The sequence below is a fragment of the Capricornis sumatraensis genome, chromosome 3 (assembly GCF_032405125.1).
Source record: "Capricornis sumatraensis isolate serow.1 chromosome 3, serow.2, whole genome shotgun sequence".
NCBI lineage: Eukaryota > Metazoa > Chordata > Mammalia > Artiodactyla > Bovidae > Capricornis > Capricornis sumatraensis.
Window position 1 is genome coordinate 170,139,853 of NC_091071.1, and position 284,304 is coordinate 170,424,156.

The 284,304-nt window shown below is 47.3% G+C and overlaps 9 protein-coding genes, 1 non-coding gene and 1 pseudogene across 12 annotated transcripts; 5 read left to right on the top strand and 6 right to left on the bottom strand.

Annotated features, from left to right (window-relative positions):
* The first annotated feature begins 13,869 nt into the window (after positions 1 to 13,869).
* On the top strand, positions 13,870 to 84,305 carry WASF2 (WASP family member 2). The gene is made up of 9 exons (XM_068967250.1): positions 13,870 to 13,972; positions 63,931 to 64,103; positions 70,555 to 70,689; positions 71,216 to 71,369; positions 73,485 to 73,602; positions 74,630 to 74,754; positions 77,027 to 77,182; positions 78,943 to 79,460; positions 80,436 to 84,305. Exons 2-9 carry the CDS (start codon positions 63,974 to 63,976, stop codon positions 80,591 to 80,593), a joined length of 1,494 nt encoding a protein of 497 aa, XP_068823351.1. The 5' UTR covers positions 13,870 to 13,972; positions 63,931 to 63,973; the 3' UTR covers positions 80,594 to 84,305.
* On the bottom strand, positions 54,144 to 54,250 carry LOC138077359 (U6 spliceosomal RNA). Its single transcript, XR_011144796.1, has one exon. It is a non-coding gene; the product is annotated as a U6 spliceosomal RNA (small nuclear RNA).
* On the bottom strand, positions 59,704 to 59,810 carry LOC138077345 (U4 spliceosomal RNA; annotated as a pseudogene).
* An 8,056-nt stretch (positions 84,306 to 92,361) lies between the features above and the next one.
* GPR3 (G protein-coupled receptor 3) lies at positions 92,362 to 93,354 on the bottom strand. Its single transcript, XM_068969437.1, has one exon. The coding sequence runs from the start codon at positions 93,352 to 93,354 to the stop codon at positions 92,362 to 92,364; it is 993 nt and encodes a 330-aa protein (XP_068825538.1).
* A 10,885-nt stretch (positions 93,355 to 104,239) lies between these two features.
* Positions 104,240 to 107,264, top strand: CD164L2 (CD164 molecule like 2). Its single transcript, XM_068969589.1, has 5 exons — positions 104,240 to 104,327; positions 104,740 to 104,907; positions 105,008 to 105,079; positions 105,572 to 105,620; positions 107,120 to 107,264. Exons 1-5 carry the CDS (start codon positions 104,240 to 104,242, stop codon positions 107,262 to 107,264), a joined length of 522 nt encoding a protein of 173 aa, XP_068825690.1.
* Positions 107,265 to 111,242: 3,978 nt separating this feature from the next.
* On the top strand, positions 111,243 to 116,029 carry FCN3 (ficolin 3). The gene is given in 10 exon segments (XM_068968512.1): positions 111,243 to 111,346; positions 111,656 to 111,744; positions 112,071 to 112,121; positions 112,585 to 112,614; positions 112,839 to 112,934; positions 114,622 to 114,723; positions 114,835 to 114,868; positions 114,870 to 114,967; positions 115,799 to 115,865; positions 115,867 to 116,029. Coding segments are annotated over 10 exon segments (834 nt in total).
* A 1,906-nt stretch (positions 116,030 to 117,935) lies between these two features.
* On the top strand, positions 117,936 to 131,276 carry MAP3K6 (mitogen-activated protein kinase kinase kinase 6). The gene is made up of 28 exons (XM_068967234.1): positions 117,936 to 118,278; positions 120,994 to 121,133; positions 121,508 to 121,698; positions 121,814 to 121,982; positions 122,320 to 122,426; positions 122,828 to 122,998; positions 123,109 to 123,221; positions 123,631 to 123,790; positions 123,990 to 124,152; positions 124,229 to 124,336; positions 124,459 to 124,508; positions 124,592 to 124,687; positions 124,846 to 124,933; positions 125,015 to 125,148; positions 125,534 to 125,661; positions 125,903 to 126,039; positions 126,661 to 126,766; positions 127,293 to 127,450; positions 127,550 to 127,742; positions 127,846 to 127,984; positions 128,255 to 128,414; positions 128,550 to 128,747; positions 129,222 to 129,327; positions 129,602 to 129,773; positions 129,860 to 129,972; positions 130,066 to 130,139; positions 130,698 to 130,774; positions 130,998 to 131,276. The coding sequence occupies exons 1-28, from the start codon at positions 117,936 to 117,938 to the stop codon at positions 131,086 to 131,088; spliced, it is 3,885 nt and encodes a 1,294-aa protein (XP_068823335.1). The 3' UTR covers positions 131,089 to 131,276.
* A 283-nt stretch (positions 131,277 to 131,559) lies between these two features.
* SYTL1 (synaptotagmin like 1) lies at positions 131,560 to 140,425 on the bottom strand. The gene is made up of 15 exons (XM_068968832.1): positions 140,324 to 140,425; positions 137,999 to 138,227; positions 136,870 to 137,018; positions 136,598 to 136,670; positions 136,477 to 136,522; positions 135,943 to 135,991; positions 135,222 to 135,325; positions 134,945 to 135,058; positions 134,572 to 134,738; positions 134,208 to 134,304; positions 133,508 to 133,666; positions 133,126 to 133,204; positions 132,907 to 133,006; positions 131,923 to 132,128; positions 131,560 to 131,699 (listed from the first exon to the last, which is right to left on the bottom strand). The coding sequence occupies exons 2-15, from the start codon at positions 138,187 to 138,189 to the stop codon at positions 131,560 to 131,562; spliced, it is 1,674 nt and encodes a 557-aa protein (XP_068824933.1). The 5' UTR covers positions 138,190 to 138,227; positions 140,324 to 140,425.
* A 3,498-nt stretch (positions 140,426 to 143,923) lies between these two features.
* TMEM222 (transmembrane protein 222) lies at positions 143,924 to 154,821 on the bottom strand. 2 transcript variants are annotated; one of them, XM_068968079.1, is made up of 6 exons: positions 154,625 to 154,821; positions 149,219 to 149,303; positions 147,909 to 147,940; positions 146,300 to 146,396; positions 146,070 to 146,200; positions 143,924 to 144,952 (listed from the first exon to the last, which is right to left on the bottom strand). In XM_068968079.1, exons 1-6 carry the CDS (start codon positions 154,819 to 154,821, stop codon positions 144,865 to 144,867), a joined length of 630 nt encoding a protein of 209 aa, XP_068824180.1. In that variant the 3' UTR covers positions 143,924 to 144,864. The 2 variants fall into 2 exon arrangements, with proteins under 2 accessions (XP_068824180.1, XP_068824181.1); XM_068968080.1 differs by having other exon boundaries at positions 146,079 to 146,200; positions 154,625 to 154,768.
* An 8,424-nt stretch (positions 154,822 to 163,245) lies between these two features.
* LOC138077007 (U1 small nuclear ribonucleoprotein C-like) lies at positions 163,246 to 163,799 on the top strand. The gene has a single exon (XM_068969376.1). The coding sequence runs from the start codon at positions 163,320 to 163,322 to the stop codon at positions 163,797 to 163,799; it is 480 nt and encodes a 159-aa protein (XP_068825477.1). The 5' UTR covers positions 163,246 to 163,319.
* A 5,299-nt stretch (positions 163,800 to 169,098) lies between these two features.
* On the bottom strand, positions 169,099 to 230,496 carry WDTC1 (WD and tetratricopeptide repeats 1). Of its 2 annotated transcripts, none has more exons than XM_068967360.1 (16): positions 230,305 to 230,496; positions 216,985 to 217,132; positions 215,531 to 215,614; positions 186,347 to 186,393; positions 185,803 to 185,914; positions 182,931 to 183,118; positions 180,698 to 180,880; positions 179,890 to 179,984; positions 179,397 to 179,512; positions 177,989 to 178,064; positions 177,250 to 177,355; positions 176,411 to 176,584; positions 173,172 to 173,407; positions 171,619 to 171,796; positions 170,779 to 170,971; positions 169,099 to 169,570 (listed from the first exon to the last, which is right to left on the bottom strand). In XM_068967360.1, exons 2-16 carry the CDS (start codon positions 217,030 to 217,032, stop codon positions 169,373 to 169,375), a joined length of 2,034 nt encoding a protein of 677 aa, XP_068823461.1. In that variant the 5' UTR covers positions 217,033 to 217,132; positions 230,305 to 230,496; the 3' UTR covers positions 169,099 to 169,372. The 2 variants fall into 2 exon arrangements, with proteins under 2 accessions (XP_068823461.1, XP_068823460.1); XM_068967359.1 differs by having other exon boundaries at positions 177,250 to 177,358.
* Positions 230,497 to 284,304: the final 53,808 nt, after the last annotated feature.

Sequence of the window (284,304 nt, forward strand, 5' to 3'; positions counted from 1 at the left end):
GCTGGAAAGGCCAGAAGACATGGAGGCAGTGAGCAAAAGTGCAAGAGGAGGCGGAAGCCAGACTACCCAGGACTTTATGGCTTGGGTTTGGAGTTGGGACTTTATCCTGAGGGTGCTAGGCCCTGAGAGGAGGGTTCTGAATAGGGGGAGTGGCAGGAGAAGCAACTGAAGCAACAGTTGGGGGATAACTTGACCTTAACCTGGGTTTGCAAAGAATGCTACCTCCTTTGATGTGTCTGGGATTGCAAGGGGTTGCCTACACAAAAAGAGAATAAAAGGGAACACTCCCCTTCTTCCCTGCTCAGCAACTAGACAAGGCCAGGCTTAGATTCTGCTTCCTTGCAGATCAAGATGTAGTTTTACAACCTGAAAAGTCACTTCATGCAGGTGCCAGGATAAGGCGGGGCATGGCAGGCGGGGACTTGGGCTGTGAGGCTCTGTCCTGCCGGGCCCAGCCCTGGTCTTGGAGCAGCTGGAGTCTGCCAGCTCCCACTCACGCCCCAGCTCTGGCTATAGCCCCACCTCACCCCTGCTCAGCACCTGTGCCTCCTCCCATCTCGTCCTCCCTCAGAGGACTGCAGAGGCCCGGCGGGAGGAAAGAGCGCAGAGGTCAGGGGTTTCTTCTGCCCACTTCCACTCCCACCCACATACCAACATACCTGTGCCAGAGCTGGAGTGGGACTTGGGCAGCCAGGTCCCAGCATCACTCAGGCCTCCTGCCTGCAAGGCGCTCAAGAAAGGCACTGAGGGACTTCCCTGGTGGCGCAGTGTGTAAGAATCCACCTGCCAGTGCAGGGGACGCAAGTTCGAATCCTGGCCTGGGCAGATTCTATGAGCTGCAGAGCAACTAAACACATGCTCCATGCTCCTAGAGGTGCAACTACTGAAACCCCCACATGCCTAGAGCCTGTGCTCTGCAACAAGAGAGTAGTGGGTGCGAGGAGAACCCTGCGTACCCCAAAGAAGAGTAGCACCCACTCTCTGCAAATAGAGAAAGCCCACACGAAAGCAACGAAGACCCAGCACAACCAAAAAAAAAAAGAGAGAGAGAAAGGCGCTGAAAGTAGTGCCTCCATTCAATATTACCTACACTTTTTGAGCTGCACTCCAGGCAGGGGCTAGAGTTAAGAAGGTGTTATTCCTGCTCTCCCGGAACTCTTGGGGTAATGGGGGAAAGGGTGCAACAATATTACAAGTGCTTTACAGAGGTGCAAAGTGCAAGTGAGCCTGGAAAGTCAGGCTGATTTCACTTGGGGAACAGAGTGTGAATATCAAGCAAGATCTCCTCCAAGAGGTGACATTTGAGCTGGGTCATAAAGAATTGTAAGACTGACAGTAGGAAATGGTCTTTGTAGCAGAGGGTAAGAATTACCGGAACTACTGGGAGTGTTGGGTGCTGTGCTCAGCACCCTATGTATTCATTTAATCCTTATGATGAATCTATGAAGAAGTATTATAATTATGCCCATTTTCCCAGATGTGGTAACTGAGGCTTAGAGAAGGGAACTGATTTGTTTACAAACTTCCACATCTAGTAAATGGCAAAATTCAGACTTGAACCTAGGTCTTCCACGCTCTTAACTTCTCCTACATAGAGTGGTTTGGGCAAAGGACATGTGGAGAAGGGTAGGAGGTGAGACTGGGGGGTGGGGAGACTGCTGGGGGGAGGCAGAGGTTTGGGTGGTAGAAGCCTTGGTGAGAAGTGCAGCCTTTATCCAGAGAGCAGCGGAGAGCCATGCAAGGTTCATTAGTGAGGGAGGGAGTAAAGAGGGACAGGACACACAATTAGCTTTCTGGTTTTATTTATTACTACTTTAAAGTGACTTCCCTGGTGGCTCAGATGGTGAAGCGTCTGCCTACAATGCCAGAGACCCAGGTTAGATCCCTGGGTTGGGAAGATCCTCTGGAGAAAGAAATGGCAACTCACACCAGTACTCTTGCCTGGAAAATCCCGTGGATGGAGGAGCGTGGTAGGCTACAGTCCATGGGGTTGCAAAGAGTCCAAAACAACTGAGCAACTTCACTTTAACCACTTTTAAACTTTTTATTTATTTTTGGCTACACTGGGTCTTCATTGCGGTTCATGGGCTTCTCACTGAGGTGCCATCTCTTGTCGCGAAACACAGGCTCCAGGGTGTGACGGCTTCAGTAGCTGTGGCGCATGGGCTTGGTTACCACATGGCATGCGGGATCTTCCTGGACCAAGGATAGAACCTGTGTCACCTGTATTGGCAAGTAGATTCCTAACCACTGGACCGCTAGGGAAGTCCCCAGCTCAAAGGAGAAGAAATTAGAGACAGAGAACCCTGTGTAAGAGTTGCTACAAAAATCCAAGGAAAAGATGGGGGTTGAAGGATGGAGAAGATGGGGTGCACTGGGAGATGGCAAGCAGAACCTGGGGGCTAAATGGCTCTGGCAGATGAAGTGGAAGGAGGAATCACAGATGATGTCCCAGGTTTGGGGCCTGTTATGTTCCAGAAAGAAGCTTAATAACAGGTCTTTAACAATATATTGGGTACCGCCTCCCTTAATCAGGGCTTCGCTCCACACATGGCACCTGCAAAACTCACCCCTGGATGGTGCTCAGTTGTTGTTCAGTCGCTTAGTCTTGTCTGACTCTTTGCGACCCCATGGACTGTAGCACGCCAGGCTCCCCTGTCCTTAACCACCCTTGCTCAAGCTCGTCCATTGAGTCAGTGATACCAACCAACCATCTCGTTCTCTGTTGTCCCCTTCTCCTCCCGCCTTCAATCTTTCCCAGCATCAGGGTCTTTTCTAACGAGTCAGCTCTTCACATCAGGTGGCCAAAGTACTGGAGCTTCAGCTTGAGCATCAGTCCTTTCAATGAACACCCAGGACTGATTTTCCTTTAGGATTGACTGGTTTGATCTTCTTGCAGTCCAAGGGACTCTCAAGAGTCTTCTCCAACACCACTTAGTCTTCTCCAAATACCCAAATGCATTCATTGCTTGCTTTTGTCCTTGGTCACCTGATACATATGGAGCACTTACTGAATGCCAGATATTCTGGAGCTAGGATGGACAAGGAACAAACTGAACAAACAAATCAGTGGCTTACTGATTGTAGCCTGGGGTCTGCATCTGAATCCTTGTTCTGCTACTTCTTGGACTGAGTCCTGGCTCAGCTTCCAGCTTGCTTGTGACTTCAGGTACATGACTCTATCTTTCCTTTTCTCAGTTTCCTCATCTGTAAAATGGGAAAACTAACTGTACCTGGCACAGGGATTAAATGGGTTAATGCATGGAAAGTCGCTGGCACTGGGTAAGCATTTTGTGTCAGCTATTATTATTATTACAGAGTTCACCTTTTAGTGGGGAGACAGATCCAGTTACACAATTAATTATTTAATTACAACAGGGATAAATACCTTGAAGGAGCAGCACAGTCTGGAGGTGAGAGAGGGCTCCCCAAAGTGAGGCATGGTCCCCGCTGAGCACTGGGGCTGGCCGGTTTAAGGGTGAGGGAGAGGGGTCTCAGAGGTGGCCGACCCTCAGGCAGAAGGAGGTGCTGAGAGGTTTGTATTTCTGTTAACTCTCCCTCTTTGAAACCTCAAAATGGTGCTGAGAAGTAGGTCAGGCAGATACTCTGCCCCCATTTTCCAGAAAGGGCACTAAGACCTAGAGAGAAACAGGGACTTAGCTGGTCAGTGACAGAGCCTCCTGGTTGTTGCTCTGATCCAGGGGGCTGGAGGGGACAGGCTGAGAAGAGGCCTTTGTCCCTCTGTCTGCTGGGGCGGGAGCAGCAGGAACTGAGGCCGCAGCTGGCCACCGTTCCTTCCCCTGCCAGCAGAGCAAGTCCAGGCTCATGGCAGGGGCTGGGAACGTTCCTTTCGTCTTTTTTTTTTTTTAAGGCACTTTAATCAACATTAAGCTGTGACTTCAAACAGACACAGCTCCCAACTGTCCTCCCTAACCCTGGGTCTCTCCAACTCCCCAGGGTAAGCCCCCCCAGGCAGCCAAGTTTCCAGGAAAGGGAATGAGGCCTGGCTTCGGAATCCAAAGACTTTGTGGTGAGTCCTGGCTCGGCCTCCAACTTGCTGTGTGACCTCGGGCAGGTCACCAGCCCTCTCTGGGCTCCGAGTGTCCTCTGCAAAACAGGGAAGGGAGGGTTGAAGGACATCAGGTGGTGGGGGAGGGTGGTGGCGGTGGTGGTAGTGGTGGTGGGGGGAGCCCAGTAACCGGGTTCAGCCAGCTGCAGCCGCTTTGCTGCCCTTCAAGTTGGAGGCACTGGGGCCTCGGGGGTCCGGAAGCCGGGGACAGGCAGCCTTTCATCTCTGCTGGCCCAGGGTCGCTGCAGGTTGGCAGGCCCCACATCCCGAGATCGCGTTTCAGGCTGGAAGGGGCCTTCCTGTGACCTCAGCCGGCCAGCCCGGCCCCTGCCCCCTCCTCCCCATTCTCACCAGAGGGAAGCAGGCAGCAGCCCGCCCAAGGTCACTGGCCAGCAAGTGGCTGTCCTTCGGCCTGCCCTTCCCTCCCACCCGAGCCAGCCCCCACCGGCCTCCCACTGTAAAGCCTCAGGTCTCCTGGGCCATTAGGAATCTGCCAAGCGAGGCGTGGTCTTTTTCCTCTCTCTTGTTTCTTGGCTTGTTTTCCCGGTTCTCCAACAGCCGCCTCCTGCAAAAGCCTCCGGGTGCGTGTACAGGAACATTTTTCTTTAAAAAAAAAAAAGAGAGAGAGAGAGAAATGCAGCCACAATTTGGGTAAAAAAGCAACCAACTCCTTAATCCTTCCCTGTAACCTCTGGCTCCTCAGCAGGGTTGGCTCCAGCCGCTGGGAAGGAAGGCCCTGCTGGGGTGAGAGGCCTCGGCTTGTTTCCCGCCCACCCCCTCCTCTGCTCTCCTTCAGGGTTTCGTCTGACTTCTGGAGCCAGGAGGAGGGCTCAGCAGAGCTCAGGAAGCATGGGGGCTGATGGCGTTGGCCAGGGCCTCTGCCCTCTGCCCACTTGGCCACTTTCTAGGGAGGTTACACAGAGCAGGGGCTTTCACCCCAACCCGCTGCCTCTACTCCCGCTTTCATTCCTTTTTTCTCCCCTCCTAGACATTGTAGTCTCTCCACTACAAGTCCCCTGCAAGTTCCCTGAGCGCCATCTCCCATCTCACTGCTTCGTCATCCAGCACCAGGGCTTGGCTTTCTTTTTGTGAAAGCCATACACTTCCACACTCCAAGCCTCTATCCATTCAGACTCCTCCGTAGCGGGGCACTCAATGTCCCCGCCAGGTCTTGCTCTGTCTGCGGAACCCTTAATTAATTATCTGTTGCCGCCTCAGGACCTGGGTCAGTGCTTGAAACATCCTGGGTACTTGGTGTCTCTTGCATGAATGATTATTTCAAACCATCAAAAGGTCTCTAGCAATATTCAGGGTGATCCTGCAAAAGGAACATTTGATCACATCACATCCCAGTTAAAACCCTTCCGTGCCTCCCCAGCACCCTTAGAATCCAGTCCAATTCTCCATCCCCCACCTCTTTCCATTTGCCGGATCACATCAAAGGATTTCCTTTTTCTCCCAACACGCCATCTTTCTCTTGCCTCTGGGCCTTTGTACTTACAAGAAATTCCCCCCTGCCTGCCACACCCTTCCCCAGCTCTCACCTGGCTGACTCCCTCTGGCCAGTTACCTTGTCGGATTACCCAACTAGCAGAGGAACGTGTATTCAGGACACCAGCAAAGCAGGGACACCAAAAACAATTTTTAAAAATAACCTGATGTTTGATAATTTAAAAAACATTTAAATAGTATTCATGGCAAACATCTGAAGTTTATTGGAGTTCTTACTCTTACAGTTAGTTTCGTTTTTTATGTTGAATTTACATATGGGCTGGGTGGTGGTAGGTTGACATAATCTGGCTCTGATTTTTCCTTTTTTTATTTAAAAAAATATTTATTGGAAACTTGCATTACCATATGTAAAACAGATAGCCAAGGGGGAATTTGCTGTGTGGCTAAGAAATTCAAACAGGGGCTCTGTATCAACCTAGAGGGGGGATGGGGAGGGAGATGGGAGGGAAGTTCAAAAGGGAAGGGATATATATATATATATATATATATATATATATATACACCTATGGCTGATTCAGGTTGAGGTTTGACAGAAAACAACAAAATTCTGTAAAGCAATTATCCTTCAATAAAAAAATAAAAAAGTTATTCATTTGGTTGTGTTGGGTCTTAGTTGTGGCACACAGGATCTTCCATCTTCTTTGCGGCATGCGGAATTTTAGTTATGGCATGTGAATTCTTAGTTGTGGCTTCTGGGATCAAATTCCCTGACCAGGGATCAAACCCGAGCTCCCTGCATTGGGAGTGCCAAGTCTCAGCCACTGAACCACCGGGACAGTTCCTTGGCCCTGATCTTTAAATCTCAGCCTAGATATCAACCGGCTTCCCAGGCAGTGCTAGTGACGAAAAACCCACCTGCCACCGCAGGAGACATAAGAGACGCAGGTTTGATCCCTGGGTTGGGAAGATCCCCTGGAGGAGGGCATGGCAACCCACTCCAGTACTGCTTGGAGAATCCCATGGAAAGGTGAGCCCGATGGGCTACAGTCCACAGGGTCACAAAGAGTTGGACACCATTGAGGTGACTTAGCACAGGCATCAACTACTCCTCCAGGAGGCCTTCACTGACCCCTTGACAGGTTTAGGTCTCTCTTTTTTGGTAGTCCCAAAGCCTCTCTGGATTCTTCTTTAATACTGCTGTTTTTGCTTTACTTATTGCTTTCTATTCCCTGATTCCAAGTCTGTAAACTCCCTGGGGGCATTTCTTTCACCTCTTTATCTGCAGTGCCCAGAAGACCTAGCATAGAACTTACCCCAGCATGTTAGTTCAGTTCAGTTCAGTTCAGTCGCTCAGTCGTGTCCGACTCTTTGCGACCCCATGAATCGCAGGATGCCAGGCCTCCCTGTCCATCACCATCTCCCAGAGTTCACTCAGACTCATGTCCATCGAGTCCATGATGCCATCCAGCCATCTCATCCAGCATGGTAGTATCTAGCCTTTATAGATTTAGTCTCCTTTGCAGGGTTTGCACTGTACATCATATTCTATGTCTCTATATTATAACTTTGTTTGAGGAACTCCTATCTGCCTTTCAAGACCCTACTCAAATGATCCCTCTTTTGGTAAGCCTGCCCCAATCCTCCAGTTAAGTTCTATGCTTCTGTGGGCTCCCAGCTCCTGCTGCAATCGGTGTTCCTCTCTTTCTTTCAAATAATGTATGTGGTTTTTTTTTTTTTTAATTCTTGTACTTTTCCTTTTGCTGTTAGAGAGTTTTATTTTTTAAAAAATATTTATTTACATATTTATTTGGCTTCACCAGGTCTTAGTTGTGACACTTGGCCTCTTTCAGTTGCAGCATGTGGGATCTTTAGTTGTGGTCTGTGGGATCCAGTTCCCTGATCAGGGATAGAACTGGAGCTCAGAACTGGGAGCTCAGAGTCTTAGCCACTGGACTACCTGGGAAGTCCTATGTATGTGTAGCTTTTATGTATGTGTTTTTCTCCCTCACTAGATTGGGAGTCACTTGAGGGCAGAGACTGGGTGGATGGATCCCTGGATTGACAGTGCCCTGCACAGGTCTGGCAAGAGCCGTCAGCAGTAGAGGCTCACTATATGAATAGACTAGAAGACGCTACAAAGGAGAGAAAATTCAGGCAGGATTTTGAATGTGGGAGGGAAAAAAAAGAATAATATGCACTTACTGAGGGCATAGAGTCAGTACAGATAACAGCAAATAAAACAACCACCACTGAGAGCACCAGGGTGCAAAGGGTAAGAACAGAGCTAAGCTCTGCCTCTTGTGGGCTGTGTGGCCTTGTGCAGATTATAGAACCTCTCTGTGCCTCAGTGTCCTCATCTGTAAAATGAGGGATGGTAATGCGGGACCCCTTCCAGGGCCCAAAACTGGGCTCTTGTCTAACTCTCAGAAATGACTTGTCCAAGGAGACACATATGCTGACAAAGCAAGAGATTTTATTGGGAAAGGGCGCCCGGGCTGAGGGCAGTAGGGTAAGGGAAGACAGGGCAACTGCTCTGCCATGTGGCTCTCAGTCTTGGGTTTTATGGTGATGGGATTAGTTTCCGGGTTGTCTTTAGGCAATCATTCTGACTCAGAGTCCTTCCTGGTGGTGCATGCCTTGTCCAGCCAAATGGATGCCAGAGAGGATTCTGGGAGGTGGTCGGACATGTGGTGTTTCCCTTTGACCTTTCCTGAACTCTTCCGGTTTGTGGTGGCTTATTAGGTCCGTGTTCCTTACCAGGACCTCCTGTCATAAGACAGCTCATGCAAATGGTTACTATGGTGCCTGGCCAGGGTGGACGTTGCAGTCAGTAATCCCTCACAGTAATGGGATCCACCTCACCAGGAATCAAGTAGACTAATATTTGCCAGGTGCTGAGAGCTGTGCCAGGCACACGTGGGCACTGGGTATGTTGCCATCACTGTTACCAACTCCATTGCTGAGCGCTTTGGTTGTGCTGGGCACTTTCATCTGGCTTCCCTGTTTAGTCCTCACAGCGGCCTGAGAAGGGATTGTTGTCTCCTTTAAGCAAGAAATGAGGTGTAAGCAGGCCAAACAGCTTGTGGAGGCCACTCCCTGGGTAAGCGGCAGGAATGGGATTTGAACTCAAGGCTTTCTGGCCTGCCCGCCCACCCGTGTTCCTTGACTATGTGGCACCTGCCTGCAGGAGGAGGGGGGAGGGAGAGAAGATGGCACAGTGGGAAGGCAGGGGGAGGCTTCGCCGAGCTGGGGCCTCAGGAGCAGAGCGGCAGGCATTTTTCTAGAGCTTTCATTTCCGTCTGCCTCTTCTGAGCAGGTGAAAAACCCCACAGAGGGCCCTTCACTTGAGTCCTCCCCCTCCTCCCCCCCTCCCAGCGCTGTCTCATCCCCCATGCTGGGAGGGGGGGAGGTCAGGCTTGCCGTGGGGGTTGCAGGCAAGGGGGGTGAGGTGGTGGGGGAGCATCATTCCAGATCCTTCCCCTCCAGCACCGCCCCCCCTCCCCCCACCTTCCCCCATCAAAGTCGCTCCGGGGAGGAGAGAGCATTCCAGGTGGAAGGAATGGCAAATGCAAAGGCTGTGGATTCAGGATGTGGAGGCGGGGAAAGCCTGCAAGCTTGGCTGGAACCGAGGTTCGGGGGCCCCCTGGGATTGCTCAGTGGAGAGGAACTTGTTTGACGAGATGGAGGGAGAGGGAGAGAGAGAGATGCAGTGGACCCAGCCTGAGCTAAGGATGCCAGAGGCAGGGCAGTGGCTTGGAGACCATTCTGCCTCTGAGCACAGTCCTCTCCACCCTCTTGCCTTCAGGCAGGGGTTGTGTGAAGGGGTCAGGGTGATTCTCTGTGGTCCCTCTGCCCTGAATCCCTGTGCTCTGGCAGTTCTGTAACAGGCATGGGTTCATGGCGTTTGGTGCCTTCTTTCACCGTGCTTGTGCTCCCTCCAGCCCTACAAGGTCAGTACGATTCACTCCATTTTATAGATGAGAAGACTGAGGCTGACTGCTCCAAGGTCACACAGGAGTAAGAGGCAGATCTGGGACTCGAATCCAGGACTGTTTCCAGAGATGGCAATCTGCCTGGTATGCGCTATACTGGCTGTGACTGCTTTTCTGGAGTGCTCGCCATCCCCATAGCAACAAGGAGAGGAAGCCTTGTGCTGAAGAGTACTTTATAGTTCATGCAGGACTTGTTTTTTCTGCTCCTCACAACAGCCCTAGGAGGCAGAGCTATTATCATCCCTATTTTATAGACAAGGAAACTGAGGCTCAAAGACGGGGTGTGACTTGGCTAGGACAGAACCATTAAGTGGCACAGTTGGGACTCAAACCAGTTCTGGTGACTTGATGTGTCTTTCCTGCTTCCCCTTGTAGAGGGAGAAGTTATGTTCCCTGATCTTATCAGCCGTCGAGGACAGGGAACAGGCAAGGGTTATTTTCTAGAACTGGTGGGAAAGGAACAGCGTTTGGTCTTCAGAACCTGGGACTTAGCAGCAATGATTATTTCATCGTTCCAGGTGAGAACTCCTTGGGTACTAGAGAGAGGGCTTGCCTCTCAAAAGCACCAAGCCCTCTCAAGTTCCAAGGCTGGGTTTAAATTGCAGTCATATTGTTTCTTTTTTTAAATTAATTTATTTAATTGGAGGCTAATTACTTTACAATACTGTAGTGGTTTTTGCCATACACTGACATGAATCGGCCATGGGTGTACCTGTGCCCCCTTATCCTGAACCCCCCTCCCACCTCCCTCCCCCAAAACACCAATACAGTCATATTGTTTCTTGACTGTTTGGCCTTGGGTAAGTCACTTGACCTCTCTGTGCTTCCTTTATCTCATTTGGAAAATAACAACAGGACCTAAATTATAAGCCTGCTGTAAGAATGTATGAATAAAGCACTTACCCCATGGCTGGCACATCGCAAATGCTCAATGTTAGTGCTTATTATTAGTAACAGTTATGGTTTTTTTTTTGGCAGCACCATGTGGCTTGTGGACCTTAGGTCCCCAACCAGGGATCGAACCCATGCTCTTGGCAATAAAAGTGTGGAGTGCTAACCTTGACTGTCAGGTAAGTCTCAAGATTAGTTATTAGTATTAAGATGCACAGCACCTCCCCTTCTGAAAGTAACCTATCTCCATTGCCTGAAAGGAGAAACGAAGTCTCCTGTTGCCAGACAACCTTCAAACAAAGCACCAGAATCTTACCTAGTACAGACAGTAACTGCCAACATCAATAATAATAATTAAGGCGAACATTCAACAGCTGCAGCTATGTGCCAATCACTGTGCTAATTACTTCACATTTTTAATATTTACGGTGCATCAGGTCTTAGTTGCAGCATGCAGGATCTATCGTTGTGATGTGCAAGTGCCAGAGCACGGGGCTCTGTAGTTGTACCCCAGTTGCCCTGCAGCATGTGGCCTCTTGGTTCCCTGACCAGGGATTGAACCCATGTCCTCTGAAATGGCAGGTGAATTCTTAACCACTGGACCAGCAGGGAAGTCCCTGCATTTGAGATAAAGATGTGATAATCTTCACATCTCTGAGAATCAGGAGCAATTATCACCCCCATTTTACAGATAAGGAAACTGAGGTTCAGAGAGGTGAAGTCACCTGCCCAAGGTCACACTGGCAGGAAATGGTACAGATGTGACTTGAACCCAGGCTTGCCTGGCTCCAAAGTCTTTTATGACAATTAAAGTCGGATGACAACTTGCGTGGTGCCCAGGAGCTTGCATCAGCTCTCTCCCAATATCAGTATTAATCAGTTAACACTAATTGCTAATTAGCATTAGCATTATTCATCTACTGGATATGCTGCCTTAGGCTCACCTCCCTCCATGCTGTGAAGGCTAAACATTTGTGAAGTGCCTTCTATGTGCCAGAGTGTCTTATACACATTTCCACACTGAATCCTCACTCCCTCACCTTATTCTACCACTATCCCCACTGACTGGAAGAGGAGCTGAGGTACAGAGAGGTGTGGTGACTGCTTCAGGTCACATGGTTCAAGGAGAGATGGCAGAGCCAAGATTCAAGCCCAGGGAGGTTGATGTCAACACTCAGGCACTACCAGAAAAGAACAGAGACTCTTGGAGAATGGCCTCACTTTCACGCCAGTTCCTTACCCTGTAACACCTTATTTGTTTAGGCCCACAGCAAGTTCTCTCCCCAATGCTGCAATTCACCCCCATGGGCCTGGGCCTGGATGCTTTTAGCATGCTTTCTCTTGGCCTCCAATACTTCTTCCAACCATCTGCAGCTTAGTTAATCCCCATTCATCAACTCATCTCTTCAGGAAGCTTCCTGAGACCCCATCTCAGTTCCTGACATTCATTCTCATAAACACATTGTACTTTGCCTCCTTATTCCTTATCATAGCTTTTGATTTGTCTGATCATTTAACAACTTGCTTCCTCATCAAACTGTAAGCCCCATGAAGGTATGAGTCTGTTTTGCTTACCACTGTAGCTACACTGCTGGCAGGCTGCCTTACACATGGTTGGTGTGTAATAATTTTTTTACTGAATGGATGAATCCATGAATGAATAAATAGCTATCAGGCACTTTACACACATGACTCATTAATTCCACAATTAACTTACTGAATCCTCAGAACTGCTATGTTGTCCCCATTTTAGAGAAGACCTGGGTGAGGCTGAGAGTTAAGTTACAAAGTAGTGGAGCTTGGATTCAATCTTAGGTTAGTCTGCCCTAAAGTCACTGACCTCTGCATAGCACCTGCTGCCTCCCAGCGCCCAGTGGCCACAGTCAGGATTTAAATAGTCATCTGCCGTCAGACCACATGGCCCAATTTGAGCCTGGAGGTCACTGACTCAGCGGGCACTGGGGCCTTATGGGCACCACCCACTTGGTGGTTTCTGTCCTTCTGACGTCTTAGGCTGCTCCCTCCTCACACTCCCTTTTTGGCTCCCTTCTTTTCCAGAGAGGGAAAAGGACTAGGAATTATAGCCAAGGCAGTCCTTCCGAGAAAAACAATCCTGCGGTGAAAAGAGCCCTGTTCCGAGAGCAGAGAGACCTGGACATAAGTCCTGGAATGGAGACTGCCCCTCTTGGAGCTTCTGCGTCCTTACTCAGGATTCTACCTGGGTTTTTGACCCACCTGTCATCCCTTACCCACCTCCTGGTTCCTAGGCCCCCAGAAACAGTTCGGGTACATCCCTTGGCTTCTTTTTCCCAGGAACCTCGGAGCTGGGGAGTGGCTTATTTTTCCCAGGAACCTCGGAGCTAGGGAGTGGTCACCTAAGTCTATGGTTACCAGAGAGATGGGGGATTGGCCTGAGGGCACCCTCAAGAATCTCCCTGGAATGCTAACAAGTTGGAGGAGAGGTCTTTCTCAGGGGACACCAGACCTGGAAAGGAGAAATACAGAAATGGAAGCCAAAATATACAGGTTTGAGTCCCAGGGTCATTTCAAATTCCCTGGGCGACTCAGGGTTAAGTCATGGCGTTTTTAGTTTTCTCTTTTGCAAAATAAGGACAATATCTGCCTTTAAGATTTGCTCTAGAGAACTAACTGAGGTACAATGTGAATCCGGCCTGCAACCTTTTATGATCGGCAAGACGTGCATATACCCACTCAAGCATGAATCCTTAAACACTACAGGACAAGAGGCAGACGTGACGGCTCCTACTTTGCAGGACAGACTGAGACCCAGATAAGTTGAGAGAGTTGCCTGAGGTCGCAGAGTTCGGTGGCGGCTGAACCAGGATCCAACTCACCTGACCCTGGCCTTTCACACCCAGCACCCAATCCCAGGACCCCGGGCGTCACCCCAGAAGGACCCTTAGCGGCAGGCGGGAGCCTGTGACTCACTCTCCCCGCCCTACTTTCTGCCGGCCCGAGACCGGTCGGGAAGGAACAAAACTATCAGTAACTTTAGGGGTGTCCACAGAAACTTTATAGGTTTGACCCATTCATCCTGTCAAAGATCCTGGTTATTTGAACTCTAATAAGAAGAATTCACCTCCGGATACACTTTGTACGAGTTTTTAAGTGGGATTTTCCTACTTTGAATATAGGGGTTGGTTAGTTTCAAAGCCACCCCCACTTCACTTGGTTTGCCCCTTGCTGTTTACTCCGATTGCGGAAGTAGCTCGGGTGGAGCTCCCGGGACAGTACCCCTGAGTACGTCGTTTGCGTAGCTTTTAACTGACATTCCACTCAGGCCAATGGAAAGCCCGGAAGTCCCAGGCGGGTGGGGCAGAGAGCCAATCAGGGCGGTTGGCGGGGTGTGGCTGCGTCCCCGGGCGGGGAATCGCGTAATGGCGGACGCGGGCCGGGCGAGCGCGGCTGGGGGCGTATCGCGCTGAGCGGGGGAGGGGGGGGGTCCGGCTGTGTGGCAGCCCGAGAGGCGGCCGGAGAGACCAGACCCTGTGAGGAGAAGGGCGGCCGGCCAGCCCTTCTGACGCTAAGGGCGACCGCGCGAGACCAGGTGAGCAACAAGTCCCCGCGGGCGGGCCCAGCCTTGAGGCGCCGGGCCCGGTCGGGCCGCCCCTCCCGAGTCGCTCAGGGTTCCGGGGGAGTGGGTGCCGCGCCTCCAGCCGCAGACCGATCGAGAGCCGGTGAGCGGTCAGCACGGGGTGATGTCTTACAGTACACTCCCCTCCCCAGAGAGGAGATGTCCCGGCCACCCCCTCGGAGGCTTGGAAGGGCCCGCGAGGCAGCGAAAGTACCCCAACCTGATTTATCTGTGCTTCCAACTCGCTGTGTGACCTTGGGCAAGTCACTTCCCTTTCTGGGCCTCGTTTTATCCATTTGTAAAACGAAGGCTTTGCGGGCAGACGTGGTCAGAGATCTTGGGCAAGTTCTTCTCTCGGCGGAGCCTCAGTTTCCATCTCGGCCATGAAGGCATTAAAGCGCTCTTTGAGACTTCTGGCCAGAGTGGCCGAGAGGAATGTGTAGTGTACGTGAGTGTAGGTGTGTGTCCAGGATGGTCTGCAGAGTAATAAGGAAAGTTGGCTAAAGGGGCCCATCGAGGAAGACTCTGAATGGGGTGGGGTCTGGTTGTCTTGGTCTTCCAGGACCGCAGAATCTCTGAGATGGGGAAGTTTTGTACAGTTCTTCATAGAATCGGAGAAGAGGGAGGGATCCTTGGAGCCTCTTGGGGCTGTGATTGAAATTTAGGCCCCAAAGAACTTGGGTTTTTTTTTTGGTGGGTTAGAAGAAACATTTATGGTGCCCCTACTGTGTGTCAAACAGGTTCTTGTTTAATTTTTACAGCCACGCTTGAGAATTTACAGGTAAATAAGTTTCAGAGGACTTGAGTAACTTGCCCAAGGTCACACAGTAAGGTTCAGAGCTTACCAACATTAGGGTGTTTCCTTTGAGAATCACTGGTCAAGGGGCAATTGACTGTCTACTTAAAGGAAGTTTGTTTTGTCATAGATGGGGGAGGGGTTGGGTCCCAGACACTTGAATTGGACTTCTGACAAGGAGACAGGCTGGGTCTTAATCCCTGGATGGTTAATCATAAGTACATCCCCTTTGTTCATTCTGTGAGTTGGAAAGGACCGTTACCGAATTGTAAAAGTCACTCGGAAGTGTGTCAGAATCTCAGAGAACTCAGTTTGAATCCTGATTGCATGGCCAGTAGAAGTTCACTAACTGTTGGTGCATAGACTTGACTCTTGGTTTGGAATGGTGCCAGCCTAGTAACTTTTTCTCCTCCCTAAGAAGGCCAAGCTTTCTTGGGATGGAAGAAATTTCCCATTCGTTAGTGCAAATTTCTTTGGATTCTTGGGGTGAAAGTTTCAATAGCCCGCCTCTTGAAGTGAAATACTCCTTTGTTTTGCTTCCTGTTATTTGACTTCTAGATTAGTGAAGATTGTGGACCTAGAGTGGGTACTACAACTAAATTGCAACTCTTAATTTTTCCAAGTCTCAGAGCTTTTGGTTAATCAAAATGGTAGGACGGCAGTGTGCATTGTTCTCATATGTCAACAGTAGGGAAGAAAATTGGAAGAGGAAGTTGCTGAGAAGGAGGGCGTTTCTTAGCATTGGAGCCAATATGTATTTCTTTGTTTGAAATTCTAAAACCAGAAAAGCAGCAACTGAAGGAGGAAGCAAGGAAAGAACTGTGAAACTCTTTTTCCCATTGAAATGTTTTTAAGGACTTTTCTGTTGCTGTCCCGTGTCTAAGACTCTGCTTTCACAGAAAAAGTCACTTGAAATATGTTCTATGTTCAGAGATTATATTCTAGAATGAAAGAATTTTACATCTTAAACCTTCTGAGATAATTTTTAAAAAGTCAGAACTGAATATGTTATTTGTCAGTGAATGATTGTTTTTCTCAACATTATTACCAATTGTAGTCTTTGGGATTTTTTTTTTTTTTAAATCAGTGATTTAAATTAGTATATTTCAGCCTGAGAGGACTTGATCTAGATATTGGATGATGCAAATGTCCCCATCAGTTGGAAAGCAAAAAATGGTGTGTTTTTTGAGATTTGTTAAGTCTTTATAATGCTTTATTTTACAGGATTGTATAGTTGTGAATAGTTAAGACATTAAATTTATTATCTATTACATGTAAAGATAACATCAATTATATTTTTTGTAAAAGATTAGTCTTAATTATATATAGTTTATCTGCAGTACCGTGAGCGGGGGGAGGTTCTTGGGATTAGTTGTGCTTCTGGATTTAGAATTTTGAAAAAGAAATGTACATATATTGTAAGTTACGTAACATCCCTGAAATGTGTGGGGCAGCACCTTGTAATCAAACATACTTCTGTTTCTGCAGTAAAATGTCAGAATGTTCACACCAACTGGGATAAATAAATGTTATAAATAGCATCATGTCATTTCATTTATAGTCATTTCATGTCAGGATTTGCCACCAAATGAATAATGAAAACATGTTTTCTATAGCCTTTTGGATTTTGGAAATAAGGAATTGTGGAATTTTATGGATATAGTTTATATGATGAACAATTACAAGGACAAATATTGTCAACCAAGCAAATTTTAAAGTCATAGGTCCTGAAAACAGTATTACATAGAAGACACTTTTTTCTTTCATATTTCTTATTTTACTATACATTAATATGCATTTTTCCTCAAGTACAAAATTTTACCTTTTAATACTGTTATTGGTCTCTGTCTTAGATGTTTGAAAGACATCCCTGCCCTCTTTTTTTAAAAAAGTAATTTATAGGTCTTGTGCTCATCAATTTTTATATAGCAATTAAGAGAATTGTATCTTTTCCCATATAATTCAGAGAAAGACTAATCAGGTGAGGATCTGTAGAATCATGTTTGCAGAATTTAAAGTTTCAAGGTGGTCTTTAGTATGAGGTCATTGCTGCTGGATGAGATTTAGATAAAAATTTTTATGTTTTTAAGTTTTCAAGCTTCTTCAATTTGTACATCAAGGAGTTTACTAAAATATATTGGATTTAGATAGTTTTGATTTATATTTTTACTTTTTAAAAAATTTCAATTATTTACCATGTGAAAAACTGAAGTTTACCAGCCTTATGAATTTGGGTGATTTCTTTAAACGGCCAAGGACCTCTAGGAGCACATTTACAAAAATTCGGTCTACTCTTTACTATTCTTGAACACTTCAACTAGGAGTGAGGTGGACTGGTATTGTTAGAGGTTAAAGAATTATTTCTCCTATTTAAAAGAAGGCCTTCGACATCATGAATTTGAGAGATTCTGGGCTTCAGGACAAACTGTCACCTGATTTGAGGGCCTCAGTTCATTCTCCTAATTGGAGTGTCTCCATAGTTCCTGAGAGTGGCACTTTCACTGTCTGGGAGATAGAAAGGGTGTGGAACAGTGTATCAGTGGAACAGTGTATTAGTGTAGTTAGTGTTTAATTGGACTAGGGAATAGGAACAGTTCTTATCCAGACTACCTCAGTTTCTTCCCTTTGGTAAGGATTGATAATATTGCAAAAGGGTTACAAATTAGTAAACAAACATATTATTGCAGGTTACTCTGTTGTGACTGTGGTTAAGCTCTTCAAAACAAGCACTGTGTATTACACTTCTTGTATATTCTGTAAAGCCTAAAGGCCAAGGCATCACACTTTTGTTGCATCAGAATTTACCATCAAAAAGGAAATTATACCTGAGAATTCTGGTGTAAGTAAACAACCAGAGTTGAGAACCATTGAGGTAAGCACATGGAAGGTGTTCAGTAAATATATGTTGATTAATTTGCTATTGGACTTCCCTGGTGGCTCAGACAGTAAAGCGTCTGTCTACAGTGCGGGAGACCTGGGTTCGATCCCTGGGTCAGGAAGATCCCCTGGAGAAGGAAATGGCAGCCCACTCCAGTACTATTGCCTGGAAGATCCCATGGACGGAGGAGCCTAGTAGGCTATAGTCCATGGAGTCACAAAGAGTTGGACACGACTGAGCAACTCCATATTGGTTCTGGCATGAATTGGGTAGGGTGGAAGAGGATTTTTTCATAAAGTAAAATAGCTTTCCAAGATACCAGCACACATCCAACAGTTGGCAGATCTGGACACATAGTCAGTTCACTGCTAGTTACTCTGCCAGCATCGCCATCCTGATTTTGTGATCTAGGCAAGATTAGATACAGTCTTGTCGACAGGCAACTGGAAGTTCTACTGAATCCGTGGATAGTGGCCTTCCTGACTACTGTGCTAGGTTGGTGACAATTGCTCAGTGAAAGAATGGTTGGGATTTGAGTTGGGGAGGTGGGCTGCTGGGCACCGGCAGTGCCAGGGGAGAAGTGGAAAGTTGTAATTTGTGTCCCTAAAACATAACAGAATGTGCGGAACATAATTGGTATTCCACAGTTTTTGTTGAATGGCTTTTTGTCTGCAAAGAGGCATTGTAAGCTGTGAAGTAAGATGCTTCCTACTCATCCTTCAGAACTGAGCTAAGATGTCTTCTAAGATGTGAATCATTCCTAGGAAAAGTTGAGTGACTCCCTTGTATGCCGTTTCCTTCATTAAAGCATTTATCGGATATTGTCAAATCAGATAACAGACAAATTATAAAACTCTTTCCTTTACCTGACGATGAGCTTCTTATGGGCTGGGCTCTATTGTTCATTTCTGTATGACTGATTGTGAAACACACAATAAAGCCTTTTTTTTTTTTGCCATGCCACGTGTAATGTCGGATCTTGGTTCCCCCACCAGGGATCGAATTCACATCGCTTGTGTTGGAAGTGCAGAGTCTTAACCACTGGACCTCCAGGAAGTCTCAGTAAAGGCTTGATAGATGCTAGTAATGTTTAATTTAGGCCTCTGTCTTCTGTTTCATTCTTGTAGGCTTCTCTTTTTTCCAGTTTATGGTCTTTCCTTTTCAGTTCATTCCAACAAACATTTATTGAGAGGTAGGTCTTTATTGAGCGTTGGGGTCAGGTTTCTCATCCTTGGTGCTATTGACATTTTGGGTTGAATAATATGCTATATAGTGGTAGACTGTCGTGGGAATTGTAGTATCTTTAGCAGTATCCCTGGTCTTTACCCACTATCTATTAATGGTAATTGCACCTCTGCCGCTTCTCTGTGCCAACCAGAAATGTCTCCAGATAGTGTCAAATGTCCTTTGGGGAGAAAATTGCCCTCTGTTGAAAACTCTGTCAAGGGTAGGGGTAGTAGGGTCATAGAGCGGGGATAAATGTAGGTGTCCCCACATATGTGCTGTCCTTCCATTCCTCCTCTCTGGTTATATAGTCTCTTGTCTCTGACTTTTGGATAAGAAAGAAAAATGAGGGAAATCAGGAGGTGACAAACTTAAAATAGCACCATCATTTTTATTCTGCTCATTTTATTTTATTTGGTTTAAATATATTAGAGCAGTACAGACAGTTGAATTATTTATGCAGATTTTGTGAATTCAGTTTCTGCCACCGGTTAGGTAGAGTAAAGAACTACTAGAATATTACTACCTTGAATGAAAGATTCAGCTTTTCTCAGAAAAGCTGTTTTAATACTTAGAGAATAACCAGCATTGGTTTTATAGAGAACTTGCCAGGACTTGTCAGGATTCTTCTCAGCTAATTTTTGAGCTTCTTGGCTAAGATATATCTTTTAATGTTTCTACATAGATACTTTATAATTCTAAAAAACATGTTTAGCTAATGAGCATGTTTTTCTAAGCGCAGTATTTTTTTGTGATAGGTAGATTGGTCAAGGCAGTGATCCTCTTGGTTCCTTTGGACGTTCATAAAATGATGACAAGTTAGTCGTAACACTGGGGGACTTCACTCCTTTGGCCAACCCTCTACAAGATAACATAATCATTCATGTCTTAGTCACCATTAAAGTGAAGTTGAATGAGTGTTTTTTTTCCCCTGTTCCATTTAAAGTTATGAATAGTACTCTAGAGAATTCAAATGTATGGTTATGAATGGTATCTCAGAATAGTTACCATTTATGCAAATGAAGCACACTTCTTAACTTAGAAACCAAACAGAATTGAATTAGAAAAGAGAAGAATAGAAACAAGAATTGTTGAATGCTTACAGAAGAAATAACGTTCAGATATAGAAGTACAGCAGAAAAATTTGGTCGTCTTCATGATTTCTATACACTAATAAAGACAAACAGTTTGAGATTGATGGGAGAGGCTATTAGACTTTGCCTGTGATATTATTTTTCAAGCTGCTTTTCTTTTTGGGTAAATATGGGAAAGCCTGAGACATACTCTCAGTTATAAGATGAATTCTGAATTAAGTTTCTTATTTTTAGAATGTAGAAGCCCTTTTGGGAAGAAGCAGTGGTTTAACTCTGTTCCAGTTTGAGTAAATATGTGTATGTATGTGCACGGATAAATATTTATACACATTTATGATAAGACTTACGGGGACATTTAAACTTTGTAATTGACATAGTAAAGTAGTGAGCAACTCTTACTCTCACGTATTTAGAATTGAGACCTTTTCCTCCTGTGATTATGCCATTGTTCCGGCAAGTACTCAGTCTAGCAAGCTTTCTCTCAAGTCGTATCTTGAGTAATTGTTTTTAACTATGTAGAAGGAGGTCTTAGATCATGTCCATGATGTTCCTTTCCCTTCACAATTGAGAACTATAAGTAAATTTCCCTTTGTAGAATACTGATAGTTTTTAAAGAATAGTATTCCTGATAACAAAGCCATTTGTGGTATTAAGAGAAATATAAGATCCACTTTGCCCCTATTTTACCTTTAAAGTTCTTTGAACATTCATACTGTTACAGTTAGCAAAGCACAGTCTCTGACTTTGATACATGTTACAGTCAGTTCCCAGCATTGAGATAAATTATGTTAGCTCCATTTTATACCCATAAATGGGCTTCCCCATGGCTCAGCGGTAAATAATCCGCCTGCCAGTTCAGGAGACACAGGAGACGTGGGTTCGATCCCTGGGTCAGAAAGATTCCCCTGGAGGAGGAAATGGCAACCCGTTCCAGTATTCTTGACAGGAGAATCCCATGGACAAACGAGCCTGGTGGGCTACAGCCCCTGGGGTAATAGAGAGTCAGATGTGACTGAGCATACATACAGATAAGCAGCCTCAGAGAGGTTAAGTAACTTCCTTAAAGTCATTCAGCTAATAAATAACGAATTTGAGATGGAACCCTGTCTTTTGAGATTGAACCCTGTCTTTTTTTAAAAAAATGAGATTTCTTTAAAGGTAAAATTTACATATAGTGGAATACATAGAAATACAAGTGTGTAATTATTGATAGATGAGTTTTGACACATGTAAATACGTGTATGGCTAACACCCAGTCAAGAGATAGACTGTCTCCATAACCCTCCTCAGTTCCCTGCTGTCTTACAGGCAACCACTGTTGTGATTTCTATCCTTACATATTAATTTTCCTGTCCTTGGCTCATGCAGTATGTACTCTTGTGTCTGAATTCTTCTGTTCAACATAGTTTTTGATATCCATGTTGGTGTGTATATCAGTGTGAATCTGAGTCTTGTGGTCTGTGTATAGAGTTCTTTCCAACAAACTGTAACTCCTTATTTGCTAATTCTTATATCATATCCATTTTTTGGGCTTTGGTATTTGCATGTAATTTACTTCATTTTTCTAATATATTAGATTTATTTGTTTTTAAAGTCTCTTTGGAATTACAAAAGTAATACATGCCCATTGCAACAAATTACAGAATTTGAAGTGAGTAAAGAGTGAAAGTTTCCTCAGATTTATTTTTATTTCTTCATTTTTCCAGTTATGAAAATGATATGAGCTCTTTTTTGTTTTTAAAGCCAAATTTAAAAAAATATGAAACAGAGAATGAGTCACCCGTAATCCCATTGGGCTTCCCTGATAGCTCAGTTCGTAAAGAATCCACCTGCAATGCAGGAGATCCCGGTTTGATTCCTGGGTTGGGAAGACCTGCTGGAGAAGGGATAGGCTACCCACTCCAGTATTCTTGGGCTTCCCTGGGGCTCATCTAGTAAAGAATCTGCGTGCAATGTGAGAGACCTGGGTTCGATCCCTGGGTTGAGAAGATCCCATGGAGAAGGGAAAGGCTACCCGCTCCAGTATTCTGACCTGGAGAATTCCATGGACTGTATAGTCCACAGGGTCACCAGGAGTTGGACACGACTGAGTGACTTTCACTTTCACATAATCCCACTAGTTAGCATTTTGATATGTTTTCCTCTTTTTCTGCAGTGTGTTTACCATATCTGAGACCACAGTTTAGGGATTTTTAGGCTTCCCTTCTTATATTAGGTTTGCTACATCCTCATTAGTCGGTTATTATTTCAGTGTTTGTGCTTGTGGTCACCCTAAATCTGAGTAGGGCTGGACTCATCAAGCAGCCTTTTTGAATACTTATTGTATACTCCTTAATCACTCATCTCATTCTTGCATACCCAGCATCCAACATTTCTTGCAGAGTAGGAGGCAGTTAGTTGTGGTTATGAGTATAGATTCGGAGTCAGCCCATCTGGTTTCACATGTAGGCTCCTCCATGTGTTAGCTTTGTGTATTGCCTTGGGCATTGACTCTTAGGTTCAGTTTTCTCATCTGTAAGAGAGGGACCTGTCTAATTAAATTAAGACAATGAATGGCGTGTTTGGTTGGACATATCATCTAGTCCAGAATTCTGCTGCTAATGGTAAAGGGGTGAAAGTGTCAGCTTCAAAGTTTAGGCCTCTGTTGCCTAAAATTTGTAATTTTTCTTAGGAAGAAGGTTCTTATGGAAAAGATGCCTATGAATTTTTCTAGACTATCTTTGAATGATTTTTTTTCTTATATTCTGTACTCGTCATCTGAGTAATGAGTTTTATTACTTTATATACTGGATCGGGTAGTAAACTATTACTTTTTATTAGTCCTAATAAAAGTAGTAAATGTAGACTATATACCAGGTAGTATGCATATCTCCATCCTCATGGCAGCCCTTCAAATTAGATATTTAAAGATGAGAAAAGCGAGCTCAAAGTTAAGTTCATTCCCACTGTCACACAGCTAAGCCTACTGGGATTAAAGCTCAATTCCTTCCTGCCTTCATTTTTTTCCCTTCTTCCCTTTCCCCCTTCTCTTCCCTTTTTTGACATAAAACTTCTGTCTGTCTTATTCTAAAACTTGGGCTTAAATTTTTTAAAAAATATACTTTACTGTTTGTTTACACTTCTAACTGGATTGTAGTCTACCATTTCACACTCGCTTTGTTTCATACTAATGTGTCCTTTATATATCTATATTAAAAAGTATATATATACACCTACATAAGCTCCTCTGTCCTTTGGCCTTTTTGGATACCTTTTTAGACCTTCTCTATTTTACCTTTTTGTGTTATGGTGACCACAACTGCACATTTTATTCTAATACAGATACACTTTGCTTGGTACAAGGGCAGGATGATGTGTTCCCTGTTTCCAAGGCCTTCGTAATAATGACCAGCATTTGGTTGCCTTTTTGTAGCTGTATTCAGCATAAATCCAGGGATTCTGATATCCTTTTCCTGTATTGAAACAGGTAGCTTTAGAGCTCATCGTTTGATAATTATAGTTTGGACTGCCTTTCCATTACTGCATTACCTTATTTTTGTCTACATGGATGCTATTTTCCACCTTTCTTAACGCACAACTTTGTATCATCATACCTCTAGCTACTACTTTAGAGTCATGCAAGCTGAGAAGATTCACTAGACAGTTTTTTTCCTAGCTAATTTCTAAAAATGTTATTTCTGATAGGTTTCAGCATTAATCACTGGGGATCCCCTTGTTTATAGGTCTGTCTTGAGAAGGTAAATACTCTTTATTTCTGTTTCTAAATGAATTCGCCAGAGAAAAAAATAAGTCTTCTTAAATAGTATTTATTTACTGTTTTCACTAGCCTTTGGAGGAATTAAAAAAAAATTTGCATTCTATTCACATTATATCACGTATCCTCTCACTTCAGACATGCATATGTGTTACCTGAAGCTTTGCAAACAGTAGGTTCTCTGTAGGACCTTAATGTATTAAATGTTCAACAATAATACGCAGTATTGGGTTATTAGTTTAACATTCAACAAATAATTATTGAATATCTGTTATGTGCCAGGTATGAAGAACACAGCTCAGTGATTATAAGAGGCAAGGTCTCAAAAAAAAAAAGAGGCAAGGTCTCTGCTCTCATGCAGTTTAAGGAGGCTTGGGTAGGCAATAAGTAAACACATAAATCAAGATTAAATTAATCACATAGACAAATAAATCAAGATAGCCTGGAGAAATATCAGCAACTTCAGATATGCAGATGATATCACTCTAATGGCAGAGAGTGAAGAGGAACTAAAGAGCATCTTGTTGAGGGTGAAAGAGGAGAGTGAAAAAGCTGACTTGAAACTCAGCATTAAAAAAATTAGATGATGGCTCAGGTCCCATCACTTCATGGCAAATAGAGGGGGGGAAAAGTGGAAATAGTGACAGATTTTATTTTCTTGGGCTCCAAAATCGCTGAGGACCGTGATTGAAGCCATGAAATTAAAAGACGCTTACTCCTTAGAAGAAAAGTTATGACAAACATTGACAGCATGTTAAAAAACAGACACATCACTTTGCCAACAAAGATGGTATAGTCAAAGCTATGGTTTTTCCAGTGGTCATGTACAGATGTCAGAGTTGGACCATAAAGGAGACTGAGTGAGGAAGAATCGACGCTTTCGAACTGTGGTGCTGGAGAAGACTTTTGAGAGTCCCTTGGACAGCAGGGAGATCCAACCAGGCAATCCTAAAGGAGATCAACCCTGAACATTCATTGGAAGGACTGATGCTGAAGCTGAAACTCCAATACTTTGGCCACCTGATACAAAGAACTGACTTACTGGAAAAGACCCTGATGCTGGGAAAGATTGAAGGCAGGAGAAGTGGGTGACAGAGGATGAGATGGTTGGATGATATCATGGACTCAATGGACAGAAGTTTGAGCAAACTCTGGAAGATAGTGAAGGACAGGGAAGCCTGGTGTGCTACAGTCCTTGGGGTCGCAAAGAATTGGACACAACTTAGAGACTAAAGAACAAAAACAAACTCATAAGATATTGAAAGATTGTGATATGTTAGTAAGAGAATAAAATAAGGTGTTATAACAGAGGTAATGGAGAAACTCAGAGATGGTTGGGCTTCCCTGGTGGCTCAGTCAGTAAAGAATCTGCCTGCAGTGTGGGAGACCTGGGTTCCATCCCTGGGTTGGGAAGAAGCCCTGAGGAAAGCATGGCAGCCCCCTCCAGTATTCTTGTGTGAAGAGTCCCCATGGGCAGAGGAGCCCGGTAATCTACGGTCCATGGGGTCACAAAGAGTCAGACACGACTGAGTGACTAAGCACACCACAGAGATGGTCAGAAAGGCTTCTGTGAGACGGTGACAAACCAAAACTGAAGAATGAAAATGAATGAACCGAAGGAAGAGGTGAGGAAAAGACAGTTCCAAGGTAGAAGGAAAAGGAACTAAGTGCAAAGGTATTTCAAAGCTTTGTAGGCTTGATAAGTCTTAAGTAAAATGGGAAGTCTTGATGAGATTTTTTTTTTTTAAATTCAGATGCTTGAACAGTTTTTTTAAAAACTTTTTTTTTTTTTTTTCTTTTTGGCCCCACTGTGTGGCTTGCGAGATCTTAGTTCCCCAGCTAGGGATTGAACCTGCGCCTGGCAGTGAAAGTGTGGAGTCCTAACCACTGGTTGCCAGGGTATTCCCTTTAAAAAGTTGTTAATGCAAAATTTCAAGCATATGTAAAAGTAAAAAATGGTATAATGAACCCCTGTGTATCTATTTCCTAACTAGAGTTACTAATTCATGGCTGATTTTTTTCCTTCTAATACTCTCTCCTCCCCTAATGTTATTTTTTTCAACAGTTAATGTAACTTTTATTTATTTTTATTTTTTAAGCTTTATCAAGATATAATTGACAAAAATCTTATATTAAGGTATACAACATGAAAATCTAGTGTATGTATATACATTGTGAAATGATTAACCACAATCAAGTCAGTTAACACATACATCACCTCACATAGTAACTATTAATCATGTAACTTTTGTTTAAAATTATTATCTAGCTTATAGACAGCAGCAGTTTAAATACTTGAATTAACAGCCTTTTTTTTCATTTTTATAACAGCTTTTTTGAGATGTTATTGGCATAAACCACCTATTGAAATGTAAAATTTGGTAATTTTTGACATATGTATATACCATTAAAGACACTACCATAATTAAGATAATGAAAATACTCATCACCCGTAAATCTTTCCTCCTACCTCTTTGTAATCACTCCCTTCTGCTCTGATGCTCACCTTCACACTCCCAGCCACAGGCAACAACTGATACACTATCACTATAAATTATTTTGAATCTTCTAGCCAGCGTGCATGCTCAGTTGTGTCTGGCTCTTTGTATTCCTTTGGACTGTAGTCTGCCAGGCTCCTCTGTCCATGGGATTTTTCAGGCAAGAATAACTGGAGAGGTTTGCCATTTCCTCCTCCAGGGGATTTTCCCAACCCAGGGATCTAACGCGTGTCTCCTTGTCTCGTGAGTTGCAGGCAGATTCTTTACCTGCTGAGCCATCAGGAAATCTAGAATTTTATATAAATGGAATCATACACTACATGCTCATTGACAGAGGTCTGGTGTCTTTCATTTGGGATGATTATTTTGAGATTCATCCATGTTGTTGCAAGTTTCACTGGTTGTCAAGTAATAATCCATTACATGAATATAGTAATCTTTTTATCCATTTACCTGTTGATGGATATTTGGATGTTTCTAGTTTGGGGCTATTACAGATTGAGCTGCTATGAACATTTGTGTACAAGTCTTTTTGTGGACATTTCTTTTTGATTTTTAAAAGTGAGATGCAGGCTTCCCTGGTGGCTACGTGATAAAGAATCACCTGTGAATACAGGAGTCACGGGTTCGATCCCTGATCCAGGAAGATTCTGCATGCCTCGAAGCAGCTAAGCCTGTGCACCACAAGTGCTGAACCTGTGCTCTGGAGTCCATGGTCTGCCACAAGAGAGGCCACCTCAACATGAAGCCCGTGCACCGCCAGGAGAGAGTAGCCCCCACTCCCCGAAACCAGAGAAAAGCCGAGCAGTAATGGAGACCCAGCACAGCCATAAATAAATAAATAAATAAATAAAAAGTGAGGTACATACCAAACAGTTTACCCATTTAAAATGTGCAGTTCAGGGACCTCAGTGGTCTGGTGATTGAGAATCTGCCTTGTGATGCAAGGGACCAAGGTTCAATCCCTGGTCAGGGAACTGAGATCCCACATACCACTGGGCAACTAAACCTGAGCTCCCTGTAGCCAGTGACTCAACTAGAGAGATGTCTGCATGCTGCAAGGAAAATCCTGTGTGCTGCAACTAAGACCCCGAGCCAGCCAAAAATAAACAAATATTAAAAACAAAAACAAAATATGCTAATCAGTGTTTTTTAGTATATTTACAAGGTTATACAGTCATCACCACTGTTTAATTTCAAAATGCAGAATGTTTTTATCACACCAGAAAGAAACCCCATACCTATTAGAAGTCACTCCCCACTTTCCCCTCCCCACGGCCCTGAAAGTGAAAGTGAAGTCGCTTAGTCGTGTCCGACTCTTTGCGACCCCATGGACTGTATCCCACCAGGCTCCTCAGTCCATGGGATTTTCCAGGCAAGAGTACTGGAGTGGGTTGCCATTCCCTTCTCCAGGGGATCTTCCGAACCCAGGGATCGAACCCTGGTCTCCTGCATTGCAGACAGACTGAAGTTAGACTTAAATAAAATAAAGTGGTGCAGATCAGCCCCCAAAAGTAATGTTTTTGATACAAAGTCACTTTCATGACCTTGTTAGGCAATTTGCGATGACACTGCCCTTGTGTAGGAAAGGCAAGCATGGCACATGAAGCATTTCTATTGGGAAGTCAAGTGTTCCTAGGCAATCTACGTTAAACTCCCTTCCAGAGTTTACAACCAGAATTCATAGGAGTTTTGAATTAGTCAAGGTTAAAATAGATGAAGATACTTTTGCGGAAAATAAATTTAATGACGTTTTTACATGGTATTACATTAATCTGCTTCTTGTGTCTGTGGATTTGCCCTTTCTGGACATTTCATATAAATTCAGTCATATAACACATGCTGTTCTGTGGTTGGCTTCTCTCACCTAGCACAGTGCTTTCAAGTGTCCATCATGTGGCAGGCTTGTATCAGTAGTCCATTGTATGGATGTAACACTTTTATTTATTCATCAGTTGGTGGACATTTGGTTTGTTACCACTTTTTTGCTATCATGAATGACGGTGCTATAACATTTGTATAGAGATTTTTTGGAGTGGATGTATGTTTTCATTTCTCTTGAGTACACACCTCTGAATGGATTTGCTGGGTCATATGGTAACTCAGAAACTGCCAGTCTGTTTTCCAAAGTGGCAGCATTATTTTACATTTCCACCAGCACTGTATGATTCCAGTTTTTCCACACCCTCACCAATATTTCTCATCTTCTTTTTTTTTATAGCCATCCTCGTGAGTTTGAAGTGATACCTCATAGCTTTTGTTTTGTTTTTGAAGTACAGTTGATTTACAGTGCTGGGTCAGTGTTTAGTGTACAGCATAGTGATTCAGTTATACATGGATATGTTCTTTTCCTAATTCTTTTCCACTGTAGTTTGTTACAAGATACTGAGTATAGTTCCCTGTGCCATACAGTAGGACCTCTTGTTTATCTACTTTTTATGTAGTAGTTTGTATCAGCTAATCCCAAGTGCCTAGTTTACCCACCTCCCACATAGCTAATGTTTTGATTTCCATTTCCCTAATAACTAGTGTGATGTTGAGCACCCTTCATGTATTTGTTGGCTGTTTCTGTATCTTCTTTGGAGAATGTCTGTTTAAATGCCTTACCCATTCTTAAGTTGGGTCATTCATCCTTTTTATTATTGAATTGAATAGTTTTTTATATATTCTGGATATAAGCCCCTTACCAGATATAATGTGTAAATATTTTCATTTCTGTGTGTTGTCTTTTCACTTTCTTGCTGTGACCTTTGAAGCACAAAAGTTTCTTAATTTTGATGAGGTATGGTTTAGCTACTTTTCCTTTGCTTGTATGTTTTTTTGGGTGTCCTATCTAAGAAACCATTGCCTAGTCCAGGATTGTGAAGATTTACACCTATATTTTCTCCGTTGAGTTTTATACTCTTAGATCTTATAGTTAAGCCTTTGATCCCTTTTGAGTTAATTTTTTGTTATGGTGTTAGGTAGAGGTTCAACTTTATTCTTTTCAGATGAGTATCTAATTGTCCCAGCACCATTTATTGAAAAGATAATTTGTTCCCCATTGAATTTTTTTGCATCCTTGCTAAAAATAAATTGACCATAGAGGTTTTTGGGAGTTCTCAGTTCTGATCCACTGACCTGAATGTCTGTTCTTACGCCAGTGTCACAGTGTTGATTACTGAAGCTCTTTTATTATAAATTTTGAAATAAAAAAGTTTGAGTCCTTCAGCTTTGTTCTGTTTTTCAATATTGTTTTGACTTTCTGAGTCCCTTGCACTTCCATATAAATGTGGGCTCGGCTTTTCAATTTTTGCCAAAAAAAAAAAAAAGAAAAATTCAGCTGGGATTTTGATAGGAATTTAATTGAATCTGTAGACTAATTTAGGATGTATTGCTATTGGAACAATATTAAGTCTTTCACTCTGTTAATATAGGGTGTTTTTTCATTTATTTAGGCCTTTACAAATTTTCTCTATATTTTGAAGTTTTACACTGCTTTTATTAAATTTATTCCTAAGTATTCCTAAATTATTTTGATGCATTTGTAAATGAAATTATTTTCTTAGTTTAATTTTTGGATTGTTTATTACTGCTGCTGCTGCTGCTGCTGCTAAGTCGCTTCAGTCGTGTCCGATTCTGTGCGACCCCATAGATGGCAGCCCACCAGGCTCTGCCGTCCCTGGGATTCTCCAGGCAAGAACACTGGAGTGGGTTGCCATTTCCTTCTCCAATGCATGAAAGTGAAAAGTGAAAGTGAAGTCACTGAGTCGTGTCCAACTCTCAGCGACCCCATGGACTGCAGCCTAACGGGCTCCTCAGTCCGTCGGATTTTCCAGGCAAGAGTACTGGAGTGGGGTGCCATTGCCTTCTCCAGTTTATTGCTAGTGTATAGAAATAAAATTGATTTTTTAAAAAGAAATTTATTTTGCTGCGTTGTGGGTCTTACTTGCAGCACGTCATTTCTTCATTGAGTCGTGGGGAATCTTTTGTTGCAGTTCATGGACTCTAATTGTGGCTCACGGACTTAGTTGCTCTGAGGCATGGGGGATCTTAGTTCCCTGACAGGGATTCAATCCTCGTCCCTTGCATTGCAGGGTGGATTCTTTTAACCCCTGGACCACTAGGGGAGTCCCTAAAATTGATTTTTGTATATTGATCTTGTATCCTGCTGCCTTGGTTCTAACAGTGTTTTGATGGATTTCTTAGCATTTTCTATATTACATGATCATGTTATCTGCAAATAGAATTTACTTCTTCCTTTCCAGTCTCATGCCTTTTCTTTCTTTTTCTTACCCGATTGCCCTGGTTGGAACCTCCAGTACAGTATTGAACAGAAGTGAGAAGAATGGATATTGCACTCTGTTCCTAACTTTAGGGGGAAGTCTTTGGGTTTTTTTTTTTTTAATTAATTAATTAATTTGGCTGCACTGGACCTTAGTTGCGGCATATGGAATTTAGTTCCCTGACCAGGGACTGAACTCAGGTCCCCTGCATTGGGAGCATGGAGTCTTAGCCACTTCCCCACCAGGGAAGTCCCTTTGTCTGGTTTTGATACCACAGTAGTCCTGGCCTCATAGAATAGGTTCAGACTTGTTTGCCCTTATTATTTTTGAAGCAGACTTAATTTGTCAATATTTTGGCATATATAAAATGCAAGTATTTTCCCTACTGGAACATGATTATATTAGCATTGTCACACCCCAGTGTCTTTAAGTATCCATTTAGTTAGTGTTTTAAAGAGGGAGTGGGTATGTGATATGATTTGCATTTTTTATAGATTATTTTATAGATTAATGTAGGGACTTCCCTGGTGGTCCAGTGGCTAGACCACCCCAGCTCCCAGTGCAGGGGGCCAGGTTCAATCCCTGACCAGGGAACTAGATCCCACTTGCTGCTCCTGAGAGTTTGCATGCAGCGACTAAAGATTCTGTGTGTCACAGTGAAGACGAAGATCCTGCATGCCACAACGAAGACCCAGCGCAGCCAGGTAAATAAATAATTTTTTTTTAAAGAAAAGATTAATCCAATTGCTGCAAAAAAAATGAATTATTTGGGGGGCAGGGATTGATATAAGGTGAATAGCAGAAGTCCAAGTGGTAGAGACGTCAGCTAGGTTGGTGGAAGAAGAAATGAGAGAAGTAGATGTATGTAGTAAGTATTTTGGAGGTAGAGCTGATAGGCTTGATGATGTGTGGGTCAAAGAAGAAAACAAGGATAGAGCATGCCTTCCTTCTAGAAACTCTTCTCTAAGCTTTTTAACAGGGCATTGTTCTGATTCTCTTGCTTTCCTTGATCTCTCTTCTTTTTCTGTCTCCAGGTTGTCCTGTGTCCTTACCTTTCTCTTTATGCTTTTGTGTTAGGAGGTCATCTCTTCTCTCATGTCTTTGACTATCACCTCCTCTGTTTGGTAACTTCCAAATCTGTATTTCCACCTTTGAACCCCAGTCCCAGAATTCCTATTGAATTCTTCCAGTTGGTCATCTCTTCTGCACCTTCAGCTTTTCATGGATTGTTTGCTTTTGGCAGCCAGTGGTCATATTGGTACAACTTGTTTCCTTCTTGCTAGGGAGACATGGTAAGAGTTTTTAAGGATGGATTTTATACTTTTTATACAGGTTTTGACAATAGAACCTTTGCTTTTCTGACAATGTTGCTTAGCACACCTGGGCAGCATTTTCCTTCAGCACCTTGACTTCCTCATAAGTTAAAACAGGAAGGCTGAGCTGTTCTGCCCATCCCACCCCACAAACCCCCTTATTTACTTATTCACTCAGTCAGTCGTTTATTCAGTGCATTTCAGAGCTAGTATAGGTCTGCCAACATATCAAACATTGGCTCTACTGTTTCCCCAGTTGAGTGAGATGTAAGGCCTTAGTTGCTGGTTGACTTTCCTGACCTCCCTCTTTTCATGCCAAGATACCCTCAGGTCCCTCCCTGTCTCTTTTCCCTACTATACCAGTTCAGGTTCCTTGTCCCTTTGCCTTGACTGTCGCTTCGGCTTTCTGAATCGCGTCTGTCCCTACTCCCACCGCTCCCAGGTCCATTCTGTTCTTCTCTGCTCAAGTGAGATGTGTGTGTGCTCAGTCAGTCAGTCTTGTCCCACTCTTTGTGACCCCATGGACTGTAGCCTGCCAGGCTTCTCTGTCCTTGGAATTTTCCAGGCAGTAATACCAAGTGATATGCATAGCATCTTCCTAAATATTCTTTAATCTGTAACTCGTCTTGTGTGACTCCTATCTCTTAGCGACTAAAGTACAAACTCACCCTGATATTTAAGATTCTATCATCTGGCCATACTTGTCTTTCCAGCCATGTTCCCTACTGCTTTTGCAATAATGTACTCATCTTCATTCCTCAGAAATGTCTCATTATTTTCTGCTTATGTACCTCTGCTCACACTGTCCACCTTAGACATAATACTCCTTGTCTTTACATGTCCAAATCCTGCCTATTTTAACACCCAGTTATATGATACTCTTCTATCATGCCTTTTTGTGGTTTACTTAACCAGGTAAACCATAACTTCATCACTTTTACTTTATTTTATATTTATGTTCTTTTCTTGTCTCTCCTGTATTATGAAACCATTTAAACAGAAACTCTTATATCTGCATACATCTTCTACAGTGCTATGGCCTTTGCATTTAGTAATTACTTAATAAATATTTGTTGAGTGAAGTAATATTACAAGTAACATTCCTAGAAGCAAAAAACTAGATTGAATGACTTCTTGAGGTACCTGCCAACCCCATCATTTATTTTCATAGATATTTGTAGATTCAAGAGCTGGAAGTGTCCTTATAGTAAAATTTTTTCTCATAAAAAAAGTAAGTTTAGGAAATTTCAAATATTACAAATATAGAGAAGATGATATAAGGAACCTCTACATGTCCATCACTGGACTTCAACAATTATCAGTCTCATGGCCAGTCTTGTTTCATCTGTACCACTACTGTCTCATCCTCACAAGATTTTTTTGAAAGAAATTCCATGCACCATATCATTTAAATTGTAAATAATTTCATTATGTGGCTTTAAAAGGTAATTATTCTTGAAAAAAAATCACAGTACACAGTAACATCATTGGATATCCAGTTAATGTTCATATTTCCACAGTTGCTTTCTCTTTTCCCTCTCTCCCTTCACCAGTGTTCCCCCCTTCTCTCTAAACAGTTGGCTTATTAAAATCAGGTTCCAAAAAAATTTCCATACATTAATTTGGTTTATATGGCTGTTAAGTCTCTTTTAATCTTTGGGTTCTCTTGCCTCTTTTCCCTTATATTTTTTTTGTTGATGAAACCAAGTTTTCTCATTCTAGATTTTGCTAATTGAATTTCTGTGATTTATTTGTTTCTCTGCCGCTTGTATTCCTTGTAAACTGGTTGTTGGATCTAGAGCAGCATTATCTAATAGAAATATTCAAGTCTGAAGTGAGATTTAAATTTTCTAGTAGGTGCATTTAAGAGGTAAGAAGAAACAGGTGAAATTTGTTTTACTTAGTTGTAAGTTACTATCGTTTCACCATGTAATAAATATAAAAATTATTGAGATATTTTACATGCTAAACCTGTGTGGTTTAGAGTGTATTTTACACTCACAGCATGTAGCAATGCATGTGAGCCAGCCACATTTCAAGTGCTCAGTAGCTTCGTGTGTGTAGTGGCTGTTTACTGGTCAGCACAACTCTGATGGCTTGAACTAAATCAGCTCCCTGCTTTGACGATATAATGCTTTGTAAGTGTGGTTGTGTTCTTCTCTCAGAAGGCCTGTAATGTTCAGGTGTCTCTTTTTGTGTTGTAAGTAGTCATGGATGATGATTACCTAGATGTTTGCAAAATGGTGATATTCATCCCGGTTCTATCATTCTTTTATTTTCCCTATTATTCTTTCTTCATTTATGAGCTGGAATACTTCCAAAAAGAAAAACTTCCCTAATCAACTCTTTGGTTTCTCTGAAGTTTTTGATTTGTACAGGAAAGGCAGGATAAATACTCTATTCTTTACCTTTATTCCCTTATTTGCAAGTTTGAAAATAAGTTGGTTCCCTGATACACTCCAAAGGGAATGAATGAGTTGTTTAGGTTTTTAAAAAAAGTATTATCATGAGTTTTAACATAATTGATGTTTTAGTCTATTGTAGTTATTTTTACTGATGTTCACTTTGTTCCATCTTGAACTAGTGGGAGCCTCCTCAGGTTGGCTCCTGATTCCTTTTGACATAACTGAAGTAGTCTTTGATACTGTTCCTTGCTTTCTAGTTATAAGAGGTTCCAGACTCGTCTTGAACAATTCCTGCCCTTTAGTCAAAGAACTCTGGATGCTTTTAGTGAGATATGGTATTTAAAGACCACATTTATCGCTTAGGAAACTGAAGGCTCTAGAAGTAGAGTGATTTAACCAAGGTCACACAGATTCAGCAGCATAAGCTGACCTAGAACCTGAGGCTTCTGGCTCTTAACTCTATGCCATTGCCATTTTGTCTTGCTTTCTCTACCTAGCTTCTGTGGCAGGTGTTTTAACTGCATTTGAGCTTCTACTCTAGGCTATCAGGGGAAGATAGGTTTTGTGGGTCATCATTGGAGGTACAATCAAACCTCATTAATTTGGGCTAATTGGGGTAAATCCTAGTGAGAGTGTTGTGTTTTGTTTTTCTTTAGGTGCAGCTGTTACTTTGAGTCATAACTGAAACTAGGCTAATAGTGTTACCAGGTTATTTTGTTAGGTAGAGGTCCCTGTACCTGGTTTAATGAATAGCTGAGAATGATGTGCAATTTAACTTTAATTGTATGTAAATTAGACTCCTGAAATGCTTAAAAACAGCTCATTAAACATTTCTCCCTGCAATCTTATTTACACCATTTTCTTAGCCAGGCTTTTCTTTATTAGAGTGCAGAGGTTAACTTTAGCCCAGGTCTGAGTTTATCTCAAGTTTCAAATGGGTGTGGAGTCTATGTTAATAAAGTGTTGCCATCAAGTTCAGAGAATTTTAGAAAAAATATTTGAGAAAATACAGAGGAAGAGCATCTGAAAGTCAGACATCTGGCATTTTCAGCTGAGCAGAATGCAACTCCTTGCATTTGAAAGGAAGCTGAAAGTACTTTTGAAAGTCAAAGAGCTTTCCAAAAGCTTGTTCACCTACCTAAAAAGTCTGTCATCCTAGGGCCTCACTCTGAGGTAACTGTGTTTGTATTGAGGGCCAGAGGATCTAGGTGTGTGAAGGCTGTCAGTGTTGCCTGTTGGCTCTGTGGCCCAGAGTAAGTCAGTTGACCTCTCTGAGCCTTAATTTATTCATCTATAATGAGGTAATTAAAATTGGGAGTCGTAATACATGTTCTTTTTACCTCACAGACTTCTTGTGAAATTCAAATCAGCTAATTAATCAAATGACATAGTAGATATTTATTGAATTAATGAGAGATGACATGAAAGTGCCTTTTAAACTAAAAGCCTTGTTTGACTATAAGCATTATTAGAATAATATAGAGTGGGTACACTAATACATACAGATGATCAAAAGCTGACAGCAGAAGGAGGGGATTCAAGACGTCTGTCCAGAACTTTATTGCCGTTTCACTGTGGAGGCGTATAGCACTTCACACCTCAAGAACCTTTGACAGCATCATGGTTTTATAGCATAGTACTCTTGCTGATGTGAAGACCCTGAGTTACTAAGGAAAAGGTTGAATTATATTTTGTGTATTCTGTTTAAGAAATAATGGATATGCACAACATATTTTACAGAGGGTTTTCATTAAAATGACTTTAAGAAGTATAGTGTCTAGGGACTTCCTTGGCGGTCCAGTGGTTAAGATTCCATGCTCCCAATGAAGAGGGTGGGAGTTCGTTTCCTGGTTGGGCAACTAAGATCACACATGCTGAACAGCATGCCCCCCCCCCAAAAAAAAAAAACAAAACACAACAGAACTATAATGTCTAAAGAGTTATTTTCATTATCCAACAGTTATTGTACTTTGTATGGAGTCTCTGTGTTACCTCATGGACTGTGGCCCACTGCCCCGCTCCTCTGTCCCTGGGATTCTCCAGGCAAGAATACTGGAGTGGGTTGCCATACCCTTCTCCAGCGGATCTTCCCGACCCAGGGATCGAACCCTGGTCTCCTGCACTGCACTGCAGGCAGATGCTTTACCAGCTGACCACCAGGGAAGCCTTGCATGGAGTCTGTCCCTCCCTAAAAGCAGCTAATACCTATATTAAATGCCAGAAATGGTTCCAGATTCTGTGTGTTTACTCCTTTCTTTCTCCTAGTAATCCCATGAGGGAAAAATTAAGAAACCTGGCCACAATTCTGGATTAGAATCCTGGATTGAGGAAAAAAATTCCCATAAAGAGTATTATTGGGACACTTGGTAAAATTTAGATATGGACTTTATGTTTGTTGCACAGTAATACTGTATTGTTACTGTTAAATTTTCTAATGTGATAATTGGACTGTAGTACGTTCTTAGGAGTTGACTTTCTGAAGTATTTAGACGTAGCGGCACCATGTCTATCTACAACCTGTTATCAAAATAGTTTAAAAATTAGTAATGAAATTGTGTGTGTGGGGAAGATAAAAGTAAATATGGTAAAATGTTCATAATTGGTGAACCTCGGTGACGGGCATAAAGGAGTCCTTTGTACTGTTCTTACAATTTTTCTCCAAGTTTGAAATTATTTCAAAGTGAAAAAAACAGCAAAATTTCTTGAGGTCACATAGCTAGAGTGTATGTAGCAGGGTTAAGATTTGAACTCTGGCCATTTGCTTCTAGAGTCCATGTTCTTAGTTACTTTGCTGTTGCTGTTGTGGTCATGGTGCTAGATAAATGAGGGAAGTATGTACTGGATTCTACATAGTTGGGACTATGATTCGATCCTGAACATTGAGGCAGCTCTGCCTCCTGGTTCTTGAAGGACAGGGTGATCATATAATTGACTGTGTAAACCGATTCGCTTAAAACTTTTTTATGTGAAGTATAGTTGATTTACACGCTACATCTCACACGCTAGTAAAGTAATGCTCAAAATTCTCCAAGCCAGGCTTCAGCAATATGTGAACTGTGAACTTCCAGATGTTCAAGCTGGTTTTAGAAAAGGCAGAGGAACCAGAGATCAAATTGCCAACATCCGCTGGATCATGGAAAAAGCAAGAGAGTTCCAGAAAAACATCTATTTTTGCTTTATTGACTATGCCAAAGCCTTTGACTGTGTGGATCACAATAAACTGTGGAAAATTCTGAAAGAGATGGGAATACCAGACCACCTGACCTGCCTCTTGAGAAACCTGTATGCAGGTCAGGAAGCAACAGTTAGAACTGGACATGGAACAACAGACTGGTTCCAAATAGGAAAAGGAGTACGTCAAGGCTGTATATTGTCACCCTGGTTATTTGACTTATATGCAGAGTACATCATGAGAAACGCTGGGCTGGAAGAAGCACAAGCTGGAATCAAGATTGCCGGGAGAAATATCAATCACCTCAGATATGCAGATGACACCACCCTTATGGCAGAAAGTGAAGAGGAACTCAAAAGCCTCTTGATGAAAGTGAAAGAGGAGAATGAAAAAGTTGGCTTAAAGCTCAACATTCAGAAAATGAAGATCATGGCATCCGGTCCCATCACTTCATGGGAAATAGATGGGGAAACAGTGGAAACAGTGTCAGACTTTATTTTTGGGGGCTCCAAAATCACTGCAGATGGTGATTGCAGCCATGAAATTAAAAGATGCTTACTCCTTGGAAGGAAAGTTATGACCAACCTAGATAGCATATTCAAAAGCAGAGACATTACTTTGCCAACAAAGGTCGTTCTAGTCAAGGCTATGGTTTTTCCAGTGGTCATGTATGGATGTGAGAGTTGGACTGTGAAGAAAGCTGAGCGCCGAAGAATTGATACTTTTGAACTGTGGTGTTGGAGAAGACTCTTGAGGGTCCCTTGGACTGCAAAGAGGTCCAACCAGTCCATTCTAAAGGAGACCAGTCCTGGATGTTCTTTGGAAGGAATGATGCTAAAGCTGAAGCTCCAGTACTTTGGTCACCTCATGCGAAGAGTTGACTCATTGGAAAAGACTCTGATTCTGGGAGGGATTGGGGGCAGGAGGAGAAGGGGACGACCCGGATGAGATGGCTATATGACATCACTGACTCAATGGACATGAGTCTGAGTGAACTCCGGGAGTTGGTGATGGACAGGGAGGCCTGGCGTGCTGCGATTCATGGGGTCGCAAAGAGTCGGACACGACTGAGCGACTGAACTGAACTGAACTGAACTGACTAATAGTTGATTTACAATGTTATGTTAGTTTCAGGTGTACAACATGGTGATTTGCTATTTTTTAAACCAGTTCACTTTTAAGAGTAAGAGGGAACACTATTAATAATTTCTCTGGGACAATTGATAGAAATCAAGTTGATGGACACCCTAAAACAGGATACCTGTTGGCAGAGTTCTGTTTTAACAAATGTGACAAGACATGATAATTGCTTCACTTTAATTAAATTTTGTTTACCATGGATTCTTGTTTACAGAGTACCATACTTTTTTCTCCTGCCAACAAACCTCAGGCCTTCACCTGATGTGTCCTCATTTTCTCTCCTCTTGATTTGTTAATTCTTTGGTTCCTTCCACACCACTTGGAAAATAATCTTTGTCAAATTCCATTTTCACCAAGCCTGAAAAATACCAACAAAAATTTCTGTAACACTTGTCTAGTTTTAAAAACTACTGACATTTAAAACCATAAATCCTCAAACATCTTTTTTTTTTTTGGCCTTGTGCCGAGCAGCTTGTGAGATCTTTGTTCTCCAACCAGGATTGGAATCTGGGCCTTGGGCAGAGAGAGCGTGGGGTCCTAACCACTGGACAGCCAGGAAATTTCTCTAAACATCTCTGTTAATGTGATTTCTGTAAGGAGAAGAGCTGGTAAAATACATTGGTATTATGAGATAGGTAGAGAAGTATTACCGCTGTCAACTTCTCATAGATATTTGGGAAATCTTATTGTATAATACTGGAGGCTGTGATAATGCTTGTTAAAAAAGGATTATACCAGTTTAGAATCAGAGGTGTCTGTACTGTCTCACTGATTTGTTGCCCAGGTAGTGTCCTGGACTATGTCCAATTAAAAAGGTTGACCTTCACTAATAGAAGACTAGTATTATTCCATGAGTCTCTAAACAAACTTTCAAAATTATTCTAATATAATCTGCTCTGGATGTTTAAAGCTCAAACCATCTCTTTGCTTCTCCTTTCTCATACAAAATGCATTTAACCGAGTGCACATCCACTGGGGCAGGAGAGGGTGAGAGGGGACTCTGAAATTTAAATCAGATAGTTTTCCTTTCAGTTAGTTACTGTGTTCTAAGGTGTGAGGAAGAAGTGAATAAAACAAATGACTAACATGTTTTTTTTCAAACCACTAAACTGACTTTTCTTAAGTCATGAAGTGTGATTTTATAGTAACAATAGTCTTAATAATAACTTCATTTTTATTTTTTAAAGTAATGTGTATTTTTTCATTCAGAGCTGTATTTTATAGCTCAAATCAGTTCCTGCTGGGTTTTTTTTCGTTTAAATTCAATGAATTCCCATATTTAAATGGATTTTTTTTAAAAGATCTTTGAAACCAGTTTTTACTTGATTGTAAAAAAGGTTTTTATTTTAAAGACAACTACAAATATTACTCAGGTCAACCATATATTAATCAAAATCAACTCTTAAAATAAGAAAATACCTGTTGACTTGAACTATCAATTTTGTATTTTTCATTTGATATGGGAAATCAGGAAATACTTTTTAGAACACATTAGGTACCAAAGACTGGTAGACGTGATCCCTGTCCAAAAGAAGTCTGTGTTCTAGGAATGCAGAGACACATGAACACGTTGCAGTATTGTGAAATCTCAAATCTTTGTTTTGGATCCTTATCTCTGCCCTTATTCTGTCTAGTCTTCTAGATATTTTTTCCTTATAGTAATCATTTTTGCTAATCAAGTTAACGAATACTGTGTCATTTTATTTTAAAATTTAGATAAAATGGACAAACTTCAAAAGAAAGCTTATCAAGATGATTTAAGAAAAAATTGAAAACCTTTAACTATTTAATGAATTGAATTTATAATAAAAACAACTTCTCCTGCAGAAAATACCAGGCCCAAATAATTTCCAGATGAATTTAAAGATACAGCCTGAGGTTTTAGATTCAGTTATAAATCTCACTTTTCGATGCCTTTGTCCCCCATTAAAAAGGTGACTGTCCAGTTTACATGTCCACTTCCTGGCCTTCCTGACACGGAGCTCCATTCAGGAGTCTGAATTGTCACAGTTAATTCTTACTAGTTCCCAGTGCTTTTGTCCTACCTTGCCTTTTCTCTGATTTTTTTTTTTTCTCTTCATAATCAGCAAGAATAAGAAAGAACCTTTTCATTGTTTAGAGATTTTTTCTTCTTTTTAAGAACTATATTCCTTTTGGCCACACTGTGCAACTTTCAGGATTTTTGTTCCCTGACCAGGGATTGAATCTGGGCTCTAGACAGTGAGAGCGCACAGTCCTAACCACTGGACCACCAGGAAATTCCTTAGAGATTTTTTCTTAGCAGATTATGTTTATCTTTCTGTCTGCTTACCCAGTGTTCTATGAAGAATCGATAGTTGACAGAGTGCCACTCAGCCCCTGAGGATTTAAGAGATAGTGCTTTCCCTCAGAAAGCTCCTAGTCGATCCCTGTTACAACTGTAATATGGGATGGGTACTCTAACAGAAGAATTATAGAGTGCTATTGAAGCAGTGGAGAGCTTGATTAATTATTTCTGAGGAAGAGGGTGAGGATGGCTTCACGGAAGCAATTACATTTGAATTGGGCAGGGAAGGATGAATAAAATTTCAAGAAGTAGGGGGAGGAAAAAAAAATTTTTTTAAAGGTAGGTATTCCAGGAAGCAGGAAATATCTTGTATGAAATCACAGGCAGGAGAAGTGTAGAGCATTGTAAAGGTGTGACCAGAAAGGAAGCTGAAGAAGTGTGTTGATATCAGATAGTCAGAGGCCTTAAATATTGCAATATTTGCCCCTCTGATTTTTCTGTCTCAGTATAGTCCTTCTAAATTCTCTAACTCACCATCAGTTGTCAGATGAAAAATCTTAGATTTGCCTGTGTGTCAGGTGTCAGTATGGCTGAGATTTGGTCATACAGTTTTAGCTTAGTGCTAAGAAAGACCAATTTTCATCTTGTTAGTTATGGGGAGGCAGCATTCTGAAGGACTTCCAGCCATTCTAGGCTTTCAGAGAAGGTTTCTGAAAATAAAAAGTAGCTCCTTTCTACAAAAAGCATTGAGGATGCTCAGCCTTATGAGCAATCAGGAAAATGCATGTCAGAACTACAGTGATGTGCTGCTTTGTGTCTGTCAAATTGGCAAAAATTAAAGTCTGGCAAAAAATGTCGGCAAGGCTATGAAGCAACCAGAACCCAGCAAATAGTAGTGTAAATGGGTACAACTATTTTGCAAAACAATTTGGCATTATCTCATGATTGAAGATGTGCATACCTGTACCCAGCAGTTTCTCTCCTGGCTGTCTACCCTAAAGAACTCTTGCACGTGTGCAGTGGGAGATGTGTACCAAGATGTCCGTAGCAACACTGTTGGCATTAGCAAAATAGACAAAAAATCCAAACTGGGAAAAAATCCCAATATCCATCAACTCCAGATTGTATAAATAAATCTCAGTGTGGCTATACAGTAGAGCACCGTGTAACCATGGAAATGACATGAATGAATCTCAACAAACTGTAGAGTGAAAAGTTGCAGAAGAATATACATTATGATAAGATTCATGTGAAGAAACATGTGAAACTAAAAATGTTTAGAGATACAGATGTGGTTAAGTTATCACTATTTGGGATAGTGTTACCTCATGGTGAAAAGAGAAGAAGGTGGGTTTGGGGAGAGACATGCAGGGGATTTAAAACTAATGGTAATATTCTTCTTAAACTAGGTGGTAGGTACACTCTACAGTGATACTTGCTATCTCACTATACATACATTAAAGAATTTATACTATAAATTTTAAAGCATTAAGAAAAGGATGATACATGAGAGTCTAGTGTTCCCCCTAGAACACACAAATGCATTTTTCAGAATGTAAAAACTGAGAGAGATTAGGTAATTTAATTGTTCAAAAGAGAAAGCTTATCAGTGACAACTTGGTCTCAAACTCAATATAGAGCAATTTCTGTCATCTTACGTTGCAACTTTCCCATTATGTAGATTCTATCGATCAATTAGAAGTGCTTCCACTTGGATTACTGCCTCAGTCTTTCTCCCCTTCATGTAATACATTTTCTCTGCTGCCAGAGAGAGCTTTCTAAATGCAAATCCGATCATGTCACTCCCTGGCCTCAATCTTAAATAGTTCTCAGTAGCCATCAACATGCTCCCAAGTGCTATAGTACGGCACACAAGGCTCTCTGTACCTGGGCCTCTGTCTGTCTTATTAGCCTCATCACTCGTGACCTCCTGCACTTCAGCCACACCCAGCTGTCTGCTGTTCCTGGAACACTGTTTGCCTCTGCACACATTGCTTCCTTCCCCTGAAACTTCTCTTAACTAACCCTTTTCATCTTTTAAGACACTCTTTCTTATGACCCCTTCACCCCCAGTGTGAGCTGGATGCCTCCATAACCCTTGAATTTTAACATTTGTGGTCACATTCATCACTTTATATTATTGTCCCCCTTTTTAATTTGTCTCCTTCAGGAGCGATCAAGCTTCATGAGGACAGGGCAGTGTTGAATTATATCCCCACTGTGTGCACAGTGTCTGGTATGTAAGGTCTGTTGAATGAGTGAAGGAAGGCGGAACAAACAATTGATTAATTGGATATCCTTTATACTGATGTCCCACATGTAGTTTGAAGTTGTCATTTGTTTGCCAAATTCTGATCATCTCTATCAGTATTTGTGAAGGTAGGAAGGAAAAGAAAGACGGGGGGGCAGGCTGGTGGGTGAGTAGATGATGGGGAAGAAGTATCGAGGGAAGGGAAGCCAGAAGCTGATTTGGGAGGGAAAGGAAAGACTCAGAGGCTTATTAACGTTTTAGGCTAAGTCCCCGGGGATTTTAATAACAGCCTGGATTTCTTTCAAGCAGTGGACATGTGCTGATTTTCATGACTTAGACCTTCCCTAGCCTTTTTGGAAATTTATCTTCTTTGGCTGATGACTCTTAGCATTCATCTCTCTTTACTTTAAGAAGTAAGAACTTGGAGGTGAGTGAATAAAAAGGAGGTGGCAGATTGATCATATTGGTCAGGGTAGCCTTTTGTTTTTTAGTTAATCTTTGCCTTGGGTTTTAATTTTTAATGTCTCACGCTGTACCAGATTAGACCCTTGATATTTTCTAGGGCTTGTAAAGTGTATGGAGATTCTATCTTGTGATCTGGTGTGCTACCAGGACTCTTAATCTAAAATAGAGGTTAAACTTGGACCGTTCAGATTGGGTTCTCTTCCCTCAGGAAGCAGTGCTGTAAGACTGGAGGTCCAGAGACACTCCCCCTACCTCACCTTTTCGAGGGCTAAAGCATAGTAGCCACTTACTGAAGCTTTATTCATTTGACAAATTTTTATTGAACATTCTGTATCTCGCATGGTGGTAGCCATTAGAATTAGAGATGACTGAACACTAGCCTCAATTTAGTCTAGTGGGAGAGCAGGTAAGAAAATCAGTCATTTTAAAGCAGTGGGATAGGATGGGAATGCACAGAGTATTATGGAATTTTAAAGAGGGTGTGAGGGAGGGCCATCAAGCTCCTTTGGGGTCAAGGCAGGTCAAAAGATGTTTCACTTTAGCTCAGTGGGTGTTTTTTTTTTTTTTTTTTTAATATTTAATTTATTTATTTGGCTACCCCGGGTCTTAGTTGTGACATGCAGGATCTAGTTCTCTGATCAGGGATTGAACCCTGGCCCTCTGCAGGGATTGCAGGGTCTTAGCCACTGGACCACCAGGGAAATCCCTGAGCTCAGTTTTGGAAAACCCTGGAAGTTGGGGAGAAGACCCTAGAAGCAGGAGGAGAAGGGGCCGACAGAGGATGAGATGGTTGGATGGCATCACTGACTCAATGAACATGGGTTTGGGTGAACTTCGGGAGTTGGTGATGGACAGGGAGGCCTAGTGTGCTACAGTTCATGGGGTCACAAAGAGTTGGACATGACTGAGCGACTGAACTGAGAAGTTGGAGGTTGTGGTAGGTGGTTAGACTTAAACAAAAGTATGGAGGCAAGAGAGAACATGATGAGATGGGAAGCCATGAGAAGGTCTGTGGGACTTCAGGGAAGGGTATGTAAATATAAGATATGACAGAAGATGAGACTGGAGCCAAAGAAAGGGGCCATACTGTGAATGACCTTTTCTACCTTCCTAAATTAATCAGTAGACATGTTTTCATTCATGTTATGTTCAATGTTTAGTGTTTCTCTTGGTGTTGTCTCTTGAGCAGCTGAGTTTTACCTAATGTTTATTTCTTTGGTTCTTTTTATGATGCCCCTTGGAGGTATCATATCAATTTGGAGCCCCCTTTCCTTTTATGCTTTAGGTTCACTCCACATTGAGTACCATCTAGTCAAACCCCATTCTCAGGCATTGTGGAGAGGATGATGCATTGCTTTTAAGGCAGCTTGGAAGGAGGAGGATTTAAATGACCTTCAAAGACTAATGTCAGACCCCCATGTCAATGTCACTGCAATTCATGCATGCGTGGAGAGTGGGAAAGGGAACTTAATTACGGAGGAGGGGAATCGTAACCCTGCTTGAATGGGTAGTTGAAAGTCCTGGACCCGCCCCCTTAGCCTCAAAAAAAGGGCTTTCTTACATTTGCTGCTAAAGCGGTCATTGGGAGAGCCCACATAAATACTACCCTCCCTCGGGTGTGTGAGCCAGTCTTATTCTTTTGCTTCCACAGGTGCAGAATAGGTTCACCAAACAGTATTCTGATCTCCACTGAACAGAGTTTGGCATCTTATTGTCCTTTTCCAGAAAATCAATCCCTTTAAACATGGAACATGGCAATTTTAGATCAGCAGGCATTTAAAGACACCTTTTAACTTCCAAGGGCTGGCCTAATAAGATACATTTTGTGCAAAAATACCAGTGTTACTAAGATGAGACTTGAATCATTTAAATCTGGAAAGGGGCTCAGTTTTAGCTGCCAGTACACCTTTCACTTGTAAAATTCCTTCTTGTCTTTTAATGGCGCTGTCCTTCTGGAGTCCTGTGAGCATCATCAGATATCAGGCTCCATTCCTTCTGCTAACCTTTGGTGACTGCTCAGAATTCATTACAGTGTTTGAAATGAGGCACTCACAGTGACCCCTTGTCACTATGCTTTTGGACCATAAAATAGCCTTCCAAGTTAGCCAGGATGACAGCAGAAGCCAGCCTTATGTATTACGTGGTCAGGAACCGCTCCAGTATGGCTACAGTCTGAATGGCGAAAGGAGTTAGTCATAGTTAGGCTTATCTGTTTCATTATTTGTTTTGAGAAGTCATATCAGTGAGACACAGATGCACCTTTGGCTCATTAATACTGGAGTCTGAACAGTGAAATTTATTTCAGTGAAATCCTGGAAAGTTGCTGAAAACGCATGATGCTGCTTTGTCGTTTGTTTTGTATGTACGGCCGCACTGAGTGACTTGTGGGATCTTAGTTCCCTGACCAGGGATTGAACCTGTGCCCCCTGCAGTGCAATCGCAAATTCTTAACCAGTGGACTGCCAGAGAAGTTCCTCTTTGTACTTTAAATAGAACTTTTCTACTTTGGAGGGGAAGTGCTGTACAAACATGGCCTTAAGTTGTTACTGCTACAACATACATATTCATTCAGTTCTTGATATTTCTAAAGTTTGGGAAAGTTCCATGTTAATGTAAATACAATTTTAATTTTTCTAAACACACGCTCATATCTTAAAACAACACTCATTGATAGATTTTGGTGGGAGGTAGAAAAACAAAACTGTCTACCTAATTTCTCGTCCGTATAGGCCTTTACTCTCCGTTTTAATAGAAGTTCTTCTGTGCACAAACTGTGGCAGAGCCCATTTTCAAGGGAGTTCATAGATTAAGCTATGCAATTTACTTACTCTCGGTCACCAAGAAAGAGTAAAAATCAAAGAGCCAAATGGCTGCTAAGGGAAAATGTTGTAACAGCAAACTTGAGGGGCTAAACCAGAAGGGGCTAGCAAGAGAAGAATGCTCGAGGGTAGTCTCAGGGAACTGTAATTGATAGTAACAAAATAGAAATGAGGTAGTGGAAAATTTAGGCTACTATACCAGAGACATGCTCCTAGTTTTGGCTTGAAATTGTCTTGCTAAGTAAAGCTGTTGTGATTACTGGAATGCCATAGAATTCATCTCTTGGCTTTTTGTCCCACAAAAGCATTAGAATTTAAAACAGACCCTTTAACATGAATTACAGCAGACAAGAAATGCCAGTTCAGTTAGGGCAGGTGTTATTTAATTACCCTTCTTTATGGGGATGGGGCTGTTCCCACAAAAACTGTTTGTGGGTGAAAGCACAACAAAGATCCATAAGGTACAGCTCTATATGTATATATTTAAAATAGACATCAATCTCTCGAATTTTTCTGATATCAAAGGTTAATTTAAAGTATTAATGCTGAAAAGATTAATTTAAGATATTAAATCTACTAGGCAAGAATACATGTACATACTGTAATTACTTCCCTTTTACAATTAAAGTAATTGGATTATATTTAATGAGCTATTTACATTTAATAATTAAAAAAGACTTATCTTTTCAGCATTCCCCATATGCAGAAAGAGATGGGGGGGTGGGACTCACTTCTGATATATAATTATCTTTGCTTGGGCTAAAAAGGAAAAACAGTTGTGCTTTTTAGAAAAAGGCTCAGAAGAATATTATTTTAAAACATACATACAGTCATCACCCATTATCTGCAGTTTCAGTTTCCTCTGTTTCAGTTACCAAAATTATTAAATAATAACTAATTTCAGTAGTCCAAAATTATTAAATGAAAAATTCTAGAAATAAGCAATTCATAAATTTTAAATTGCTCACCTTTCTGAGCAGCATAATGAAATCTCACACCATCCTAACGCTGTCTTGCCCTGAACGTGAATCGTCTCTGTCCAGCGTATCCACGCTGTGTATGTTACCTGCCTGTTAGTCTCTTAGCCACCATCTCGGTTATTAGATCAGTTGGCAGGTGTTGCAGTGCTTGTGTTCACATAATCCTTCTTTTACCTATTAATGACCCTCAAATGCAAGAGTAGCCAAAGAGAGGCCAAAAAGTACTTCCTCTAAGTGAAAAGGTGAAAGTTCTCGACTTAACAAGGAAAGAAAAAAGTATTTTGTTTATATATAGGGTTTGGTACTTTCAGGCATCCTTGTGGGGCTTGGAATGTATGACTCTTGGAGAAAGGGGACTACTGTATACACTTAAGGAATTACCCATGGGAATGTGTTTTGGTTCATTGTAAAAGAAGATGATAGATTAGGCACTTTTAAAAAGTCCTTAATGACAAGATTTGATGAGTTCAACAGTGCCCAGAGAATGGAACTTAAAAGTGATTTTCAGGGACCCTGTAAATAAAAGTAACCCATCAGAAGTGACGGAACCCCAAATGCCTAGCTCTTTGGAAATAGGCGTTTGTTTGAAAAGCAGTAGCATCTGAACATGTATGTTATTTGAGGCTGGCACTTTAAATGAGCCAGTGTTTCTGTTATTTAAAGTGAAAGATGTGAAGCCCCTGAGCAGCTGGCTAAAACTGGGTGTAGAGAGGGAGAAAGCAGTGTGTTATTCTCATTAACACCATTGCCGTTCCAGGGTAAATATGTCAGGAAGGCTTTCTTATGTTAGCATATTATCTTTTTTTTTTTGAGGGGGAAGAAACTAGTCTGGGGTTTGATGGCCCTTGTGTATGAAAATGAGAACTTTGGGCACAGTCTTGGCTAGGGTGTTTGTGAAGTCAGCATAGTGTCATGGATGCAGATGGACCTGGGTTTAAAAGCTGTGTGACTGTGATAAAGTTACAGAACTGCTCTTAGTGTTTTAGTTTTCTTAGCTGTAAAATCAGAATGCTACCAGTTACCGTTCAGTAGTGTTTTGAAGATTAGATTTGTTAAAGAAAATGTGACTAAATACCTGACACATTTTGGGCAGACACTATAGGATGCAAAGAAGTTTTTAAAAATCCCACCCTTATTACAGCAGATTCCAACAGCTGCTGCTATTACTACTGTTTCTGTTTAGAGATATTTTGTTTTTCAGTTCCTGTATTCAAAGAATTGTACACTCCAAAAAGCTGTGCTACAATATAGGATGTAGTGACTACTGTGAAAGGTTCAGCATACTTTTTTGGCACCTTTGGAGAGGGAGAAATTACTTCAGACTAGAAGAGTTGAGGGAGGCTTCTTAGAAATGGTGACATTTGCCTTGGGCCTTTAAGATGAAAGAATTTTTTTTTTTTTTAAGAAATGGTACAATCCAGATAATAGTACCTTTGAGACTGCTTTCAAAATACATAAAGTGAAAATATTGAATTGACTCTTGACTGTGATTTGGAGGACTGATAGACTGATACCCTTTGTCTTAATCCTTAAAATTGGTATAACGTAAGCAAAGGCCATCCATTTCTTTCTTTCTTTTCTTGACATTGGATACATTTTTATTGAACCTTTTAGTTTACAACATGAGGTAAAAGGCAAATCAGTTCTCTTCAAGTGATATTTTACACAGCTGTAGTAAAATATTTTAAAATTCAAGGGTTTATAATGGATTGCATTTCTTAAAAGTTGAGGGATCAAGTAAACAAGTTCTAACTTGAATTTTCCAGTTGACTCTTCACTTAACAATAGTAACCAGCTCTAATTAGATACATAAGTTTCTTCACGGCCACGTCTTTATTATTTTAGTCAATATCCACTAATTCCACTTCAAAAATAAGTTTTGCATTTGGTGGAATTTTGAGGCCATCCATTTCTTTCTCAGCTCCTGTCTTCAGACTCCCAGAGAACCCGTTTCAGAAGTTAAGAGGCCTACCTACTGCTTGGTTTCCTCTGAGACCAAAGAAAAGAGAACCAATTAGGAGAACTCTTTGATTTGACCTGCGCTCTTTAGATTATTGTATTACCACTAGGAGGTAAGTCCAACAAACTCAGTTCTCCTTTGAATTAGCAACAATGAGAGCTATCAGTTGTTGAGTACCTACTAGGTGCTAGATACCCCTCCAGAAGGCTTACGTATGTTACCTCGTTTTATCCTGAAAACCATCCTATGGGATAGGTTTTATTTTCCCTATTTTACAGATGAGGCTTGGAGAGATTAACCAGCCCAAAGTCATATATAACTAGTGGCTCAGGGAATCCTTGTCTCTTGACTGAACTTGCCTCTGGATTCATCAAGCTGTATTGATTTTTAATGTGATAAATACCTATGTGAGTACCAACTTTAAAAAAAGAAAAAGGGAAAATTTTCTGCCATTATTAATTATGATTATTCAGAAAATTAAATGTTATTCAAATATGTTACAGGCATATAGTGGTGATATCCTACCTTTTTGCAGTGTTTTCTTATTTGATTTTGGGATACCTGTTCTTCCTTTTAAAAGTTTTCCATGGCATATACTTATTGAAGATAAACTGAAACTAATACCTCTTTATGATTGGGGACCTTGCAAAACCAGAGTGGAAATCAATCCTGACTTACATAGGAAGCTTGTGGCTTTGATTGCTGGGAGAAGGGAAATAAGGAGGTGAGCCCCGTGATTACCCTGATTTTCTGTCTAGATGTATATTCTAACCATGGAGCAAGGCGGGGTGAGGCGGTGGGGAATCCCAAGCAGAGCAGATTTGTCTTACTGAACTGAAGAGACAAATTGTGTTAATAGTTCAAGGGAGGCTGAGGCAACTGGAAACTGTGGGGTGCAGTTCTGGAAAAGAGGAAGAATACTGTTCTAGAAATCTTCTTAGGGTCTCCTTGAGGCTTGACTGATCACCCATATGCCTGGGATCAGATTACAGGAGGTTGGACAAGAGTGACCAGGAACTTATGAGCTAACTGATTCCCAGTGTAGGGAGGTGTACTAATTCCTATCAGCCAGCGTAGAGAGCCCGTGTTGGTCACTCTCCAGCAGAGATCCAGTAGAGAGCATCCAGTAGAGATCACCGAAGGGCCATGTCTGTACTGGGGCTAAAGAGCCAAGAGAGTAAAAGCTGCTCAAGATCCACCCTAGCAAAGCTTAAAAAGAAACCTCAGGTGTACCAAATTGAACCAGAAGTCACTTAACTGCCAACCAGAACAAAGCCTCACACTTTTGAAACCAAGACAACGATGTTAGGTACTCAACGTCATGAAATCACAGTGTCCAACATCCAGTCAAAAGTTACCAGGAAAATGTGGCCCATAATTAGGGGAAAAATCAGTTCATAGAAACACTCAAAAATGATAGAGGTGATAGAATTACCAGACAAAGATATTAAAACAGCTGTTATAATTATGTTCAAATATATAGAGGAAAGGGCTTCCCAGGTAGCACTTGTGGTAAACCCGCCCTGCCAGTGCGGAGACTTAAGAGACGCCGGTTTGATACATAGGTGGGGAAAATCCCCTGGAGAAGGAAATGGCAGCCCACTCTAGTATTCTTGCCTGGAGAATTCCATGGACAGAGGAGCCTGGCAGGCTACAGTCCATTGGGTTGCGAGGAGTTGGGCACGACTGAAGCGACTTAGCACATATAAAAGAACATACGCACATATTAATTAGGAGGTAAACATTTTAGCCTTGCAAATAAATAGTGGGATTTGGTTTCAGTCTCTCTTATTTTTTATTATCTTTCTTCTCATGGTGTTGATGATTTGGTAAAATTTGAATATTATCTTATAAGTCTAACCAAATCATATCATTTTGTTTCTTTTTTTATATCATTTTAGAATTGGAAAGAACTTTTAAAGATCATCTTGTTCACCCTCTCATATTATAGAAAAAGAAATACTATGTTTCATTAATTCTGAGATGTATATTTTCCCCATATTTTAAAATCTCTGGAATAATCATGCATCTTAAATTTCATGAAATACCATAAAAACCCATTAGAGTTGTGACTTTTCCGTAAATACTCATGGTAGAATTCAAGTCTTCTACTTATATTACCCTCACCTAGAAAACTTCCCTTCTTTATTCTTTAAATCCAAATCCTGCCCAGTTCCGGTCTTTATTCCAGGAATTCTGTTCAGTTGAAAGTGATCTTCTCATCCCTTCTTTTGTCATAATTGACAACATCATTCATTAGATAACTTCTGTTTACTGTGTTGTTACTTACCTGTGTTTTATCTGTCTCCTCAAATTATAAGCTCTTGGAGTCATGGGAAGAATTTTACATTTCTCTGTGTCATCTAGTGTCTACTTGATAAATATTCACTGATTGATAAGGGTACTATAATTAGTAGTTAGCAATTAATGCAACCCAAAACTTATTAAAAGAGTGTTTACTGGTGAAGAGAACCACATTTTTAGCTATATGCCAGAGCTGACCGCTAGATAGGTGCAGAATTAGTATTTCTGTCACCACTGCTGCTGCAGGGACTACTGTTACTGCTGCAGTCATTGCTACTGTTACTGTGATTATTCTGTACCAGGTACTATGTTAAGTATTTTATACATGCATCATTTCATTTTTCTGCACAACAACCTTAAAAACTAAGGATCATTTTACTAATTTTAACAGGTTAGGAAACAGACAGGGAGAGTACTGCTTGCCAAAGTCCCAGAACTGAAGTTCGGCAGTAGTGGGGTGAAGTCCACACCTCTTTCTCTAACGCCCATGCTCTTGCTGCTCTACATCACTGCTTATTAGCTCTTTTGAGGGCTTTGGTAACCTAGTAAACTGAGGATAGAAAGAAAAGAAATGGACACGTGCTTTTCCCGCTGTTCAGGGACTTTTCCTTATAAATCCCACGTTTTGAGTGGTGGATAGACCTTGTGAGAGGAAGATGTACAGCTGCCCTTTGCTGCTCTTAGTTGCTGGCAGCTTGGCCGTTGGTGACAGATGAGTGTGTGACACTTTTTCAGCAATGAATTCTTGTTACCGCTGGCAGAATAGAATAGTTGATAGGAAATCTCATGGCAGTGTGCTTCGTAATTCCACTCGCTGGTGTACAGATGCAGCTGAGATGGCAGGTCTCTCTCCCACTTACGCTGGTGTGTTACCAGTCACATCCAGGACTACTGCTCCGTCTACCCCATGACCACACAGTGTGTTCGTGTATCGCCTTGAGCTGTCAGCAGAACATTTTGCTGAATTTCCTTTTTTGTTGTTACTCTGTAACCTTTCCCCCCCTGGCCTTTCTCATTTGTGTGGAACTGGCTTCTTTTTCGGCCTTTTCATCCCAGAGAGGGAGTAGTTACTACCGAGGGATGCTTGAAATATGAAGAGAAGCATCATAGAGATGAAATGCATGGCTAGAGAGCCAGCAGGATGAAATGAGACCTACTCAGTGCCTAATGTACAGTTCCATCCTGATTATCTCCTTCCTCATTTTCAAACTTGCTTCAGTATCTCATCCACCAGTGGGTGCTCCAATGTCTTGTCTGTAGGGAGCTTAACCAAGTGCAGTAGACTACTATTTGCAGGAACCAGGAAAGAAGGGTTACAGCCTAGCCCCATTTTCTCCATCCCTGGGTGAGATAGTAAACTGGGAACTAGACATTCTCCCATAAAAATCAACTTTGTGTTCCTATATGGTAGCACATGTCCAGGTTAGGCTTCCTCCCGGGTATTCAAGCCCAGGTACTTGGAGAGGAATGCCTTTTGTATCTATCCTCATCTCAGTTTTTTGGCCACCACCAACCGGAGATCACTCATTTCTGTCGTTGCCTGTAAATAAAGAAAACTTTTTAAAAAAGAGAATACTTTATAAGGGCTTGTGTGAGTTATTGACACATTTCTAGTAATCTTGTGCAGTGATTTGTTGAGGTTTTGGGGTTTTTAAATCTATTTTTTTGTTGAAAGATAAATGCTTTACAGAATTTTGTTGTTTTCTGTCAAACCTCAACATGAGTCAGCCATGAAAGAAAGTGAAAGTGAAGTTGCTCAGGTGTGTCTGACTGTTTGTGACCCCACGGACTGTAGCCTACCAGGCTCCTCCGTCCATGGGATTTTCCAGGCAAGAATACTGGAGTCGGTTCCTTCTCCAGGGGATCTTCCCGACCCAGGGGTCAAACCCGGATCTCCTGCATTATAGGCAGATGCGTTACCATCTGAGCCACCAAGGAAGTCCATATCAGCCATAGGTATACGTATGTCCCCTTCCTTTTGAACCTCCCCCCGCATCTCCCTCCCCATTCCACCCTTCTAGGTTGATACATAGTCCCTGTTTGAGATCCCTGAGCCATACAGCAAATTCCCATTGACTATCTATTTTACATATGGTAATGTAAGTTTCCATGTTACTTTTTCCATACATCTCACCCTTTCCTCCCCTCTCCCCATGTCCATAAATCTATTCTCTGTTTCTTCATTGCTGCCCTATAAATAAGTTCTTCAGTACCATTCTTCTAGATTCCATATATATGTGTTAAAATATGATATTTATCTTTCTGTTTCTGACTCTTTCTGACTGAACCTAGAACCTATTATACAAAGTGAAGTCATCTACCTCATCAGAACTGACTCAGATACATTCCTTTTTATGGCTGAGTAACATTCCTTGGTGTGTATGTACCACAACTTCTTTATCCATTCATCTGTCGATGGACATCTAAGTTGCTTCCATGTTCTAACTATTGTAAGTAGTGCTGCAATGAACAGTGGGATGCATGTGTCTTTCATTTTTGGTTTCCTCAGGGTATATGCCTAGGAGTGGGATTGCTGGGTCATATGGTAGTTTTATTCCTAAAAAATATGGAGCGCTTCATGAATTTGCATGTCATCCTTGCACAGGGGCCATGCTAATCTTCTCTGTATCGTTCCAATTTTAGTATATGTGCTGCTGAAGCGAGCACGAGGTTTTGTTTTGTGAGGTTTCTTTGTCCCAGAGCAGTTGAGTTGTTTTTCATGTTAAACTCCTGTGTGAATTTAATGCTCATTTGATGACTATAGCTGAAAGAAATCTGGTACTTGAGTACCCACAAATGACAGGAATAAGGTTTCCTCACTTACTCATAGTGATGCCAATGGTAAAGAACCCATCTGCCAATGCAAGATACGAAAGAGATGTGGGTTCAGTCCCTGGGTTGGAAAGATCCCCTGGAGAAGGGCATGGCAATCCGCTCCAGTATTCTTGCCTGGAGAATTCCGTGGACAGAGGAGCCTGGTGGGCTCCAGTCCGTAGGGTCACAGAGTCAGACACGACTGAAGCAATGTAGCATGCATGCACTCAGAGTAAAAGTGAGCCCCCATTTATTTTTCCAGTTTTATTGAGATATAGTTGGCACACAGCACTGTATATGCTTAAGGTGTGCAGCGTAATGGTTTTACTCACATCCATCATTCCATATAGATAACAGAACTAAAGAAATAGAAAAAAATTTGTGTGTTTGTTGAAAACTCTTAGGATTTACACTCTTAACAATTTTTGTATATAACATACATCAGTGTTAATTATATTTATCATGTTGTGCATTATATCCCTGTCACTTATTTATCTTATAATGAAGTTTATACCTGCCACCTTCATCCAGTTCCCCTCCCCCTGCATCTGATAGCTATAAAATTGATCTCTTTTTCCATGAGTTTATTTTTGAAGTATAATTGACCTGCAACTCTGTGCTAGTTCCTATTATACAGTATATGATTTGGTGTTTTGAAACATTTCAAAATGATCACCAGGATAAGTCTAGTTAAGATATGTTACAATACAAATACATATCATAGTTACTGACTGTATTTCCCATACTGTACATTTCATACCCCTGACTTGTTTATTTTGCAACTGGAAGTTTATACATCTTAATCTCCTTCACCTATTTCTTTCTTTCCCCCTGTCCTCTGGCAACCACCTGCTTTGTTCTCTGTATCAATTCTGTTTACTTAAGGGATCTCAGTTCCCTAACCAGCAGTTGAATCCCAGTCTTCTTCCCAGGTGGCCCAGTGGTGAAGAATCCACCTGCCAGTGCAGGAGACTCTAAAGACTCGAGTTCGATTGCTGGGCTGGGAAGATCTCCTGGAGTAGGAAATGGCAACCCCCTCCTGTGTTCTTGCCTGGAAAATTCCATGGACAGAGGAGTCTGGTGGGCTACAGTCAGTGGGATTGCAAACAGACGTGACTGAGTGACTGAGCACACACGCACACACACACGCGGCTTCTCTGAAAGCACCAACTCCTAACCGCTAGGCCACCAGGGAACCCATTTCTGTTGTGTTTGTTCGTTTCGTTTTTAGATTCCATATATAAGTGAAATCATACAGTATTTGTCTTTCTCTGTCTGACATTGCATTTAGCATAATACCCTCTAGGTCCATCCGTGTTGTTGCAAATGGCAAGATTTCATTCTGCTTCGAGGGGGAGCACTTTTACTGTAGTTGATTTACAGTGTTGTTTTAGTTTCTGCTATGCAGCACAGTGAATCAGTTACACACATACAGATCCACTCTATTTTTTTATTTTAATTTTTTAAAATGTTTATTTTTTTGGCTGCATTGGGTCTTAGTTGAGGTACATGGTGTGTTTGATCTGTAGTTGTGACATGTGAGATCTTGTGGTTGTGATATGCAAACTCTTAGTTGCACCATGTGGGATCTAGTTCCCTGACCAGGGATTGATCGGGTGCCTACTGCATTGGGAGCCTGAGTCCTAGCTGCTGGACTACCAGGGAAGTCCCTGTCCACTCTTTTTCAGATTCTGTTCCCATATGGACTATTAAAAAGTATTGAGTAGAGTTCCCTGTGCTATACACTAGGTTCTTATTAGTTTCCTATATGATATACAGTAGTGTGTATAGATCAGTCCCAAAGGTTTTCATTCCTTTTTTGTGGATGAGTGATATTCCAGTGTGTACGTGTGTGTGTGTGTGTGTATACCATGTCGTCTTTATCTAGTCATCTCGTGATTGGCACTTGGGTCGCTTCCGTGTCTTGGCTGTTGTAAATAACGCTGCAGTGAACATGGAGGTGTAGGTATCTTTTCAAGCTAGTGTTTTTGTTTCTTTGGATAAATATCCAGGAGTGTAATTGCTGGATCAAAAGTAAGACCTTTTAGATGGATAGTTTGGAGTATTTCAGACCATTCCATTCTGATGAATTTAAGTTTTGCTAGAAATTGGAATTAAGACTGGGAGAGTAAAATGAACTTTGTGTCTGTTATTGAAGTTATCAGTGATAACCATGCAGACCCTGTGTAATTTAAATGGATTCATAACTAGGAACTTAGGCAAAGATGCAGATACAGAAAATATTTTATGTGAATAAATCTCTTTGGAGCTAGGAATATTTTGTAAACAAAATCTCAGTTTCATATAGCACCTCTCAAGCATTTTTTTTAGTGCAGCTCACAGCTGAACTGGAAAGATGAATTGAAAGTTTTTCTCCAATTGCTAGTCATCATTAGACTAAGAACTAGAACCTGACTCACAGTTTTAAGTGGTTTCCAGTGCACAATTTAAGTGTATTTTCTTTTGGACAACCAGATGGATCTTACTTTAAAAAAGAGCTTAATTTTGGCCATTTGAAAAGCAGTTTTTTATTTCTCCTTTGCAAATAAGTTCATCTTTACCATTTTTCCAGATTCTGCATATATGTGTTAATATATGATATTTGATTTTCTCTTTCTGACTTACTTCACTCTATATGTCAGTCTCTAGGTCCATCCACATCTCTGCAAATGGCACAATTTCGTTCCTTTTTATGGCTGAGTAATAATAATCCATTGTATATATTTACAACATCTTCTTTCCCCATTCCTCTGTTGATGGACATTTAGGTGGCTTCCACGTCCTAGCTATTGTAAATAGTGCTGCAGTGGACATTGGGGGTGCTTGTATCTTCTTGAATTACGGTTTTCTCCAGGTATTGTACAGATGTAGAGAACAAACATATGGCTTCCAAGGGGAAGTGGGATTGGGGATGGATTGGGATAGGCATATATACACTACTATGTATAAAATAGATAAACTAATGAGAACCAACTATTAGCACAGGGAATTCTACTCAGTGCTCTGTGGTGACCTAAGGAAATCCAGGGAAGAGGGGATATATGTATACGTGTAACTGATTTACCTTGCGGTACCGCAGAAGCTAACACAACATTGTAAAGCAGCTATACAGTAATAATCAAAACAAAACAAACCCCAAAACAAAAACCAACCAAAAAAGGCAGTTTTCTGTGGAATAGTTGATACTAGAAGAAACCAGTTTTGCAGGTTGAAGTTATTAGCTCCCGATTTTAGCTTTAAGAACAAAGCTATGATTAAAGCCTGAAGAGTAATAGAAGAAAAAAGGTGGTATTGCCCCTAAAAGATAATAGAAAGTTATGAAATTGCCAGGTGTGAGTGGTCCTTGATAGATGTACAGTATGTTCAAGGAGTAAGATACTGTAGTTTAGAAATCTGTTCCCCTGGACTCCTTTCCCAAAACCAAATTACGACAAGAAGGAACTTTACATTTATTGAAGGTAGGTCCATAGCTGGTGTCATTCATTTGTGAAATTGGTCATTTCTCCTGGTTTTAGATCACAGGTAAGCTCTTATTCTTGGTTCTCCCAGTCAGATACTTTCTTTGTACACTCTTGGAGTTCCATTTATCTTGCCAGCTTTTTTGAACATTACTCTGGTGACCTAAACTGATTTGTCAGTAATTTCTTGTGTTTGGAGAGAGTCTGGTTATATTTGTAGCTTCAGCCCCACCCTGTATTTCAACAGGAAGTGGTAGGTGCCTAAGTCTATAAAGAGACAATTCTCCTTGGGATTGTTGCATGATAGTGAGGAACTGCTATATGCAGCAGTAAATTTATACTTCTTTAAATATTTTGATGGACCAACTTAGATTACAGTAAACCTGAGTGTTGTGTTTTATTTTGAAATCAAGTGATTGTTTGACTTTTCAGTTGAGATTCTTGAACCACTGTGGAATGCATATTCTTTATCATAAAGAAATTTATCTCCTGAAAGAGGAAACTAGTCTACAAAGCAAGGCACTTCTCATATGCCCCTATCCAAAATGTTGTTAACTATAGAACAGTGGGAAATGCTGAAGTGAAAAGCAGAAGTACTAATTGCCACACATACAATATCCCCACATGTTCTCATCCCATGCTACTGCTGATCAGCATTTTGAGGGTATGTTTCAAAGAGGAACTGCCTTGAGAAGCATTTCTGTTGTTATAGTTATTGCTGTAGCTCAGATATACTTGCTTTGGGATGTGACCATAGAAATCTGCAGGTGTTATCAGTGACCATGGCTCTAAATGAAGCATCATTCATTTATTTATAATAAACAGCTAGTAATACATGTCATTGCCAGAATGAGCAGTCATCTGTTTTTTGTCCTGCTGTTAATAGGAATTCAAAGTGTAGAGTACAGATGAGTGCATCTTCCCCGTCACATGCACTCTTCCTTTATTACCTTATTCCAGCTTCCAGATTCGTCCCCCTCACCTACTTCACCCCACTCCTGCTCCAGGCTTGGCGGGAGCAGAGTTGGGAGTTCAGAGTGTAGGGTACATGTCAGAGTCTCCTTTTGCCTTAAGACTGGCCAAATGTGATACATAAATATCCCATGATAACTTCAAATATACAGACTTGTAGAGTCTTACTGTTGTGAAGGGACCTCAGAGAACACCTCATCCAGTTTCCAATTCAAAGCAGGAATCCCATCATGGTACTGGCAGTCCAGACTGGTCAGTGTACTCCAAGCCATGGGTTAGAGGGGATGGTTGAAGTCTTCGATTTATTCTGACTCATTCTCAAGTCCCTTAAGCTGAAAATAGCTGGGGGGTGAAGATGGGGGTTGCTGCTGAGTCTGACTGGAAGTCTGTAACTGGTCTAAAAAAAAAAAAAAAGCTCCCCCCCTTTTTCTTTTCATCTTTGGGTAGCCAACATCCAGATTGGCTTGGGAGGCTCCCCGAGTGTAATTAACTTAACCCCAGGGCACTATCTGGAATGTCCTTTTTACCATTCTGGATCTATAGAAGAGTTTGATTCATGGACATGATCCATCCATCTTTACAGTACCCAGACCTCCCCTGGCCTTATGTTCAAAATGCAAGTGACTGTTGGCCAAGCAGAGGTTATGGCAGCTTTCAGTTCAGTTCAGTCGCTCAGTTGTGTCTGACTCTTTGTGACCCCGTGGTATGCAGCACGCCAGGCCTCCCTGTCCATCACCAACTCCTGGAGTTTACTCAGACTCAGGTCTGTTGAGTCAGTGATGCCATCCAACCATCTCACCCTCTGTTGTTCCCTTCTCCTCCAGCCCTCAATCTTTCCCAGTGTCAGGGTCTTTTCAAATAAGTCAGTTCTTCACATCAGGTCGCCAAAGTCCAGCAAATCCAAGAATTTTAGAGTTTTCAATTAGCAATAATCGTGCCTCGGATAAACCTCATTGGCTACGATACTGCCACTGCGTAAAGCTCCAAGAATTTTAGAAATTCTTAAAGATCTTGGCTTAGTCCTTTTATTTTGCAAATGAAGAAACTGAAGCCCAGAGTCAGAATTATATCATCTTTGATTTAGAGGGCATTGTATCAGTCATCCAGTCTGACCTCTCCATATCATCTTCTTACAGTCTAGGAATCTCTCCCCCAGCATGCCTAATAGCTGGTATCCAGGGGATGATACTGGGGAACTTATCACCTCTGAAGAGAACCCATTCTAATATAGGACAACTCTAATTAAAAGGAACTAACTTAATTGAAATCTACGTCCCTATAACTTTTATCTTCTCAATGGTTCTAATTTAATTCCTCTCCTATGTAACATCCCTGAAGGTAAGACCTTCTCAAACCCCCAAATTAGCAAATATCACTATAGCGTATAATTTTTCTAATCAAAGTAAAGTATAACTGAAAAAGAACTTCTACTGATTCTATAAAGACAGGACATTCCACTTTTCATGTGTCCAAAACTACTTTTTCTAGCTAAGAATGACTACTTTCTTGGTTTTCTTCACTGTCCCTTCATTACTGGCACTAGCATTTAGTTCTTTTCATAGTACTTTTATTTTAAAAAAATTTTTATAAATGGCAAGATCTCAGTTTCCTGATCAGGGATTGCAACAAGGCCACAGCAGTGACAGCACCAAATCCTAACCACTAGGCATCCAGGGAACTCCCTCATAATATGTTTAATAAAGAAACATACATTTTATCACTTTGTACAGAACAGATAGGGCTGAAGGATTGGACTCACCCTCACAGCCTGTCTGTGGTTTCCCAGTTCTTATTTGCTAGCTGTGGTGGGCCTCTCCATTCTATCGTCTCCTTCTCATCCTGGGAAGAGTTTCCCAACTGGTCTTCTTACCTCCAGTCTTCTGTCCAAATACAGCTTCCTACTTCTTTTAGAATGGTTTGTCTAAAAATGCAGATTTGACCATGTCACTTCGTTAATTTAGTAGTTCCTCAACACCCAGCGCTCCACTGATTTTCCACTAAATGACGACTGATGATCGAGGAGTTTTTCTCCACTGGATTCCCATGAGAACGTTAAGCCCTAATGCCATTAGGTATCCATTGTATATAATGCATTAGCTTCTCTCCAGTGCATCTGGAATGGTGCTAGTTGTTTACACTCTTGATGAGAATGGAGAAAACAGTCACTCTAGTCCTTTTCTCTATTCTGTGGTTCAGATGAGGAACCCATTGTAAAAGAGTAGAGGAGAGAGAATGTATGTTCTTCAAGAGGCCCAACAGCATGGCTGGGAGCCGCCTCCAGAAACAGAACTCACAAATTTCATTGATGTCTAGGGTTTCATCTTTAAATTTATGTGAACACTGCGTTCTACTACATAATATGTCCATTGTTAAAAGTGTTTCAAAATATTTGTCAATGAATAAAATTGACTTTACAGGAGGATTTGCCTCAGGTCTATTGAACTAAAAATAACTACCTTTTTTTCTTAGCCCTGTAGTGGACATTTTATATATGTTACATTATTTAATGTCTCTAGGAAAATTGCGCAAGATCACACAGCTAGTAAGGTGTCAAGACTCAGGGCACTAACCCAAGTATGTCTCAACTCCACAACTTAAAGCTGAGTTGAGTCAAGAGCCTTTGCTTCATTTCCAAGTTTATCTTCACTGGAATGTAGGATTTCTTTCTTGGTCAAGTTAGTATTTTGGTTCAGATTGTGCATAATTCCATACTTCTTTTGAAGAAAAGTGAATAGTAATGTGGGTGATTCCATTTAATAAGGACTCTTGTCTTTCTTTGGTGATTCTGAAACATGTAAAATGACTTTTTTTAGTAGCAGATTCACTTTTCTAATTCTTTTGTCTTGATGGATATTGAATACTGTAATTTTTTGATTACTCTAGCTTGATGTGGAAGCTGGTTTTTTTTCAGCAAGACGTAGCTAGCTATCTTGGTATTGAAAACTTGCCCCCCCCACACACACACACCTCCAGATGACACAGGGTTGACTCCATTTGTGTCTTCTTACCCAAGGAACTTGGGAAAACATAAATGCTAAAGTATCAAGGTTCATCCCCAGCTTCATCCCCATCTGACATTTACCTAGCTATTTGGAATCCAGTTTCCATTAGGTGTCCAAAGAGAATGTCTGGAATGCCCTGTCAGTAGCCATTTGACACAGAATTTCAAGGGGATCTGGCTCCTGTAGCTCCTCTAAGATGCTGGAACAAGTTCTGAAATGATTGCTAAAGGAGGGGGCCATAGTGGCTGTTTCCAGTCATCTCTGGCTGCACCCTGAATTTCTGGCTCTTCTGGTGAGCTTGGATTTGGGGAATCTGGGGGTATTCAGAGGGTGCACAGCCCTGTGAGCTTCTTTTATTTGTGACCCCTTGTCTCCCTTTCTGCTCTAAACCCTTTCTCAGTTTGAGTTAGTTACTGAAGCTGCATGTTAGTACCCAGTACCCTTTACATTATGTAAAAGAGGAGAATCATTAGACTGGAAGGGAAAGTCCAGAGTTTGGATTAGAAAATCTGTTGAATCAAAGGGGAACTTAGCTGAGGAACAGAATGAAAATTATTTCCTTAGACAGTAGACAAATATTCAGGAAACACCTCTGCACCCCAAAGATAGGCACAGCTGCCATACAGTGACTATTAAAGGGAGGTTCAAAGTTAGGAGCAAACAGCTGATTCTCTTGGTTCTTGGGCTGTTGCTGTTGGTGACAGGAAATCTTGTTCCCCAGGCTGCTGGCTTCCTGTTTTATTTTTACTCTTAGCAGATCAGAATGTCCATAACAAGGAGCAGTCTGTTCCAAAGGGTTCTACTCCCTCTTTGAGCTGAAGGGCTTTTTTTCTTTTGGTCAGACAATATGTTGGTTCACTTTTAAGTTCTATGATGTATAGCTTGGTTTAAGCATTTCGTGTTCACAATCAACTTTCTTGGTGATGAGCTGGTGTTTTAAGATTCAGTGTAAGTAAACCTCTGTGGATTTGTGTGTGTGTTTTAAGAGGTGTTTGCAATATTGGGGACTTGAGTATATTACCTTTATGCTTTACCATTTAACTTGCCATTTTCCCTAGCACAAAAACCTTTAGGCTGCTTCAGATTTCTTTAGTTTCACAAGTTAGGTGAACAGTTCCAGCCCGGTGTGCCTTGGCTATAGTCATATAGTCATTTTGTTGGATAAAAAACCTCCTCCTGTCCTCGTAAAGTTAGGAATTTGGTAATCTAACTCTGAAACAATAGCTCAGCGTGAACCTAAAGTGCTGGGGGATTTCCTAGGGAAAGGGGCTTAGCCGACAGGATAAGAACCAGTAACTGGAAGGTTTCCGGATCTGCTCCAGACACTTCCTGCTGTCTCAAGAGCCTTTTGGCCCAGGTGTGTTGAACCGGATGGGAGAGAGAAAGGGAGCTGTGAGTAGAAGAGAAAGGACTGCTGGGGAGTCTTGGAGCACAGTGTGCTTGGCATCAGGTTTAATATATTGAACATGTAAAATTTTCCTTGGTATTCTTTCATTCTGTCCATTTACAGAGTGCACTTTAGTAGTCTTAATAGATACTGGCAGTATTTAGTTGTACATTAAGAGTCCTCCATCAGGGAAGAACTGGAGAAGTTACGTCCTGATGTAGATCAGTGGAATCACTTGGCAACGTAATTTCGTTGTGGAGACTGTCAGATGATAGAAGCTCTTTTTTGATTCTCATAATTGATCATCTGGAATCTGATCTGTTCTGCTTGTGGACACCCCCAGGTTAGGATCGGTACCATCCAGGACCTGCTGAATGGGCTGTTTTCTGACCATGCGTCCCTGCCTCTAGAGACTTCTGTTAGCTGGAGCATACTTGTTATTTTAGGGTTTTTAGGTTTTTATGCTGCCTGTGTACCCTCAGCCAGCAGTCACCAGTTCAGAATTTCTAAACTCATCCAGCAGAGCTCTGATAGCAAACCTGTGAAAGAGGGGTGTGATGGGGAGGGCTTAAAGCAGGGGAAAAAGAGAGAGAGAGGGAAAGATTTTTTAAAGCTGTTTAGATCAGAGCAAGACAAAAGGAAAAACGACTCACACAGCCTTGGTGTGCCTGGAATTTGTGGTTGAGTAATACTTTCCTGTTATTTCTTTTTTAGGTTGTTTTTCATCATTCAGAACATTGCCTGAAGCAGGTCCACCATGCCGTTAGTAACGAGGAACATCGAGCCAAGGCACCTGTGCCGTCAGACGTTGCCTAGCGTTAGAAGCGAGCTGGAATGCATGACCAACATCACCCTGGCAAATGTCATCCGACAGCTGGGCAGCCTGAGTGAGTGCCGCAGAGAGCCTGTGCTTTGCCCTCAGGGGTCGTTGGTGCTCTTTATTTCCTCCCCTTCTCCTCCGCGTTCCTCGTTCTCCCCCATCTGCCTTCCCTAGGTAGTGCGAAAATTTATCCCACCCTCACCCCTCCCCAGAGAGAGGCTTCTGTTTATACAGATTCTTCCCCTCAACCCTTTCTTTCTTCATCTACCACCACCCTCTAGGTTCCCTCCACCTCCCCCTCCACCTGCTTCAAAAGAAATCTGTGGGAAGGGTGGCAGGAAGGGCTGCAGCAGAAACTGCAGATGGAATGACAGAGCAGAATTCTCTGTGTAAAGTGGGAGGTTCACAGAGCAGTATCTTGGGTTGGGGAATGTGCCTGTAATTGCACAAGCTATTCGATGTAGCCTGACTTTGTTGAAGCCTCAAATGTACCAATAGTCTTTATCTACCCAAACCCCCCCCCCACCACCACCACCTTTCATCACAAAGAGGAGTAAAGCAAACACACATTCAGAGAGATTCTGGCTGACTTGTCTACCCTGGTACACATTTAATTGTGCTGCAAGCCCCCAGGTCTAAGTTCAGGGTACAAATTACTTCTGTAGTCTCTGGGGTATTGGGAGTTTTGCAAGCTGTGTGAACACAGTGACACAGATTGTAGCTGGAGCCATTCTTCTCTAGGAGGAAGATGGGGGTTAACCTAGTCTATTTTGAAGCTGAGGGAAAGCCAGCTCAACTGTAATTTTTTTTTTTTAATTGCTAAGAATGAATGAGACCGCCTTCAGTGGGGGTACATGCTTGGGTTTGGATTTCATTCTGAATTGAGCGGATTTTGTTTGCTTGGAGCCAAGATATGGGAAAGGCAGATGCTTGGATAGGCTCTGCATTTGTCTAGTGCCGTTCTAGTTCCCATAAGAACCTCTGTCAAAATGCCATTTTAGTGATCTTCCTTAGCAAAAGCATCTTAGTGTGAATTATTTCAGACATTTAACCCTCCTGTCGCATCACTGCCTTTCGTGCAAGCAGTGGAATATCAAGAAAGCCTGCATCCCCCCTCTCCCCTGCCACCCCAGATAGTAATAGCCCCTGCCTTGGGAATAGGGGCCTGAGGAGATAGAGGCCTGTGACCAGATGATGTATGGGGTCTGAGATTCCTAAGCCGTCACCCAGCTCAGAGGCCGTCTCAGTTGATCCAGGGCTTAGGGAAACCTGGATGGGGCGTCAGGAAAGAAATGAAACCCTGCCAGTGTCTGTCTTACACAAAGGACCGTTGACAGCAGTGCCACAGCAGTACGACTGACAGGGAAGCACGTGAAGACTGCAGAGAGCCTCACTGCTCCTTAAAAGCATCCTTTCTGCTTCTGTCACCCTGAGAAGGCCAAATGGGTGAAAGTCAGTCACATGCGGGTTCCTTCTCTGTAGGACAAAGGACATCTAGCTAATGATGCGTCGTCTTCTCTCTCAGCAGGAGTTACGGTCTCTCTCAGGTGTTTTTCCAGCGCAGTGTTGCTGGATGCCATTGCTCACTCTCCCACTTGTGATCAGGCACTTCCATCTTGAGGAAGTTCATCTGAGGGCCAGGGTTGGCCTGTGCTTATGGAAACAAGATTTTCTCACGTCGTAGAGCTGGCTGACCCTTTATTCATCCAGTAAACATGTATTGAACATATTTTATGTGCCAGGTGCTGAGAGGATACAGCAATAATAAGAAGTGGTCTCTGCCTTCTGGGAGCTCATAATCTACCAGAGGAGAAAGAAAGAAATAAGGGGAGAATGATAGAGGGTGAGAAGAGATCTCATATTTGTTGATTGCCTACTTTATGCCAGGTTTTAATAGGATCTTGACATATAGCTGCTGCTAAGTCACTTCAGTCGTGTCTGACTCTGTGCGACCCCATAGATGGCAGCCCACCAGGCTCCCCCATCCCTGGGATTCTCCAGGCAAGAACACTGGAGTGGGTTGCCATTTCCTTCTCCAATGCATGAAAGTGAAAAGTGAAAGTGAAGTCGCTCAGTCGTATCCGATTTGTAGCAACCCCATGGACTGCAGCCTACCAGGCTCCTCCGTCCATGGAATTTTCCAGGCAAGAGTACTGGAGTGGGGTGCCATTGCCTTCTCCACTTGACATATAGACTATCTGATACAATCTTCTTAATAATCCTTTGAGGTTAGAAGTTGGCATTCCCGTTTTTCAGGTGAAGAAATGAAGGCTCAGAAAAGTAAGGTAACTTGCCTGCAGACACAGTAGCCACTGAGAGGCAAAGTCAGACTTCCTAAGAATTTCTAAGCTTGCCCCCTGGCTCCCTGGCTCCCTGGCTCTCCCATGACTGCCCTGCATTAGACCTTTGCTGTGCCGTACTAAGTCTCTTCAGTCATGTCCGACTCTTTGTGACCCTGTGGACTGTAGCCTGCCAGGCTCCTCTGTCCCAAGGATTCGCCAGGCAGGAATACTGGAGTGGGTTACTGTGCCCTTCTCCAAGGGATCTTCCCGACCCAGGGATCGAAACCACGTCTCCTGCAGCTCCTGAACCGCTGAGCCACCAGGGCAGCCCAACTGAACACTCACCAAACGATTCTTAGACCACCTCTGGCTTCCCTTTCTCTGATCAACCTCTTTAAATCTATAAACCTAAAAATTGTGTAAAATCTTTTAAATCTTAAACTTATATGTTCTTGCCAGAGTGGTCTGTCCAAAAACTAAAATCTGACTTTTTACTTTCATAATTCTGATTTGTTTGAATTTTTAAAAGTTAAGTCTGTGTTAACTTTTGCAATTTAAAAATGTTTTTAAAATAAGAGCATAATTGTTAGCTATGTATTTTATCTCCCGTCTTCCTCACTATGAAATTATTTAATTTTAAATTCCTTCACTTGGCATTTCAAGACTTTAAGACCTACCTTTCTTTTCAGCCTCATTTTCTGTAGTCCATCTTTTTCTCCCATTTTACAATCTTTTAAAGAGATTCTTTTAAAATTAAAAAGGGGAAAAAGAAGGGAGGGAGGAAGAAGGAAGAAAAGATGAATTGCCAACTACTCATAGCTTCTGAGACAGACCATAGACTCTTCACACTTTCGCACAGCGCCTTTGTTCCCACTGCTAGAGAGCCCTTGCCATTTTTGTAGAGGATCTTCAAGACCCAGCTTAGGGATCTCCTCCAGGTTGGACTGAGTACTCCTCTGAGATCCTATTACTTGCCTGTATTATATTACCTGCCACATCATATTAAAAATTGTCTGTATCTCCTATACTAAACTAAAAGTTTTTTGAAGGCAGAAATCATGTGTTGTTTCCTTGAACCCCAGTGTCTGTCTTGCATAGTACCCGGCACCCAGTAGGAGCTCAGTAAATATTTGTTAAATGATTTGTGCTTCTATTCTTTCTACCCTTCCATGCTGTTGGTGCACAGAGAATACAGGGAAAGAAGGAATATTTCCTATGGGGAGTGGGAACATAGCAAGAATAGGGAGAGTCAAGAAAAGCTTCATAAAAGAGGTTACATATGAACCGAACCTTGAAAGATGACTAGGATTACATCCAGCAGAGAAGGGTGCAGAAATGGGCTCCTGCGTACTTCAGGCTCATGACCTTGACCTCATGTATTATATACTCTAGCCGGAAGTGCTTGGTCTAGTAGGGAAAGTCTGATTATGGAATGCATGAAGCACAAAACTGAAAATTTCACAGCCATGGATTGCTCCCTGATAGCATATCCAGAGTTCTTATTTTCCCTCAGGGCAGTGAGATTGGCGTTTCACGTATTAGGTTGCCATGTCTTAGAAAATGTGCAGCCAACCAGCACTTCTGAATCAGTGTTCTGACCACCTAGGAGATTGGAACCTCCTCTTGGGTCATTAAGAAGATTTGTTTTCGTTTGAAAAATTATACTGCTAAGGTATCTTTTGCAGAATGAGGTAGATGTCTATTGTGAATGTCCTGATTTGATAGTGGATCTGTCTTGGTAATCTGAATGAATGAAATTAACTCTGAACAAGATATGTACGTATCACACTCCTGTTTTCAGAGGTTGGAGTACTTTTTAGTACTTACAGAGCAGGACTATCACATTACCAACTGGAATTATATTTTAAATTGGAAGATCCCCTGGAGAAGGGAATGGCTACCCTCTCCAGTATTCTGGCCTGGAGAATTCCATGGACTGTGGAGTCCATGGGGTTGCAAAGAGTTGGACACAACTGAGTGAATTTCAGTTTCATTTTCAAGTGTAAGTCTTAAGATACTGAGATATTGATACTCTTAAAAGTCATCAGTATAAGGAAGAATCTCATTATATAACTGTTTACGATTTGGGCTTATTTAGTCCTATGACAACTTGGTGAGATAGATACAGTTGTCCCCATTTCACAGATGATGAAACTGAGGCTGAGAGTTTGACTTGGTGAAGAGTCAGTAAGACAAGGATAGAGATAAAGAACTGAGACTTAAATTCAGACTTTCTGGTTTGAAGACTAATGCTTCTTCCATGTATTGTCTTGAGTTCTAAGTATGCTTAAGTCCTGAGGTAACTTGACAATGGGCCTCCTCACTGCCCCTTCAAGTAGCATTCTCAGTATCACCGTTTTTGTGTGGTGGAGTTCTTTGTATGATTTTTATCTTAAATCACAGGAGCTCTTCCTGCTGTCACTGCTCCTTTCACTGAGGAGCACGGAAAGTCCTGGGTACTCTCTTGGGTGATCTAAGGGTGAGTTGACTTGGGGTTTTCTTTTCCTCCAGAACAGTTGGTTGGTTACCAGATATTTTTGAGCCTTTGTTACTTTCCATACTAATGTTGTGTGTTTCTCAGTCAGTCTTTCATTACCTAGGCAAGCATGATACAGTATGGTTTTTGTTTTTTGTTTTTTTGAATATAGTTGATTTGCAATATTATATGTGTCAGGTGTGCAACATAGTAGTTCACAATTTTCAAAGGTTATATTCCATTTATAGTTATTATAAAATATTGGGTATATTCCCTGTGCTCTATAATATATCCTTACAGCTTATTTTATACCTAGTAGTCTGTACCTCTTAAACGCCTAGCCCATCTTGTCCCTTTCCTCTTCCCTCTCCCCCCTAGTTTGTTCTCTGTATCTGTGAGTCAATACGTTATGGTCCTTATAGGAACTTAGCCGTTTTATGGACAGGGATCAGATAGGAATCTTCAGCCTGCACAGTGGAAATGCAGTTTGTTAGCCAGTTTGAGTCCTTTGAGCTCAGGAGCTTCCCATGGTTGTTTAGATCACAGAACCATTCAGTATGCAAAGACTTGCTTCTTCCTTGATGAGAAACTCCTTATTGACTAAATCTACTAGCAATTCAGAATATGGTGTTGATTGGTCTTATGCTTACTCTTCAGGTTACACTGGGAAGGTGAGTGAGCTGCAGTTCACCCTCAAGGTGAAGTTTTGACCTTTTGAACTAATTTTTTTCCCCTCAGGTGTGGGGGAAAGCATAAATATAGTTTAGACATGTAGTTTAGTTTAGAAGCTAAAAATCAGATCTACTTTAAATAATTCTCAAAGAAATGATCTGTTGGTTGGGCGCAGTCACTTATGCCTGCCTTCACCTTGCAAGTAACACCCTCAGATGGTATGTTTATTCGTACGCACCACTCTTCAGTTCCTAGCAAGAATGTGCTTTGTGGCTTGGAATGACAGTGTGGAGGCAGTGTCAGATTGCTGTTACATTTCTTTGGCTGCAGATTCTCCTTGCATTCCAGGGTTGAAAGTACGGAGCTCTTTTTCTAAAAAACAAGACATTGTGGAATGAGACCACTGGTATGTTGTTTCTCAGGGAGAGCTTGAATGTTGCAGCTTTCCACTTGTTCCCTGACATGTAGATTTGAAGGATTATAACCTAAAGCAAAGACTTTCAAAATTGTAGCTTATGAATCATAAAATCACCTTTTGACCCTTTAGAAGAAGTTGTTAGTCTCTACTAGGAGTTGTTAGTGACAGTTCAAGGCCTCTCACAGATACCACATCTCATCATGGTTGTTCAACATATTTTGGGGGCTCCATTGAGGATGTAACTTCTTATTTTTTATGTTAATTGTAAACACTTAACTAATTCACAATTTGTTTTCCAGAACCACTTTCAGAGGGTACTTTTACAGAACAGCAAACAGCTAAGGGCTGTAGGCAAATATGTAGACATACTATCCACTCTTCTAGGATGTTTCTTTGTATTACACCTTTTGATTTTATTCAGCTTGCTTTGAGCTCATGACAGCTCAGTTTGCCAAGAAGACTCTTAGTTACAGAGCACATTGCAGGCTGCCCAGGCTCTGGAGGGTGTATCTCTGTCTCCAAGAACAAGCTCTTCCTGTAGCCTGAACCATCTTAGAGAGGCGAGGTCCCTGTGTGTTTGGGAGGTGGGGGGTACAGTCTTTAGTAGCCAGTTTTTCTGACCATTTTTGTCACTTTTATGCACTAGTGACTTGGTTCTTTGCTCTCTCAGGTAAATATGCCGAGGACATTTTTGGAGAGCTCTTTACTCAGGCAAATACTTTTGCCTCTCGGGTAAGCTCCCTTGCTGAGAGGGTCGACCGCCTACAAGTTAAAGTCACTCAGCTGGATCCCAAGGAAGAAGAAGGTAAGGAAGCTGAGCTCAGCATTTGCAGGCTCTGCTGAGCAGTTGCTTAGATTTTTTCCCCCTGATTTATAAAAAAGTGAGGGGGGAAATCACAGAGACCTATGGAGTTCTTTGAAATGACACAAACCTGGGTGATGTGAAGAAACCTTTTCATTTCTACCACACCTCCACACACAATCCCTTTCTCCCATTTCCCCAATTCCTTCTTTCTCAAATTCTCCTTCCCCCCAGTCTTGTTTTGCTACCATAAAAGTACTTGGAAGATTCAATCCTCCTAAGGAGGGGCCTGCTAGATCTGGCCACATAGTAAACCTTTGTGTTGCCTCATTTTGTTCAGTCATGAAATGGCTGGGCTGCTGACAGCCTTATGGGGCTTCCCCAGAGGGGGAGAAGGGAAAAAAAAAAACCTGGCTGCAGACAGCCGCAGCCAAGAAACGCAGCAGCTGAGGCCTCTCCGGCTGGCGTGACTCAGTGTTTGCTCAGATAGCCTGTCGTCCATTTTCTAATGCCTTCCATCTTCTTTCAGTATCACTACAGGGAATCAACACCCGAAAGGCCTTCAGAAGCTCTACTGTTCAAGACCAGAAGCTCTTTGACAGAAACTCTCTCCCCATACCTGTTTTGGAAACATACAATACCTGTGATACTCCTCCACCTCTCAACAATCTTACCCCGTACAGGTAACCTGGCTAGCTTCTCCCCTCTTCAGCCTGCGGCTAACAACACTAGATTGTCATTTTAAAGATGTTGTGTACATCAGAGGATTATATCAAAAAGTGTACTACCTACCCCAGAGTTGCTTGTGGTGGAAGAAGCTAACATTTACCATATAAACAGGTATCACTTATTATTGTTTGGTTTCTGAAACTCATATATAATATGATTGAATATAATATATAATATTGAAAGTTTGCTATAGCATTTATGCTGCAGAGTTTAATTTGGTATAAGCCAAGTCCGTCTTGGACTCCATCCAAGGAATTTAGTTATTATAGAACCAAAAGGACTTTGTTACAAGGCAGTCCTATATCTTGCATCCCAGGGGCAACATTTTAGCAAGGCTCCCACTTACTCTGAAACCACTAGATTACCAGATGTTTGGGCGTGTTAGTGGGGCCAGCCTTGTGGACTGGCTTCTCTGGGCCCTGAGGGTCCTTCCAGAGCCTAAGGAATAATTGGCATTCTTCCAAATGAGTGTCGTTCACTTTGTTTTGAACATCCTTTCAACATTCCCCTGTGAAAGGACCTACAGTGCTATGGCTGGACTTGAAAAAGGTAGCCTTATAGACAGCTTAAAGCCCCTCCCCTCTAGTGGTCTGGTCTGGTAGTGTTACTGTGTAAAAAACTTCCAAGCAGGGACAGAAAGCGAATATTTATCTTGCTCGCATCCATAAATATCTTTGGAACAGGTAAAAGTAATTACAGATAGCTGGAGGCAGATGTCTTCTGTGAGACATGGGTGTACTGCAAAGTAGAGAGTGTGTGTGTGTGAAATTCAGGGACACCCACCTGATCCAGAGAGCCAGAATAGGAACATGGCCACTTCTCACACAGATGCAGAGAAAGTGCGTGGTACCTATCCTTTGTTATTACCGTGTGAAATTATGTCTGCCCCGTGGCTCTCAAAGGGGCCGGCTAACATGGCAGGGCAGAGCTCTGACTCTGCAGCCTCCATCGTTGAGTCTGGTTGGATCTGGGCAGAGGGTTTGTAGGAGAGGAAGGGATTATACACTTGATAATATTGAATGGAGTATGGTAAGACAAGTTTATTTTTCAGCTAATGTAGGGTATTTTCCTTTTTAACATTCTCTTCTCAGTTTTCTGGAGTTAGCCTAACAGAAATGAGTCATGTGGCTGACTCAGAACCAGATTTAATATAAAAATCATTAGTGCTTGATTGGAACTGGTTTCTGTGTATTGTGATAAGATTGGAGGTCAGAAAAGAACTACCTTTCCAATTCGTTTTAGTTCAGAATAGTGTTAAAATAACTATCCATCCCTAAATGCATGCTTTCTGAAAAAGGGGAGAGACTTAGCCATGCCAAAGTTCAGGATTCCAGCCAGGGTCGTTGAATCTGGCGGATGACCCTTATACTGACACTCATCAGCTCACCCTGTTCTGTCACAGCCGCTAAGAGCTGGTAATTAAATCTTGTGGTCATAGAACAGCTGGCTGTCTTTTCTCACTGGGGCCCCCTTGTGGTTGGGGGATGGGGGGGCGGATGCTGAGCTGTTCTAGTAGGTGAAGTGCTGAGGTTGCCTATATTTACAGAGGAATGACAGCTACACACATGATACACATTCGTGTGTGTGTATGCATACGTCTATACACATGTGAAGCTGTGCATGTGTACACAGGTTTTGGGTGGGTGGAAGGCCGTTAATGCTTGCTGGAGAGTCCTGGGCAATTGATGGTGGTAGGGGAGTCAGTGGCAGAAATCCCATCTGATGTGCCAAGATATCAGAGTGTCCTCGGGGAGATGTGTGCAGCCCTGGAGATCATTAGACGTAAGCAGGATGCCTGCTGCTATAAACCATTCTTGCCCTAACCATGCAGATTCCTCCACCAGAAATTGAAAGTAAGGCTAAGGTTCTTAAAAAGCTAGATAAGTAAGAGGTGCCATGCCATTCAGGGGCTTTGGAACGCTGGTATAGAGGAGGAAATACGCAGTCAATTTGAATGACTTCTTGATTCCTCAGTGTAAAAACTGCTAACTGGTAGGTGTTTGGAATATTGGATTTGGTTGGGAGCTCATTTGTCTACTGACAGCTACTTGTCTTCATTTCTATCCCAGGGATGATGGGAAAGAGGCACTCAAATTCTACACAGACCCTTCGTACTTCTTTGATCTTTGGAAGGAGAAGATGCTTCAGGACACCAAGGATATCATGAAAGAGAAGAGGAAGCATAGGGTGAGGGGAAAGGGGCTTCTGTTCTGCACATCAGTAGGCACGATTGTGGAGGGGGGATAAAAAGGAAGCCAGTCTTATGTGAAGTAATCATTCTGAGTGGCTGCTTGCTTAGATGCCAGGTGAGACTCTTAAAAAAATGTGTCCACTCCAAGCACAACCAAGATGAAAGTATAAATCACACCAAAAATGTGTTTATTCCCCCCAGTACTATTAACAATTGAGTATATTCAGGCTGAGTTTTAGAAATCGACTTTTCTATTCACCATTTATTTCTCTTGCAATTTGCACCTGACTCTGCTGGACACTCGAGCTAGGCTAGTCCCTTCTGCGCCAGCTTTGGAGCTCATTTCTCAGAGATCAGCACAAGGCTCTACAGTGTTTGATTTGCAACTGGAGCGGTTTAACACCTTGACTACTGGTTGGGCGGGGCAGGGGTAGGGGCATAGGCCTAGTTTTGGTAGAGGTGCTCCCCTCCCCTTAGACTCCCAGTGATGTGTGTAAGCATATGACCTAGCAGTTGCAACCTCACAATCCCATTAGCATGGCTGCTGGGAGGCCTAAGAGAGCACCAGGGGCTAGTGCAGCTGCACAAGCGGAAGAATCCGTCAGTTGTTTGGGTTTGTTTTTTAACTATTTCCTTGTATCTGTCCCAGATATCTATGGCTGTCATTATTTCTCTTCTCTCTTGACTGACCTTTGTGGCATAACGAATAATAAATAGCTATTTATTAACTTCCTAACTGTAAGAGTTGCTCAAAAACATGAATGAATTACCCAGAAAGATGGTAGATTTCCATTGCTACAGGTATTTGAGTATAGGATTGAAGAAATGTGTTTGAGCCCAGGAGGTGGTTTGGATTAGATGACCTCTAGGTCACTCTAAACCCAGCAATTTTATAAGTTCTGTGGTTACTGTATGTTGTCTAGGCAGATTATTTCTAGGGTGTATATCCATGAAGGTGGGTGGAATTTTAATGAAGAACTTTGGGAAATGTTTATTAAGCTTTTCTGTTTCTTTTCATTATAGAAAGAAAAGAAAGATAATCCAAATCGAGGAAATGTAAACCCACGTAAAATCAAGACACGTAAGGAAGAGTGGGAGAAAATGAAGATGGGTCAAGAATTTGTGGAATCCAAAGAAAAGCCTTCTCGGTAGGTGCTGCTTTTGTCCTCTTGGTAGCAGTCTTTGAAGGGTCTGGGCAGCTGGGGGCAGCAGTCTGACAGCTCTGATGTGACACCTTTCATACCCCCGAAGTCTGGCTGTGTGGCTTAAATCAATACCACTGCTAATCAGCTACTTTAAAGTACCTCCATCTGGTGATTAAAATTTGCTAAAAACAAGGAGAAAAATCTAGAGGCTGAGCAGTTTAAATAAGGTGGCCAGAGTGGTCTGGAAAATAAAGCCCATGGCTTCTGGTGCCCTTACAATATCTGAGGGCCTCAACGGAAAGACTAGAAAGGGAAGAAAAGTGGTCTTAGGAGTCCTTTGCCTTCAGAGCATTGATTCGAAGGTCATGACTAAGAACTGGACATTTCATGGGAGTAGGGAAGGCCAGGCAGAGAATTTGTGCACATCACCAAAGCAACTTTTCAGTCAGCCTTTGTCAGTCTCTGGAGAGAGGCTGGCCAAGGGACTGAAAGCAGGCCTCAGAGACAGTGTGGGAAAGGCCGTGCAGCCAGTGTGAGGCTATATATCTCTGTGGAGAAATAGTAGATGTCAGTCTGACCCCGTTTCCCAATACCAGATCACACTAGAGGTTTAAAAGGGGGGTAAATGGTTTTAAAGCTTGGTTTGATGCTTATCCTGGTGTCCAACCTGTGTGACATTCAAAGCCAAGTCGCTGAGATTGCCTGGCATAAATGTTGCCATGGTTTTTCCCCTAAATACCTTGCATCCTGGCTGTTGGAGAACCATGCCAGCCCATGCCGGGTGTCTAGGAATGATAAAAGGAAAGAGTTGAGTTGTTCTTGCTTTTAGGAATAATTCTACCATGAAATTCTTGACTTTTAGAAATCTTGACACTTCTGACACTTGTTCTTCCTAGATTAAGAGATTTGTTTTAAAGAGTGATGAAGATGGTGAGAGGAAAAAAATGAACCTTTCTGCAGGGGAATCAGCCCTGAGGGTACCTCCTTTACCTTCACCTCTCAATAAAAAGGGGCCATTTTGTTCCATGATCTCATCCTGTTCAGACAGGCCCTTGTCATAGGAAGGCTCAGTGACTCTTAAGACCAGCAGCTTGTGTGTTCAGAGTGCCAACCAGCTATTACGTGTGTGTGTGTGTGTATGGTGATTCTGTTGTCCGAGAGGTTTGGGATCAGGCTGCCAGGCTGTTCTACATTGGTGAACCTGTAAAGAGATGTGCCAGGTCTACAGGGCTGCAGGCCTTGGGGATTTTCTACGTCAGAGCATCATTTGATTTAGTTAGTTTCCTCCAACTCTGTTCTCCCTGGGGTCTACTTTAGATGAGTTCCTTATAACCCAGCAGTGGTGGAAAGGAGGGCGAGGTGGAGCGGGACAGGCCACACTTTGTGAGCTGCTGCCTGGTGTGTTCCTGCTTGTGTGGAAGTTTGTTGCTGTTCACCCAGAGTGAACTCGCCCACGGCCCAGTGCTATGAGGGACAGGTGTTCATGAGGCCAGCCCTAGGACCCCACTTGAATCAGCAGCTTGGTTTATGAGATAAGAAACCGCATCCAACTACCACATAGCAACTTGCATTTATCCTCAGCTTGGTTTTGCAGTCAGATGCCTCCTTGGCCTTTGAGTACTCCAGAGGCTTGCCGACCTCAAAACCAGGCTGAGTGCCAGTCACGTGTTTGCAGCTCACTAGCCTTGGGGCCTGGCTTTGCCCTTTGCTGCAAGACAGACTTTGGGATTTGGATCTGGGCTGCTCCTAACATTTGGGAAAGAATTTCAAAGAACTGCTGGGTGTGACAAGGCCAGCATGAGGAAAGGAACAGCATGATTTTGATAAGCTGGGTTGAGTCCCATTTTTACAGACAATCCAACAGAAATATCTGGGAGAGGGGAGGGGTAGATTGGGGGATTGAGACTGGCATATACACACTACTCTGTATAAAACAGATGACCAGTAAGGACCTACTGTACAATGCAGGAAGCTCTACTCAGTACTCCATAATGACCTATATGGGAAAAGAATCTAAAAAAGAGTGGATATGTGTGTGTATGTGTGTGTGACTGATTCACTTTACTGTACACCTGAAACTAACACAACATTGTAAATCAACTATACTCCATTAAATTAAAAAAAATAAAATAATTACAGCTACAGCAACTTGGGGGAGTAGAAATATCTGGGAGATATTTAGCAATCAAATGCATTTTTTGTGGGCTCTTTTAGGAAAGCAAGAGAGTATCACTCAGGCTTTAAATAACAATTTTGGCATTGGGTTCATTATCAGGTATCCACCCACCTTGGTGTACCAGAATGGCAGCATTGGCTCTGTTGAGAACGTGGATGCAGGCAACTACCCACCACCACCACAGTCAGACTCCATTTCTCCACCTTCTCCTTCCTTCTCCGAGGACAACTTGCCTCCCCCACCAGCAGAATTCAGGTAAACAGTGGTATCTCTGCTATTTACTCTGGGTGGTTAAACACTCAAGAACAAAGTAAAAGTTCCAAATCCAGGCCAGGACCACTAAAGTAACTCCAGACAAGTGAGTCAGGATAATAGAAATAATTGGTATTTATTGTCTGTAAGGTACCAGGCATTATACCAAACACTGTATATGTTACTTAACCTCCACAGGAGTCCTCTTGAGATAGGCACCCATTTCACAGAAGAGTACACAGTGAAGCACAGAGGTCAGTGAACTCACCTAAGACCACACTGCCAGTAAGAAGCAGACTCATGAATGGAAAGCAGGCCAGTTTGACTCCAGAGCCTGTGTTCTTAACTACTGGCTACACCTGAACAGAGAGAAGTCACCAGCTTCTCTCTTGTTTTTTCACTTAGCGCTGACTCAGCATCAAATAAAGTGGTATAATCTGCTGCTGTCCATAAAATACTGAATATCCTTTCTCCCTAGTTGTCTAGGAACCTAGTTAAGTAGTTGCCTTTTTCTCCTGTTGCCTCTGCTACATTTCACTGTGGCTAGAATCTCCAGGAAGAATGAAACAAAGGAGAAAGAGATGAGACTTAGGATCTGACCATTTTGATATTTGTCAGTGTCCCTGGCAGAGGTGTGTACAGGAAGAGTTAGCATGTCGTGGCTGGAAAGGGGAGGGATCCGAGGAGTGTTAGATTTCAGTGTTTCCTGAGGAAAAATAGTACTTTTCTTTCTGATGCCTAACGAGTGAGAGCTTTGAAAGGGACATTTGTCTCCTTGGACACTGTTTAATCGGAGACTGGATGTTGAGGCCCCTTCCGATGGAGACCTGTAGCCGCGCTGTCACCCCACCCCCCCGCCCCATTCCTGGCGTCTGAAACCATTAATCCCAAACCTCCTTCTGCCTCCCAAATCACTTCCTGCTGGTTGCCGCGTCGGATACAGTGAGGCTCCAAGGTCTGTGGAAAATTCCAAGATGGATGCTTTCCTAAGGAGTAGCTATTAGTGTAGGACAGACACAAAGGTGGAAAAAGAGGCTCTTCAGCCTCACACGTGGCCTGAGACCTCGCCGCCGCAGGCAAGCAGGCCTGACCCAGGAGAGGTGAGCCTTAATGCTCCCTCAACTTGGGTCAAGTCTGGCAGCACGTTCGTTTCCCGTCCCTGCTGACCCTCAGGCCCTCGTTCTCTCTCAGGTTTTTCCACAGGAGCACTGAAGGTGCTTTCACCTGAATCTGTACCCTGGTCAGGGTTGCCTAGCTTGGCTTGGGTTTCCTGCCCTCACAAGATCTGGTGAATGTTAACAGCCTGTGGAATGGAGCCTGGTGGGTGGTGGTGTTTGAATTTTTATTTCGGTTCGTTCTTACGTGGCTTATTAGTCCTGGCTCCAGGATTGAGCTGACCCTTCCTCTTAAGAGGAGGACTCAGGAGGGCGCCTTCCCTTGCAGAGCTGAAAGGTTTGAGGGGGACCTAAGAGATGGTCTTGGCCGGCCTTACCTGTTAGAGAACTCCTAAGTCCACTTTTTTTCAGGCGGTATTTCTCAATTTCTGCTTCAACTCCTCTGCTGACGGGAAGCTCATTATCTTACAACGCTGCCCATTTCAAGGCTGGGGATTTCTGACCATCCCCAGGTTATTCTTTCTGTTTGAGCCAGAATGAAATTATACTGTCAACCAGAATGAACCTAGGGTAATCGATAAGCTTCACGTAAAGGGGAGTGTTTGCATCCTGAGAGTGATAGTGGGTCTTTTTTCTTTGTCCTTTCAGCTACCCGGCAGACAGTAACCAAAGAGGGGCTGGCGTAGCTGGACTCAAAAGGTCCAGTGTGGTCAGCCCAAGCCACCCACCACCAGCTCCTCCTCTGGGCTCTGCACCAGGCCCCAAACCCGGGTTTGCTCCACCACCTGCCCCTCCGCCTCCACCTCCGATGATAAACACTCCACCCCCACCCCCGCCTGGAGGATTTGGGTCTCCAGCGACCCCGCCACCACCTTCACCCCCATCTTTCCCGCCTCACCCCGATTTTGCTGCCCCTCCACCTCCTCCTCCACCGCCAGCAGTTGAGTACTCAACTCTGCCCCCACCTCCCTTGTCCCAGCCAACAGGAGGCGCACCTCCGCCCCCGCCCCCGCCCCCTCCTCCGGGGCCCCCTCCACCCCCTTTCAGTGGTGCAGATGGCCAGCTGGCTGCACCTCCTCCGCCACTTTCTGACACCACCAAGCCCAAGTCCTCCTTGCCTCCTGTGAGCGATGCCCGCAGCGACTTGCTTTCAGCCATCCGTCAAGGTAAACCCCCAGTGGTGGGTCCAGGATCATGGCGCCTTGTCTGGGCAGCTGGGATGACTGACTGGAGGGCGGACGGGGGCCCCTGTGCCCTTCCAGGGGAATGGTTTTTGCTGGGTGGAGAGAGATTAGGACTTCAGACCTCAGATCAGTCTGAAGAAAGGCTTCACTCCTGAAGAAATGCAGAAGTTTGTATTTCTTTCCACCTTGGTTTAAAGTAAAGGGTTCTTAACCTAGGATCTTCGAACTGCTTGGAAATTTATGCTTTGTGTGTTCTTGCGTTCATTCTGTGCCCCAGAGAAAACCAAGAATCACTGTCTTGGAAGGTACTTCCTCATCTGGACTCAGACACTCCCTGTCCTTCACTTTTTTGCCTTTCCTATCCTTCTCCGCTCCTCTCCCCCACCTTCCCGCCTCCTTCCTTCCTCCCTTTTCCCTCTTGTCTCCATGTCTCCTTCCTCTCACCCTGCCTTCCTCCCCTCCCTCATCATCGTCTTCCCATCGTGAAGCATTTATTCTCTGTCAGAGGCTGATTCTGGTCCCAGGAGGCTAGAGTGGTTTCTTCTGTTTGATCCTCAGTGAACTGAAGGGTTGTCTAGAGGAGACAACCTCAGGCAGCTCAACTCCATGAAAATCGATGACTTTGGCAGACTGAGTGCCTGCTAGATGGGGTATGGCAGCCACTCCTCATGCAAAGCCTTGTGAGAAGTACCATCCTCACCAGCCTGAGAGCATGGGAGCCTGGAAGAATGGCAGGCTCCCTTCAGACCCTCTTGTCGCACTGGGACCACAGTGTCGTAAAGCCTGTCTGACTTCTCATCGGCTTCCCCCTTTCTCTCTTTACTCTCCTCCAGCGTCCTTCTTTTTAGCTGTCCTTTTCAGTACCCACCTCCACCAGGGGCCACTCCCTCTTCCTCAGTCCTGGATGGATTCAGAGACTGACTTGCCTTCTTCACCCTTCTCTCTCTCTCCCACAAGGCTTTCAGCTGCGCAGGGTTGAGGAGCAGCGGGAGCAAGAGAAGCGGGATGTTGTGGGCAACGACGTGGCCACCATCCTGTCGCGTCGCATTGCTGTGGAGTACAGCGACTCGGAAGACGACTCCTCTGAGTTTGATGAAGACGAATGGTCGGATTAACTCTTCTGCCTGCCGCCTACTTCCTTTTTCTTTCTTTCCTGCCTGCCTTCTTTGATACCTACCCCAACAGTCCCAAGGGGAAGAAAAGGGAGGAAAAAAAGAATTTCAAGGGGCCAGAGCCTTCCCTGAAGCAACCAAAGATATATCCCAAGTGCTTCCTCCAAATCACCATGTGTTTCCCGTCTCCCCAAGGTCAGGCCCCATGGGGCTGCTGAGGTTCTGTAGCTGGGATGTTCCCTGTTCCCTTCAAGTGACTGTTGCCGACTGAAGAGAAGGGAAGACCCCAAGCACACTCCTTTGATTGGGTTTAAACTGGAGTTGGTGCCTTCCCCCAGGAGCCATTTTCTGTAGTCTTCCAGAATCCTTGCCCTCAGCTGCTTTGCATAGTGCCAGCCATCTTCTGGTCCTGAAGCCTGCTGGCCCCTTTCCCATGCACTGAGAGGGCGGAGCAGCCGCAGGCCCGGTGCCTCACCCCTCTGTCCTCATCCACAGGGTGAGGCTGCCTTTTTCTAAGCCTTCTCTGTGTCTAGATGCCCTTTATTCTGGGAGCCGTCAAGCCCCTAAAGAAATGTCTCACCCCTCTCTGCTCAGAAACAGTGCCTTTCTGAAGGCAGGGGTGGCTGCCTCCCTCCCAGGCTTCCTTCCCGGACTGTGCTGTTCCCGTGTCCCTCAAACACCCCTCCCTTGCCACCAGGTGCCTCCAAGCACCACAGCCCGGTTCTAACCTCTAGGAGCCATGACCAAACTAGCCCTGACACCCAGGGATCTGAGCCTCTGCCGCGGTTAGGAGCCGAGCAGAGACTCGGGGCTGCAGGACTGGAAGAAGACGGAAGTCTTTGGGTTGAATGATGCTGAAGCCTGGAGATGGGAAGTGACTTGGCTCATGTTCACACCATTGGATGGGGACAGAGCTCAAGCCCGGAGTTCCTGATTCCGAGTCCCCTGTGCTTTATGGGACCAAATCGTGGGCACCTGCTAGATTCTGGGCCCTGCGCTGCTCCAGACCTCCCCGCAGAGGGGAGTCCAGCAAAAGGGCGCAGGGCCTGTGCCAGGCCTGTCAGTGCTGCTCAGACCCTCGTGGCCGCGCTTCTCGTCGTGTGCCCCCCCCTTTCCTGTCACCAGCCTGGCACCTGGCCTTGAGAGCTGCCCTTTTGGGGGACCAGAGTAGTGAGAGGAGGAAGAGGGTAGGCAGTGTGACAGGTGCTGCTTTCAGTTCCTCTGCATCTCCTCCCCCGTTTGTTTCCCCGGTTTAAGCATAGGTCCTGCCAACTGTAGAAACTTCAGTCCCTCAGGCTGGCAGCAGCCGCAGGTAGCTGCCTGGGGAGGTGGGGTGGGGAGGCCTGGCAGCTGTGAGGAGGGCTGAGAGGCAGGATGACTCTGGGTCCTGTTTCCAGCTCCCCTCCTCACTGCACCATGATGTTCCCTCCCTCCCTCCTCCCTTTTTCCCCAAGCTAATACACAGGTGCTATTCTTGAGAAAAAAAGCTGGTCAGCTTTGGCTAGCAGTGAGGTTTCTTCTCTTCTGTTGTGTAGCCTCTGAGGCTGAAACCGGCTTTTCCAGGCTTCTCCAGCTCTCCAAGCCCTGAAACAAAGACAGACAGGATCTGTCTCCCCCCCAGCACAGCACATGGTTCTAGTAATTGCCAAAGCCCTCATCAGCCCCTCCAGCTCGAGGAGAGCATGCAGTCATGGGGACGGAGCCGTTAAGAGGCCAGTGTGCCCGCCTGTCTCCCCAGATAGGGCGTCTTGGGCGCAGGGCGGGCACCGGGCTCCGGCGCTGAGAGAGCCAGACCGTGTGCACCCCTGCCGTGCCTCCCACAGTGCGCTCTGGAAGCTGAAGGTGCTTTCTTCAGAGCTCTAAAATGGCTGTTGAAGATGCCCCCCAGCTGTCACCCAGCAGTGACCAGGGCAGCAGGCAGAGGGCAGCGGTTCTTCCAAATAGGAGTCCTGGGGCCTGGCTAGGCCAAGCTGGGGTTTGGGCCTAATGGCTTTGACTGAATCACCCCCACCCCCCTCCTTTCTGGAAAAGGGGGAGCCAGCACTGTGCTCGTATCATCCAGCTCTGACCTTGAAGGGGGCGGTGTTGGCCTGGCTTCTGGAATGGACAGAGCCTGCCGAGGAAGAGGGCTGGGGGCAGGAGGAGGTGGGGAGGGGCACTGCCTGCGGAAGGTAGGATTAGATCATTAGCTCAGTGACCTCCTAGGGTTTCGATGTGCTGTGTTCTCATCCTACAGCTGGTTTGGTAATGATCTGCAAGTCCCGGAGAGCTACAGCACAGCTCTGCCTGACGCTCTCATTAAAATCTATGCAGCCAAGCTCGGCGCTTTGTAGCAGCCGGCCTTGCGAAGCTTCCTCAGCTCAGGGGGCTGGGGACCCAGTCAGCCGAGAGGCCCTCTGGGCTCTACTTATGCATATGTGCACCAAAAAAAAAAAGCTTCTTTAAACCCAGAGCCCTTTAAGATGATAAAGGACCCTGTGCAGGTAATTGTGTGTCTTTGGAATCCTGTAATTGTAGAATGCCGTTTAGTGATTATTTAAACTGGGCTGAGGCTGGTGAGGGTGTGGAGCAATGGCCCCTGGGGACTCTGAGGGCTGAAGGCAAGGAGCCGCCTCTCTTCCCTGTTCTGCCCAGCCCAGGGGACCTGCCCCCATTCCTGTGGCCCAGGGGCCCAGCTTCCAGTCGGCAGTGTCAGAAGTGACTTGTGGCTCTGCCTTGGTTGTGAGATGAGTACATTCCAAAGGAGCAGCCATGGGAAGGGGGCAGGCTCAGCGATCCCTTGGAGGCTCAGAGCAGCTGGCCTGAGCTCCAGCTCGCCTCCAACGGAAGCTCGTGCGCCCCTCAGAAACGACCCTGGCCAATGTCACCGCAGAGCTGAGGCGGTGTTGTCAGGGCTAATGTGAAATCTCTTCCCGTGGCGCCGATCCTCCGGCTCTGCAGTGCCAGCTCGGACAGATTGAGGTCTCTGTGGCTTTGGTGACCCTGCTTAAGCATTCCCACCGTGTCCCAGCTCTGCTCTCTGCCTGCCTCCCACTGCAGCCCCCCCTCACCTGCTTGGGGAGGAGGGCAGTGCCCCAAGGCTAGGGGCTTTCGCTCAGGAGAGTTGTCAGGCTTCCTGGGCTCGTCAGGCTTTGAGCTCTGCCGGGGTCCAGCTGACTTGGGATACCAGGGGTTGCCCAGAGGTGCACCTCATCCCGTGCCTCAGGAAGGGCTAGGGAGCAATTTTGTTATTGTATTAACTTTACTCAGTTAACTCATTTGAGAAACTAACCAGTTTTTACTTTCTGTCTAGAATGATGTATGTGTAGGAGAGTGAGCCGTAACGCTCCCAAAGTGCCTTGTTTTCTCTGATATAAATATATTTATAAGGACCTGGTCCAGTGGATTATTCTTGGGTGTGTTTGCCACATGAAGATGTTAGGGACTAGGCTTGTATGTCGTGGGGTACAGTCTGAAGATGGGGCCCCTTCCCCTGAAGAGGGGACAGGAGCTGCAACTGAGATCTGAGCAGTGGGGCTGAGCCAGACCCCTGAAGTGACCCTTTCCTCTTTCCCCTGCTGCTCTCAGGCCCTTAGAAGAGAAGGACACCCAGTTTTTCAGTCCTATGCCTCCAAGCCTGGGCTCACATGAGTCCCTGCCGGGTTCATGTGTGTAGCACGTTAGCTCCCAAAGTGACCTGAGGATTCTGTGTAATTGTTTTATGTATACTTCCGAATACATAAATGCCAACATTTTAAATAATCTGATGAAAGTCTTTGTAACCATGCAGCCACCTCTGGGGGGGTGTGTATGTGTGTGTGCGCGCGTGCGAGCGCGCACTTGTATCTGTGTAATGGGAGAAGCAGTTCCAAGAGGGCAACATTGATAGCCACAGGTGGTGGCCAGAGCTCCAGAGGGAGGTCGGTGTGGGTGGGCTCGGAGGCCCGGGGCCTCTGCCTCTGGCTGGTGCGCCCTGTGTGGGAGGTGGGGGTGTTGATTTAGGAGGAGACCCATGGTGGGGGGGCACGTGGAGGCCACCTCAGCTGCCTGGGAAGGGTGTGCTGGGGCAGGGGAGGGTCGGGGGGGGAGGCCCTCACATCAGGCAGGAGAATGCTGATGCTGCCTGCCAGCATCTGGCCGGCATCTTGTCTGCCTCTCAGACCCGAGCAACTTACCTTAAATAGAACAACTTACAATGGAATCCGATAAAAGGGTTAGGCTGCTGCACGCCCCCTCTCTCTCCTGCCTGGGAAGGCGACAGGTCTGGGTTTCTCTTCTGACCCTAAAAAAATGACCTACCCAGGAAGCAACGGTTGTTCCGAGCACAGCTGCTGCGAGTAGCTGTCCCCGGGGGTAATTGATGAGCGGACTCCCTGTTCTGAGCCCAGCAGACAGACGGTGTGGGGCGGCCCCGGGAGAGGGGTGGGAGCTGGGTTGGTGACTCGGCTGGTCACGCCTGCTGTTGCGAGAGAGTCACCCACTGGCATCCCAGGAGAGGGGGCAGAAGTTTTGAATCGTCAGCAAGTGCTGCGCCAGCCACTCTGAGCTCATCGCCGGGGGTGGGGGTGCAGGGGAGGGGGCGCGGGAGCTGCTGGCCCTGGCGGAGCCCCTCACCCCTCCCTCCTGCTCAGGCCTGTGTTTAGTCAGCACTTGGCTTCCCGAGGTCGGTGACTGACAGGCAGCCAGACGCCCGCCCTGGGAGAAGACAAAATGGTGGTGTCGGGAGCCGCCCTTGCTGGAGAATTGGAGGGAAGGAATGTGGTTCTGGGCAGCTGGGAGTCTGACTTAAATTCCAGCTCCTCCACTTGGGAGCTTCAGCTCTTTGGGCTAGTCGTGAAAAGAAGGAGCATTCAACCACTACCTGCCCGAGACTGCCTATGCTTTATTTCACCAACCAAGGGTCCCACTTGACGCTTGAGAAACATGATTCGGAGAGGTTGAGTTGCCTAAGACCGCATAGCCGACCAAAAGCAGAGCTGCAGTTCACGCGGGGGTCTCTCGTGTTCTGCCCACCACGCAGCGTAAACCATTTTCAAAATCTTTCCATCGAGGATCATGGTCTTTGGTGTCAGAGGGGTGTGTTAAAGGTTTTCTGTTACAGACTGCCCTACCTACCCGCTGGTGCCTAGTTTTATAAATGATGGTTGATTTTGCTCTCGCTTTGCAATAAGTGAGCTGGACTGGTGGCCCTGCTATCCTAGACCTTAAGAGTTAGAAGTGCCCTGTGCCCTCAACTGCCTGGAACACACTGGTCTGCCTGTGTATGGGCAGGGGCTTCCAACAGACACAGCTTCAGTATATGCGCACACCTGTTCAGATGCTGGCATTTGTACACACTCAGACATGGAGACACGTGCACACAGAATCCCATCTTTGTGCAAACGAGCACAGAGCAGCACACGGTTACAGGATCACAAGCGCAAGCAAACCACACACAGTCCTCAGGAGCCACCCCTCCTGTGCTGCCTCTGCCAGCTCCTCACTGCCCCCTCCTGGCCGCCTGGTGGCCAGGGCAACCTGGCACCACTTCCGTAAGTGCTGCTCCAGGGTGGTTGTCAGCCAGTTCCCTCCTAGATCTGGAAGCTAGGAGATGTCTCAGGTGCTTCCCAAAGCCAGCCTTAGCCCCAGGAGAAGTGTCTTATGAGGGGTCTGAAGCTAGAGGACAAAAAAATAAGCCTTTCACACCCAAAAGAATCTTTTCCTGGTAGAATGCTCGGTACCATGGTGGCAGGCATTCTGCAGAGACACCCTCCCACTGCAGCAGGCAGGCATCCCCACCCTTACCTGGGGGATTGTGCACACACACCTGCTCATGCCCTGTGTATGTATTTAAGGAGGAGAAGATTTCCTGGCTGAGAAGTCAGGCCAGGTTTTCTAGCTCCCACCTTGCAGCTCCCTCTGGGCCTCAGCTCCCTCCCCTGTTCAGTGAGGAGTCGCACAGGATTAGGTATTCTGCCCAACACCGACCCCCCACCACAACTCGTGTCTCGCTGTCTTGGGAACTAACCTCTCCCAGACGTGTGCCTGAGTAAAGCACATCCATAAAGATGAACCCATGGACTCCTCAGGCAATCCCGGAAGGACAGCCAATACCAAGCTTTTCATTCCTAGTTTACAGTTGGAAAGGCAGACACACAGAGAGGTACAGCAACTTGCCCAAAGTCACACAGCAAGTTGGCAGCAGGCATGAAAGTAGAAACCCTCTGCTTTCCAATGCCCCTGCTGTCTGCAAGAAAGCAGAACTCGCTGTGGGCTCAGGCCCAGAGCCAAGGAGACAGGAACTAGAGAAGCAAAGCCAGAACCTCTGTCCCGTCTGGGAGCCCCTAGGCTGAGGAGAACCCAGAGGGAGTACTGGGCTTGGGTATTAGGCAAGTTCCACCACTCCCCGCGCCCAACACACACCCCTCTCCCTGTAGACCGCAGGAACTTCAAACTCCCTGTTCCTCTGCAAAGCTGGTGGCTGGCTGTGGGAGTTCTTATTCTGTGGCTATTTGGGGGTCCATCATGGTAGGCACACACATGCCTGCACTCTGGGTGTGCATGTACAGGTGTGGATGTATGTTCTCACATGCCTACAGGTAGACCTAGGTGTACATTCATAGGCATGTATAGCAAGTAAATTTGTGTTTGCAAGCAGGTATACATGTGACACATTTGGGCATTTAGGTGAACTGTGTTTGGGTGTACATATATCAGTGGTCTCTGTGTATCTGACAGGTGAATTTATCAACATGTAAGATTTTGATTAATGGGGTTTTTCCTGTGTGGGTGTGTGCAAATGTTCACATGCATTTGTGTGAAATGGGCTGGAGCATGTCCACCCACATGACTAGTGTGCGTGAAAGTGCGTGCAGCGAAGGCTCAGGTGACTGGATGCATGTGAATCCTAAGTGCCCTCCCACGAGGGTACGATGCCAGTGCCCCCCCAGTCCTGGTATAGGGGCACCCTGCCTGGCTCCAGCTCAGCACTGAGCTCATAGCACCCCCGCCCTGCCTCGAATTCTATTCCCCAGACCCAACCTGCTTGGCCAATTTGCAGCCTCTCGCTCCCAGCTCCCGAGAAGGCCTGCAGCAAAGTCAAGGGGCTGGTGGCCAATTAGTGAGGGGGTTAATCAGGGATCTGGGGACCCCCTGGGGGGTGGGAAGCCAAGGGCAGACATTGGGGTTGGCAGGAGCCTGAGCTGCATGTCATGAGGCTGGGGGGAGGGGAGGCTGAGCCAGCCGGTTAGTGCTGGAAAGCAAGGGTCTGCCTGTGAATTCATGATTGCTGAACACTGACAGTGAGGAGCCTGTGTGACTGTACACTGTGTGCAAAAGACATGCATGTACACATATATGTACATGTACATATCCTTGAATGTAGTCCTGTGTGCACATGTGTGTACATGACTCTGATGCCATCTGTATGCACACGGGCAGTTTTGTGTCTGTGCTGTGGTGTGCAGATCGGTCTGAGTATGCAAGCGTGCCTGGACCTGTGTGCACACATGTATATACAAGGCTGTGTGTCTGTGTGCGTACGTATTTGTGCAGGGGCATGTGCATACATTTAGGTGTGTGCTTCTGCATGAGAACATGTGCACCTGAGGTTGACATGGTCTGTGTACATGTGATATATCTGTGTGCACAGGTGCTCATACCAGTGTGCAGACACACTGATCATACGTGCGTGTCTGGGTGTGTGTGCGTGTGTGGGTCTTCTCTCAACAGCCAGGAACCTGGACCCCCACATGTCTGCCTGTGTGCACATGCCTGTGTGCACACATGTCTCCGCATGTAGGGAGTTGCGGGGTGTGGGGTTGGCAGGTTTCAGGCTCCAGGAGAAAATCTGACAGACGAGACTTGCCGCAGCCCCCGGCCCCAGGAGCCTGTTTTCCAGCCTGCAGAAGCTGTGAGCCCGTGAACTCATCTTATATTAATAGCTGCTGTCTCCTCACTTATTGCAGGGAGAAGCGGTCATGGCCCTGGTGGGGGCTGCCCCCTCCACAGGACCTGGGAAGAAGGAGAGGAGAGAAGGGCCCCAGCCCCATCCTAAGGCCTACCCCTGCAGGAAGGCAGGGTTCCGGGCCCCAGCCTTTGCCTCCTCCAAGCCAGGGAGCCCCCACTGCCCAGCTCACCCTCCTGGGCCTCAATCACTTGGGGGGATCAGGCATGGAGTTGGACAGCTGGCTAAGGCAGAAAGGCTGGAAGGCTTGGCTACTCCCCACCCCGAAAAACAGACACACAGGCATACACGCACACATGCATGCACACGTGATGAGCAGCCCCAGGCTGAGAAGTCTGAGCCTGAAAGAGACACAGGCGGCTTCAATTTGAGGGGCAGACATGTCCCTTCTCTCAGGGACCTTCCGTTGGAGCTGGGACACAGCCTTCAGAGGCCCCCATTCTGATGAGGAAGGTAAAACTTCTCTGTAAATATTTACTAAGAAGTGTAGCAAGGTGTATAAACTTCATCTTCACAGCCACAGGAGGGCTGAGCCAGGAAGGCTTCCTGGAGGAAACACAGACTTGGGGTACAGGGAGGACCTGAGATGTAGCTGCAGAATCCCAGGAGGAAGGAGAAGCCAACGGGCCCCACCTTGCACACACACACCAACCTGGGGACAGGCTCAGACACCCTCATGTGGGCCCAGGACTCAAGGCTGAGACTGAAGATGCAGGCTTCCAGAAATGTCTGAGCGCCACCTCACAGCTACACAGACAGAGGACTCAACGGCGTGAGGGTCCACCACAAACGAGGCTGGCCCTGCTGGGCCCTGGAGCCAGAAGCAAGGAGGGGGTCGAGAGCCAAGCCCACCGAGGATGGGATGGGCCCCTGGCCCTGCTCCTTCGAGACCTTGGTGGGTGCTCCTTGGGAGTGTGGCTGAGGCAGCCAGTAGGCCTGTTCCCTACACTGCCCCTCCCAAAGGTCTAGGGGTGCCCTGGAGACCCCCAAAACATTCCCTAGCCCAGGACAGGGCTCCCTGCCCTGGTTTCCTTGCTTGCTATTTCTGAGCTGCTCCTGAAACCAATTCTCTCATCCAGGAAAGAAACAGATTGGAAGTCACAAGGACCTGGTTCAACCCTCAGGTCAGCTCAGCTCTTAACTGTGTGACTTTAGGCAAATCAAATGTCACTTTCAGTGAGGATTTTGAGGGCATCCGTATCTTTTTTTTACTTTTAGGTCACTCCATATCTCTTGCAGTGTCTTAGTTCTCTGACCAGGGATCCAGCATAGGTCCCCAGCAGCAGTGGATAAGCTGAACCCTAACCATTGGACTGCCAGGGAGGTCCCAAGGGGCACCCTCGTTTAAAGCTTACATCCGCTCCTTGTGCCCTGTCTCTGAGGATATATCACTCTGACATCATCATATTTTAGTTCCTGTCTTTATTACTGTGTCCTCCAGCTAGAATTTACACTGCCCACAAGGACAGCAATGAATAAATGAAAATTCATTACTCTCAGAGCCTCAACTTTCTCTTCTGTAAAATGGGGAAAGCAATAGTACCCCCCCCCCCACCAAAGGGGCCATGGTGATGTTGTGTGAGATGTTTGGCATGGGACAGGTGCTTCCTGACTGGGGACCTTTTTCCCAGGGACCTTCCAGGAAGGTGGGGAGAGGAGGTAAGCCTCAACCTGACCTGGTGGAGCCTCCCCACTTTGGGCCTGGATTGGCACTGTGTGTAGCTCAGCCCAGGCCCGCCCTCTGCCAGCTGTGACCCAGCCCTGTTGGTATGCCCACTCCCCTTGGATTCCTGTGGCTGCTATTGGGGAGGAGTCTTGAACATCAGGCAAAAGCTCTCTGGCCAGGGAAACAGTCTCCCCATCTGTGCAATAGGGGTGCTCTGAGGGCCCCACCTCCAGGCTTTGCCCATCTGGGTAGATGTGGGTTTGGGGTAGTCCGAGCTTCCTCTTCAGCCACACCCCAAACCTACTCCTGCCTGTACCTGGTGAACAAGTTCTTTTTGGTTCCAAAACTGAAATTCAGAGTCCTGCCCAATTTTGTCCTCAAATGCACACAAGGGTACACACACTTAACCTTCACTCACCTTTGTATAGAAAAAAGTCCTTCCAGCTCCTGAGTGAACAGACCCCATCCAATCACCTCCCAAAATGGGGCCACTGGCTCTGAAAATTAACCCCAACACAAGGCAGGGTCCAGAATGTCCTAAGCCTTTGGCTTGGGAAGGCAGGAGATGGGGGGGCATCGGCCAGGGGACAGTGCACAGGGCCTGGAAACATGTGCCTCTTTTGAATCCTGGCTCTACCGTTTCCTAGCTGCATGATCTTGAGCTGACCACTGGATCTCCCTTGGCCCGCTTCCTGGTCTGTAACATGAAGTTCTTGCCCGTGCCAGGGGATGCTTGTTAGGCATACGTGAGCTGACGGATGCAGAACGCTTAGTGCAGTGCCCAGCGCGCAGGAAACACCTGTGAATGGAAGAGGCTGCTGTTGTTCGGGACACCTACATGGCTTGAGCACATTCTTCACGCCCAAACCCCAAGCTAAAGCTAATGTAGGCAAGATGTGAGCAACTGAAACCCACGGGGGCCTGGCACCAGCAGTTCTAGTCCCAGTGGAGGTGGGGTTCTTGTCTGGGGGCGCCTGGGTCTGAACAGAGGAACCCATCAGATTGGCATCCTGGGGTGGGAGGTGTCACCTGCCAGCCTTACTCCACCTGAGTCTCCAGTTTCTTGGATCCCCCCATAGGTCCCCAGGCCTGGCCTAATCCTCCCGTTCCAGGCTGTCACCCATCACACCCCACACCACTCCTTCCACACACAGACAAATCTTATTTATCACAAAATCATTTTTTTATTGAGGGTTGGGTCAGGAACAGGAATAGGGATTGCACTGGGGACCCTACCCCAGATGGCAGAGGGCTCAGGTGTTGGCTCGCACCCTGCCTCCTATAGGGCACCGCAGGGTGAGACCTGACCCCAGGCTCTGGCTATGGTGCTGGACACCAGGCTGGAGTGGAGCTGGGGTTGCTTGGCCTGGTTCCGACGGCCGACCCGGCTGCAGTTCCCCAAAAACGGCCACCAGAGGGCAGTCGGCCCCCAGAGCAGAGGAATGCTCGGTTTCTCAGGTGATGGCTTCTTAAAAAAATAAAAAACCAGAGGCTGGTGTGTTCCCCCTGCAAACCCGAGGGGGCGGGCCTGGGGAGAAGGCTCTGGTTTCTATGATCTCTTCGATAAAAAGTAAGCAAAAATAATAACAAAATACGTGGTTTCTCTCTCTCCCTTTTCCCCCTCTAGGAACTGAGGTCAGAAATGAGGGTGTTGGGGACTGGGAGTACCCTGGTATGGCCTGGATTTCAAGGTGTGGGTCTCTTTATTTCCCCTTAACACCCATAAATAAATTCATAAATAAATAATAAATAGATATTCTCTTTGTATGTGCACATATATACAGATAAACCTTTCTCATCTCGGCAACGGAGTAACTAACCTCTCTGACTCTTTAGCTCAGAAACACAAAAGTAAAGTGACATGGTCAAGGTCAAGGGAGGAGGAAGGTCAGGGACTTGGAATGGCACTGTGAAACACCCAGCAGCCTACTGGAACTCCAAGCCCATCTGGGCTGTGGGACATTTCTGAGTTGGGACCCTGGCCACTGGAACATTCTAGAACCATGGAGCCAGCTGGGCCCTGCAGGGATCTGAACAGAATCCTGTGAAACACCCAAAGTCCTAGAACTCCAGAACCAGCTGGGTCTTGGGGTGTGGAGCTGGGGGTTGGAACAAAGCCCTGGAGGACCTAACATTCTGGAATTCTGTAGTGATCAGGGCTGGAGGGTCACCAGGATGAGACTAGACATCACTGGGGGAGCGGGATCGGAAGAGCGTCTTGGAAGAGGAACAGCAGCAGCAGACAGCCCACAGCACCTTCTGCACGTCCTGGTTGCGGAAGGCGTAGATGATGGGGTTGATCATGGAGTTGTAGGTGGCAGGGAGCAGGGTGAGATAGGTGTAGAGGGGTGGGGAGTGGGCATCGCCCAACAGGCAGTAGACGGTGAAGGGCAGCCAGCAGGCGGCAAAGGCGCCAAGCACCACGGCCAGGGTGGCAATGCCCTTTCGGGTGGCCACGTAGTGGGAGGCAGGCAGCAGGTGCCGCTGGAGGGCAATCTGCTGGGCATGGCGGCAGACGATGCGACAGACCTGGGCATACAGCTGCAGCATGATGCCAAACACCATGAAGAAGGCGACGGCCAGGACCACCAGATGGTTCTTGGAGAGCGGATAGACCACGCCGCACGTGGCCCGCGCATCCAGGCAGTTCCAGGCCAGCACAGGCAGCAGCCCCAGGCCCAGCGCGCCCCCCCACACTAGGGCCAGCATCACATAGGTCCGCGTCACTGTTGTCTCTGAGTAGTAGGTGAGCGCATTGTACAGAGAAAGGTAGCGATCAACGGTGATGGCCAGTAGGCTACCGATGCTGGCAGTAAAGGCCGTGGCCAGCACGCCAACCAGCACCAGGCTCATCACTGCTGAGCCAATGCAGAAGACAGCAGCGAAGTGCATGACCAGGCCCAGGCCCGCCAGCAGGTCTGCCACAGCCAGGCTGCCCACTAGCAGGAACATGGGGGCACGGAAGGCGGGAGTGCCCACGATGATGGCCACCACCAGCGCGTTCTCACAGGACACCAGTGTGCCCGAGATGCACAGTACTACGTCCCAGGCCGTGGGGGTGGGCAGAGGTGCGGCAGGGCCTGTGGGCCCCTCTGTGGACCCCATGCTGCTCATGTTCATGTTTCCGGGGCCAGCAGAGAGCCAGGCCAGGGGGCTGCCTGCACCCCACATCATGGTACCTGTAGGAGAAACGCCCTGTGAGAAGCTGGCAGGGCTGGGTGCTGGGTAGAGGGGTCTGGAAGCAGTTGGGGGGGGGGTCTCTCCTCAGGATACCTGGCTGGGTCCCAGGTTGCCCACCCTCTCCCATGCCCTGAAGCTCCTTCCAGGATACCCTTGTCTTCACCTATGCCCCTAGGCCAGCAGGGGTCTGGGGATCCCTGTGGTGGGTCGCTCCCCTTTCCCTTCTAATACATTGAGTCCTGCAGGTCTCTCTCCCACGTGCGTGACCGAGGAGGACAAGATGAAGGACTACCATAAGTGGATGGAGGCCCATAGGATCCCGGAGAAGCCGGGAAAGGCCCAGGACTGGGGGAGGGGACATCTCAAGACTGACAGCAGCTCTGCTCCCTCCCCACTGGGGAGGATGACGCTCAGTTTCTGAGGCTCACCAGACCCCTCACGATTCTCAGTATGGCCAGCCCCAGACTCCGCCCCCAGAGAATGCTCGTGAAGCTCCCGCCAGCCCCCACCCTGCACTCTTGGGGTAACAACATCTGGGACCTCAGCCCCCCAACACACACTCGCCTAGACTTCTGCCCCCAGCTGGACCCTTCTTTCTGCCTAAACCTCTCGGTCTTTGGGACAAACACCCCCTGCTGGAAGCCAGGATCCTGGAGTCAGATCCCTCCCTCTGCTTGGACACCTGGCTCTTGGGCCTGACTCCGCCTCCTGTCCGGACGTCTGGATTTCTAAGTCGGACACCTCCTCCTGCTCGGACGCCTGGTTCCTGGCCCAGACGCTTCCTGCCGGCCCAAACTCAGATGACCATCAGTCCCTTCAGGGCCTCGGGTCCTTGCAGGAGTGCTCACCCCACGCCGGGCTACCCAGCTGACAGCTCTTATCACCCAGACCCTGAGTCCCCTCCTGTTAGCCCAGACTCAAAGTTCCTGGTCTCAACCTCCGACCCCAACCAACCGCTGGGAGCTTGACCGCATGCCCAGCGTCCAGCATCCTGCGTGCCCTCTTGGACCCCTGGTACCCAAGGCGGGGCCCGCTACTCACCTCTCGGGACGGGGCGCGGCCGGGCCGCGGGGAGGCTCCGCTCGCGTCCAGGCTGCGCAGGGTGTGTGAGGACCCCGAGAAGCCCCCGCGGCCGCGGGAGAAGCGGCGTGAGTCACCCCGCCCTGCCCCGCCCCCGACCACCGCTTTGGTGACGTCAGTGGCCCGGATGGCCAATGGGTGCGTCGCGCTGGGGCGCAGCGCGCGCCGCTCGGCATAGTAATGAGGCCTCGTGCCGCCCGCTCCCCCATTCATAAAAAGCGACCGTGGCTGCGGCTCCGCCCCCTTCTGAGTCGGCCCGCGCTGTCCTTGACGCTGCGCCCTCTACGGGCCGGGGGTTTCGGGGTCGCTGGTGCGAGAGCCCTTGCAGTCTCAGGGAGGTGGCGGGGGGCATGTGTTAGAGGGAGAGGAAGAAAGGGGCCCCGGAGAGTTTGTGGAGGTGATGGGACCCTCGGGTGGCAGAGACAGGCTGACGGAATTCAGGTGACGGAGCCCGAGTGATGGGGGCTGAATGAGCGTCCCCGGTGAGGATGACAGGGGTTGCCAAGACGATGGGGCCCTGAGGTGATGGTGACAGGAGCACGAGGGAGCAGGGAGGTGGGTGGAAGTGACGGTATGAGCGCGGTGACAGGATCTTGGGGGGATGGTGGCAGTGCGACGCTGAGGAGGAGAAGGAAGCCCCCAGGGCAACCATAGCAGTGTCAGGGTGACGCTGGGCCATGATGGGGTTCAGGGATGAGGCGGTAGGAAAGGGAAGGTGGAGGGGCTGGGTGATAGTTCTTCAGGTCACCGTGACCCTGTCACAAGTGACCAGGCTGTGATAAGGGTCATAGGGTCCTGGAATGAAGATACTAGGTGACTGTGGGCCCCCAGGGGGGTGGGACAGGGTAGAGGGTCTGGACTGACAGTAACCGGGCCAGCCCTCGTGATGCTGGGGCTGGCAGAAGGAGCTGGGCGACGTCAATCATGTCAGCCCAATAGCTCCCTCACTGCACAGGGAGGGGTGGGCCTGGCAAGATTTCAAAACTTGAATTATTTATTCAAGGATCTGGAAAGCCAGCGGGGTGGGGGTGGGGGTGGGGGGTCACTTCCCCGAAGCAGCAGGAGTCGGGAAGAACTTGGAAGCAGAAAGCCATCAGCTCAGTCCCCAGGGCGGGCCCCTCTCGGCCTCCCATCTTAGGCACCCTGGCAGGGCAGGGCACAGAGAAGAAACTCCCCCTTCCCCACCTCTTCCTGTTCCCAGGGAACCTCTCCCAGCTGACTTCTCCAGATGCCACAGATATGGCCAGTTCTGGGAGAGGGGAAATAGCTGCCTCCTCCACCCTCCAACTCGAGCTCTGATCCTCATTGGAATCAACCAGGCCTGTGGGAAAGGGCTGGGGGCAGGGACCAGGTGAGGGCCCAGATCCCAGGCCCCACCACTTATCCTCCCAGCACAGAACCACTGCAGTGTCCACAGTCAGTGTGGGGCAGGGAGAAGGAGGAGGCCGGCCAGTGGCAGGGTACATGGTGGGGGGGGGCAGGGCTGGGGAAGATACTGTACTTCAGGTTGCACATGGTGAGTTTGGGGTGGTTAGCAGGTGGTGTGGTCAGCAGTTAGTTTGGGTGAATATCTTAGGCTCTTTGGGCCTGTTTTCTCTAGAGACAGGGACTTCCCAATTGGTCCAGTGGCTAAGACGCCACATACCCAATGCAGAGGGTTGGGGTTTGATCCCTGGTCAGGGGAACTAGATCCCACGAGCCGCAACTAAAGAGTTTGCATGAGGCAACTAACAAGATCCCACGTGATGCAGCTAAGACCCAGCACAGCCAAATAAATAAATAAAAGTTAAGAAAAAGAGAGACCATGTTAGTATCTTCTGCATGGGATTGCTGGGAGGTGCTGGCTGCAGGAGGAGGACACCTGGGAGGCTTGGGTGTGCGGGGAGGGAGCAGAGAGGAGGAGCTTCAGGGAAACCCACCAGTGAGAGCACAGACTGGGTGAGAAGCTTCCTGCTCCTGGGCTTTGCCTGGTGGTTCCCTCTGCCCAGAACCCCTTTACTCCATTTGAGAGTCTCTGCGGCCAAGTCAATATCTTCCGGAGCAGGCTTTCCCAACCTCTACCCTAGACGACCACTCCCGCCCCCATCACTCTCTCCCTCCTTTCCCTGATTTATCATTTTTTAGAGCACTTAGCACTCCTGAAATTGTAAATTTATTGTTTTAAGAGAAAAGACATGTCAGCCCCACCAGGATATAAGCTCCACGAGGATACAGACTTTGTTCTGGTCTGTGCTGGAGAACAAAGCCTGGCATGGAGGAGGTGTTCAATAAATACCTGCTGACTGGATGACTGGACAAAAAGCAGCATCCGAGAAAGAGAAGGAAAACACGGAGGGAACAGTAATACGCACAGTGTTGAGGAAAGCGGGGCATCAATGGGAATACAAGAACATCTGCCCCCTGGAACCCGGATGTCCACTTTCTCCCCTGTCAGAGCCAGGTCCCAACAGCTGTCCAGTTGGTCTCAGAGAGGCTGCTGGGAGGTTGGCATGAGAGGGTGTATGAGAGGGAACCCCTTTGTGGTCCCGTGATTAGGACTCCACACTTCCACCGCAGGGGGCATAAGTTTGATTCCTGGTCAGGGAACTAAGATCTTGCAAGCCATGTGGCTCACACATACACACACACACACACACACACAAATAGAGGGGAGATGTATGAGAGACCATCTTCTTCTCTTCTGAGTGGCATGATCTTTTTTTATTTTACATAGTTTATTAATCCTCTCATGAAAAATCTGCACAATCACCACAGATAAAGTCACTGCAGGATCTTTAATCCTCCCTTCTGCCAGCACCTACATTGGTCTTTGTGATCCCCCAAGCTCCTTCATTCTGTCCTTCAGTTCTTTTTCTTCTCAAGCAGCCCATGTCTTGCAAGGTGGTGGTGGTTTATTTTTCTTTGCATAACCCAAGGAATCGTAAATCACATCCAAGCCAGTTGTCACCACCAAAGTGGGTTCTGACTCCAAATATAAAGATGACATCTCGTGTGGTCTTGTATACTTTGGCTATTTTCCCCAAATTTCTGTCTTGGATACAGGTTGCCCTTCCAGGGTGAAGAACATCAATGACCACCTTTCCCTTGAAGTAGTTGGTTGGTCAGAATTTCCTGATCCAGAGAATCATGGTGTTGGTTCATGACGGAGGTGATCCTCAGTCAGCCAAAGAGGAAAAGAGTGAAGTGACATTTCTAACCCTGAGAAACCCTGGAGACCTAAGAGACTCAAGTGAGGCTGTGGAGTTTCTTATTTGCTTGTTTTGGGGTTTCTTTGGCTGTGCCATGCAGCATGTAGGATCTCAGTTCCCCGACCAGGGACTGAACCTGCATCCCCTATAGTGGAAACACAGAGTCTTAACCACTGGACTGCCAGGGAAGTCTGAGGCTATGGATTTTCATGTGGGCACACTCTCTCGTGCTCCAAAACTGCCCCATGTCAACAGGACAATTGAGGCCATCACTGCCAACCAGGTCTGTTCCCCAAAGATCTGCTATCTAGAGGAAAAGGCAACCATTTTTCTTCTCTCATCCTCAGGCCCCCTTCCCTGTCTCCCTGACTTCCCCCTCCAGCCCTTCCCACCTACCAGATGCCAGACCAGAGCCCAGTACATACAATAATCCTACACCCCTATTTCATAGGTGAAGCCCAGAGAAGCCAGACGATTTGCCCAAATCACACTGTCAATGGCAGAGCTGGGATCTGAAGCCATTCTATTTGGAACCAAATCCAGTGTGCCTTCATTCTAGCCTAAATGTCACCATCTCCCCAGAAGGGGCTGGGAATAAAGCTTGACTAAGGTGGACAATACTTGTAGTTCCCCAGGTGACCACCAGATGGCTGTGAGCACTCACCTCCAGGTAAGACTTCTTTCCCTCCACTAACCCTGTGGGCCTAGACTCTGGAGGGAAGTGTGTGAGAGAGACACAGACACAAGCCCCCTGTCCAAGCTCCAAGAATCTGGCCATCATCAGTGTACACATTCTTAGCACAGACCCATTCATTCAGCCAATATTCACTGATAGTTCCCTTGGGCTTGGGTTTGAGAGGGTGCCACAGACAGAGATGATGTGGCCATATCCGTGCATTTTCAACATTCAGTAAATATTTATTGAGTTTATTTACTATTTGCTAGGCACAGTTCTAGGCACAGAGAATATAGCAATGAACAGATATCTCCTCTTCATGGTGTTTCCATTCTGATGGGGAAATGGACAATCTACAAATAAACACTTAATATGATATTAAGTAGGGAACCCTTGAGGGTCTCACAGACCAGTGAGATAGGCAAACATGTATACAGTCACAACATGGTACAGTATGGTTATTTAGTAAGCACCTGATTAGCTTTTAAGTGTGCAGGGAGTTAACTGTAGATGAAGATAAACATGGTTTCTGCCTTCCCAGAACTTATTTATAGACTAGGAAACAACTGAGTAATTGAGTACATAGCTGATACATGTTCTGAAGGGAAAAGGAGACATCGTGATGTAGAATAACCAGGAGACCTGTTTTTAGTAGGGAGGTCAGGGGCTGAAAAGAGAATAGAAGAGTTCCAAAGAGAGTAGAGCAGGTGCAAAGTCTTTCAAATCTTAAAAGATGCTGCTGTGAAAGTGCTGCACTTAATATGCCAGCAAATTTGGAAAACTCAGCAGTGGCCACAGGACTGGAAAAGGTCCATTTTCATTCCAATCCCAAAGAAGAGCAATGCCAAAGAATGTTCAAACTACTGGACAATTGCACTCATCTCACACGCTAACAAAGTAATGCTCAAAATTCTCCAAGCCAACAGTACATGAACCGTGAACTTCCAGATGTTCAAGCTGTATTTAGAAAAGGCAGAGGAACCAGAGATCAAATTGCCAACATCTGTTGGATCATCAAAAAAGAGAATTCCAGAAACACATCTTCTTCTGCTTTATTGATTATGCCAAAGTCTTTGACTGTGTAGATCACAACAAACTGTGGAAAATTCTTCAAGAGATGAGGATACCAGACCACCTGACCTGCCTCCTGAGAAATCTGTATGCAGATCAAGAAGAAAGAGTTAGAACCGGACATGGAACAACAGACTGGTTCCAAATCGGGAAAGAAGTACGTCAAAGCTGTATATTATCACCTTGCTCATTTAACTTATATACAGAGTACAGCATGAGAAATACCGGGCTGGATGAAGCACAAGCTGGAATCAACATTGCTGGGAGAAATATCAATAACCTCAGATACGCAGATGACACCACCCTTATGGCAGAAAGTGAAGAAGAACTAAACAGTTTCTTGATGAAAGTGAAAGAGAGTGAAAACCTTGGCTTGAAACTCAACATTCAAAAAACTAAAATCATGGCATCCAATCCAATCACTCATGGCAAATAGATGGGGAAACAATGGAAATAGTGACAGACTTTATTTTCTTGGACTCCAAAATCACTGCAGATGGTGACTGCAGCCAAGTAATTAAAAGACACTTGCTCCTTGGAAGAAAAGTTATGACCAACCTAGACAGCATATTAAAAAGCAGAGACATTACTTTGTCAACAAAGGTCCATCTAGTCAAGGCTATGGTTTTTCCAGTAGTCGTGTATGGATGTGAGAGTTGGACTATAAAGAAAGCTGAGCGAAGAATTGATGCTTTTGAACTGTGGTGTTGGAGAAGACTCTTGAGAGTCCCTTGGACTGAAAGGAGGTCCAACCAGTCCATCCTAAAGGAGATCAGTGCTGGGTGTTCATTGGAAGGACTGATGCTGAAGCTGAAACTCCAATACTTTGGCCACCTGATGCAAAGAACTGACTCCTTAGAAAAGACCTTGATGCTGGGAAAGATTGAAGGTGGGAAGAAAAGGGGACAACAGAGGATGAGATGGTTGGATGGCATCACTGACTTGATGGACATGAGTTTGAGCAAGCTCTGGGAGTCGGTGATGGACAGGGAAGCCCGGCTTGCTTCAGTCCATTGGGTCGCAAAGAGTCGGACGTGACTGAGTGACTGAACTGAACTGAAAGTCTTAGGAGGAAAGAGTTGATTGTTTGAGGGACAGAGGAAGCTAGTGTGTCTGGACCAAAGGAGCCAAGGGGAGATGTGGGAGCTGAGCTCAGAGAGGCAGGCAGGGGAAGGTCATGTAAGTCTTGGAAAGCGGTGAGATGGAAGCCATCGGTGAGCTTAAACATGGAATAATATGATTTGATTTACATTTTCAAAGGATTGCTCTGGCTGCTGAGGGGAAAATGGACTATGGCAGAAGCAGAAGCCCTACCAGGAGGCCACTGCAGTCACCAAGGCAAGAGATGGTGAGGCCTTGGGTGCAGGGCAGATGGGTTAGGATCTACCAGCTGCGACAAGTGCCACAGCAGTTCAGCCTTGCTCTGTGATGGTCACCGAGGGCTTCCTGCAGGCGGTGGCCATTTAGCGTTGTCATGAAGAGTTAGTTTGCCAGATACATGTAGTCAGGAGAGGAGGATGACCCTCCAAGAGAGAGAACCACTACCAGATGAAGGCAAGGAGGTACAAATGACGCATGCTAGGGGGAAGGCTATTCTATTTTCTCAGAGGGTAAGATGCTGGGGTGAGCACAAGATGTCTGAGGCTTCTAGAGCCAGGAATCAAAGGGCTGTGAAAGCCAAGCTGAGTTGAAATTTGTTTCATGGTCAAATCCACGTTTTCGGGACAGCTCTGCACTGTGAGAGGTGAGCTGGGGAGAGGCCTGGAGACTGAGAGGAAGTGTGAGATCAGCAAAAGAAAGCTGAGGGAGCAGGACCCAGGAGCAGGATCTGTAGGACTTTAGTCTGGGGGCAAGACAGAGGGAGAGGGTGAGGAAGAGACCGGGGTTTCCAATCGGCTGCCTGGTGAGATGGAAGGAGCCTTCCTGAGGGGAAAAGAGGGACTGGGCAATTTCCAGGGCCTGAGGCACAAACTCAAGTGGAGATGCCCTAGAAGCAGGTGAACCCTCAGGAGGCACAGTGGAGGGCAGAGTAGCCTCTGGCCTCACTAGATCCCAGTCCACATCCTGACCCCCTCCATTATAACTGTGTGTCCCTGGGAAAGTGATTTTACCAGAGGCCTGCAAATGGGAGATTACAAAACCCATGTTAGAGGGTAGCTGTGGACATCAGAAAAGACCTGACAAGTTAAGCCTCTTAGTAGAATGTAAATTCTGCTAGCACTAAGTCGTTGATAGTTGCTTTGTTGCTGTTCAGTCCCTAAGTCACGTCCGACTCTTTGCGACCCCACGGACTGTAACCGGCCAGGCTCCTCTGTCCATGGGATTTATCCTGGCAGGAATACTGGAGTGGGTTGCCATTTCCTTCTCCAGGGGATCTTCCTGACCCAGGGATCAAACCCACATCTCCTGCGTTGCAGGCAGATTCTTTACCACTGAACCACCTAACGAAATATTATTACAGGTGTGGCAGCTGGGGAGCGAGCATTGGGCTGGAGATAGAGATATGGTACTTGTTGACTGAGATGACCCAGAAGAGGAGAGGATAGGGCTCAGGACTGAACTGGGCCAGCAGCGATGAAGAGGGAGAAAGAGGCAAAGGAGAAGCAGAGAAGGGAGAGGGGAAGGGAGGGGAGAGGTAGGGACGGGAAAGGGAAGAAAGGAGGATGGGGCAGAGTGGAAGAGGAGCTGTCTTCTAAGGGACCTGAGAGGTGGCGGCAGAGGGGAAGGTTGCAGAAAAACCACTTATCCCAGTACCAGTGAGATGGCTGGCTTGGCCAAAGTGTGTGGTGGGTCAGAGACGGACGCAGTGTATTGAGGGGCAGAAGAGAAGAGGATGCAACAGGTGAAGCGATACAGGCGGCCAGAGTCTGGGGGCCTGTTCTTCCCCCCAGGTTGGAGGATGAACTCTACAGAAGCTCAGAAATCAGGAAATTGACCTCCCTTCAAATCTAGATTTTGCCACTAACTCTGTGACCTCTGACTCAGTTCAGTTCAGTCACTCAGTTTTGTCTGACTCTTTGTGACCCCATGGACTGCAGCACACCAGGCTTCCTGTCCATCACCAACCCCTGGAGCTTACGCAAACTCATGTCCATTGAGTTGGAGATGCCATCCAACAATCCAATGCTCTGTCAGTCCCTTCTCCTCCCGCCTTCAATCTTTCCCAGCATCAGGGTCTTTTCCAAGGAGTCAGTTCTTCCCATCAGGTGGCCAAAGTGTTGGAGTTTCAGCTTCAGCAACAGTCCTTCCAATGACTATTCAGGATTGATTTCCTTTAGGATAGACTGGTTAGATCTCCTTGCAGTCCAAGGGTCTCTCAAGAGTCTTCTCCAACACCACAGCTCAAAAGCATCAATTCTTCAGCACTCAGCTTTCTTTATGGTCCAACTCTCATGGCTACTGGAAAAACCATAGCTTTGACTAGACAGACTTTTGTCGGTAAAGTAATATCTCTGCTTTTTAATATGCTGTCTAGGTTGGTCATAACTTCTTCCAAGGAGCAAGCATCTTTTAATTTCATGGCTGCAGTCACCATCTGCAGTGATTTTGGAGCCCAGAAAAATAGTCTGCCACTGTTTCCACTGTTTCCACTGTTTCTCCATCTATTTGCCATGAAGTGATGGGACTGATGCCATGATCTTAGTTTTCTGAATGTTGAGCTTTAAGCCAACTTTTTCACTTTCCTCTTTCACTTTCACCAAGAGCTCTTTAGTTCTTCACTTTCTGCTATAAGGGTGGTGTCATCTGCATATCTGAGGTTATTGATATTTCTCCCATCAATCTTGATTCCAGCTTGTGCTTCATCCAGCCCAGCATTTCTCATGATGTACTCTGCTGCTGCTGCTGCTGCTAAGTTGCTTCAGTCATATCCAACTCTGTGCGACCCCATAGACGGCAGCCCACCAGGCTCCGCCGTCCCTGGGATTCTCCAGGCAAGAACACTGGAGTGGGTTGCCATTTCCTTCTCCAATGCATGAAAGTGAAAAGTGAAAGTGAAGTTGCTCAGTCGTGTCCGACCTTCGAAACCCCATGGACTGCAGCCTACCAGGCTCCTCTGTCCATGGGATTTTGCATAGAAGTTAAATAAGCAGGGTGACAATATACAGCCTTAACATACTCCTTTCCCAGTTTGGAACCAGTCTGCTGTTCCATGTCCAGTTCTAACTGTTCCTTCTTGACCTACATACAGATTTCTTGGGAGGCAGGTCATGTGGTCTGGTATCCCCATTTCTTGAAAAATTTTCCACAGTTTGTTGTGATCCACACAAAGGCTTTGGCGTAGTCAATAAAGCAGAATTAGATGCTTTTCTAGAACACTCTTGCTTTTTCGATGATCCAACAGATGTTGGCAATTTGATTTCTGGTTCCTCTGCCTTTTCTAAATCCAGCTTGAACATATGGAAGTTCACAGTTCATGTACTGTTGAAGCCTGGCTTAGAGAATTTTGACCTCCAACTAGTCACACACCTTTTCTGAGCCTCAGTTTCCTCACCTGTGAAGTAGGGATAATAACGCAACAGAGTGTTCATGATCCAGCGAGGGAAGGGGACATCCAGGGACCTGGTCGGGTACTCAGAATAGTTCTGGACTCGTCCTTTTTGCCAGAACCCCGCCCCAGACCCCCAAATCCCGCCCCACCAGACCGCTCCCACAAACCACGCCCCATCGGACCCCGCCCCAGAGAACAAAGCCACGCCCTCCCACCGCGTCACTAGCCCCGCCCTGTCGGGGCCACGCCCACCTGGCCTCGCGCGGGTTGCCGTGGTCTCGCTCCCTACACCCCGGCGGAGCCGAGTCCGGAGGGGCCACGCCACACCCGCTCTCCGCCGACCCCGACCGCCCCCCAGGCCCCGCCTCCGAGCCCATGGCCGCGCTGGGACCCCGCGCCTTACGGGCTGCGCTCTGTGGCGGCTGCTGCTGCCTCCTCCTGTGTGCCCAGCTTGCTGTGGCTGGTAACGCGTGCCCTTCACCCAACTGCTTGCCAGGAGCAGTCTGGGCTTGGCGGGGGCGGGAGGGGACTTTTCACTTGTGTGCGGGGCTCCTGGGGTGGGTAGACGTGGGCTCCGACTGTCTGTGGAGCCGTATATATAGGCTCCGGGTGTGAGGCAACTTCAGGTGTAGGGAAGTGAAGCGGCCCCAGGTGAATGGGATGGGGGTGGTTCCTGATATATGCAAAGGGTGGGTGCTCTGGTGAATGTCAGGGAGCTTCTAGGTGTGTGTGCCCATGTGTTTGTGGAAACTCCAGGCGTGCGGTGGGGCTTAGGGGATCCAGGTGAGTGTATGTGTGCAGGGGGTGAGATCCGTAGTAGTGGGGAAGGGGAACGGTAGCTTGGGTTCCAAGTGTTGCACCCACCTCACGCCCAGGTAAAGGTGCTCGAGGCTTTGGGCGGGGAGCCCTGCTCCGCGTGAACATCTGGCCAGCTGTCCGAGTGGCCTGCACACAGCTGAAGCCCTGTGAGCATTGTGTGGAGGGAGACCAAGCACACAACCTCTCCGGCTGTGTGTGGGAGCAGTGTCGGCCGGAGGAGCCAGGTATGGAGTTAGGCCCTCCCCAAGGTTAGTGCCCCCAGTTCTGAACACCAGAACCTTGGCCCTGCTCCCTAAACCGCTTCCCTGCTCCTTCTCCCACCAGGACGCTGTGTGGCCCAAGCGGAGGTGGTCAAGGAAGGTTGCTCCATCTACAACCGCTCAGAGTCATGTCCAGGTAAGGGGGCTCCCTCTGGCCTAAGTCAATTTGGGGAGAGGGTGCCGAGGTGTCCTCAGCCAGAGCCTGCCTCCAGGAGGGAACCAGCCTCTCCCAGAGAGAAGACTGTGCCCACGAGCACCTGGGTCCAGCGTCAGTTCTGCCCTTCAGCTCACTGAGATGTCGCTCCCCCTCTCCGGCCCATTTCCTCCTCTGAAAATTGGTGCAGCTAGAGGATCTAGGGCAAGCGTGTAGAGGAATCGGAGGAACTAGCTCTTCTATTTTAAACCATAGTGAGGACTTTGGAAGTTCAGACGGGAATGGGGGGAGGGCTTCCTGAAGGAGGCAGCATCACAAATGATGATTAGACATAGAGATGGAGAGGGAGGACTGCGCTGGTGGAAGGAACTGTATAAACTAAGGCTTAAGAGTGTGCCAGGTGGACCTGGGATGGGGTCTTGATGGGAAGTGGCAGGGGGGTCTGGTTTAATTACGGATTCCCTGTCTCTTCAGCTGTGCACCACCACCCAACTCATGAACCGAAGACAGTCACAACAGGTAGGTACTATCTGGGGCAATGGAAGGACAGGAGGTGCAGGGAAAAACAGCTGGGCTCAGGCACTGACATTCTCTGTGACCTCCTGTGATTTCTCCCTCTGAGCCTATTTCCAACATCTGTCAAATGGGTTGAAGAATACCTCCCAAAGCGAGGATTTTATGAGAGCGTGTACAGCACCTCGTTCAGTTTCCAGTGTGTAGAAGGTGATCAAGAAATGATGGTTCCCATCCCTTCTCCCCAACCCCGGTTCTGAGAACTCAGGATGGCCCCCCTCAGGGCCTGCTTGGCGCTGAGGGTGTATGTCAGGTTGCCAAGGAGATGTCCTCAGTGACTACCTACTGCAACCTCCCGGCCCAGAGAGGGTCACAAAGCAGGGTCCCAGCCGAACAGAGGCAAGAACCCCACTCTTTGGTTCCCACTGCCCCTCAGGGTGTGGAGGTCAGCAGGCTTGGCAAGGATGGCTGAAGAGGCTCTTGGTTAATTAAAGTCAGAAACATGATCTCAGGGGCTGAATTATTGATGGCTCCTCCTCCAGCCTGAGCCCCAGCTGGGTCTTGCGCAGCTTATTTCTTCCTTCTTCTGCTCCTCTTTCCCTAGTCCCCTTCTCTGGGGCTCCCTGAACTGCTGCTGGGACCACCCTTCACATTCTCAGATTCCCCTTCTGCAAGCTACACCCTCTGGGAGGTGGATCCAGCACCCAACTGGGCCCCTCTCACTGCCCTAGAATGCTCTTCTACCACCAGCCCTGCCCTGCTCTGGGCACCTGGCCCAGGGCCTGAAATTGAATCCCTGGTGGGAGTAGATGGCTAACATGGCACAGCTGGGAGCCACCTAGACGTCCTGGCAACTGTGGGCCCTGAGGCGGGGGTGGGGGAAGGGTCGGGGATGCCGTGTAAGTCTGGCTCTGCCCTAACGGAGAGGTGACTGTCAGGCCTGGCACTCAGAGCCTGGTTAGTCCCTCCGACACATGTCATCGAGTCTTCATTTATCCCCTTGGTCGAGTGTGGGCTGCCGCATCTTCCTCTCCTTCCCTCTCTCCGGACCCCGGGTGACTCCAGGGTCTTGGGACTTCGGAGTCCCAAGGAGACCACAGCATTTGCACCTGGGCTTCGAAGCTCAAGACCCAAGACAGAGAGGGACTGTGAGCTGAAAGCTGTGTGGACACCCAAGTTCTGGGTCCATCGTCACTCTGTGGGGCCCCAGTGGAAGAGGGAGGCAGGCAGGGAGCTCACTCACCATCTGGGACCTGCAGTCAGGAAGCCCAGAGAGAGTGTGACAAGCATCAAGCCACAGAGCAACTCAGGAGTGGAGCCAGGGCCGATGCTATCCGTCCTTCCAGGCACTTCCAGGCCACCCGTAGAATCTGGGTGGAACTTCTGAGCCCGCTGTCCAAGGCTCCCCTAGTGAGGACTGGGGGCCTCCCAGATGACCTGTGCCGGGTTTGAGGTGGGGCTGGGCCCCTGGCCTACAGTGGCCTGCTGTGGCCTCCACCCTGCAGAGAGCCCCTCGGTCCCTGAGGCCCACAGCCCCGGCTTTGATGGGGCCAGCTTCACCGGAGGCGTGGTGATGGTGCTGAGTCTGCAGGCAGTGGCCTTCTTCGTCTTGCGCTTCCTCAAGGCCAAGGACAGCACCTACCAGACGCTGTGAGTACCTGGCTGCCGAGCCCCGTGCACCCTCTCCCCCCTGGCCCCCCAGGTGGCCCTCACTGCCCGTGTGCTGTCTCCGCCACGGGGCAGCCTCAGGAGCCCTGAGGCCCTCTCGGCCTCCTCCATGTAGGCCACAGCGCGTCTCCCCCCTCCAGTGTGGGGTTCTCTCGGCTGGGTGTTGGCCCGCGTGGAACTCAGCCCGGGCCCGGCGTCTGAGAGCCCAGCTGAGCTCCTCTGTCTCTGTCCCCTCATGCTGCCCGCAGGGAGGAGAACCAGTAGGTGACAGCCCAGGCCGCCTTCAGCCTGCAGCTCTGTGGCCGCGGGCAGGAGCCCAGGCCACGTGTGCGGTTTGGTTTTCCTCTGAGAAGGGGAGCTGCTCTGAGGCTCTGGCCCCCGTGTGTGCTGTGGGGTGGGTCGCTGCACCCTCCATTAAAGTGTGTGCTCTTCTGCCCACTGCCTGCTCTCTGCAGGGTGCAGGGGGCGTCCTCAGCCCAGCTGAGGTGGGGCCACCACCCTGAGTGCCTTCTCTGTCTGCCCTCTGCAGAATCTGACCCCCTTCAGGCCCGGATTCCACACTCAGGGGAAAGAGGATGAAGAGGCTGCCCTCTCTTGGCCCCCTTAAGGGCCCTCAGGGTGGGAAAAACTTTGGTCACCAAATTGTGGCCCCTGTGAACACTGAGCAGACTCAGGACCCCGTAGCTGACATCCCTTCCTGTCCTGGGCCTGGTTTGTGCAGATGAGAGCATCCTTCAACCACCTTCTGCCTGATCCATCATCCCTGTGGGCCCCCACCTGGTACTTAGTCTGGGCCTGGCCTCTTCCCATCAACCCGGCTTGGACACTGCCCCCCAATAAAGGAGCTCTTTCCAGCACTGTGCTCCCATGTCTTGGGCTGTGTGTGGATTGGATGGGGTGGGGGGTATGGTTCACTGCCCTCTCTTTCATGGAAATTGAGCCTTAAATTAACACTGTCACCTTTTAAAGTATTTTTATTTGCAGGAATTCCCTGGAAGTCCAGTGGTTAAGACTTGGCGCTTTCACTGCCGGGGCCTGGGTTCAATCCCAGGTCGGGAAATTTAAGATCCCACTAGCCTCATGGCCTGGCCAGAAAAATAGTTTTTGTTGTTATGTGTTTAAGCCCCTCCTCCACTGCATTATAGAGAAGGGTGCAGAGACTCAGAAAGGGAAACACGCCTGCTTAAGATCACGCAGAGTGGAATGGGGGCAGGGCTGGGAATTTAATCCAGGTTTTTCTGACTCCAGAATGAGCAGAACTTCAGAACTCCTCTGCAGAGGCATCTCCAGTTTTTTTTTGTGGGGGGGCTCCTAAATTGGATCTCTGCCCTTGTGCCAAGGTGGAGGTACCCCCAGGACCCTCCCCAGGGTACTTCTGGCCTTCCTTGAATGGGCCCTCCTAGAAAGCACCACTTAGGCCCACCTCCCTCTCTTCACCCCCTCAACCCTGGGCCCAGAAGTCTTCTCTAATAACATCTCCTATCCATGGGGCACTTGCTGGAAACCAGGTGTGTGGCTGAGAGTCTGGCATCAGTGTCTCATTTAGTCCCATGATTGTCCTAGAAAGCTGAGAGGCAGTAGAGTCACGGGCAAGAGTTTAGCCTGTGGAACCCGACTGCCTTGTGGGACTGAAAGTTAATGGAGCAGCTCTGGGCTTCGGTTTCCTCGTCTGTAAAGTCCAGTAACAGCTGTTCCATCTCAGTGGGATGTAGGGCAGGTTCAGAGCAGGGGCATGTGTCCCGTCTGCTTCACTCCAGGGCACCCATTCACCCCTCCAGCTGCCCAAATGCCTGCATCTCTTCCTCCCCTTGAGGCCGCCTCTCCTTGCAGGATCTCTGGCTGCAGCGGGAAAGGCTTTAGGGCCCCTGGGCTCCACAGGGAGTTTCAGCTACTTCTTGGCCTCTCAGAGGGCTCACCTGCCTACCCATCAATGCCAAACACAGTCCACCACCCCCACAGACTCACTTCTATCAACACCTCCCCTCCTCTCAGACATCAGCCTCCCCTCCAGGTCCCTGCATCTGGGTCATGTGACCCAGCCTGCCTTGCTCTCTCTTCTTCAAGCCTCTGTACACATGGTTTCTCCTGCCTGGGTTGCCCTCCCCTGGCTGGGACGATGCCCGTTCTCTCCCAGGCCAAGGAAAGAATGCTCCACCTCCTCCTGGCTTTTCACCCACTTAAGGACATTTCTCTAGTGGATGTTTTCTTTTTCAAATGTAGTAAATACCTGCAAAGAGCAAAAGGACTACACGGACATTCATGTACATGAAGAACGAGAATCACTCTCCCCAGCGTCCCACTCCCCAGAAATAACTATGCTTAACAGGATGGGTCACACCTTTCTCTATGAATTTACAAAAGACATACCTACACACACTTAGTGTTTTTTTAATACAAAATGAGGGACTTCTCTGGTGGCGCAGGGGTTAAGAATCCGTCCGCCAGTGCAGGGCATGCGGGTTCCATCCCTGGTCCAAGAAGATTCTACCGGCCTCAGAGCAGCTAAGCCCATATGCCACAGCTACTGAAACCCGCATGCCTGGAGGCAGTGCTCCGCAATTAGAGAAGCCACTGCAATGACAGACCCATGCTCGCTGCAAGTAAAGACCGCACAAAGCAACGAAGACCCAGCACAGCCAAAAATAAAATTATTTTTTAAAGTTTTTCATTACAAAAAAAAAATGCGAAGTGGGAGCATGCTTTACATTTTGTTCTGCAACGCTGCCCCTTTCGTTAGAGATCAGATTTGCCCCATGACTTATTCAGATAGTGATGGTTGATTTGCCTGCATCCTATCAAAGTCCAACTGGGTTATTTCCGTTTTATCGTAAACAGCATCATGATAAACGGGCTTGTCTTCAGATCTTGGCATACCTGCAGCAGAGCGTGTGTGGTGGGGACATATTCCTAGAACTGGAATTGGAGCTTCTCAGCGTTCATCTGATGGATCCATCCTGTCTGGCAAGCTTGGCCCCCACCTTCCTTGACACTCTCATGAACCTGGCCTTCTCTACCCCCACGAGAACTGGGCCTGGTATAGAGAAGGCCCTCAGGGAGGATTTGATGAGTGAATGAATGACCAGCGTTTTCCTCTCCTCTGTCACCAGAGGTCCCTCTCCAGCTCAGACCTCACCTCTCACATCTGGAGCAAGGCTGCTGCCTCTTCTTCACTGGCCTCCATGCCTGCCCTGCATGGTCTGCCCATGTGATGGCCTATATTAGCAGCTGTTTTCTAGTCTCTGCCAGGGACTCTTCAGTGGACCTGAGGGTGGGCATGAAGTCACCTTGCTAACAACGCTTCTCTCTGGTTGGGGGCATGGTTAGGGGCTTGGGCAAAATCTCTGGCAGAGAGAACACAAATCATGTCCTGTCTCTGAGCCTGTTTCTCCTTGTTTATTCATTTATTTAACAAACATTAATGGGGCACCTGCTATGTACCAGCCTATAACCCGGTTTCAATAATATTAATAACAACCATCAGTGGGACTGTGTAAGGATGGGAGGTGATATACAAATAGCACCCAGCATGACTTGGGGTGGGGGTGGGCAGCAGGTGCCCACCAGATGGTATTGGTGGTCATTCCCAACATGGTGACAAGGATCAGGGAAGAATTCCTAGTGGAGATGACGTGAGAGCTGGACCTTCGTGCACAGGGGGGAGCTTCACAGGGAGAGACGAGGAGGGGTTCCAGATGAGCTAAGGTACAAAAGTAGAAAGACCCTACGTGAGTGCAGAAGTCTGAAGAGATGGCTGCAGAGTCTTGGTGGCCAGGATCAGAAGCTGGACTCCATCCTGGTTGGACCGGGCAGGAATAATGCCCATTCTCTCAAAGGTGAAGGAGGAAAAGCCCCCACCTTCTGCTGGTTCCAGGCTGGGTGGGGTATCCCTGGGGAAAGACAAGGGAGGAAGTCTTGCTTCATGTCCTCCCACCAGCCTGGAATCTTTTCTCAGGGCCCCAGCAAGATGGGCCCTCTGTGGACCCCACCTCCCCCTTTCCTCCTCTTGTTTGGGGAGTCTGCCTCTCTGAGGACCCATGACTACCCCAGCTGCCCAGATAGGGGCCCAGGGTACCCTCCCCACTCACCCACTCACCATCCCATCCTCATCCTCTCCCTAGGTATCCTTCTCCCACCCAGGCTCACTAGCCTCAAGGAGCAGGGTGGGAGTTTGATAATCTGGGCTCTACACACACACACACACACACACACACACACATGCATACACACTGTATGCAAATAGATGCAAATGATGAAAAACCTGACAGCTAGAATCTGGGGGATGGAAAGAAAAGCGCAGAGGGATCTGAAAGAGACATACCCACTACCCCCATGCCCATCCTGTGCCCACCTGGCCCTGTATCTCCCTGCAGAACCCAGGAAACTGGAAGCCAGTAAAATTGTCCTCTTGCCCAGTTGTCCTGGAACCCCAGGAAGTCCTGGGGAGAAGGGAGAACCAGGTCCTCAAGGTAAGAGATGCCAGAGATCTGGCAGGGGCCTGCAGAGGCAGCAATTACAGTCTGTGCTAAGAGACCATGTCAAAGGGGCAAGGAACCTTTGTGTGCCAGGCTCCAGGCTGGATGCCCAGCACCCTAAGACTGACCCTGTGGGGTAGGTGGTATCATCCCCATCTCGCTGGGCTGTGGGGGAAGGGAGGTTCAGAGAGGATCAGTCATTCACCCATGTACACAGAGCTAGGAGCCTCGAAAGGCTGCAGCTGGGATCTGACTTGACTGCTTTCTGGCCCCTGACATAGGGCAGGGTGTAAGGCATCTCTCTGTTTCTGGGATGTCAGGGCAGCCTGGACCACTGGGCAAGATGGGTCCCAAGGGTGAACCTGGGGACTGTGTGGAGCTAGCGGTCTCTTCTTTCTTTGCTCTGTCCCTGGACCAGAGAGGGGGCTGCTTGTCTGCTGCTCAGGAATTGGCTGTGATTGACCTCTTGTAGAGGGGGTAGAAAGCTGGTGGCGCTAGTGGTAAAGAACCTATCTTCCATTGCAGGAGACATAAGAGATGCACGTTAGATCCCTGGATCGGGAAGATCCCCTGGAGGACGTGGCAACCCGCCCCAGTATTCTTGACTGGAGAATCCCATGGACAGAAGAGCCTGGCAGGCTACAATCCACAGGGTCGCAAAGAGTCAGACACGACTGAAGCGACTTAGCACACATGCAGTGGGGGTGGAAAGCTGGGAGGAGTGGTGAGAATCAGGAGAAGGGCCTGGGCACCCTCCCCTCTGGTGGTTCGTGAGCCTTCCCTTGGGAGTACTCAGACTTCAGAGTCAACATTCATCTTTTCTTGGGGCTGGAGATTCAGTGAACTTGCTGTGGGGACAGGAAGGTTGAGGCCATCTTTGCTGGAGCCCAGGCACCTAGAATCAGATGGTGCTGGGGTGTTGTTGGGTCAGCAGGAGTGGCCCAGCCCCACCCCTGGAGCCCCTCTTCAGGGGTCCAGAGGAATTGAGAGGGCTCCTGGAGTTCAGCATGTGGCCTCTTCCATTGCCTGTGGGCTGGGGCTTGGGAAATAACTTAGGGGCCCCCATCAGCTCATCTCCTCTTCCCCAGGCCCTGGGAGCTTCCAGGAGCTGCTGAGCTGGAAGACCACTTTGAGTGACTGGTACCATCTGTGCCTACCTGAGGGCTGAGCCCTCCCAGTCTTCTGTGACAGTTCAGTTCAGTGGCTCAGTCATGGCTGACTCTGTGACCCCATGGACTGCAGCACACCAGGCCTCCCTGTCCATCACCAACTCCCCGAGTTTACTCAAACTCATGTCCATTGAATCAGTGTTGTCATCCAACCATCTCATCCTCTGTTGCCCCTTCTTCTCTCGCCTTCAATCTTTCCCAGCATCAGGGTCTTTTCAAATGAGTCAGTTCTTTGCATCAGGTGGCCAAAGTATTGGAGTTTCAGCTTCAGCATCAGTCATTCCAATAAATATTCAGGACTGATTTCCTTTAGGATGGACTGGTTGGATCTCCTTGCAGTCCAAGGGACTCTCAAGTCTTCTCCAACACCACAGTTCAAAAGCATCAATTCTTTGGCGCTCAGCTTTCTTTATAGTCCAACTCTCACATCCATACCTGACTACTGGAAAAACCAGAGCTTTGATTAGATGGACCTTTGTTGACAAAGCAATGTCTCTGCTTTTTAATGCGCTGTCCAGGTTGGTCATAGCTTTTCTTCCAAGGGGCAAGCGTCTTTTGTCTTTTGTGACAAGGACATCGCAGATGGTGGCTGGCTGGTGAAGGAGTGTCAGGGAGAGAAAGGACTGGAACAAGTCAGACCCAGTGGGCACTTCTTCCCCTTGGCCCCTAGGCGGAGCCAGAGCCCACTGAAGCCAAGACATCCCTTTGGTGAGTATCACTAACAAATGCTTACTGAGCTCCCAGAGGGCCTGAAGAAGTCTGAGAAGGCTTCACAGAGGAGATGCCATTTGAAAGGGCCCTGAAGGCTGTGTAGAAGTTCTCAAGATAGGTGAGGTGCCTATAGGAAGGGCCTTCCAGGTAGAGGGAAAGACAAATGCAAGGAGGCTGGAGAGCATGAGGGGGTGGGGGAGACCGGACGAGTGAGCTGAGAGCAGGTGGAGCGCTTGATTGAGGTCTACTGGTGTGGGTCAAGCATGGAGGAAGGCCCAGACTGCAGAGACCCGTTCACAAAGGGCACTGAGTGACTGACTCAGTGGAGTGGGGAGCCTTGGAAGAGTTTCAAGCAGAGGAGGGACCAGGTCAGACATGTTTTTGAAAGAAGACTCAGGCTACACTGTGGAGAATGCATTGAATGGGGACCAGAGTGCAGGTAGGGACACAGTTTAGGATGACTGCAGGGGTCTGGGCAGGAGAAGAGGGTGGGCAGGGGCAGGAACGAAGGTAGAGGTTCTTAGACTGAAAGATATTTAGGAGAGAAACTCTACAGGACCTGGGGACTGCTTGGCATGAAGAGGAAACTGGGGTTGAGAGGGAGTATCAGGGTAAGACTGAATGGACCTCTGCTCTAATACCTTGGTTCTTATCGTAAATGAAAGCAGGGTTATTTTGAATCCTACCCCCAACTGGACTGACCATCTCTTGAAGGCAGGGACAACGTTTCTATTTCAGTCCATCCAGGGACTGTGGTGTGAAGTTGAGAGTCAGTAAAAGGTGTGTAGATTTGACTGGTATATTCACAGGCAAGGCTCACTTGGACTCACACTTTATCAACAAGCCCTCAAACCAAAGAGGGGGGCGTCTGTCCGCCTACCCCTCGCAGCGCCTCTGCCCCTTGCATCTCCTCATCCCAGGCTCAGCCTGGAGTGATGACTCCCATTGTCACCTTCTCTGCCTCCCTAGGTCTTCCAGGGGTGATGGGATGGTCCCGTGGATTCCTTCTGCTCTTGGTCTTCCTACACAGCAGGTGTGGGGAGCCAGGAGTCTGAATTCTGGCTGGGGAATTTGCACCAGCTTACTCTCCAGGGTAGGTTTCTCAGTAGGGTCCAGGGAGTCTGAGGGGCCTTTCCCTGGCATTCTGATTCCCACCTGGGATCTGAGGATTCCTCTGTCTCTGACTCCCTGTCCCCTCCCCCAGGCACCCAGGAGCTGTGGGTGGAGCCGGAGGACTTTAGGCAACCACACCTTTGTTCCCTGTAGGTCCTTCCTCCTCCTAGTGGAGGCAGACCATCACCAGCTGTTGCTGGGCAGGTTCTCAGAGGGCAGGGCAGGTGAGCAAGCCTATCATAGGGCCCTGGAGCAAGCCAAGAAGTCTAGGGAGGCTGGATTTTTCCCCAGAGCTGCCATGGCCTCCACGGATGACCCAGAACAACTCCTTCCCCTGCTGCGGATCTGTTTTCTCATTGGAAAAAATGGCAGTGATGAGACAGGGTGGTGCAGGAGTGAACAAGTTAGGCTCTGGAGGCAATCGATCCTGAGTTTAAAATCCAGCTCTGTCGTTTATTAACTGTGTGACCTTGGGCAAGTCCCTTCTGGGTCAGAGCCTCAGTTTCCTCTCCTGTAAAATGGGTAAGGAGGCAGGGAGGGAGGATGTGAGAGCCAGCTGAGGCTCTGTTGAGTGTTATCATTATCTGCTTTGGAAGAGGAATCAAGAAAGTATTTTTTTTTTTTTCCCCAGAGAAATACCAACAGTTGAGAAGAAATTTGAAAGAGGGAAGTGGTTACAAGGAGTGCCTCAGCAGAGCCCCCTTTCCTGCCTAAGCGTCTGAGAAGTCCCTCCTAGCTCCCCCAGGCACAGTAGCTCAGGCTGCAGCTGGGAGCTGCGAGGAGACAAACGAGCAAGAGGGAAGCCGGAGATTCTGGGAGGGGACGAGGCAAAGGGAGGCGTCAGTGGCTTTGAAGCCACAGTCCTGAGCTCAAGTCCCAACGCCTCTGTGATTAGCTGCCTGGGCCAACGCCCTGGTTCCATGACACTGCTGTTTTTCCCAAGGGGCCTGAAAACACCCACCTCACAGTTGCCCTCAGGCTCCTGTGATATCATCTCTTCAAGGGTGCCAGGCATGGTGCCAGCACCGAGGCGCCTCCCACCCTCTTCCTGCCAGGGGCCTCCCAGAGCTTCCACACCGGGAAACCCTTTCCCACCGACCATGATACAAGTGGGAGAAACTGCAGTGACTCTTCCCGGAGCCTGGCGGCACGGATCCTGCTATCAGACCAATCTCAACGGGCGCTACTTGATGTTCAAAGCCCCTGCCCATAATTATAGCATTGAAAGGGCCTCACGCCAAGGCATGGGCCACCCTTACCACAGGGATTAAATGGTGCTTCACTAGGGCACCCTGGTAGCCAGCACCCTTATCTCTATCACACAGCTTCCGGACTCTCGGCAGTTGTTCAGTTGCTTGGTCGTGTTCGACTCTTCATGATCCCATGGACTGCAGCATGTCAGGCTTCCCTGACTTTCCTTGTCTCCCAGAGTTGGCTCAAACTCATGCCCATTGAGTCGATGATGCCATCCAACCATCCCATCCCTGCTCCTCTTACTTTTTATTAAAAAATAAAATCATTTTAACTCTTCCCCGACTGGCAGACCTCTTCCAATTATTGGGAAAAACACAAGAGGGCAGAGGAAGGACACAAGTTTCAGTCCCATTCAAGGAAGATCTTCCTTCCAGTCAGGAAGATTGACAAGTTGACCTCAAAAGATAGTGAGGCTTCTGTTCCTAGAGGTTTGCAAGTCGAGGCCAGAGGCACTTGGAGTGGCAGGCTTGGAAGGATTCAAGCATCCATTGACAACATTCTTGGGTCCCTTGGGTCCTACAAGTAGATGGTTTCATGGTGGAAATTGCACCGCCATCTCACCCTGTTATCCCCTGCCTGTCCCTTCAAAGTTGTCTGTTTTCTAGGCTCTGTTGTCACGTTTTCATCCTTTGCTACTTCCTGCCTGTTCCATTAGGGGTTAGTTCGAACTCAGTCAAAACAAGGCATTTTTCTCCCATGGGGCAACAGGGCAGTGAAACAGCAGTTCCTGAACTGGCATTTATTAAGCAGTTAGATAATTTGCCAGAGTCACATTCAAGAAAGTGTTAGAACAATAAGTTAAGAGTCTGATCTCTGAGTCTGACAGGGAGTCCTGGCCTTACATCCTGCTTTGTTATGTAGCTGAGTGATCTTGGACAAGTTACTCAACCTCAGAGTTCCTGGTTCCTGATTTCAGAGTCCACTGAAGTTTATGCCAGGCTGTGGCCTCACTAATTCCCACTAGAAGGTTAGGGATTCTTGGGAATTGGAGCTGGGAAGCCATTGTAACCCAAGGGCTGGGGTTCCTGGGGTTCTCCAGGGAGATGGAGAAACGTTTGCACGAAGATTCTTCTCAGATGTTTCATGGTCATGTCCAGGTTGGAGGTCAGGGGTCAGAAGGGCTCCAAAGCAGATTGAGTTCCGGGGAAAGCAGCCCCCTGGCAAAAAAGGCAAAGGACCCAGCTCTGATGCCAAGTTCCATGCTCCTGACAGGCTGGGGAGCAGGCTTCCCCAGTCCAGTCCCTCCCAGCCTGCCCAGCAAGGACGCCGAAAGACGGGCTCTCTCCGCCGTGTTTGTTCTACACACCCTGACATCTCTGAAGAGCCTTTCTTCCAACAGATCCCCGCAGGGCAGAGCCTGCAATGCACTTGGGTCTTAGCTCTGGCCTGGGCACCCATCTCACGACTGCCTGCTCTGAGCAGTCCACAGTGGTTGGCTGCCCAGGGGCACAGGCTGTTCCGGAAGTGGCCTGTCTCAGAGGTTCTGGCGGGAGAGGAGGGAGGGAAGAGGCCGTGTCCCGGGCCGCTAGGGAGCGGTGCTGCCCCAAGGCCGAGGGTGGAGCTTTCCCGGTCGGCCGGGAAAGGGCTGGGCCCAGCCTACATGTGGGGGCAGGAGAGAGCGACAGCCGGCGTTCTGCGGCGGATCTTGGGTGGTGGGCACTGCTGGCCCGATGCCTGGGACCTTCCACGTGACTCTGAACCGCGGATCACTGGATGCCCAAGATTCCCAGGACCCAATCCCCGAAGTCAGATCTTCAGGACCTTGCAAGTCAGAGGCCGGATTTTCGCCCTGCACACCAGATTCCCAAACGGGATCTCTGGCCGGACTCCTGACCTCCAGATCCCGCAGGAAATTCTCGATCCCAGGATCTGTTGTTCCCGGCTCCCGTCCAGCCCCGGGGGCCCAAAGCCGGGCGCCCGACACCCGAGCGCCCCCGTATGGCGGGGCCGAGCCCGCGGTCCGGAGCCCTGGAGCGCGCCGGCAGCTGCTGGCAGGACCCGCTGGCCGAGGCGCTGAGCCGGGGCCGGCCGCTCGCTGCGTCCCCCGGTCGGGGCTGTGCGCGAAGCCGGCCGCTCAGCGTGGTCTACGTGCTGACCCGGGAGCCGCTGCCGGAGGTAGAACCCGAGACGGGAGCCGAGGCGGAGCCGCTGCCTCTGCGCTGCCTGCGTGAGGCCTGCGCACAGCTCCCCGGACCGCGGCCGCGACCTCAGTTGCGCAGCCTGCCCTTTGGAACCCTGGCACTGGGAGACACCGCAGCTCTCGATTCGTTTTACAACGCGGGTGAGCGCGCCCGGGGGGCGGGGCGCTGGGTGGGGCTTAGAGTCTGGGGGCGGGGCCGAGGGGCGGGGCTCAGCGACTCCCGGGAGACCCCCGAGGTGCGGAGTCGTGGGGGGCATAAAGTGAACTAAAGCAGAGGGGCTCAAGGAGGGACCCGTGATAAAAGCGGTGTTTAGGGGATGTGGAGCGTGGCCAGACTCGGGCAGGGACTTCGCGGATCCAGGTCTGGCTCGGGGTTCAGAGTGGGAGCTTAGGCACTCTGGAGTTGGCACCGTGCCTAGGGAGTGGGTCTAGAATTAGGGAGAGGCTGGGAGCAGGGCAGGGTGTGGTACCTCAGGAATGGGATCGGAGAACTCAGCCTCAGGATGATCTTTCACGGAGTTCATGACGGAGGATCCTGGAGGTGGAACTTGGACTGGGGAAAGGGGCCCTAACACGCGGGGCTAGAGTTCAGGGGTCCTAGCATACTACTTCCGGAGATCCGGCTGCAAAGGGAAGCGAAGGGCACCAACGGCACTGGATTCTAGAGGAAGGAGCTTGGTTTATGAGGCCCCAATAGTTCTGAGAAAAGTGAAAACTGTGGTGCTGGGAAAGACCGTCCCCTGGACGGCAAGGAGATCAAACAAATCAATCCTAAAAGAAATCAACCTTGAATATTCTTGGGACGACCCCCCCCCCCCCCCCCGGTCGCTGGTGCTAATGCTGAAGCTGCCACCTGATGCGAAGACCCGACTCATTTGGAAAACACTCTGATGCTGCGAAAGATTGAAGGCAAAAGGAGAAGGCAGGCAGACGATGAGATGGCTAGATAGCAACACTGACTCAGTGGATATGAATTTGAGCAAACTCCGGGAGATAGAATAGGACCGGAGCCTGAACTTTCTGCAGTCCACGGGGTAGCAAAGAGCCGGACACAACGGACCGACTGAACAAGCAGCTCCGGGAGAATCTGCAGAGCTGGGGCGGAAACTGGAGGCGGAGAAGGGTCGTCCGGGGGCGGGGCCAGAAAGCGGCTATTCCCGAGGGGGATCACCCCGCCCTCTCGCCAGCCCGGATGCCCCGCCCCGATACTAATTTGTTTATCCAAGAGTTCAGGAACCCTACTTGCAGGATGTCCATAAAACGGCAGTCTAACCATGAAGGCTGGACTTCCCCGGTGGTCCAGTGGTTAAGAATCCACCTGCGGGGCGTTCAGTCGGTCCGACTTTTTGGGACTCCATGGACTGTAGCCCGCCAGGCTCCTCTGTCCACGGGATTTCCCAGGCAAGAATACTGGAGCAGGTTGCCATTTCCTACCCCAAGGAATCTTCCTGACCCAGGGACGGAACCCACGTCTCTGGCGTCTCCTGCATTGGCAGGTGGATTCTTTACCACACTGCCGCCACCTGGGAAACAGGGGACATGGGTTCAGTCCTTGGTCCGGGGAAGATTCCACCACCTGTGGCGGGGCAACTAAGCCTGTGCGCCACAACTACTGAGCCCGTGTCAGCCTGCAAGCAGCAACAAAGACCCATCACAGCCAAAAATAAATAAAGAGATAAAAATGAAGGCTGACTCGACCTTGAGGTCACAAACACACAATCATAGATGGACTCACAAATCGTGTATATCTTGCTTCACAAAGGCTGTCGCAGACACTGTCCCACACAGAGATACAGACAGCAAGCGACACACTCACAGAGGCACAGTGTTGTACACACACAAGGCAAGTATGTATATACATGTGTATATACCTAGCACACTGCTGGTGCCAGCCCCTTTCAAGAGACTGTGTTGAGGACCCAGGGAAGGGCACGTCTCTCTTTGCACAACTCTTGCCTCTCAAATGGCCCACAACAGGCTCCAGGTTTGGTGCACAGCTTCCCCTTCTCTGTGCCCAGTGCCTGTAGGCGCTGAACAGTGGGATACAAGCAGTGGGGCCTGGGGAGCTCCAACCCTCTCCTTGCAATCAGTTCAGTTCAGTTCAGTCGCTCAGTCGTGTCCGACTCTTTGCAACCCCATGAATCGCAGCATGCCAGGCCTCCCTGTCCATCACCATCTCCCGGAGTTCGCTCAGACTCACGTCCATCGAGTCTGTGATGCCATCCAGCCATCTCACCTCAGTCGTCCCCTTCTCCTGCCCCCAATCCCTCCCAGCATCAGTCTTTTCCAGTGAGTCAACTCTTCGCATGAGGTGGCCAAAGTACTGGAGCTTCAGCTTTAGCATCATTCCTTCTAAAGAAATCCCAGGGTTGATCTCCTTCAGAATGGACTGGTTGGATCTCCCTGCAGTCCAAGGGACTCTCAAGAGTCTTCCCCAACACCACAGTTCAAAAGCATCAATTCCTCAGCGCTCAGCCTTCTTCACAGTCCAACTCTCACATCCATACATGACCACAGGAAAAACCATAGCCTTGACTAGACAGACCTTAGTCGGCAAAGTAATGTCTCTGCTTTTGAATATACTATCTAGGTTGGTCATAATACCATAGGCATAATTTCTGTATGATCCAGAGGGACCCTAAAAGGGGGAAACTGAGGCCCAGAGCAAAACTGGACTCTGAGGAGTTATATAGGAAGGCAGACCCAGCCAGGATGGATCCCCAGGCTTCTTCCCCACAAGCTGGGTTTGGGACTTGAGGTTTGGGGCTCGGGACTCATGGCTTGGGGCTCCAGGCTCTGGGTGCCAGGCTTGGGGTTCAGGCTCAGAGCTCAGGGCCTCTACCTGTGTGTCCACAGACATGGTGGTGCTTGAGGTGAGCAGCTCCCTGGCACAGCCCTCCCTGTTCTACCACCTGGGTGTGAGGGAGAGCTTCAGCATGACCAACAACGTGCTCCTCTGCTCTCAGGCCGACCTCCCTGACCTGCAGGCCCTGCGGGTAGGTGGCCAGGGGGCAGGTGGGGACCAGCCCAGGGCGGGGGTGGCCCTACCCAGAGCACCAGTATCTGAATGTCTGTCTCTTGCAGGAGGACATTTTCCAGAAGAACTCGGTGAGCCGAATCCATCCCTCCTCCACGGTTTCCCTTTGACCTCCACCATTATAACCTCTGCTCTCCACCATGTTTCCAGGCCTCCTCATTCACCTCTGACCTCCCTAGTGCCCCCATGACATCCATGTGACCTTTGGCCCCCTATTGCCTCCCTTCATGAAGTGGGCCCCTTCCCAGCTATTCTGACCCCTCCACTGCCCCTCTCTAATCTAGTCCTGACCTCTGACCTCCTCTGATTCCTGGCTTCTCTCTCCCACTCTAGGATTGCATTGGCAGCTACACGCTGATCCCCTACGTGGTGACAGCCACCGGTCGGGTGCTGTGTGGCGATGCAGGCCTCCTGAGGGGCCTGGCTGATGGGCTGCTCCAGGCCGGGGTGGGCACAGAGGCCCTGCTCACACCCCTGGTAGGCCGGCTGGCCCGCCTGCTGGAGGCCACGCCCACGGACTCTTGGTAATGGGCCCCCCCAGAGCGGGAGTGCCAGGAGGAGCTGGCGAGGACAAGGGGGGGCCTGGAGCTGAGGGGCAGACCCTGCCATTCTCTCTCTCTCCCCTTCCCTGGGCGTTAGTGGCTACTTCCGGGAGACCATTCGGCAGGACATCCGGAGGGCGCGGGAGCGGTTCAGCGGGCCGCAGCTGCGGCAGGAGCTGGCTCGCCTGCAGCGGAGACTGGACAGTGTGGAGCTGCTGAGCCCCGACATCATCATGAACCTGCTGCTCTCCTACCGGGATGTGCAGGTGTGCGGGGCTCGGAGAGGCAGGCCGGCCCGTCCAACAAGCCCCAGGCCAGTTTCCAGACCCACCAGAGGCTCTGAATGAATTATCTGACATCTCCAAGCCTCGGTTTCCTGGGAGAAAACCAGGGAAGGCTGGGCACCCACTGGGGTCTCTGCGAACGGTGCAGTGTCTGCACTTCCTGGAGGAAGTGTGCAGAGGATGGTGGGTGGGAACGGTGGGGGGTCGGGTGGGAGGAGACCCCCACCCCAGTCCCCTGCTCAAGGTTTGCCTCAGGGTTCATGGGCCGATGGGACCCACCGGAGGCCATGAGGCCAGTGCGTGCTGTTCCCTCCGGCAGGACTATTCAGCCATCATTGACCTGGTGGAGACCCTGCAGGCCTTGCCCACCTGTGACGTGGCTGAGCAGCATAATGTGTGCTTCCACTACACCTTTGCCCTCAACCGGTGGGTCGGCAGAACAAGGCTCAGGTCATGGCCACGTGGGGACATGGGTCTCTGCCGTGCAAAGTCCCTGCGGTCTGCAATCACGGCTGTTCAGGGAATTTGCCGACCAGGATCACGCTGGTGTCAAATCGTCCCTATGATTCTGTTTCTGCTGTCCAGGGTGGGGTGGGGTGGGGTGGTGGTGCTGACCTTGGAGTGGTCACAGCCGTCTAAGGCCACGGCTCCGCAGTCCCTGCGGTCACTTCCGTCTGGGATTCCCACCTCTCGGAAGGTCAGCGCTGACCAGAGACACTGCTCTTCTGGGTTCATGATGGTCAGGCCCTTGGAAAGGTCCCTGCTGTTCAGGGTCTTGGGGTTGGTGGACAGAGGGTGGTCCCCATCCTATCTTCCCCTTCCCCCAGGAGGAACAGGCCTGGGGACCGGGAGAAGGCACTGGCCGTGCTGCTGCCACTGGTACAGGTAGAGGGCCCTGTGGCACCTGATCTGTACTGCATGTGTGGCCGTATCTACAAGGACATGTTCTTCAGCTCTGGCTTCCAGGATGCTGGGCATCGGGAGCAGGCATATCACTGGTAAGGGTGATATGCCTGTGAAACAGGTGAACAGTGAGCTGAGCTAGTGGGCTGAGGGATGGGACTATGGGCATTAGTCCAGCCCTGCATCACCCCCACCCTCACCCCAGGTATCGCAAGGCTTTTGACATAGAGCCCAGCCTTCACTCGGGCATCAATGCCGCTGTGCTCCTCATTGCCGATGGGCAGCGCTTTGAGGACTCCGAGGAGCTCCGGCTCATAGGTGAGCCCCAATCCTGCACCCCTATCCCTTACCCACAGGCGCCCTGAGGGGCCTGGGAAGAGGGCAGGGAGAGAGGACACTGGGCTAGAGCTGGGGCTGACCCATCCTGTTTGGGACCTGTTCTGCCTGAACCCACACCTGGGTCCTCATGCCTAACCTGGACCCTCATGAGCCCCTGAGGCCACAACTGTTCCTAAGCTCACACCTGTGCTCCTTACACACTGAATTCCATGTACACTTGTTCCCACACCCTCACCTGTGCCTGAGCTTCTACTCCCACCTGAGATCTGGCCACACCTCAGTTTTCACCCATTTCTATCTTCCTGCCCATGTGACTTTGGTGGCCTACACCTGGGCTTTGCCGAAATTCGCAACCACATTCATTACAACCCAGGCCCCTCTCTCCCAGGCATGAAGCTGGGCTGCCTGCTGGCCCGAAAAGGCTGCGTGGAGAAGATGCAGTATTACTGGGATGTTGGCTTCTACCTGGGAGCTCAGATCCTCGCCAATGACCTCACTCAGGTGGCACTGGCCGCAGAGCAGCTGTACAAGCTCAACGCCCCCATATGGTAAGCGGCCCCCTCTGGGGTCCTGGGCTGGCCTGGGCTATCAGCTTCTGCACATATATCCCCTGGCATCTAGTCTGAACCCCTTCCAAACCAGTACCCATGGCACCCAGTGGCCTGATTCTGGCTGCATCCAAGCCAGTCTAGTCCCCCTGGCAGTACCAGTTGGTGCCTGGGCTGAAGACATGCCTATTGTCTGCAGGTACCTGGTGTCCGTGATGGAAACCTTCCTGCTGTATCAGCACTTCAGACCCACACTAGAGCTTCCTGGAGAAGCCCCCCACGGTGCCCACTTCTGGCTCCACTTCTTGCTACAGTCCTGCCAGCCACTCAAGACGGCTTGTCCCCAAGGGGACCAGTGCTTGGTGAGGCCGGTGGGGTATGGGACCCGGGAGAGGTGCCAGCCCCTTCTGACCAACCCCTCTCCCCTGTCGTCTGAAGGTGCTGGTCCTGGAGATGAATAAGGTGCTGCTGCCCGCCAGGCTGGAGGTTCAGGGTACAAACCCGGTGAGCGCGGTGACCCTGAGCCTGCTGGAGCCGGAGAAGCAGGTGAAGTCGCCGGTAGGCCACCCCCACTGACATCTGCGCACCTCTTCTGTCCGGCCGTTCCCCCATCCCTAGACCCCTCTCGCTGTCCCCAGCACCCCTCTGGGACCCCTTTCTTCTCACAGGACGTTCCCTCCAGCTGGACCTTCCCGGTGGCCTCCATCAGCGGCGTCAGGTAAGAGGGGGCCCTTTGGAAGGTGAAGGGGGGAGGCGGCGCGGCTGGGAGGCCGGCTCACCCGGGTTCTTCATCTCTTCCAGCGTCTCGAAGCGGGACGAGCGCTGCTGCTTCCTCTACGCGCCGCCTCCGGCTCAGGACTTCCAGCTGTGCTTCCCCAGCGCCGGGCACTGTCAGTGGTGCGAGCAGCCCCGCGGGGTCGGGGTGCTCCGAGAGCCAGGAGGCGCGGGGCATCGAGCGAGAGGAAGGGACTATGTTCTCTGGGTGCTCTGGGCAGAGAGGGGAACAGCTTCTGCCCCAGGTTGCCTCTCCCGTAAGTCTTGATCTCCGCCCTCAGGTTCTGCGGCATGATCCAGGCCTTGGTGAAGAGTCCGGACTCCGGGGCGCCCGCAGAGGAGACGGAGGGCGTTGGGGAGGTGTTGGAGGTGAGGGGCGGGTGCTGGGAGCTTGAGGAGGGGGGTGGGCCGAGGGCCCCGCTGAACCCCTCATGTCACCCGCCCTCGCAGTTTGATTACGAGTACACGGAGTCGGGTGAGCGGCTGGTGCTGGGCAAGGGCACGTACGGGGTGGTGTACGCTGGTCGCGATCGGCACACTCGCGTGCGCATCGCCATCAAGGAGATCCCTGAGCGGGACAGCAGGTTTGGGGGCGGCGGGGCCCAGGGCGCCAGGGAACAAGTGGGCGGGTCACACGGGCGGGACCGGAAGTTGAGAGGCTCCTGTGGGCCCGACTGTAGGCCGGGGCGACGCTAAGGCCCACATGGGCGGGACTGAGTGCCTGAGCTCAGAGAAGCGAGAGTTCGAGCCCCCGGGGCCAAGCCAGGCCTGTGCGCAGAACCGCAGGGACCCAGCGTGGGGGATAGGGTCCGGAGGGGCGTGTGGGCTGGGTGATGAATTGAGGAAGGAGGAGGCGGGGGTCTGGTGGGGTGAGGGGGGGAAATCTATAGGCCTGTCCTGCTGGCACTGGAGTAGGGTAAGCACCCCTGCCCCAAGCAGGCCTGTTAGTCACTCCCTACCGGCCCCCAGGTTCTCTCAGCCGCTGCACGAAGAGATCGCTCTGCACAAACGCCTACGCCACAAGAACATCGTGCGCTATCTGGGCTCCGTCAGCCAAGGCGGCTACCTCAAGATTTTCATGGAGGAAGTGCCTGGAGGTATCTGCCCTGCGTGGGAGGCAAATGGAACTGGAGTTGTGGGGCCTGGGGATGGAGCCAAGCAAAGGGTGGAGAACCCTCCGGGGAAAATGACCCCTAGCCTGTGTGGGTGGCGCAGCCCAGAATTAGCTGAGGCAGTGCGATTGGGTGGTGGAAGCTGGGCCATGGCCTGGCCTTCAAGCAGACAGCCGTGGGCTGGACTAAATGGGCGCCAATTATGACCCTGGACTGCACCTTCCAGGCAGCCTGTCTTCCTTGCTGCGATCAGTGTGGGGACCCCTGCAGGACAACGAGAGCACCATCAGTTTCTACACCCGCCAGATCCTGCAGGGACTCAGCTATCTGCACGACAACCACATTGTGCATCGAGATATCAAGGTCAGCCTGTAGCTGGCTCACCTTGGTGGGGGGTGGGGTGGGTGAGAGGGAGGAGCAGAGAGGGCTCCAGACACAGGCTGGCAGTTTAAGTGGACAGACCCTTTGCAAAAGCTTGGGAAATTCATCAAGAAGTTTCCCTAGGGAAGGAAGGAAGTTCAGATCTGAAGCCAGCTTCCAGGATTTCCCTGATTCTTCTAGTGGTTAAGAATCCACCTGCCAACGCAGGGGACATGGGTTCCACCCCTGGGTCGGGAAGATCCCACATGCTGTGGGGCAACTAAACCTGTGCCACAACTACGGAGTCCGTGAGCCCTAGAGCCCATGCTCTGCAACAAGAGAAGGTGCCGCAGTGAGAAGCCCATGCACCGTAACTAGAGAGTAGCCCCCACTCGACGCAACTAGAGAAAACCTGCACGCAGCCGCAAAGACCAGCACAGCCAAAAATAAATCACTAAAGTGCAGCCAACCTCCAGGGGGACATAAATGGGATGGCAGGGGGAGGGGGTTGAGAGAGGCAGGGTCAAGCTGGGAGTCTGGGGAGATGGGGTCTGGGATAGAGTCCAGTTCTGGCATCAGGAGCCCAGTCCAATGTCTGCTGAGCACAATGTCCACTCTGTTCAGGGGGACAACGTGCTGATCAACACCTTCAGTGGGTTGCTCAAGATTTCTGACTTTGGCACCTCCAAGCGACTAGCAGGCATCACACCCTGCACTGAGACCTTCACAGGTAACAGCCAGCACACCCTGCACTGAGGCCTTCACAGGGAACAGGGTGTGGGCTGGTGAATGAAGCTTGCTGATGTGGGGCAGAGAACTCTTGGGACATTCCAGGGAATGATGTTTCTCCTGGGCACGGAGTTAGAGTCTTAATGGGAGATGGAACCTGGGGCAGGTCACTGAGCCAGGGGGCAATGATACAATCTAGAACTGGAGCTTAGAGAGCTGATAACTGAACTGATTTCAGTCCCTGAAATGGAGCCCAAAAGTGTGGATGCGGACCAAAGTTCAGAGCGGATGATGCAGTCTGGGATAAATGATGGCACCTCCTGTGGGTGATGGAGGCCATGGATGTGATGGAGCCTGAGATGAGTGAGGAGAATAGGGATAGAGGTTTGATGACCAGGGTAGGTGATGGGATGTTTTGGATGATAGAGTTCAGGTTGAGAGCAGGTGGCCGGAGAAGGATAAAGCCCCCTGCCACACCCCCGGTGATACAGCCTAGATGAGCATTACTGCTACTGCTTCTGTCCCAGGGACCCTACAGTATATGGCCCCAGAAATCATTGACCAGGGCCCACGAGGGTATGGGAAGGCAGCAGACATCTGGTCCCTGGGCTGCACAGTCATCGAGATGGCCACAGGTCGCCCACCCTTCCACGAGCTAGGGAGCCCGCAGGCTGCCATGTTTCAGGTGAGATCCTCAGGGCCTGGCTTATGAAGTGGGGTGGTGTTCAGAGTCCTGAACACCTCTAAATGTGTCCTTTGTTCCCTGTCCCTGCTCCCTTCCCAGGTGGGCATGTACAAGGTGCATCCGCCAATGCCCGGTTCTCTGTCAGCTGAGGCTCAAGCCTTCCTCCTCCGAACTTTTGAGCCCGACCCCCGCCTCCGAGCCAGTGCTCAAGCGCTGCTGGCAGACCCCTTCCTGCAGCCTGGGAAGAGGAGCCGCAGCCCGGGCTCCCCCAGACAAGCTCTAAGATCCTCAGGTACTAAGTGGGTGGAGGGAGTGAGCACCGTGCGGTGAGGGCAGTGGAGGTTTGGAGGGAGAGGGCTCAGGGGCCCCAGCCAACAGCCTTGTCCCTCCCTCAGAGGCGCCATCTGCTAGCCCCGCTCCTTCAGCGGACTCCACGTCCCAGTCCCAGACATTCCCGCGCCCTCAGGCACCCTCTCAGCACCCTCCCAGTCCCCCTAAGCGCTGCCTCAGTTATGGGGACACCAGCCAGCTCCGGTGAGCACCCAGGGTCGCAGGGTGGGTTCGCTTCATCTGGTTTTGTCCCCGGGGGACTCCCTCCAGCAAAAGCCCTTCTTGGGGACCCAGACACTTGGACCACGTGCAAGGTGGCATTAAGTTTATTGTGCCCTCTCAATGCTGAGTTCACCTCTTTTATCCCTGTGAGGTGGGGGATAAAAGTAAAAGCCAGGATTCAGTCCCTGGGGTGGAGGTGGCTTGGATGGTATTGCTACTCATCCTCCATCGGCCACTCTTCACTGCACCCAGGGTGCCCGAGGAGCCTGGGGCTGACGAGCCCGCGTCCCCTGAGGAGAGTTCGGGGCTGAGCCTCTTGCATCAAGAGAGTAGGCGCCGGGCCACGCTGGCCACAGTACTGGAGCAGGAGCTGCCGGCCCTGGCGGAGAGCCTGCGCCTGGAGCAGGAACAGGTGGGCGGCTCGCCCCGGCGCCCCCTGCTGGTCGAGCCCCGACAGGACGCTTGCTTTTCCTGCTGACGGCCTAGCGCCCACCCAGCACATCCTCCCAACCAGCATCTCTCCTGGCTCATCCGTATACTCGCTGAGGACCCTTCTCTTCCTTCCCAGGGTCCCCGTCTGGAGAGGAGTCACGTGGAACAGCTACTGCTCTGCCTCCGGGCGCACATCCACACTCCTAACCGTCGGCAGCTGGCCCAGGAGCTGCGGGGACTCCAAGGGCAGCTTCGGGCCCAGGGCCTTGAGCCCAAGCTTCTGCAAGGACCGCTCTTTGCCTTCCCAGATGAGGTGAGGGAGCCTTCTCACAGTAAGGGCTACCCAACTTCCCAGGTGGTGTTTGGTGGTAAAGAACCCGCCTGCCAATGCAGAAGGCATGAGACTCGTGTTCGATCCCTGGGTTGGAAAGATCCCCCGGAGGAGGGCATGGCAACACACTCCAGTATTCTTGCCTGGAGAATCCCACGGACAGAGGAGCCTGGTACGCTACAGTCCATGGGGTCACAAAGAGTCAGACACGGAATGAAACGACTTAGCACGCATGCACGCAGTAAGAGGTAGGGCGCTCCCAATACTTGGGCATGTGCAAGGACTTGATATCGCAAGATTCCGCGTATTCTGGGACGCCTGCCCAGTCCTAGCTGTTCTGACCTTCCTTTGATCCCAAGCCCGCCCACCCTACTTGCCTTTCTAGGCCTTTCCAACTTAAACTCCACTCCTACTTGAGGCTCGGCCGTCTCAGCCGCGCCCTCCCTCCCTCTCCAGGTGAAGCAGGTCCTCCGCAGGCGCCAGATCCGCCCACACTGGATGTTCGTGCTGGACTCGCTGCTCAGCCGCGCTGTGAGGGCAGCCCTGGCCGTGCTGGCCCCAGGTGGGCGGAAGGGCTGGGCCTATCTGCCCGCCTGCGCGTGGGGACCTCTCCTTGTTATCCTTGGGGGCGTGGCGAACACCAATAGGTCAGGTGGGGGCGTGGTCAGCCCAGGCCCAGCCTAGACTCGGCGCCAAGGAGGGGGATGTGGCCAAATGGATACCTCCCAGGCTGACGCTGCCTGGCCGGTGCCCAGAGTCCCGCGTCTTTTGCCGATGTTGGGGTCCTAAATGGGCATTCTCGCCCTGCCTGAGTTCAACCCCCCTCGGATTGGCAGAGGCGGAGAAGGAGGCGGTCCCACCGAAGTCGGAAGAGGCCAGTAACGCAGAGGAGTCCGAACCCAAGCAGCAGGAGACCCCAGCCGAGCGGAGCCCTCTCCTGGGGGAACCGGAGCAGGGCACCCCTTCTCTGATGGTGCAGCTGGGCCTCTTGCGAGCAGAGACCGATAGGTACAGCTCCGAGGACCTGCCCATAATCTCTGCACAAGCTTCACCCCTACTCCCACTCCATTCTGTGGGCTTCTGCCTTCCGACAGGCTTCGAGATGTTCTGGCTGAGAAGGAAAGGGAATGCCAGGCCTTGGTGCAACTAGCCCTCCAGCGGGTCAGTGGGGAGGCCAGGACCTGTGCCCTGGCTTCAGAGCCCCCAGGTGAGCAGGACCAGGCTGGCGAACATGAATGGTGGGTGGGAGCAGCTTCTTGGCTGAGGCACCCTTGGGTTCAACACATGACCTCCCTCACAGTGGCTCTCACGGTGGACCAGGGCCTGGTGCAGTGGCTACAGGACCTGAATGTGGATTCAGGCACCATCCAGACGGTGAGCGGAAATGTGCTGGTTGCCCCTGACACCCACCAACCAAAGACTCCTCTTATGGCCATCTTTCAGCTCTTCTCCCTTTCTCCGTCTGATGCAGAGAATCTCAATACTGAATGAGCACTTTGTATGCCCCTGGTGGCTCAGATAGTAAAGAATCTGCCTGCAACACAGGAGACCCAGGTTCGATCCCTGAGTTGGGAAGATCCCCTGGAGAAGGGAATGGCTACCCACTCCAGTATTCTTGCCTGGAGAATTTCATGGACAGAGCAGCCTGGCGGGCTATAGTCCATGGGGTTGCAAAGAGTCAGACATGACTGAGCGCCTAACACTTTCACTTTACTTTTCCCCTCATCGTACAGGTGAGAAAACTGAGGTGCAGAAAGGGCTGCCCTAGCATGTTGGTAGTATTGGGTTGGCCAAAAATTCATTCAGGTTTTTCTTACTTGAATGAACTTTCGGCCAGCCCAATAACCCAGAGCTAGTTCTTGGGTCTTTGGATGTCGCTTTCTGATTTTTACCTCTCCTTGTTTCTGTGTGGGGGTCTCTGTCCACAACCAGCTACTGAACCACAGCTTCACCCTCCATGCCCTGCTGACCTGTGCCACTAGAGATGACCTCATCTACACTCGTATCAGGTATGTCCTGGCCCTCGAAGGATAACCCACACACATGGCCTCATGCTGGCCTGATCCTGACACCACCCTACTCTGCTGTTACAAGCCTGCCTGGGTTCCTCCCTGAAAACTACAGGGACACCAGTGTCCTCTGGGGACAGAGGGGGCATCAGGCAGACAGTGGGCACCAGAGAGTGCTCAGGGCCTTCTTCTGGCTGAGCCTCACTGAGCCTGGTACCCCCAGGGGAGGGATGACATGCCGCATCTGGAGAGCCATCTTGGCACAGCGAACAAGATCCACGCCGGTTACCCCTGGCCCCCAGGAGGCCGAATGAGGACATCCAAGGCAGGAGGCCAGATCCAAGGATGGATGAATGGAGGAAACACAAGAGGCTTCTGACATACCTGCCCCAGGACCCAGCAGCAACTGGAGGAGTCCAGGTGGGTGGGGGGCAGGGTAGGCGCCAGGCCTCTAGCCCCAGTGGGGAGAACCAATCACAGACGTGCCTCAAGCTCACGAGGGCCACCAGGCAAAGGCTATTAAACAATACTTTTGTACCCCTGGGCCTTGGCAATGTCTGAAGTATTGAGAGGGGTCCTAGGACCAGCTCCCTGAGGTCTTTATGTCTTGAGTCTAAAATTCCTTCCTCTGGCCCCCTCCCCTTCACTTTCACCACCAACTCCCTCCCCCATCCCAGGCAGACATCAGCCCCTTGTTGCCCTCAGAATAAACTTTATTTTTTAGGCAAGGGCAGGCCCTGAGATGGGGATCCCGAAACAGGGGTTTTGTAGAGCATGTAGGGCAGCTATGTCCTGGGGGCCAGGTTGGTTCTGAGGGGCAGAAGGCCATCCACCCACTTGCATGGCTGCTCCAGGAGGGTTTGCCACAGCTGCCTCTCCTCATGTGTGGAGTCCATCCAGGGCACCTGGAGCCCGTAGCTGCTGCCTGGATGCAGTGGGCGGGGGAAAGGGGTGGAAGGCATGGTCACATTGAACACCCCAGATCCTGAGGAACACTGCCTGGTCCCTGGTCATGCACCGTCACCCACCCCCCCACCCCCCGTTCTCAGTGGACACCAAGCTCAGGAAAAGACAGAGACCTGCCCAAGGCCACACGCTGAGCCCCTGCCTCTTAGCATCAGGTCCCCTCAGGGCTCTGCCCCACTCACCGGTGCCCAGGCTGAGGCGTGTGCCCCCCAGCTGGCGGCTGCCCAGGGCCCCATGGTCCCAGAGGGAGAGCTCCGCACAAGCCTGGCGCAGGTCAGCAGGCCCAAAGCCATCATAGACCATGGTATGATTGAACATGGGGTTGAGGCTGCGTCGCACCACCCTTGTCCTCTGGCGGCTGGCCCGGCTGTCATCAGGCAGCACCGAGCTGTGGGGGAGTTGGGCTGACGTCAAGCGGCCACCCCCTCACACTTCCCAGCACCACTAGTCACTGAGTCCTACCCACACTCCCTTGCAATACCCACGTCCTCGGGTTCCTGCCTGAGAACCGGCCTCAAACCCTTGCTGGGACCTTTACTTCGATCTCCTGCCTTTAAAAATTACAACTCTTATCCACAGGACCCCAGAGTAATGTCCCTGAAATGCCTGTCTGCTGCTCCTCAGTCACCTTCAAGACCACCCAGAAGTGATTTCCAAACTTTTCTAAAGCAGGCACTTGGAGCTCTTTCTGCAAAACAAAATATTACTCAGAAGCACAAAACCTAAAGGGAAACCAAAGCCTCTGGTTGAATCAGGGCTGGGAGCTCAGAACCTCACTGGGGCCTGCCTCTGTTTTACTCTCTGAGGGTGGGGCAGCAGATGCAGGCACCCCTAGAATTCCTCCGGTGCTTACTTTGAAAACCACTGAACTGCAAGGACCAAGTCCCACAACCTGGATTTCCAGGTCCTCCATAGGTGCCCGGAGACCTGTCAGGTCTCAGTCTCAGCTCTCCAACAAGTCCTATAGGTGCCAGTCACTGGAATGCAGCTGCTGGAAGGAGTCCTCACTCTCCTGACTCCAGGCGTTTGTGCAAGCAGTTCCCTCCACCCCTGCTCAGTGGTCAAAGCCCAGGCAGGGGGAATCAAGAGTGGGTGCATGTTGAAGGCGGGGGGCGCTCCATTGCAGAAGAAAGGAAGGGAAGCTGGGACGTGGCTATGCCCCTCACCATTGTACGAAAGTATCCGGGGACCCTGACCGCAAAGGGATGAGATCCTGAATCTCCTTCACCCAGAAGTGCAGCTCCCCGCTCGGGGGCAATCCCGGGCCTGTGGAGAGACTCTGCTCAGGCCCTGCCCCGGGGACAGCGTCCCCTCACCCTTGCGGGACCCGGGTTCCCCGCCTCTCAAAGCCCATCTGGCTTGGCCCCTCGGGGGCGGTCACTCACCCTCGGAGCCAGCGGGGACGTACTTGAGGGACAGAGAGAGCAGCCCGCGGCTGGGAAGGTCGTCGGGAGAGGGCGGGACCTGCGAGAGGCGGGCTTGTCAGGGGCTGGGGACCAGGACCTAGGGAAAGACGGGGGGGGGGGGGGGGGGCGGAGGGCGGAGTCCCCGGACACTGGTGGGGCGTGTCTATGGGGCGGGGTCTCGGGGCGGGGCTCCGAGAGAACCGCCTAGGGAATCCGAGAGCTACCCAGGCACCAGCTGTCGGAGACCAGACCTCTGCATGGGGCCTTAAGGTTTCGAGGGTGAAGGGGACTGGGGGAAAGCCCGGTGGGATAAAGGCGGGAGATCTGGGCCGGGGTCTCCCCACGCAGGCCAGCTGCTCACTCGGGGCTGCAGGGGGAGCCAGGTGGGCTCGGAGTCCCAGTCCCACGTGTCCAGGGGCACTTCGACTTCGCCCAGAAAGATGTTGCGACCCAGGCTTTCGTGGTGCCACACGGACAGGCTCAACACGCGGCCCCGGAGCTCCGTCTGCGGGACAGAGTACTGGGGACGGGAAAGAAAGTGAAGTCGCTCAATCGTGTCCGACTCTTGCGATCCCATGAACTGTGCCCGCCAGCCTCCTCTGCCCATGGGATTCTCCAGGCAAGAATACTGGAGTGGATTGCCATTTCCTTCTCCAGGGGATCTTCCTGACCTAGGAATCGAACCCGGGTCTCCTGCACTGCAGGCAGATGATTTACCAACTGAGCTATAAGGGAAAGCGGTGCACTTAAACGGAGCAGCGTCGAGGCCGGTGCTGTTGGAATTTTCGCTGGGGCTTATCCTACCACGCTCCTTGCTGGAAGGAATCCCGGAGAGCCCCAGACGGTGTAAATGGGGATCTGGACTAGCGCCGTGCCCGCCTCTAGACCGACATGCCGGAGGGTGAGTTAATGCGAGCGCCTCCTAGCCGTTCCTCCCGCAGAAGGGAGGATTGGAGCGACCAGGAGTGACAGTACCATGTCTGGCCCTGCCGCCCTACCCCCGCAGGAAGGGGCGGGGGTTCGGTTCATTAATGGGGCCCGCCCCGCCGTCGAAGCCTCACCCGGAGAATCTCGTTGAAGAGCGGGTTCAGATTCCTTTTCTTCACTGTTGTCTTGCGCTTGCTCTGCTTATCCGGGAGGAGGTAGCTTTTGACGTAGCTGGAGAGGGGGAGGTGAGGAACGGAGGTAAAAGGGAGGGGGCCCTTTACCCTTCCAGCCCCTTCCAGCACCTGCTCCAGCCACAGCCTGGAACGCGTGGCAGGCCTCGTGCTGCTCTTTATAGGAGTTAAGTCACTCAACTCCTGCGTCTCCCAAGAAGGTTATTCCCATTTTGCAGATGAGGAAACTGAGGCCAAGAAAAGCGACGGGTTTGGGCGGAGAGCGCGGCCCCCTTAGCGCCTCAGCCTCGCGGGGTCCGGCACTCACGGGTCGGAGCGGCGGCGCCGTGCGGCGGCCAGGCCCTGGCACTGGATCACGTGCACGCGCAGCTCGGCGGCTCCCGGCTCGTAGCGCAGAGCGAAGTGCACGGAGCCGCGCACCTGCACCGCGCCCGCCTCCGGCCCCCCGGACAGGCTCATCTGGCTGCCGTTCAGCTGCGGACCGAGGGTGGGAGGTCAGAGCGGGGGACCGGGGCTCACATCGGGGCTGGGGAAGCGGAGCCCCGAGGGTTCAGATCGTGGGAGTGGCGGGGGTGGGGCAGTGAGGTCGAGGGAGGGGTTATGGAGGGGTTGTGTGTAGGGATGCGGGGAAAGGAGGTGTCCCCACCCCCACCCCCAGACCCTTTCCCTCACCCCCTCACCGTGGAGGAGTTGAGGCTGGACATGGAAGAGCTGCTGCTGAGCATGCGGTCGAACGAGGGCTCGGGCCCCGGGGTCTCCTCCCCATTCTCCAGCATCTCAGACGCCGCCTGGGTCTCAGGAAGGGCGTAAGTGACTAAGTGACCGGGGCGCCCCCGTACCCCTCGCCCCTCCCGCGGCTTTTCCTGGTCTCGCACAGCTCGCAGCCTCGGGCAGAAGCGCTCCCCGCCCGGAATCCGCTCCGGGTCTTGAGAGCAGCCGCGGGCCGCTCCCGCCTACCTGGGCAGGCGGGGTCTGCGGCTCCACCTCTCCCATCGACGGCGGCTGCATCTCCGGGTCCGCCTCCTCGCCGGCGACGACCGGAGGGTGCCCCAGGCCAGGGGCTGGGAGGGGCACAAGCTGCTCAGCGAGCCCCTCCCCTGCCCGCCCGCCAGCCCGCCCCTGAGCAAATTTGGAGGGACTGGTTTACCAGCTAGGTTCAGGCCCAGGGCTGCCCTTCGGTCGCCCGTGGAGACCACGCCTCCCCGCCCCCAAAACAGGAGAAAGGTGAAAGCAGGTGTTTGGGGGTCACTTAGAGCTATCTCTGGGCTTCCCGGGACTGTAGCCTGCCAGACTCTCCTGTCCATGGGTTTTCCAGGGAAGAATATTGGAGTGGGTTACCATTTTGTTCTCCAGGGGAATCTTCCTGACCCAGGGATGGAACCCATGTTTCCTGCATTGGAGGCAAACTCTACCGTCTGAGCCGCCAGGGAAGATCAGATGGTAAAGAACCCGCCGGCAATGCGGGAGACCAGGGTTTGATCCTTGGGTTGGGAAGATCCCCTGGAGGAGGGCATGGCAACCCACTCCAGGATTCTTGCCTGGAGAATTCCCATGGACAGAAGAGCCTGGTGGGCTACAGTCCATGGGGTCACAAGAGTTGGACACGACTGGGCGACTAAGCACAGCACACACAGAGCTGTCTCTGATCCCCCAGCGTCCCAGTGCATTGAACACCCACCTTCCTGCTCATCTTCTTGGGCTTGGGGCTCCTCCTCCTGCTCTGAAGGCTTTATGGAGACACATGGTGAGGGGACATCCGGTCCCTGAAAGAAGCAAGGGGTAGAAGTCACAGTGGGGACTGGTGGTGAAGGGGTCAGAGGTTATGATGGGGTCAGAGGTCAGAGGCTTCAGCTCCAGATTTTGCACCGCCCTCAGGGCCGAGCCAGCAACCAGCTGCAGGACCAGTCTGGCCCTTTTACTTCACACCCCTTCACACTTCAGGGCCTGCCCTTCCTGACTCCCAGGGTCCCCACCGGTGGTATCTGAGTCTTGGACCTTACCCAGCTCTGTCCCCCACCCCAACCCTAGTAGCCAATTTGGTTTCCCTTAGAGGCTGGGCCCACAGCCCCATGTGATAGAGGAGGAGGACAGAGGCCTAGCCCAGGGTCTCCCAATTAATTCACAGGCTGGGTTCTTTCCCTAGTACACTCCACCTCCGCTCCAGAGACTCTGTACACGCACTCGTTAGCCTGTTGAGTCACTCATTGCTCACCTCAGCCTCGCTGAACCTCTCTTGGGGGCCCTCGTCTACAGAGAGCCTGGGAGGAGGGAGAGGTGTAGTCAGGGATGGGCCGACTGGGAGGCACCCGCCACTGCCCACCACGCCTCCTCACCTGGGCTCCAGGGCCTCTTCAGCTTCTTTCCCTGCAGCCTCGGCCTCCCCATCGCTGCCTCCAGCCTGGTCTCCTGCACCCAGGTGAGAGGTTCTGTGAACCCCTGCTCCCGGGATGTCTGGCCCTTGGAGATACCCACCCACTCCCCGGAGCCCATGGAGGGGTGGTGCCCACCTAGAGTCACATAGTACCAGGGGCCCCCTCTCCTTGTCCGCACATACCCAGTGACCTGGGCTGCACAAGGCCTGCCTCCTCTGGGGAGCTCCTCTCACCCCTGCAGCCCTTCTTTCTGCGGATAGAAGCTCGGACCAGGTCAGAGCCAAAGTGGGCGTGGTGGTGCCGCTGGGAGCGTGCTTCCTGGAACCAGTCCCCAGTTAGGATCTTCAGCTGCCCAGGGTCTGCCAGTGATGCCCGGAGCTTGCTGGAAGATGGGAGAGAACATGGCGGTCACCGGTTATGCAATCAAATATTCTCGCCACCCACTCTGTGTGCCATGCCCTGTACCTGGGGCCAGGGATATAACAGTAAATCAGACTTGATCCCTGCTTTGGAGGTGCTCAGGTTCGTGGGGGACTGAGTCTGGAATAAACTAGGACACTACCATGAGGTAGGAGTCATATATATGTAAGAGGATCAGCTTTGCCTTTGAGAATCCTGGAGAGCTTCACAGAGGAGGTGACATTTGAATTTCTCACCCAGGACAAATTCAGTTCTCCAGTTAGAGAAGGAAAATATTTATTCTTTACTAAATGACTGTGTATAACCCTTCCTAACTCTATGAAGTAGGCTCCTTAACCCCATTTTACAGATGAGGAGAGCGGTGCTGGGGAGGTCCAAGTTTCAAGCTAGGAGGTATCTGTGTGTCCCCAAACACTACTGATAGTGCTTGTCTTCACTGTTTCTTCCAGGCACGAGGAACGGCACAGAAGTGAAGGGTGTGTCTGGGACTGTGGAGCAACTAAGTGGCTGCAGCACTACACTCTGAGTGCGTGTGTCGGGGGGTGGGGTTACTGGTGGAAGGTGAGATGGGAGAGGCTGACAGAGACCAACCAGGGAGGCCTGTGGACCACAATGCGGAGCTTGTCCCTGATGGGATGCCGGGGAACAATGTGAGGTTTCTGGAGTGGATACCAAGAATAGATCTGGAGAGTTCTGGCTGCAGCATGGCGGGTGGGTCCGAAAGAGCGAGAGTGCAGGCAGGGAGGCTAGCAAGGGAGCGGGTGCAGCCACGCTGGGAGAGGTGATGAGCTGAGCGGGCCAAGGGCCAAGTAGACCAGGGGGCAAAAGCAAGGCCTACCGAGATATCCAACAGGCTGCACCTTGAAGGGATGGGGTGGGGGCCACCTGAGCCCCCCAAGGCCGGAGGCCCCTTCCTCCAGGGCTCCCCTTGTTCTGCCTTACCTGATCCGTCCCTCCTCCAGCTGGCGCAGGCGGGCATCTCGCTTCAGGACCTCGGCAATGGCCTCCTGCTCCTCCTCTGTCAGGAAGCTGAGATCCAGGAGCCCGTCAGCCTCGGGCTCTGGCTCACGTGCCATGAGGAGGCCAGGCAGGGACCAGAGCTCCTCTGGAGCTGGGTGGCCCCTCTGGGGCATCAGCCGGGGCAGCACCCAGGCTGGGCACACGAGGCTCCCTGGGGGCAGATCAAGGGTCAGGTCAGACCTTGCCCCTGTACAGGGCACATCCTGGAGCCAGCTGCCCTTTTCTGCCCAAATATACACCCCTGTGGTGGGAAGGGTACAAGCCCAGGAAGGCTGAGATCAAGGCAGCATGACAGGCACTCATGGACACACGCTTACAGAGGCCCATGAACATACTCAAGGACATACTCCAAGACATGGACAGAGACATATGTGTACACACTGATACATGTAGATACACTTACCCCCAGTGGGAAGTATACCTGGTCACACATGCACACTGACCCTTGTATAAAAACACATGATACTTGGTTCCACATAAAGGGCCCTAGGCAGTCATAGACCCAGATCAATGTGCAGACCAAGAGCTGTGCCTCACACATCCTCACACCTGCACACAGGCACGAGCACACAAGGGTGACAAGGACCACAGATGGCTTCACCTGCACAAGGATAAGTCCGGGGACAAAGGCGTGTCCCTAGATACTTACAAATCACACAGACTTTTGGACACACATACTGAACCCCTGAAACTGGATTGTGACCTTGAAGCTAGAGAGACCAGGGCCTCACCCCTAAAGCCAGAATTGTGCACACGACAGATAGTCGGTAAATGTTTGACTAGTTAAATGCAGAAATGCAGCTGCACACACAGGGGGAATACACACACACGCAGCCAGACACATATCTGGCTTGGGAAACACAGGCTCACACACACGTCTGCTTGGCCCCCTGCCCTGGGAATCCCCCTACTCTCTTCTCCTCCCCTCCACTCTTCACCCCCACCCTGTCCTGGCCCAGTGGGCCTTCCTGTCTGAGGCAACCTCCTCCCCAGCCCACAGCCCAACTTCCTCCCCGGAGGTAACCGCAGCACCCACTCCCCCTGCGGCCTCCAGCCCAGGGATGCCCCTGCTGCCAGCCCTGCACCCTGAGCCAGAGGCTCCGGACCCCTCTACTCTGACTGCTTGGGATCCCTGCGCCCTGGCCTGGATCTGGCTGGGGTCCTGGCCGTGGAAGCCGAGTGCTGCAAAGCAGCACGGGTACCACGGTGACTCCGGAAGGAAAACACCTGTGCAGCCCCAAGGGGCGTGTGGACGTGGCAAGGGGCCCGCGGCCGGGCCTGAGCCCACGGGCCGGGGTTGTCTCTCCGCTCCCCCTGCCCCGCCAGTCCCTTCCCTCCCGGGGCACCAGGCAGGGCCAGGGTAGGGAGAGGGCGCCCAGTAGGCAGGTCCTGGCTTTGCCTGGAATCTGTGCCCTCCCAGCTGAGTCAGCGAGCCTGTCGAGCAAGCCCCTGCCCCACCCTCCCAGGGAGGGTGGGTGGGAGTCTCGATCAGGTGTCCTGCATGACGCTGTGGAAATGCCTGTGCCCACGCTAACAGCATTTCCTGAACGTCTGCCGTGTGCAGGTCTGGGGTGGTACAGATGCAGGGTTCGGGGCTCTTCTGGGGCCTGGCGTGGGAGCCCGTGTTGCCTGGTGCTGCTGTGAACCTCTGCTCTTGGCAGGCGTCTGCATACCGTGGCTCTGGGAGCCTGTATCTTTTGTGGGTGTGAGTGTTGTAGCTGCGTGTGTCTCCGGGCATCATGACACTGTGTGCTGCTGCACAGGGGACTGTCGTCTGTGTGGTATATTCTGACTTTCTGGTGACAGCGCGGTGGGGTGTGCACCTGTGTGTGTATGTGTGATGGGGCTGTGTGTGGTGGTGTGTACCCTGGTGCCGTGGGGGCTACCCAGTGTGTGTGTATGAGCGTGGAGGCAGAGCGACGGTCTGCAGAATTGACTCTACCCTGGTCCTGAGGTTGAGAGCTGGGCTGTGGGCTTCTGAGCCCAGGGTCCCAAGCAGCGCCCCCTCCCTGCAGTCCCTTCTGGTCCCAGAGGCAGAATCCAGCGTCCAGCCCTCCCCACGGTTCCGACCCTCATGGGACACACCCATTGGTCAGCTTAAGCGTCTGTCTGTTTGGTTGCTCCAGTCCCAGACGCGTTCCACCTCCCCCCTAACACCCTGAGATCCTAGAGGGTGCTCAGGATGCCAGGTGGAAGTGCACGCCCCTCTGGGCACAGGCAGGGGATCCCCGGCCCAAGGTGTATTACCTGTAGGGGTCCAGAATGGAGGGGACGCCTTTGTGGGGTAATCCCGGCTCCCTGGCAGTCAAGGTTCAGGGACCAGGAGGAGAGCAGTGAGGGCCTAAGGCTGACTCAACCGCAGCCCAGCAAAGTGGCTGCCCCACGGAGGAGAAGGAAACACCTTCACACAGGGCCCTATGCAAAACCGGGCCTGGACTCCTGGCTCCCCAGGGGTGTAGCCTTGGCTTTCAGCAAACCTAGAGCTGAGCTGGTCAGTGGGAGAGGCCCAGGGCTTGGCCCCCGCTCCTGGGCAGACTTCCTCTGTGACTCCTGTAACCCGAGCTGGCTCTCACCCCCAAAGCCTTGGCTGCCCCTTGCACAGAATGGGTTGCAGCCCCATCCCGCCCACTAAGGAGCTGATAGAAACTTGCTTTGAAAGCAACGTTAGAAAACCTGAAAACAAGAACAGTGGAAGGATTGCACACGGCAGCCAGATAACCCCGAAGAGTTCCTGCTCGGCTGCTGTGTGACCTTTAGCAGGTCTCAGCCACTGTGAGCTGCAATTTCCTCCTATGCAAAGTACGGGCTGCAGAGGGTGAAGAGCCTCTAAGGGAGATGGAAGTGCTTGGAACCAGTTGGCACGGTTACCAGGTGTCCTCTGGACAACATAAGCCCCGTTTGACAACTGCTGTCCCTCAGTGTCCACAGATGCTTCCCAGGAAGTGCTGTTACCCGTACCTGTTAAATGGGGATAATAATCCCTCCTCAGATGGGTCTCACTAGAGTGCAATGAGATCCCTACAGGCCCTTAATAAGCATGTATATGCATGGGTAGATGCAATAGCCATTGACTGTCCAATACAGGAGCCACCACTTTGATGCCAGCCTCCTCTGCCAAGTCTCCCCAAATGGAAGGCGAGTGGTCAGCAGCACCCTCACCCTTGCCCATTATTCTGTCCTGGCTCCACCCAAGGATGCTTCTTTAACACCCCACCTGTCAGCTCTCATCCTGCTGCTGCTGCTGCTGCTGCTGCTGCTGCTGCTGCTAAGTCGCTTCAGTCGTGTCCGACTCTGTGTGACCCCATAGATGGCAGCCCACCAGGCTCCCCCATCCCTGGGATTCTCCAGGCAAGAACACTGGAGTGGATTGCCATTTCCTTCTCCAATGCATGAAAGTGAAAAGTGAAAGTGAAGTCGCTCAGTCATGTCCAACTCTTTGCGATCCCATGGACTGCAGCCTACCTGGCTCCTCTGCCCATGGGATTTTCCCGGCAAGAGTACTGGAGTGGGGTGCCACTGCCTTCTCCGCAGCTCTCACCCTGGAAGGCATCAAACTTCGCTGTCTATTCTGGCTTCTATACCCTCTTCCTCTTTCTCCTGTCCTAGCATCTGTGACTCTCCTTTCTTCTCAGCCCCAACTCCTCTGTATCCTCCCCACCTCTAACCTGTTTCCAAGTTCCCACTTGTGTGGCCAGCCCTCCTGTCCTGGCCCCCAGGCCTCCTGACGCTTGCTGCCACTCCCCAGGCTGCCCCCTTTCCCATCTGTCCCCCACCTCCACCACCGTCCCACTGGCCAGCTTTCTGTTCCTGTCCAGTCTCTTCTGGAAGCCTCCTCCCCCTTGCCTCCTGGCCTCCACCCTCAGCGCTACCCCTAGCCCTTTATTGCCCAGCTGTCAGAGGGCCCTTTTATGTGTCATTCCTCAGCTTTGGAAGGTGCCAGCAGACAGCCAGGGGAACCCTCTGACCTTTTTAACAAATCTGCTCCAAGCCTGCCCAGCCGAGTCTTATCATCTCCCAAAACAGTCCATCCTCTTTTGGGCTGCCCGGCCCCTCGGCCTGACCCTCAGGACCCCTGCCTGGCTTTCAGTGGACCCACATCCTTAGAGCCCTACCTACAGGCACTGTTTCCTGTCCTTCAACAATCCCCCCGCCCCCCACCTGGTCCACGTGTGCTCCCAGCTCAACTGCAGAATTCTTCCCCTACGCGCCGCCACTCAGCGCCTCTGCACTGCGGCTGGTCTCCAGGCAACTCCTGGCTAAGAGGCCCCGGACCTCAGTTAAAATTCTGGCTCTGCCACATGGCTCCCGTGGCCTTGGATCAATGACAATCTCTGGAAGCGTCTCTCTATCCCTTTATGAAACAGGGACAATGGCAGCCATCTCATAGGACTGTCCTAAGGAGGTCCCTTTCTCTTGCCTCCAGAGTCCTTTCTCCCTTTTTGTCAGGGACAGCCCCTCCTTACCTGTCCTCCTGTGCTCCAGTGGGGCCACCTCGCAGGGTGGTTCCAAGTGGGGGGCTCTGGAGCCCGGTTGCTGCCTTTGAACGTGGTTCCACGCTACCTCTGTGACCTTGAGCTGATCACATCACTTCTCTGTGCATTTTAAAAAATATATAAATTTTATTTTGGCTGCCTTGGGTCTTAGTCGGGGCACATGGGATCGTTCCTTGGGGTGCATGGGCTCTAGAGCGCAAGGGCTTAGTTGCCCTGCGGCATATGGGATCTTAGTTCCCAGACCAGGGATCAAACCCACATCCCCTGCATTACAAGGCAGATTCTTAACCACTGGACCACCAGGGAATCCCTTATTTTTTTAATCTTCAGATGGGGATGACAGCATGTACCTCGTGGGGCTGAGGTGAGGGTAAATGACATATTTTATCAGCACTTAGTAACCGTTAGTGATTTTATGACACCTATTTAGGTCCATCACCACACAGCTGATTTAAAATTCTGCTGTGTGAAAGCAGGCCCGAAAACTTTGCTGTCCATTCTGCCGTTGTGTTCTCTGTATCAGAACTTAACCCCAAACCTTAGGTGGACCCCAATATGCAAAACAGATTTTTGAAAATGGAATAGCTCTTAAGAGGGGAGGTGGCACTACCCTAACCTGGTGAACCCCCAGGCTTGCAAACTGCAACACTGTAGGGTCTGGAGTGAGCTGACGGACACCTGATCCAGGGCCCGGAGGGCCATCCTTGGGATTTCAGGATTCAGAGACCAAATCTTTTGCTAGCTCAACTAAAGTGACACCTGGCGTAGCGCAAGATTAGGAAAGACTTCGCCAAGGAAGTGGCTTTTAAGCTGGGAAGGAAGGGCATGACTTTAACAGGTGGAAAGCAGAGGACCATAAGCAGGCAGGTGTAGAGAGTGGGCGCTACCCTGTTTCAGTGGAGGCCAGGATGCAGAGTGAGACTGCAGGGTCCTGAAGGTCACGACGAGCAGAAACGCCACGGAGCAGGGCAGCGGCCTGGCCTCTGGGGTCAGCCCTGCGCTGACCCCCAATCCTACTGCCAAGTTCCTCCCGAAAGGGAATGTGGGAGGGGTTTCACTATCTGCCTGCCTCAGGGAGACAGCTTCGGGGCGGTGGATGAGGCGTGATGAGGAACCTCCATAGCTCAGGCTCAGAGCGGAATACACCCGAGGGAGGCTGAGTCTAAGCTCCAGACAGCCATGTCCTCGGCAACCAGACCCCTTGCTGGGGACAGAGGAAGCCACGTTCGCCCAGAAGACAGGAGCTGAAGGGAACTCACATCTTCAGTGAACCCAGGGACCACCAAAGGGAGAAAACAAGGACAAGGCCTGGTCTGGAGTTAAAACTCTTTACTGTCCTGTCCAGGGAGGCTCACACAAAGGAATCTGTGGAGCAGAGGTGAGGGGGGCGGCACGGGCCCGTCCACATCTTGGAGAGAAGGGGGAGCCGTGGGAGGAGGGCAGAAACAGCTCCCCTTCAGCCCTCTGATGGGGCTGGCTGCACCAACCACCCCCGCAACATCTTGGAGGTTGTCCAGTCACCAGTGCGAAGTCCACACCTGGGGCTGAGGCCAAGCTTTGTGACCCTGCTCTGATATGCAGGGGTCACCCTGGATATATCACTCCTTTCTCCAGCCTGGTTGGGGGAGCCCAGGCCCCAAACTGCAGGGGATGATAGGCCCAAGGGCTTGCAGGCCCTGGGAGAGTGGGAAGAGAGTGCTGCATGGGCTGGAGGCCGCCCGCAGTGGGGCCCAAACCACCTCGAGCGCGGCTTCTGACAACCATCTGAGGGGGCCGTCAGTCCTGCTGGGCCATTCCAGTGGCCAGTGGAGAAGGCAGGCCCCGGGGCGCCGAGCTCATGGAGACTTCTCAGGGTGCCCTCGTCCCGGGACCAGAGCCCTGGCAGGAGAATGGGCTTCAAGCCCAGCTCTGGCCCCAGGGCTGCCCTGGCTGGTGGGTCCAAATGCCCTTCTCTCCCCTGCCAGTCAGTGGGCTGAGGCAGAGGGAGCCCAGCTCCAGAGGGAAACTAAGGCTTTTCTGACAGATAAACAAAGGGTATCTCGAGGATGGAGGGGTCACAAGCCTGGGATGGAGGGGTCCAGGAGCTTCTGAGCAACTGGTTAGGCACAAAATGCAAACACCTCTGCCCCAAACTCAACCTCAGCCTTTCGCTCCATCCTGCCTAGCCCAGACCTCGGGTCAAACCCAACAGGCCCATCCCTGCCTTTCGGGGCGAGGACAAACAATCTGGGACGAAAAGGGGGGTGGCGGCTGCCTTCTCAGGAGCCAGGTGGGCCCAGGGCCATGGAGCGGCCATCACCGCAGGTTGAAGACCAAGCTGACGGTCAGGATGATGCCCAGGAGAAGGACAAAAGGCAGCCAGGTCTTCACGAAGGCGCCGACACTGGTGGAGAGAGAGAAGTGTGTGGGCCGCAGGGGCCTGTGGGTGTGCGGCTCAGAACACCGTTCACCTGCACACCCAGACGGGGCTGCTCCCCTCAGGAAGCTCCCGGACCCACCCTCTCAGGCCCAAACTCGGTCAACTGAGGGACTGGTCCACTACGGAGGCCCACCAGCTCCTATCCCAGGCGGCCGCCATTCCAGGCGCCTGGCAATCGGACACCTTGCTAGGTGGGCACAGGAAGACAGGCCCACCCTCTGGGCCTTCCTGACTCCGTCCACAATCGCTCCTGTCTGGAGAGGGGTCTCCGGCAAGAGAACCAGGAATTCTGTAGTCTGTGTGGTGCAGACAGCCTACGAGGTGGGGAGGGGCTAGCGAGAGTCAGCACAGGGCTGTGGCTGGAGTCAGGGTCCCAGCTTCAACCCAGGCTTTGTCTCAGCCTCTGTGTGACTGTAGTTAAGGGCTTCCCGGGGGACCTCTAAAACCTTCTGAACTAAAAGATTCTTCTGAAAAGAACCTCCTTTTCAGAAGCTCTGAACCATGAGTGCAGCTGAAGGGAAGCCTGGAGAGGAGGCCAGGCTAGCCCAGGTGTGTGGGGCCCTGTGGGTGGGTCACTCCACCTCTCCGAGCTCCCTCAACCTGTGAATCGTGACTACGGCCTGTGCTACCTCACAAGTCATGGGGCCGTGGCCTCAAAGGCCTTCCCAGACCACCATGGGGGGCCCACCTGCCCAGAACCCTGCCTCTGGCAAGGGAAGCTGGGAGGGGACCCTGTGGGGTCATCCACCCTCTTCGAGGGTCTACCTGGCTACCTTGACCTGAGCACAGGGCTCTGCGCACGTGCAGCGTCCCTGAGGAGCCAGCATCTTTATCTCTGTTTTACCAAAGGGCAAGTGCCGCTTGAGAGGCCAGGGCCACTCCCAGAGATCTCACCGTGAGCAGGGGACAGAGCCGGCCTTGGAAGGCACGCCTTCTTGGCCAGCTCAGCTAGTCGTTTTAGAACCTCCGCGGCTTCCATCAGCGCTGGCTCGGCGCTGCTGGCTGAAGGACCCCAGAAGCTGCCCTGCTGGGATGCGTGGCCCTGCTGGGATCTGTGGAAGCGCAGCCCCGGGGGGCTCACCTGACGTACTTCCCGTACAGCAGGCAGAAGAAGCAGAGCGTCACCATGTTCCAGTTGGTGCTGTTGTTGTAGCGCATCAGGTTCAGGGCCAAGGCCACGTGCGAGTGGCAGTTGTCACAGCAGAGATTGTGCTGGAGATGCAGGGAGGGCTGCGTCAGGCCGGGCTGCGGGCGTGAGGGCGGGGGGCGCCCTCCCACCCTGCTTCCCGCCCCCAGGGGTGGCCCACCTACCATGCGGTGCTTGTACTCCTCAGAGGCATCGTGCACAGCGGTGTCCCATGCGTTGGGCCCGCTGGCATAGACCTGAGCGGGGTCCAGCTTCCAGTACCTGAGAGGGGGAAAGAGGGCGTTCTGGGCACTGGCTCAGCTCCATGAGTGCCCCCGACGCCTGCTCTGTGTGGGGCCCTGAGCGGGCTCGGAGGCTGCAGGGGTGAGCCAGGTCCAGGGAGAGAGCCACACAGCTGGCAGCTGAACAGTGTGACATGCCGCGGCCTCGCAGATCCTGCAGAGGACACGGGCTCACTCAGTCGGCGTGTGAGAGGCTTCCCTGGGAGGCGGCAGTGGGGGCGGGGGGGAAGCAGGAACACTTGAGTCTGGTGTGAAACAGGAGGCAGCATCCAGGCACAGAGTGGGGAGTGGACGTTCCAGGCAGAGGGAACAGTCTGAAGGGAGGAAGGGGCATGACGCTGCGTGGCGTGTACAGGAATGAAGACACTGGGCACTGCTGGAGGGTTTGGAGGAACAGGGTAAGGGAGGCTGGACGCTGAGGGTGGGGAGGCAGGAGGCCATGTCTGGGGACCTGAATGTCCTCCTGAGGTGTTTATCCGTCTTTCCCCTCATCGCCTCACTCGGGAGGCTAGGGTGAGTAGAACAGCCGGTGGAGCTGAAAGCTCACGACCTTCAAGCTGGGGGTGAGCCCACAGGGTCTCTCAGGCGGGGGCACTGGGAGCTCGAGCGCCCTCTGGCTGCTGTGTGGGGAGTGGCTTGACAGAGGAGCCTACAGACAGGACCGGAGAGAAACCGCCGCCGTCTGGCGACGTGTTGTGGGGAAGTGTTGTGGGGACTTGGGCTGCTCGGTGGTTCCTGCTTGGAAACAGGTGCCTGGTGCCCTTCCAACTCCTGCTGAAGAGTGGGCTGGCAGCAGACACCCAGGCCAGAGGCCCCTGAGGACGCCAGCAGGGCTTGGGAGCCCCACTCCCGGCTGCCTGCCGCGGTGCCTCCTCCAGGGCTCCACCCTCGTGGACGCTGCCTCGGCCAACAGGGCACCTGACGCTCTCCTGAGCAGACCGATGACTAAAGCGCTGTCTCCAGGCCACGAGAGAGACAGGCCCCCAGACAGAAAAACTGAGGTCCTGAACCCCCATGCAAACTAGCAATACTTCAGGAGGGCCTAAATTTGCTTTCGTTCTCTCCAACCAGAACTTTCCAGCAGAGTTCTAAACAATGCCTCCCTTACACCTTAAATGGTGTGTCTGTTCCCTGAGGGGCAGGAGAAAGGGTCCAGGTTTGGAGGGAGACAGACCTGCGTGCAAGTTCCAGTCCTGCCACCTTCTTTCCATTTCGCACCTTTTCCTTCTTTCCCTCACCTTTCCGACGCAGTTGAGAACATGACCTTGTAGGGCTAAGGCAAGGCCTAGAAGGCCTGTGGGTAAAGGACCCGGCCAGGGACCAGAGCAGGAAATGTGTGGTACAAGGCCAGACCCTCTGGTGGACCCTGGCTGCGCCCCCCTCAATCCCTCTTCAGGCTGCTGGCTCCTGCTGTGCCCCAGAAGGCCTGGCCTGCTGCTCCAGGCAGAGGAACCTGGCTCCAGGGCCAGTCACATGCATGTTCGTCACTTACTTGGCAGGCTTCCCAAAGGCCATGTTGTCTTCCTGTTGGGGAACAAGAGCAGAGGTCAGTGGGGAGCCTGCATCCGGCCAGAAAGACAGACCTGGGTTGGTGGTGAAAGTGTCGCAACTCAGAAGGAGGTACGTGGGGTGGGCATGAGGGGGGCGTGGGCCCTGCTCTGGGGCTGGTGGGGTATCTCAAGTGCTTGCAGCAGCTTTCCTGTGTGAAGAAGGCGACACGACAGGAGTGCACAGAGCCCTGTGCCCAGAGGCCAGACACTTGGGGTACAGGCATGGCCGCCGCTCCCTGTGGCGCCCAGGTAATTCTCTCCCCCTCTCTGGGCCTGGTTTTCTCCAGGTTCTCTGGTCAGTCTCTGGTCTGTGCCCACAGGGAGGTGGTTTCCTTGATAGTGTTAACGAGGACACCCTCTGACCTCCTGACCTGACAGTGGTGGCCCACATGGAGCCTGGCAGTGTGGCTGCAGTCGGAGCAGGACGTGGGGTGGGTTGCGGGGGACAGAGAGGTTGGGTCTCAAGAGGCCTCCTTTGAGGGAGATGTTATAGCCGAGTCCTAGACCTGCCGCACCAGATGTGGAGTGCAGGAGTTACACAGGGACAGAATCTGGGTTTAGCATCTGCTCACAGAGCTGGTCAGAGATGAATTCTCATCAACGTGTATGACACTGAAAGTAAGGGGTAGGAAAGACCTCTGTGGGGTTAGAGATCATGATAAATATGAATCAGGCAGGTTGGCACTGTCACACTTGTTCGTCTAGCCTCTGATGGAGAGGAAGCTGCAGCCCTGAAATAGGCAGGATGCTGCCTGCTTATCTGGAGCAAGCCCACTGCCCCGATCGTGGGCCCAGCCCCGGGGAGCAGACCTGAGAACACAGGTGGTTCATTCTAGAAGGCCTGCCCCTTCTTCTCCATGGCCACACCCAGGGAACCATGTCAGCCTCCCATGTGCCCCCACCTTGTGACTCCCACCTTCTGAAGGTCCAGAGCTGTAGTTCCAGGATGGTCTGACTCTCCACTCTTGCCTCTAACCCCTACCCATGTCTTGGTACCCCCGGGGTGGGCCAATAGCTGGGTCAGTTACTTAAGACTCCTTCTGGCCACACTGCCCTCCCGGCCTGTCCTGGAGGCAAGAGAAGGGGAAAAGGGGTCAAAACACTGGTGGGGAGCAGAGGGCCAGGGCCAGGACTATGGGGCAGCTGTACTCTCTGGATACTAGGGACATGGGAAGGCTGCCTGCCGGCAAGATAGGCCAGCCTTCTATGGGAGCCTCAGAGCCCTCCAGAGGGGGCAGAATGGGGAACTCACCGACACAAAGTAGGGGCCGGCAAAGTCCCGAATGACTCCTGTGGATGTGCAGATGCCCATGTGGCCGATGATCGGGAAAAACCACCTGTGGGAGAAAAGGACATGGAAGGGCAGAGCTCAGGGGAGTCTTTCAGCTGGTGAGGCAGAGCTGGGGACACTCCATCCGGCTTGAGAGCAGATGAGTATAATACATGTGCCCATGAGGGTGGTGTGAGGGGCGGGGGAGTAGGGAAGAGAGGCCAGTGCAGACGAGTAACAGAGGGGGAATCCGTGCGGCCGCAACACAGCTAAACTCCAAGGACAGTAATACCGAGTGAGGTGCGGACGCGGAGCTACGGGAATGCTCCTTCACTGCTGCTGGGATATAAGCCGTTTCTACAGCTTTCACAAATGGGCACTATACCCTCTACCTCAGAAACTCCACTTCAGAGTATACACCCCACAAAAGCAAACCTTTGGTGCCAGTGTCCACCAAAGCTGTGGACAAGAACATTCACAGCACCTTTATTAAAAAACAGCAGGAAAAAGGAAAAAGAAAAAAAATTTTTTAAAGAAGAAAAACACATAGCTAGAAAAAACATTTGTCAATACTCACTGAACTGCACACTTAAAAGCACATTATACCACAATAAAGTTGATTAAAAAACTAGAAACAAGCTAAATGTCCAACAATAATAAAGTGGGTATGTAGACTGGAGTATAGTCACACAGTGGCACAGCAGGTAACAATAGGAAAGAATAAACTGTTACGTACAACACAGATCTTCACAGACATAAGCAAAGTAAATGAAATCTCACACAAAAATGCGTGCATAGTATTGTTTATATAAAGTTCAAGAAAAGGCAAAATTAATCTATTGTGCTGGAGGGAGAAGATGGGTTATTTCTGTGGCAGAACTGACACGCACAAGGGAGTTCCCTTGGATACTAAAAATGTCCTTTCTTGACCTGGGTGATGTGCGCGTACACATATGCAGAGTTCGTTGACCCATACACTTAAGATTTGTACCCTTTATGCTATACTTTACATCTCAATAAAAAGCTGTTGTTTTTTCTTAAAAGTAGGGGGGAGCATTTAAACCAATATATGTGTGTGTGTGTATGTGTGTTGGGTGGGGGGTAGGTTCAGAAGCTTCCTCTGAGGAACTGATGAAGAAACAATACGTGCAAGGGTAGAGATTCAGACAAAAGCACGGTGTATTACAGGAATTGAGTTCAAACTTTTCAAAGTCACAGGCATTTACAAACACCCAAATCGCAGTAGGACCCTTATATGCAAAACACATAGGAACTCCAGATCTGTCTAGGGTCTGAGAACCATGGCTCCACAGGAACTAGGTGGTGGAGAGACTGATCAGTTTAAGAAGGACTCACAGGGGGAAAAAAAAGGCCTCACAGGGCCAGCAGCCATGTGTGATTTTAAGGCTGCCTGCTGGAGAGGTGGAGGCAAAACCTAGAGATGCAACCCCAGGAAACAATTATGTGGGGCTAGGACGTCACAGAGGAGGTGACCTTTAACCCAGACCTGTGAAAGGACAGGATGTCAAGAGGCAGACAGCAGAACTCCAAAGGCAGCAAAGCACTGCATGTGCTTGGAGAATGGGAGGACAGGAGTTCAGACGCTCTTCTGGAGTACTGGCAAGAGGTGACAGTGATCCTGAGCAGAGTACTGGTGGTGGGGTGGTGAGAAGCAGATGGCTTCAGAAGATCTTTCAAAGGAAACTGGATGGTTTCATGACGACAGAATAGAGCACTTCTGGGCTGCAGCTTGAGGACCTGAAAGGATGGTGGGACCGAGTGGTCTGTTTTAAATTTTTTGCTGTCACATGGCTTGAGGGATCTTAGTTCCCAGATGAGAGACTGAACCCAGGCCCCCACAGTGAAAGGCCTAAATCCTAACCACTGGAGCACCAGGGGATTCCCAAGTGGTCTTTTAAGAATGTAATCCAGATTCTGTCATTCCCTTGCTTTGACATTCGTTGAAGGCTTCCTGTTACACTTATATACTCCAAACTCCTCCCAATAGCCTCATCTTGCTTATCCTCTGATGCCACCTCACTCTTCTCGCTAGCTACACTGCCCACTTCTGGTTCATCAAACACACCAAGTCCTCCCACCTCAATGCTTTTTTTGCTTTTTGCTCTGGCTTTCATCCCAAACTGTATTCTAGAGCTTCGAATAGCTGGTTGCTTCTGATCATTGATGCCTCAGCTCAGCCATCAACTTTGGAGGTTTCCCTTGATGATGCCTTCTGAAGTAGCCACACACAACCCCAGACACCCCAGATCCCATTGCTCTGCTTTAATTTCTTCATAGTATCTGCTACAATCTCAGATTACCTTGTTCACTTATATGGTCACTGTCTTTCCCCTTGCCTGCGTGCTAAGTTGCTTCAGTCATGTCTAACAGTCATGTCTGCGACCCTATGGACTGTAGCCTGCCAGGCTCCTCTGTCCATGGGATTCTCCGGGGAAGAATATGGAGTGGGTTATCTCCTTCTCCAGATCTTCCAGACCCAGGGATCGAACTCACATCTCTATGTCTTCTGCAATGGGAAGCAGGTTCTTCACCACTAGTGCCACCTGGAAAGCCCGTCTTTCCTCACTAGCATGTAGACTCCAAGAGAGCAGGGATTCTCTCTCTGGTATTAGAGTAGCCCACAGGTAGTGCCTGGCACATGACCAGAGCCAAACAGTCATTGACTAAATGCTGAATGAGTGAATGTCCTGCATTTAAGAATGGAGTCAGGCTCTGAAGTCAGACCTGGGTGGAGCCTGGACTGTGTTTTGGGCAGGCACTCATTCCCATCTCTCAGTGACAGGTGAACGCTAATGATAGTGCCTCAGTGCGGCATAATTGTGAGGATCAAACAGGATATACTTGCAAAATGCCTGACACTTCCTTGCACTTGGTAGTTGCTCAATGTTGTTATCATGAGGTGTACAATAAATACTTGCTATAGGACTGGTTGGACTGGTGTATAAGTTGCTGAAGATTCATAGTGGCCACAGCATGGACACTCAGGATTACGGGAAAGGACTCAGACCTCTCAGACCCTAATCTCAAGATCCCTCTCCCCCTCTTCCCCTCAATTTCTTTCATCTGGTTGGGGCAAAGGTATGGCTTTGACCAGTACTCCACGTGCCACGGCTGTGCTGGAGGTTAGAATAAAGACTGGAGACAATGGCAGCGCCTGCACCTGGGGAAGCCCCAGAGAAGAAACTCTCAAAGTCTTTGTCAGTCTGGAAGCTCCATGAAGGCAAGCTCCAAAGCTGCTTTGTGGACTACCGTATAGTCAGACCTAGTATGTAACAGGGCCTCAAGATCTGCTTATTGAATGAATGAGTTACTGACCCTGGACCTCTACCTAGTAAGGTAGAGTATTTCAGTGGAAAAAGCCCTATGCTGGCTTCAAAGCCTTTGTTTCCTCATCTATAAAATGGGAGTGATAGTATTTATTTTATTTCCGTAGGTTGATGTGAGGACTGTATGAGACAGTGAATATAAAATGTTTAGAACAGAGCCCAGAACAGAGTAAGCATCTACTCTTCGCTGTTTTTTGTAGTAGCACTAGCTGTTATCAGGCTTTTCATGCAGAATCATCAACAGTTCTGAGGGGACAGACAGATCTCTGGATTCAGTTGCTTTCTCTCTGATCCTCCCCCTCCAAAATCAATGACAGCTCCTTGTGCCCCATCTGTTCCTAGCTCTGCACTTGAGGTCAGCAGTTACCATAATGCACTACAATGGTTCACCTCTCTCTTTCTTCTGCTGGAGGGCGAGTCCTTTGATGGGAACATGAGCCCTCTGACAGGGGCACCAGATTCATCTTATGAACACCTGTACACAGATCTGCATAGAAACGGAGTGTGCCCTGCTTCTGGCCCAGATGACGGGGGACTGTGGTGCTTCCACTCAACGTTGCTACCAGCTTTCTGAAGAGCAGAGGACTCTGCAAACGTGTTTTTGAGAACAGGGGAAAACCAAAGAGATCTTGGGATAACAACACAATTTTTAGCAAAACCAATACAGTCCCTCCCACTTATTCTCACATTAATATTTTACTTTCTTCATAGCACTAATCACTATCAGTTCTTTTATAATTCACTTGTTTACTGTCTATCTGCTTCCACCATGATTTAACACTGTGAGAGCAAGGATCATACCTGCTTTACTCACCACTATATATTCTTATCACCTAGAACTATTCTAGGCACACAGGAGTCGCTGAGCAGGTGTGCTATAAGGAATATTGAATTAATCAATGAAAACACTTTCTTAAATATTTTTATTTTTAAAGGACTCAGACTTGGATATTCTTAAAGAAATGCAAAAGCATTTGAAACAGAAACAACGCAAGTATTTTAACATGATGCAAGACTTAAGAAAAAGAGCTCATTTTAGAATCAGAAACATATAAGGACAAAAATGATCCGTTCTCCATACCACCTGGCTGTTCCTTTTTTTTTTTTTTTTCACCTGGCTGTTTTTGATACAGGGAACAAACAAGTCTATTCCATCAGGTGAGAGGGAACAGGATGTGGTCAAAAGAGAGCAAGTCAGAAAATGGTGTTGGGATGGTTTTGCTTACTGTCGTGTGAACCTGATCTAGACATTCAATGGTAGAGATCCATCATCTGAGGCTATAATTCCTACCTCAGAAAGTGGCTGTGAAACTCAGAGAAAATGAGTGTAAAACAGCTTAGCCAAGTGTCCAGCACGGTGGGTAATGGTTATCATCAGTTGTCAGGGCTGAAGCACCAGGGCAAACCAGCTCCCTACCTTCCTAACCCTGCGGCTCCTTGCTACAAGGCGCCAGCACTTTCTGGAGCACTTGCTTTCTTTTCTGACAAAGGCTGATCTGATGCCATAGAAAGAACTTTGGTCTGGTGGGCAGACTGCCTGGGACCTAAATACGCTTTGCAACAGAGATGGTGTGGTGGTATTTCTGGGGGCCCTTCCAATGACGACATCCCAGGAGTCACTGTGGTCCCAACCAAACTTCCATTCTGGGCCTCCAGACCCAGCAGGATGTCTTGCGTACAGGAAGTGACCAGTAATCGTCTGTTTAATGAATGAATAAGCCAGTGAATGAATGAAGATGTCTCTCTCACACTAAGTCAAGGGGCCCTTTTTCTGTACGCCCACAGGTCCTGAGCTTCCCAGCCTCTGAACCTCTCCACGGTCAACAACTGTCTCTCAGATCAGACCAGGTGTAACGAGGGCGAGGAGCCGGTCCCATCCGTCAGCACCACAGGCAACACGCGGCTGGCGGGGTACTGTTGAACCCCGGCCCCTCGGGAAGGCTTTGGTGCGCTTTGGGCCCGGAGGCTGGCCCGAGGCCGCCAGAGGACACCGCGCCGGCCCATCTCTCCCTGTCCCGGCCGAACGCCAGAGAAGACTCACGTGAGCACCGGGATGGGCGTCCACACCACGCAGTAGGGGAAGCGGCTCCGCTCCACGTCCATGGCGCCGCTGCCAGCACCGCTAAGTTGCTTCTTGTCCGTCTCGGCCGCCGTCGGCGCCTCCACTTCCGCCATCCCGAGCGGGGGAGGCAGCGGCGGCGGCAACAGGAGCGGCGAACTCCCTTCCGCTTCCGCCATGCTGCGTGCGCCTACCGGCCCAGCCCCTGCTCCAGTGCCGCTCGCTGGGTGGCGTCACTTCCCGGAGATGGGGTCCGCCCGGCTTGGCTTTCCCCCCGGGAATAGGAGCCGCGTCCCTCTGGGCCCGGCGCCCACCAGCGCCGCGCCGTTGCGCCGGCGGCCAGGCGCTGCCTGAGCCCTCAGGCAGCGCGCAGTCTAGTGCGGGAGCTTCACCAAGCACTCAGTAATTCAGTACGCTGAGGGGTTCTGAGAGGTGTGGTGCCGTCTCTACTTATTGAGCGATCCTTAGGTGCGACGCACCTGACATTGTTTTTAATCCCTACAAACTGGTTAGACATGCGAGAATTGTGGCCATGCCCTCCTCCAGGGGCTCTTCCCGACCAGGGGATCGAACCCACGTCTCGTGTCTCCTGCATTGGCAGGAGGGTTCTTTACCTCCAGCGCCACCTGGGAAGCCCCTAGACATGCGAACATCAGTTCAGTCAGTTTACTCCCTGAGTCCTGTCCGATTCTTTGCTACCCCATAAACTGCAGCGAGCCAGGCCTCCCTGTCCATCATCAACTCCGGGAGTATACCCAAACTCATGTCCATCGAGTTGGTGATGCCATCCAACCATCTCATCCTCTGTTGTCCCCTTCTACTGCCTTCAATCTTTCCCAGCATCAGGGTCTTTTCCAGTGAGTCAGCTCTTCGCATCAGGTGGCCAAAGTATTGGAGTTTCAGCTTCAGCATCAGTCCTTCCAATGAGTATTCAGGACTGATTTCCTTTAGGATGGACTGGTTGGATCTCCTTGCTGTCCAAGGGACTCTCAAGAGTCTTCTCCAACACCACAGTTCAAAAGCATCAATTCTTTGGCGCTCAGCTTTCATTATAGTCCGACTCTCACATCCATACATGACTACTGGAAAAACCATAGCTTTGACTAGATGGACCTTTGTTGGCAAAGTAATATCTGTTTTTTTTTTAATATGCTGTCTAGGTTGGTCATAACTTTTCTTCCAAGGAGCAAGCGTCTTTTAATTTCATGGCTGCAGTCCATGAAATTTTGGATTTTGGAGCTCCCCCCAAAATAAAGTCTGTCACTGCTCCCATTTCCCGCACTGAGGCTTAAGAGGTAAGATAAGTGGCCAGGACTCAACTCCAAGTCTGTTGCCCTCTCTTTTTCATTCTGTGGTCTTTCACGAGGTAGTGGTAGCATAAAGGAAGGCTAAGCTAAAAATAATGTGTGGCATATGTGTAGAAGTAGGGAAAACTTGCCTGGAGATATTTGAACCAAGTCCTGATGTTTGCCAGGTGGCTCCAGGATGGGTGCGCGCAGTGGCGCAAAGGAAGGGAGGCCTTGCCGAGCAATGTGCAGGGGTGTGGATATCACCCTGGCTGGAGTAAGTCACAAGCCTTAGATGTGATCCCATCCCTTCACTGTACAATTGGCAAAACTGAGACTCAGGGAAGTGAAATAATTGTCTGAGATCGTACAGTATCATATGAAGAAGCCAGGCTCAAATCCTGAATTCTTTGGGCTTTTTAAACAGATGCCTAGACAAAGGAAATGGAATCTGCTGGAGTGGGAAGGGGAAATGGGAGGACAAAGAAGGAAGGCAGCAGCTCAGAATTAAGCTGGTGAGAGGTATGGCTACATCCGCTCAGAAAGGTGGGAGCTGTGCATTTTGGGGAAGATTTTTTTCTGTTGAATTACCCTCCTTCAATGCTGGTCTATTTTTAGCACCTAATATTTTAATGCATTTGTGGGGCACACATCTGCCTCTGTTATGGAACTCTAAGGTCCTTAATTTCAGCAGCTTGCACTGTTCCTAGGGCAGAGCAGATGCCCACTAGATAGTTCCTGATTTACCGAGTGACTGCATGGATGTTTTTATAAAGGCCGCACAGATATCACAGCTGAAAATGATTCTCACCCAGTCAAAATTCTTTTGAGTGTGTTTGTGCCTCTCCTGTGGCCCATGTGTGTGATCCGTGAAGGGCAACAGCCAGCACCTGGCACAGATATAGAAGAGGTGTACAGTATGTGTTTGTGGAATGAGGAAATTGCATCTTGATTCATTGATTATACCTGTCTCATCTCTTCTGGAGGAAGGTCTCCAAGGAAAATCTATACCTTAGACATGCCTCTTCTATCACTGTCAACCCATAATTCTAGCAAAGGGCTGGTGGGTGCTCTTTAAACATTTATTGTGTATATGGATGAATAAACAACCAAAGTCAGCCTTTCTCAGAGTCTGCCACAAATCTGGTAGTACTAACACAAGCACCACATTTACTCTACGGCCTTCAGTGGCTTCCCATTGCACTTTAGGTAAAACACAAATACACCGTGGCTTACAGGGCCCTGCATCATGCCCTTTTGCTTACTTGTTCACTGTTCTACAGCTTTTTTCAGTTCCGCTCATGGGCCATGCTGTTTCATATCCCACGGACTTGGCACATACTGTTCTCTTTCACCTGAAAGGCCCCTACTGCCTCCCAAACTGGCTAACTTCCATTCATCCTTCAAGTCACAGATTAAATGTCGCTTTCTCAGAGAGCTCTTCCCTGGCCTCCCAATCTAAATGAGAAAGCTCCTGGAATACCTTGTTCTTTTCCTTCACAGCATGTTTGTGGCTATGTCTTGTTGGACTCCCCCACTAGGCTGGAAACTCCTTGAAGGAAGACACTGTATTTATCTTTTTCGCTTTTGTAAAACCAATGTCTACTAGTGTCTAGTACAGAGCATTTCCTTAACCAGTATTTGCTAAACTGAATGAATGACAAATACTTCTAAGCTTAGTATGACAGCTACAGTCAGTCTGAGGGCAGGAACCTAGCTTGTTAGCTGCTACCTGGCAGTGCCCCAAGAGTTTTAAGGGCCCCATGGATGTTGGTAGGCCCAGTGCTCAGCAGGGTCTGACTAGAGAGCCCCAGCCCTTCCCCGTGGCCTGCATCCTCCTACCCTTGGTCTAAGCAGCTGCAGAAGCAGGGGCATGAGAAGAGGCAGGTACCTGAAGGGGTCCATGTGCCGTGCTAAGTTGCTTCTGTCATGTCTGACTCTTTGCGACCCAATGGACCATAGCCTGCCAGGCTCCTCTGTCCATGCGATTCTCCAGGTAAGAATACTGGACTGGGTTGCCATGCCTGGGGTCAGGAAAATCCCCTGGAGGAAGGCATGGCAACCCACTCTAGTATTCCTGCCTGGAGAATCGCATGGACAGAGGAGCCTGGCAGGCTATGGTCCATAGAGTCGCAGAGTCAGCATTCTTGCCTGGAGAATTCCAGGTACCTGGAGGGAGAAGCCAGCTCCTTCTCTGACTCCTCTGGGGCCTCTGTCCCAGGCTTGTTCCCCATCACAGCCTGTCCACAGGGCCGCCTCCCACTTGTACACGTCACCTTGGTCCTCTTACCCAATGCGAAAGCCTCCCTGGCCTGTGTCCTTGCCTCCTCTGCTGTTGCCACCCCTATCACGCACAGACAGATGGGATATCTCCACCAAGGCCTAACACGCCCTTCCAGGCTCAGAGGATCACAGCAGTGTCCTGGAAGAAGCTCCTCTAACAGACAGCTCAGGAAAGGATTGATAGAGCTCATAGCTACCCCTCCCCCAACACACACCCTGACCTAAAATAGGAATGACCATCTGGACCCACTTATAGGACTGGCTGGGGGAGGGAAGGATTGCAGAGCTGGAAGCGTCAAGCTGGGAAAGATTCAAGGGTAAGATGCTACTTGTTTGAAGGGTGAACTCAGGGCAAGTCCTCTCTTGGTGTGGGTCAGGACACCCCCTCAGTTGGCCCCAGGTAGAAGTCCCCAGAGCTCATATCCTTCCTTCCTTCCCCAGGCCATCTCACTCCTCATTCTGGCATTCAAGGCCCTCATGGTCTGGCCCCAACCCTTAACCTTCTTTTTCCACCCTCATCTCTCTGTCTCCCTTGGGACTTGCTTGGAATTAACCTCACTGCGCTGTTTGCCCTTCAGAGAATGAGCCCTGCACTTCATACCTCGTGCTTTTGCTCGAACTGTTCCTTCAGCAGAGTGCCCTTCCCCTGCTCTCCTACACCACTTTCAAGGTTTCCAGCAAATCCTCCCTCTTTGCTCCCAGAGCACGGAGGCTGTTTCTGCCTATTGAATATTCATGTATACTTGCATTAGCATTAGCTGTTTACATGTCTGTCTACCCCAGGAGACTGTGAACTCCTTGAGAAGGGGACTGACTAGATCCATTGGACCTTGGAGTCAGAACGGCACCCGGCAGATAGGAAGCGCTTAGGGACTGTCCCCGGAGCTGTCTGTTGACCATAGATTGGTCTCCTTCAGGGTTCTGGCAGAAGAATCACCTCAATCAATAAGCCAGGGAAGCAGAGCTGAGCCTGGGGCAATCTCAGCGCAGGTTGGCAGAGCTGCTGGGGGGGACGCTCTGTGTGTGTGTCCCCTCTCTTCTGCAGCCTTTCTGCTTCTGCTCCTTTGGATTCCCGCCATTAAGGCCTAAACTGTCTTTCTGGATAGCTCCAAACCTTTCCGTGGTGGGGAAGGGACCACCAGGGCAGATACAGTGCAACAAACCATTTGAGAACACACCACCCTCTGACCGTTAAGACATCAGAGATTACAAAATGACTTCCTTCTCCATTCCATTTTATAGACGGGTAAACTTCCCTAAGAATATAGAAAGCACAGCCAGGCCCAGAATCTAAGTGTTCTGCTGCCAGGTGGGTGATAAAGCATGATGCTTGAACATGTGAACTCAGGTGTCAGCCAGCAAGCCCAGTACTGACCCTTATCTCTGTCAGAGGTTGTCAGACCTTAGGAAAGTAACTGAACCTGTCAGGGCATCAATTTCCTCATCCCTATAATGGGGGAAAAAAACGTGCAAAGTTCCTGAAAAGCTTATTGGATAAGCTATAGCTGATCAGCTATTGGCCCAATATGAACATTCAGCGTTAGCTATTATAGCAATTAAAACCACTCATCACCACTTAACCACTCAAAATGCACTTTGACGTGCATACTCTCCTGATTTGGTGCCCCCTCACAATGCAGTGAAGTAACCAGAGAGCAAGTATCATGGCATCCATTTTCCCAAAGAGAAAAATAAGCCCAGAAAGGTTCAGGAACTTTTCCAAGGTCTAAACATAAACTGGGCTTCCCAGGTGGTGCTAGTAGTAAAGAACTCGCCTGCCAATGCAGGTTAGATGTAACAGACAGGGGTTCGATCCCAGGGTGGGGAAGATCCCCTGGAGGAAGGCATGGCAACCCACTCCAGTATTCTTGCCTGGAGAATCCCATGGTCAGAGAAGCCTGGCAAGTTGAAGTCCACAGGGTCACAGAGTTGGACACAACTGAAGTGACTTAGCATGCATAAACTAGATAGAGTTGGTGTTCTGGACCTCAACCCTGCTTTTTCTCTGCTGGTGACCCCTTTTAGGGCCATTAAAGAGGAGGATGAGACCTGAGATTCTGTAAATCATCATAAAATGGTGCAAACTGCGGCCTCACTGGACCAGGACCTGTTTGCATTAGTCATTCAGTTGTGTCCAACTCTTTGCAACCCCATTGACTGTAGTCCACCGGGCTCCTCTGTCCATGGAATTTTCCAGGCAAGAATACTGGAGTAGGTTGGTTGCCATTCCCTTCTCCGGGGTATCTTTCCTGCCCAGGGATCGAACCCTGGTCTTCTGCGTTGCAGGCAGATCCTTTCCTCTCTGAGCCACCAGGGAAACTCTAGGACCTGTTATATATACAGAAATGGGTCAGATGCAGGAAGCAGACCATGTCTCCATGAGCGCCTCATGCCTGCCATCATGTCCGTCAGACACAGGGCCTGCCACTCAGTGGGGAACTCCATGGCAAAATCCAACATTCAGGGACTGTGCACGACCCCCTTATTTGCTACCCACGTCTTCCAGATAATGTGGGGAACACAGGGCCTAACCCACTGGGTGCATTTTCATTAAGCCAGCACTGGGCAAAAAGGGGCTCAAAAAGTATCATGACATTAAATAAGAAAAATGATTCTTAAAGAAGTGGACCAGGAAGCAGAGATTAGTGACCCAGTCCTGGTTTTGCCTCTAATTAACTTTGGTTTTAGGCAGCCCATTCCGTCTTCCTGCCTCTCTTTGGAACTTGTCTATATTCGTAAATAGGACTCCATAGATAGTCTGGAAATAGGACTAGATTGGCGGTTTTCCACTCTGGCCCTACATTAGAATGAATCTGGGATGTTTTCAAATGGATGGCTGCTTGGACACCTCCCCACCTTCCCCACAGACCAATTAAAACAGAATCTCTGGGGTGGTTAAGTATCCCAGGGGGTCCTAAGGTATAACCAGGGCTGGGAACCGCTGAGCTAGATGATCTCTCATCACCTTTTCAGTTCTGCAACTACATTTTAGCATGCTCCTTAGCACAGAGACCCACCGCAGGACCCTGGGACCACATCTGCCCACCACAAACACAGGAGTTCCAATTCTGAAGCCTCTTTTGCTACACATTCACTGTGCAGGCTTATCTGACCGAGCCCCAGGCTCCCCATCGGCAGGGTTGAGTAACACATGCGGATGCACGTTAAAAATGGAGCACCATGGATCTTTTTACTGTCTCTAGTTTTGCCTTTTCCAGAATGTCATATAGTTGGAATCATATGGTATGGCTTTCAGATTGGCTTCTTTCAAAAGCAATGATGCACTTAAGTTTCCTCCCTGGCTTTGGGGCTTGATTGCTCATTTCCATATATTGCATGCTGTACCTATTTTATCTATTCGCGTTTTGAAGGACTTTTTGGTTGCTTCCGGTTTTTGGCAATTATTAATGAAGCTGCTGTAAACATTTACATACATGTTTGTGCATGGACCTAACAATTTCAACCAAGGAGAGCAGTTGCTGGATCTTAGAAAAACACTATTTAAACTTTGTAAGAAACTGCCAAACTCTTACCATTTTGCATTCTCACCAGCAGTGAATGAGTTCCTGTTGCTTCACATCCTTGTCAGCATTTGATGTTGTCATCCTAATCGGTGTGGCGTGGTATCTCATTGTTGGTTTAATGTGTAATTCCCTAGCGACAGAGTGACATAGAAGAACTGTACAAAAAAGATCTTCATGACAGATAATCATGATGGTGTGATCACTCATCTAGAGCCAGACATCCTGGAATGTGAAGTCAAGTGGGCCTTAGGAAGCATCACTACGAACAAAGCTAGTGGAGGTGATGGAATTCCAGTTGAGCTATTTCAAATCCTAAAAAATGATGCTGTGAAAGTGCTGCACTCAATATGTCAGCAAAGTTGGAAAACTCAGCAGTGGCCACAGGACTGGAAAAGGTCAGTTTTCATTCCAATCCCAAAGAAAGGCAATGCCAAAGAATGCTCAAACTACTGCACAATTGCACTCATCTCACACGCTAGTAAAGTATAAAGTAATGCTCAAAATTCTCCAAGCCAGGTTTCAACAATATGTGAACTGTGAACTTCCAGATGTTCAAGCTGGTTTTAGAAAAGGCAGAGGAACCAGAGATCAAATTGCCAACATCTGCTGGATCATGGAAAAAGAAAGAGAGTTCCAGAAAAACATCTATTTTTGCTTTATTGACTATGCCAAAGCCTTTGTGTGGATCACAATCAACTGTGGAAAATTCTGAAAGAGAAGGGCATACCAGACCACCTGACCTGCCTCTTGAGAAATCTGTATGCAGGTCAGGAAGCAACAGTTAGAACTGGACATGGAATAGACTGGTCCCAAATAGGAAAAGGAGTACGTCAAGGCTGTATATTGTCACCCTGCTTATTTAACTTATATGCAGGGCATATCATGAGAAACGGTGGGCTGGAAGAAGCACAAGCTGGAATCAAGATTGTTGGAAGAAATATCAATAACCTCAGATATGCAGATGATACCACCTTTATGGTAGAAAGTCAAGAAAAACTAAAGAGCCTCCTGATGAAAGTGAAAGAGGAGAGTGAAAAAGTTGGCTTAAAGCTCAAAACTCAGAAAATGAAGATCATGGCATCTGGTCCTGTCACTTTATGGCAAATAGATGAGGAAACAATGGAAAGAGTGACTGACTTTATTTTTGGGGGCTCCAAAATTACTGCAGATGGTGACTACAGCCATGAAATTAAAAGATGCTTACTCCTTGGAAGAAAAGTTATGACCAACCTAGACAGCATATTAAAAAGCAGAGACATTACTTTGTCAACAAAGGTCCGTCTAGTCAGGGCTATAGTTTTTCCAGTAGTCATGTATGGATGTGAGAGTTGGACTATAAAGAACACTGAGCACTGAAGAATTGATCCGTTTGAACTGTGGTTTTGGAGAAGACTCTTGAGAGTCCCTTGGACTGCAAGGAGATCCAACCAGTCCATCCTGAAGGAGATCAGTCCTGGGTGTTCACTGGAAGGATTGATGTTGAAGCTGAAACTCCAACACTTTGGCCACCTGATGGCGAAGAGCTGACTCATTTGAAAAGACCCTGATGGGCAGAACGGAGTTGCCGACGGCCTGTGGAGCAACATGCCTCAATTTTATTGTGACTACTGTGACACACACCTCACCCATGATTCTCCATCTGTGAGAAAGGCACACTGGAGTGGTAGGAAGCACAAAGAGAATGTGAAAGACTACTATCAGAAATGGATGGAAGAGCAGGCTCAGAGCCTGATTGACAAAACAACTGCTGTATTTCAACAAGGAAAGATACCTCCTACACCCTTCTCTCCTCCTCCTCCTGCAGGGGCAATGATCCCACCTCCCCCCAGTCTCCCAGGTTCTCCTCGCCCTGGGATGATGCCTGCACCTCACATGGGGGGCCCTCCCATGATGCCGATGATGGGTACCCCTCCTCCTGGGATGATGCCAGTTGGATCTGCTCCTGGAATGAGGCTGCCTACGGGAGGCCACATGCCAATGATGCCTGGGCCCCCAATAATGAGACCTCCTGTCCATCCCATGATGGTGCCCACCCGGCCAGGAATGACCCGACCAGACAGATAAGCAGATTGGGGTGCTTCTGTGTATCAGTTTTATATTACTTGTACTTCACCAGATCATGGTGCTGTGACTCGGGGTGTTTTCTAACAGCATGACAAGGAAAACTTGTTCCCCCTTCCTAACAGAGAGAGTAGTTTTGGAGGGAAGTAGTGGGACAGAAAAAAACAATTTTCATTTGTATTGCGAAATGTGAAAATAAAATTGTCAACTCTTTTAGTTAAAAAGAAAAAAAAAGAAAAGACCCTGATGCTGGGAAAGACTGAGGGCAGGAGAAGGGGACGACAGAGGATAAGATGGTTGGATGGCATCACTGATTCAATGGACATGAGTTTGGGTCGACTCTGGGAGTTGGCGATGGACAGGGAGGCCTGGCGTGCTGTGGTTCATGGGATCGCAAAGAGTTGGACACGACTGAGCAACTAGATTGAACTAAAGTGACATAATGTTGGGCAGCTTTTGTGTGCTTACTAGTCACCTGTATATCCTCTTTGGTGAGGTGTCTGTTCAGATATTTTGCCCATTTTTAAATTGGGGTGCTTGTTTCAAATTGTTGAGTTGTAAAAATTCGTTTCTCGTAATTGTTGGCTTGTCTCTCTCATTCTCTTAACAGCGATTTCATAGAGCAGGAGTTTTGATGAAGTCCAGTTTATCAATTTTTTCTTTCATGGGTTGTGCTTTCAATGTTAATACATGTTGCCAAACTCAGATCTTCTCCTATGTGGTCTTCTGAGTTTTATTGATATATTTTACGTTTAGTTCTATGATCAATTTTGAGTTAATTTTTGTGAACAGTGTACTCAGTGTTTAGATCCTTTTTTGGAGGGGTTGGGTGGGGCATGTAGATGTCTGGGCTTCCCAGGTGGTTCTAGTGGTAAAGAACCACCCACCAAAATGCAGGCTACACAAGAGACATGAGTTTGATCCCTAGGTGGGGAAGATCCCCTGAGGAGGGCATGGCAACTCACTCCAGTGTTCTTGCCTAGAGAATCCCATGGACAGAGGAGCCTGGAGGGCTACAATCCATGGGGTTGCAGAGTCAGTCACGACTGAAGCGACTTAGCACACACCCACACATGGAGATATCCAGTTGTTCCAGCACCATTTGTTGCAAAGGTTGCTTTCCTTTCTCCACTGAGTTGATTCTGCCGTTTGGTCAGAGATCAGTTGACTATATTTGGGTGGATCTACTTTTGGGATCCCTAGATCATTCCACTGATTTGTCTTTTCCTTCACAGATGCCACACTGTCTTGGTTGTTGTAGCTTTATGATTAAGTCTTGAGGTTGCATAGTGTCAGTCCTCTAACTTTGCTCTTTCTCTTTGTTACCTGTGTTGGCTATTCTGGGTCTTTTGTCTCTCCATACAAATGTTAGAATAAGCCTGTGGATAGTCATGAAATAATCTGCTGGGATTTTGGTCGAGATTTCACTGCCCAAGTTGGGAAGAAATGACATCTTTATTAATAATAGAGGCTTTCTATCTATGAGCATGGAATATCTCTTCACATATTCTGATTTTCCTTGTTTTCACTCATCATAATTTTATAGTTTTCCTCAAAAATATCTTGTGTATATTTTGCTGGTACATAGTTAGTAGGTACTAAGTATATAAGTACTTAGTACTTATAGTACTTACTTTTTTCTCTTTTTTTTTGTGCTGGTAAGCACTGAATAGGTGGAGAGCAGGGGATTTTTATGGCAGTGCAATTATTTTTCACAGTGTGGATACAGGACATTATGTATGTGTCAAAATCCATAAAACTGTACAATACAAAGAGTGAACCTCAATATAAGCTATGGACCTTAGTTGTTAATGATGTATCAACATTGGTCCATTAATCGTAACAAATGTACATTGATGCAAGATGTTAATAAGGGGAAATGGAGCCAGGGAGAGAGGGGGTATATGGGACTTTGTATTATCTTTTTAATTTTCTGTAGGCTTTAAACTGCTTTAAAAAAACTCTGTTTAAAAAAAAATGTACCAATTCCAAATGAAACGGAGCTGCTGGTGAAGTCTTCCAATGGCTAATCCCTGCTCGCAGGACCAAGCCTACAATCCCTCATCAAGCACAGGGAGTCCTCCACAGTCTGGCTGCCCCTGAAGTCCATGGGTGACTCCATCCTCTACCATGCAGCTGAACTGAATCACTCAGGCTCCGTGAGGGCACTTGGGACTCTGCCCTAGTCCCTCGATCTGGTATATCACCCCTTCCTTGCATAGTCTGGAAACGTGCTAAAGCAGCGTCAGTTTGGGAATACAGAGGAATGATAAGCACCTGCTTCATGACATCACCTATTGTGCTTCTGACAGAATCTCTTCCCTGTCTCCTGTACTAAACTGAGTATACCCTGCTGGCCTCAGCCTGGTTCTTTCCAAATGTACAAACAGAATAACCACAAAATCTCACTAGTGAAACTATTGTTCCTACAGTACTGACCCACAGTTCCCAAACTGTGTATCAGGGTACCTTAGGGTGCCACAGTCAAGTCATAGGAGCACAGAAGGATATTTTAAATTTAGAGTTACTTAGCATCTGTTGGCTACTGAGAGAACTGCAAGCTCAGAGTGGTTCAGTTTTATCCTTAGACTCCACTACATTCCTTTGATTATGTCATCTTTGAGATGAGTTTTTAGAGGTTGCTGAGATACAAAGTAAATGAAAGTCACTGTGGAACATGAAATGAGGGTGGTGGTGTCCAATCTGATTAGAAAGTCTGACAAGTTTTACAGCACCCAACAAGCGCACAGATTCCAGTAGTTACTGTAGTTATTAAGAATGAAATAGAGATAGTTTCTTCTGATATGTATTATTTTTTTCCAATTTTTTTCTTTTGTGTATTCTTTAATGACTAACTTGGTAGGACAAATTTTTTTTTAAAGATTATTCTTTGTTTTTGGTTGTCCTGGGTCATCACTGCTGCATGGGCCTTTTCCAGTTGCAGTGACTGGGGCTGCTGTTTCGCTGCAGTGCACGGGTTCCTCATTTCGGTGGCTTCTCTTGTGGGGCACAGGCTTTAGGCACACAGGCTTCAGCAGTTGTGGCTGGTTGGGCTCAGTAGTTGTACACGGGCTTAGCTGCTCTGTGGCATGTGGGATCTTCCCAGACCAGGGATCCATGTGGGATCTTCCCAGACCAGGGATTGAACCCATGTCCCCTGCATTGGCAGGCGGATTCTTAACCACTGGACCACCACGGAAGCCCAGGACATAAATTCTTAAGTGATCTTGGCTTAATTAACATGTTGAAATGTTAGGTATTTCTTTTGGCTTAGGGGGTCCAGGTAAAAACTACTGAGGCACTGATGGTTCAGTGAGCTGAGACAGTCTGGGAACCTCTGGTCTAAGAAACCCTCTAATCTAGGGCCCATCAAGAAACAACAGATTTTGAAATCAATTTAGTGGGTTATAGACAGCACTTTTTTCCCCTCCTTCATAAAATAGAATGGTAACTAGAACACACTGCATGTAGCAAGGCTTAATGTTATTGTGTAAAACTTATGTTCATTATATACATACAAATTAGCATGGGTATCTTGGGTCACAATGTCTAAGATGTATATTTGTTTGGGTTGTGATTTTAAAAGTCTGAAAACCCACAAAGACTTCACCCTCCTTACTTTACAGATGAGAAGACAGTCCAGATAATGAAAGCTGATTATTGCAAATCACGGCCACCAGGGCCAGGCTCTGCACTTAGTTCTGCCGGGCTGGTGGCCACGTCCACAGGGATGTTCCAAGGCAGGCCTCATTCCACCCGGCAGAGGTGTGGTTACTCAAGAGTCACGGAGCTACGGAGATGAAATCCTCTCCCTTTCCCCCAGACCCATGGGCAACCCACAAATGCCACCAGCCACACCTAGAACAAAATGGTTTTAATCAGTTGCGTCACCCTCACTCTCCTGGGAGCGGAGCAACAAAAAGGCTCGGCTCCTGCCCCCAGAGGACAGTAAGGCTTCTGTGTCTCTCCACACGGCAGGGCCCAGGCTGGGCAGGCAGGAGGCAGGGAGGGAGGAAATGGCGGGTGGCTGGAACACAGGAAAGCAAAGGGGCCCCTGCTAGTCCTTGGGCCCCAGGCCCAGCCTCAGCGCTCCGGCTCTCCCCTCCCGGCTGGAGAAAGGTCGTGGAGAAGAGACAGGGGAGCGAGTCCCAGCAGCAGGAGAAGCAGCAGCAGCTGTTTCCTTCACCAATAAATATACTTCATTACCAAGCTAGGAGAGAGGGGTAGGGGGGTGATGGGGGGGGAGAGGAAGGGGGAGAGGCTGCCACCTGTGTCGCTGGGATTAAAGCAATGACGAGATGGTGCCAGACCCCCCACCACTATCCTCACCACCCCACCCCCACCCCCATCTTCTTAAAACTGTGAAAAAGCTTTTAACATGGCCCTGCTGTCTCCAGGGCTTCTCTGAAGCCTGACTGAGAGGAGGCACCTGGCAGAGACAGGGCGGAGGGAAGGAGCAGGGTAGAGGGAGGCTGCAGCTGGAGCCTGGAGCCCAGGGAGCGCCGAGGGGAGCTGAGAGCCAAGGAGGCCAAGAGCCAGGCCTGGGGGAAGTGGTGGGGTGCTGGGGGGACCGCTGCATCCAGTGTAGAGCTCTGGGCTGCTGAGGAGGGGGCCGAGTTAGGGACTTTCCATCCCAGGGCTCAGGAGACCCACCCCTCCCCCCAGAGCAGCAGGGGACAGAGAAAAGCCATCACTTCTTTGGTCTTTGTGGCGGCTCAGCGTGTGGGGGTGGGAGGGAGTGCCATCTCAGCGAGAGGAGGCCTGGCTGGGAGCTCTGGCAGAAAGGTCACAGTGAGGCCGAAGAGCGCCCAAGGGAGGAGAGGGCCCCCCCAGAGTGCAGAAGGGCTGGCACGGGTAGGCAGGGAATGGTGTGGTGCCCCTGCCCACTGCCAGGGCCCGTGGGAGAGGCTGAGCCCCCAGAGGGCCGGTGAGGGCGGGCGGGCGCAGCAAGGACCCAGCACCCATGCATGGGGGGTCCAGCGGGGGCTTCGAGGGGGGATAGGGAAAGGATGCCGGGCTGCCAGGAGGCAGTGGCCTGACTGTGCCCACTCCAGGGCTCCCTCCTCACTTGTTTCCACCCTGACACAGGGGCTCTGCAGGGATGGGGGGCACCCTGTCCTTTTCTAGAACATTCCCTGAAGACCAGGAGGGAGCCAGCCTCGCTGTCAGGAGCAAGAATGCTAAACAGGCCAAGGCCAGCCTGTCCAATTCCACCCCACTCCTGCTGCCAGCCAAAGGGTGGGGCAGTCCCCGGAGACAGCAGCAGCCCTGGTCTCCCGACCTGAGGCAGGGATGTGGGGTGGGGGGAGGTGGGGTCAGGGGAGATGGAGGGGCTTCCCCTCCTGCTCATCTGCTCAGGGCTGGGGCCAGTCAAGGGGCAACTGCCCAAAAGTCCAAAAGCCAGCAAGTTGTAGCAATCCCCACCCGCAATGCCAAACTAACAAATGTAACAGGGAAAAATGAAAAAAAAAAAAAGGGGGGGGACGGGGAAGACAAACCAAAACAGAACCCCCTGACCTCTGCCCGGGGCGGAGGATGCAGCTGATGGCGGGGGCTGGGCCCGGGGCTGGGAGGGCCTAGCTGGGCCGGCACTGCACCTGGCCCTCCGAGCTGTCCTCGTCGTCAGAGGCCCCGGCGCCCCCACTGCTCAGGCCCGTGATCCGGTAGCCCATGTTGAGCAGCATCACCTCCAACGGGTCCGCGTTCATGCGCCGCTGGTTGGCCTGGGAGGCGCCCTCCATGTCCTCCACAACTCGGCCAGTGAGGTCTTCACTCTGCAGGAGGGGGGCCGGGGGAGGCATGCTTACTGCAGGGATCACAGACTGAGCTGTGCATGTGGAGGGGCATGTACATACCAGGGGGCGTGTGTGGGTGTACCCATGGGTGCCCAGGTGCAAGGGAAACGCGTCTGGGATGTATGTGGACGGATGGACAGACAGCCACCAGGATGCACGTGAGGGGGATGACGCACTACACTGGGGATGGGGGCACATAGTCACAGACAGTGGGATCTATCCTGGAGGGTACACACAGCAGAGCGTCTTCTGGTGGGCCCCACACTGCAAAGTGCTGAGGACACAGCATGTGGGGGGGGGGTGCATGGACACGGCTGAGGGCAGCCTTGCCCCAGGATGTGCGGGGCACAGATGCCATACCCCGGTGGGGTGCAGACACAGCTCCCCCACCCCGTTCTTTTGCTGCCACTCATCCCTCAAGGAAAGGTCTTAAAATGTATAGGAAATTGCCTCTGGAGTTAGATCCACCTCTTGACTTCTGTTTTACCAGCTGGGAAGTGGGAGGAGGTGGGCAGAGAGCAGGGGAGGCCTCAGGCCAGCCCACCTGACCGCCCACACCATCCCTGTGTCCCTGTGGACCAGACGCATCACAGACATCACTTCTTTAATCCTCAAAGCAACCTTCTGAGGTGGTGCTGTCATGCCCATTCCAATATACAGATGATAAAAACCTGGGTTGTGTCCCTCAGGTCTAAGTAAAGGGACCAGGATTCAAACTAAGGGCCATCAGACTACAAAGCCTACGTGCTGCCCGGGTGCCTGAGGCACTGGCCTCTGCAGGGCTTCTGGGGGACATGACGCAGAGGGACACGAGGGGCAGGGCACCAAGGGAGGTGCTGACCTGGGAGCTGGTGTTGGGGTGGGGCGGGTGCCCTCCCTGCCCTCCCGCACCCGGCCCCAGTTACTGGGCCACTGCCTCCCGGGTGTGAGGCTCACCTTCACACCTGGCTCACGGATATGCCCCTGGACTTGCCCGCTTCATCTGGAGCTTTCAGAACTCGCTGGCTCCTGCCCTGACGCAGCTTGGACCCCTGGAGAGAGAGCTCCTCCCCTGGCAGCCCCTTGCCTCCGTGAGGCTGTGACTCCTTTCCCATCCCGCCCCACACAAGCTCAGCTGGAGGCCTTGCAGAGCGTCCCCGCCTTCTTTCCTCCTGGCCTGGCTTCTGCCACCCTGCCCGCCCCCTCACCTCCGGCCGGGGGTTCCAGAGCCGCACAACAGGGTCGATGCCACTGGTGGCCAGGAAGCAGTAGCTGGGGTGTGGCTGCAGGCAGTTGACGATGGATTCGTCGCCCTGCAGCACGCGGACCAGGTTGGTGGTCTCCTTTTCCCAGACGAAGAAGGAGCCATCGTCAGAGCCGCTGACGATATACTGAGCGTTGCTGGCAGGGGAGGGGGGCGCAAAGAGCAGGGAGGTCAGGTGGGGGGATGGCCCACAGGCTGCATGGCTGAGGGAAAGGGGGTGGCAGGGAAGCCTGGAGCCACTCAGCCCCCCGAACTCTGGGGTCTTCACCAGACTCGGAACTCCCACGCACACGAGAATCTTCTCCACACTGGAGAGTCGTGTCACTGTCCAGCTGTTCTCCTAACCTTGGGGTCACAGACGGCCGAGGTCCCTCTGACTTACTCTCCCTCAAAGTGCATCGTAAGCCCCCTGGGTGCCAGGATCGGATCCTGCCTCTCGGGGGTCTCTGGGAATGCTCCTGCCTCAGCTTTTCCTCAGTAGTCCTAGCCTCTCTGGATCCAGACCCCCAGACCCTACAGCACACCTGCCCCCAACACACTGCTGATATTTAGAAGGGATCTTGCTGGAGATGCTTGATTCATATTCATGGATCTCACCTACCCAAAAGAATATGTCATCTACAGAGGAGGGCTGGGGGGGATGGTGGCTCACAGAGGTGAAGCCATCTGCCCAAGGGCACAGAGCTGGGATTTGAGACTTCTGAAAGCCTAGGTCCCCACGCCACCCTCAACCTCCTGCCGCCAACTGGGCTGGGCCCTCCTCCTCCTCCTCAGGGCCTCGGACCTGCCAAAGAAATTGGCCTCCTTGATATCCGTGGTGGTGTTGCAGTGGCCACAGTAGCGGAACTGGTAGTCGTAGCTTCGCTCCCGCAGCACCATCTCGTCCTCGGAGATGGAGTCCTTACGGCTCATGCTTCGGAGGCGGACGGGGCCGCCGCCACCGCCGGCTCCCTTCTTCTCCTCTGGGGCAGAGAACAGGGACCGTGAGAGTCCTGCCCGTCTCTCCTCGCCTCCCCGTTTCCTCCCCACCCTTCACCCCGTTCTCCGTCCAAGTAGTAAGCCGTGAAGGGCTGTCCCTCTCCCACTACCCTGGAAAACTGGGAACAACTGTGGAAAAGAGGCATCTGTGCATCCTGCCCTTGAGGGTGTTCAAGAGGAGATCGCTGATGCCAGGACGGCCTTGGCTTAGGTCCCTGAATAATGTCTGGAAGCCCCGAGGATGCCCGGCCCTAAGGTCTGTTGCTGTGGAGGTGAGCGGCGGGGAGGGGAGGGCAAAGCGCTGCCAAGAGAGCCTTGAGCGGGTGATTTTTCTAGCCCTCCCGCCCCGGAAGACAAGTCAGCCTGGGTCCCGGTGGCCGCATACGTGCCTCAGTAAAGTCACACCAGCTCTCTCAGTGCCTTGTCCCTGCCTGCCTCAAGGCTTTGGCACGCGCTGGCCCCTCTGCCAGACGCTTCACCTCTGGCGACACTCTGCCTAGTCACCTCTTCCCCAGCTTCAAGATCTCTGCCTGAACGTCTCCCTCAAAAACCCCAAGCTGTCTTCAACCCCTCCCCTGCACTCAAACCCTATCAGGCCCCTGGGGCCTTCTTTGCTTCTCCTTCATCGCTAGGGTCCTTCCCAGGCTATAAATTCTTGAATCCAGGAATTCTATCTGACTTGTTCCCAGATGTATTCCCAGGACACAGCACAGTGCCTGGCACTATCCAGACAGATGGATCAATCCATGGTCCAATACGCTGCAGAGCAGAAGAGGAAGCTGCATGTCTGCCCCCAGTGAGCTCCCCTCTCACGTTTACAGACTGCACAGTTACCTGGCTCACTCTCCAGCGCTACCCAGAGGAGCAGGGCAGGCCCTTCAACATGCTGTACAAATAAGCCAGCAGGTTCAGAGAGGCTGTGCTCTGCCCAGTCTCATGGTTCCACATGGCAGAGCTGAGACTGGAACCGAGGCTCCATCCCTGTGCCTGGGGCCTTACCACTGCCCTGTGGGCTGTCTCTCCTGCACCCATGCAATCTGGAGCAAGTGCACTCTAGCCAACTAGCTGGAGCTCGGATCCCAACGGAACGGCCAAGGCCCTGTCTATGACAGGAGAGGATGACCTAGCTCAGCCGACTCCTATCCTGAGCCCCCGGGGGAACCACACCAGGTGCCTTAAACACGCTATTGCTAATCCTTGTCTCGAAGAGACCAAGTGACTGTCTCAGGGTCACGTGGTTCTCAATCAGCGTGAGCCCAGGCCTCCCAGTCTCAGGACTTACGTCCTCTCCAGAATGTCACGCAGCATCTCCAACAGACAGAGTGACAGCAACCCCTCCTCAGTGCACACTCTACTCACCACCGTCATTTTTGGAGAAGAGGGCGGCCGTGATGTCACGTCCCAATGCATCACAGGCGCTGCTATGGGCCTGCTCCGGGAACTTCCCTTTGAAATCATCCAGGCACTCTAGGGCCTCAGCCACGTACTTGAGCTCAAAGAGGCATCGGGCCAGGCGGAAGTGCGCCTTCAGGTGGCATGGATTTAGGGAGATGGCCTTGAGGCAGTCTCTCAGGGCATCGTAGTGGTCACCATCCCTGGGAAGGCAGGGGAGTGTGCTTTGGAGGTGGGGCCCCGTGGCAGGTAGGGAGTCCCCATTCAGTCTTGTCGCTTCCTGTGGCCAACCCAGCCCACCTTTGAGGGATCTCAGGGCAAGGGTATTTGGGGATGAACAGAATCCTGGTTCAGCCCAGGACTTGCTCTCTAGGAGGCAGAGTATGTTTAGGAGGAAAGCCAGGAACCCTGGCGTCTTGGCAGGTAGAGGGTGGGCATAAGGCAAAAACCAGTGTCGGGTTGCCCTCTGCTGGACACAGAGTGCAACTGTGCACCCGCTCACCCCAGGCACCCGCAGCCCTGCAGCAGAAGGCCTGGCATCTTGCCCGCCTCAGGCTCCCAGGCCCTCCTTCTCCTTTCCTCCACCCACCTCCTCAGATCCCCCCGGCTGGCCTTCAAAGCCAGGTCTGAGGCAGGGGGCCCTCAAGGACAGTTCTGTGGTCCGGGGAAGCCAGAAGTGTCAGGCTGGGGATTCAGGCTGCTGACCAGCAGGCAGCAAGTCCTCAGCCAGGCCCCCTCTGTCCTGGCTGACTGATCCACAGCAGCTGTGGCCTCTACCTCCCGGGGCTGGAGGATGGGGCCTGACAGTCTGGCAGAGTCACTTCTCTGGAAGTGGATGGCCGGAGTGGGGGCGGGCATAGGCCACAGGAGCTGCAAATCGTCCACACTAACTTCTCCAAACTCCCGAAGCATGGATGTGGGGAAGTGGGAATAGTTTTGCGGGGTGGGGAGGGTCAGAGAAGAAGCCCCTCCTCCTCCCACCCTGTGCAGGAGTATAGAATACACATCTGCCCAGGTCCACAGACAGCCCCACCTCTCAACTGGAGAGCCAGGTGTCCTCACGGGATCCACTTCTCCGTTTTTCCCCTCTGCTGGGGTGAGGCGGGCCTAGGACCCACTTGCGTTAAGAAGCACGCTGCCGACCGCCCCCCCCATGGCCTCCCCACCAAGGCGCAGCTCACAACCCCTGTGCGCGGGGGCCAGGGCAGGTCTGACGCTGGAGCTGTGCTCCTGACCCTCCCTCCTACAGCACCCAGAGGGAGCACCGGTGCTCAGAGCAGGGACAAGAGGCCTGGCAGTGCGGAGGCGGGCGGGAGACAGAGTGTCCCGACGGCGCAGCTGCGTCAGAACGAGTGGCTGTGACGGAGGAGCAGGCGCGCTTCGGAAACCCAATTACCGCCTGCAAGGTGCCCCTCAGAACTCCCGGGGAGAGCCAGACCAGAAAGCAGCCAGGAGCCAGAGGGCGACAGCTCCCACCACATCCAGGAGCAGATGGCCGCCCTGGGGAGACTGGCCTGGGACAGAACGTGACATTCTAAGGGTCACTGGCAGGCACGTGGGGATGGGGAGAGAGCAAGCTGGCCCCAGGGCGCACCCATCCGGACTTGCTGCCAGCTCAATCTCCCTGAAAAGACAGCCCTCAACACCTCCCTCTGCTGCTCAAAACTCTTCAGTAGCTGCCCATCATCCACTGAATCGAGGCCAAAACGCCACCGCTCTGCATTCCAAGTCCTTCCCAGGCTGGCCCCAGGCTACCTCACAGACTCATCTCCTGCCAGTCCCTTCCCGAACCCTCTGCTCCAGCCAAATGGATTTGTTGTTCTGCAAACAAGCTCTTCAAGCAGTCCCCCACCCCCACGCCTTTGTTCACACCGTTTCATCTCCCTGGGAGTGTCCTTCCCCCACAGTCCCCTCCCCCCTTTCCTCTCCTGTCTAAGCCTGCCCACTCTGAAAGCAGACACCACGTCTTCCCGGTGCTCCCTGATCCCCAGGTACAGTGACCCGACTTTTCCTCTGCCCATGGCACTTCACCTGACCCTTCAAAGACTCACTGCTTCCTGCCTCTTCGGTGATGGACCATGCCCACCTCTTTATCCCCTGTCCAGAGGCTGTGCGCTCTGGAGCACAGGAACTCGGAGGGACAGAACTTTGTGTCTCTAGTTCTCAGTGCATAGTAGGGATTCAGAGAAGATGTTAAGGGTACTGTGGACTGGGAAATCATCAGTCCTTCTCAGCAAAAATGCAGGAGAGTGTGCTCAGCCTACAGCCTGCATGAAGACCACTGCATTCTACCCACCTGATGGAAAAGAGGGGCAAAACACCCCAGGAGGGCCCCCAACTGTCATCTCCTGGGGCTGGCTGCCATCTGAGCCCGTGGCCAACTCCTGATGTCTGAGCTAAGGCCTGTGGGGGCAGCATCTTCCCAAACCCCCATCCACCAGCCTGCTGACTTGGGTGGGTTTCTTAAGCTTCCCTCTCTGGCCTGCCGAGTTGCAGCCAGACGATGGCACACCAGCTGGCCTGTCTGTCTGGGCAGAGCCGACGGATGCCAGACGGAGCAGAAATGGCTGTGGGCCCAGCTTTATCCATCTCCCATCCTGGCCCTGGCTGGGGGATGGGGTCTGCCTGCCTGCTTGCCTGCTGGTGCTGTAGGCGGAAGGGCTGGGGGCCCTGGTGGTCTTCAAAGATAAAGGGTTCTTCAGGATATGGACCTGTTCCCTTACCACTGGCCATTACCACACAGCAAGACCCACAGCCAGCTTCAGATGTCTAGGATCCTGCTTGTGCTTGGTCCAAAGGGTCCAAGAGCATAGGACAGCAAACTCCAAGGTCAAGGCGCTGCACAATCACTTCAAACAGATAGCAACTGAATTCACCAGGGCCTCATTTCCATCTAGCAAGATTCTACTGCCCCTTTAAAAGTCTGATTCAAGGCCCAATTCTCCAAGGACTGGGATTAACCACTCTCCCAATTCCTACTTCCAGCAACCACAGCACTAACATGGTGAAGCTACTTGTGAACATGTTCCACTTAACTGTGAGCTCTCCTGGTGTTTGAAGCTTCCTGACTAACAGGTCAGGCACCTGCCCACCACCAACCAGGAATGGGTGAGAGGCCTGGGCCTAACATGCCCTGAGGGGCAGCAGGATGCCACTGCTACTGTCCCTGGATGCCTCAGCAACTTGGTTCCATCAGGCCCACTCACCACTTGCGCTTCATGTAGGCAGCAGCTCGGTTCCCATAGAGCATGGCGTTGTGAGGGGCCCTCTGCACGGCCTTGCTGTAAAGCTGAATGGCCTGGGTCCACTGCTGGCAAGCAAAAGCCTCATTGGCTTGCTGTTTCACCCGCTCCAGGTATGGGGGCAGCTCTACCTGGGGGCTACGGGGGAAGCAGAGTGTCAGGCCAACCAAGGAAGGTCAGAGCAGCCCCTCAGGATGTCTGTGGCCCTGCCTGGAGACCTCCCAGGTTTTCTTGGTCCCTGAGATCTGCACTGTCATATGAAAGAGGATGCCACTCCCACCCTTGGCTTGGGTAACTGTGGCAGGTCAATAGCCACAATTCCAGATGCTTTGTGCCAGTGAAAAAAAACAGACAGGCAGAAATGAAGTTGTTCTAGACAGGTTTAAAGGAATTCTTCATCAAACTAGGCATGAAAATAGCTGACACCTCCAGCCTCCATGCTGAGCTGAACTTTGTCACCGTCCAAGTTCCGCCCATGGATCTCTCTATAGAGAGGTTTCTCTCAAGGGCTAGAGGACCTGGGCACCTCTATATCAAAAGCTGAGCTCAGGGCCTGGCAGTGCAAGAGGCTTGAAGATGCTATGAATGGAGAAAACACAACGGGGGAGGCCTGGCTGTGCAGGACCCTTTAAGAGGGAGCCCAGGGCTAAGAGAAGCTAGCCCCTGGGTCCTGACCCCAGCTACTGGCACCAAGAGACCAGAGCTTCAGCTGGAGCACGACTGGAGTCCCATCAGGCAGAGGTGGCATGGGGACCACTGCCACATTCCAGAAGCCTCGGTGCCCCAAGTCAGGCTGGCCTTACCTGACATGCCCCCTAGTCTCTGGCAGCCGGAAGCCATTGCTGTGAAGGTGCAGGCCGTTGGACACGCCGTTGGACACACCGTTGGTGGACATCTTGCCATTCTGAACTTCTGGCGGTGGGTGGTTAGAAAGGAACAGCAACAACTTAGGAGGCAGTCCTCACTTCTCCTCAGCAGCCCTCCAGCTTCCATCCGGGGATCTGACGGCTCCACGACAGGGCTGTCCCTCCCAGGGTAGATCTACTCCCAGAAACCAAGTTCTGACAGGCAGACCGGCAAGCACATAAAGCAAGCCTGTGCGCCCTCTGCTGGCTGGAGAGGGACATAACTTCAACTTGGCATTATCTGGCCGTAGGGATGCCTAAAAGTTGGGGGGTGAGGAGGTGCCTAAATCAACTGCAGGCCCCAGGAAGAATCACTGAGGAGACTGGTCAAGGACGGCAGGGGAGGGCACAACTACATCAGGTCCTCAAGAGCCAAGCCATGGGAAGAACCTACTTTTTCTGAGGGAAGTGAAAAGGGCTGTGAGGCAAACCCATTTTTACAGAGCTCTCTGGCCTGGGATTCCCTTCCTTCTTACTGTACGCTGTTATTTCAGAGAAACAGCTCCTTTCAGAGGATCACATCCACAGTGCAAGGTAAGGGGCAGGCTGCCCGACAGGGGCAGGCTGCCCGACAGAGGCAGCGCACACTCACGTTCCCAGAAGAGATGCCCCGAAGGAGCGGGCAGGGAGAACTTACCCCCCGAGGAGTGGCATTTTCTAGGCAAGAGGAAGGTGTACGGCCGCTGCTTGTAAGTCAGGTCAAACAAATAGACCTAGAGTGCAGGGGTCAAGAGAAGATGGACATTGTGAGGCAAGAACGTGGCCGGGCCAGGAGTGAGGCCTGGGCGGCTCTCGGGAACACAGCTGAGTCTTCAGCAGGGAACCACCGAGTGACACAGGACGGGGTGCTTCCTGGAGCAAGCCTCAGGTGGGAAAATCCTCCTAGTGCCTGGCCCTGGGGGTGGACAGCTTCAAATACTGTCATTCCTTAGAATCACATGTGTATTAGGTCAACAAGGGCCTCAGGGGTCTCATGTTATAAATGGGAAAACTGAAACCTCAGAGAAGAGAAGCAATTTGCCCAAATAACATTGCTAGTTACTTCCCTCAGTAAATATTACCTATTATTACTTAACATGTATTGAATCCTTACTTTGCTCCTCTGTTAAGTGTTTTATATGACTTTTCTCATTTCATCTTAGAAATGAGTACCACAAAATGAGTACCATCTTTAGTACCACTAAAAGGTACTATTATCAGCCGCCTTTCCAGAAGAAGAAATGTCGGCTCAGAGTTTAATTAATTTTCCAGGGCCATAAAAGCAGCAAGTGGCACAGCCAGCACCCAAAACCAAGTCTATTTGGCTCCAAACCACTCTGCTAGACTATCTCTCCCACTTATCCTTACACCACCTTTAAGCCAGGGGACGGCTCAGCAATCTGGATCCAGAGCCCTCTTCTGAACTCGGGGGCTCACCCAGTCTCCACATCCCATTTCTCCTGTATCACACCTTGCCTTTAAATGTCATCAATGGTTTATTTCACTTGCCATGTCTCTCCCGTCAGCCTAGCAGGGATCATATTTTGCACCTGTCTCCCTCATGTTTATGCTAATGCTACTCCCAGAGTAAGTACTCAGTGAGTGTTTGCAGAGTAAATTAATTTATGCAAGGCTTATTAAATAACCTGACTGAGAATAACAGAAGGTTTAGCAACCGGTCATTATCAAAGAAGACTTCCCCAAACTGCTCCTGAACAGAACCCCGGCTGCATGCTCTGAGCCACAGGATTTCCTCCTAGGAAAGCAGCAGATGAGGAAACCAAGGTTCAGGAAAATGAAGAGAGGTGTTCAAAGTCGCAGCACACAGCTCATAAATAAAAGGCCAGTGACTAAAGACAGGTCTGTCAGTTCTAAAGCTTACATTCAAGACCAGGGTACTTCTCTGGGAATTCCAGTGGTGCCACGGCATTTCAGTATTTCACGGTAACGCCATTTACAGTGAGGCTTCTTGTCTGCCTCATGGAAGTGGATGTGGCGGGCACAGCCCTGGCTGCCGGATACGGGGGCGGGGGCGGGGGGGTGCCGCCTCGGGCGGCCAGCCGTACCTGCTCGCCCCCCATGTTGACCAGCAGCTCTGTGCCATTGGGGCTGAAGGTGACATACGTGGCAACCAGCACTCTCAGACGGTTGTTGTAGTCAGGCAGCTTCACTGGCAGGTGACCTGCAGGGAGCAGAGGTACCCGCGTGGGAGGCTTCTGGTCCCTCCCCAAAGGGGCAGGGAGTTGTGAGAAGTCAGCCTTCCCAGTGACCAGTCATCTTCCCCAGAAAAGCAGCTCTAAGTGTTGAGCCCTTACTGTATGAACTGGGCCAACTGTTAAACACTATCTCACTGAGTCATCATAATCCCATTTTATAGAAAAGAAACTAAGATTCCTCCAGGGTGAGAAATTTGCCAAAGGTCACGTAAGAGCTGGTGGATGGTAACCAGGATTAAACGCAGGCCTGTCTGACTCTCGGTCACCACTGCCTCCCTGCACTGCTCTGGAGACAATCAGCACCCCACCAAGAGTTTAGGGCCAGAGTTGGGCTGAGCCCTACCTGCTACGTAATACTGGGCTGCGCCATCCGGGAGGGGCTTCTGCCGGTCACAGAAGGTGTGTACACCTGCTGAAGGGCTCTGCTTCATGCTTTTTCTGGTGGCAAGGCAAACAAAATAGGTTATAATGCCGATCAGGACTCCTGGCTGGACCACACTTCCTCGGGAAAAACCTGTTTGTGTCCCTGGAGAGATATGGGAAGAGGTACCTTTCTTCCTTACCTGAGCACCCCCAAAAGTCAACCAGCTAGAGAGCTATGGACACACCCATCGCAGTGGCCCTGCCTACCCGTCTTTGGTTCGTGGCCACCCTATTACTCCCATTTTACAGATGAGGAAGCTAAAGCTCGTGGCCTACTCTAAGTCATGTAGTGTGTGAAGAGTAATAACAGTCATCCAAATCCACAAATGAAACTAATGCAGGCCAGAAGTTCGTACACCTGTCCCAGGAGTCCACTGAAAACCCAGACTGGCGGGCCGCGCAGGTCTGGGACTTCTCTGGAGGTTCTGAGTATACTTTTTTTTTAAAAAAAGAATAAAGTAAAATTGTATGTACAAATAAAGGAGTTTACATGTATAAGATGGTAACTATGTACACTATGTATGCACAGAAGCTATTATGCACCGGGATTTCTTTCAGGTAATGGAGTAAAAGTAATTTCTTTAATACACTTCTCATAAAAATAAGCACGGATTGAATTATTTAAAAAAAAAATCACAGAATGAAAAAAACCCCCCCTCCAAGAGAAGAGGGCCTGGCAACGAGGGTAAGGGGCAGCAGGTTCTCAGGGACTGGCCGCGTATTCCTACCTGTGGTTGTGGATCATGCGGATGTCGTAGAGCCTCACAAAGGGCCCGCTGGCCCCCACGGCCAGGCAGTTGTTGTCCTGGGGGTTGACGGTGAGGCACTTGGCCTCCACCAGCTGGCCACAGTACTCTGTCAGGTCGATCAGCACCTCCGAGTGTTTGCTGTTCTCCCGAAGGTCATACTGGCTGTGAGAGAGGACACAACAGGTTGGGGGTTGCATCCGTGGGCAGAGGGCAGGGGAGAAGCCAAGGCCTGGAGTGCAAAGGAACCGGGAGGGGTTCTGGATTTGTTTGTAAGTAGAATGTCAAAAACTACTCCCATATCTTGAGTGCCCTGAATGCCAAGTAGTAGGCTTCTCACACATTCTTTTTATTCTAACAGAACTCCCTAAGGTAGATACTACTGAACCCTTTTATTTATTTTTTAACAGATATCAGTATTATTGCCACTAAGTACTATTACTACTGAGTACTAACACTTCATGAGACATTGCTTGGTGTCCAGTATTGTTCCCAAGTGTTACACAGGTATTATCTAATTAAATTCTCACACTATCCCTAGGTACCACTAGAAGTTAAAAGAAGTTCAATAACTTGCCTGGATGACACCGCAGTAAGTGCAGTGCTGGGATGGTGCAGAGCTGGGAGGACTGCGTTTTAACCACTCTGCTCTGCTCCTTGATTCTAATTCTTAATTCTATTCTTAACCTAGTTTCTTGTAGGAAACAAAAGAAGTACAGAGGTGACAGAAAAGACAATCTGGAGATCATCTATGAGCTTCCCAGAAACGCCAACTCCCAGAACAAGCCCAAGTCCCATCCAGATGGTAAAGAGAAAGTGAAAGTCACTCAGTCATGTCCAACTCTTTGGGACTCCAAGGACTGTAGCCTACCAGGCTCCTCTGTCCATGGAATTCTCCAGGCCAGGATACTGGGGTGGGGAGCCGTTCCCTTCTCCAGGGGACCTTCCTAAAGCAGGGATCAAACCCGGGTCTCCTGCATTGCAGACAGATTCTTCGCCATCTGAGCCAATGGTAAAGGTCAGGCCAAAACACCCACCCAGCATGAGCACACTTTACCCGGGGACCTGTTTTGCTTCTAGGACGCAGGCACATCCAGAAAATGGCAGGGGCATCACCCCTGTGCTCACCCACCTCCGCCTAAACACCTGGAATAATCTCTTCATCGTTCGCTTATCTTTCTCAGCCATCCTCACCAGATTGCTCTTCCTGAAATACTGTTTTTGTTATAGATGAGGAAACTGAGGTCTGAGGCTGAAGTGACTTGCCTGGACACGAGTGACAGAGGTAGGTCTTGACTTGGTCTGAGTCCTCGTTCCTCCATGACTTAGATACCCCTCGTCCTTTGTGGAAAGGAAAAGGGCACAAAGCCCCATGGGGTCTCAAGGGAGGCAGTTTGGACAGATTGTAGAGACAGGGGAAAGTTCTCGGGTTATCTCTGAAGAAAGGAGTTAGGAAAGGCAATGAGGCCATTTCACGGACAAGGGAAGCAGAGGCAGAGGCGTGATGATGCAGGTCAGTGGAAAGGGGGAGAGGCCACTTAACTATTTCTGGCTGCGGTCCCCTTCCCAAGAATATGCCCACTGGCCGACTGTTCAAGGCAAATGGATCATGTGCCTCTGTGTGCCAGGCACTGTGCTGGGCTCTAGGGACACAACCCAGGACAGGACAGACAGAAATGCTGGCAGTTCACTACTCAGTGAGGGAAACAGACAAAAGAGTGGACCAGCAAATAAATGACTCCAGATGGTGACTAGAGATACAGAGGATACAGTGAGGGCACGGAGACAAAAAACAACGGCGGAAGGTCTGTGGCAGAGGGCGGCCAGGGAAGGTGCTTCTCAGGAGGTGGCTCTTCGGCAGTCTCCCTGGGGTGAGGAGAGCTGACAGAGAGCTGGGACTGAGAAAACCAGGTAGAGGGGCAGCAAGGGCGAAAGCCAGAGGAGGCAGACTGCGTGCGCGAGGCGGCGAGAAAGCCAGTGCGCTTGTGTAGCTCAGGAGAGGGCAAGAAGTGAGGAAGGCAAAGAACAGAGTCAGCAAGTGTTCCCACTCTCTCTGTGCCCTGATCACTGTGCTGGGCAGACCAATGAGGCTGGACCTCTGTTGGAGGGAAGGAGCCAGGTCTGTGGGAGGAAGCAGGAGGGCAGAGAGGAGGGGGCACCACGTGCAGCAGGAGCAGGGGAGGCCCAGGCCGCACGCCCTGCCTCAGAGCCTCACCGGATAAGCCCATCCTCAGCAGCGCTCCAGAACGTGTTGGGCCACATGGGCGCCGTGGCGATGCGTTTCACCCGGTTCGTGTGGTCTCCAAACATGTGGATCGTCTCCTTCACTGTCAGGTCGTGGACATGCACCTTGGAGTCAGCTGCCCCTGTGATCAAGATGCGGTCCCCAGCGTGAGGCAGGAACTGCTTGGGAGAGATTGAAGAAGAGGTTGGCAGATGGTGGGGGTGGGCCATGGAAGGAGACTAGCCTGCATGTTAGCATCTTTCCCCCCTCTCCATAGCAGATGAGAAAGGGAGCCCATCCAAGCCAATCCACCAAGAGAACTTTGGATCTTGAGCATCAGCCTGTAGGCCTAACAGTCAAAATCAGGGTGTACACCTTTATTTTCCAGAGTGGTCCTGACCCACGCCAAGCTGGACTATCTAAGGAACTCTCTTCTTCTGATTCTTCCCCAGGCCAAGAGCTGAATGGATGATAATCACATTGTTACCATTTATTAAGCATTTACCAGTGCTTAGACATTGAGTACGTGATTTATCTTATTAATATAATATAAAAATCTCACTAAAATTGAGGTTTGGCACTAGCATTAAGCAGGACTGGGTTTAAATTCAAGTCTGTCTGACTCCTAGATGCTTCATGATGACTATTTAATAACCTGGGGGTTAAGTAATAAATTAGTCTTAAAACATAAGTCCCTCAGTGTTTTAAGAGAGTGGGTGTTTTAAATTGGTTCAAATACTTCTAGAGAACAATCAGGCAACAGGTAACAGATAAAAACTATTTCTATCTTTTGACCCAAAGCTACCACTTCTGGGAAGTAATTCTAAAAGAAAAACAGGACCCGTGCAAAGATGCTCCAAGTAGCACTCCTTATAAGGGCAGTGCTGGAAATGGCTCAGACCTCAGACCTTGGGGAAGGCTGAGCATCAGAAGGCTACTGCTCTATGTGGCCATCATTCAGAAGGATAATCCTGTCATTCCAATGAAGCTGAGAACAAAAGGGTCCAGATCACATATGGCAAGGACAAAACAGCCACAAACATAATTTTGATTAATACTAAAATTTTTGTCTAAAAATACTAAAGTCCCACCTGGCTTGAGCTAAAAATTCACTCTTTCCACATCCACTTCTCTGATAGCTCACCAGCATAAGGGCTAGATGAAAGATGGAATTGTATCATTTTTAGGGACAACTAGTGATCTTTAACCCTGTCTGGAAACAACACACACCCCACTCGCAACAGAAACAGAAGAGCCCTTGGGAAGAGCTTGTGGCTGCTGCCCTACTCGCCCGACATTATAGACGCCACTAGGGGGAGCTCGTGGGTTAAATACATCTGTGGTTTATCACCAGAAGGGAGAGGAACCCTTTCATAATAGAAGAGGAGACTGAGGGTCTTGCCCAAGGTCTTAGTATTAGGGAATATCAAGGCCACTGTCCAAGTCTGGTCTCTGAACTCGACATTTTGTGTTCTATGATGCCAAAATGATGGCTTAGGTCCCTTCTTCTGATCTGACCCCACCGATTTAAACTAGACCTAACACTTTTCAGGGGACGAGAGCAGTTTCTAGTCATCATGCGAGAGGTGAATCAGCATTTCTCTGTCATTAAAAATCACAGAAATTAACCTAGGCTTGGTCCTTGGGACAGTAGATGAGAGTCAGAGCTGGGAAAGAAGTTCTGACTAGGGAAATAAGTTGGTTTTGAGCTCTTGAATCTGTCTTCCTCTTCAGGCTTCTTGTAATTGGTCTTGATATTAATCAGGAAAAGATTTTTTGGACGAGTGAGGCTTTCCAAAGGACAGCCTCACCCTCACATACACCATTACAGAATTTCAGAGCTGGAAACGTCCTTAAAGGTCATTTCTTTTAAGTTCCCAGTGAGGAATACCTCAGTGCTGGGACACTGACTACATCCTCAGAAGGCCCATTTTGCCTTTTCCAAATACCTCTAAGTATTAGACAGTTCTTTCCCTCATCAGGCCTACATCTGCTTCTGAAAACTCATAGTCACTAATCCGAGGTCTGTTCTCTGGGACCAAAAGGGACAAGCCTCACGTTACTTCCACATAACAGGTCTCCCGAGGTCTGAAGAGGGGCCTCACCAGTGGCTCAGACAGTAAAGAATCTGCCCACAAGGTGGAAGATCTGGGTTCGATCCCTGGGTCGGGAAGACCCCCTGGAGACGGGAATGGCTACCCATTCCAGTATCCTTGTTTGGAGAATCCCATGGACAGAAGGGGCTGGTGGACTATACAGTTCATGGGGTCGCAGAGTTGGACACTTTCACTTTCAGAGGTCTGAAGACATTTGTAAGTCCCCTCCCTCCTCCCCTCCACCAAAAAACAGCAGACTCATTTCCTACAATCACCTGGGCCAGGTGCTTTTTTTTTTTTAATCAACCATCTTCTTAAACTGTAACATCAACCCTGTGGATTGCTACTTCCCTTTCTAGTTAAATTATTTCTTCATGAATTTGAAGGATTTTCCTTAGCTACTTCCTTTTTATAGATGGGTAAACAGGCTCAGAGAGGTCAGGTGATTTGCCCAGCTCACACAGCTTCCAAGAGGCAGATAAAGGAGTCAAACATGGGTCTGCCTGCTATGCTATCAAAGTTCATACTCAGAACCGTACCTTATATCATCACCACTCACATGCGTATACATTCATTTGGAGCTGACCTCTTGGCTCTGAGAGGAATTAGCGCATGGAAAAGAGACAGAGAGTTTTAGAAATCACCAGCAGATGCTCAGATCACAAAGATGTCTGTGACCCCCAGGGTAGGTGGGAGACACACACGCAAGCACGGCCACATGCAGCCCAGTCACACCGTTCATCTGCTCTGTGGCTCATCCTGCTCACCTTGACAGAAAAGATATTTGCAGTGTGTCCTGTGTGCATGGAAAGCAGCTTCTTGTGGTGCAGCGGGTCCCACACAATCGTGTGCTGGTCGTCAGAACCAGAGGCCAGCAAGCTGTAAGCAGAGAGAGAGGACAGTTTTGACCTCTCCTCAAGTTCCTCTATCCCGTGTTTCCCAGGTGAAAAGGATTTAGGCCACATACAACTTTAAGAACAACAGTATGTGTCACACAATATAAGGTTATCTTATAAACAGTGATTGATTCTCTTTTATTTTGTTCTGAGGATTTCTCATTGTTCCTTAAATGCATTAGCTTATCAAAAAAACAGTTTGGAAGGTCATCCAACCTTCCATCTATCTGGGATTCATTATTTAACTGTGTGCTGCTGATGAATGAAACTTAAGGACACAGCAGAGAGCAGAGGACCCAACTTCTCTTTTGAGTCCACTCTTTTTCTTAGATCTACAAAGAGGAAGGAAAATCCCCTCCTCCCAACCTCCCCAAACCCTCCTCCGGCACCCGTAGGTGCCGGATCTCATACTTACTCTCCTTTCTCGTTCCACTCCAGACAGTTGACACATCCTGAGTGACCCTGGGGGACAAGAACAGAGCCAGTTAGAAGTTCTCCTGGAGAATTCAATGTCAAGAAGTAGAAGTGAACAGATAAAATAGCTTTTCCATCATCAGTGTTTTCTAGGTGTATGTGATTGACCAGGACTGAATCAAACCACCCTGCAGTTCACAATATGTAATACACTTTCATACGCATAATTCCACTTGATATTGAACCCCTCTGAGCCACAAAGGGAAGATTTTATTGACTTTATTTTGCAGAAAAGTAAACCGAAGTTCAGGTAATAGTGGAAGTGTATCCAAACAAATTTCTGCTCCTACCACTAGAGGGGCATCTATTAACAGTCACTTCAGGGAACAGCCCCTCAGCTGCAGAAAACCTGGACAGAGAAGCCCAACTGACCAAAATGCAGCCAGTTAGCTAGAAGCCTGATCTTTCATTCACCTGGCACACATTTATCCAGCACTCACTGCATGCCAGGTACTGCTCAGGTGCTGGGGGTATAACAAAGTCCCTGGTCTTCTGGAGCTTACTGCAAGCACGTGTAAAGTGAGGTAAATTAAGCACAGGGATGTGAATTGAGAAACATGGAGAAGTGAGGCACTTACTGACGAACGCTGAAGTTGAAAGCATGCACAGAGAGAAGTCACAGCAAAGCTAGAGTTACGAGGAAACAGAAGACATGAAGAGCAGAAGGTATACAGTGGCAGAAGCAAGTCTTACACGAGAGAAGACGAGAACAAGCCACTTCCACTCCTACATGCTGTTCTTTCTTTCCCTCATTCCTAACGGCATCTTGATCTTCACTGCATTATCTGTCCAGCCCAAAATAAGACCATGTATTTCAGGAAGTGTAAGTTCATCGTCCTTTCCACAATGGTGGGTTCAGGAACTTAGATCTAAGCCAGATTGGACATGGCATTCACCCAGACATAGGGACTGGCTCAGAAATGAGCCTGTAACCCCAACTGGATGCAAGGGGGCCAGGAGTTGAGAGCATGTAGAAAAGAAGTTTTCTCATTTTCAGAAAAGAGTCTACAAAAGGGACGCCTTTCTTCCTGTGGATGCTGGGTGTCCTGATGTGACTCCTAGAACTGTGACCACGAGGGTAGCCAGCCTGACAGTGAAATAAACATGGAGAGGAAAGCCCAGCCAAAGGAATCACAGAAAGATGGAGCCAGAATGACCAGAGTAACCCACCCTGATGCCTACCTGACTCCTGGGCTCCAGTCAGGAGCCAGTCTGCTCGTTGCTTTAAGGTCACTTGAGCTGGGCTGTTACTTGTGGCTCAGAGCATCCTGACCAACTCATTCTTCAGGTCTCAGTTCGTGGGCAGGTCCCTCAAGAAGCTGCTCCCATCCCGTAAACCTGGGAAGGAGGCACACCCTCCCTGCGGGCTCCTACTGTCACGCTGTACCACGGCTCTGTGCTGACACGGTTGTCTGTTTCACCACACTGAGCAGGGGAGAGCGGCCTCTGTGACCACGCTCTCTGTATCCCCGAGGCCAGGAACAGTGCCCGGCTTGTATCTGCTGCACAGTGAACAAGTGGGCCTGGTGGGCCTCGTGGGAAGACTTGAGAGAATGAACCAACCCCTGACTCTCTCGTCAGCAGAGGCGTTTCCTCTGCTTTTTCCTTCCCTCTCACCCATTGTTCTATAAAAATTCTCATGTGGGTTGAACCTCATGTCTTTGTAGGTTCTGCACTTTAATACATTACTGACACATTCACTCTGTTCAACTTGCCAGACCACTGGGTGACCTGCGGCCTCTCACTTTCCCATGGCACTGGGTTGAAATCCATACACGACTCTGGTCACTCTTCCTGAATCAGATTCATTTCTGTCCTCACCCCTCTCATTTTCCCACCAGGCTTTAAATTACTTGTGCCCAGGGGTCATATCTTCAGCTTGCAATTTCCAAGAGTGCTGAGGGCTTTCAATGTTCATCACTTACCGAGGGCTTACAAAGAGCTAGGCATAGTATCTTGCACCTGTGGTGGGCAGAACAATGGCCCCCTTACAAATGCCCATGCCATGGTCTTCTGGAACCCATGAATACATTATGATAGATGGCAAAGGGACTCTGCAGATATGATTAAGGTTAAAATCCTTGAGGCAGGGAGATTATCTTTATCCAGGGGAGCCCAATACAATCACAGGAGTCCTTAAAATCAGAGGACCTTTCTTGGCTGCAGAGAGTAGAGAGATGTAAGTGTGAAATGGACTTGACTGACGACTGCCAGTTCTAAAGATGGAAGGTTTCTTCTAGCCAAGAAATGCCAGAAACTGGGAAGTGCAAGAAAACGGATTCTGCTCTACAGCCTCCAGAAGAAACAAAGCCCTGTCAAGACATCAGGCTTGTGAGACCCAGGTCAGACTTCCGACCTACAGAACTAGAAGATAATCCATTTGTGTTGTTTTAAGCCACTAAAAGTTTATGGTAATTTGTTATGGCAGCCATAGGAATTTTACAGCATTCTACATCCATTATCTTGTTTAAGAAGCAGGTATCATTACTTATTTCATGGATAAGAAAAACCTCCCTGGAGGTCCAGTGGTTAAGATTCTATACTTCCAACACAGGGGGTGTGGGTTTGATCCCTGTTCAGGGAACTAAGAATCTGCATGCTGAGCAGTATGACTGAAAAACAAAACAAAACAAAGAAACAGCTCCCCACCCTCCAAAAAAAACCCCCCAAAAACCCAATACACAGAGAGGTTAGGTAAACTGCTGCGATTCTGTAATTTATATGTATTTATTGTATGTCAGAAAGATATAGTCTTGATATAGTCTGTCTGGCACAGAAGTCCTAAAAACCCTTGGAATTTTTTTTTCCCATTTATTTATTTACTTTACAATATTGTATTGGTTTTGCCATACATTGACATGAATCCGCCATGGGTGTACATGTGTTCCCCATCCTGAACCCCCCTCCCACCTCCCTCCCCATCCCCATCCCATCCCTCTGGGTCATCCCAGTGCACCAGCCCCAAGCACCCTGTATCATGCATCGAACCTGGACTGGTGATTTGTTTCACATGTGATAATTTACATGTTTCAATGCCATTCTCCCATATCATCCCACCCTCACCCTCTCCCACAGAGTCCAAAAGACTATTCTATACATCTGTGTCTCTTTTGCTGTCTCTCATACAGGGTTATCATTACCATCTTTCTAAATTCCATATATATGTGTGAGAATACTGTATTGGTGTTTTTCTTTCTGGCTTACTTCACTCTGTATGCTGCTGCTGCTGCTACGTTGCTTCAGTCGTGTCCGACTCCGTGCGACCCCATAGACGGCAGCCCACTAGGCTCCTCCATCCCTGGGATTCTCCAGGCAAGAACACTGGAGTGGGTTGCCATTTCCTTCTCCAGGAATTCTCTAAGTAATAAAAGTAATAAAGATATCGCGATATCCATAACAAACCTCTTTCAACTAACACCAGAGTTTATGTTAACGAAGAGATTTTTGGGAAGCACCTAAGGGTGCAGGCTGGTTACCAGGAGAACCAAACATATGATCGGAGGGTTGGGACTTTCAGTCCCACTTCTCTGACCTCCAGGGAGGGGAGAGGGGCTGGAGGCTGAAGTGATCACCAATGGACGATGATTTAATCAACCAGCCAATGTAATGGGATACACAAAAGGACAGGGTTCAGAGAGCTTCTGTGTTGGTACACATGGGGATTTGGGAGAGTGGCATGCTGGGAGAGGACATGGAAGCTATGCAGCCCATCCCATGTACCTTGCCCTCTGCACCTCTTTTATCTGGTTGTTTTCTGAATTATATCGTTTTATAATAAACCAGTAATCTAGTAAGTAAAATGTTTCTCTGAGTTCTGTGAGTCACTTTAGCAAATTAATTGAAACCAAGGAAAAGGGGTTTAGAACTTATGAAACGTTAGTCGCTCAGTCGTGTCTGACTCTTTGTGATCCTGTGGACTGCCAGGTTCCTCTGTTCACAGAATTCTCCAGGCAAGAATACTGGAGTGGATTGCCATTTCCTTCTCCAAGGGATCTTCCTGACTCAGGGATGGAACCCGGGCCTCGACCATTGCAGTCAGACTCTTTACTGTCTGAGCCACCAGGGAAGCCCCTTGGAACTTCTAATCTACAATTAGTCAAAAGCACAGGTGACAACATGGATTAGCAATTGGTGTCTGAAGTAGCTGTTGGGGCTGAAGGGCAGCAGGGTTGTTTACAGGACTAAGCTTTTGACTTCCTTGGTGGTCCAGTGGTTAAGGGCTGAGCTCTTAACCTGAGGGATCTGACACTATCTCCAGGTAGACAGTATCAGAATTGAGTTAAATTGTAGGGAACCAGCTGGTATTGGAGAGTTGCTTGGTGGTATAAACCAAACCAACACACACCCACACGCTGGACATGGCTAACGTAGCACAGCTAGCAGTGGTATCAGGAAGCGTTTTAACTCAAGGGCTCGGGCTCATAAGCACTGTCTGAAAAATGCATGAATGCTTCCAGAAGTATTATTTTTGTCCTCAAATTAGTAGCGCATCCAACATACAGAAGACAGGCCACAGCAGACAAACGTGTTACTTATGACTCATTTTTACACAGAAAAAACAGCTCAGAGACAGGTAAGTTGGAGAAAGTGTAGAGAGAAAGTCCAAATCAGATTCTACAAAAATACAAATTAACTATTGACAAAAGGCATTAATAAAGGGCTCTATAAGTTAGAATATGTGTTTGGGAAGCTAATTTATATAAGGTATGGGGTATTTAAGAGGATTTGTTTTGGCCTTGATAAATAAGCCTGGCTTAGATGAGGTACGTGATCTAGAATTAACTTGAAGAATACAATGGAAGAAAATATGTCTATGGCGTATCAGAATTAAACAGTGGGTAAAAAAGAAGGGAGAAAACCTCAAACTTTAAAGAAATAGAGAGGAGTGGCTGTTTACAGATGGCTCCGAGAGAGGAACAGACATCTGTGTGGCTGGCTCCCTGGAACCCTGGACATGTCCCTACTTACGCTGAGCCTTGCAAACCAGGAATAAGGAAGAAACAAACTGCACAGAGAACGAACCTGTAACAAAAGTCCCAGATCTCACTTAGGTTCCAAATTCCAACCTCTTACTTCCTGTTTAACTTGACTAAAGATTGCTTATAATGACTATTTATTATAAATTCCCATAATTGCTAGGCAGCATAGTATACAGGAGGAAAAGGAGGCAAGGAGAAGCATTTTATCACTGACGCTGCTTCGACCTGCAGGTACATAATGATGCTAAAAAGCAGACACTTAGGTGGTTTTCTTACTGCTTTTAAATTCTTTGCAGACTACACACCCCCTTACAAGCCTGCACTACTGCCCCCAGCTTGGTATGCCACTGCTGGCTAGAATACTAGACAGCAATATACATGACCTTATTGTCACTCCCTTTTTACAGGTAAGACTAAGTCTCACAGATATTAAATAAGTCACTCAGACTGTAAACACCAGAGTCTGGATAGGAACCCAGGTCCATATGACTCCAAATATTTCTCTGTGCTGAATTACCTCAAATACCACACTTATTCCCACCCGTATTAAAAAGAGATCTCACTGCTATCACCTTAGAAAACTGTCAGTTTGATACAAAGTCAAATTCATATCTACCCTCAGTTCAGTTCAGTTCAGTCACTCAGTCGTGTCCGACTTTGCGACCCCACGAATCGCAGCACGCCAGGCCTCCCTGTCCATCACCATCTCCCGGAGTTCACTCAGACTCACGTCCATCGAGTCAGTGATGCCATCCAGCCATCTCATCCTCGGTCGTCCCCTTCTCCTCCTGCCCCCAATCCCTCCCAGCATCACAGTCTTTTCCAATGAGTCAACTCTTCGCATGAGGTGGCCAAAGTACTGGAGCTTCAGCTTTAGCATCATTCCTTCCAAAGAAATCCCAGGGCTGAACTCCTTCAGAAGGGACTGGTTGGATCTCCTTGCAGTCCAAGGGACTCTCAAGAGTCTTATCCAACACCACAGTTCAAAAGCATCAATTCTTCGGCGCTCAGCCTTCTTCACAGTCCAACTCTCACGTCCATACATGACCACAGGAAAAACCGTAGCCTTGACTAGATGGACCTTAGTCGGCAAAGTAATGTCTCTGCTTTTGAATATACTATCTAGGTTGCTCATAACTTTTCTTCCAAGGAGTAAGCGTCTTTTAATTTCATGGCTGCAGTCACCACCTGCAGTGATTTTGGAGCCCAAAAAAATAAAGTCTGACACTGTTTCCACTGTTTCCCCATCTATTTCCCCTGAAGTGATGGGACCGGATGCCATGATCTTCGTTTTCTGAATGTTGAGCTTTAAGCCAACTTTTTCGCTCTCCTCTTTCACTTTCATCAAGAGGCTTTTTAGCTCCTCTTCACTTTCTGCCATAAGGGTGGTGTCATCTGCATATCTGAGGTTATTGATATTTCTCCCGGCAATCTTGATTCCAGCTTGTGTTTCTTCCAGTCCAGCGTTTCTCATATCTACCCTATGACCCAGCAATTCCATTCCTTAGGTATTTACTCAGGGGAAATGAAGACATTTGTCCACCTAAAGACTGGTATAAGAATATCCCTGCTGCTGCTGCTGCTGCTGCTGCTGCTGCTAAGTCGCTTCAGTCATATCCAACTCTGTGCGACCCCATAGACGGCAGCCCACCAGGCTCCCCCACCTCTGGGATTCTCCAGACAAGAACACTGGAGTGGGCTGCCATTTCCTTCTCCAATGCATGAAAGTGAAAAGTGAAAGTGAAGTCGCTCAGTCGTGTCTGACTCTTAGCAACCCCATGGACTGCAGCCTATGCTTTAATTTTCAAAGTCCCACACTAGAAATAACCCAAATGATCATTAACAGGAGAAGAGATACACAAAATGTAGTATATTCAAACAGTGTAATCCTACTCAGAAATAAAAAGGAACTACCATAGATACATGAAACCACGTGGATGAAACTCAAAACACATGATGCTAAGCAAAAGAAGCCAAACAGAAAAACATGCATACTGTATAATTCCAGTTTCAGAAAGTGTATGAACAACCAAAATTAACCTATGGGGAGAAATAAAAAACAAACAAACTAATCTATGGAGACAGAAGCCAAAAAGTGGTTGCTCTGAGAGAGGAGTGTTGACTGGAAAGGGCACCATGGGAACTTCTAGGGTGATGGAAGTATTTTCTGTCTTGTTATGAGTAGTGGTTACTCAAGTGCCAAAACTCATCCAACCTGAGACCTATGTACTTTATTTTTAGGCAAATCATATTTCAATAAAGAGAGGGAAGAAAAAAGGTAATCATAATAATAGTGATAGTAGTAGCTAATACATAATAAGTGCTATCTCACCATCCTCTAGGGACAATATTATGTCCCTTACTTAATGCTGAGTTAAACTTTACAACTGCCTCATGATGGAAATACTACTACTATTCTCACTTTTTTACATGAGAAAAAGGTTAATATCCATATTGCATAAACAGTATAGTAAGAATGTGAATCCATGTCTGACAGACTCCACAGCTTGGCTCTTAACCATGGTGTCATAGTGCCTTTTTAAATTCCAGGTTATCTCCCTCAAAACTGAAATGTCTGCTATGTGGCTGTAAGTGCTAAGCTTTCATGTATGCCAATTCATTTAAACTTCACAATACATGTTGTTTATTAGCCTTAATGTATTAAGATTACACAGTCGCAATATAACAGAATGTAGTGAGTCCTGAAGGCAAATAAAACTCAGTTATCTTAAAGGCAGAATGATGTGAGTACACAAACATCTCTGTAAAATCCTTCTGTGGCTTCTTTAACCGAGTTCAATGCTTTCTCAAATTTTAGTATGACTGAAAACTACCTACTAGAGTAGTAAGAGAAACAAGAATAACTAAAACTCATCATACTACGTGTCAGGCCCTGTCCTAACTGCTTCACATAATTACTCTTCAAAGTTCATTAAACTGTTCATAAAGGACAATAAATGTGTTTCTGGGTTCACAAGCTGTGTTTCCTTGAGGAAGTCCTATAACTTCTCTGTGTTTCAGGTTTTATATCTCTAAAAAAACGGTGATAACATACATAACCTCATAGAATTGTTGTGGGGAACAAATCAGTATTTGTAAAACACTGTGATAGCTGAGTAGCAAAATTGGAAATCAAGTCCAAATATGTTCTTTCCCCTGAACCAGGATAATTTAAGACTTACAGTACAGCCTAATGTGAACTATGATTACTGGGGAAGGAAAAATCCTCCTAGAAGTTATTAAAAGGAACGATTTAAAACATATTTCTATAAAAAATAAGGTAATATATATTTCAACTGCTATATGTTTATGTAAAAATCTAAGTATGAATATAGTGGAGTAAGTCAACAACCATATGAGAAACTTTTTCCTTATGCTGACCTATATCTGCTGTCTATCCCAGCAAATTCACTTTATTTGATTGATGGATTGACTTTATTTTTATTTCTTATAGAATAGGCACTCTTATATGTGCAAAGGCTATAGTAGTAAATAAGATAAAGAACTCCAGTCATGAGGGAGACGAAAAAAAATAAGCACAGCAATCAGTAAAATGAGTTCAGACAGTGATAACTGCTATGTAGAAAATAAAACACAGTGGGACTTAGCTGATGGTGCAATGGATAGGAATCCACCTCCCAATGAAGGGGACACGGGTTCAATCCCAGGTCCAGGAAGATTCCACATGCCACAGAGCAACTAAGCCCATGTGCCACAGCTATTGAGCCTGTGGGTCACAACTACTGAGGCTGCAAACTCTCGGCTCTGAGAGCCACAACTACCGAGCCTATGTGCTGCAGTTACTGAAGCCCATGTGCCCTAGAACTATATGCTGCACCGACTGAGCCCACACACTCCGACTACTGAAGCCTGCGCGCCTACATTCTGTGCTCTGCAACATGAGAAGCCACAGCAATAGGAAGCCCATGCACCACGAAGAGTTCGCTCCCATTTGCTGCAACTAGAGAAAGCCCCTGCACAGCAATGAAGATCCAGTGCAACCAGAAAATTAATTAATTTAAAGAAAAGAAAACATGGTGATGGGTTATACTTTAGATACGCTGGCCAGGGAAACACTATAGATAAGTTTGAGAAGAAATATGAATGCTGAGAAAGAAAAGCATGCCAGGCATAGGAAAGAACAAGTACAAAGGTAAGAAGAGGCTTGGCATGCTATAGATAAAGAATTAAGGCCAGTGGCTAGAATATAGGGATAAAAGGGACAGAGTAAGGCAAGCTAAGTTTTGGAGATGAGCAGAGGCAAGATTCTAATGGTGTCCTATAGGCCACAAACAAACCTGTACATTTATGTATGGTTAGCTGATTTCCCGGAGAAGGCAATGGCACCCCACTCCAGTACTCTTGCCTGAAGAATCCCATGGACAGAGGAGCCTGGTAGGCTGCAGTCCATGGTGTCACAAAGAGTCAGATATGACTGAGCGACTTCACTTTCACTTTTCACTTTCATGCATTGGAGAAGGAAATGGCAACCCACTCCAGTATTCTTGCCTGGAGAATCCCAGGGACCGAGGAGCCTGTTAGGCTGCCGTCTATGGGGTTGTACAAAGTCGGACACGACTGACGTGACTTAGCAGCAGCTGATTTCCAACAAGAGTGCTGTGACAATTCAAATGAGAGAAAGAGTAGTCTTTTCAACAGATGATGCTGTAGTAACTGAATGCCACTGCTGCTTAGTCACTTCAGTCGTGTCCGACCCTGTGTGACCCTATGTACAGCAGCCCACCAGGCTCCTCTCTCCATGGATTCTCTAGGCAAGAGTACCAAAGTGATTTGCCATGTCCTCCTCCAGGGGATCTTGCCTACCCAGGGATCGAATCCAAGTCTCTTACGTCTATCTGCTGTGGCAGGTGGGTTCTTTACCAATAGCGCCACCTGAGAAGCCCAATAACTGAATGGTGGTAGTGGTTTAGTCGCTAAGTAGTGTCCAACTCTTGCAACCCCGTGGACTATAGCCTGCCAGGCTCCTCTGTCCATGGGATTCTCCAGGCAAGAATAGTGGAGTGGGTTGCCATTTCCTTTTCCAGGAGATCTTCCTGACCCAGGAATAGAACCCGGGTCTCCTGCATTGTTGGCAGATTCTTTACCAACTGAGCTGTGAGGGAAGCCCATATATATAACTGAATATGTATATGCAAAAGAATGAAACTGGGCCTCAACATGACACCATATATAAAAATTAACCCAAAATGAATAAAAGACAAACACAGAAGACTTAAAACTATAAAACTTTTAGAAGAAAACACAAGTATATATATCTTTGTGATCTTGTATTAGGAAATGGCTTCTTAAATATGACATCAAAAGTGTAAATGAAAAAATAAAGAAAATAACTTGGACTTCAAGAAAATTAAAAGTTTTGTGAGTCAAAAGTGCTCTCAAGAAAGTGAAAAAATCCACAGAATGGGAGGAAAATTTTCAAATCACATAAATCTGATAAAGGTTTATTATCTAGGACATACAAAGAATTCTTATGACTCAGCAATAAATAACAGTTTAAAAATGGTCAAAGTACAAATAGATGGAGAAATATACCATGTTCATGGATCGGAAGAATCAATATAACGAAAATAAGTATACTACCCAAAGCAATCTAGAGATTCAGTGCAATCCCTACCAAGCTTCCAATGGTATTTTTTGGAGAACTAGAACAAATAATTTCACAATTTGTATGGAAATACAAAAAACCTCGAATAGCCAAAGCAATCTTGAGAAAGAATGGAACTAGAGGAATCAACCTGCCTGACTTCAGACTATACTACAAAGCTACAGTCATCAAGAAAGTATGGTACTGGCACAAAGACAGAAATATAGATCAATGGAACAAAATAGAAAGCCCAGAGATAAATCCACTCACCTATGGACACCTTATTTTTGACAAAGGAGGCAAGAATATACAATGGAGAAAAGACAATCTCTTTAACAAGTGGTGCTGGGAAAACTGGTCAACCACTTGTAAAAGAATGAAACTAGGACACTTTCTAATACCATTCACAAAAATAAACTCAAAATGGATTAAATATCTAAATGTAAGACCAGAAACTATAAAACTCCTAGAGGAAAACATAGGCAAAACACTCTCTGACATAAATCACAGCAGGATCCTCTATGACCCACCTCCCAGAGTAATGGAAATAAAAGCAAAAATAAACTAATGGGACCTAATTAAACTTAAAAGCTTTTGCACAATGAAGGAAACTATAACCAAGGTGAAAAGACAGCCTTCAGAATGGGAGAAAATAATAGCAAACGAAGCAACTGACAAAGAATTAATCTCCAAAATATACAGGCAGCTCATGAACCTCAATTCCAGAAAAATTAACGACCCAATCAAAAAATGAACCAAAGAACTAAACAGACATTTCTCCAAAGAAGGCATACAGATGGCTAACAAACACATGAAAAGATGTTCAACATCACTCATCATCAGAGAAATGCAAAACAAAATCACAATGAGGTATCATCTCACTCCAGTCAGAATGGCTGCTATCAAAAAAGTCTACAAACAATAAATGCTGGTGAGGGTGTGGAGAAATACACTGTTGGTGGGAATGCAAACTAGTACACCCACTATGGAGAACAGTGTGGAGATTCATTAAAAAACTGGAAATAGAACTGCCATATGACCCAGTCATCCCACTGCTGGGCACACACACCACGGAAACCAGAACTGAAAGAGACACGTGTACCCCAACGTTCATCACAGCACTGTTTACAATAGCTTGGATATGGAAGCAACCTAGATGTACATTGGCAGATGAATGGATAAGAAAGCTGTGGTACATATACACAATGGAGTATTACTCAGCCATTAAAAAGAATGCATTTGAATCAGTTCTCATGAGATGGATGAAACTGGAGCCTATTATATAGAGTGAAGTAAGTCAGAATAGAAAAACATCAATACAGTATATTAACACATATATATGGAATTCAGAAAGATGGTAACGATGACCTTATATGTGAGACAGCAAGAGAGACAAATATGTAAAGGATAGGCTTTTAGACTCTGTGGGAGAAGGCAAGGGTGGGATGATTTGAGAGAACAGCACTGAAACATGTATATTACCATATGTGATATAGATCGCCAGTCCAGGTTTGATGTATGAGATAGGGTGCTCAGGGCTGGTGCACTGGGACGACCCTGAGGGATGGGATGGGGAGGGAGGTGGGAGGGGGCGTTCAGGATGGGGGACACATGTGCACCCATGGCTGATTCATATCAATGTATTGCAAAAACCACTATAATATTGTAAATAGCCTCCAATTAAAATAAATAAACTAATTAAAAAAAATAAAAATGGTCAAAGGATCTGAACAGACATTCCTCCAAAGAAGAAGATATACAAACGGCCAATAAGCACATGTAAAGAAGTGCAACATCATTAGTCATTAGGGAAGTGCAAATCAAGACCACAATGAAATAGCACATCACTCCCACTAGGAATGACTATAATAATTAAAAAAAAAAGACAGTAAGTATTGGAAAGAATATGGAGAAAATGGAACCCTTGTACATTTCTGATGGAAATGTAAAATGGTGGTGCCATTTGGAAAAAGTTTGGCAGTTCCTCAAAATATTAAACATAGAGTTGCCACATGACACAGCAATTCTACTCTTAGGTATATAACTAAAAGAACTGAAAATAAATGTCCACACAAAATCATCTACACCAATTATTCGCAGCAGCATTATTCACAATAGTCAAAAAGTGGAAACAGACAAAATATCCACTAACGGATGACTGGATAAATAAAATGTGGCATATCCATATAGTGGAATGTTATTTGGCAATAAAAAGGAATGGAGTATGATTCATGCTTCAACACAGGTAAATCTTGAAATTATCATATTAAGGAAATGAAAAAGATGTTAGTCACTCAGTCACGTCTGACTCTTTGCAGCCTGATGGACTGTAGCCTGCCAGGCTCCTCGGTCCACGGAATTCTCCAGGCAAGAATACTGGAGTGGGTAGCCATTTCCTTCTCCAGGGGATCTTCCTGACCTAGGGATCAAACTGATGTTTCCCACATTACCTGTCTGAGCCACAAGGGAAGCCCCCATAATGAGGAAGTCAGATACAAAAAGCTACATAGTATATGATTCCATTCATATGAAGTATCCAGAATAGGAAAAATCCATGCTGCTGCTAAGTCGCTTCAGTAGTGTCCAACTCTGTGCAACCCCATAGACGGCAGACCACCAGGCTCCCCTGTCCCTGGGATTCTCCAGGCAAGAACACTGGAGTGGGTTGCCATTTCCTTCTCCAATGCATGAAAGTGAAAAGTGAAAGTGAAGTCACTCAGTTGTGTCCAACTCTTCGCGACCCCATGGACTGCAGCCTACCAGGCTCCTCTGTCCATGGGATTCTTCAGGCAAGAGTACTGGAGTGGGGTGCCATCACCTTCTCCGAAAATCCATAGAGATAGAAAATAGATGAGTGGTTGCCAGGAGGTGGAGCCAGGGGTAGGGGATGGGGAGTACTATGGGTAAAGAGCTTCTATTTTGGGGTGATAAAATGTATGGAATTAGGTAATGGTAACAGCTGCACAACTTTGTGAATATACTAAAAAACAAAACAAAAAACCCACTGAATTGTATACTTACATAAAACACATAAACTTAAAAAAAAAAAAAATCAACAAAAAGGTGGCAGGCTGGATTTGGCCTGCAAGTCATAATCCGCTGGCTCCTGATATGAAGGACGGCCCTTGAAATCTCTCACAAAGTCAGATCTCTGCTCCATCTCTTTCTTTCAGGGTAACTACTTGATAAAAGTTGTCAAGTTTCCTTCTCTAAACTGATATTGTAAAAAAAAAAAAACTCTGACAAATCTTCGTTAGAATCAGGTTACTCTATCAAACTATCCTGGTCTACCATACCAACTATATTCAAAAAGAAAACCTCACTAGTTTGGTATGACTTGTGTCCGGTGAATTTATGCTTAAATTTACAGAAGAAACAAAACAGAAACAAAAAAACATCAAACCAGTTGTGAAGTTGGGATATATATAATGTATGCAACTTATAAGGACATTATTAATAACACTAAAAAGGCAGAAAAATAAATCCACCAAGCTAAGAACTATTTGTTAATAAGGCCTTTAAAAAAGTAGATGCACGGGTGAGGTAGGAAAGACTATGAACTTTAAGGCCAGACAGGCCTGATATAAATCTTACTAATCTTATTTCTACCACTCATGTGAATTTGGAAGTGCTTTTTTACTCTCCTCATTTGTAAAGAGAGGGTACTTTCTTCTCCCTCTCTCTGCCTCTCAATGTTAATGCCAAACACTGTGCCAAGAAATCCCATGAGTGGAAGAAATAGAATGGATCAAAGTATGATCAGAACTTTAAGGAAGATCTGGAAAATCCTAGTGATGTTGAAAGCAAACAGCTCCCCGCCTCCACAGTGAGGACTGCAGGTCACAAACTGAAATCCCAGGGTATCTGGCTCCTGTCTGGTTAGGACAAAACTCACTGAGACAAGATGAGCTAGCACATAAAACTAAACGGGGATGAGGAGCGCTCAGCAAAGGTGTCCAAGGAATACAGAGAAGTGTTTTGGTCTATATGCCAGAACAACTTATAACTTATCCTAATCAACATTAAACTTCAGTCTTCTAATCTTGACCTCCCTTTGGTCTCTCTTCCTAAGTTACTGCCACTACAACACTTATTCATATTTTCTTAATGAGCATTTTAAACTCTCTATTTTGAAACAATTTCAAACATATAAAAAAGGAACAAGAACAGTGCAAAAACACCCATATACATCTTTCCCCTAATTCATTAACTGCTAACGTTTGTCTCCCCCTCTCCTCTCTCTCTACACACACACACATTTTTCTTCCCCCTTGAACCATCTGAGAATAAGTTACAGACTTCAGGACCCTTTACATACTTCAATTTCAGTGTCAGGAAATTTGACACTGACACGATACTATTATTCCCTACAGAGTCTACATTCACATCTCATCAACTGTCCCAATATTATTCCTCTGATTCTGCTGATCCAGGATCCAATCCAGAATCACACGCTGCATTTAGCTGTCATTTTCCTTTTAGTCTCCCTTAATGTGGAACAGTTCCTCAGTCCTTTATTTTTTCTGACACTGACACTTCTGAGTAAATATGTCAGCTGTTCTGGAGAATGTCTCTGGGTTTGGATTTGTCTGATTACTTCCTCATCATCAGTTTCAGATCATGCGTTTTGACAGAACCACCACCCAGGTGATCTTGTGTCCTCCTCAGTGCACACTATCAGGTGGCACCTGATGTTAAGGTGGCACCTACAGGTTTCTCTGGCTTCCCAGCTGGTGCAGTGATAAAGAATCCACCTGCTAATGCGGAAGATGCAAGAGACTTGGGTTTGATCCCTGGGTCAGGAAGATCCCCTGGAGCAGGAAATGGCAACCCATTCCAGTGTTCTTGCCTAGAAAATCCCATGGCCAGAAGAGCCTGGCAGCCTACACGCCACAGGGTTGCAAAGAGTCGGGTGAGACTGAGTGCAGACAGACCAGGTTCCTCCACTCTAATGTTACTGTTTTCCCTTTTGTTGGCTGTGAGAAAATACCTTTACATTGTGCAAACATCAATTTCCACCCAAAGGTTCGATAACTCACTGATTATTTTTGTCTGAATCAATTACTGATTTGGTAATGATGCTTATAAATCTGTGATTTTTCCAATGTTTCATTTCTTCATTTAGGCTTCCCTTGAGGCTCAGCTGGTAAAGAATCCACCTACAATGCGGGACACCTGGCTTCAATCCCTGGGTTGGGAAGATCCCCTGGAAAAGGGAAAGGCTACCAACTCCAGTATTCTGGCCTGGAGAGTTCCATGGACTGTATAGTCCATGGGGTTGCAAAGAGTCAGACATGACTGAGTGACTTTCACTTTGGGTTTCCCTTGTAGCTCAGCTGGTAAACAAGCTGCCTACAAGGCAAGAGACCTGGGTTCGATTTTTGGATTGGGAAAATCGTCTGGAGAAGGAAATGGCCACCCACTCCAGTATGCTTGCCTGGAGAATCCCATGGACAGAGGAACCTGGCAGATTACAGTCTGTGGGGTCGCAAGAGTCAGAAACGACTTTGAGATTAAACCACCACCACAATCTACTAGAATTAAGTGGGGTTCCCTCCCCCCTTTCTCTCCTCCCCTTCTTCTTTCTCTCTCTCTCCCTTACCAGCACAAACTCAGGTATTTTTTATTCAGTGGGTTTTAATTCATTATAGTCATTATTCATCCTGATGCTCAAACTGCAACAGGTTTGGCCAGCAGCATGCCTTTCAAGCTGGCTTCTGTGTCCTTATGATAAGCCCCTATCACTTTTATTTCTTCACTTTCTGTTAATCCTCTGCCACAAGATATTGTAGGCTCATGGCTGGCCTAGACGTGAATCAGTGACTCCTCCAAGAACCTTTAGTTCTTTTTAGAAACCAGTAACTCATGGCTATAGAGGTATCATTGCTTCTTGGACCCTCTCAGAAGATAGAGCTAGAAATAATATATAAATGTATGCTAAAATATATGTATTTTTAAACTGTGAATTCAGGAATTCCCTGGCAGTCCAGTGGTTATGATCTGGTGCTTTCACTGCTGGGGCCCACGGTCAATCCCTGGTTGGGGAACTAAGATCCCACAAGCTGTGTGGCCGAAAAAAAAAACCAAGACACCCATGAATTCATACTGATACTAATAATTCCACTTCAATACCTCAGAGTTCTTCTTTTGCCTATTCCATATTTGAATTTCCTTTCTTCTGCAGTGAGAAGGGAACAACACTGATAATATTATATCAATATTATAAATATTATATTATACATTGGTAAATCTACCCCAACAACACTGACATATTTACTCATTTGCTCAGTTCTGCAACATACACAAAATAGTTACAGAACTGCTGCAGCAATAGCACTACAAATGATAAATTTACTAACTAGAGTTCAATCAAGATTTCTTTAGTTTGTCTTCAAAATATATACAGTCAAAGAATATTTATAGTCAAAGTACTGTGTCAAAAATTACTTGAGTTAGTTGACATCCCTTTCCCCATCTCTGCCAACTTTACTTTACTTTTTGAATGTGTAAAACCTCAATGTGGTTATAAAAGTAAAAATTCTACAGAACGGTCCAGAAGCATTATTCCCTTTTCTCTACTCCTCCACTCTATGCCTTCTATGCCCTAGAGATGACCACCTGCATTAGTCTCTGCTTATCCAGTCTATACTTACGTTTGCAAAAATATGCAGTTACATATATAAATTCTTACTCTCCTTCGTTAAACCAAACTTGGCAAAATTATATTAAAACAACCCTTGTATAAAAGTGCAAGTCACTCAGTCGTGTCCGACTCTTTGTGACTCCACGGACTATACAGCCCATGGAATTCTCCAGGCCACAATACTGGAGTGGGTAGCCATTCCCTTTTCAGGGATCCCAACCCAGGGATCGAACCCAGGTCTCCTGCATTGCAGGCAGATTCTTTATCAGCTGAGCCACAAGGGAAGCCCTTACATACATTAAAAAAAAAAAAAGATATTCCATTCCACTCATGTGCGTTAGTCACTTAGTCGTGTCTGACTCTCTAAGACCCATGGACTATAGCTCTCCAGGCTCCTCTCTCCATGGAATTCTCCAGGAAAGAATATTGAAGTGGGTTGCTAATCTCTTCTCCAGGGGATCTTCCTGACCGACGGATCCAACCTGGGTCTTCTGTATTGCTGGCAGATTCTTTACCATTTGATCCACTATGGAAGCCCACTCATAAGAGAAATGTAATCTGAAACTCTATTGAGATACCATGTTTCATCTGCTGCTGTTGCTAAGTCACTTCAGTTGTGTCCGACTCTGTGCGACCCCATAGACAGCAGCCCACCAGGCTCCCCCGTTCCTGGGATTCTCCAGGCAAGAACACTGGAGTGGGTTGCCATGACCTTCTCCAATGCATGAAAGTGAAAAGTGAAAGTGAAGTCGCTCAGTCGTGTCACTCTTAGTGACCCCATGGACTGCAGCCTACCAGGCTCCTCCGTCCATAGGATTTTCCAGGCAAGAGTACTGGAGTGGGGTGCCATTGCCTTCTCTCTGTTTCATCTGCTAGAATGGTAAAATATTCTAAAGCTCAACCTCCCAGTCTGCTGGTAAGTTGTGGAGAAACAGGTGCTGTCACAGCAATAGCTAACAAAACCACATATACATTTACCCTTTGGTCAGCATTCCCATTTCTAGGTTTTTACCCTGAACATGTATCTCCAGCAATACTAAAATCCATATACACAAGTTTATTCATCATGGCGTTGTAATTACAAACTATCAGAAACAACTGTCAGAGCCCATACGTGGGAATTCACAGACTTAGCCTTGCTGTATCTACATACTGTTAATAGACTACCATGCAGCCGTGAAAAAGAGCTCCACGAGGGAGTCCCCAGAGGTCTAGTGGTTAGGATTCAGCACTTTCACTGCCATGGCCTGGGTTTGATCCCTGGTCAGGGAAGTAAGGTCCCACAGATTACAAGGCGGAGCCAAAAAACAACAACAAAAAAAGAACTCTCTGAACCGACCCGACCTGGTTGATTATTTTCAAGATATATTAGTAAGTGAAAAAAAGAGAATATATATCATTGCTCAATGATTCTTATCCTTAACTAGTCCTCTAAGTCCAATCACTCTATTTTTCCCTTGCAAGCTACTCATATCTTGACTTCCTTCCTGCTCCCCTAAAAATCTATGATTCATTACCACAATCATTCTCTTCCAAACTTCATCTGACAAAATCCCAACCCTAGATGATCTTTTAACTTTTCTGTATCTTCAGCTTTCCCTTTCTCTACTGATTCTTTCCCCTTTGGATTAAGCGTGCTAAAGGTTCTCTAATCTAAAAAGTCCTCCCTTGATGCCAAATTCACATTTAGCTGTGGCCATCCATTTTTCTTCCCCTTCATAACCATACTGAAAGAGCAGTCTATACTGGACACTTTTACTTCCTCATTTTCCAATAATTTCTCAACCCACTTCTATCGATACCACAAAAGTGGCCCTTGCCAAGGTGACCACGAGGCTTCCTTGCCCTAAATCATAGGGACACTTCTCAGTCCTTATCTTACTGGTCCCTGGCTGTATTTGATGATGCTGGCTACACTTCCTTCTCAATGAAACTTTCCTCTTCGACCTAGACAGCATATTAAGAAGCAGAGGCATCACTTTGCCAAAAAAGGTCTGTACAGTCAAAGCGATGGTTTTTCCAGTAGTCATGTACAGATGTGAGAACTGGACCGTAAAGAAGGCTGAGCACTGAAGAATTGATGCTTTCAAACTGTGGTGTTGGAGACGACTCTTGAGAGTCCCCTGGACTGCAAGGAGATCAAACCAGTAAATCCTAAAGGAAATCACTCCTGAATAGCCATCGGAAGGACTGATGCTGAAGCGGAAGCGCCAATACCCTGGCCACCTGATGCAAAGAGCCGACTCACTGGAAAAGACCCTGATGATAGGAAAGACTGAGGGCAGGGGGAGAAGGGGTCAAGAGAGGATGAGATGGTTTGATGGCATCATCGACTCAATGGACATGAGTTTGAGCAAATTCTAGGACAGGGAAGGCTGGAGTGCTGCAGTCCATGGGGTTGCAAAGGGTCAGGCACAACTTGGCGGCTGAACAGCAACAATCTAGAAAGCACTAGATGACACATGGCCTATAGCTCCAGAACAGCAATAACCAAGTTATCATCTTTTCCTTCAAAATTATTTCTTCTCCAGTGCTCTTTAACTCTGTGAATGATACTATCATTTACTCTGCTAAAAGAAACTTAACTTCATCCTTGACTCCTCTCTTTTCCTAACTTTTCACATTCAATCATCAAGAATTCTGTTAATTCTACCTCTTACATGTCTTTCAAATTCACTGACTTCTCTCCATCCAAACTACCATTATCTAGGTTCAAGTAACCAATTACTTCTTCCTGAATCACTACCACTGTCTCTTAAGTGGTCTGCTGCTGCTGCTAAGTCACTTCAGTTGTGTCCGACTCTGTGAGACCCCATAGACGGCAGCCCACCAGGCTCCCCCCGTCCTTGGGATTCTCCAGGCAAGAACACTGGAGTGGGTTGCCATTTCCTTCTCCAATGCATGAAAGTGAAAAGTGAAAGTGAAGTCGCTCAGTCATGTCCGACCCTTAGTGACCCCATGGACTGCAGCCTACCAGGCTCCTCCATCCATGGGATTTTCCAGGCAAGAGTACTGGAGTGGGGTGCCACTGCCTTCTCCTTAAGTGGTCTAGTTGTCCACAGTTTAAATGTCAGCAATATTCATTTTGAAGGCAATGTTAATTAAAAAACAAAAACAACCTTAACTCTGATCATGTTGCTTACATGATACGGACCACTCTATAGCTCTCCACTGCTCTGAGGATAAAATCAACAATCTTCAATACAGCTCACAATACCCTTCATTATGAAATATCACCCACTCACACTCATCTCACCAACCTCATCCATATCCTTTTTCCATTTGTATCTGTGACTATCTGTTCTCTTGAACCAAGTACCCTCTACTCTCTTTTGTATCACTCAAATGCTGTTCTCTCAGTCTAGAACTTTTCTCTTCCTGCTGCTGCTGCTGCTAAGTTGCTTCAGTCATGTCAAACTCTGTGCAACCCCATAGACAGCAGCCCCCCAGGCTCCCCAGTCCCTGGGATTCTCCAGGCAAGAACACTGGAATGGGTTGCCATTTCCTTCTCCAGTGTGTGAAAATGAAGTCGTTCAGTCTCTTCCTATCTCCCCCAAATCTAGTTAGTTCCTTCCATCCAAATTTCAGATATCAGCCTAGACTACATTTCTCTTAGGAAGCCAAGTTGAGATCTCTCTGGCCCACTGTATTTCACTTGTATGTGAAATTTCTCAGAATGACGGATACGTGGGGGAGAAGAGGTTGAGATTGAGAGAACAACTGTTTATTGAATACTATGTTTAAGGGTGAAGAAGTGTGATAAGAGTGTAAATTGATGCTTTGAGTATAAATTGATAAACTGTACATATTCCCTGAAAGGCAATTTTGTTAATATTTATCAAAATTACAGGTAGATACACTCTCTGACCTGCTAATTCTATTTGTAGGTATTTATTCTAAAGATAAACACCCGCATATGCCAAATGATGTTGCAAGGAATAACACTGTCCATACAAAAGATTGTAAGTAATCTACATCTCCAACAACAAGGACAATTTAAATAATTTATACTACACTCATACAACACAATACTCTGAAGCCAGGAAAAAATTAGATATTAGAGACATCTTTATGTACTGATATGGTAAAATCAAGAAAGTATATTTTAAAATTCAAAATAAGATACAAAGTAGTAAATACGTTTGGCTAATATTTGTGAGAAAAGGTGAGACTCTACGTAAAAATGAATAAAATTTATCTGGAAGGATACTGAAATTGAGTATGTTAGTTGATTCCAGGAGAGTGCATTTGGTGGCTGAGAAAAACAGTGGAAAGGAGATGACCTTTTTAAACTTTTAAGCTAGCTCTAAAATAGAAAATTTTAAAAGCCAATCAAACCAATAGGCTTTTGGTGAACCTCTACTAAGTGTTCAGCACTATATTAAAAGTTCTCTTGGAATTTCCTTTTGTCTTTTTCAAAAAGTATACAAAGTAGTAAATTAGGAAATCCAGGAGAAAAAAATCCCCCAGACAGTAAGAGGAAAACATTATAATCAATAACCACAAAAGGCAGGAGCATTTACTGTTGATTTTACCTCTTTTATTCCACCCCCCAACCCTATAATGTCACCTCTTCTAATGCTCCAATTCAACTCTAGTTGAATGAAATGGGGTCCATGTGTGATAAGGGATTCTGTGGTGGCTTAGATGACAAAGAATTTGCCTGCAGCGCAGGAGACCCAGGTTCAATTCCTGGGTTGGGAAGAGCCCCTGGAGAAGGGAACGGCAACCCACTCCAGCATTCTTGCCTGGAGAATTCCATGGACAGAGGAGCCTGGTGGGCTACAGTCCATGGGCTTGCAAAGAGTTGGACACAATTGAGCGACCAACACACACATGTGATAATGGGTGGGAAACAAAACAAGGGAAAAAAATGACTAGAAAGCATTTTTAAAAGTTAGATGTCATCAAATCAGCATCTTAGGAAACTTTAAGAATTTTCTATAAACAACAATAATAACAGCAGCTAATATTTGAGTACTATATACCATGAATTTTATAATATACTAAGTGCCATGCTAAATACTTTACATACATAAATTAACTATTCCTTCTCTTAAACCCAAGAGACAAACAGGATGTGTATCTTATTATACAGATGAGGAAATGAGTCCTAGAAGTTAAAGGGCTTATCCAAGGTCATATGGCTTATAATAGCATTTTTATTACTATAGTGGGGGGTGAGGGTATCAAAAAAGGTTATCCTTTTCAACCTCAAACTGGGAAAGAGGGAAATCAGATAGCCTTTTGAGATCAGGATTGTAAAAATCAGTACAGCTGAATATTTTTCCTCCTTGACTTCCAAGATATCACGTTCTTCCACCACTATGCTATTCTTTCTGTCTCCTGTGGGTAGAGAAAGAGAAGAAACAGATAATCTCTAGATGCCGAAAATGCCTTGATCTTGGTCCTGGGCCTTGGTCTCTCTTCTTTCTCTTTATTCCCCAGTGACACAATCCAGTCACTCAGCTTCATGTCTTTATAGACCACTGGTTTACAAACTTTTTAGTCTCAAGACCTCTGCACTTTTAAAACTTACTGAGGATGTTTTGAATACAGGTTATCAATATTTACCATATTAGAAATTAAAACTGAAATATTAACTTCATTTAAAATTAACATTATTAATTATAATTTTAATGAAAATAAAGTTATTAATTTCACTTAAAATAATTAAAAAATGATAAGTTAAAACATTTTAAATAAAAAGTAACTATATTTTCCAAGGCAAAAGAATTTAATAGGAAGAATGGCCGTAGTGCTTTACATTTTTGCAAACCTCTTTAATGTCCAGCTTAATGGATTCTCATGTCTGGGCGCTCATATCTACTTTTGTATTTACTTTGGTGCAAGATGTTATTTCAGTTGAAGTATATGAAGAAAATCCAGCCTCATAAAGATAAGTAGTTGGAATAGGAGCAGTATTTTAATGGCCTTTTCAGATCATTGTAGGTATCCTTTGATACTATACAAAAACTGGACAAATAATGGTTTCTTAATGTTACAACGTGGAATCTGAATCCACATAAATGAGCCCTTGGTACCCTGCTACATTAAAAAGTGCTGGTTGATTTTACATTATGCCTGGGTCTTTAAACATGTATGACTTCTGTACCTGTATGACTGTTTGGAAAATAGCAACTTATTGAATTTGAAGATCTTCAAACGCTAACATTTATTATACAATAAAATATTGCTGACATATGTTAATACCACCACAGATCTCATCAAAAAGTCTTTTAACAAGTATTGAGAAGGGACTTTCCCAGTGGTCCAGTGGCTAAGACTCTGCACTCCCAATGCTAGGGGCCCAGGTTTCATCTCTGGTCAAGAAGCTAGATCTGACATGCCACAACTAAAAGACGCTGCAAGCTGCAGCTGAGACCTGGTAGAGACAGAGAATTTTTTTTTTAAGTATTGAGAAGCTATCAAGCTCTTGGTGGCAAACACAAGTTTTCCTATATTCTTTTTTTTTTTTTCTCTTTACAGCTCAAATTTTATCCTTGGCAACAAATACTGTCAGTTGTTCTTCTTGAAGTGACAGTTTACTTCATTCATTTTAAAGAAAATGTCTGCCAAATACCCATATTTGAATAACCACAGTTTTCGTCTGCTAGCCATTCTTTCAGATGGTGTTCCATGACAAAAATGTCCAGTTGAGCTTACAACTCAAAACAACTGAACAAGTGCTTTTCCTCAAGACAACCATCATAATTCAGTATGCAGCAGCAGTACTTCCTACCTCAGAAGAGATCTGCACTGAAGAGTTGAAATTTAAAATTAGTAAGTTTTATTACACTTACATCAAGGGCATTTTAAGTAAGACTGTTGTCACTGCAAATGCATAGGGTGAATGATTCAACGAATCTGATGTTACTCGCCTTGATTCACACTAAAATCACAATAGTTTTACCACTTTTTCACAAACTTTTAAATGAATTAGTTTTGCAAATAATGTCTTAGTGTTACTATGAAAGTAGTTTTGACCTCATGGATTCCCTTGAAGAAGTCATGGGGATCCCAGGGGTCTGCACGCCACACTTTGAGAACTGCTACTGTACAGACTATTACAAAGACGTTCTGGTTTTTATCCCAGTCTATGCTTCCCTGGTGGCTCAGAGGGTAAACAATCCAAGGGCAAGGAGAAGGGAATGGCGACCCACTCCAGTATTACTGCCTGGAGAATTCAATGGACAGAGGACCCTAGGGGACTACTGTACATGGGGTCGCCAAGAGTAGGACATGACTGCGTGACTAACACTTTCACTTTTCATGCTTCTTTTGGCCCCAGACCCACTGGACCTTGTAACAATGATAGAAATGTCTTTGCACTTACCCTCTGCTTCAACTCTGAATCCTAAGACCTCCAATCTTCCTTAGGATTTTGCTCCTTCAGTTATTCTGTCCTAATCCTGTATCCTAAATCCCTTTCTCTCTTATCAACATACAAACAAGCTCTAGTATTTCTTCCCATTCTTACAAATTCCTCCTTTGATCCCATATGCCCCTCCAGCTACTGTCCCATTTCTTGGCTTCCTTTGGTAAACAAAGTCCTTTAAGAATTGTCTGCTGCTGCTGCTAAGTCGCTTCAGTCGTGTCCGCACTGTGCGACCCCATAGATGGAAGCCCACCAGGCTCCCCCATCCCTGGGATTCTCCAGGCAAGAACACTGGAGTGGGTTGCCATTTCCTTCTCCAATGCATGAATTGTCTACACAGCTCAATCGAGCTGGAAAACAAATACAAAAACAAAACAAAAGTGACTTTGAAGGGTGGAAACAAGGGAGAAAAAAAACCAGATGTCTTCTTCCTCCAATCTCCTGAAAGACTCCCCACTGGTTAAAGTCAAATAGACGAGAGCAGGACAAGAGAGACTCGATACATCTGTGCAAGTCAGCTGTCTAGGCAGTGAGCTGAAGAAAAAACTGTGAAGAGGAGGTATAGAGACAAGAGAAGGTTATCTTTTACAATTTTGTTAGGGGAAAGTGAAAGTGAAGTCACTCAGTCGTGTCCGACTCTTTGCGACCCCGTGGACTGTAGCCCACCAGGCTCCTCCGTCCATGGGATTCTCCAGGCAAGAATACTGGAGTGGGGTGCCATTTCCTTCTCCAGGGGATCTTCCTGACCCAGGAATTGAACCCGGGTCTCCTGCATTGCATGCAGACACTTTAACCTCTGAGCCACCAGGGAAGCCACCAGGAATTATCTTTTACAATTTTGTTAGGGGAACCACTTATCAAAACCTCCCACCATGGCCAAGCACAACAGTAAGAGTTTTCTTACAATAGGAGGTCCTGGTGAACAAAACGGAACTAACAAGGTACCACCAGCTGGAAGGGTTTGGGAAAAGTCAGAAGGAGAGAGGGGATGCCAGTCTGTATGTCCCATCAACTTCTAAAAACCCTTCTCGTGGAATTCATCCTGGCTGAGCGATGAGTGTGCCAGCGGGAAGGACTCTGGGTCAGAATGACTGGCCAGGGACAACCCAGGAATTAATCCTATCACCATAAAACCTGAGACTCTAAGCCCAGGGCAGAGCAGTTCTCTTGGGTTCCTTTACCCTGCTGCTCTCTGCCTGGGTGCCCCTTCCCAATAAAGTCTCTTGCTTTGTCAGCGTGTGTGTCTCCTCGGACAATTTGTTTCTGAGGGTTAGCAAGAGCCCACTCTCCGGCCCTGGAAAGGGTCCCCCTTCCTGCAACTGTTTACCTTTTTTACTGCTTACATCCTATTTTTCCTTTTATCTAGGGGAAAAGTTTGTAATAACGAAATAAATAGATAAATAAAATTTAATCACCCTCTTTAAAATTTTGTGCAGTTGCGGGATCTCAGCTCCTCAACGAGAGAATGAACCCAGGCCCACTGCAGTGAAAGCACCGAGTCTTAACCATGGGACTATGAGAGAATTTCCTAAAAAAATTTTTTTAATATAGAGTTGTCTACTTGCTACGGGCTTCCCTGATAGCTCAGTCGGTAAAGAATCTGCCTGCAATGCAGGAGACCTGGGTTTGATTCCTGGGTTGGGAACATTCCCTGGAGAAGAAAATGGTAACCCACTCCAGAATTCTTGCCTGGAGAATCCCATGGACAGAGGAACCTGGCAAGCTACAGTCCACGGGGTCGCAAGAGTTGGACACGACTTAAGTGGCAAAACCACTACCATTACTTGCTACTGCACTCCTTCATGTCCAACTTACTCCTTCCGTCTAGTATCTATTCTCACCACTCCAAAAAAACTGCTCTAGTTTAGGCCACAGTTATTGTTTTGCTCCCACTTATTCAAACTTTCTGAAGTACTGAGTAAAACTGACCACTCCTTTCTGGAAACGCTCTCCTTACACTCTCCTGGTTTTGTTTCTGTTCTACTTCATGGATTCTCTTTGGTGGTTAACTTTTCAATCTCCTTAGATTGTAATCAATTCTGACAGCTGGAGTATCTCTTAAGAGTTAGATCTTGACTCTTTTCTTTAAGCCTAAATGGATAGCTGAAGTCTCTGAATTTCTCCCTATGGTCCAGAGCTCTCCCCTAGTTAGCACTGACAGCAGTTGGTAACTGCCTACCTGACATCTCCACAAAGCTATCCAACAGGCTTTCCAACTTTATAGGTCCAACCCCCTGATTCTCTCATAAGCCTGTTTTTTTCTCCCAGACTTCTTTCCATCTGCTCTGACTTCTCTAAGTCTCACAAGTGGCAAAGCTGGGATGTGTGCTTTAACATCTAAACCTGTGTGCATTCCTTCATATTGTGCCCCGCTACTACAGGTCCCCAACAAGGCTGCCTTCAGCCAGGTGTAAATTCAAACAGTTCATCCACCTTAACATATTTTTGTCTTTGAGTGTGAAATCTTTGGGAATCATAGAATCCTGTTTTGTGTTCACCAAAGTTTCCAAGGCTACTGTGGACAAAGTTATCAGACCAGGAAGAGACAGTAGAGACAATATGGGTTGGGTGGAGGCACAGCTAAAAGGAGAAGCCCAGCTAGCTAGCGGGAACTGTCTACTCAGCATCCCCCCGAGCGGGGTTTCTCAGCCTTGGCATTATTGGCACTGGGCGCTGCATGATCCTTTGCTGCATGTTCTTTGTTGTACTCTGATTGTAGGATGTTTAGCAGCATCCCTGCACTCTATTCACAATATGCCAGGAGAGCTCTTTTAGTTTTCACAGCCAGAATTGTGTCTGGACATTACCAAATGTTCCCTCGGAGGTGAAACTTTCCAATAACCACCCCCAACTGCACTAAACAGATGTACTTTATACTCTAAAGGAAATATGGAAAAGAAACAAACAAAGGATAAACAATATATTTACAAACTCATGTGTTCAGAGACTTTTTAGAGATATGTGCGTGTGTGCTAAGTCGCTCCAGGCGTGTCTGACTCTGCAACCCTATGGACTGTAGCCCACCAGCATCTTCCGTCCATGGGATATGGAGAAATAAAAGGATAAAAGAGTGTAACAAACTGTGTAAATGGTATAAGCCCAATTTTGTAGAAAAAAATTTATATAAGCATTAAAAAAACTGGAAGACTTAATAATCGTTATTTACTGAACTACCTTACTATGATCCAGGTATTGTATTAATCACTTTACAAAATCACCTCATTTAATCATCACAACAGTTCTCAGCTATTGTTCCATTTCATAGATCAGGAAATGAGGGGTAACTTGTACATATAGCTGGAGAGAAGACAGGTCTTGAAACTAAATTTATCCAACTCTAATGACCATCTCTTAATGAGCATTCTGCTTCATAATACACAAAAGTAATATTCTAAACAGTAACAATGTTTATCTCTGGATGGAAGAATTAAAAGTGATTTTTGTTTTCTTCTCTATGTATTTCTGTTGATTCCATATTTTCTACTACGTTATTTACTACTTCTATAATCAGAAAAAAATTTTCAGTGAAAGTAGTGAGGACTACTTGGAACACAGAGAAAAGGATTATTATAGAAAAAAATATCAAATCAAAGTGGGATTACAATTATGTGAAAATATGCAAGAGATAAAACAAAGTATATAAAATGAAAATAGTAACTATATTAGGGAGATGGGAATAAGATGTAATTTCTAGTTCTCTTTTCCATATTACTATTAATGTAGTCATATTTTATAAGGGATAAAAGTTTATAACGAAAAGAAAGCAATAACAATCATCTATAATTTTATTACCTCCAGGTAACACTGTTAGTATTCAATAATTTCCTTTCTAATCTTTTTCTAAGATCAACACAATCACTTATAAACATTAATGTGAAGGAACCAAGGATGACACTAAGTTGGATAGGACAGCTAAAAGTTGGATTCAGAACATGATCTTGAGGAAGGAAAGAGAATGAAACTAACATTAAGGACTGTTTTTATGTCTGACACAACGAAAAAGCTCAACTTCTGGACTCTAGACCTAACTCTCCATGGACTGGACAGGACAACACTGAACAAGGTGCTGAGTTTTTCTAAATCGCTTTTTTAAAAAAAAATATGTATCTATTTCCTATCTACCTCCCACAGCATTTCTCTGAAGCTAAAATGAGAAAGCATGTGTGTGTGCATGTGTGTGTGACAGAAAACACTTTGTAAACTCTAAATTCATATACAAAGGTAAGAATCTTAACTGTCCAAGCCAATAGTAAAAACAGCAGTATGAAAGAAATTCAATAGTCTTCTTCCAAGCACCAAGGAAATAATATGACAAAAAACAACTTCTGTGTGACCGTGTCAATCACTAATCTTGATTCAGATTTCTGTGCCTAATAAAGCTGCTATAAAGGAGAGGTAACCTTCAGGTATGACCTACAGAGAAAAATTGTTTATGCCTTGAACAGTGCCAAGAGGATTCTCGGCAGGCAGAGAGTAGAGAACCAGTTATCTGCGTCTAGGGTGCAAACTGGATCTCTTACCTGCAGCTCTGCTTCCAGGCCCAGCCGTCTGATAAAGGGATCAGTGACATGGTAGCGGCGCTCAAAGCTCAGGGCACCCCGCTCCTGCGGACAGAAACAAACTCAGGTTCAACTGATTCAAATGTAACATGATTTACTACGTTCCTATTACATACACAGCAATGTGCTGGGCTAGAGCTAGAAAGAGAGAACAAGAAACTGGCCTGCAGGAGCTTACACTATACTTCAGCAGGGATTAGAGAATACAAGGGAGCATATAATCAAGCACTAAGTCCTAATTGTTAGGTTCAAAAAAAAAAAAAAAAACCTAAAACACAAAGAGGGAATGTTTCCATATTTAGGTTAAAGGAGGTGGGCATCATCTTTAGGACACATATTGCGGGATATATACAAAGGAGAAAAATAACTTGCATAGTCCTTCAATTCTGTGACTCTGTGCCTCTAGGAATTAGTCCTGGCCCTTGAGGGCCACCCAGTCTAATGAAATCAAACCAAGAAAATGCCCCAACAAGTGAACAAAGCTGCAAAAGGATGCAGAGCAAAATACATGACAGGCAGACCAACGTGCACCAAGTACATGGCTCGTGTAGAGGCATATACTCGGTCCTTCCAGAGGTGACCACACCTTATGCTGCACGCCACTTAATTTTTTAAAGATTTTTGGCACCGAACCTTTACAAAGAACTTTCTCAGGTTCTTTTAGATTTTATCCTCAAGATTAGCCTGCACGCAGACAGACATTATTATCGCTTAACAGTAGAAAACCGTAGCACAAGGAAGTGAAATGACTAAAGTCATACAGGTAGTTAATTAGGGCAGGGAGATTATAAGCTCCTGACCCCAGCCTGGGGTTCTTATTTCAGAAGCACATCTTGTCTTGGTTGAATCTCCTCCATTAAAACCCTATGTTCCTTTACTGAGGGCCTCCCTGACAAAGTCTGGGCTACATAGCTAAATGAGTGTGACTGCCCAGTCATCTATTTATCTCACAGTATGAGACTGTCTTCCATGTACAAACCTCAAAGAAGAGGTACAGGCTTTGGTACAGGAGACCCTTGAAGAAGAGAAGAGCGAGCTTAAGCTAAAGTGGGATTAGGGCTCTCCCAGGTTCAGCTGAGCAGCCAGAGCAACATGAAGAAGCTCTACTTACTTCCTTCTGCTGCACCCCCACCCTCAGAGATGTGCACACCCATGCTCCCCTCCCTCCCCAGACTCCAGCAACCTCAGGAGCCCAGGTACACGTGCTTGCACAGAGGAATCCCCATGCATCCCACGTTCACGGGTAAAAGACAGAGTCAAGGGACCTCGGCTCCAGTCCTGGGTCTGTCACTAATTAAATTAGTTGTGTGACTTCGGGCAAGTCAGAGACTCTAGTCCTCAGTTTACTCAGCTATAAAAGAAACCTGTGGGGAAAAAGGACCTCATGTTCTGGATCATGGGCCTGGGTTGCTTACCTTTATCTGCCTACGGATGAGGTCTCTAGTTATGTTGACTTTTGCCATCTTCTCTTAATGGGTTCAACAGAAGGATGCTATAGAAGTATCTTCAGGACCCTTGAGCATTCCAGCCAAGCCCAGGTCCACAAGACACACATTTAATTACCTGGGGGAAGAAAAATCATCAAACCTTGGGGGATGGGGAAAGGTGGCTTTGGAGCCCTGATTCCACCCCTAAAATACCCCACCAGCCCACCCAGTAAACTGGCTACTGCCTGTGATTTACGACATGGTGTGCTGGCCCTGCTCCACGGTGTTGAAGAACCTCTGGAGGGTCAAAGGGGCAGGGGAGAGACAGTGATTCACAGCCACAGGAAATACTGGAACAAACACTGAAGGAGCCGTGTGTGCTTCTCCAGAAAATGGGTGTGTGTGTGTGTCTGTGTGTGACTATGAGTATGAAGGAAGATGGAAACACATCCTGAAAGAATGAACAAGGCATACAGCGAGAAAGATGTCAAGTTTCACTTGCTCAGTATCCGTCTGTGGCCACCAGTCTGTAACTTTTAATTATGCTTCAAAATCCCTGACCTTCAGCTTAGCTCTCCCCCAAACCAAATCAGTATCACAGACAGAACATTCAACTTTCCAACAGATTCACAGAGTCAAAGAGTGGAGAGGGAATTTAATGGTGACCAGTCCAACTCTAAGAAAACCTTCTTCAGTATCCTGATAGGTAGACTTTCATACTTGGAACCTCCTGAAGCAAACTATTTCTTTGTTATACAACTCTGACAGAGAAACCATTTCTGATAATTTACCATTAAGAAAGCACAAAATATGAGAAATAAAAAAGTTCCACACTGAAGCACACTCATCACAGAGTTTGGAAGAGCAAAATAAATAAATAAAGCCACCCAGGTTTACAATGATAGAGGAACAGCTAAATAATGGATAGCCATATGATATTAGAAAGGCTACTTGTGAAAGAAAAATGTTTATATCAAAATGCCTGTATTTTCTTTTGCAATAAACACTATCATCACAGCTATGTTTAAAAAAGGAAATATAAAAAATAATAATTGCCATCTTTAGATAATAAATAGTATGACTGACTTTTTCCTTCTACTTTTTGATGTTTTCAATTTTTTTCTATACAACCACATTAATTTTACAATCAGAAAAAAAAACAGCTAGAGAAAATATACCCACAAAATTTTAAAAGCAAGTTCTGCCTGTTGTTATGCCCACTTTTTGGTCCTGTTTCTACCTCTGGAGTCACACAGGAGGTCCAGCCTTTCTTCTCCATTATGGCCCTATAACAATGGCTTGGGGACCCATCAGGCCTCTCTGCTAACCCTCCTGAGTCAGCAGGACCCCCTGAAGCCACTTCTGGATCTCCTGGCCTGGGCTTTCCCCCTGCTGGCCTCCTGCAGATCCCTTGTACACCCTCCTAAAACCAAACATTCCCCACCTGAGCTGTGAGCAGACTCCTTCCCTTCCTCTTGGCATTTAACCACAAAAGGAGACTCCATTTATAAACACTATGTTATCAGAGATTGCTTTTTCCCCTTTAGTGCTAGGCACACAGTAGGACAAAAAAAAAAAAAACAAAAAAACTTGCTGCCTGATTAGATGCTCCCATTCAGCTTGAATTCTTTGGGGCTTATGTCTCCATGATCTATTTTGGGATTACAAGCTCTTAAAAGGGCAAGAACCTTTCCTTAGAATGTGGAAGCAAACCAGCACTGCATCTCAGTAAGCATTACCAGGGATATATGGAAGTCATGGGCACTTCCTAGGATCACAAGACCTACAAGCACCAAGAACATACAGGGATGCCATTGTAAGAACTACAATTCTGTGATTTTGAACAAACTGACATCAATTAAGCACTGGCCTGCAATTGTGTTTATGACTCTGATTTGTGTTATAACAGTCAAAGCCAAAATATTAACAGTAATTGCCGCCACAATCACCATGAATATGAGATGGGGCTTATCACAATGGAAAACACCAAAGTCAGTGAGTATATCTGATATAAAGTAAGACCAGCCATGTGGCCTTGGTCAAGTCTCTTAATCTCTCTAAGTAGGCACTCATTCCTGTGACTCACAGGCACAGGAAGGACTGAAACAAAGTGAAGGGCCATGCATGCTTCACCAGAAGAAGGCTCACTTTTTCCTCCCAACACCCTTTTCCTCAGAACGTTACTGGGAAGGTCAAATAAAATAATGTAAATATAAAGCCTTTTCCCTAATTTTATTTTGAAAGGAACACAAATACTTGTATCTGCTAAGAACTAGTACGGTGCCAAATATTATGTACTTACTATGTGCCAAGAATTATGCTAAGTGCTTTATATTTATTCATCCATTCATTTATTCATTCAACAGTGAGCACAAGAAGCTTCTACTATATGCCAGGTACTATTCCAGACCTAGGAGACATAGCAGTGAACAGAAGAGATAAACTCCTTATTCTCAGGGTACCTATACTCTAGCAAGAGGGGATAGATAGCAAATAATAATACAAATAAAATAAGACTATATCCAGTAGCGAAAAGTGCTATGATGAAAATAAAACAAGCTGATCAGAGAGTGACTGATGAGCTACTTTTAGACTTGAGGTTAAAAACGATATAGTGCGTTTTGGAGTTGTCTGGCTGCTCAGCTTGTGAACTTCCTTCCTGTATTTTGGGAATTTCCCATCTGATGAGTCTGGTGGGAAGTAGAGAGCCCTCTCACTATGAAGTGAGAATGGTGGAGACAAGATTCTCTTTCTGAGGCTCTCCTATACCTAGTGTGTGTGCGTATGGCCCAGGCTATGTCAACAGGTACGTGAGCCCCAGACCTTAATTGAGATCTGCTGTCAAAGGATCAGAGGACCATGGAGAGTCCATGCTGGCAGGAAGGGGTGCTATAGTTGCCATTAAGGTCCAGTCAGCTGGTGGTGGTGTAAGCTACGTAAGTGGCAGCAATGATCTCATGGACCGGTTCTGTGAGTAATTTTGGCTGTGGGTCCTGGCTGGTAACTAATTTCCCTTGTTCTAGCCCATTCTTCAAGTCAGGCTTCATAGCCTTCCTTGATATTTTGTTGAGTTTCCTTAATATCTTTTTAAGAATCATCTAGAATTGGTTTCTGTTGCTGACAGCTACAAATCCGGTCTGATACAGAGGAGTTCTTTGAGAAGATGAGATTTAAGCTGAAGTGTGAATGGCAAGAAGTCATAAAGATCTAGGGGGATACAATTCTAAGAAGGGAGACAACCAGTGCTAAGATCAGCTCAAAACCTTGTATGGTAGATGCTGGTCTTAGCTTCACTGAACACACAAGGAGACAGATAGGAAACAATTCCCATGTCACATAGCTGATAAACTGGAGACACAGCAGGGACCCAAACCCAAAACTATGTACACTCTTAACCACTATGTATACATAAATAAATTACTCCAGACTGCAATTTCCTAGAGCAATGATCACCACAAGAATCCCCAAGTGAAAGTCGCTCAGTTGTGCCTGACTCTGCGACCCCATGGACTGTATAGGGGTCATAAATGAATAGGGGTAAATGAATTCTCCAGACCAGAATACTAGAGTAGGAAGTCTTTCCCTTCTCCAGGGGATCTTCCCAACCCAGGGACCAAATCCAGGTCTCCTGCATTGCAGGCAGATTCTTTACCAGCTGAGCCACAAGTGAAGCCCAAGAATACTGCAGTGGGTGGCTTATCCCTTCTCCAGCGGATCTTCCCGGTCCAGGAATAGAACCGGGGTCTCCTGCATTGCAGGCAGATTCTTACCAATTGAGCTATCAGGGAATCCCCAAAAGAGCCAAATAAATTGTCATTATTCATTCACTAATTTTCTTAAAACATAAACTGAATTTTTACCAAGCACCCAGCACTGTGCTAGTCATGCGGGAATAGTGAAGATGAAAAGATACAGTACCTATGCAAAGAAGCAAAGAATCAAAGGCAAGGGACTTTAGGGAGTTCCCTGGTGGTCCAGCAGTTAGGACTCGGTGTTTTCACTGCCAAGGGCATGCGTTCAGTCCCCGCTGGGAGAACTAAAATCCCACAAGCCACAAGGAACTCTAGCTGATATTGGTGTGTAGCTTGGAAATACTAAAAGGAACAAGAAGAGTAAAAGCAGAGAAACTAGGTAAGCAAAAATCACTGCCATTCAGGTAAATGGTAAAATGGAAACTGAGATTTAAAACAGTATCAGACTGGCAGGCAGAGGTTTAAGACCCAAAATGTCAAATTTAACACAATTACTGCTCAGGTGGTATTTTGGTAAACAGTTCCATTCCCATCCTGAGAAGAAATGATAGCACACTGGCAGAGAGCTCATTTTGTAACACAGCCCACCCTCTCCTCTTCATAAACTTTTAGAGGCAGACAAGCATAACTGGAAACACTTCTAAGTAGAGATCATTTAAAAGGGTCACCTCAGGAGAGAAATACACTCAAATGTACAGAGGGCATAACTAGTTTCATACTTCTCAAATACAAATAATCAGAGCAATAAATAAAAGTTATATAAATATGAGATTCAATCATGGTCAAATTTTAAAAGCATTATTTTAAGGAAGGTTCAGAAATAGTCAATTCTACAGAGTAAAGAACTCATAGACATGAAATGATATGAATGAAATATTGAAATTGGCAAAAGGAAGTTACGTGTGTGTGTGTGTGTGTGTGTGATTAAACATTAGAAAAGTGTTTAACTCAAGAGAATTTCTATCTCTGGTGCAGTATGCGAATTACATAATATTCAGTTCTGTTGAGGGGTAAAAAGACCAAACTAAGTGACTTCAAGAATCCATAAAGTAACAATTTCAGTGTCTACTTTGCCAGGTTCTGTGCTAGACTAAGAGCTCACAATGTAGTCATAGTTACTTGAGTATCAAAGGCACCCAGGCCATAATCAGAGCTCCAAAGAGAGACTGAAGAAGGCTAACTTTTAGTCAAATGATCAAAATGAATAGCTAGGACAGTAAATTCAGAAGGAACAACATGGAATAAAAAATTAAATCTTATTATACTCATTTATTCACACATCTAAACATGTAACAGTAGAGCTAGGCAGACTCCTGGGAAATCACTAATGAAGAAGGAAGAGTTTAACAGTCGACACGCAACTTTTTTTTTGGCTGCACCACATGGCTTGTGGGAATTTAGCTTCCCAACCAGGGACTGAACTGAGGCCATCACAGTGAAAGGGCTGAGTCCTAACCACCAGGGAACTCCCAGACAACAAGAAACTTTTAATGTATCTTCTTCATCCTAAGGATAGCACAGTTAATAAGTAAACTCTGATTTTCACACTTAAAGCGCTCATAACATTGAGGGCTAATTTTCTGGCAGAACATGAAAGTTCAAGAAAACGTTCTCCATCTAGAATAGAAAGATTTAGGAATGGTATTTACTTGTAATTTAAGATACTACAGGCAAACTCCAGCTGATATTCAATGGAAAAGAGGAAGAAGGAAGCCAGTTTTTGTGAATCAGAAATATGAGAAATATAGAAACACCTAAGGCACAGAGGAAAACATATGACTTAATGTTATAAAGAAAACATGAGCTGCTATGTAGATGTTGTATCTTCCAAAGGGTATTCTGTTCCTGGAGCTCTAAAACACCTAGAACTTAACACCATCACTTCCACAGACTTCTAACTTAGGCTACTGGGAAACTTTCTTCAAAGGGCCTATGTCTGTTACAGTTAAAGGAAGCTAATAAAATTCAGTTTGGAGGACTTAAACTCATACTTCATAATGCAAGTGTTAGTCACTCAGTCATGTCCGACTCTGTGCAACCCAATGGACTGTAGCCTGCCAGGCTCCTCTGTCCATGGGATTCTCCAGGCAAGAATATTGGAGTGGGCTACCATTTCCTTCTCCAGGGTCATAATGCAAAGGGTACCAGTAATATAACAGCTTAAGGTTAACAAACCCTAGAACAAAGTACACCTGGAGAAGATTACTCATCTGGAACCAAGGATTAAACGGTAATATGCAAACATGAGAAACCACCCATTTTAGGTGTGCCACAGTCCTTGTTTGGGCTCTGGTTAATGTAGCAGAAAGAGAAGCAGACTTAAAATACGTAGGCACCTGGGCCTGAATTTCAGCCTCTGGTTGGGCAAGTTACTTAATCTTTCTGAGTTTCAATTTGCTCACTTGTAAAAGAGGGATGCTAACCTCCTTCAATGGATCATTGTGAGGAATAAATGATGAAGTATGTATAAAAGTGCAAAATATATACCTGGATCATGCTGCTGCTGCTGCTGCTAAGTCGGTTCAGTCATGTCCGACTCTGTGCGACCCCAGAGACGGCAGCCCACCAGGCTCCTCCGTCCCTGGGATTCTCCAGGCAAGAACACTGGAGTGGGTTGCCATTTCCTTCTCCAATACCTGGATCATAGTGGGGCTTAATAAATGATTAAATGAAGGCTTAGTTGGACACGACTGAAGTGACTTAGCGGCAGCAGCAGTAGTGAAGTAAAAGTCGCTCAGCTGTGTCCGACCCCATGGACATTCTTCAGGCTAGAATACTGGAGTGGGTAGCTGTTCCCTTCTCCAGGGGATCTTCCCAAGCCAGGGATCAAACCCAGGTCTCCCACATTGCAGGCAGATTCTTTACCAGCTGAGCCACAAGGGAAGCCCAAGAATACTAGAGTGGGTAGCCTACCCCTTCTCCAGTGGATCTTCCCCACCCAGGAACTGAACTGGGCTCTCCTGCATTGCAGGCAGATTCTTTACCAACTGAGCTATGTGAATATATGACAGACAAACCTAAATTCTAAGACCGGATAACTCCTGTTATCTATGCTCAGTGGCATGGTTACAACATTTCTTCCACATTTCCTTCCCTACCAGAGACAAAGCTGACCTTGAGGATTCCATTGTGCGTGGTATGGTGGGGCATAGAGAACAGGATGTCTTTATCACCTCTGCTAGCTTTGAAATACAAGATCAGGAGGAAAAAAGTGACTTTGTTGAAAACAAAGAAATTCTATACAAAACTTGTGTAAGAATGCATATAGTAACATTATTCACAATAGCTAAAAGATAGAAACCACCAAAATGTCCATCAACTGATGAATGGATAAACAAAATGTGGCTTATTCGTACAACGGAATGTTATTTGGTCATAGAAAGGAATGAAGTATTGATTCACGCTGTAACATGGATGAAAACTTGAAGACATTATGCTAAGGGAAAGAAGCCAGTCCCAAAATGCCACATATTGTGTGAATTCATTTATGTGAAATCTCAAGAATAGAAAAAGCTGTAGAGACAGAAAGTAGATTAGTGGTTGTCTACGGTTGAGAGAGAAGATGGGGTGATTGGGGGTGGGCAGTGATAGCTAAAGGGCATGGTTTTCTTTTGGGGGGGTGACGAAAATGTTCCAGAATTAGATGGTTATACAACTGTGACTATATCAAAAAGTAAAGAACTGCACACATTAAAAGCATGAGTTTTATGGTAAGTAAGTTATATCTCAGCTGTAAAGGAGGAAAAGTCCCCAAACCCTTTCTTCGGTTCTCTACCTCAAAATCACAATTTAAGAAAATTTAGTTCTCACCCTTTCCTTCGTCTCCTAACTTGAATAGCAGTTACTTATGCGGCTTCTTTTCCTTAACAGACTGAAAACATCCTGAGGGCCAACTCTATCTATCTGATTCATCTACTGACCCCTTCTGGGTCTCCCAAGGAGTGATGTGAACTTAGCAGGTACCAATATATTAAAACTTGCTGAATGAACAACAGCAGGACTGCCTTGCACACAAACAGTGTTTTATACCTATCGCAATGCTTCTGTTCATGCTTTTATTTGAACTTCACAATAATCTGGAGAAGAAGCTGTAAAGTTCCTACGATCCCCTTTTAACAAGGGGGAACAGAAGCCCACTGCTATGCGGTACTGAGGGAGAGGCACTGAACTGGGATTAGGGTCTTGTGCTCCAGGCCAAGACCTGCCTCTAACTGGCTATGTGACTCTGAGTACGGCACTTCATTCCCTCAGCCTATTTACCCATCTGTAAAATGAGAGGTAGACTGAGATGCACTGCAAAATCTATTTCAATACCCTTATCCCAGGACACACTGCTAGGAAGCAGCAGAGTGGAGACTGAACCCTCATCATCTGTACTCTCTTTCCTCTGGTCTTGCTGCCTCCCACTGCAGGGAGGTGCCTCCAGCTGAGTGACAACTGACCGACCTCCCAGTCAACATCCTGAATTATGCAAAAGATATATGCAAGTTTCCTCTCTATTTGCAATGGTTTTCCTACTGGAGCAATCCTATGGGGGGAAAAATGCACTTCCAATGCATAAAGGTAATCTGAACTAAAATAATAAAATAAAAAGTTGGCTGCGGAGTCCAACAGACCTCAGGTTCAAAACCCAGTTCTGCCACCTACTTTCTCTGTGACAGTATTTCTAAACCTCAGTTGCCTAATCTATAAAACAGGGATTATAAAGCCCACCTTCACAGAGTGATGAGGAATGGGAGGAAATGCCTGATACCGAGCCTAGCAAATAGTATTTATTGGACATTCTAAGCATTTTACAAATACAATCTGACAGACCCCTCCTCATAACAGCCCTATGAGACAGGTACTACTATTATTTTCATTTTATAGATGAAGGACTGAGGCATGGAGAAGTTAACTTGCCCAAAGTTACAGTAATTATATGAAGAGTCAAACTAGATAGTTCATCTCCAGAACCCAGGCTGTTGACCACTAAAAAAGAATTACTACTACTATCTTTATTTAGACCACGTCCAAGCACTCTTTGCCAAAAGACACTCTGTCTCTTATTTCTTAGGGTTAGGCTAAGGCATCAAAATCACCTTGACTCTGCTGGTCTCAAACACAAACTTAAAGCTTGCATTTCAGGGTCATGGACTAAGTTGGCACAAGAACATCTGAGAAAGGTGTGGATGGCAGGACAAGCCCATCAGCCAAGCATCACTGGAAAAGTTCTTTTGCCATCTCTGAGGCTCCTGGCTTAAATGATTCCGTATGGGGCTGACTGAAGCATTCTCTGGGAAAGGCCATCCTAAGAAATGCTCCACTTTGTGGGAGCTCTGGATGAAAACTCACCTTGATGTCTTCTCTGTCTGTAGAGTTCTCTATCACCATCTGAGTTTTGTAAAAGATTTTCCTGTTCTCAGAACTTTGCTTTTCAGTGACCATACATACTAATTTATCTGCAGTGTCATAGGGCCACAATTATCTTAAGGTAGTGGAAGGGAAGAGAAACAGAAATGGGAGAGTATTCTGATAACATTATCCTTTCTCACTGAATTCAAGAGCATCTGGTCTTGCATTTCACCTTTAACTTGCATCGCCCCCAATCCTGCCACAACTCAATGTACCTCTCATAGGGAAGCCCTTTAAGTTTCACCCTCTAATTTCACTCCTAGCAGAAAGGTCAAGGAAAACTAAGTTGATCAATTTGGAAATGTTTCCTTTTTGATTCAACTGCAGTTGTGTTACATCCAGATGTCCAGCTCAAGAGGGAACCAGAAGAGCCACTGGCACCCAAACACTCAGGCCTCAACAGATGAAGCTCCCTGACCAGAAACGCCTGACTCCCATTCTGAGAAAGGCTCTCTAAGAGGTTCAAGAATAAGCACAGTTTTATGCTTTCCGAAAATAAAATCTGGAGGTTATGAACAAGGACATAATTTTACCAAGGTCCTGATCCTAACACTGCCTCCAAAAAGCTTGTAGATAGCTACCTGGGCAAGGACAGATCCTCCTCTGCCCCCTTCCCCAAGAAAATGGGGTTAATACCTCCCCAGATGGCTACAGGGAGGATTAAGGGTTATCATTCTTTGCATCCAGCTCTGTCACAGCTCTAGCAGTTAGGACCTTGTTCATTCTAAAATGAGACACTAAATATAAACATGCAGCAGTGACTCCTGAATCTGATTCTACAACAGGGTGAGAACTTCCATTCCACACAGCCTCCAACACTGCCTCCCGTACCCCAACCTGCTGGCTGAATCCTCCTCTTATTCAGGCCCCAAGTTTTTAAGGTATTAGTCACTAATGCCACAAGGCCCTTTGTGGAGTCAGCAGCTATTACTAATAGCACCAAGAATGAACCCCAGAACTACTCTCAGGGTTTCCGACAGGCCTGAATTCACCCTGAAGAAACCAAAGTCCCTTCACCCCCAAACCCAGGCCCTTGAGGGGCAACAGATGAGATCTAATGAAAAGCAAATATTACATCAGTGAGTCCTCACAAACCCACTGTAGAGTAGGTGGTCATTTCACAGATCAGAAAAGCATAGCTCTGAGAGAACATGTGATTTACTCCAGGACACGCATCTAAGAAGGTGCACACATAGGATCAAGTATCAGCCCTGATATCACTCCCTGTGTAACCTCCAGCATATCTGTCAACTTTCTGGATCCTCAGTTTCCTCATCTGCAGAGTGGGAATAGTGATAATACTTATCACTAGGACTAAATGAAATCTTGGAAGAAAAGTGTCCAGCAGGTACCAGGCACAAAATATTCAATACATATTAGTTTTTTATGGATCAAAACAATAGGAATTTTATATAATTTTCACATATTAACAGTTTAAAATACTAAAAAAAAAAGCTTGTCCAATTAACTGCGTAAGTATGAACTCCTCTACCATATCTTTGATAAAAAGTGGCAAAGCCTCTGCTTGAATGCTTCCAGTGATGGCTAACTCACTCCTTCACAAGGCAGCCCATTTTGTTTTTAGAAAGCCAAATTCTCGCCTGTCACGCCAACATCTACCCTCTTGGGATTTTCATCCTCTGATCCTAGTGCTGCATTCCAGGATCACACAGAGGAAAGTCCAGTTCCCTTTCCAACGACAGTTCTTCAAGCATATGTCCCCCAGGCTCTTTGCTGTGGTCCCTTCAGCTCCTGATCAAGTGTCACTGTCCCCGAGGAGACAGAACTAGGTCTGAATTCTGATCCTTTCACTTACTAGTTATGTGGCCTTAAGCAAGTTATTTTACCTCTCTGAACCAGTATCTTCATATGTATACCAGGAAAAATGATTTTCACCTCACTGGGTAGTCATAAAGGTTAAATTAGATAAAGTAAGAACACTACTGAGCATAGAGTCTGACATATACCAGGCCCTCAATAAATGTCAGTCACTTTTTAGGATGTATTCCAATTAGCAAATATCCCTCACAGTAAATGAGCCAGAATTAAACGTAACACAAGGGACTGGTTTCTGATGGGAACTATCAAGGCTTGGGTTTTTGAACAGCTTTCTTATTATACAGCTGAGAAGAAAGCACAGCCCAAGAGTTATATGGGTTTGGCAGCCCAAAGATGTGGTGGAGAATCTGGAAAGGTGACGATGAAAGAAGAAAGGAAACAGAATGGATCATTAAACCAGTCGCCCAAAAGAAAAGGTAAGTATCACCACAGTACGTGTTGTCTATGACTCCCTCTCTGAGACCCAGGACTGCACATGCAGGCTATATTCCTTAATTCAAAAAAGAGAGAAGAAAAATAATTAAAGAATAAAGTCACAGTTCTGGATCATCCCAGCAGTTAGCCTCTCCAGAGCTACAGATGTTTAGCAGGGGGCTTCTTCAGTTGTAACCTGCCAGATTCTGAAGCCCAGGTGTGTGAAAATATCCTTCACAGGATGTCTCATGAGTTCTTTCCAGCTCGGAAAGCTGTTTGACAACTTTAAAACTCAAAACTGGCAAATCGTCAATGACATCATCACCACAAGCATTACACATATTCTTTCCTTCAGTGACCCCAAGGGAAGGAGTCCCAGGCACAAATATGAATTGCTGTTCAGTTATTCCTCAAAGTTGACCCAAAGCACTGCTTCTACAAACAGGGATGTAACTTGAACATAATTGCCCCCAAACAGATTAAAAGAGGGAAGGATCACTGGACTCCAGAACTGAAGCAGTGTGATCACAAACTATGGCAGAAAAGGTTGTTTTCCCACCTACCAATGAAACACAACAGCTTGCAATGAAGAAATTCATTGTCAGTCTTAAGACTCGGCCCAAAGAAGCCCTTCTAGTTACTCCTTGGCATGTGATAGAGGATCTAGTTATTACTATACTCAACAGCCAACAATATCTTTAAAAACAGAAGAATTACAAAGAAGACGCCAGAATTCAAATCAAAATAGCCTTAAGTAGTTCCTTCAACTTTTAGGAACTCAAGAAGGACTGCAAGGTACAGAAAAGTTTAGTGAGGCCACTGGGCATACCTGTGCCCTAGGTGGGGATTTCATAATGCCTTTGAGTCAGAAGATGACCTCAGAATATTCTTCTCAAAACTGTTTCAGGCTTTATTAAAAGTGATGACTTAACTGCCACTTTGCCTTGATCACCTACCCATCTTCAGAAAGAATGGGGAAGCTACAGCCACCCTACCAGGCTTTTAAACTCACTAACTTGAGAAGAAAACTTTAAGTTGCTCTACCAGTTAAAGAAAGTCATAGAAGAAAAGGCCTTTGGGCAAAACAGTCAAATTAGGTTGTTAGACATGAGTCGTTAAGTCCCGGTATCTCTTTTCTAGAGACCCCGGTAGCACACCTGCAGAGGAGAGCCAGAGGGCACTGGGCAAATTCAACCTGGCTGGCAAGGGGGCGTCTCTGCAGCTTTCAGCAACGAGAATTGGAACCTGCTGGGTCGCAGTCTCTCTCCTACTCCACACTTCCTATTTGCCCTTTGAAGTGGGTACTGAATAGCCAGTTCCCAAGTAAAGGCCCTTTTGTACGGGCGCTACAGTCGCCTGGTGGAAACACCTCGGCAGAGTTTAATTTGCTGCCAGGATGGGCCACTGAAGGCATCTGCGGCTGCCAGAAGCCTGGTCTGGACACGGGGACGGACACAGAGACAGAGAGAGAGAGAGAGAGAGAAACTAAGAGAGAGCAGGAGGTCAGGTCAACGTTGCCCTCTCGGCACTTCCACCTGCCCCCTTCTTCCTGAGACCCGGGCCATATCAGATGTCAAACAAAAACTCCGCAAAAAAGTCCCGTGATGGGACGACTTCCACCTCTCCCTCTGCTGAGGCTACCCGAACTCCCAGAGCCTTCCCCACCACGTCCCAGCCAGCCCTCCGTCCCCACCATGACCCCGGCCCACTCTGCCCTCCGCCCCGGCGAGGCCTGCCCCTTCTTGGGACACCCCGGCCCCCCCTCCTACCCCGAGGCGGACGGGCTCAGGCCCCCGGGCCGGCAGGGCTGGGGCCGGCCCAGAGCAGAGGCGGCCCGTGCGCCCAAGGCTGCCGGAGCCGGTCCTCGCCTGGGTGCCCGCGAAGAGCAGGAGGCGGCGGCTACCCGTACCTGTCAGGCCTCTTCCTAGGACCGGTGGCGGCGCAACTTCAGGAGCCCATGTCCGTCCGGGGGGCCCGGCCCCTCTCCCCGGAGGGGGGGCGCGGATCCCGGGGAGGGGGCTGGGGGACCCGGGCTGCTCTAGCCCCTTCCCATGCTCCCCGCCCGGCGCCTGGCCGGGGCCGGACAGCGCCTCCGCCCGCCCCTGCGCACCGCCTCACACCCGCGCTCACACACACACTCACACTCCCTCGCGCGCTCTCACACACGCACTCCCCTCCCTCCTCCTGCTCTGTTTATCTCCTCCAGCTGTCTGGGGACCCAGGAGAAGCCCAGCACCGCGCCTGCGCCACGCAGTCTCCGCCCCCGCCCCGCGCCTCACAGCCAGCGGCTACGCTACGGAGACAGCGCCCGGCAGTTTCCAGAATGGCGATCAGGGGCCCCCCCACACACACCCTCCACTCCCCGCGCCCGGTCAACGTCTGCTGCCGGCGGCGCCCACTAACCTGCTAGTGGGGGAGCCCCGCACAGCCGCGGCCAATCCGCTTCGCCGCTCGCCAGACCGGCAGCCAGTGGGCGGGCGGAAAAGCTGGGCTAGGCCCTGGGGCATCCTGGGAGTCGTAGTTTTTCTCCGTCGAAGAACTCCCGCAGCGCAGGCTCACTCCGCCCAGTTGCCATTAGTTACCCGGACGCGCCTTCCATCCTATATCCACGTAAAATGCTCCCTGCTGTCACTTTTGGGACACTCCCCTCACCCACTGCCCCCAGAGGCCGACACAGTTTCGCAACAGCCTTCTCAAGACTTCCTCAGAGCCCCTTAATTGCGGGACCCGTCGAGGCTTGGGGCCCCAGGTCCTCCCCAAGAGCCAACTCTCGGCTCACTCCATCCTATTCTTGGGAGCTGCTGCAGCGGCACATTCCTCACCGTTGTCTCCCCGCCTGAAGGAGGAGGATAAAAGGTAATCAGCCTACACCGGGTGGCCTGGAGGGGAGCCAGCCATACACACACTCTTGGAAACCCTCAGTCTGTTGGGAGAGACAAGATGCATCTGAGATCGGTGGAAGTACTGCTGTTCCCACCTCTGAGAAGCGGTTCCACCCTTGTGGAGTCCCAAGTCTGACGGAGGAGTCACTTCCTCTCGATAAGGAAGCTCCCAAGGTCACAAGGGAGTCATTTTGCCTAACTTCTGAAGGTAGAGACCGGGCCCCACCCACGAGGAGCCTCCAGTCAGAAAAAGAAGACAAGGTCATCTTCCAAGAAAGGAAACTTATCGCTCACCGTAGGGTGCCCTCTGTCAGACAATAACAATAATGTGCTTTTGCTGAGCATTTGCTTACTATGTCAGCACTGTACTGAGTACAGTTCCTTGAAAAGTGAAAGTCGCACAGTTGTGTCCAACTCTTTGGGATCCCATGGACTGTGGCCCACCAGGTCCTCTGTCCATGGAATTCCTCAGACAAGAGTACTGGAGTGGGTTGCTATTTCCTTCTCCAGGGGATCTTACTGACCCAGGGATAGAACCTCGGTCTCCTGCATTGCAGGGTATTCTTTATCAATTGAGCTACTAAGGAAGATGCTATTCCTTATATAGGTACTATTACTGTATCTGTTCTGCAGTAGAGGAAACTGAGGCATAAAAAAGTTAAAAGCAATTTGGCCAGGGTCACATGGATGATAAAGAACCAATCTGCTGAGAGTCTGAACTTTTGAACAGTACCTGTCCCTCCAGTGAGAACCAGGCAGCACTTGTCCTCAGGAAGAACTGTATATAGATATTTAGCATTTATAGTGTTTGCCCCGTGTTTATTACTCCATGAGTTGCTTGTTTTGTCCTGCTTCTGCTCATATCAAGAGCTGAATTAGTCTGTGAGCTCCCTAAGTGCAATTTCTCCCCATTTGGAGGCATTAAGGCCTGCCATTGTCAGTTCAGCTTTGTGCAATGCCTTTATCCTAAAAATGTTGTGAATCATTCCTCCTGATCTCTTACAGACAGATGTTTCACCAAATTTAAAAAAGTATAGGGGACTTCCCTGGCAGTCCAGTGGTTAAGACTGTGTTTCCAATGCAAGGGGCACGGGTTCAGTCCCTGGTTGGGGAACTAAGTTCCTGCATGCTGGATGGTGTGACCAAGATAATATAAAAATAAATAAATACTTTAAATAAAAAATTATAAACTTCGAGACTGGGATAAAGCTTTGAGATCACCTACGTATAGCTCCAGGCTGTACATAGGCTAAAGGTGCAGGCTGAAACACTAGGTCAATTCAAATGAATAATAGCTAACATTCATTGAACATTTACCATGGGAGATAAGTACTTATCAGTGAATTAAGCAATACTGTCATGAATCATAGCTAGTTGGAATTAAGACCCAGCTTATTTGAGTCTAGAACCCCCATATTAAACCCTGTTCTATGCTGGCAATATCAGAGGATCTTAGAAATACTGATAGAGAAGTATGGTTGATGTTTCTGTGACTCTTAGCACAGTATTTTGCAGAGAGCAGACATTCAGTAAATATTTGTTGTCAGTTGTTTTGTTGATAGGGAGTTGATGATAGCAAGAAGAATATTAATAATAGCTACATCTATTATATATTATTTTCTATTAGGAGCTCACTTGTTCTCTCATGCACTCTTTTTCTTTTCTACATCTACAAATATATATGTGTATATGACAGGTTTATATATTGCACATGTATACATATATACATACATGTATCCATGTCCACATATACATGTGTACACATTTATAGATACATATATATACATATACATATGTATGCATACATATCACATATACACATACATATATACATGTGTCTTTGTATACACACATGTATACATTCACACACACCCTAACTCATTTGATCTTCACAACAACATTATGAGGTAGGTATTATTCTTACTCTCATTTTACATAGAAGAAACAGACTCACAGGGGAGTTCAGTTCAGATGAGACCCCTCCCAGCCATAGGTGTTTTCAGATCAATTTAAGAGAGAACTTTCTAACCACTAGAGTTGGGCTACTTTGGGAGGTTTGGAGCTCTCTGTCTTTGGTAATATTCATGTATAGGATATATTATATAGTCATCTGTCCAGGATACTCTAGAAAGAATTACTTTATTGTATGCTGCTGCTGCTGCTAAGTCGCTTCAGTCGTGTCTGACTCTGTGTGACCCCATAGATGGCAGCCTACCAGGCTCCTCTGTCCATGGGATTTTCCAGGCAAGAGTACTGGAGTGGGATGCCATTGCCTTCTCCGACTTTATTGTATAGATATTTAGTTATATGACCAATTCTAATATTTTCTGATTTGACTTTTGGAAGTAGACAAAGATTACACAAATATGACTTGTAGTAGTGAATGCAGCGATGATGCCCCAGCTGATCAGCTCTATAGAGGTAGTCACTGACACCACTATTTTCATGTCCTGATTGGACTCTGGGACAAAAGGGGATATAGTCAACATGAAATTAAAGATGCTCATTAAAGCATTAAAGATGCTCATATTTTACAACCCAGCAAAGCAACTTCTGATATATTTTTTTACAAATTTGAAAAGAACATCACTTTTTCCCCCCACAACTCGAGACATGTTGGATCTGACCAGGGATTGAACCTGCATCCCCTGCACTGGAAACACGGGGTCTTAACCCCTGGTGACTGTGCGTTTACTTGCACTGGCTCTTTGCGACCCTACAGACTGTAGCCCACCAGGCTCCTCTGTCTGTAGGATTTTCCAGACAAGAATACTTGAGTGGGTTGCTATTTCCTCTTCCAGGGAATCTTTCAGACCCAGGGGTCAAGCCTGTGTCTCCAGCATTGCAGGCGGACTCTCTAATGCTGAGCCATCAGGGGCTTCCCGGGTGTGTCAGTGGTAAAAAATCTGCGTGCCATTGCAGGATAAGCAAGTTCAATCCCTGATCATGAAGTACTACACAACCAATTCACTGATTCACATGCTAACAAGATAGAGAAATCTTAAAAGCATAATAATGAGTGGAAAAAAGGAAGTTGAAAAAGATCCATTCAGTATGATATTGATGTAAAACGTAACACAAAAATACCACATGTTATAGATGCTTGCTGCTGCAACTGCTGCTAAGTCACTTCAGTCATGTCCGACTCTGTGCAACCCCATAGACAGCAGCCCACCAGGCTCCCCCGTTCCTGGGATTCTCCAGGCAAGAACACTGAAGTGGGTTGCCATTTCCTTCTCCAATGCATGAAAGTGAAAAGTGAAAGTGAAGTCGCTCAGTCGTGTCCGACCCTCAGCGACCCCATGGACTGCAACCTTCCAGGCTCCTCCATCCATAGGATTTTCCAGGCAAGAGTACTGGAGTGGGGTGCCATAGATGCTTACACATGAAATAAAAGTACAAAAAGTTAAATGGGACAAACACATAGCAATTTGGGGAAAGTGGTTACCTCTGAGGAAAAGGAAGAAAACCGAGATGAACAATGGGATTTGGTTATGCATGCCACATCATTTCAGTCGTGTCCTACTCTTTGTGACCCTATGGATTATAGCCTGCCACGCTCCTCTGTCCGTGGGATCCTCTAAGCAAGATTATTCCAGTGGATTGCCATTCCCTCCATCCTTCAGGAGCACAGGGGATCAAACCTGAGTCTCTTATGCCTCCTGTATTGGCAGGTGGGTTGTTTACCGCTATTGTTACCTGGGAAGCCGGGTTTTCGCTATAGTGCTAACTTATTTCTTAAAAAAGAGGTCAATAGTAAACATAGCAAAATATTAAACATCACTTTTATCTTAGTGGTTATATTATTATCTATATTTTCTGAATGTTTGAAATAGTTTGTAATTGAATATTTTTTTTTAAAATGTACTCCCCATCAGGGGCTTCCCTGGTGGCTCAGACGGTAAAGAATCTGCCCGCAATGCAGGAGACCCAGGTTCGATCCCTGGGTTGGGAACATCCCCTGGATAAGGAAATGGCAACCCACTCCAGTATTCTTGCCTGGAGAATTTCATAGACAGAGGAGCCTGGGGGCTACAGTTCATGGGATCACAAAGAGTTGGACATGACTGAGCGACCAACACACTCCCTCCTAGTATTTTCTTTAGGACTTGTGGTTGCAAAGCCTTTGGGAGTGCCCTCTAGGTCTCTGTGAGAAAATTTCAGACCCACTGATTTCGGTTAGTCCTTTCATTTTACGGAAGAGAAAACTGTGATCTAAAACAGTCTGGTGATTTGCCTAAAGTCACAGACCCTCAAGGGCCCAAACTGTCCACTCCAGTCCAACTAGTCCATCAAGAGTATCCCAAGTCATCTTGAGGACACTGCACCTTTGTTCAAGTTATTCACTCCACTTGGAAGCTTCTTTCTGCTCCCATTTATCTTACTGATCTTCTGTTCCTTCTCTAAAATCCTGCTTAGCGAAACAGAAAGAATTGGCCAGTCTCATGCCCCAGACTTGGATCTGAATCTTAGAGTCAATCTAGGCCTAATCTGCTTTCCTGCTTGGCATCCTCAGCTTTCTGCTCAGCCCTTCCCAGGTGAGCAATTCTTCCTCTCATGGGGCAGCACATTTCCTTGTTTGCATTATTCTGATCACTAGAAAGTTCTTTGTAATGAAGTTCTTACTTCCACTTATTTGTCTCAACTCTGTTCTCTGTGGCAACATAGATTTTGTGTATTAAGTGAGGTGATATTTACATAAACTGTAAAGGGTCAATTTGATTAGGAGTGATAGTCAAAATGATCCCTTTTTCTCTTAAAAAACCTTTAGGGACTTCCTGATGGTCCAATGACTAAGACGCCTGATTCCAATGCAGGGGGCCTGAGTTTGATCCCTGATCTGGGAATTAGGTCCCACATGCCACAACTCTAAAGGTCCCATGTGCTTGAGTGAAGATCAAAGATCCCGTGACCAGCAACTAAGAACTAGTCCAGGCAATTAAATATTTTTTTAAAAAAGCTTTAGATAATGAATATGACTCTCGTGTCCCCACTGAGTCTTCTCTTTCCTAAATGAATTATCTTCATTTTTTTTTTTAATCCAGCCAAAGAAGGGGCAGAGATCACCACTGATGGGAATGTTCAAGAGAATATCTCAAAGAATTCTATGGTAGGAATTCCCTGATGGCCCAGTGGTTAGGGCTCCATGATTTTACTGCTGAGGGCCTGTGCAAGCTGAGTGGCACAACGAAAAAAAAAAAAAAAAGAAGCCTAGATCATTTCCAAAAGAAGCATTCCAGAAATGTCTACCCAAAGATGGCCCCACTAGAATAGTTGGCAGATTAACTGAGACTGTTAGAAGATTAATTGAGATAGTTTTCAGTGGCAAGTAATAAATAATCTGACCAGCAGTGGCTTTAACATTTGAGATTGTTTTCATGCTTAACAAGAAGTCCTGAGGTAGGTGATGGTTGTAATTAGTCCAACTGTTCAACATAATTTTTTTCTATTCTTTCTGCTCCAATGCTCAGTTTTAATTTTTCAGTGTAATAAAATGGCTGCTGCAGCACCAAGCATCATATCTATGTTCAAGGCAGGAAGAATGGGGAAAAGGAAACAGCTAGCTGTCTTGTATTAGAAAGCAAAAGTTTTTTAGAAGCCTCCAACAGATTTTTGCTTATATCTCACTTGTTAGAACTATGTCTTAGAATTACCTACAAGGTAGGTTTGGAAAAGTCCAGAAAGCAATTATTTAGCATCCCAAGAGGAGGCAAAGGAACAGAGATTAATAAATGGATTTGGAGGCTACTCCAGTGTTCTTGCCTGGAGAATCCCAGGGACGGGGGAGCCTAGTGGGCTGCTGTCTACAGGGTCGCACAGAATCAGACACGACTGAAGCGACGCAGAAACAGCAGCAGCAGCAGCAGCAGCCAGGAGTATCCGCTGTAGAATCTTTCAAGGTGATAGATTTGGGCAGAACTCAGAGTCCAGGAGACAAGTTCAGTTTTGTACAGTTAGAATCTCAGTGGTATCAGGATTCCTGGTATCAATCAAAATTAGGGCAATGACTCTTGCAAATCAAACTCACAAAAGATAGATCAAATAGAATTCCAGTGTTTTCAGGGCTTCCCTGGTGGTCTAGGAGTTAAGAATCCGCCTGCCAATGCAGGAGACCTGGGTTTGATCCTGCATCCCGGAAGATTCCCACATGCCGCAGAGCAACTAAGCCCATGTGCCCCAACTACTAAGTCTGCCCTCTAGAGCATGGGAGCTGCAACTACTGAGCCCAAGGGCTGCAACCACTGAAGGCTGAGAGCCCCCGAGCCCGTGCTCTGCGACAAGAGAGACCACCACAGTGAGAAGGCTGTACAGCACCACTCGAGAATAGCCCCTAATCTCCGCGACTAGGGAAAAGCCCGAGCAGCAGTGAAGACCAGTACAACCCAGAATGAATAAATAAAAGATCCGCTTGCCAATGCAGGGGACACAGGTTTGATCCCTATGCCTCAAGGCAACTAAGCCCAGGCTCCACAACCACTGAGTCTGTGCTCTAGAGCCTGCAAGCCTCAACTACTGAAGCCTGCACACCTAGAGTCCATGCTCTGGCACAAGAGAAGCCACCTCAATGAGAAGCCCTCGAACCACAACTAGAGAAAGCCCTTGAACAGCAATGAAGAGCCAGCGCAGCCAAAACTAAATTTTTTAAAAAAGAGTGGGGGACTTCCCTGGTGGTCTAGTGGCTAAGACTCTGTGCGCCCAATGCAGGGGGCCTGGGTTCGATCCCTGGTCGGGGAATTAGATCTCGAATGTCACAAATAAGACCTGGTGCAGCTAAATAAATATTTTTTTTTAAAAAAAGAAAGAATTCCAATGTTTTCATATGTAATGAGAAGTAGTTGTTAACCGTCCAGACATAGAACCCAGAAATAGATCTTCACAAATATAGTGAACTGACCATTGACAAAGGGGTAAAGATTATTCAATGGAGTAAAAGTAATCTTTTTAATAAATACTTCTTGAATTATCAGACATCCACATACAAAAAAAAATAAAGAATCTAGATACTGCTCTTACATCTTTCATAAATATTAACTTATAATGGAAATGTTAACTTAAGAGTGAAACTGTAAGACTTCTAGAAAATAAAAAAAGAGAAAAGTTAAATGGCCCTGAGTTGGGTGATGAATTTTCAGGTTAATGAAAGGAAAAACTGGTAACCCAGACTTCATTAAAATTAAAACCATCTGCTCTACAAAAGACACTTAAGAGGTTAAAAAGATAAGCCACAGACTGGGGGGAAATATTTGCAAAAACACCTGTCATGTAATGGACTTGTATTCAAAGCATATGAAGATCTCTTAAAAATCAACATAAGAAAACAACCCAATTTAAAAATGGACAGAGTTCTGGATATCTCACCAAAGAAGATACATAGGTACCAAATAAGCATATGAAAAGATGCTCAACATCAGATGCCATTTGATAAATGCAACTTACCTATTAGAACGGTTAAAATAAAAAAAAACACTAACAATACCAAATGCTGGTAAGGATGTGGATGGAGCAACAGTAAATTTCATTCATTGTTGATGGGAATATAAGATGGCACAGCCACTTTGGAAGACAGTCTGGTGGTTTCCTACAAAGCCAGACTGAGTGTTGGATGCATGTGTGCTAAGTCAATTCAATTGTGTCCTACCCTTTGCGACCCTATGTAGTCTGCTGCTGCTGCTGCTGCTGCTGCTAAGTTGCTTCAGTCGTGTCCGACCCTGTGCGACCCCATAGACGGCAGCCCACCAGGCTCCCCCGTCCCTGGGATTCTCCAGGCAAGAACACTGGAGTGGGTGGCCATGCCCTCCTCCAGGGGATCTTTCTGAGCCAAGGATCAAACCAGTGTCTCTTAAGTCCCTGGCATTGGCAGATGGGTTCTTTATGACTAGTGCCCTCTGGGAAGCCCTAGACTTAGTCTTATCACCTAGTTATTCACCCAGATGGGCTTCCCTGGTGGCTCAGATGATAAAGAATCTGCCCGCAATGCAAGAGACCTGAGTTCGATCCGTGATTTAGGAAGATCCCTTGGAGAAGGGAATGGTTAACCCCTCCAGTGTTCTTACATGGAGAATTCCATGGACAGAGGAACCTGGAGAGCTAGTCTATGGCGTCACCAAGCGTCGGACATGACTGAGCAACTAACACACACACATATATTCACCCAAAATGAATTGAAAACTTATGTCCACACAAAAACCTGCACACAGATATTTATAGAAATTTAATTCATAATTGCCAGGAGCTGCAAGTAACCGAGATGTCTTTCTAAAGGTCAGTGTATAAAAAGCTGTGGTAAATCCATACAATGGAATAATAATCAGTGATAAAGGAAATGAACTATTAAGTTACAAAAAGACATGAGGGAAACTTAAATGCATACTACTGAGTGAAAGAAGCCAAGCTACCTACATGATTCCAACTATATGATATGCTAGAAGAGGCAAAAGTACAGCAACAGTAAAAAGATGAGTGGTTAGCAGGGGACTTAAAGTGGAAGGAAGAAGGGAGGGAGGAAATAGGACGTTTAGGGCAGTGGAACTATTCTATATGATACTGTAAAAGTGGATATATGACATTATGTCTCTATCAAAATGACTATTGCTATACAACACAAAAAAATGAAGCTTATGTCAAAACTATGGACTATAAAAAAAAGGAAAACAACTCTGCACTATACTTAATGTATCAATATTGCCTCAATTATAACAAATATGCTACACTAAAGAAAGGTATTAGTATTAAAGGACTGGAGATAATGGAAAGGGAGTATATGGACCTTTCTACTATCTGCTAAATTTTCTATAAACCTAAAACTGCTCTAAAAAATAAATAACACTTATTAAAAAATAATAACAATGAGGAACTTCCCTGGTGGTCCAGTGGTCACGAATCTGCCTTGCAATGCAGAGGACATGCTCGGGAGCCTGTGCCACAACTAGAGTCCTTGGGCCACAGTGAAGATCCTGTAAGATGCAACTAAGATCCAGCGCAGCTGACTATGAAATACCTTTGGGCAGAATTTTCTTCTGTTTTTTTTTTTTTTTTCCAAATTGCATTTTGATGCTAACAAAGATGGGGAAGGATGGGCAAACTCGCAGATCACCCAAATTAAGCAGCAGTCTACAAAGCAGGAGAAGATATTTGCAATATATACAAATGAGAAAGGCTTGTGTTCTGAATATATAAAGAATTATTATAAACCAATTAGAAAAGGACAGACCACCTTTACAATAAAAGGTAAGATAAAAATAGACAAAATGCATGAAGAGAAGCATACTGAGAAAAAAACTCACATGACCATTAAACGAGAAGCTGCTAAACCTCAGGTATCAGGGAAATGCAAATTAAAACTTCATGAGCTTGATTCCTCTTAAATCCTGTTGGGATAAATTCCCGAACTAGCCCCTATTCAGAATCAGCCAGGAGCAGGAGGACATGGAGACAAAGCTGTGGTTGGACTGTGCCTGAAAACTTCAACTTCCCCTTGCAATTTTACATAGAAGAGGCCCAGGAGGAGCTCATGTTTGTCCTCCTGGAGGCCAACCTGCACCGCATTGAGCACAGGCAGACCACCCCATCCAGCTGGAGAGGGGCGTCACCACCACAGGCCTGACGCACATCCTTGTCATCAAGTCGTTTGAGTGGAGGCAGTGGCTGTTACACGGAACTGGAGCACTGAGAGCTGGGGCCCCCCAAAGCTGGCCCAAGATCCTGTGGCTGGTGTGGAGCCAGCCCTTGATTGCTCCCAATCTGGCCACCCCTGGTCATCATGCTGGACCCACTGGGCTGGTTTTTGTCCACCTCTCTTAGGCCTTCTCAGGCTTGCCCCCACCGAATGTTTGGTTTTAGATGTCTTTAGACTTTGCTTTATCAGGAAGAAGATTTTGCTCTCCCCTGGGCAGTTAAGAGGTGAGGGGAAGTTTTGGCTTATGCATTGGTGAGAAGGGCATTGATACAAGGTTGAATCTGTGGTTCAGTCTTGTCCCTCCCTGTGGCTCAGCTGGTAAAGAATCTGCCTGCAATGCGGGAGACCTGGGTTTGATTCCTGGGTTGGGAAGATCCCCTGGAGAAGGGAAGGGCTATCCATTCCAGTATTCTAGCCTGGAGAATTCCAAGGGGGTCGCAAAGAGTCGGACAGGACTGAGCAACTTATACTTTCACTTGTCCCTCAAAAGCCTTCTAGGCACATGTCTGAGAGACATGTAAGTCTCTTGGGTGTAACAAAGTGGTCTACCAGCAAAGATCCTGTAAAATAAATGACTCCCCAAATCCCCAAAACCAAAAATCTTCATCAGATCTCACTACTCACCCTTAAAATGGTTAATTTAAATTACTGATGTTAGCAAGTTTTGTTTTGTTTTTTTTTTTATTCCGGCCAAGCCAAGGCTTGCAGGATCTTAGTTCCTAACTGGAAATCCCAAAACAGGGATCAAATCCTTGCTCCCTGCAGTGCAAGTGTGAGGTCCTCAGGGAATTCTTGATGTTACCAAGTTTTGGTGACAGTGTGAATCAACTGGAAACTCATTCATTATTGGTACGAATGTAAAATGGTACAACCATTGTGGAAATTGATTTTGAAAATATCAATTGAAGCTGAATGTATACTCATATCCTCCACTCTACGTGGATCGTGAACATATAAGCATAGTTTATGCACAAGAATATTTATAGCAGATAACAGAATCATAACCGAAAAGTGGAAACAACCCAAATGGTCATCAATAGTAAAATGGATGTATTTATACAGTAGAATACTATTGATATATAGCAAGGAGAAGGAGCAAACCACTATCACAAGCAACAACCTAGATGAATCTCATGAACATAACACTGTAGAAAGAAGCCCAGCGTGCAGTAAAATTCCATTTAAAATTTATTCAGGTTAATATATCTAGATCTAGCTCATTTAATAGCTATATAGTTTGCCACTAAATAAACTATATTGTTGTTTAACCATTCCTATATTGGTAGGCATTTAGGATATTTTCAGTATTTTTATTGCTGTTTAAAATTCTTTAAAAATGTTTTACTTTATATGGACCTATAGTTGATTTTCAGCATCATATTATTTTCAGGTGTACAGCAAAGTGATTCAATTATACATACACATATATCTATTCTTTTTCAAATTCTTTTCTCATCTAGTTTATTACAGGATATTGAGCAGAGTTCTCTGTGCTATACAGTAGGTCCTTGTTGGTTATCAATTTTTAGTGTAGTAATGTGTTTATGTCAATCCAAAACTCCCAGTTTATCCCTCCCCTCACTTTTCCCCCTTGTTAACCATAAGTTTGTTTTCTATGTTTGTGAGTCTTTCTGTTTTGTAAATAAGTTCATTTGTATCATTTTTTGATTCCACATATAAGCAATATCATATGATAGTTGTCTTTGTCTGACTTACTTTACTTAGCATGATAATCTCCAAGTCCATCCATGTTGCTGCAAATGGCATGAATTCATTCTATTTAGTGGCTAAGTATTCTATTGTATATATGTATCACATCTTTCTATCCATTTGTTTAAATTGCTTCCATGCCTTGGCTATTGTAAACAGTGCTACATTGAATTTTAGGCTACATGTAACCTTTCAAAACATGTCCCCCCACCCCCAGGAGTGGGATTCTTTTGCTATTTTAAAACAATGCTGCAGTGGATTGATATCATGCAACTTTCCAAACCAGATAATTTCTTGTGAGGAAATATTAAACATTTACATATTGATAGGTAAACAGATACATTTCTTCTTTCTAAGAAACATACATTTGATTTCAGAATTTCAGCTGATGGTCAACAGCACAGACAAAGGCCTGGCATTTAGACAGAGTTTGGCAGACTGGCTCTAATTAGGAGACTATCTTGGCTACAGCCAAATTTCCCAGGGTATCAGTTTGGATAGGGAAGTTGAGGTAAAATGGGGAAAATTGGAAGGTCCATATGAGTGTAGACAGAACCCTCACAGACACTGGAGAGTCTTTGAAAATTCTTGATCAAGGGAAATACACTCTGTCTTCAGAGATTCACTGAACACTAATACTGCATTAAGCAGTATGAATTGGATAGACATTAGGCTTACAAAAGCAAAAGGCCTTGCCCTATTCACTCAAAATATAGTGAGAAAAGATAAATGTGTCTATGTTCAAAGCGATACATTTGGTAAACTTGTAGAGGCTTATGCAGAGTTTGCCAATAGAAAGGAGCAACCAATTCTGTTTTGTTGGGGGAGGGCCAGGGTTCAAGGTGAGCCTGGAGTTTGACAGACAGAAAAATTAAGAGATGACATGAAATGAAAAACTTTTGAGAGCTGATATTCGAGACATGGCTTCTTCTAAGGTGAGGGACAGGATGCTCTGAGACAGAGAAGGGAAGGAGATTTACTTTTCATTTTATATCTGGTAGTACTTCTGAATTTTGCATCAGTTCAGTTCAGCTCAGTTCAGTTGCTCAGTCGTGTCCAACTCCTTGCGACCCCATGAATTGAAGCACGCCAGGCCTCCCTGTCCATCACCAACTCCCGGAGTTCACTCAAACTCACGTCCATCGAGTCAGTGATGCCATCCAGCCATCTCATCCTCTGTCGTCCCCTTCTTCTCCTGCCCCCGATCCCTCCCAGCATCAGAGTCTTTTCCAATGAGGCAACTCTTCGCATGAGGTGGCCAAAGTACTCGAGCTTCAGCTTTAGCATCATTCCCTCCAAAGAAATCCCAGAGCTGATCTCATTCAGAATGGACTGGTTGGATCTCCTTGCAGTCCAAGGGACTCTCAAGAGTCTTCTCCAACACCACAGTTCAAAAGCATCAATTCTTCGGCACTCATCTTTCTTCACAGTCCAACTCTCACACCCATACATGACCACTGGAAAAACCATAGCCTTGACTAGACGGACCTTTGTTGGCAAAGTAATGCTTTTGAATATGCTATCTAGGTTGGTCATAACTTTCCTTCCAAGGAGTAAGCGTCTTTTAATTTTGTATATGCGTGAGTAACTTGCCCAGAGCTCTATAGCAAGGTCATGTAACTGCAACTTAATGCTCTTAATCATTACAGCACCTCCCAAATAATAATTCCAGGTCCACTTGGAAGACAGAAGAGAGGTAGATGTCTGATGGATGAAGAAAACAGGACTCAAACAGAATCCTTAGAGAATTCCTTGGCAGTCCAGTGGTTAGAACTCTGTGCTTTCACTGCCAAGGGACTGAGTTTGAGGCATGGCAAACAAAAAAAAACAAATAAACACAAAACCAGAATTCTTAGTTTGAAACCTGGATCACTGAAGGAGAGTAGTGCCAATGACTAAACAGGCATTCTGGGAGAGTCTATTGATTAAATAATGAGTGTGTTTTGGAAAGCGTGAGTTAGAAATTTGGCAGAAACATTTAAACAGATATCCTGTAGACCATTTCCCATGAACCTTTCAGAGGGTCTGTACATTCAAAACAATATCCATAAGAGTGCAAAAAAGCTACCTGCTGGATTTCCCTGGTGGTACAGTGGATAAGAATTTACCTGGCAGTGCAGGGGACACGGGTTCGATCCCCGGTCGAGAGATATTCCACATGCCACAGAACAACTAAACCTGTGCGCCACAACTACAGACCCCAAGTTTTAGGGCCCATGACCCAAAACCACGGAGCCGTCTTGTCACAGCTACTGAAGCCTATGCATCTAGAGCCTGTCTTCTGCAACAAGAGAAGCCACTGCAATGAGAAACCTGCGCACAGCAACAAAGAGTAGCCCCCGCTTGCCCCAACGAGAGAAAGCCCATGTAAACCAAGGAAGACCCAGCTCAGTTAAAAAAAAAAAAGTTACCTGCCTTTTCCACCATATATTCCTGTGATCTAAAATTTTCTCAGAAAGGGAACCCTCCTACACTGTTGGTGGAAATGCAAACTAGTACAGCCACTATGGAGAACAGTGTGGAGATTCCTTAAAAAATTGCAAATAGAACTACCTTATGACCCAGCAATCCCACTGCTGGGCATACACACCGAGGAAACCAGAATTGAAAGAGACACATGTACCCCAATGTTCATCGCAGCACTGTTTATAATAGCCAGGACATGGAAACAACCTAGATGTCCATCAGCAGATGAATGGATAAGAAAGCTGTGGTACATATACACAATGGAGTATTACTCAGCCATTAAAAAGAATTCATTTGAATCAGTTCTGATGAGATGGATGAAACTGGAGCCGATTATACAGAGTGAAGTAAGCCAGAAAGAAAAACACCAATACAGTATACTAACACATATATATGGAATTTAGAAAGATGGCAATGATGACCCTGTATACAAGACAGCAAAAAAGACACAGATGTGTATAACGGACTTTTGGACTCAGAGGGAGAGGGAGAGGGATGATTTGGGAGAATGGCTTTCTAACATGTATACTATCATGTAAGAATCGAATCGCCAGTCTATGTCTGACGCAGGATACAGCATGCTTGGGGCTGGTGCATGGGGATGACCCAGAGAGATGTTATGGGGAGGGAGGTGGGAGGGGGGTTCATGTTTGGGAACGCATGTAAGAATTAAAGATTTTAAAATTTAAAATAAAATAAAATAAAATTTTCTCAGTATTTTATTTTCTAACATGGTAAATATCAATAGATAAAACCTACAAAACAAGAATTTTTCTAAGGTTCTCAATAATTTTTAAGCATCACTAACTCAACAAACATGAGTTTGAGCAAACTCCAGGATATAGTGAAGGACAGGGAAGCCTGGCATGCTGCAGTCCATGGGGTTGCAAAGATCCTCTGTTGGTCAATGGCTTTCAAACTTTTTCAACAAAGTCTTTCAGAGGAAACTCCATTTTTCATCATGATCCGTATCAACATATATATGCAGCTGTGTAATTAAATGAGTTTCACAAATTCTGGCTCACTATTTGGGATGCACTCAGAGTTTTCTGTCTCATTTAAAAAATTAAAATGCTGTTAACAGTTTACGAAATTGATCTCATGACCCACTAACAGGTAATGATCTGCAACTTGAAAAGCATGTCTCGTCATTTTAAGTAGGGAAGAAAGCTGGAGCATTAGAAGTCCCTCTCAACACAACGTAGTGTACACTTAATATTTGTTGAGGAAATGAATAGAGCAAATGTATTATTCTTCAAGCTTCCAGTTCTCCAATTTTGTATCATTTGTCTAGGGCTAAGTGTATCAAATAAGGAGGATTCCTTATTTCTTATTGCGAGGATCCAATAAGAAAAATGTAGGTGAATTCTTTTTGTATATTGCAAAATACTACAGAGATAGGAGGGATTGTTGTTACAAAAACTGATTGAAGGTTACAAAGACCAGTTGATTGAAGTGTACCAGTAGTTTTTAAAATCAGAAAACATAGATGTAACTCCCAGCTCCATCATTATCAACTCTGTGACATGTGTATTACTAATAATAACTAATATTTATTGAGTGCTTACTGTATGACTGGTATGGTGCTAAGCTTTATTAAATGTTTATATCATTTAAAACTTACCTTGACTTTACTCTATGGGAGCTTTTTTTTTTTTTTTTTTGGCTGCACCACCTTGAGGCTTGTGGGATCTTAGTTTCCTGACCAGGGATTGAACTCAGGCTGGTGACTGAAAGCAGTCCTAACCACTGGACTGCCAGGGAATTCCCAGTGGGCACTGTCTTATATATGAGATGGCTGGATGGCATCACTGACTCCATGGACATGAGTCTGAGTTAACTCCGGGAGTTGGTGATGGACAGGGAGGCCTGGCGTGCTGCAATTCATGGGGTCACAGAGTCGGACACGACTAAGTGACTGAACTGAACTGTCTTATATTGTACTCATTTGACATAAACAAATGGACACTGAGGCCTGGCGACTCTAGATAATTTACAAACTTACTTAATATAGAAGATTTTTTCTTTTTGTTTGCCCTTCCAGTGCTGTGTGCTTAGTTGCTCAGTCGTGTCCGACTCTGTGCGACCCCATGGACTGTAGCCCACCAGGCCCCTCTGTCCATGGGGATGCTCCAGACAAGGATACTGGCGTGGATTGCCACGCCCTCCTTCAGGGGATTTTCCCAACCCAGGGATCGAATCCAGGTTTCCTGCATTGCAGGCAGAATCTTTACCATCTGAGCCACCAGGGAAGCCCTTCCGGTATCTAATGCTTTTTCTTCTTCGAAGAACACTGGATATTCCTCTGAGAATCGCCCCTGCTGTATATTTGGTCCAAGGTTTTGTGGAAATTCACTCCACCTCTTGGAGTCAGGGTTAGTCAGGGTTACATTTGTAACTAAACTGACTCAAGTAGTCCTCCCCATGGGCCACAATGATTGGTTGAGGTGTGGTCATGTGACCTAAAGTGAAGTGAGTGAAGTTGCTCAGTCGTGTCCGACTCTTTGCGACCCGTGGACTGTAGACCACCAGGCTCCTCCGCCCATGGGATTCTCCAGGCAAGAGTACTGGAGTGGGTTGCCATTTCCTTCTCCAAGGGATCTTCCCGACCCAGGGATCGAACCCGGGTCTCGCGCATTGCGGGCAGACGCTTTAACCTCTGAGCCACTGGGGAAGCACCATGTGACCTAAGCAGGCCCAGTGAGAACTAATAAAGCAGCTTTTCCCACAGCAACGGAAAGGAGGTGTCTCTTCCGTTTGGCATGGGAGCTGTGAGCTCTGTCAGGTTCCTCTAACTCTGGAGCTGCTGTGGTCACCTTGCCAACAATGGTTGAGAGGTCACCTGGGGATGAGTCAACGCAAGGTAGAGATGAGATGTGGAGCGAGTGGGAGGAGTAAGGGAGGGAAGGAGAAAGAGTGAGAGAGAGACAGAAGTAATGGTACACTCTGAGCCCCTGGATCCAGACTGAAGACAAACATCAATGAACTTTTCAGTTATAAAAGGCGATACATTCCCTTTTATGCTTAAGTAAGTTGATTTAATTTAGTTGTTTAATTACATACTACTTACTAAGTGCCAGGAATTCTTCTGCACACTTTACCAATATTCACTGATTTACTTTTCATAGGGAAAAGTAAAAGTACTTTTTTGCCCCTGGAACTGGTCAGGATTTGATCTGACTCCAGACAGATCCAACACATTTACTCCTTTGCCAGTATTTCTCAGTCTCTCCTCATTTACCTCTCATCTTTATCATTATTACAATATTTACAAACCTTTTATATTAAAAGTTTCCCTGGTGGTCCAGTGGTTAAGAATCTCCCTGCTAATGCAGGGGACATTGGTTTGATTCCTGGTCTGGGAAGATTCCACATTCCTTGGGGCAACTAAGCCCATGAGCCACAACTGCTGAGCCTGTGTTTAGAGCCCGTGCTCTGCAGCAAGAGAAACCGCTGCAATGAGAAGCCTGAACACAGCAACTAGAGAGTATCCCCCACTTGCTGTAACGAGGGGAAGCCTTCAGTTCAGCTCAGTTCAGTCGCTCAGTCGTGTCCAACTCTTTGCAACCCCATAAATCACAGCACGCCAGGCCTCCCTGTCCATCACCAACTCCCGGAGTTCACTCAGACTCACATCCATCGAGTCAGTGATGCCATCCAGCCATCTCATCCTTGGTCGTCCCCTTCTCCTCCTGCCCCCAATCCCTCCCAGCATCAGAGTCTTTTCCAATGAGGCAACTTTTCACGAGGTGGCTAAAGTACTGGAGCTTCAGCTTTAGCATCATTCCTTCCAAAGAAATCCCAGGGCTGATCTCCTTCAGAATGGACTGGTTGGATCTCCTTGCAGTCCAAGGGACTCTCAAGAGTCTTCTCCAACATCACAGTTCAAAAGCATCAATTCTTCAGCACTCAGCCTTCTTCACAGTCCAACTCTCACATCCATACATGACCACAGGAAAAACCATAGCCTTGACTAGATGGACCTTAGTCGGCAAAGTAATGTCTCTGCTTTTCAATATACTATCTAGGTTGCTCATAACTTTTCTTCCAAGGAGTAAGCGTCTTTTAATTTCATGGCTCCAGTCACCATCTGCAGTGATTTTGGAGCCCCCCAAAATAAAGTCTGACACTGTTTCCACTGTTTCCCATCTATTTCCCATGAAGTGATGGGACCAGATGCAAAAAAGACCCAGCATAATCAAAAATAAATAAATTTTTAAAAATTAAAAAAATAAAACTTTCCCTTAAGTCAACTTTAAAAATAGTTGAGTGACTTCTGAAGTTGAGTCAGAAAAGGTGGTTTTGGGACTTCCTTGGTGGTCCAGTGGTTAAGAATCTGTCCTGCAATGCAGGGGACATGGGTTCAATCCCTGGTCAGGGAACTAAGATCCTACATGCCACAGGGTAGCAAAGCCTGCATGTCATAATAAGAGAAGTTCCTGCAACCAGAGAAGTCCCCTTGAACCACCAGTGAAGACCCAACATACCCAAAAGAAAAAATGGTGTTGCTTCCACCTAGCTCTCTTTCTTGGGATGTTTGCCCTTGGAACCTGAGGAAGCCTAGATGGATCCATGTAGACAGAATATTCAGAGAAGCACATGTAGAGGGGAGCTGAGGCCACTGGCCAACAGCTCGCATAAACCACCAGGTAAGTGAGTAATTAAACTTTTAGATGATTCCAGGCCTCAAGCCTTTAAGTCTTCCAACTAAGGCCCCAGACACTGGTGTAGAAACAAGCCATCCCATAGTGCCTTGTCTGAATTCCTGACACAGGGAAATTGTGATCATAAAATAAATGCCAATGAGACTGGGGGGAATTTGATATGAACCCACACTTAAGTAGAATACCTCCTCTCTCCACTTGGCTAGCTTGTCCTGAACCTCCAGCTCTCATCTGAAATGCTTCCCTGGACAGGACTAGGTTAGGTCACTGGTTGTGATGTCGCATAGCATCCTCTCTTTCCTCTTTTGGGGCACTAACCACACTTGCCATGATTTTTTTCAGTGTCCACTTTCACTATATCGTGAACCCTATGAAGGCCAGGACCATGTCTGTAGGCACAATCTCCAGCAGGTAGCCTGGTGGATGCCTTTCCACGGGATGCTCTCAGTAAATACATGCTGAGTGAATGAACAGATGTTTTGCCCCACAGTGCCTGACACACTGGAGCAGCAAACGTGTACCCAACCTAGAGGGATGGGGAATTACTTTTGGCAACATTCCAGTTCGGCGTACTGCCTTGTCGCCAGAATAGTCTTGACTTACTACGCAAATCCTTTACTGTTGCCAGTGTTGTTCAGTAACAAGATGTACGTTTCAAGAAATTTCATAGGCTTTTACTTCCACTTCAGATGAAGAAAGTGGCAAAAACACCACTCCCAACTCAATAAGGAGAAAAAGGCAAGTAGTCTACAATGTCATGATTTTTCTTCAACCCATCGGAGAACAATGAAGTCAACTGAATTCCAAAGAGTGAGAATCTTCTCAAAGGTGAGGTGGGTTACACACATGTGTCACCTTCATCAAAACACAAGAGAAAGCGGCGGCTGCCAGAGAAGCTGGTGAGAAGAAATTAGCTAAAATTTTGACAAATTTTCAAAGACCTTGCATGGGCTAGCATATCAGTGTGGTATGGAGTGGGGCTCTGACATAAGAGGAGTTTTCACTCCAAGTTCTTTTCCACAGGCCTCCAGTGGCTGCTCACTAGAAAGACTGCAAGCAGAGCAGGAGGCCAGAGAGCACCCTCATGGCATAGGTGTGCAGCAGGTTCCTGGCTGCTGCTGAAGGATGCAAGTGGAAGTCACACAGTCGTGTCTGACTCTTTGCGATCGCGTGGACTGTAGCCACCAGGTCCTCTGTTTATGGAATTCCCCAGACAATAGTACTGGAATGTATTGCCCTTTCCTTCTCCAGGGGACCTTCCCGACCCAGGGATCGAACCTGAGTCTCCTGCATTGCAGGCAGATTCTTTACCAACTGAGCTACTACAAAGTCCCTTCCAGTTTTCCAGATGCGTCCTTCTTTTCAACAAAGCAAGATTTTAAGCCTTTGAGGGAGGGGAAGCAGACCCTCATGCCAGGGTTCCTCCCAGCAAAGATCTGTTGTTTCTGCAAGAGGAATAGCAGCAACACCCTTCTTCCTGGACTGGTGGGCGTGTAGCGAATACTCTCATTCCAAGACGCAAGGAAGGCTTCACTGCAGGTGGGGGATGAGTAGAAGCAGAAACCCTCCACCTTTCCAAGAGGGGCTAGAAACCAGTTCGGGCTCACGACCCTACAGCAATACCAATCTGAGGTCTGGTATAGGGCTGGGAACACTATAGACCAAGCAAAAACTCCAGGTGGAATTTGGTGCCGCAATGAGAGGCAGGGATGCTGAGAAGGCTCCTGCCTGAGGCCCAGATGCATCAGTTCAGTTCAGTCGCTCAGTCGTGTCCGACTCTTTGCGACCCCATGAATCGCAGCACGCCAGGCCTCCCTGTCCATCACCAACTCCCGGAGTTCACTCAAACTCACGTCCATCGAGTCGGTGATGCCATCCAGCCATCTCATCCTCTGTCGCCCCCTTCTCCTCCTGCCCTCAATCCCTCCCAGCATCAGAGTCTTTTCCAATCAGTCAACTCTTTGCACGAGGTGGCCAAAGTACTTGAGTTTCAGCTTTAGCATCATTCCTTCCAAAGAACACCCAGGGCTGATCTCCTTCAGAATGGACTGGTTGGATCTCCTTGCAGTCCAGGGGACTCTCAAGAGTCTTCTCCAAAATCACAGTTCAAAAGCATCAATTCTTTGGCACTCAGCTTTCTTCACAGTCCAACTCTCACATCCATACATGACCACTGGAAAAACAATAGCCTTGACTAGACGGACCTTTGTTGGCAAAGTAATGTCTCTGCTTTTGAATATGCTATCTAGGTTGGTCATAACTTTCCTTCCATGGAGTAAGTGTCTTTTAATTTCATGGCTGCAATCACCATCTGCAGTGATTTTTGGAGCCCCTGAAAATTAAGTCTGACACTGTTTCCACTGTTTCCCCATCTATTTCCCCTGAAGTGATGGGACCAGATGCCATGATCTTCATTTTCTGAATGTTGAGCTTTAAGCCAACTTTTTCACTCTCCACTTTCACTTTCATCAAGAGGCTTTTTAGCTCCTCTTCACTTTCTGCCATAAGGGTGGTGTCATCTGCATATCTGAGGTTATTGATATTTCTCTTGGCAATCTTGATTCCAGCTTGTGCTTCCTCCAGCCCAGCGTTTCTCTTGATGTACTCTGCATATAGGTTAAATATGTAGGGTGACAATATACAGCCTTGACAGACTCCTTTTCCTATTTGGAACCAGTCTGTTGTTCCATGTCCAGTTCTAACTGTTGCTTCCTGACCTGCATGTAGGTTTCTCAACAGGCAGGTCAGGTGGTCTGGTATTCCCACCTCTTTCAGAATTTTCCACAGTTGATTGTGATCCACACAGTCAAAGGCTTTGGCATAGTCAATAAAGCAGAAATAGATGTTTTTCTGGAACTTTCTTGCTTTTTCGATGATCCAGCAGATGTCGGCAACTTGATCTCTGGTTCCTCCGCCTTTTCTAAAACCAGCTTGAACATCTGGAAGTTCACGGTTCACGTATTGCTGAAGCCTGGCTTGGAGAATTTTGAGCATTACTTTACTAGCATGTGAGATGAGTGCAATTGTGCAGTAGTTTGAGCATTCTTTGGCATTGCCTTTCTTTGGGATTGGAATGAAAACAGACCTTTTCCAGTCCTGTGGCCACTGCTGAGTTTTCCAAATTTGCTGGCATATTGAGTGCAGCACTTTCACAGCATCATCTTCCAGGATTTGAAATAGCTCAACTGGAATTCCATCACCTCCTCTAGCTTTGTTCGTAGTGATGCTTTCTAAGGCCCACTTGACTTCACATTCCCGGATGTCTGGCTCTAGATGAGTGATCACACCATCATGATTTTCTGGGCCGTGAAGATCTTTTTTGTAGAGTTCTTCTCTGTATTCTTGCCACCTCTTCTTAATATCTTCTACTTCTTTAGGTCCAGACTATTTCCGTCCTTTATTGAGCCCATCTTTGCATGAAATGTTCCCTTGGTATCTCTAATTTTCTTGAAGAGATCTCTAGTCTTCCCCATTCTGTTCTTTTCCTCTATTTCTTTGCATTGATCACTGAGGAAGGCTTTCTTATCTCTCCTTGCTATTCTTTGGAACTCTGCATTCAGATGCTTATATCTATCTTTCCTTTTCTCCTTTGCTTGTCTCTTCTCTTCTTTTCACAGCTATTTGTAAGGCTTCCCCAGACAGCCATTTTGCTTTTTTGCATTTCTTTTCCATGGGGATGGTCTTGATCCCTGACTGAGGCTGGGTCAGGATAATGGAGAAACCCACCTTAGGTCTTACTATCGTGACCTGCATATCATCATGTAAGAGGCAACCGCAGGCTGCCCCCAGGAGAGCAGGGAGAGCATGGAGAATAACCCCTGCTGGGTTGCATGGGTACAGGAGTGGCTGAAAGCTGAGGGGGCAACGGACAAAATCTGGGGACATCCACTGTCAGTAGACCTAACAATAAGAAAAGGTAATGGAAGTTCTTCTGGGAAGAAGGAATATGATACCTGAGGGAACTTGGATATGTACAAAGAACTGAGAAGTATTGAAAATAGTAAAATAAATAAATAGAAAAGACACTTTCAATCTATTTAAAAAATAATTGGCTGACTAGGACATCCCTGGTGGTCCGATGCTTAAGAGTCTGCCTGCCCATGCAGGGGACACAGTTTTGATCCCTGGTCCAGGAAGATCCCACAAACTGCGGGGCAACTAAACCCATGCACCACAGCTACTGCACTCCAGAGCCTGACTGCTGCCACTGCTGAAGCCTGCATGCCCCACAGCCTGTGCTCTGCAACAAGAGAAACTACCGCAATGAGAAGCCCGCACACTGCAACTGGAGAAAGCCCAAATACAGCAACAAAGACCCACCGCAAAAATAAAAAGAAATATAAATTTTAAAAATAGCTTATTAAAAAAAGGAATTGGCCAATTAAACCAAAATAGGCACTAATGTATTGCATGGCATTTATAACATATATAAAAGTAAAATGCATGATGATAATAGTATAAAATGTGCTCAGAAGGAACCGGAAGTTTACTGTTGTAAACTTACTGTATACGTTTATTGTTGCAAACATTGTATCAGAGAAATGGTAGAATATTATCAGAAGGTAAACTGTGACAAAAGCTTTCCTGGTGGTTCAGCTGGTAAAGAATCTGCCTGCAATGCAGGAGACCCAGGTTTGATCCCTGGTTGGGGAAGGTCCCCTGGAAAAGGGAATGACTACCCACTCTAGTATTCTTACCTGGGAAATCCCATGGAAAGAGGAACCTGATTGGCTAGAGTCCATGGCTAAACCACAAGCAGAGAATTCCCTCTACTTTGTACTTGAGCTTCCCTGGTGGCTCAGATGGTAAAAGAATATGCCTGCAATGCAGGAAACCTGGGTTCGATCCTTGGGTTTGGAAGATCACTTGGAGAAGGGAATGGCAACCCATTCCAGTGTTCTTGCCTGGAGAATTCCCTGGACAGAGGAGCCTGGCGGGCTACAGGCAGTCCATGGGATCGCTGAGTTGGACATGACTGAAGTGACTGAGCATGCACTAAATTGTTATTTTTCTTATTGCATTAATGTGAAATTATTTTCATATGGATTAAAAATTATGCTCCAGAGACTATGGATTGAAATAGTATATAATAGTCTAATATCCTACATCTGGATTTCCTAATGATATTTATTTTGCAAAAATTATGCAGGGTAGCATTATTGGGGTTCTAACACAGGGTGAGTTGGGTAGAGAAAGAAAGAGTCGAAGTAATAAAGGCAATTAAGAAGAAGTATTTGTCAGCAGCCACTAACAGTCTCCAAGGGACCATTTACATAGTAACCTCAAACTACCCCTCCACAGGTCCTGGGGCACAAAGCTGTGGTTTTTAGATTCAGTATCTTAGGCTCATTAGAATGTCAACTCCATTAAGGGAGGATTTTTATTCATCTGATTCTCTTCTGTATTCCTTGTATGTGGTTAAAAACTCAGGCTGAGAGCTGGAAAACCTTATGCATTTAACCCTATACCCTCATTGCTCTCACAGAGGCTCTCTAGGATGCTAAAAGCTTGCACCTTAAATACCAACCAATCCTATTAGAACTATCTGCAATAATGGAAATAATCTATATTTATGCTGTCCAATACGATAGCCACTATTCACAGTTGTCTATTGAACACTTGAAATGCAGTTATTGTGATTAATAATTAAATTTTAACTTTTAGTTTTAATTATGCTTTCCTGGTGGCTCAGATGGTAAAGAATCTGCCTGCAGTGCAGGAGACCCAAGTTCAATTCCTGAGTCAGGAAGATCCCCTGGAGAAGGGCATGGCAACCCAATCCAGTATTCTTGCCTGGAGAATCCCATGGACAGAGGAGCCTGGTGGCCTACAGTCCACAGGGTCACAAAGAGTCGAACATGACTGAGCAACTAACACTACTACTACAATTAACTTTACTAGCCATGTGGCTAGTGGCTCCATTGACATCATGGATCTAGACTAATTCACTATTCTCTGCACAGAAGACATCAATGACTTGAGTAAGATCACACCATGAGTAGATGGACATTTCGATGGAATTTGGTGAGCATTAAAGATGAAGTGCACTCAACTTAGAAGCAGGCCGAATTTGGCCTCTCGTACCTAGACAGCATATTAAAAAGCAGAGTCATTACTTTACCAACAAAGGTCCGTCTAGTCAAGGCTATGGTTTTTCCAGTAGTCATGTATGGATGTGAGAGTTGGACAATAAAGAAAGCTGAGCACTGAAAAATTGATGCTTTTGAACTCTGGTATTGGAGAAGACTCTTGAGAGTCGCTTGGACTGTGAGGAGATCCAACCAGTCCATCCTAAAGGAAATCAGTCCTGAATATTTATTGGAAGGATTGGTGCTGAAGCTGAAACTCCAATACTTTGGCCACCTGATGCGAAGAACTGACTCATTTGAAAAAATCATGCTGGGAAAGATTGAGGGCAGGAGGAGAAGGGGACGACAGAGGATGAGATGGTTGGATGGCATCACTGATGTGATGGACATGAATTTGAGTAAACTCTGGAAGTTCGTGATAGAGAAGCCTGGCGTGCTGCCGTCCATGGGATCGCAAAAAGTTGGACTCGACTGAGCGACTGAACTGAACTGGTTCAGCCACAAAACTAGGACACTTGGATAACTTCTGTGGGTCTCACATGTCTTCTATAAAAGGAGACATTTACTTTATGGCTTACTTGCTCTAAAATCCCTTCTACTGATTCCTTTTTTTTTTTTTTTAATATTTATTTATTTGATTACTTTGAGCCTTAGTTGAAGCACACAGGATCTTCTTTGCCGCTCAGGGGCTCCAGAGTGTGTGGACTCAGTAGTTGCGGCAGCGGCTTAGTTGCCCCTAGGCTTGTGGGATGTTCCTAGACCAGGGCTCGAACCCCGGGCGCCCTGCATTGGAAGGCAGATTTTCAGCCACTGGACCACCAGGGAAATCCCCTACTGATTCTTGTGAAAGGTTCTGATTGCATAATTTGTGCGCCCTCTCCGCGCACAGTGCCACCTAGTGGTGGACTATGAACTCCGCGTTTACTCCTCCTGGATCAAGTTCCTGGACAAGGAAAATGGGAGCGGTGGCTCAGACAGTAAAGCGTCCGACTACAATGCGGGAAACAGGGGAAACAGTGCCAACAGTGTCAAACTTTATTTGGCGGGGGGGCTCCAAAATCGCTGCAAATGGTGACTGCAGCCATGAAATTAAAAGATGCTTACTCCTTGGAAGGAACGTTATGACCAACCTAGATAGCATATTCAAAAGCAGAGACATTACTTTGTGAACAAAGGTCCGTCTAGTCAAGGCTATGGTTTTTCCAGTGGTCATGTATGGATGTGAGAGTTGGACTGTGAAGAAAGCTGAGTGCCGAAGAATTGATGCTTTTGAACTGTGGTGTTGGAGAAGACTCTTGAGAGTCCCTTGGACTGCAAGGAGATCCAACCAGTCCATTCTGAAGGAGATCAACCCTGGGACTTCTTTGGAGGGAATGATGCTAAAGCTGAAGCTCGAGTACTTTGGCCACCTCATGCGAAGAGTTGACTCATTGGAAAAGACTCTGATGCTGGGAGGGATTGGGGGCAGGAGGAGAAGGGGACGACCGAGGATGAGATGGCTGGATGGCATCGCTGACTTGATGGCCGTGAGTCTGAGTGAACTCCAGGAGTTGGTGATGGACAGGGAGGCCTGGCGTACTGCGATTCATGGGGTCGCAAAGAGTCGGACACGACTGAGCGGCTTCACTTTCACTGTGAGCTGATCATCCTCTTGCTGTGAGTGACTTTGCCATCAGAGCACACTTCTCTCTTCTCTCTACGCTCCTCAGGTAGGTGTGGGCAGCTATTCAGTGCTGACACTTTTAGATGTCCCAGGGCTTTTGCTGACCACTTCTCACACACTGCATCCACAAGACCAAGGCTTTGTGACTGCCTTTGGTGGAGCCATACCTAACTTACTTGCCAAAAGTCCTCTGACCAGCCTCTAGTTTGATTTTTTTTTTTCTTTTTCTTCGACACAGCTCAGTTGTGGCCAAAGAAGACTGAATAGGTGGAAAGCCACCAGCCCCTTAACATACATCTGGGGATAGTGCCACAAAGACTCTCAGAGCCTCTGCCCCCCTGGTCCTAACAGCTCTGTGACCTTGGACAAGTTATTTAATTTATCTGACCCTTAGTTTACATAGTGGAAATAAAAATACCTATCTCTCAGGTAGTTCTGAGAAATAATATATACTGAGTGCTTAATAAGCAATCAATAAGTGGTAGTGTGTTACAATCACAGTAATAAAACACACCTTCTGTTAGCTCAGCACTGATCTCTGAACTCTAGGGCTTGCAGAAGGGCTGTAAGAGATGCCATCCCAGTTGGCTTCTGCACTGGGGTAAACAGTAGGCTACCACACGGGAACGAGAGCAGATCGTTGGAGACAGGGTATAATTAAGTGCAGAATGGTAGGGCATGACCTGTGAGTGCTGCAGGAGCACAGTGCCCAGAAAGATGATAATCATCCTCATGTCTACACAACACTTCAGTGTTTACACTGCTTTTTAACATCTATAATTTTACTTATAACAACCATGAGGTAGATTGTAATGTTATCATCTGTGTTTTATAGAGGGAACTGAGGCTCCCAGGGGCAAAGTGGCATGCCCACAGTCACACTAGGAAGATGGGTCTTGAAAGGTGAAAAGCATTGGAGAGGTAATGGAGGCTGTTCAAGCAGTGACACCCAGAGGGATGCAAGGGAAGAGGGTGGGAAATTGGACCAGGTGACCACTGAGATCATTCAGGGTAGGCAAAATGCCTTGATTCTACGCACTAAGGATTCCTAACCCAGCCTGGTGGGGAGGAAAAGGCTGGGGAGGGCTTCCTGGAGAAAGTGACGTTCAGGCTAAGATCTGAATGACAATCAGGAGTTGACCAGAGTTCCCAGGCAAAAGAAATGTCATGGACACATTTGGGGAAACGAATGTGTCTGCTCCTGTTTCAATCAGACAGGAGCAGAGTGTGGTTGAAAGTAAGGCTATGCACACAGGGCAGAGTCTTATATTCCATGTTAAGATCTTGGACTTTATTTCAGGTCACTGAGGACTCAATGGGATGCTTACCCAGGCGATTTGAGTTTTAGGCTAATCATTGTGATTACAACATGCAGGCTGAATGGCAAGGGCCTAACCGGAGGCAGAGAAGGCTGATGCAGCAAACTAGGCAAAGTAGGAGAGCTGCCTGGAGGAGGGAGCATAGCAGGGACCGGGAGACTCAGCCTATCTGGGGGACAAGTAAAGACATAAAATGGACTGGAGCTGGTGATTGATTGGAAACTGGGGGTAGTGGCACAGGGCAGACAGAAAGGAGGCGTTGAGGATGACTTCTGGTTTCTGGTTGGAACAACTGATTGGGTGGCTGTATCAGTCCCTAGGCTAGGAAAGGTGAGAGAGAAGCAGTCCCTAATGGGAAAGCAAAGGAGTGAGGCTTTGAAGTGGGGAGAGAATTCAGCAGCTGATGGGGAATAGGAGTCAAGTACTCAGTGGAAGAAGGCAGAATTTCTTCTTTTTATTCATCCAACACAGTATGGGTCTACTATATCAGACACTAGGAATACCGCAGTGAATCAAACAGACCAGGTCCTGATCTCATGGAGTTTATATTCTCGTGGATGGATACAGACAAGCAGAGAAATAAGTACAGAAATATGTCAGGAGGCGGTAGGTGCTATGATGACACCTGAGCATGTGTAAGGGGATGTGGATGGTGGCTGAAGTCATGAAATTAAAAGACTCTCGCTCCTTGGAAGAAAAACTATGACAAACCTAGACAGTGTATTAAAAAGGAGAGACATTACTTCGCCGACAAATGTCCGTTTAGTCAAAGCTGTGGTTTTTCCAGCAGTCATATACGGATGTGAGAGTTGGACCATAAAGAAGGCTGAGCACTGAAAAACTGATGCTTTTGAACTGTGGTGTTGGAGAAGACTCTGGAGAGTCCCTTGGACTGCAAGGAGATCCAACCAGTCAATCTTAAAGGAAAGAAGTCCTAAATATACATTGGAAGCTGAAGCTCCAATACTCTGGCTACCTGATGCGAAGAGCCAAGTCATTGGAAAAGATGCTGATGCTGGGAAAGATTGAGGGCAGGAGAAGGGGGCGACAGAGGATGAGATGGTCGGATGGCATCATCGACTCAATGGGCATGAGTTTGAGTAAGCTCCAGGAGATGGTAAAGGACAAGGAAGCCTGATGTGCTGCAGTTCATGGGGTCTCAAAGAGTGACTGGAGGATGTGGGCTCTGCATAGGGTGAACAAGGATGGCGGCTCTGATTTTTAGGCCCAGACCTGAATGAACGATTTGGAGGGACACCTTTAGAAAGAAGGTCAAGGCTTTAAGACGTTCTCTAAATGCTGTGGCTACTTCAGACATTATAGAGGTGAGATCAGAAGTGGAAGCTAGATACCTTGTAAGAAATTTGGATTTTACCATAAAACCATTTCCTCTACCCTGAAAGGTAAAATTCCCGAAGATCCTTTTCAAGCCCATGCTTCTAAAGACTTGAACTGGCTTTGCTCTCTCCCTGCTCTGCTACCTCTCAGCTGCATAACCTTGGGCATGTCACCTCCTCTGAGCCTCAGCTTTCTATCTGTAAAATGGGTATAACAATAGAGTTGTTATGAGGACCGAATGAAGTTATGCGTAGTGCCTAGCACAGAACAGATTGCTCAGTAAAGTTAAAGTTTTGTATTCTCTTCCACAGAGGGAAAAGATACAGGATTAAAGATACAGGATGAGAAAACTGGCATGATTGAGGTGTGGAAATTGATAAATTCTAACACTGAATTATCATAGCTACCACTGCTGGCAGGAGAAGTCCTCCTTCAGTGTCCTTGGGGGATTGGTTCCAGGACCTCCTGCCAATACCAAAATGTGTGGATGCTCAAGCCCCTCACACCTATAAAATAGCATGCTGTGTGTTTAGCTGCTCAGTCGTGTCCGACTTTCTGTGATTCCATGGACTGCAGCCCACCAGGCTCCTCTGTCCACTGGGATTCTCCAGGCAAGAATACTGGAGTGGGCTGCCATGCCCTCCTCCAAGGGATCTTCCCAACCCAGGGATCGAACCCAGGTCTCGTGCATTGCAGGCAGATTCTTTACCTTCTGAGCCACCAGGAAAGCCCAAGAATACTGGAGTGGGTAGCCTATCCCTTCTCCAGCGGATCTTCCCGACCCAGGAATCAAACTGGGGTCTCCTGCGTTGCAGGCGGATTCTTACAAAGAGAAGCCTGTGAGCTGCAACTCGAGAAAAGCCCACATGCATAGCCAGCATAGCCCAAAACATCAACCAGTCAATCATCTCTAGGTTACTTATAATTCCTGATACCATGTAAATGTTGCATAAATATTTGTCAAGAACATTGTAAATACAATGTAAATCATTGCCAGGGCTCAACAAATTCAAGTTTTGCTTTTTGGAATTTTCTGGAAATGACTTTTTCTGAATATTTTCTATCTGCAGTTAGTTGAATCCATGGATAGGGAGAGCAAACTATACAGCTACCTTTTCTCTCCCATTTTCTCCCCCATCCCTGCCCGCAGCTTCTGACCTGGACATATTTGTGTTTCCAAGCAGGTCATTTAAGAAAGGCTGATAACAATGTTCCTGGTGGCAGTCTAGAAGGTTCAGTATTGAAGCTGCCTTTTGCTTCCCTCTCCGATGGACTGCTTTCCTTTCACCAGAGGAAGAGAGAGGAGAGGGAGGGGAGAGAGTGTGGTGGAAATGACTCCACTAAGAGCTTATGGGATTTTTATATGAGTCCCCATCCTGCACCTCCCTGCCCAGGGGTCTCTGCTGGGTGGGTTGAAAGGTGGCTCTGGCCCTTAGCAGGTGTGGCAATGCTGAGCCTCTAAAGACCTCTGAAACAGGATAGGGTGGAGGTAGGAGGGTGAGCAGTGGAGGAGATCATCTCTGTGCTAATGACTTAGATTCTAGCCAGAGTCTGGCCTCTATAGGCAAAGAATAAAGAGCTCATGGAAAGGAGGGACCTTGGGTAGGGGAGGGTAGAAACGGGCCTGGGTTAGCTGAACAGGATGACTTTGGCTGAGTCATTCTGAAATCAGCTGCACCCTTGAAGTCAGGCTACGTAGCCTTCAATGGTTCCCCCACTACCATGAGATAAAGTCCCAAAGGCTTAACCCTGAGCTGACCAAGAGCCTCCAATGGGTCTGCTGTTCCACTCCACCCCCTCCCCATGCTCCCTGAAGGCAGCCTCCTCCGAGGTCTCTGCTTCTAGTAGGCACGACCTTTCTTCCTTCCTCCCTTTCTGTTTTGCTGTCTTTCTCCCCTCGCTTTGAGGGGTTCCCAGGTCGCTCAGTGATAAAGAATCCGCCTGCCAATGCAGAAGCCACTGGAGACACGGGTTCGATCCCTGGGTCAGGAAGATCCCATGGAGGAGGAAATGGCAACCTGCCCCAGTATTCCTGCCTGGAAAATCCCAAACTCCAGACTTTAATCGGATTTCACCAATTTTCTTTTTCTGTTCCAGAATCCCAGCCAAGACACCACCCTGCATTTAGTTCCCCTGTCTCCTTAGTCTGCTCCGGCTGGTGACAACTTACTAGTCTTTCCTTATTCCTATGACCTTGAAAACCTTGAGGAACACTGGTTAGGTATTTTGCAGAATGTCCCTTAATTTAGACTTGCTTGATATTTGCCTCATGACTAGACTGAGGTTATGGGTTCAGGAGAACAAATAGCCGCAGAGATGAAGAGCCCTTCTCATCACACCCTGTCATGGGTCACATGCTGCCCACGTGGCTTATTACTGGTTATGTCAACTTCCACCACTTGGTGATTCTACCACTCCTACTCACTAACCACCACCCCTGCCCCCACACCTTTCCACAGTCTGTTCTTTAGCAAGTCACTAAATCCAGCTGACACTCAAGGGTTAGGGAATGGGATTAAATTCTGCCTCCTGGAGGGGGAAGCATCTACATAAACTATTTGGGATTCTTCTTTAAAGAAGATTTATCTCTTCTCCCCCATTTATTTACTTATTTATTCAATTACTTATTAACAGGGACTCATGTAATATTTATTTTACACTTTGGGTTATAATCCAATACTATGTTATTTCTTCTGTAGCTCAAATTGTCCCAGCTTTGCTCATCACTTGCTCTTTCAGGTTATCGGGTTCTGGTTTTTTAATCCTTTCTTACTTTCTGGCACTGCAAGATGTTCTGAGCTCATCTTGTCTTTTCTCTGGAAATTGGAAATTCTTAGTCACTCAGTCCTGAGACCCCATGGACTTTAGCCCGCCAGGCTCCTCTATCCATGGAATTTTCCGGGCAAGAATACTGGAGTGGGTTGCCATTTCCTTCCCCAGGGGATCATCTTCCCGACACAGAGATTGAACTTTGGTTTTCCCGCACTGCGGGCAAATTCTTTACCATCTGAGCCACCAGAGAAGCCTTTTCTTTTCTCTACCCACCATAAAATCAGCTACTTCTCCAAAGACCCCTGGTTTCTTCTATTGAAGATGATTTTTTGAAGCCAAAATCTGGACACTGGATCATTGCTCATTGCTACTGGGAAAAAAACCTTCTGTTTTTAAATTGTGAAATAAATCATATACAGAGGAATACATCAAACATATAAGTATGGTTTAGAGAATAATTACAAGCTGGATATAATCAAATCTCTTTTCAGCATCAATTATTTCCATTCCTGTGTATCTTCCTCCTGAAACCTTCTCTGACCTACAAGGCCAGGATGAAGCACCCCTAACATGAGCAACCGTAACACCTAGTACTTATTCCTATCCTAATTCTGTATTAGTGCATGTCGATGATAAACAAGTTGAAGATGCAAATGTTTAAAGAAGAAACCAAGTCAGCATTATTCTATCACCCAAGGGAAGATGTCTAACTACCAAAAGTGGTCCAAGAATATAATGGGTTCCCCCTAGATTTGTGCTTTATTCACTAGTCACATGGGGCCACTGAGCAAGTGAAATGTGGCTGATCTGAAATGGGATAGTTTAGTACAGAAAAAGAATGTATAATATCTCAGTAACTGTTTTTATTTTGATTTCTGGTTGAAAGGATAATATTTTGGATGTGTTGAGCTAAATAAAATACTATTGAAATTAATTTCACCTGTACATATGACAAAACATATACATTTAAAATTAATTAATTTTATGATATGCAGATTAATAATGGAGAAGTTCCCTGGTGGTGCCCTGGGTAAGATTCCGCCTTGCCAGTGCGGGGGACATAGGTTTGATTGTGGTCTGGGAAAAATACACATGCTGAGGAGCAACTGAGACTGCACCCACAGCTACTGAAGCTCATGTGCTGCAGCTCCTGAAGCCTGAGCCCCCTTGAGCCCGGTGGTCAGTAACAAGAGAAGGCACCACAGTGAGAACCCTGAGTACCAATGGAAGAGTAGTCCCTGCTCCCCGCAACTAGAGAAAGTCCACTGCAACTAGAGAAACCCCCGCTCGAAGCAACAAAGACCCAGCGCAGCCAAAATAATAAATGAATCATAAAAATACATTAAAAATTGTTTAAAACTTAATAATAGGCTTCCCTGGTGGCTCAGGGGTTAAAGTGCCTGCCTGGAATGCGGGAGACCCTGGTTCGATCCCCGGGTCGGGAAGATCCCCTGGAGAAGGAAATGGCAACCCACTCCAGTACTCTTGCCAGGAGAATCCCATGGAGGGAGGAGCCTGGTAGGCTACAGTCCACGTGGTCGCAAAAAGTCGGACACGACTGAGCGACTTCACTTTCACTTTCAATAGGGATTTAAATATTCCAAGAAAACAAAAAATGCTTAATTTCACCTGTTTCTCTCCCCGCCCCCCCCCCCCCCGACTTTTGGTAGTTACCAGAAAAATGTAAATTATACATGTGGCTTGCTTTATATTTCCAATGGACGGAGCATTATGTAAAGCAGGGGTCCCCAGCCTCTGGGTCACAGAAAAATGATTGAATTACTGCCTAAACCACCCCTCTTACCCCTGCATTCCTGTCTGTGGAAAAATTGTCTTCCACAGAATCGGTCCCTGGTACTAAGAAGACGGGAACCGCAGCTCTGAATGGTGAACTCCTAAGGACTAGATGTTTTACAGCTCTGAGTGGATTTTCTGTGAGCATGGTTTCACTTTCAGTGTGTCTGCCCTCTTGCAACACCTACTGTCTTACTTGGGTTTCTCTTACCTTGGACATGGTGTATCTCTTCACGGCTGCTCCAGCAAAGCGCAGCCGCTGTTCCTTCCCTTGGACGAAGGGTATCTCCTCACCGCCGCTCCTCCTGACCTTGAACATGGAATAGCTCCTCTAGGCCCTTGGCGCCCGCGCAGCCACTGCTCCTTGAACGTGGGGTCGCTCCTCTTCTTCCAACAACACAAGAGAAGACTCTACGCATGGACATCACCAGATGGTCAACACCGAAATCAGATTGATTATTTCTTGGCACCCAAAGATGGAGAAGCTCTATATAGTCAGCAAAAACAAGACCAGGAGCTGACTGTGGCTCAGATCATGAACTCCTTATTGCCAAATTCAGACTTAAATTGAAGAAAGTAGGGAAAACCACTACACCATTCAGGTATGACCTAAATCAAATCCCTTATGATTATACAGTGGAAGTGAGAAATAGATTTAAGGGACTAGATCTGATAGATAGAGTGCCTGATAAACTATGGATGGAGGTTCATGACATTGTACAGGAGACAGGGATCAAGACCATCCCCAAGAAAAAGAAATGCAAAAAAGCAAAATGGCTGTCTGGGGAGGCCTTACAAATAGCTGTGAAAAGAAGAGAGGCGAAAAGCCAAGGAGAAAAGGAAAGATATAAGCATCTGAATGCAGAGTTCCAGAGAATAGCAAGAAGAGATAAGAAAGCCTTCCTCAGCAATCAATGCAAAGAAATAGAGGAAAACAACAGAATGGGGAAGACTAGAGATCTCTTCAAGAAAATTACAGACACCAAGGGCAACTTTCATGCAAAGATGGGCTTGATAAAGGACAGAAATAGTATGGACCTAACAGAAGCAGAAGATATTAAGAAGAGGTGGCAAGAATACACAGAAAAACGGTACAAAAACGATCTTCAGGACCCAGATAATCACGATGGTGTGATCACTCACCTAGAGCCAGACATCCGGGAATGTGAAGTCAAGTGGGCCTTAGAAAGCATCACTGCGAACAAAGCTAGTGGAGGTGATGGCATTCCAGTTGAGCTATTTCAAATCCTGAAAGATGACGCTGTGAAACTGCTGCACTCAATATGCCAGCAAATTTGGAAAACTCAGCAGTGGCCACAGGACTGGAAAAGGTCAGTATTCGTTCCAATCCCAGAGAAAGGCAATGCAAGGAGTGCTCAAACTACTGCACAATTGCACTCATCTCAATGGCACCCCACTCCAGTACTCTTGCCTGGGAAATCCCATGGATGGAGGAGCCTGGTAGGCTGCAGTCCATGGGGTCACAAAGAGTCGGACACAACTGAGCGACTTCACTTTCACTTTTCACTTTCATGCATTGGAAAAGGAAATGGCAACCCATTCCAGTGTTCTTACCTGAAAAATCCCAGGGACGGCGGAGCCTGGTGGGCTGCTGTCTAAGGGGTCGCACAGAGTCGGACATGACTGAAGCGACTTAGCAGCAGCAGCAGCACACACTAGTAAAGTAATGCTCAAAATTCTCCAAGCCAGGCTTCAGCAATACGTGAACTGTGAACTTCCAGATGTTCAAGCTGGTTTTAGAAAAGGCAGAGGAACCAGAAATCAAATTGCCAACATCTGCTGGATCATCGAAAAAGCAAGAAAGTTCCAGAAAAACATCTATTTCTGCTTTATTGACTATGCCAAAGCCTTTGACTGTGTGGATCACAATAAACTATGGAAAATTCTGAAAGAGGTGGGAATACCAGACCACCTGACCTGTCTCATGAGAAACCTATATGCAGGTCAGGAAGCAACAGTTAGAACTGGACATGGAACAACAGACTGGTTCCAAATAGGAAAAGGAGTCTGTCAAGGCTGTATATTGTCACCCTGCTTATTTAACTTCTATGCAGAGTACATCATAAGAAACACTGGGCTGGAGGAAGCACAAGCTGGAATCAAGATTGCTGGGAGAAATATCAATAACCTCAGATATGCAGATGACACCACCCTTATGGCAGAAAGTGAAGAGGAACTCAAAAGCTTCTTGATGAAAGTGAATGAGGAGAGTGAAAAAGTTGTCTTAAAGCTCAACATTCAGAAAACGAAGATTATGGCATCTGGTCCCATCACTTCACGGGAAATAGATGGAGAAACAGTGGAAACATTGTCAGACTTTATTTTTGGGGGCTCCAAAATCACTGCAGATGGTGACTGCAGCCATGAAATGAAAAGACGCTTACTCCTTGGAAGGAAAGTTATGACCAACCTAGATAGCATATTGAAAAGCAGAGACATTACTTTGTGAACAAAGGTCTGTCTAGTCAAGGCTATGGTTTTTCCAGTGGTCATGTATGGATGTGAGAGTTGGACTGTGAAGAAGGCTGAGTGCCGAAGAATTGATGCTTTTGAACTGTGGTGGGAAGACTCTTGAGAGTCCCTTGGACTGCAAGGAGATCCAACCAGTCCATTCTGAAGGAGATCAGCCCTTGGATTTCTTTGGAGGGAATGATGCTAAAGTTGAAACTCCAATACTTTGGCTACCTCATGCGAAGAGCTGACTGATTGGAAAAGACTCTGATTCTGGGAGGGATTGGGGGCAGGAGGAGAAGGGGACAACAGAGGATGAGATGGCTGGATGGCATCACTGACTCGATGCACATGAGTCTGAGTGAACTCCTGGAGTTGGTGATGGACAGGGAGGCCTGGCGTGCTGTGATTCATGGGGTCACAAACCATCGGACACGACTGAGCGACTGAAAAGAACTGAACTGAACTGAACTGAACTGAGTGGATTTTTGTGGCATGCTGGAGATAACAGTGGAGATTAGATAAGATGGTTCTTAAGATTTTAGCCTTGAGAGTTTATGTCTCTGCCTTTTCTACCACTCTTTGCCCCTGTCTACACTCTGCTTATTTCCCAAACATGCTCACATGTCCTATGTCTTCCATTTTTATTCTTTTGCCTTATGGCTTCTTATCTCTGTGCTTTTGTTTATTCAGTGCACTCCACCTTGAATGTCCTCTCTCCTATATTTTCTGTCAAAATCCTACCCAACCTGAAAAGCAGCTGACATGCCACTTCACCCACAAAGCCTTTTCAGGCCCCCACAGCGAAAAGTACACTCCCTGAACCTCTCCATCACTACTCACCAAGCCTTCAGCACGTTTCTCTAACTCCCCTTGCTGCTGCTGTTGTTCAGTTGCCAAATAGTGTCCGACTCTTGTGAACCCATGGACTGCAGCATGCCAAGCCTCCCTGTCCTTCACTATCTCCTGGAGTTTTCCCAGATTCAGCTCCATTGAGTCGGTGATGCTATCTAACCATCTCATCCTCTGCCACCTTCTTCTCCTTTTGCCCTCAATCTTTACCAGCATCAGAGTCTTTTCCAATGAGTCCACTCTTCACATCAGGTGGCCCAAGTATTGGAGCTTCAGCTTCAGCATCAGTCTTTCCAATGAATGTTCAAGGTCGATCTCCTTTAGGATTGCCTGGGTTGGATCTCCTTGCAGTCCAAGGGACTCTCAAGGGTCTTCTCCAGCACTACAATCCGAAAACATTAATTCTTTGGTCCTCAACCTTCTTTATGGTTCAGCTTTTAAGTCCTGTCCATACATGACTACTGGAAAAACCATAGCTTTGACTATGCAGACCTTTGTCAGCAAACTTCTGCCCCTGACTAAATTGGACATGCCTGGAGGGCAAAGGTGCATGGCACAGATACTTCTAAGAACTGATCCTCAAACTCTTTCATGCTCTTTGCTAAGACACATCTTCTGAAGAAGAGGCTCTTTGGTCCAGGTCCATCTTTTTCTTTCCCACCCACACTTTCTAACTTTACAAAAGGCTCTAAGCCCTGGTTTTTACCCACAATCTTACCCTGGGTGTAAATACCTTCAGGATACCAGCAAAGGGTAAAGAACTCTGAAGACTGGGTAAGGCATTTTGCAAGTGGAGCAATTGCCAGTTTTTTGCTTTCAAAATAGAGTTGAAGGAGGTTCTGATTTTGTTGTCATTAAAAACAACTTTAAAAGAAATTTCTGGTTGTACTCCACAGCATGTGGGACCTTAATTCCCTGACCAAGGGTCAAACCCCTGCCCTTTGCTTTGGAAGACAAAGTCTTAACCACTGGACTGGCGGGGAAGTCCCCCCAGAATAACTTTTGATCATTTTCAAAATAATCACTATGCAATTTTTTGGCTTGAAACTCTAAGAATTAAAAAAGTTAAGTGACATTATTATAACAAAACTCCCTTCATTTTTATCTACTTACTTATTTGAACATGGTTTCTCAGAGCTTCTATTTATAAAAGTTAAAAACAGATATAAAATTGATGCTGAACCCAGCTTCATTCCAGTAGTAACATTTATCCATAAATTCACAATTGAAAAAAAATCTATTTCAGTAAGAGACATATTTCCAATATTGTTTCACTCTTTGTTTAATAATTATTTTCCAAAAGATATATGTTATGTTGCTTTGATCAGTTGTGTATTAGTACAATAATAAGTGATATTTCAATCCAGAAGAAATTTTAAAACATAGAAACTTAGAGTCAAAGGAAAATTTAAATTGTTTAAATTTCAAAATTTCTTAAATTGCAATCATATATACAAATTTATATCGAAGTATGAATAAAGTAGTCAATAACAGACTTTCCAGCATAAAATATATTACCTTAGGATAACATTCTGTGAAAGGAAGCAAAATGATGTAGCATTTCTGCCTGTTAAAGTAAGCTTGTTCTGGTATTTTCTTGAAATGAAGTGAAGTCACTCGGTCGTGTCCGACTCTTTGCGACCCCATGGACTGTAGCCCACCAGGCTCCTCCAGCCATGGGATTCTCCAGGCAAGAATACTGGAGTGGGTTGCCATTTCCTTCTCCAGGGAATCTTCCCAGCCCAGGGATCGAACCCAGGTCTCCCGCATTGCAGGCAGACACTTTAACCTCTGAGCCACCAGATGGACCTTCTTGAAATAAAAGATAGTATCAAACCCTGATGATATTTACATTCAGCTGATGATGGAACAGTTTTATTTAGCAAGTGTATCCTTTTTTTTTTTTTTAAGTTTGGGCTACACTGGGTCTTTGTTGCTTTTGTGTTTTTGTTGCTTTCTGCTTTGTTGGGGCTAAGTTTGGGCTACACTGGGTCTTTTTTTGTTGCTTTTTGCTTCCTTGTTTTTTCTCTAGTTGCAGCGAGCAGGGGCTACTCCTTGTGCTGCTTGGGCTTCTCGTGGCAGTGCTTTCTCTGGCTGTGGAGCACAGGCTTCAGGCTCTCGAGCTTCAGTAGCTGTAGCACACAGGCTTAGTCGCTCCATGGCTTGCGGAATCTTCCTGGACCAGGGGTCAAACCCACGTCCCCTGCATTGGCACATGGATTCTTAGCCATTGTGCCACCAGGGAAGTCCAAGCAAGTACACCTTTTGCAGTGGCTTATATTTAAGATGTTTCAGTGAACAATATTAAAATGTGCCACCTAGCCTGCATGTGGACCAGCAGGTCCATTCTCCGACCTACCTGTCCCATCTTCTCTCCCCTGGTTTGCTGACTTGGTTGGAGGACATCAAGGGCTCTGTGCCTCTAGCCTCAACTTGGATTTGGTCATTGGGAAGCCCTGGCAGGAGATAGGATGGAGGGAGGAGCAAGATTAGGATCTTTATTCCCTTTGTTCTCCTCTCTCAACATCTAGTCATTCTGGCCCTGTCCCTGGCTGGAAAGTTATTGCTCCTCTTAAGGCAGAAAAATTGCCCTTTAGACCTTAGGTGGTAACACCCTAGCTGCTGCTCTTCCCAGCTTCCTGCATAATCCCTGGTGATTTCCCTACACCTTGACCGCACCTTCTAAATTAGCTCCTTTGTACATAAGACCTGCTTGAATTATCTTAATTTGACTGTGTTATTTGTTTCCTGTTGGAATCCTCACAGCAGCAGCAGTTTTAAAAGTCTGAAGACCACTGAATCAGACTGCTGCAGAAAGGGGGACGGCTTCTAGGGCCCCAGAGTGGGCTCTTGTCTAACACTTGGAAATGACTTGTTCAAGGAAATACACATGCTGACAAAGCCAGAGGCTTGTGCTGGGAAGGGGGCCCAGGTGGAGAGCAGCAGGGGAGGGAAGTGAAAGTTGCTCAGTTGTGTCCGATTCTTTGCGACCCCATGGACTATTGCCTGCCAGGCCCCTCTGTCCAAGGAATTCTCCAGGCAATTCTACTGGAGTGAGTAGCCATTCCCTTCTCTGGGGATGGTCTCCAGCATTGCAGGCAGATTCTTTACCACATGAGCCACCAGAGAAGCCCAAGAATACTGGAGTGGATAGCCTATCCCTTCTCCAGGGGATCTTCCTGACCCAGGAATCAAACTGGGGTCTCCTGCATCACAGGCGGATTCTTCATCAGCTGAGCTACTAGGGAAGGGCACCCACGTGGAGAGTAGCAGGATAAAGGAACCCGAAAGAACTGCTCTGCCACGTGGCTCTCAGCCTCTGGTTTTATGGTGATGGGATTAGCTCCTGGGTTGAACCTATATGCAGATCAGGAAGCAACAGTTAGAACTGGACATGGAACAACAGACTGGTTCCAAATAGGAAAAGGAGTATGTCGAGGCTGTATATTGTCACCCTGCTTATTTAACTTATATGCAGAATACATCATGAGAAACGCTGGGCTGGAAGAAGCACAAGCTGGAATCAAGATTACCGGGAGAAATATCAATAACCTCAGATATGCAGATGACACCATCCTTATGGCAGAAAGTGAAGAGGAACTAAAATGCCTCTTGATGAAAGTGAAAGAGGAGAGTGAAAAAGTTGGCTTAAAGCTCAACATTCAGAAAACAAAGATCTTGGCATCTAGTCCCATCACTTCATGGGAAATAGATGGGGAAACAGTGGAAACAGTGTCAGACTTTATTTTTTGGGGCTCCAAAATCACTGCAGATGGTGATTGCAGCCATGAAATTAAAAGACGCTTACTCCTTGGAAGGAAAGTTATGACCAACCTAGACAGCACATTGAAAAGAAGAGATATTACTTTGTCAACAAAGGTCAAGGTTATGGTTTTTCCAGTGGTCATGTATGGATGTGAGACTGTGAAGAAAGCTGAGTGCCGAAGAATTGATGCTTTTGAACTGTGGCATTGAAGAAGACTCTTGAAAGTCCCTTGGACTGCAAGGAGATCCAACCAGTCCATTCTGAAGGAGATCAACCCTGGGTGTTCATTGGAAGGACCAATGCTGAAGCTGAAACTCCAATACTTTGGCCACCTCATGCAAAGAGTTGACTCATTGGAAAAGACTCTGATTCTGGGAGGGATTGGGGGCAGGAGGAGAAGGGGACAACAGAGGATGAGATGGCTGGATGGCATCACTGACTCTATGGACATGAGTCTGAGTGAACTCCGGGAGTTGGTGATGGACAGGGAGGCCTGGTGTGCTGTGATTCATGGGGTCACGCAAAGAGTCAGACATGACTGAGCAACTGAACTGAACTGTCCCTGGATAATCATTCTGACTCAGAGTCCTTCTTAGTAGCACACACATTGCTCAGCCAAGATGGATTCCAGCGAGAAGGATCTGGGAGGTTGGTAGGATATATGGCCTGGCATCTACTGTCTCCTTTTGACCTTTCCTGAATTCTGCTGGTTGGTGGTAGCTTATTAGTCCCACATTTTAAAATAGGATCTCTTGTTCTAAGGTAATTCATACAAGTAGCTATATTTTGCCTGACCAGGCCAAGTGGTTTCAGTGTTTCCCCTAACAAGACTGTAGCCTCATTTGTTCACTCAGTAAACACTGATTGCATCGTGCCCAGTGTTCATTTACAGAGATGAACTAGTTGGCCACCTCATGACCATTCAGATGGTTATTATCAAAAACACAGAAAACAACTTTGTTGTACAGCAGAGATATAATTAATTCAATTAAAAAAATTTAAAAACACAGAAAACAAGTGTTGGCAAGGATGTGGAGAAATCGGGACTCTTGTGCACTGTTGGTGGGAATGTAAAATGATGCTGAAGCTGTGAAAAATAGTATGGAGCTTCCTCAAAAAGATTAAACATAGAATTACCCGATGGCCCAGCAACTCCACTTCTTGGCATAGGGTCTCGAAGATACCCTCCTGTGCACACGCATGTTCATAACAGCATTATGCACAATAGCAAAAGCATGGGAGCAACCCAACTGTCTGGCCACTTAAATGCGTTATCAAAATGCAGTATATTCATACAATGGAATCATATTTGGCCTTAAAAAAATTCTGACCCATGCTGCAAAATGAATGAACCCTGAAGATGTAATACTAAGCGAAACAAGCTAGTCACAAAAGGACAAAAAATACATGATATGTATGATTCCACTTGTATGAGGTACTTAAAAGGCAGAAAGTAGAATGGGGAGTTGCTGGGGGGCATTGGAGAAGACTCTGATACTGGGAGAGATTGGGGGCAGGAGGAGAAGGGGACAACAGGATGAGATGGCTGGATGGCATCATCGACTCGGTGGATGTGAGTTTGGGTAAACTCCAGCAGTTGGTGATGGACAGGGAGGCCTGGCGTGCTACGATTCATGGGGTTGAAAAGAGTTGGACACGACTGAGCGACTGAACTGATATGAGGGGAGGGCAGAAGGAGGGGTTATTGTTTAATAGATATAGAGTTACAGATTTACAAGGAGAAAAGAGTTACAGCGATGGATGGTGGTGATGGCTGCACAACAATGTGTTTTATGTATTTATTTGGCTGCGCTGGGTGTTAGTTGTGGTCGGTATACGGCATCTTTGTTGCATCATGTAGGATCCTTTGTTGCGGAGCGTGGATTCTCTAGTTGTGGAGTGCGGGCTCAGTAGTTATGCCCTGTTGCTCTGCAGCAAGTGGGATCTTATTCCCCAACTGTAACAGGAGGGAAAGGTGCAGGGCATAACTTTTGAAAGAGTGACATAGCCCAAGGACACAACATAAACTGATTAGAATCAAGTGGGACCTAGATGGCAGACAAGACTAGACCTTGATCCTCAGTCAGCAAGTGAAACGACACACCCAGAGGTGCCTTGACATTTCCAAGGCACTGATAAAAGACCAAGGAGTGGGTAGTGGCCCAAATCCTGGGAATCTCCACCCCCAAATAGTTGGAATAGTCCTCCCATGCCTGCCTGCTAAGTCACTCTGTGCAACCCTATGCACTGGAGCCCGCCAGCCTCCTCTATCCATGGGATTCCCCAGGCAAGAATACCAGAGATAGTCCTCCCATTCATTTGCATATGAAATTGCCCAGCCTATAAAAACTAACCACTCCGCATTTCCAGGCACCACTCACCCTCTGCGATGGCGCATACATTGTCTGTGGAGTGTGCTTCTCTCTGAATCTGAATAAACCCACTTCTTCCCTATCACTCTCTCTCTCACTGAATTCTTTCTGTGATGAGACATCAAGAACCTGAGCCCTGAAACCAGGTACTGTGGGTTTGGGCTGGGTTCAAGTCCCAACCATGTGGGTTCAAGTCCCAGGTAGAGTTTTGGCTGGGTTTGAATCCCAGTCACCTGGGTTCAAGTCCCAAGCAGGGTTTTGACTGGGTTCAAGTCCCAAGCTGGGTTTGGCTGGGTTCTAGTCCCAGGATATGGGTGCAAGTCCCAATATGAGGTAAATGGTTTCACAACCAGAGATCAAAGCAGTGTTCCCTGCATTGTCAGGCATTTTCTTAACCACTGGACCACCAGCGAAGTCCCAACAATGTGTTTTTCATACCATGAACTGTCCCTTTAAAAATGGCTAAGGTGGTAAATGTTACGTATATTTCAACACAATAAAAAAAAGAAAGATGAACTACATGGGGTTCCACTCCTCATGTAATAATTTAGTGTGAGAGAAGACATACAATTAAGCAAAAAGCAATATAACAATATAATTTGTACTTTATTTATTTACTTATTCATTTTTTATTTGGCTGCATGAAGTCTTAGTTGCAGCATGAGGGATCTTTAGTGACAGCACGTTAACATCTGGTTTTCTGACTAGGGATCAAACCCCAGCCCTCTGCATTGAGAGCCCGGAGTCTTAGCCATTGTACCACCAGGGGAGCCCCCAAGATATGTACTTTAGTAAAGATATGGACTCATTGTGAGAGGACTGTGGAGACAGCAACTAATTCTATCTGGGGGAATTGGGAGGGGCTTCCCATAAAGATAATAAAAGCTTGCTTGGCAGTAAGAAGGAGAAAGGACATGTGAGGCAAAGGGGCAACATGAATCAAATCAGGAAAACCAAAGATTGCTAGAGGATTGGTGAGTCATGGATGGGTGTTCAAAGGTAGTTCAGAACATACAAAGAATAAAGGAAAGCATTTGTGTATATGATTAAATTAAAATTTAAAACATAAATGGCAAAAGACATTATGAACTAAGTTAAAATACTAAAGGACTCCCTGGGAGAAGATAATTGCAATTTATATATAAATAACACCTTAAAGTCAGTAAGAACTAGAAACAAGCAAACAAGTTGAAACATAAGCGAAGGACAAAGTGGCAATTCTCATAAGAACTCCTGATTGCAGAAGGAAGTGCAAATTAAAGTGAGTAGACACCATAGAGTATGGAAAGAGGGAAATAGCTTTACAGTGAAGAAACATGGGAATACCACCTTAACCAAATGATGAAAGGTAATAACGTCACCAGTAATAAGGCATGTGGGTGGCATGTGACCTCCAGTAGGGGGTGATGAGAAAGGTAGGTCATCTCTTCCCCCAACTCTGTAAACTCTGGAAAGCCATGAAGAAAACATCAGATAAGCTCTAACTGAAGGACATTCTGCAAAATGGATTAGGTTTGTGGCTCAGATGGTAGAGAATCTGCCTGTAATGCAGGAGACACAGGTTCAATCCCTGGGTTGGGAAGCTCCCCTGGAGAAGGGAAAGGCAACCCACTTCAGGATTCTTGCCTGGAGAATTCCATGGACAGAGGAGGCAGGCAAGCTATAGTCCATGGGATCCCTGAGAGTTGGACATGGCTGAGCAACTAACAATTTCACTTTCTTCTGCAAAATACCTGATCGATATTCCTCAAGACTATCAAGGTTATACGAATAAGGAAAGACTGAGAAACGGTCATAGACCAGAAGAAACTAAAGAAACAGAAGGACAGTGTAGTATTCTGGATGGGGTCCTGGAACAGAAAAAGGACATTACTGAAATCTGAATAGACTCTGGATTTTAGTTAACAGTAATAAGCCAATGTTGACTTCTTAGATTTGACAAATATGCAATGGTAATGTAAAATGCTAATATTAGGGGAGATTGATTGAAGGGTATTTGGGAACTCTCTGGACTATCTTCGTAACTTTTCTGTAGATCTAAAGATACTGGTGGCTCAGTGGTAAAGAATCCACCTGCAATGCAGGAGATGAGATGTAGTTTCGATCCCCGGGTTGGGAAGATTACCTGGAGAAGGAAATGGCAACTCACTCCAGTATTCTTGTGTGGGAAATATCATGGTTAGAGGAGCCTGGCAGGCTAAGTCCATAGAGTTGCAAAAAAGTTCATGGGATTTTCCAGGCAAGAGTACTGGAGTGGGGTGCCATTGCCTTCTCCGTAGCAGCAGACAGGACTTAACGACTAAACGACAACAAAGGTATTCCAAAGTAGAACGTTTATTTTAAAAGATGATGAGATACTGGGACTTCCTTGGTGGTCTGGTGGCTAAGACTCTGCCACCAGGGCAGGGAGCCCACGTTTGCTCCCTGGTCAGGGAACTAGATCCCACATGTCACAGCTAAGAGTTCATATTGTTCTGCTGTTGTTTAGTTGCCAAGTTGTTGTTTAGTTGCTAAGTTGTTGTTTAGTTGCCAAGTCGTGTTCAACTCTTTTGCAACCCCATGGACTATAGCCCTGCAGGCTTCTCTGTCCATGGGATTTTCCAGGCAGGAATATCTGAGTGGGTTGTCATTTTTTTCTCCAGGGGATCTTTCTGACCCAGGGGCCAAACTTACGTCTCCTGCATTGGAAAGAGGATTCTTTACCACTGAGCCACCGGGGAAACCCAACGAGTTCGTACGCCACAACTGAAGATCAAGCACGCTGCAACTAAAGACTGTGTATGCGGCAGAGAAGGCTGAGGATCCTATGTTTCACAACTGAGACCTGGCACAGTCAGATAAATAAACATTTTTTTTTGAATGATGAGATATTATTCCTAACCATGAGATTAACAAAGAATAAAAAGTCTGACTCAAAGAAGTACTGAGGAGGATATGGGAAAAATAATTCTCTCATATTTGCGGTGGAAGGGTCAAAGGTATTGTAGGAAGCAACTGAGTCCAGGAAAGCAGAAAATGTACAAACCCTGGAATCCAGAATTCCACTTGGACACCAAGAGATATTTATAAAGGCTTTGATACAAATTGTCCACAATAACATAGAACTGAAACAACTTGAATGTCTATCAATAGGGGGACATTATATAGAGATTACAAATATTGTGGGATATTTACTACAGTGCAGCTAAAAGGAAAGAATGAAATTTCTATATAACAATATGGCTAGATGTTAAAAATACAATACTGAATGAAAAAGTAAAGGTGAAGAAGGGTATATGTGGTGTGTGTGTGTGTGTGTGTGTGTGTGTGTGCTCAGTTGTGTGTCCGACTCTTTGCAACCCCATGGACTGTAGCGAGCGCCTCTGTCCATGGAATTTTCCAAGCAAGAATACTGGGTTGCCATTTTCTCCTCCAGGGAATCTTCCTGATCCAGGGGTAGAACCTGTGTCTCTTACGTCTACCTGCGCTGGCAGATGTGTTCTTTACCACTAGCACCGCCTGGGAAGCCCAGCATTTACTATACTATAAACCTCGTGAGACAGGTTCTGTTATTAACCCCAACAGATAGATGAAGACACTAAGCGGCAATGGAGTTCAGTAACTTGTCTTGGGTACCACAGTTGGATAGTGGTAGAAACAGCAACCATATCCTGGAAGGCTGGCTTCAAGTCTGTCCTACCAACCATTATGCTTTCTGCCTCGAATTCCCCCTCCTCATGGAGCTCCATTCTAGGGAAGGTAAGTAAGTTAGACAGTGAACGAGCTGTGGACAAAAACAAAGAAGGGAAGGAAAAAGGGAGTATTACCCTTCAAAGAGGGGGTGTGGGGGTCATGGATGGCCTCACTGAGAGATAACATCTGAGCAAAGACCCTAAGGAAGTGAAAGAGGAAACCATGCCTGTACCTGGGGGTACCCGCATTTCAGCCTTGACAGCAAGATCACAGGCTCTGGGAGCGGTAAACTGGGAGTGTTTGAAAAATAAATAGCAAGGAAGCCAGGGTCACTAAAGCAGAGGGAATAAAGAAATGAGAATAAAAGAAATGAGCCCAGAGAGAGATGGAGGCTAGATTGGGTGGGGCCTTATCCATCCTGAGGACCTTGGAGGGGTCTGAGCAGGGGGTGACAGTATCTGACTTGGGCTTAAGAGGGACCCCTCTTTGTTGAGGTGAGACTGCTCAGAGGCTTGGGCGGCAGCTTGCATTGGAGCGGTAGCAGTGGGTGGCGGTAAGAAGTGATTGGATTTTGGATATAGTTTGAAGATCAAATTGACGGTATTTGCTGAGGATTGACATGACAGAGGGAAAGGAGGCAAGGATGACTCAGGGTTTTGGCCTACGTAAATGGGAAGGCAGAGCGATTGTTTCCTGAATGGAGAAGACAATGGGAGAAGCAGGTTTGAGGAGGGGGTGGGAAGGCCTGGAGTTTTGTTTTGGACATGCTGAGTTTGAGATTTCTACTGGACAACCAGGTGGACACGTTGAGCGTTCCATTGGATATAATAGTCTGGAGTTTTGAGCAGAGGAGATAAAAATCTATGCCTCATCTGCATATAGATGTTATTTGAAACCACAAGAAAGGATGAGATCACCCGAGAAATGAATACAGATATAGAGCAGTGAAAATGTGAGAAGCGAACCCTGGGGCCCCAGCATTCAGAGTTTGCAGCTGAGGAGGAGGAAAGGGAGAAGGGGGAGAATTCCGCAACAGGAAGCTGAGAAGGAACAGCCAGAGAGGCGGGAGGAAAACCAGGAGAAAAGCCAGGAGAGAGAGCCAGCTAGTTGAAGAAAGTGTTCCGAGAAGGATCAAGTGATCAAACGCGTTGAAGGCTGCCGACAGGGAAAGAAGGATGAGGACTGAGAAATGACCGTTTGATCAAGCATCATGGAGGTGCGGGGTGGCAGAATGTGCCATCCCCAAATATGCCCCTTTGCCACAAGGATTGTTTTGAGCTAAAGGCAATTGAGAAGAAGCAGAGAGAAGGAAGGCTCTCGACCCTATATCCTCATTTGCATAAAAGCAAGACACACATTCATAAAGGTGTCGCAACTCCTGTCTCTATCAGGAGGGACAGAAAATCAGTGGAAACAAGTTTAGACCCTTAGCAGTCTAGAGACAGCTCCAGAGAAATTTATTGGGTTGGCCCAAAATTTCGTTCCCATTTTGGCCAACCCAATATGTAAGAAACTTTACTGACTATCCTTTATCTACCATCATTTCCTTTGATTTGCCTTCCCACAATTTGCTGCCCCTAGTGAAAGTGAAAGTCGCTCAGTCGTGTCCCACTCTTTGCGACTCCACGGACTATACAATCCGTGGGATTCTCCGGGCCAGAATACTGGAGTGGGTAGCCCTTCCCTTCTCCAGGGGATCTTCCCAACCCAGGGATCGAACCCCAGTTTCCCGCATTGTAGGCAGATTCTTTACGTGCCCCTAGAGTCAGATCTTTTTCTTTCTCTTGTCATATCTCTAAAAATTTCATTCTTTTGCTAAGATGTTATATCAGCCCAAGCTCTAACTAAATCTTTGAGGTATTCATCTCTGGGTATATGCTGCACATGTTTATGAACTTCTATGTGCCTTTCTCTTGTTAGTCTGTCTTTGGCCAGTCTAATTTATGCAGCCCCAGCTGCATGGGTATAGGAAGAGATCTGGGGGCAGAAGAAGAGATTTTTCTTGTCCTTCAGTGGTCATTAGTGACATTGACAAGAGTGGCTTTAGGTAAAGTATGTGGAGGTTAAAATCTACTTGGATCAGAATTGAGAGTCTGAGAGAAGAGAAATGATGCAGGCAGTACAGACAGCTCTCTCACGTGTTTGACCACAGCTGGAAGAAGTGTGGGGTGAACAGCAGTGTGTTAAAGTGTCAAAATAATGCATCACATTCATGATAAAGTTTCCTGTCATTGGTAGAGGTTGATGTACATTAATTGTGTTTTATTTTGCCGTGTGTCCTGTGGGGTCTTAGTTCCCCTACCAGGGATCAAACCCATGCCCTTTGCATTGGAAGCACTGAGATTTAATCACCAGGAAATCCTACATTACATTCTTGTTTGTTTGTTTTTTTTTGCTTATTCATTTGTTTGGCTATGCCTGTTGTGGCATGCGGGCTCTTTTAATTGCGGCATGTGGGATCTAGTGTCCTGAGCAAGGATAGAACCTGGGCCCTATGCACTGGGAGCACAGAGTTTTAGCCATTGGACCACCAGGGAAGTCCCCGATATCACATTCTTATAATATAACCTTGTATATAACCTTGTCAGTGAAAGTTCAAAGAGACTTTAAAATCTGACGAAATAGTACAGATGTATCTAAAAAAATGAAGGCAAATGGAACAAACTGTAACAGCTGATAATTCAGAACGGTGAACATTTTGATGTTTGCTATATTATCTTTATACTTTCAAATTTCCAAGGAATCTTAACCACAGGACTGCCAGGAAAGTCCCCCTTAAAAATAATTAGAGGGGACTTCCCTGGTGGCTCAGATGGTAAAGGATCTGCCTGCCAATGCAGGAGACTCAGGTTTGATCCCTGAGTCAAGAAGATCCCCTGGAGGAGGGCATGGCAACCCACTCCAGTATTCTTGCCTGGAGAATCCCATGGACAGAGGAGCCTGGCGGGCTACAGTCATTGGAGTTGCAAAGAATCGGACACGACTGAGCAACAAACACACACACACGCCTTGGTGGTCCAGGGCTTAAGAACCCACCTGCCAATGAGGGGACATGGGTTTGATCCCTGGTGTGGGAAGATGGCACACGCTGCAGAGCAACTAAGCCCGTGTGTTACAGCTACTGAGCACGTGTGCCTGAGCCCATGCTTTGGCACCAAGAGAAGCCACCGCAACAGGAGTCCACGCTCTGCAGCGAATAGCCCCCACTCACCACAACTAGACAAAGCCTACATGCAGCAACAGAAACCCTCTGCAGTCCAAAGAATAGATTAATTAATTACAGTAAACAAATAATTAGAGCAGGGGAAAATGTTTGTGGGCCTGAAGGTGTGAAGGCCTTTGAGTGCCATGTCAAGAATGCGGTGGGGGGAAGGGCATGGCTCAGAAAGTTCTCCCTGAAAACTGCAGAGAGTGTGGGAACAATAAAAAATTTCCTTTAACCATTCAGGCTAGAGTTTTCTAACGTGTGGACAGGACCACCTGCATCAAAATCTTCCAAGAGCATTCAATAAAATTCAACCCCTGGGCCTTTCTCCTCTGGCTTACTAAATCCTAGCGTCTCCAGCAAGGCTAAGCAATCTGTACCTGAGAAGGCGGAGTAGTAGCAAGTTCAGGGAAAGGCTGGGGCTGTGATTAGTACCTGTGCAGATGGAAGTGCCCATAGGACTTCTGTCTGAGAGTGGATATAAGAGTCTCAGGTTCACCAATGGGTGTTAATCAGATTCATTGTCCAGTCTCCCACAGCAGGAAGCACAAGGACTTGCACATAGTAGGTGCTAAAAGTTTATTGAGTGAATTAGGAATTTAGCTTAAGGGACTTCCCTGGTGGTCCAGTAGCTAAGACTTCGAGCTCCCAGTGCAGGGAGCCTGGGTTTAATCCCTGGTCCAGGAACTAGATCCCTCATGCTACAATTAAACATCTCATGTCCCTCAACTAAGACCCAGAGTGGTCAAATACATAAATAAATATCTGAAGAAAAGAATGTAGCTTCAGAGCCAATCACTCAATCACAAATTCTACCTTCTTACCAACTCTCTCCTGGCTGCCTAGCATGCAATGTATCTTCATGGTGGCCATCAGCCCAAAGGAGTGGGAAAAACTTGGACTTCAGAGTCAGACAGAGTTGAATTCACACCTGATTCCCCTTATTCCCAGCTCTATGGCCACAAGTGAGTCTCCCCTGGGAACCTGGTTTTCTCAGAGGCAAATAATGTCATTCACTCATTCATTCATTCAGCCTCTTTTGCCCTCCTGGAGTTTGCAACCTAAGGAGGTAATGGTAGTAGACAACAAATGTAGTAAGTAGGTTTATTATACCATATGAGAATGTGAGAATTGCTATGGAAAAAAGGAAAAAAGCAGCAGAGTGAGGGCTGGGCCTGAGTGGTAGTGGCAACAGTGATCAGGCTGGGGAAACGTCATTATTAGTTAGCGTTATCATGTTGTAGGCCACGTTGACTCAGACAGTAAAAAGCCACCTGCCATGGAGACCCCGGTTCGATCCCTGGGTTGGGAAGATTTCCTGGAGAAGGGAATGGCAACTCACTCCAGTATTCTTGTCTGGAGAATTCCAAGGACAGAGGAGCCTGGCGGGCTACAGTCCATGGGCTGGGAAGGAGTCAGACACGAGTGAGTGAGTAACACACATGCTGGCCACGCCGAGGAGGATTTGCGGAAGTGATGGGATGTGGAGGGCTTTATGGAGGGATGTGATGGAGTAGACCAAGTGGATAGCTAGAGAAGAGTATTCCAGGCAGAAGGAACAGCAAGCGCTAAGGCACTGAGAGAAGTGTGGATGGCACTGTGTGAGAAACAGCAAGGAGGCCACATGGTTGGAGTGGAGTGAGTGATGGAAGAAGAGGGCCTTGCAGGGCTGTGATGTTATATGACAAAGGAAAGAAGGAAGTGAAGTCAGTTACCGAGTGCCAACAACGTGCAAGAAACTGAGCTTTGTGTATTAATATATCAGCTATTTAGTCTTTGCATTAACTTTCAAGCCATATATTCAGACCTCACCCCCCTTTTATAAAACTGAGTGACAGAGACAAAACCTAACTTCCTCATGATGTACAGCTAGTAAGTGGCCCAGAGGATCTTTTCCAAGTATGACATGTTGTTTGGTACTCATCTGTCATAGCTATAGCAAGTCCATAAAATTCCCACTACTTAAAATTTATTTGGCTTTGCTGGATCTTAATTTGGGCACATGGGATTTTAGTTCCTGGATCAGGGATTGACCTTATGTCCCCTGGGGTCAAGGTAGATTGGACAACCAGAAGGAGGATTTGCATAAAGGCTGGGGGGGTGAGATGGAGTAGGCCCAAGTTCCCATGACTTTTACCAAAAGGATTCAAGGAGGGGCACAGAAGGACAGACATGGCCTAAACAAGGGGAGATGCCGCCCAGGGCCAGGCATCTAGAGACGGTCTGGATCTGCAGGAGAGGAGTCTGCAGAGACACGGCCCCTGTGAGTCAAGAGCAATGTGAGCCTGCAACAGTAACAAAATAGGACTTGCCAAAATGGGGTTACAAGGATTGCAGCATATATTAACTGATGACCTTTAACAAGAGAGATTTCCCCGGTGCTCAGACAGTAAGGAGTCTGTCTGCAAGGCGGGAGACCTGAGTTTGATCCCTGGGTTGGGAAGATCCCTTGGAGAAGGAAATGGCAACCCACTCCAGTGTTCTTGCCTGGAAAATCCCATGGACAGAGAAGCCTGGCAAGCTACAGTCCATGGGGTCACAAAGGGTCAGATACAACTGAGCAGCTTCACTTTCTTTCTTTTAACAAGATAATGCTTTTAACATGCAGAATACACAATATATATAATTTATCTAAAATTACTAAATTCAAAATATAATTTTAAGAAATTATTAAACTCATAGTTTGCCACAGGGGTCCTGGTCTGAGGATCAGTTTCTCAGATGTGAGGGATTTTTTCCTAGCCAGCATTTCTGTGTCTGAATGTGGCCCTAACACCAAAGGTCTGCATTTGAGGCCCTCAGTGCGTGTAAATGAAGATACAGACGGTAAAGGTAACTGGTACTGCTGTGTGCTGCCCCGAGTTCCACATGTATGTTGGCTAAGATCTTAGAACAGCCCCATGAGACTGGCATTGTTGTTGCCCGCATGCGATGGAGGAAGAAACTGTGAAACAGGGAGGCCGACTGACTTACCCAAGGTCTTCTAACTACTGAGTGGTGATGGGGGGATCTGAACCTAGAGAATCTGGCTAGGCTCTTTTTTTTTTTTTTTTTTTTAAGATTTATGTATTTTATTTCTGCCCGCGCTGGGTCGTGGTTGCTGTTCTCGGGCTTTCTCTAGTTGCGGCGAGCAGGGGCTGCTCGTCATTGCTGTGCGTGGGCTCCTCACTGTGGTGGCTTCTCTCGTTGCAGAGCAG

What these genes read in the sequence shown, in the direction of transcription:
- WASF2 (XM_068967250.1), top strand. Translation starts at nt 63,974, where the DNA reads ATGCCGTTAGTAACGAGGAACATCGAGCCAAGGCACCTGTGCCGTCAG. An exon ending in GGATCCCAAGGAAGAAGAAG is followed by an intron (nt 70,690 to 71,215) that starts GTAAGGAAGCTG and finishes ATCTTCTTTCAG; the next exon opens with TATCACTACAGGGAATCAAC. An exon ending in AAGAGAAGAGGAAGCATAGG is followed by an intron (nt 73,603 to 74,629) that starts GTGAGGGGAAAG and finishes TTTTCATTATAG; the next exon opens with AAAGAAAAGAAAGATAATCC.
- GPR3 (XM_068969437.1), bottom strand. Translation starts at nt 93,354, where the DNA reads ATGATGTGGGGTGCAGGCAGCCCCCTGGCCTGGCTCTCTGCTGGCCCC.
- CD164L2 (XM_068969589.1), top strand. Translation starts at nt 104,240, where the DNA reads ATGGCCGCGCTGGGACCCCGCGCCTTACGGGCTGCGCTCTGTGGCGGC. An exon ending in TGCCCAGCTTGCTGTGGCTG is followed by an intron (nt 104,328 to 104,739) that starts GTAACGCGTGCC and finishes CCTCACGCCCAG; the next exon opens with GTAAAGGTGCTCGAGGCTTT. An exon ending in AAGACAGTCACAACAGGTAG is followed by an intron (nt 105,621 to 107,119) that starts GTACTATCTGGG and finishes CCCTGCAGAGAG; the next exon opens with CCCCTCGGTCCCTGAGGCCC.
- MAP3K6 (XM_068967234.1), top strand. Translation starts at nt 117,936, where the DNA reads ATGGCGGGGCCGAGCCCGCGGTCCGGAGCCCTGGAGCGCGCCGGCAGC. An exon ending in GGGGACACCAGCCAGCTCCG is followed by an intron (nt 127,985 to 128,254) that starts GTGAGCACCCAG and finishes CACTGCACCCAG; the next exon opens with GGTGCCCGAGGAGCCTGGGG. An exon ending in CCTGGCCGTGCTGGCCCCAG is followed by an intron (nt 129,328 to 129,601) that starts GTGGGCGGAAGG and finishes TCGGATTGGCAG; the next exon opens with AGGCGGAGAAGGAGGCGGTC.
- SYTL1 (XM_068968832.1), bottom strand. Translation starts at nt 138,189, where the DNA reads ATGCCCCAGAGGGGCCACCCAGCTCCAGAGGAGCTCTGGTCCCTGCCT. An exon ending in CGCAGACCCCGCCTGCCCAG is followed by an intron (nt 135,059 to 135,221) that starts GTAGGCGGGAGC and finishes GCCCTTCCTGAG; the next exon opens with ACCCAGGCGGCGTCTGAGAT. An exon ending in GGCTCCCCCTGCAGCCCCGA is followed by an intron (nt 133,205 to 133,507) that starts GTGAGCAGCTGG and finishes CGCCTCTCGCAG; the next exon opens with GTCCCGCCCTCTCCCGACGA.
- TMEM222 (XM_068968079.1), bottom strand. Translation starts at nt 154,821, where the DNA reads ATGGCGGAAGCGGAAGGGAGTTCGCCGCTCCTGTTGCCGCCGCCGCTG. An exon ending in ACGCCCATCCCGGTGCTCAC is followed by an intron (nt 149,304 to 154,624) that starts GTGAGTCTTCTC and finishes TTTCTCCCACAG; the next exon opens with GTGGTTTTTCCCGATCATCG. An exon ending in GCCTTTGGGAAGCCTGCCAA is followed by an intron (nt 146,397 to 147,908) that starts GTAAGTGACGAA and finishes TCCCCCTCTCAG; the next exon opens with GTACTGGAAGCTGGACCCCG.
- LOC138077007 (XM_068969376.1), top strand. Translation starts at nt 163,320, where the DNA reads ATGCCTCAATTTTATTGTGACTACTGTGACACACACCTCACCCATGAT.
- WDTC1 (XM_068967359.1), bottom strand. Translation starts at nt 217,032, where the DNA reads ATGGCAAAAGTCAACATAACTAGAGACCTCATCCGTAGGCAGATAAAG. An exon ending in GAGTGGAACGAGAAAGGAGA is followed by an intron (nt 185,915 to 186,346) that starts GTAAGTATGAGA and finishes CTCTGCTTACAG; the next exon opens with CTTGCTGGCCTCTGGTTCTG. An exon ending in GAGGCCAATTTCTTTGGCAG is followed by an intron (nt 170,972 to 171,618) that starts GTCCGAGGCCCT and finishes CTCCCCTGCCAG; the next exon opens with CAACGCTCAGTATATCGTCA.